The 285836-nt window shown below is 44.3% G+C and overlaps 9 protein-coding genes and 1 pseudogene across 14 annotated transcripts in view; 5 read left to right on the top strand and 5 right to left on the bottom strand.

Moving 5' to 3' along the window:
- Positions 1-55652: 55652 nt before the first annotated feature.
- On the bottom strand, positions 55653-55951 carry LOC113182087 (acylphosphatase-1 pseudogene; annotated as a pseudogene).
- Positions 55952-105886: 49935 nt separating this feature from the next.
- Ppcdc (phosphopantothenoylcysteine decarboxylase) lies at positions 105887-129057 on the bottom strand. 3 transcript variants are annotated; one of them, XM_026387839.2, is made up of 6 exons: positions 128986-129023; positions 124069-124268; positions 112054-112149; positions 111089-111217; positions 106925-107093; positions 105887-106296 (listed from the first exon to the last, which is right to left on the bottom strand). In XM_026387839.2, the coding sequence occupies exons 2-6, from the start codon at positions 124192-124194 to the stop codon at positions 106211-106213; spliced, it is 606 nt and encodes a 201-aa protein (XP_026243624.1). In that variant the 5' UTR covers positions 124195-124268; positions 128986-129023; the 3' UTR covers positions 105887-106210. The 3 variants fall into 3 exon arrangements, with proteins under 3 accessions (XP_026243624.1, XP_026243625.1, XP_026243626.1); XM_026387840.2 differs by lacking the exon at positions 128986-129023 and adding an exon at positions 124993-125086; XM_026387841.2 differs by lacking the exon at positions 124069-124268 and having other exon boundaries at positions 128986-129057.
- A 3263-nt stretch (positions 129058-132320) lies between these two features.
- Positions 132321-201218, bottom strand: Scamp5 (secretory carrier membrane protein 5). Of its 3 annotated transcripts, none has more exons than XM_077799695.1 (7): positions 200991-201218; positions 139287-139341; positions 138388-138516; positions 134652-134808; positions 133520-133621; positions 132962-133079; positions 132321-132711 (listed from the first exon to the last, which is right to left on the bottom strand). In XM_077799695.1, the coding sequence occupies exons 2-7, from the start codon at positions 139291-139293 to the stop codon at positions 132517-132519; spliced, it is 708 nt and encodes a 235-aa protein (XP_077655821.1). In that variant the 5' UTR covers positions 139294-139341; positions 200991-201218; the 3' UTR covers positions 132321-132516. The 3 variants fall into 3 exon arrangements, with proteins under 3 accessions (XP_077655821.1, XP_026243510.1, XP_026243511.1); XM_026387725.2 differs by lacking the exon at positions 200991-201218 and adding an exon at positions 151784-151871; XM_026387726.2 differs by lacking the exon at positions 200991-201218 and adding an exon at positions 151338-151397.
- Positions 182444-183206, top strand: Rpp25 (ribonuclease P/MRP subunit p25). Its single transcript, XM_026387727.2, has one exon. It carries the CDS (start codon positions 182607-182609, stop codon positions 183204-183206), a length of 600 nt encoding a protein of 199 aa, XP_026243512.2. The 5' UTR covers positions 182444-182606.
- Positions 200632-213691, top strand: Cox5a (cytochrome c oxidase subunit 5A). The gene is made up of 5 exons (XM_077799696.1): positions 200632-200837; positions 207541-207657; positions 208728-208849; positions 211209-211332; positions 213528-213691. Exons 1-4 carry the CDS (start codon positions 200735-200737, stop codon positions 211320-211322), a joined length of 456 nt encoding a protein of 151 aa, XP_077655822.1. The 5' UTR covers positions 200632-200734; the 3' UTR covers positions 211323-211332; positions 213528-213691.
- A 9995-nt stretch (positions 213692-223686) lies between these two features.
- Positions 223687-230603, top strand: Fam219b (family with sequence similarity 219 member B). Of its 2 annotated transcripts, none has more exons than XM_026387729.2 (5): positions 223687-224605; positions 224802-224889; positions 225601-225678; positions 226114-226162; positions 228085-230603. In XM_026387729.2, the coding sequence occupies exons 1-5, from the start codon at positions 224392-224394 to the stop codon at positions 228244-228246; spliced, it is 591 nt and encodes a 196-aa protein (XP_026243514.1). In that variant the 5' UTR covers positions 223687-224391; the 3' UTR covers positions 228247-230603. The 2 variants fall into 2 exon arrangements, with proteins under 2 accessions (XP_026243514.1, XP_026243513.1); XM_026387728.2 differs by having other exon boundaries at positions 223688-224605; positions 228082-230603.
- Positions 230604-232606: 2003 nt separating this feature from the next.
- Mpi (mannose phosphate isomerase) lies at positions 232607-241258 on the bottom strand. The gene is made up of 8 exons (XM_026387722.2): positions 241167-241258; positions 240576-240703; positions 238620-238820; positions 237786-237927; positions 236964-237146; positions 235111-235284; positions 233535-233743; positions 232607-233289 (listed from the first exon to the last, which is right to left on the bottom strand). Exons 1-8 carry the CDS (start codon positions 241180-241182, stop codon positions 233071-233073), a joined length of 1272 nt encoding a protein of 423 aa, XP_026243507.1. The 5' UTR covers positions 241183-241258; the 3' UTR covers positions 232607-233070.
- Positions 241259-247851: 6593 nt separating this feature from the next.
- Scamp2 (secretory carrier membrane protein 2) lies at positions 247852-270333 on the top strand. Its single transcript, XM_026387724.2, has 9 exons — positions 247852-248001; positions 259339-259407; positions 259827-259925; positions 261833-261950; positions 262819-262947; positions 263525-263684; positions 264790-264891; positions 268451-268571; positions 268806-270333. Exons 1-9 carry the CDS (start codon positions 247945-247947, stop codon positions 268938-268940), a joined length of 990 nt encoding a protein of 329 aa, XP_026243509.2. The 5' UTR covers positions 247852-247944; the 3' UTR covers positions 268941-270333.
- Positions 270334-271035: 702 nt separating this feature from the next.
- On the top strand, positions 271036-277827 carry Ulk3 (unc-51 like kinase 3). The gene is made up of 16 exons (XM_026387723.2): positions 271036-271237; positions 271854-271994; positions 272075-272195; positions 272743-272847; positions 273571-273714; positions 273930-274012; positions 274460-274615; positions 274796-274901; positions 275124-275164; positions 275403-275505; positions 275643-275707; positions 275793-275871; positions 275942-275982; positions 276356-276403; positions 276540-276606; positions 276717-277827. Exons 1-16 carry the CDS (start codon positions 271136-271138, stop codon positions 276731-276733), a joined length of 1419 nt encoding a protein of 472 aa, XP_026243508.1. The 5' UTR covers positions 271036-271135; the 3' UTR covers positions 276734-277827.
- A 6142-nt stretch (positions 277828-283969) lies between these two features.
- Cplx3 (complexin 3) overlaps positions 283970-285836 on the bottom strand; it is a 3533-nt gene continuing 1666 nt past the window's right edge. The window contains exon 3 of the mRNA XM_026387730.2: positions 283970-284194. Within this exon, the coding sequence (XP_026243515.1) occupies positions 283970-284194 (225 nt within the window). The remainder of the gene's footprint in view (positions 284195-285836) is intronic.

Genomic DNA, 285836 nt, shown 5'->3' with positions numbered 1-285836 from the left:
TGTCATCATGCACAACTCCCACTGGAGTTGGTTGGGGGAGCTGGCTAAGATCCAGGATTGGCCAAGATCCCGCTGATTGACAGGCGGTTCAGTCAGCACCTGATTGGTGGGTCTTTCGTGCTGTGCTTGCAGACTGCTTGGTGCCTTGTTCCTAAGTCACCGCCATCGACCTGACATGATCTAAATGTTGGTGTCCTCCACCATGTGTGGTGGTGCAGGCCTCTAATCCCAGGGACTTGGGAGGCTGGGGCAGGAGGATCACAAGTTCAAGACCAACCTTAGCAAATTAGTGAGGCCATAAGTATAAGGTCCTTGCTTAGCATCTGGACTGCCATCTTATGTGACAGCCACCATTTTAAGGTCCCACCCAAGGGCCTTTCTGAGAAAAGCTCACCACTCCCTCATCCCAACCCAACCCCTAACCACCTGCATTAGGACCTGCCCACCTCTGATTCCTGAACCTGCCCTATTAAAATCCTGGAACCCAAGCCTGTTTTGCCTCTCTCCACTATAGAGAGATGGCCTTTATTTCAGTTCTGACAAATAAACTCTGGTGTGTGTCTCTGCCTGCTTTCTGTCTTTCATTTCTCACTTACCTCTCTTGTTCCTCGCTTTCCCTTCAATAAAGACTTAACAAGACCCTGTCTCAAAATAAAAACATTTAAAAAAAAACACAAAAAACAGAGCTGGGGATGTGGCTCAGTACAAAAAAAAAAAAAAAGTGTCCCCCCTACTATTGCTGAAAGCTAAGTCCTTATCCCCATGCCAATCCAACGGTGACACTTTGAGATAAAAGAAAAAGGTTTATTGCTTTGTTAGCAAGGGAGAGACACAGAGGACTCCTGTCCCAAAGACTGTGATTCTGCCCATAAGCAGGAACAGGGCTCTTTTAAAGAGGTGATTCAAAAGGCCACATTCCCGTGTGCTCTCTGTTGGAGTTGTGATTCACTTGTTAATCAGGGAGACAGTCATTTCTGAGATCTTCTGGTAGCATCCCCAAAGTCTGGATTACTTCCTTCCTGCGATGGGTGTATACTCAGGGACAGATAAATCTGCTTAAAATGGGGAAGAAAGGTAACCCCGTTTCCCCTGAGACTAAGGAGGGGGAGAGATTAGGGAGAAGCAGGGAGAAAGGAAGAGAAAGAAACTGTCCATTTTAAAAATGAATTGCAGTGGCAGAGCAGCAAGGGCTATTTTCAAAGCATGAAGTAAACCACGGCTACCCTGTCAAAATAATCTGTTAAAAACTAACCCCCAGGGGGCCAGGGTTGTGGCTCAGTGGTAGAGCTCTTGCCTAGCATGTGGGAGGCACTGGGTTCACTGGGTTCCCACCACATAAAAAAAACGAATAAAGGCTTTAAAAAAAAAAAAAAAACCAACCCCCAGGTGATGCGAGGTGGGGAGGGGCTTTGGGAGGCCCTTAGGTCACATGGTAGAATCAGTGCCCTTTATAAAAGGGCTTGAAGGAGTTAGTTTGTTCTTTTGCCCTTTAACCCATGTGTGGGTGGAACAACAAGGCACTATCTTGGAAGCAGAAAACAAACATCACCTTAACGGGAATCCCCTGGAGGCTTGATCTTGACTCTCCAGCCCTCAGAATTGTGAGCAATAAATTTCTATTGTTTAGATGGGCTGAGGTGGTGCAGGCCTGTAATCCCCGTGACCTGGGAGGCTGGGACAGGAGGATTGCAAGTTTGAGGCCAGCTTGCTTGGGCGTTTAGCAAGGCTGTCTCAAAGTAAAAATTTTAAATGGCTGAGGTTGTTCAGTGATACAGTGCCCCTGGGTTCAATCCTTGGTACTGAGAAATACATAAACAGATTAATAAATAAAACTTGTCACCCTTAGGCCAGTGCCACATGGCTGAGATGTCAAACCTGAGGTCAAGATCCCTTCCTCTTTTCTCAGGCCTTCTCCATCTCAGTTCACACAAGACACGCTCATAAAAACGATTCAAGGCGGGAAACTGGGGGTGCGAAAAGGAAGGGACATCTTCTGGGGGGAGGGCTTATAACCAAAAGCTTGGTCCTCACCCTCGACGCCGAGACGAAGACGAGGCCTGGAGAAAAAGGAAAAAGAAGGTTCATTGCTTTGTTAGCAAAGGAGTCACAGGGAACTCCTGCCCCAAAGGCTCTGATTCCGCCCATCCACAGAAACAGGGGGCTTTTATAGAGGTGACTCAGACAAAGAAGGGAGATCAGGAAGGAGAAGATGAGGCATGAGAAGTTGAGGGAAAAGAAGGTTGGGGATAAAGAATTTGAAAAAAACGTAGAAGTTTCAAAGCCACAAGGGTTATGTCAGAGCATCAAGTGAGCCCTGTGATAGGCTGAGCTCTCTCATGTGACTGCTCACAGTCACCTTCCCTGGGCTCATGGGGCAGGAGGAAGAGGGAGAAGGAGGCCCAGGAACCGGCTGGGGCTCTGTAAGTGTGATCTGCATCTCATCTGAACAGGCCTCTGCTGCTTCACCCACACCCGGAGCAGAGAGACTTACAGGATTCCAGCACTCAGGCAGGTCCCCTTATGGTCCCCAGACGCCCACCTTGTTCAGCGGCACTAGAACCCCATTCACTGGAACACTCCGGGAATCAGCATCCCTGCCCTTCCTGGGCCTGACTGTGAAGCAGGGTTGGGCAGTAGGGAAGGGAGGGCTCTAGGTTTTGGACACCAAATACTTTACCCCAGCAGCAAGTCTGGGTCCTGAGGAGAGACCCCCCTCAGTCCAGGAGACTCAGGGCTGCTGCAGTCTGCCCCTGGGTAGGGGCTCCCTACCTGGGCACTGTAGACCTGAGTCCTGCCTGCACCCGCCTGCAAAATAAGTCGAGTCAGTGACAGATTGGCATAGAAACAGCTGGAGAGGATGCCTGGAGGAGAGGCCCCATCCCACCAGCCCTCACCTGGGATTGGGGGGAAGAGACACCCTTCCTGGCCATGCTCTCAGTGTTGGCCCTCTTCATCTGAGGCCTTCTAGAAGTTCACCACCTGTGAAGTGTGCTACTCTCTACTTGTACTCCCCTAGTGACAGGGAACTCATTAGCTCCTCCAAGGCCTGATCATTGGCCCTTAGCTCTCAGAGAGGAAGTCCTTCTTGTTGAGCTGGAGCTGAGCTTCCTGGGATACACCCCATTAGCTGGCCCAACCCCAGAAACTGTCAAGGCTACAGGGCTAATGGTGTGACGTCTGCCTCACCAGTTCTGGCTTATGATCAAGTCTCTCCAGCCTCCTTGGCCGTTGCCTCTCAGCTGTTTCCAAAATCTGTTACGTTTATTTTAATCACTTCATATTCTCTGGCAGGCAGTGAGCTCCCCATCACTGCAGGAATGTGAGCCAAGGGTAGAGGCCTGCCATAGGAACTCAGTGTTGGGTGGAGGCTAGCTCTTTCCTGATCCTCCAGTGGGTTCCCCAGGAGGCAGGAGGAGAGATGAAGGAGGCAGGGAGTTGGGGATCACTGCACACTCTGGGTGGTGGGCTCTGAACCATCAGCCAGCCATGTGGTCTTTGTTTTTTTCCTTTCCCAGAGACTTTCTGAAACAATGCCCTGCCTACCAGCTGTCAGGGAGGGGTCTGTCCAGTGGGCCCAGGCCTCCAGACACACAAGGTTGGAATGCAGCAGGCCCAGCCTGGGATGATGGAGGACCCCCAAAGCACACCTTCTAGCTTCCACTTGACACCTCCCTAAACATAGGCCTGCACTTGGTTTACCCTCCAGGTCCCCAACACGTGCCTACAGACCACCCCAACCTACCCCTCCAACTACTGGAAGCAGCCCGAGCAGGGACACGCTCTCCTTCAGCTACCCAAGAAAACCTTTGCAGAGGACCCCAGTGAGCCCCACACGGAAGGAGGGTGGTAGCTCCCTATCCTTCCCTGTCGCCTCCGCATTCATTTAGAATCTAAGCCTAGTCACCTTCAAGACAGTTCCCAGGGCTCTGCCTCTTCCCAGTTGGTTCCTCGGTGCAGTCAATCTACCTTATATAACTGCTTCTCTGTGGCCACCTCCCTATGGGACAGCCCCACACCCTGCATGGACTGCACTGATAGCCACAGTGACCTCGGCCACCCCTCGGTCACATCATAACTCTGTGTGACACCTAGCTGCTTGTTGGAAATCCACCAATTAGCACTCCCCCTGAAAACCTGCTTGGGTAATGCCCTGGACCCCATCAAAGACTGTGGCCCTGTCCTCTTGCGTGCTGCCAGCAGCTCTCAAGCATGATGTGGTCTCTGGACTCTGTTGACCCTTGGGGACACCCCTGTTACTTCACAGACCTGTGAGTATAAAATGCTTTCTTGTGCTGCCTACTGCACCTCCCTGGCCCACAGCCCTGCACCCAGCTCTCCTGCGGTCTGGGCTCTCCTGGAGAATGGCCAAAGGCCGAGGCAGCCACTCTCAAGAGACTCTAAGGCTAAATTAGAAAAACATCACAACAAGGAGGCATCAGGCTCAGGATGGGTTTGAGAGCAGGAAGGACGCCTGAGGAGCCAGGCAGGACAAAACCATCTGCACAGCCAAGACAGGGCAGGTGGAGAGGACCCAGGGCACAGGCTGGGACGACCACAGGAAGAATCCTTACCTACCTTCTCTCCTGTGCTCACAAGAGGTCTTCGAAGCAAGAAGCACTGGCCTCTTTAATGGCTAATTCTATCAGACGGGTGGGATTTGGACCCTGGCTCCCAGCCTGGCATTGCCCAGAGCTGTTCAGATCTCTCTTGAAAGGGTCAGGAAAATAGGGCTCAATGGCACACATCTATAATCCCAGTGACTTGGGAAGCTGAGGCAGGAGGTTCAACATCAGCCTCAGTAACTTAGCCCTCAGCAATTTAGCAAGACCTTAAGTAACTTCGCGAGATTCTGTCTCAAAAAAAAAAAAAGTTTTAGGATGTAATTCAGTGGTCCAGCACCTCTTGGTTCAGTCTCTAGCAATGCCAAAACAAAAAACAAAACAAACAAAAGTCAGGCAGTCTCTACAGGGAAGCAGGGTTAAATTTAGCTCAGGTTTCTGAGTTTCACATCAGCATTTGGTTGCAATCACAGCCTGGGCTGGCCTGCTTGGTTCCTCTTGCCAAGCGAATGCCCCGAGTTCCTGCAACATAGTTTTCAGTTCCTAGGGGTAGTGGTCCCTTTGATCCTCGTATTACTCTCACAGTCCCACCCACTGCAGACCTCACCTCGCCTAGCCTTCCCTCCCAACAGGGCTCAGGGACCAGGGCAGCAGGTGAGGACAGCAGGGACCTGGCTGCCCAGGCTGGCCCAGGGACTCCTGACAGTTTTTAGGGCACTGGGAGGGGGGGGATTGAACCCAGGGTCTCATACATGCTCGGCAAGCACTCTGCCACTCAGCCACATCCTACATCCCCAATCCCCTTTTTATTTTTATTTTGAGACAGGGTTGTGGTCAGCAGCCTAGCCCATGGATTCTGCCTGGATCCTAGCTAGCTGGATTTGGCGGCCCACCTGCATAAGAAATAGAGGAAAGATGAAAAATGAACAGCGAATTCTATGCAGTTTGATCAAACTGGGAAGAAGCAGCTAGAATGCTTCTCTCCAACTGCCCTGCAGAAGCAGTTCTGACTTAACAAGAGCAGGTGACATAAATATGTAGGTTGAGTTAGCCAGACTGGGCCAGGCAGGCCTGAGTGGACAACTTCCACTTCCATTTTCTTTGGTGCCCGTCAGAGTGAGGGGTCGCAGCCTGTCAGCTTCCCTCTCAGCAGGAAGAATGTGTTCCCAGTTGGGGGGGAGGTGGGGAAATCTTCAGTCTGTTTCAGCACGTGGGCGCACACCCAAGCCACTGAGTTCACCTCCTCAATCTTGAGGGAAGGGGGGCTCCCATGTCCTCTGGCTGGCCACCCATTGTTGAATCAGTGTGCAGAATCTGAACACAAGAGGTCAGCTGCTTATTCCTGAAGGAGGAAATTCTGAAATATCTCATCTCTCTGAGGGAAGGACTTTGGTGTCAGTTTGCATGAGAACGTTCTTTCCATAACTTCGTGGCTGTTAATCTTTTTGATGGGGTTTGACAAGTGACTGAGATTTTCACCTCTGAGTCCAAATGATTTCCTCTGAGACTGTTGATTATTTACAAAGTACCCTGGCTTCCACATTACAAGAGCTTATGTCCCTTTCTTTCATCTGAGACATCCCACCTTGGGCGGGATGTGACACATTCTGAGTTAATGTCTGAAGACCCCTTTTAGCCAATCTTAAGGAATGGAAAGTTTAAAAAAAAAAAAAAAAAATATATATATATATATATATATATATATATATATATATATATATATATAAACTTTTGTTTGTTTTAACATGGTGCTGAGGATCAAACCCAGTGCCTCATGAGTGCTAGGCAAGTGGTCTACCACCGAGCTACAATCCCAGCCCCAAGCAACAGAAAGTTTTGTTTTTTTTTTAAAGAGAGAGTGAGAGAGGAGAGAGAGAGAGAGAGAGAGAGAGAGAGAATTTTTAATATTTATTTTTTAGTTCTCGGCGGGCACAACATCTTTGTTGGTATGTGGTGCTGAGGATCGAACCCGGGCCGCACGCATGCCAGGGGAGCACGTTACCCCTTGAGCCACATCCCCAGCCCCAACAGAAAGTTTTTTGAAAGATTAGCTCTTAGTCCAGAAAAATGCAAACTCCTAAGAGCAAAGCTATCCAGGCTATACGATCAATTTGAGCTAACAAACAGAATTTCTTTAGTTCTATCATTTTTACCCAATGAAAAACAACTGTAAAAAGCAATCCTGTCAGATCTGCACTGGGAGGAGCCTGTGAGCTAGAACCCTTATGTAAATTGAGTTAATCACCACGTGGGTAGAAAGAAGCTTTAGAATTTAGACATTTTACAGAACTGTAAAAACTCTGAACACAGCTTATAAGAATTAATATCATTCCAACAATTAAAAAATTAAAAACATATATACATTGAAATATACTTGGTAAACTAAGTCACAACACAATATAAACAGTTCAATTGAGAAAAATGTTATTAAAAAACAATAGCCAGAGTTGGTCGTGGTGATACACACCTGTAATCCCAGGGACTTGGGAGTCTGAGGCAGGTGGATCAAAAGTTGAGGCCAGACTCATCAACTTATAGAGGACGTATGAAACTTAGTGAGACCCTGTCTCTAAATAAATAAATAAATAAATAAAAAGAGCTGGGGATGTAGCTCAATGGTAAAGAGGCTCCAGGTTCAATTCCTGGTACAGAAGGAAGGAAGGAAGGGAAGGAGGGAGGGAGGGAGGGAGGGAAGGAGGAGGGTATGTAGGTTGGTTATTTTAGTTCCAAAAAGAATAAAAAATAGTAAAACCCAAATAACTCTAAATCATAAAAAAAAGTTACTTTACCTTTGCCTCAGAGATAACACAAAATCTAGTTAACATTTTAAGAAGACCATGAAGCACCTTATTGACGTGATATCTAATTTTTGAAAGCACTGCTAGGATTTATGATCAATTAATAACAAGCACAGAAATTCCACAGGTTTAGGTCATTATAAAATGATGTCATTTCAGAAATTAAAAACAGAAGCTATATGTAGGAAATCAGCATTCTAGTAAATCCCCCCCCCAGCCCCCGTGCTGGGGATTGAACTCAGAGACTTGTACTTGTGAGGAAAGCACTCTATCAATTGAGCTATATTCCCGATACCTAGGTAACCAGCATTCTAAATCATCTGTTATTTCCTTTGGCTTATCTCCGGCCTGGAACAAAGAAAGCAAGACTCCCTTGTTAATTTTCAAATATATTGAACAATTAATATATTAGACAAACCATGAATGTCATACATGTTAATAGGTTAGTCAGGCATGAGCAGGTGGGTAGGAGGACAATGAGGGGAAGACATCAGATATTGCATTAAGAAAATCCATGAGTCACCAGCCACACACACCTGTAATTCCAGTGATACAGGAGGCTGAGGCAGGAGGATCAAAAGTTCAAGGCCAGCCTCAGCCTCTTAGCAAGGTCCTAAGCAACTTAGACAACTTGTCTCAAAACAAAACATAAAAAGGACAGGGAAGTCAGGTGTGGTGGTGTATGCCAGTAATTCTAGCGACTTGGGAGGCTGAGGTAGGAGGATAACGAGTTCAAATCCAGCCTTAGCAATTTAGCGAGGCACTGACAACTCAGTGAGACCCTGTCTCTAAGTAAAATATAAAAAGGACTGGGAATGTGGCTCAGTAGTTAAGTACCCCTAGATTCAATCCCTGGTATAAAATAAAACAAAACAAAACAATATATAGATATAAGCATTACACTTTTTAAAGGAAAGCAAAACATTTGTGAGGTGTCAAAAATCAAAGATTTGGGCTGGGGATGTGGCTCAAGCGGTAGCGCGCTCACCTGGCATGCGTGCGGCCTGGGTTCGATCCTCAGCACCACATACCAACAAAGATGTTGTGTCCGCCGAGAACTAAAAAATAAATATTAAAAAAAAAATTCTCTCTCTCTCTCCCCTCTCTCACTCTCTCTTAAAAAAAAAAAATCAAAGATTTTCCTGGGTGCAGTGGTGCATGCTTGTAATCTCAGTGGCTCAAGAGGCTGAGACAGGAGACTGTGAGTTCAAAGCCAGCCTCAGCAACAGTGAGATGCTAAGCAACTCAGTGAGACCTGTCTCTAATAAAATATAAAATAGGGCTGGGAATGAGGTTCAGTGGTCAAGTGCCCCTGAATTCAATCTCCAGTACAAAAAAAAAAAAAAAAAGTCAAAGATTTTTAGCTCTGTATTAAGGTTTCCTCTTAAAAACAAAACAATTTAAAAGCTACATTTTTATAAATCCAAAATGTCTGTCCTACATATTTATTTAATTTATTCAATTTTATATCTATATTTTAGATTATTCATGGAAATCAAACATAGTCAAGATTTTTAAATATTTTTTAGTTGTCAAGCGCTCTACCACTGACTTACGACCACAGCCCCATAGTTAACATTTTAAGTTATTTCTTTGCCAAAAAATTCCTAATGATACAAGCAGATAGACCTAGGTGGTGGGAACATGAGGTTAAGGGGATAATTCTATAGACTGGGCCTACAGTGCTGACCCACCCATATATATATATATATGTATATATATATTTGTAGGTAGACACAATACCTTTACTTTATCTTTGTGGTGCTGAGGTTCAAACCCAGTGCCTCATGTGTGCTAGTCGAGTGCTCTACCACTGAGCCACACCCCAGCACCCCCCATACTATCTTTTAAAAAGTAATTTACTTAAGGCTGCTCTGGCCCTGCCCTGGCTTAGGCCAATAGGATATATTACATTCCTCAGCAAACAACCTGTTATTGCAGGAAAAATGAAGGTCCAAAAACTCCTCCTTGCCAATAAGAACACAAGTTACCCTGAAGGGGGACTTTTGTGACCTTTATGCAGACCAGAGTTTAGGGCTCAGGAAGACAGGATTATTAGAAGCCAAAGCCACCAACCATAAAATCTGTAAGAATAAATTCCAGGGGCTGGGGATGTGGCTCAAGCAGTAGCGCACTCGCCTGACATGTGTGCGGCCCGGTTCGATCCTCAGCACCACATACCAACAAAGATGTTGTGTCCACCAAAAATTAAAAAAAAAAAAAAGAATAAATTCCAATCGGAACCAGTCAGTGTGGGCTGTCCCAGAGTTGCTTTGAATTCTTTTTTTTTGAAAATCACAAATAAAAAGTTTAATTTCAGAAACTGAATCCATCATTTATAAATACACTAAAGCACAATCCACTCGAATTGAGCGCGAGTGAAAGTACAGTATTCAACAGAAGGACAGCTTCCTAGCGGTGCTTTGAATATTTAACATGTCATTCCAATAGTAAAAATCCTTTGGGCTGGGGTTGTGGCTCAGTGGCAGAGCACTTGCCTCACACATGTGAGGCCCTGGGTTTGATCCTCAGCACCACATAAAAATAAGTAAATAAAATAAATGTGTTGTGTCCAACTACAACTAAAAAATAAAATTAAAAAAGAATCCCCCTCCTTGGGGTAAGACCATATACAGTGGGGACTTGAAAGTAGGATGCAATGCTACTGTCAGTCAAAGGTCATGATGTAGGGCTCGGGCTGGGGCTCATTGGTAGAGCGCTCGCCTAGGACGTGCTAGGTTCAATCCTCAGCACCACATAAAAATAAATAAATAAATAAAGGGATATATATAAACATATATATAAAGTCATGATGTAGATCTGGGCTGGACTTTCTGGAAATTTCCCCAGGACCCTCAGTAGAACTGGAGGACAAGAAGGAGGCATAATATCCCTCTCCTCTCTGAGAGGACTTTAAGAGAGTCCTTTCCCCCCTTTTCCTTTCCCTTTTAATGAACTCCTGCCTGCTACTCTGTGGACTTATTTGAAATCTGTCCTGTGGGACTGCAAGGAACCAGTCACGGAGCTCCACGCTTGCTTTGGCTCTGCAGGTCGGTCTTGCTCCATCGTACTAAGAGGTGACTGTACATAGAAAACACCAAATACTATATCTCTAATAGCTACAAACGTCTCAATTGGTTAACAGGCCAGAAAAATGAGTTATTAGTTACTAGATGAGTTATTAGATGCATTCTTATTATGAACAAATTAAATTACTTATTACAAATTTACTAAAGTCATGTGAATTAAAAATCATTTGGTAGCTGGGGCTGTAGCTCAGTGGCAGAGTGCTTGCCTCGCACGTGTGAGGCACTGAGTTCGATTGTCAGCACCACATAAAATATAAAATATAAAAATAAACAAAATAAAGGCATACTTTTCATCTACAACTACAAAAAAAAGTCATTTGGGAGTCGAGCATGGTGATGCCCACTTGTAATATCGTAGTTCAGGAGGCTGAGGCAGGAGGATCTCAAGTTCAAAGCCATTGTCAGCCACTCAGCAAGGCTCTAATAATGGAGCAAGACCCCATCTCAAAATAAAAAATAAAAAGGGCTGGGCATGAGGCTCAGTGGTTAAGCCCCCCTGTGTTCAATCTCTGGGACCAAAAAATTTTTTTAAAGGTATTTGGGGGGGCTGGGGTTGTGGCTCAGCAGTAGAGCGCTCACCTAGCATGTGCGAGGCCCTGGGTTCAATCCTCAGCACCATATAAAAATAAATAAACAAAATAAAGGTATTGTGTACAACTAAAAAATAAATATTTTTTTAAAAAGGTATTTGGGTTAATTTTCTACAAGTCAATATAATACCATGCAAACAAATTACTTAAGCACATAAGCACATAGGAGCATACAAGAAAAATTTAAAACTTAGAAGATTTAACATTTGCTATTTCTAAAAGTCAGACTTTTGACAGGATTTTTAAAAAATTTTGTAGTTGTAGATGGACAGCATTTCTTTTTTTTTTGACATGTCATATTTTATTTTATTTTTTTTATTTATTTTTTTATTATTTTTTTTATTGGTTGTTCACAACATTACAAAGCTCATGACATATCATATTTCATACATTAGATTGAAGTGGGTTATGAACTCCCAATTTTACCCCAAATGCAGATTGCAGAATCACGTCGGTTACACATCCACAATTTTACATAATGCCCAATTAGTGATTGTTGTATTCTGCTACTTTTCCTATCCCCTACTATCCCCCCTCCCCTCCCCTCCCATCTTCTCTCTCTACCCCATCTACTGTAATTCATTTCTCTCCTTGTTAATTTTCCCATTCCCCTCACAACCTCTTATATGTAATATTGTATAGCAATGAGGGTCTCCCTTCATTTCCATGCAATTTCCCTTTTCTCTCCCTTTCCCTCCCATCTCATGTCTCTGTTTAATGTTAATCTTTTCTTCCTGCTCTTCCTCCCTGCTCTGTTCATAGTTGCTCTCATTATATCAAAGAAGACATTTGGTATTTGTTTTTTAGGGATTGACTAGCTTCACTAAGCATAATCTGCTCTAGTGCCATCCATTTCCCTGCAAATTCTATGATTTTGTCATTTTTTATTGCTGCATAGTACTCCATTGTGTATAGATGCCACATTTTTTTTATCCATTCATCTATTGAAGGGCATCTGGGTTGGTTCCACAGTCTAGCTATTGTGAATTGTGCTGCTATGAACATCGATGTGGCAGCATCCCTGTAGCATGCTCTTTTAAGGTCTTCAGGGAATAGTCCGAGAAGGGCAATAGCAGGGTCAAATGGTGGTTCCATTCCCAGCTTTCCCAGGAATCTCCAAACTGCTTTCCAAATTGGCCGCACCAATTTGCAGTCCCACCAGCAATGTACAAGAGTACCCTTTTCTCCACATCCTCGCCAGCACTTGTTGTTGTTTGACTTCATAGTGGCTGCCAATCTTACTGGAGTGAGATGGCATCTTAGGGTGGTTTTGATTTGCATTTCTCTGACTGCTAGAGATGGTGAGCATTTTTTCATGTACTTGTTGATTGATTGTATATCCTCCTCTGAGAAGTGTCTGTTCAGGTCCTTGGCCCATTTGTTGATTGGGTTATTTGCTATCTTATTGTCTAATTTTTTGAGTTCTTTGTATACTCTGGATATTAGGGCTCTATCTGAAGTGTGAGGAGTAAAAATTTGTTCCCATGATGTAGGCTCCCTATTTACCTCTCTTATTGTTTCTCTTGCTGAGAAAAAACTTTTTAGTTTAAGTAAGTCCCATTTGTTGATTCTTGTTATTAACTCTTGTGCTATGGGTGTCCTATTAAGGAATTTGGAGCCCGACCCCACAATATGTAAATCATAGCCAACTTTTTCTTCTATCAGGCAAAGAGTCTCTGATTTGATATCAAGCTCCTTGATCCATTTTGAGTTAACTTTTGTGCATGGCGAGAGAAAGGGATTCAGTTTCATTTTGTTGCATATGGATTTCCAGTTTTCCCAACACCATTTGTTGAAGATGCTATCCTTCCTCCATTGCATGCTTTTAGCCCCTTTATCAAATATAAGATAGTTGTAACTTTGTGGATTAGTCTCTGTGTCCTCTATTCTATACCATTGGTCCACCCGCCTGTTTTGGTACCAGTACCATGCTGTTTTGGTCACTATTGCTCTGTAATATCGTTTGAAATCTGGTATCGCTATACCGCCTGATTCACACTTCCTGCTTAGAATTGCTTTTGCTATTCTGGGTCTTTTATTTTTCCATATGAATTTCATGATTGCTTTATCTATTTCTTCAAGAAATGCCGTTGCGATTTTGATTGGCATTGCATTAAACCTATAGAGAACTTTTGGTAATATCGCCATTTTGATAATGTTAGTTCGGCCTATCCATGAACAGGGTATATTTTTCCATCTTCTAAGGTCTTCTTCTACTTCTCTCTTTAGGGTTCTGTAGTTTTCATTGTATAAATCTTTCACCTCTTTTGTTAGGTTGATTCCCAAGTATTTTATTTTTTTGAGGATATTGTGAATGGAGTGTTTTTCTTCATTTCCGTTTCAGAAGTTTTGTCGCTGATATACAGAAATACCTTTGATTTGTGCGTGTTGATTTTATATCCTGCCACTTTGCTGAATTCATTTATTAGTTCTAGTAGTTTCTTTGTAGATCCTTTTGGGTCTTCTAGGTATAGAATCATGTCATCTGCAAATAGTGATAATTTAAGTTCTTCTTTTCCTATTGTTATGCCTTTAATTTCCTTTGTCTGTCTAATTGCTCTGGCCAGTGTTTCGAGAACTATATTGAATAGAAGTGGTGATAGAGGGCATCCCTGTCTTGTTCCAGATTTTAGAGGGAATGCCTTTAACTTTTGTCCATTCAGAATGATGCTAGCCTGAGGCTTAGCATAGATAGCTTTTACAATGTCAAGGTAAGTTCCTGTTATCCCTAGTTTTTCTAATGTTTTGAACATAAAGGGGTGCTGTACTTTGTCGAATGCTTTCTCTGCATCTATCGAGACTATCATATGGTTCTTATCTTTAAGTCTATTGATGTGGTGAATAATATTTATTGATTTACGTATATTGAACCATCCTTCCATCCCAGGGATGAATCCTACTTGATCATGGTGCACAATTTTTTTGATGTGTTTTTGTATTCGATTTGCCAGAATTTTATTGAGGATTTTTGCATCTAGGTTCATTAGAGATATTGGTCTGTAGTTTTCTTTCTTTGAGGTGTCTTTGTCTGGTTTCGGAATCAGGGTGATGTTGGCCTCATAGAATGAATTTGGAAGAGCTCCCTCTTTTTCTATTTCCTGAAATAACTTGAAAAGTATTGGTATTAATTCTTCTTTAAAGGTTTTGTAAAACTCCGCTGTATACCCATCTGGTCCTGGGCTTTTCTTGGTTGGTAGTCTTTTGATGGCTTCTTCAATTTCATCCATTGATATTGGTCTGTTCAAATTGTGTGTATCCTCCTGACTCAGTCTGGGCAAATCATATGACTTAAGAAATTTATCGATGTCTTCACTATCTTCTATTTTATTGGAATATAGGTTTTCAAAATAATTTCTAATTGTCTTCTGTATTTCTGTAGCATCTGTTGTGATATTGCCTTTTTCATCCCGTATGTTAGTAATTTGAGTTTTCTCTCTTCTTCTCTTCGTTAGCATGGCTAAAGGTCTGTCGATCTTATTTATTTTTTCGAAGAACCAACTTTTAGTTTTGTTAATTTTTTCAATAGTTTCTTTTGTTTCAATTTCATTGATTTCCGCTCTGATTTTAATTATTTCTTGCCTTCTGCTACATTTGCTGTTGTTTTGCTCTTCCTTTTCTAGGGCTTTGAGATGAAGTGTGAGCTCATTTATTTGTTGGTTTTTTCTTTTTTTGAGGAATGACCACCAGGCGATGAATTTTCCTCTTAAAACTGCTTTCATTGTGTCCCATAGATTCCGATATGTTGTGTCTGTATTTTCATTTATCTCTAAGAATTTTTTGATTTCCTCCTTTATGTCTTCTGTAACCCATTGATCATTCAGTAACATATTGTTCATTTTCCATGTGATGCAGGATTTTTCCTTCCTTCTTTTGTCATTGATTTCCAGTTTCATTCCATTATGATCAGATAAAATGCATGGTATTATCTCCACCCCTTTATATTTACTGAGGGTTGCCCTATGGCATAATATATGGTCTATTTTTGAGAAGGATCCATGTGCTGCTGAGAAAAAAGTATATCCATTTGATGATGGTTGATATATTCTATATATGTCAGTTAAGTCTAGGTTATTGATTGTGGTATTGAGTTCTATAGTTTCTTTATTCAACTTTTGTTTGGAGGATCTGTCCAATGGTGAGAGAGGTGTGTTGAAGTCACCCATAATTATTGTGTTTTCGTCTATTTGATTCCTGAACTTGAGGAGAATTTGTTTTATGAATATCGCAGCGCCATTATTTGGTGCATAAATATTGATAATTGTTATGTCTTGTTGGTGAATGGTTCCTTTTAACAGTATATAGTGTCCTTCTTTATCCCTTTTGATTAACTTAGTCTTGAAGTCGATTTTATTCGATATGAGGATGGCCACCCCTGCTTGCTTACGAGGACCGTGTGTGTGGTATACTTTTTCCCATCCTTTCACCTTCAGCCTGTGTATGTCTTTTCCAATCAGATGTGTCTCCTGGAGGCAGCATATTTTTGGATTTGTTTTTTTAATCCATGATACCAGCTTATGTCGCTTTATTGGAGAGTTTAAGCCATTAACATTCAGAGTTACTATTGATATATGGTTTGTACTTCCATCCATGTTTGATTATTTATCCTTTTTTTAAAAAATTTAGTTTGTTTCTCCATGATTATCTTTCCCCTCACCCTCTGTCTTTACCGAGGCACTTCCCTCTGATGGTTTTGGTTATTGTTTTTCATTTCTTCCTCGTGTAGTGTTTTGCTCAAAATGCTTTGCAATGCTGGTTTTCTGGCTGCAAATTCTTTTAACTTTTGTTTATCATGAAAGATTTTTATTTCGTTGTCATACCTGAAGCTTAATTTTGCTGGATACAGAATTCTTGGTTGGCGTCCATTGTCTTTCAGTGTTTGAAATACATTGTTCCATGACCTTCTTGCTTTCAGTGTCTGTGATGAAAAATCTGTTGTTAATCTTATTGGTTTACCCCTGAATGTAATCTGTCTCTTTTCTCTTGTAGCTTTTAATATTTTCTCTTTGTTCTGTATATTGGATATCTTCATAACAATGTGTCTTGGCGTTGGTCTACTGTGATTTTGTGTGCTCGGTGTCCTGAATGCATCTTCAATTTGTATATCTGTTTCCTTTTTTATTTCTGGAAAGTTTTCTGTAATTATTTCATTCAGCAGGTTACTCATTCCCTTGGTTTGAATCTCTGTACCTTCTTCTATCCCGATGACTCGTAAATTTGGTTTTTTTATGTTATCGCATAACTCTTGGATGTTTTTCTAGTGATTTTTTACCAGCCTTTCTGAGTTGGCTAGACTCTTTTCAAGATGATATATTTTGTCTTCAGTATCTGACGTTCTGGCTTCTACTTGCTCCACTCTGTTAGTGATACTCTCAATTGAGTTTTTAATTTGGTTTATCATTTCCTTCATTTCTAGAATTATTGTTTGATTATTTTTTATAATCTCTATCTCCTGATAAAGATGCTTAACTTCTTCTTTTATCTGTTTATGTAACTCATTCTCAATGTGTTCTTTTGCTGCTTGAATTTGCTGTCTCGTATCCTCTTTAAGGTTCCATTCCATCTGTCTAAGGTGTTCCTTGAGTTCTTTATATGAACATTTTTCCGATGACTCTAGGTCCTCCTGAATATTTAGGCTGTCCTGCATTGTTTGTACTCCTTTTCTTCCTTGATTTTTGAAGCTGCTCATGTTACTTCTTGTTCTGTTTGACTGCTGAGTTACTGTTTACTCCTATAAATTTATTTGATGCTGTAGCCGCAGGATTCAATGAAGTTATCTCCTCCGCCACAGTCTGATCAGCATTTCTTTATTGTATTTGCTTTATGTGGTGCTGAGGATTGAACTTAGTGCCTCACAGGTGCTAGGAAATTGCTCTACCACTGAGCTACAGCACCCAGCCATTGACAGGATATTTGAAAGCAGTTTGGTAAGTCTTAAATTTGTATTCCCAAAGTTGAGTCTAGGTAGAAGATTTACATCTTAAAGACTAACGTTAGCGAAACTTAAAGAGCAAATTTCCTCTTCACAGAGAGAAAAATACCTTTGAAAGAGAAAATTAAAAGCCTCCACTAGCCAAAACAAAAATAATTGTTGAGAGCCACAGTTTAGTCGGAATGACGCCTGGCATTTTGCTAGAGGGAATGGTTGAAAGGTGAACCTGCTCCAGGATTAGGGCAGATCCTGCTGGGATTAGGGTGGATCCTGCTGCCTCAGGCACCTGCTACTTTGGAGTTCCCTTGAGTTCTTGTGGGTTCTGAGAGAGTTGGCGTGCAGAGCCCGATGGAGGGAGTGTTTTCCCGGGAAGTCTGTGTAGAGTGCTGGTGAGAGTTCGGAAATAGAGTTGCTGTTTGAACCTACAAGGCTTTGTGGCGGCTCGGATATTTGTGCCTAGCCAGACTGCAGCATTCGGTGGCCCGTACGGGGAACACTTGAAGCTTGGAGGTAAGTGAAATTGCTCACCCCTGAGGAAGAGCGAGAGAATGGGTGACCATTTCAAAAAACAATGTGTTCTTGTTTTGATTTATTTTCTTTTTATCTCAAGTTGCCTGTTCATAGAACTTTCTCAGGCAAACTGGGGAAAATGGTAGGCTCAAAGTTTGAAGTTGTTCGCCCCTGAGGAAGAGAAATTGTTAGAGGAAGGAGGCACCCCAGTAAGACCAAGAACAGTTAGTGCATATGTTGATACAATACAAAAATGTAGCCCATGGCTTTTTAAAGAGGAGTTGTTGAATATATCACAATGGGATGATCATGGTATCCTGTAAAAAGATTTTTCTTCAACAAGAAAGAGATGGCTATTTCTGTTTACTACACTTGTCTAAGATCTTGGTTTTTACAGACATCTGATTAATTTACAAAGCTAAAGTGTTGAAACATCAACCACAAAATATAAAATCAAGTACTCTTTACTTATCAAGTTCCATAAGGTAATATATTTAAACATTATGTGTGTTTTCATAAATTGGTAAATGGAAAAAAAGTTTAATATTGCTTTGTGCCTGTGTCTTTGCTGAAACAAGGTTACTAAGAGTTAAGATTCTATCAGGTGTAATTTATATGGAAAGAGTATAAGAAGTGTCAGTTGAGTTTCAATTATAGTATTATAGTACCAAAAAAACCATGAAATTATTTCATCTTATTAAAGTGGAGTAATTTGTCTAAATTCAGAAATTTTATAAGGGTTGTTTCAGAATGTGAATTTATAAAAAGGGTTAATGGCTAAAAAAGAGATATAAAAAGATTCAAGATGTGGAAATATATTTTAATATAAAAGGTTAAAGGAAAAAGAAATGTTTCTAGATGAGATAATCTTTGTGTGGTAAAGTAAAAAGTTGTAAAATGTCTAAGTAAGTCGCAAAAGGCTTTAAAAGGTTAAAAATTAAAGGTGGTTAAGATGCCTTCATGGCGGAGGAAAGATTGCATCATTCGAAGCCTAGTTAATCTTAAAAGCATTACTTAAAAAAAACCCATGAAAATGGGAAGATAATAGGATAAAAGATATTTGGATAAAGAGGATTAAAAATTTGAAGTGGAAAACTTTAAAGACAGAAGTACAGAAAGGTAAAAAAAAGATAGAGAAGATGTAGGAAGATAAAAAAGATGTAGGAAGACAAGAATTTTAAACCCACAAAATAGGAAGCAAAAAAAAAAAAAAAAAAAAAAAAACCTAGGAGGAAAAAAAGCAACTAAGGGTGAATGTACAAACCTTAGAAGAAAACTAAAAGATAGAAACAAGATAAAAAATGGTTAAAAATGTCAAATAAGGGTATTTCAGATAAAAAATACAAAAAGCTAAGACAACTATTAGATACAGACATTCAAGATAGAAAAAGGTAGAAGAGAGAAGTTTAAAGTCAAATATTGGATAAAATAGAAGAACAAGGAGATTATTAGTAATTTTTTCAAAAAGCCCATCAACTTTAATTTCTGGTGGTACAGAAATTTGAAGTCTCAGATAAGGGTCTTAAAATTTATAGACAAGAGCCAATTTAGAAAATGTTAAACTAGAAGGAAATTGGTTTAAAACCACATCAAAAATTTAAAAGGACTAAAGTGATTCTAAAAACTAAGGCAAAATGCTTTTGGAAGACTTAAATTTAAAAGGATCTTTAAATTTCCAAAGGACACATATAGGATATTTTGGAACATCATCCCTGAAGAAAAATCAGTTCATGTTTTACTTAACAGGAATCCCATACAATCCACAGGGACAAAGCATAGTTGAAAGAGCTCATCAAACTATTAAAACGTACTTATTAAAGCAAAAAGAGGGAATTGGAAAGGGGTATATATCCCCCAAAGATAAACTTAAAATAACCCTTTTCACTCTAAACTTTTAAAATTTGGATTCATCAGGGCTTAGTGCTGTGGAAAGGCACATGTGTCCAAAAAATGTACATAAGCCCTTTGGAAGGATATTCTAACAGGACAATGGAAAGGTCCTGACCCAGTGATTGTCTGGAGTCAGAGGTCTATTTGTGTGTTTCCATAGGGAGAACAGCAGCTGATTTGGATTCCAGAGAGATTAACTAAAGCGATTTCTACAGACCAAAAAGAAGATGATCTGGCTCAAATCCATAACAGCTGATATCCAGAACTCCAGTTTGGCTATCCTTACATCTGCGACAGTGGTTCTCCCACACCTGGAGACTAATGAAACCAGGATGCTTTTTTCAATATCTATTTTATTATTGCCCTTTCCCACATTATGAAGTTCTATTTTGTTTTTTGAGCTCATACAGACGTAGGTTAATGTTTTGCTGATCAGTTCTACTTTTTGACTATGGAGTTTTTAAACATTGCAATGGAGATTTCACCTGTAAAAAGTTACAAGGCCTTTACTATTATGTTATGTGTTGTATGTATTATATTATGTGTGCACACTTGTGTTTTGTGTTGTATGTTTGTATTGCGTATGTCCATATATCATATATGATGAGCGCACATGAAAAAATGGATCCAAATATTTTTTTTATTCACATGATTTAAATGGTTTAATTTTAATTAGGTAAACAGCTGTTGAGGATTGTTTTTAAAGGTGGTTAACAGATCTATTTGTTTACTTTCCCCTTTCCTTTTCATTATATTTAATAATTCTGTTCAGGATAATGTAAATTGCTCAGAAAATTGTTTTCTTAGTGCCTTCTGGAATGTTACATAATTTTTTTAAAGCCATCATTGCCAGAATTCCTATCTTCATCCCAGTGCCAGTGAAGACAAAGATAAAACTAAACTACAGCTTCTTCGATAGCTATCACAGTAAACTGTATAAACTGATGCATCAATGAATAATAAATCAACAAGTGATGCTCAATCAAGAAGTCGATTTACTTTGGGAGGAAATGGACATATTGATGGATTCCTCTGCTTTGAACTGCTTGCAGAACTTGCCTGGACTATGTATCACTTGCATGCATTGTGAACTATCTGTTGGTGCAGCGAATTGTGGTAGTACAATTTTTCCAAAAAGAGCCATCATTTGGCTTGGTGCTGTGGCATTTTGCATCCTCCTCCCCTTCTGCTTATGATGGTCCAAAATTTGGGGGCCAACAGAGATGAGGCAAAGAACCTCAACTTGCCACTGGCACCAAGACCAAATTTGGAGGCCAACAGAGGTGAGGCAAAGAACCTCACACCCCCACACTGGCACCAAGGCCAAATTTGGGGGCCAACAGAGGTGAGGCAAAGAACCTCACCCCCCCACTGGTGCAAAGGCCTATCCACAAGTATGGCTGTATGTTGGACCAGTAGCCAATGACGGGTAAGATCCAATTACAATGGTACCAACCTAAGACAGGAGGCTGACGCCTTGAGGTCAGCTCATCCGATGATGGGTAAGGACCATATGTAGTATTGGACAACCTAAGACAGGCACGGTCCCTAAGCCACATGCTTGTTGTTTAATTAAACAGAAGGGGGGAGATGTTGAGAGCCACAGTTTAGTCGGAATGACACCTGGCATTTTGCTAGAGGGAATGGTTGAAAGGTGACCCTGCTCTGGGATTAGGGCGGATCCTGTGTGTGTGTGGGGGGGGATAGGGCAGCTCTGGGATTAGGGCGGATCCTGCTGCCTTGGGCGCCCACTACTTTGGAGTTCCTGTTGAGTTCTCGTGGGGTTCCGGGAGAATTGGTACTTGGAGCCCGGTGGAGGGAGTGTATTTCCGGGAAGTATGTGTAGAGTGCCGGTGAGAGTTCGGGAATAAAGAGTTGCTGTTTGAACCTACAAGGCTTTGTGGCGGCTGGGTTATTTGTGCCCAGCCAGACTGCGGCAAACAATAATTTAAATGTGCAGAATTTTTTAAAAAGCAGATTCACCAGGAGAAAACTCATGAGCTCAAAATAAAGCAATTTCAGGTAAACTTCATCCCTTTCTTTCTTTCTTTTCTTTCTTTTTTTTTTTTTTTTTTTTTTGCCACTGGGGATTGCTTAGCCACTGAGCTAAATCCCTACCCTTTTTGGTTTTTGAGACAGGGTCTCCCTAAGTTGCTTAGGGCCTCGCTAAGTTGCTGAGGCTGGCCTCAAGCTTGCATTCCTCCTGCCTCAGCCTCCTGCGTCATTGGGATTACAGCCTGCACCACCATACCCAGAAGTACATTTCTTTTGATAGAAACCCATCTGATGACTGAAGCAAGAACTATGCTTTTGAAATCTGTTGCTACAGACATCAGAATTTGCCGATTAAGCCAATTGTCAAGTTAACAAACATATAATTGTACTAAATCAGCTTCTACTTTTGGAAATATAGGCCATGTTGTAATCAAAACTTCTCTCAGGAGCTCTGAGATATAATTAGCACTTTTTACTTTCATAACAAAAGTCTCCCAAACAAATACTCTAGGTCTCTACTCCTCTTAGTACCTATTCCAAACAAATTAGCCCCAGACAACACCAAAGACAAGGCCAAATTTTCCTGTCAACTAGTTTAAGAAGAATTCCAAACTGATTTCAAGGAGACTCCAAATTGGCTATGGCTTTTTACAGTGGCACACACCTGTAATTCCAGCAGCTCAGGAGACTGAGGCAGGAGGATCGAGAGTTCAAAGCCAGCCTTAGCAATTTTATAAGGCCCTGTATCTAAATAAAATAATAAAAAGGGGCTGAAGATGTGGCTCAGTAATTAAGCGCCCAGTTCAATTCCTAGTACAAAAAAAAAAAAAAAAGTGGCAAGCATCTGTTGGGACTATAGTCCCTTCGTGGTCATTATTCTGTTACCAGAAGCCTAACCCAAGGACCCTAACTGGGTCCTGGATGGTTGGATTTGGCCACCGACCTGCATACAAAATAGGCCAAAAGATGGAAAAATAAATAGCAATCTTTATTCAGTTTGATTAAACTGGGGAGAAGCCATCTAGCTGCTTCTGCCCACCAGCCCCCAGAAAAAGGTAGGATTTAGAGACAAAAGCAGGAGATGTACAGATGTAGCTGTAGTTATCTAGCCTGCATTACGTAGGTGTGTGGACAATCTCCTTTGGTGCCTGGAGGGAGAGGGGACGGTCTTTCAGCTTTCTTTTTCAGCAGGAGGAATGTGTTCCCAATTCACAGCAGGGGCCCAAATTCAGTCTGTTTCAGATCTCACTAATTTGCCCAGGCTGGCTGCATACTTGAATCCTCCTGCTCTACTTTCTATTTCAGGGAATATTCAATGAGATTCAGATCTCCCAGGCTGGAATGCTTCAAGCAGTGTCAGGGCTGGGTGTGCTGGTGGGGGTGGGGCAGGCGTGGCAATTTGAGGACGCACTTGCCCTCAGGGCAGTTAGACACCTTGCTTACCTCACCAGAGACCCTCCCAGCCTGACCTCAGGAGAACTGAGGAGCCTAGTTCTCCGGCAAGCATGGAGGGATAGAGTTCCATAGAGTCGGAACTCAGGAGTTCCTGCCTGGCTCCAACAAGGCCAGCAGCCACCAGGCAAAATGCTATGCAAATCAACCTTTGAGCTTTGCATCCGGTTGGGGGTGGAGTGGGGAAGGGAGGCCATGGATGGAGCACCTGAGGCTAGACTTCAGGAAGAGGACGTGGGTGGGTGCTGTACCCACTGCGCAAAGAGAAGCTTGAGGCTCTGATGGGAAGGAAAGATGTGGCGACAGGTATTCAAGGGGAGGGGAGAAGAGGAACGAAGGGACAGTGCCAAGCAGGCAGAGGGTCCAGAATTCTCACAGTATTAGATTTGGAAAACGTCAAACTTCCAACCAGTGTGGCCTGGGAAGAGGGCAACACACTGATAACATTGATCCTTTCCCAATATGCTCTTTCCCAGTTACTAGACAAGCCCTGGGAGGAGATATCCATCAAGCCTAGAATCACAGTCTCTGGGAGGAGGCCAAAGCATTGATCCTTCCCAAGATAAACCCTTTCCTGGATACTTACCGCTGACCCCAGAACCTCCATCTGGCCTAGTAAAAAGAGATCGAAAACTGAGTGCCCAACTGGTATGCTCATTAATCAAATCACCTCTCAGTGTAACCTATATAAGCACAGACTCCCCCTTTAGTTGGTGGCTCATTTTCTGCCACAGTCTTGGCTGGGCACAGAGTCACGAGCCACTCACAGCTTTGTAGATTCAAACAGCAATTCTTTATTCCCGAACTCACGCCGGCCTTCAACAAACACGTTCTAGGGCAATCCCAGTTCTGCCGCACCCAATTCACCTACTCCACGAGGCTTTTTTCCAAATACCTTTTGAATCTCACGGGAACTCAAGCAGCAGGAACGCCCTATTCCCAGCAGCAATAATCTTCAACCTCCAACTTCCCTAAAACCCATATTGTCTTAAACCGGGAACACCTTAAACTTGTCTTAAACCAGGAATGCCCTAAACCCAAGGACCAGGATACTTCCTCGAACCTGCCCACCCTGGTCCTTGAGCAGGGTCACCTTACATGCAATGTCAACAGTGAAATTCCAAGGCAAGTCCATTTAACATGGGGTACACTGGCAAGGAAATTTCGATGCGTCATTCCTACTTGGCAATGGCCCTCAGCAATTTTCCACCAGGAAAGTGGGTCCATCAGAGGCATGAACCCACCACTGAATAAAGGCTCTGCTGGTCCGTGAAGTCTGCACCCGGCTCAGTCCTTTTGTGGGAACATGCAGCAGGCTGATTCTGCCTTTTGTTCCAGCCACTCAAAGTGGTTCATCCTGTCCTCTTTCCAAACCAACCTAAGAAGCAGAAAGACACTCTCTTCTGAAAGGATCTCCCATTTGGGGCTCATTCCATTAAGAGTCATGGCCTGTGGGCCATATTGGGGACTGGATTAGGGGAAACAGAGAGGGAAGAGCCATGTTGTCCTGCCCAACTCTCTGATCCAAGGTGCTGGTGAGTAATGTGGCAAGGATGGGGCAGACACTGACTTTCAAGCCTCTCTTCCAAAAGGAAGTGTCCCTCTGTATCCTGCCCCCAGACACCTCAATACATAGAAAGATGGACCTGGAGAATGAGCCCAGGATCTCCAGAGTTGTTTTCTGGGTGCTCTTAGATGTCCTACTGAAGTGGCACCCCCTTTCTCCACAGAAAAGCCCGTTTCACCATGGCTGATTTTAGGAATGTCAGCAAAAGAGTCTCTGAGAAAGAGTTCAATGTAGATAAACTTCCTATTTTTGTGTTGCCCTGTTTACTTGGCCACTGGCCGAGAAGATACCAGCACTCCAGATGCTGGACACCTCCTCACTAGTTTTTCGCAAACATATTCAGTAGAGTACTTTGTAGAACTGTGCAAACAAGGCCTCTGGCCTTGAGCTGGGCTTCACAGAGATGTCTGCATTTTTAAGATAAGTTACAAATGGGCTCTGTGGTAACAGCTGGCAGGGGGATTAATTGATTACAGCAAAAGCTGTGCCCTCTGAACCTGGCCGCAGCCAAATAAAACTGTTTCCTGCTATCTTCCATGCCTTGCCTCGTTTGTCCCTACAACACTACCTCCACCATCAGACTTTGTCACCCCAATCAGAGGTAATCTCATGGAATGTGTCCCCATCAACCAGACTAAGGCTCAGAGATGGATCTATCCCTCAGTGACCTCTCGTTGCCTTACCTGGGGTCCCTTAGAATACCTTGTGGAAAAATCCCTTCACACCTTCCACCCAGTCCCCTCAGCCACAGCTTCCCTTGGAGTTCTCAGAATACCACAGAAGAAGGGGGACTCAGTGAGGAGCCAGGCGGCCCTGAGAGTGTAACAGTGGTTCACTTTATGCTTTAACTATCTCTTGTTGCTCTAAAACCGACACTATTTTCCCAACCTTCTCCTCCTTGACAGTCTTCTCCCTGATTTTTTTCCTCCCAATCTCTCCTTCCTAATCTCAGGAGATGGGATTTCTGAATCATCTCTTAAAAAAAAAACAAAAAAAACCCCTGCTCCCTTGATGAGAAGAATCACAGACTCTGGGACAGGAGACCTCTGTGTTTCTCTTTTGCTAGCAAAGCAGTAAAACTTTTTTTTTTTTTCTTTTTCTCAAAATCTTGTCTTTGTTATTGCATTGGCATCAGGGACAAGGACGGAGTTTCAGCAACAAAAGATGTCTGGCCGCTGTGGCCGGGTGGGGGTGGGGGTGGTCTAGGGAGCCTGTAGGGTAGGCAAGCATGGCATTCAGCAATTGGCCCGAGTTTCCGAAGTCAGAGTGTTTGCAGATTGGCTGACTTTCAGCCTGGGAGTTTAGGGATTGGCTGACTTTCAGAAGTGGAATCGCTGGAGTAAGACGGTTGCTGATTGGCTGGCTCTCAGAAGCGTGGTCATTGGAATGAAGCCCTGAGTAATGTTGTCAGTGATTGATTGGGCCAGGTTTAAATTTGGTCTGTATGACTGGTTCATGGCTTGGAACTGGTTCCCGAAACAGTCTTTCCCCCTCTTTTTAAAATTTAGAGAATAGAAATATTTTGTTTTCTCCTCCCCCACATACAGTTGACTTCCCTCCTCTTGGACCAGGGAGGAACTAGTCATCTGTACCCAAACTCCAGAATCAGCTCAGGACTGGCCATTCATTCCTTCAACACCTCTTTCTGAGAACAGCACTCTAGAAGGCAGACCAGGGCCCTTCCCTTCAGGTGCTGGACACATTCTCCAGGGGGTAATTGAGCCCAGAGGTGGGCACCCAGAGAGTGTTCTAGAAGTATTTATTGGGGGTGAGGGCTCATTATACTTCCACCTCCTGGTGGCTGTAGGTCTGACTTCCTTATGATGATATGTATCCCTGGTCAGATGGGGTTCAGAGCCTGCTGGATGAGGAAGGAGAGAACTGAGAGGCTTTGGGCCACTCAGTGGTAGAAATTCAGAGAACAGCCTGAAGGACCTGTTGCATACTTGGATCAATCACTAGCCCTGAACAAGCTTCTGGACTTGGGCTGGGGACCCATAGCCAAGAAGGTGGCTGCTATTAAAGATAGCAAAAGAAGGTGCTTCTGTGAAGTCTCTTTCTAGTGCAAAGAGCCAGGTGACATCTTTGACTTATTCTCCCCTGTGTTATTGATGGGCTTTGTTTTATTCCAAAGAGGACTGGAACATGAGCATCATGAAGACTGGAAACTTGCTTGTCGTCTTCACCATCTGTATGGATGGGTGGATGGCTAGTGGATGATGGCTGAATGATGAACTTGGCAGAACTGGTATATATATATATATACATATGCATATACACACACATATAGACAGACAGACATACATATACACACACATACATATACATATAGTTTTAGATGGGCACAATGCCTTTATTTTATTTATTTACATGGTGCGGAGGATCAAACCCAGTGTCTCACACATGCTAGGCAAGTGCTCTTCCACTGAGCCACAACCCCAACCCTCTACCCTTCCTTTGCCGACCCCTCTAGAATCCAGGCTCAGAGTACCCACCCCCACCCCAATACACACATAAAGGTGTGGCCTGAACACAGCTCACCAGCTCCTCACTTCTGGATCCAGAGTGAGCCCCCTGTGATCCACTAGGGTCCAAGTCCTCTTTGATCGTTAGGGCTTCTGAAGTAGTCAGCTTTTACTTCTAGAATATGGAGTATACCTTTGAGAAAAACAAAATATATTAATTTGGGTCATAGGTCAGAAAAACAAATTTATATTTGTCTTTGGCCTGAGTTGGTTTTGGCCTTTGGCCACTAGTCAGGAGAGCAAGAGGGATGGGGAGGGTTGTCTTGGCCCTAAAGCAAGAAAAATGGGTTGAAGCCTAGTCTGGCCAGAACCCTGAAGGGAACTGCACCAGGTCTTCCCCATCTGGACCGTTTATTTCAGGACATATTTAACAAGACCCTGCTTTGTGCTAAGTACAGTATAGGACATAAGTAGACTCTGCCCCAGCCCTGAAGGGACTCAGTGTCTGGTGGAAGACAGATAAGTGAGTAAAGGTACACTCTTTTGTTTTGTTCCTCTTCAGCCCTTTTAATTTTTTTATTTTGAGCGAGGGTGTCACTAAGTTGCTGAGGCTGGCTTTCAACTCACGATCCTTCTGCTTCAGCTTCCCGAGCTGCTGGAATTACAGGCGTGCACCACCACAGCTGGCTGAGATACACAGTTCAGAGTAATCAAGGCTGTTAAGAAAGGGAGTGATCATAGGGGTTCTGTGAGCCCAGGGAAGGTAGCAGACTCAGTTGAGTTTGAGTGTGACATCAGAAACCTGCCATGAGGAAGGACTGACTATGTAATTTTTAAATTTTTATTTTTTGTGGGGGTGGGTACTGGGGATTGAACTCAGGGGCACTCAACCACAGAGCCCCATCCCCAGCCCTATTTTATTTAGAGACAGGGTCTCACTGAGGTGCTTAGCGCCTTGCTTTTGCTGAGGCTGGCTTTGAACTCATGGTCCTCAGCCTCCTGAGCTTCTGGGATTACAGGTGTGCGCCACGGCACCCAGCTAACTGGCTTTGTAATTTGGATGGCCCAGTGCGAAAAGAAAATGCAAGTCTCTTTTGTTCAAATTTCAAGACAGCACTAACGTGTCTTAAACCAAGTTCAGGGTCCTTCTCAAGTGTGGGATTCTATAGGTGCCTGCTCTCATCCCCAGGAAGCCACCCTGTGGGAAGAAGGGAACAGCTGAGCTGAGGAGTGTGTGAGTGTGCCAGGGAAGGTGACAGGGAGCCTGGCGAGCAGACAGCCTGATGTGTGGGACGACCTGGCAGTTCTGTGGACTTCCAGGAGCCCTGTTTCCTCAGCTCTGGGTCTGAATACCTGCACAGGAACAGATAGCCCAGGCAAGGTTTGTGTAAGGGTCCGGCGGAGCGTCGGAGAAAGAGACCACACAAGAGACTGGCTCCATGCAATTGGCAAAAGGGGATTTATTGGGGATCCATTCCAGCGCGCTGGGGCCCTGTGCTCACTCAAGAAGGGAGAGCAGCCCGGAGCCCAGAGCAGAGGTCAAGCCTAGCTTAAGTACACTTTCTGGAGAGGGCGGTGGGCTTTGCATACATCAGAACAAATCATCATGAGGCGCGGGGAAATTGAACAACAACTCTGAGACGTGATTGGCACATTCATTGGTGGGAACAGGTCGGGCGGGGGTGATTGGTCACTCCTAAGCGGGATACACATTCAAACTGATTGGTTCAGGCCCTGTGACAAACTGCACAGGGCCCTAGGCTGAATGGCCAGTAGGGCGTTGTCTTAACTATCTCAGGAATCTGGGTGTAACAGAGGAACTTAATAATACCTAATCTTTTACATTTTAATTCAAGCTTTCCAGCTTAGAAACTTTACCCTTTCAGTTTGTGCAGGTTTGGGGATCCTGTGAGGTTGCCAGCTGTCCCTTCTTGGCAAGATGTTGGGTGGGAGTAGGGGAACATGATCATTTTAATCTGACATGATAACACTCACTGAGAGCTAAAATGTTCTTCCTATTAATGAAATAGTAGAAGTTGCTTTTTGTAACAAAATTGGCAAACAAGTAAACTTATGAAGGCCAAGAAGCCCTGCTGGTTTCCCTAATTTTTTGAAGTATTTATTTATTTATTTTAGTTGTCAATGGACCTTTATTTTTATTTATTGATATGTGGTGCTGAGAATCGAACCTGTGCCTCATACATGCTAGGCAAGCACTCTGCCACTGAGCCACAACCCCAGCCCCGGTTTCCCTAATTTTTTAAAAAAGAATTGACTGCTGTGTGAACTCCCCACATCTAGGATCCAGAGGCCCTTCCTTATGATGATATGTATCCCTGGAAAAGCCACCTGTGACACCCAGCAGCCTTGATGACAGTCAAGGCTGAAGAGAGCCAGGCAAGTTCCAGGAGTTGGGGATGGGTGCTCCCCCAGGCACAGCCCTGTCCTGCCCCAGCTGTGCCTCTACAGAGTAAGACAGGAGCTCCAGCTAAGAGCTGAGAGCTGAGAGCTCTGAGAGGGCAGCTTCAAGCCCAGCACTGAGATAACCGGAGACAGAAACCAGAGGCTCCCTTGATAGCCCTCCAGGCAACCAACACAGAACAAAACAGAGATAAGGAGCACCCACCTCTTCCAAGGCCAAGTGGCTTGAAGAGTCTTCTTGGTGTGGACATTGGGTTTAAAACCTGGGCAGCTGATAGGAGATCCCTTGGCAGGGAGCTGAAAAGATAATGAGCTCCAGGAGGACTCCGAAGGGCTCCTGGCTGAAGGTCAAGCCCAGGCCCTCCAGGCTCAGCTTTTTAGGCTAAAGTGTTACCGTTTTGGTGTTCTTGGGTTTTTTTTTGTACCAGGGATTGAACCCAGGGGGGCTTCACCACTGAGACACATTTCCAGCCCTGTTTTATGTCTTATTTAGAAATAGGGTCTTGCTGAGTTGCTTGGGGCCTCACTAATTTGCTGAGGCTGGCTTTGAAATCATGATCTTTCTGCCCAGCCTCCCGAGCAACAAAAACACCCAAACCATACCACTTTCGCCTGGAGCTCATTATCTTTTCAGCTCCCTGCCAGGGATCTCCCCATCAGCTGCACCACCTTGCCTGGCCTTTTGGTGTTGTTTTTAAACAAAGGTAAGGTGGCTGCTTGCTTTCCCTCTTTCTCTTCCTCCCTCCCTTCCCTTCTCTGTCCTTCCCTTCCTTTCCCTTCCCCTTCTCCTTCCTTCTTCCTTCTTTTCTTTCTGTACCTTGCTTAGCATTTGGACTGCCATCTTAAGGGACAGCCACCATTTTAAGGAAAAAGTTTCGATTTCTCCCCCAAGGGCATTTCTGAGAAAGGCTCACCACTCCCTCATCCCAACCCAACCTCTAACTGTCTGCATTAGGACCCGCCCAGCTCTGATTGCGGAGCCTGCCCCATAAAAGTCCCAGAACCCAAGCCTGCTTTGCCTCTCTCCACTCTAGAGAGATGGCCTTTATTTGTCAGCTCTGACAAATAAACTCTGCTGTGTATCTCTGCCTGGTCTCAGTCTTTCATTTCTCATTTACCTGTCTCTCATTTCTTGCTTTTCCTTCTCTCCCTTCCTTTCTTTCTTGTTTTCCTGAACCCAGGCACTCTACCACTGAGCTACACCCCCAGCCCTTTTACTTATAACTGGCCTCAATCCTGAAATTTTCTTGCTTCAGCCTCCTGAGTCGCTGGAATTACAGGTGTGCGCCACCACATATTTTTGGGGTGGGCACTGGCTGAATCCAGCCAGCTGGGGTCCAGGCGGTTCCCTGGGCTAGGCTGCCAGTAACAGGAGCACCTGGGCGTGGCTTCAGATGCATGCCCTCAGCAACCGACTGACTTCCTGTGAGCCTCAGTGTTCTCATCTGGGCCTTGAAGATGGTGAGCCCAGGGGGGCAGGACTAGGTGAGGATCAAGAGAAGATGGCTATAAAGGGCTCAATCAGTACTGCCCTGAACGGTGGCCCTGCGCTGTAAGAGGGCCTCATTCTGGTCCTCCTCTGCCTGTTCTCTGTCCCACTGGGACAAACAGTGAGGGCTTCTAAGGTTCCTGACTTCACAGTTTGGGGGCAGTTTAACCTGGGTCTCCTGCCTGTCTCCACAGACTCTCCAAGGGACTAGGCCGCCTCTTCTAAACCTCTTCTCTGTGGCCCCTTCTGGGGGAAGAAGCTAGAGGTGGGACAAAGGTCAGATTTGAGCCAGACCAGATGGTCCTACAGGAAGTGGGGAAGGTGCCTTTGGGTCTATTCTCCCCACAGAGAAAAGGGTCAAGGTTCTGGGAGTGGAGGAAACTGAGGGCCTCAATCAGGCTGGTGGACACCCCCACTCTGGGACCTTTGGAAGGAGGAAATCTTCCCAGAGGGGAGGAGAGTTAGCCCTCCAGTCCTTAAAAGGAGAGGACCTGAGACAGCTGTGGCTGGTAGTGAGCCACAGGCTGGGAGGGAGAACTTATCCTGTCCCCAGCCTCAGACCAGAGCCCACCCCCCCAGGGGACTCCAGGGGCCTCTGCAGGGCTAGAGCTGGGTTTCGGTTTCTGCAGGGGAGGGGCTGCAGAGGCACCAACCCAGGAAGGCTAGAGGGAGGACTGGGTGGGGGTATGGAGCAGGAAAAACGTGGGTCAAGGGTGGAGGGCGTGTCTCAGGCACCCTGAGAAGGTCCAGGCTGTGAGAGAGTCCCCTCTGTGGGACGAGTTAGTTATCCAAGGGCGCAGTCTCACCCTGTGTATCCATCTCAGCCCACAGATTGCTTCTGCTCCTACCCTGGCAGCTTTGGGACTGAAAGGGCAAATTTCCTGAGTTGTATAAGCTTTTTTGCAGGCAGTAGGGACTCCGTCTGAGAAAGGCAGGCAGGTGGCTAGGTGAGTGGAAAGGGGCTTACCTTGTTTAGGGTGCTGAATAGTAATGGCCTGTCTAAAATTACCAGATTTAGCAAACAAAAATATGGGACTTTCAATTAAATTTGACTTTCAGCTAAACAATGAATTTTTTTTGTAAATGTAACTATGTCCCATTCCATGAAATATGTGGGTTAAGTTAATACTAAAAAATTGTTGTTCATCTTATAAAAACCATGTGCTAACTACTTGCCCAACTGGAGCTTCTATTTGTTGTTTATCTTTAAATTCAATTTTAACTGAGCTTTTACATTTTGTCAGACATCCCTAGGCTTGTCCCACTATGGTCCCAGTGGACATTCTCAAGTCCATCCCTGAAACAGAGCCAGGATCTTCACAACAGAAAGGAGCCTGTCTAAGGTTACCAGATTTAGCAAACAAAAATATGGGACTTTTAATTAAATTTGCCATTATAGGCCTGACAGGTCTCCCTGATAACAGAGATAAGATCATACTTGAGATTCCATCTTACCAGAGATTGCTGAAATCTTCCTAGGAGAGGATTTCAAGCAAGAGATTTCAAGTATAGCAAGGTTTATTTAAAAAGAAAGAAGGAGGGCTGGGGTTGTGGCTGAGCGCTAGAGCACTTGCCTAGCATGTGCAAGGCCCTGGGTTCAATCCTCAGCACCACATATAAATAGAGGTATTGTGTGCAACTGAAATATAAACAAATATTTTAAAAAAGAGAAAGTGATAAAGAAGATGGCAGTGGAAAGGGGGTAGAGAGGGTGTGAGCACCAAAGGAGTGAACAGGCCCCTCAGAGATGAGGGGGACAACTCACTTCTTTGTGTCTCAGTTTTTACTGCAGTTGGAGGGAAATTGTTATAAGGTCCCACTCAAGTATCACCTCTGGGCTCTGGATGGGCAGACTACATTGCTAAGAACCTAAGGGCAACTCTCAATCATCTTGGCCTGGCTGACAGGTCCTAATTGAATTTATGGTCAGTGGGCTCCTGTCTTAATCATCGTGCTTTCCTAGGTCTGAGATTCTGGTCTGCGTTGTTTGCATAGGGTCTTGTTTTTTAGCGTTTATGCCACTCTGAGCAAATATATCCTGTCCTTTGCTTCTTAACCCCTGAATTTACCCATCTTCCTCCTGTTGTAAGAGGAATAGTTTGTAGGGCTGAGATCAGGCAAGGGTCTGCAACAGCTATCTTGTCTGACCTTGAGGTGCCCCTGAGGTAGGATTGTTGATGAACTGATTTGCACTATGGTAAGTATTTTCTTAAACTCCTGACCCACTGCTTATATCTAACTGCTTCCTAACAGTCTGTCTCCCTAACCCCGCCATTCCCTTTGCACAAAATTCTAGATCTGACACCAGGGATCCTAAGGCAAACTAAGCCCAGGATGCTTGGCCAATTGCTCTGTATCCCTCCCCACTAGCACACACAGCCATCCACTGACAACACTTATCCAGGTGGAGGTGGTCAGGGGAGAGGCTTGTGGGGCTGGGCTTAAAGAATACTTGGGAGGAGACTGGGGTTGTGGCTCAGTGGTAGAGCGCTTGCCTCATACTTGTGAGGCGCTGGGTTCAATCTTCAGCACCACATAAAAATAAATAAAGGTATTGTGTCCATCTACAACTAAAAAATTTAAAAAAAGAATGCTTGGGAGGGGCTCAGGTATAGCTCAGGGCAGAGTGTTTGCCCAGCATGTGCAAGGCCCTGGCTTTGATTCTTTGTAGTGCAAAAAAAAAGAATGCTTGGGAGAAAATGCCCCTCTATTCTGGGAATCCCAAGTAACTTCCTTGCAGGCCTGGTGTTTGAATACAGGGTGGTACAGGTGCAGGGAGGCCAAGGCTGGGTTCTTAGGGCTTTGGATATTAGGCCAAAGTGTTTTTTGTACTTTACACTAAGCAGTGGGGAATTGTAGAAGGGAATTTTTTTCTTTTTCTGGGGGTACCAGGGGTTGAACTAGGGGTGCTTTACCACTGAGCCATCCCCAGCCTTTTTTATGTTTTATTTTGAAACAGGGTCTCAGTAAGTTGCTTAAGGCCTTGCTAAATTGATGAGGCTGGCTTTGGGTTTTTTTTTTTTTTTTTTTTTGTGTGTGTGTGTGTGTGTGTTTATTTGTTTTCTTGGTACCAGGGATTGGACCCAGGGGTGCTTAAACACTGAGCCACATCTCCAGCCCTTTTTAAAAATATTTTATTTAGAGACAGGGTCTTGCTGAGTTGCTTTAGGGCCTAAGTTCTGAGGCTAGCTTTGAACTTGAGTCCTCCTGCCTCAGTCTCTGAGCTGCCAGGATTACAGTCATGTGCCACCATACTGGACTGAGGGGATTCTTTTAAATGGTAAATTTGTTGGTTCAGGTAAACAAGTAAATCAAGAGAGAGGGCAGTGTTCTCTAAGTGGAACCTTGCCGCAGTCTGGCTGGGCACAATTCAGGAGCCACTTGTCAAAAGAAACTAACTTTATTTTTAGAACTACAAACGCCAAGCAAAACAGCTCCTCAGGAAAAAAAAACCCTCAGAGCCCAGCTGCCACCACCGGCTTCCACAAGCCTCTCACCCACCAAACCTCACCACCTCCCACAATCCTCCTGCTCTTGAGGCCGATTGGCTGGGTCGCGTGGGCGGAGCCAAAGAAGTCCCCCAATGAGCAGCTCCGTGGTCTGAAAGGGCAGGGAAACAGCCCAATGAGCAGCTCCGTGGAGGAGCCAATCAGCTAGATGTTGCTGGGGCTGCTGTGAGCCAATCATCAGCTGGCAGTCTGAAGGGCAGGGAAACAGCCCAATGAACATCACTGCAGAGTAGCCAATCAGCTAGATGTTGCTGGGGCCACTGTGAGCCAATCATCAGCCGGCAGCTAGAAGTTTGCTGGCAGCTGGAAGTTTGCTGGGGCCCCTTTGGCTGTGGCTCTCAACATCACCTGAAAGTCCCCAAGATACTTTGAGGAGATCTGCAATGTCAAAACTATTTTCATAGTAATACTGAGACCCTATATGCCCTTCTCACTTGACTGACGGCTCTAAAGCAATAGTGAATGTGTTATCACTTCAGCACAAGTTAAGACCGTAGCACCTGAAGGGGGTCAAAATAAGCCAATCGGCCTGAGGATTATTTCCAGCTGAAGGCAGTGAACCACCAACTGCTACGGGAAGAGTTCTCTGCCCTCTTATATGTCAAAATACCAGGCATAAATTTCCCTCTGTGAAGATGTTTGTCCCTGTACCAGAAAGGGAAAAGCTTCTCCCCACAGGGATGGAGAGCAGGCAGTGAGATGAGTTTGCATAAACAGTCCTTAGTAAAATAGCCCTTATCTTCCATTGGGTCCCCCATAGATGTCCTGGCCACTTCCCACAAATTATCACCCTTGTAGCCCAAACTCTCTTTCCTTTGTCTCAGTGGTATAAGTCCCCAAGTCCAGTCACTTCACAGAGTCTCTGTTCTGTGAATGCCCATGCACATAAATATTAATGAAGCTGTGTTCTCCTGTTAATTAGTCTTTTATTAGTTTTATTTGCAGGTCTTCATTAATGACCCTAAGTGGGTAATGAAAGTCTTTCCTCCCTGACACCAAATTGTATACTAGTAGTCTCTAGTACTTTTCTATTTTTCATTTCCTTTTTTGGGGGGTGGGAGAACCTAGGGGCACTTAACCACTGAGCCACATCCCCAGCCCCCCCCTTTTAAAAATAAACTGACCTTTTTTTAATATTTATTTTTTTAGCTGTAGTTGAACACAATATCTTTATTTTATTTATTTATTTTTATGTGGTGCTGAGGATCGAACCCAGGGCCTCACACATGCTAGGCAAGTGCTCTGCCACTGAGCCACAACTCCAGCACCACCACCCCCAGCCCTTTTTTATATTTTATTTTGAGACAGGGTCTTGCTAAGTTGCTTAGGGCCTCACTAAGTTGCTGAGGCTGGCCTTGAACTTGCAATCATCCTGCTTCAGTCTCCTGAGTTGCTGGAATTCTAGGCATGCTCTGTGCCAAGTACTAGTACTTTTCATTGCCATGTGTTTGCAATTTTTAGAAAAGTGTAGTTTATGAATGACCTTGACAGAGCAGTAAAAAGTATTAATTTTATTAACTCTTAACCTATAAGATGTATACACCTTTGTTATTTTAATATTTTGAGTGACAAAAGGAGAAGTATGCACTTCTGTTTACCAAAGGAGGTTGGTGAGCTCCAGGAAAAGTGCCTCTGTGATTGGCTGAGATGTCACCCGAACTGTCTGCTTTTCTCTTTTCTTTTGGTACCAAATATGGTGCTTTACCACTGAGCTATGTCCCCAGCCCTTTTCATTTTTTTATTTTCAGATGGGGCCTTGTTAAGTTGCTGAAGCTGGCTTTGAACTCACAGTCCTCCTGTATCAGTCTCCTGAGCCACTGGGATTACAGACATGTACCACTACACCCAGTGTATGGCTGCTTTTTTTTTTTTAATATTTTTTAGTTTTAGGTGGACACAATATCTTTATTTTTATTTTTATGTGGTGCTGAGAATCGAACCCAGTGCCTTATGCATGTTAGGCGAGCGCGTTACCACTTGAGCCACATCCCCAGCCCTATGGCTGCTTTTCTGAAGGAACACCATTATCATTTTTATCTGAAAGACTGACAAAATATGGTAATTCAGATAGTTAGCAGATATTTTCTCAACAATGAATGAAGTACGCCTGTCACTCCATGTGAAAGAACAGATAGTACTGGGTGCCGATAACAAAAATCTGAGCTTTCAAGCAAAAGTCAAAACTTTGGAACACTGTATCCATCACTGTGAACTTGACAAGCTTCCCAATACTGAAAGACTTTGTAATTAGTAGTGATATTAACATATGTGATTTTTCAATATTGTATAATGAAATGTGTCAAAATTTGTAAGATTTGCATAACTTAGTCAATCAAAACTTTCCAAATGACAAATGTATGATGTTATAAAATCATGCACACATAAAAGATTCATACAAAGTATAGACAGACAATAGTTTGTGGTTGTTTTGTCTGTCTGTTTTTGTAGTACGGGGAATCAAACCCAGGGCCTCAAACATGCTAGGTAAGCTCTCTACTATTGAAGTACATCTATAGTCCCAAGATGATAGTTATTTTTTTTAAGTATTTTTTAGTTGTAGTTGACACAATATCTTTATTTTATTTATTTTTATGTGGTGCTGAGGATTGAACCCAGGTCCTCGCACATGCTAGGCGAGAGCGCTCACCACTTAGCCACAACCCCATCCCCCCAAGATGATAGGTTTTAATGTCAGATAATATAAATGTCATTGGTTTCCTTTTATTTTAATTTTAGTTTAGTTTTTGCAGTAATGGGGATTGAACTCAGAGGTACTTGACCATTGAGCTCCATCTCCTGCCCTTTTTATGTTTTATTTTGAGACAGGGTTTTGCTGCATTGCCCAGGCTGACCTTGAACTTGGGATCCTTCTGCCTCAGCCTCCCCAGCATGTACATGTGCCAATTATATAAATATAATGTAATCTATTAAACCATTACTCTATTGCTGAACATTTCAGCTTTTTTGATTTCTTTTAACTAATTCAAACAATGATGCAATGGTCATCCTTGGAAAAATTATAAGCAGGTAAGTGATATCTTCATATCTGTTTGTTCAAAAGGTCTCTCTGAACATGTGAACTGCTGCAATCCAAAGAAGATCTGTGGGTTGGATCAATGTCAATTTCCTGCTTGTGGATATTGTACTATTGCAAGATTTTGCCACTAGAGAAAACAAGAGGGAAACCAGGTGAAGGGTACACAGGATCTCTCTATATTCCCCTCCCGCCCTCCCTCCCTCCCTCCGTCCCTTCCTTCCTTCCTTCCCTTTCTTTCATGAAGTACTGCTGATTGAACCCAGGAAATTGAACCCAGGGGCACTCTTCCAATAAACTACATCCCTAGCACCCCCTCACTTTTTTCAATTTTATTTTGAGACAGGGACTTGCTAAGTTTCTGAGGCTAGCCTCAAACTTGTGATCCTCCTGCCTCAGCCTCCCAAGTCACTTTGGTACAGATGTGTACCAAAGTTCCAGGTTTATACTTTCTTTCTTTCTTTTTTTTTTTCCAGTTTGTGTAACTGCAAGTGAATCTATAGTTATTCTAACACAAAAAGCTTAATTAAAAAAACTGACTCCCAGTAAGAAGTTATTATCAAAATAACAAGTGTTGGTGAGGAAGTGGAGAAATTGGACCGTTTCTGCACTGTTGATGAGAATGTAAAATGGTGCAGCCACTATAAGAAACAATGTGGCTGTTCCCCAAAAATTAAATGTAGAGGTGGGCTGGATGGTGCACATCTGTAATCCCAGCCACTTGGGAGGCTGAGGAAGGAGGATCACAAGTTGGAGACCAGCCTCAGCAACTTAGTGACACCCTGTCTCAAGATTAAAAAAATAAAAATGGCTGAGGATATAGGTCAGCGGTATAGTGGCCCTAAGGTCAACCTCCTTCACTGAGGGGAGAAAAACCACTAAATACAGAATAATCATATGATCCAGCAATACCATTTCTGGATACATAATCCAAAAGAACTGAAAGCAAGACTTGAAGAGATATTTGCACACCATGTTCACAGCAGCACTCTTTGTGATGGCCAAGACCAGAAAGTAATGCAGGTGCCCATCAAGGGATAAATGGATAAGTAAATGCAATATACACACACAATAGAATATTGCTCAGCCTTAGAAAGGAAGGAAATTCGGACATATGCACAACATGGACATTTACTAAGTGAAATAAGCCAGTCACAAAGACAAATACAATATATACGTGTGTGTGTGTGCTGTGTGTGTAGACATTAAAATAAAAACGTGTTTTTAGAAAAATGGCTTTAAACAAACAAACAAAAACCCCAAAAGACAAATGTTATGGTTCCATTCATATCTAAAGTAAATTCATGGAAACAGAACATAGAATAGTAGTTGCCAAGGCTGGAGGAAGTGGGAGATGGGGAGTTGTTCAACAGGTATCAAGTTTCACTTATGCAATATGTAAAAGTTCTGTTGCACAATAATGTGAATATACTTGACACTACTGAACTGTATCCTTAGAAATGGTTAATTGGATAAACTTTGGCTGGGGACGTAGCTCAATGTTAGGGCACTCACCTAGTATGCATGAGGACTTGAGTTTAATCCCCAGACCCTCAAAAAAAGTAAAATAAGAAATAAAGGGGCTGGGATTGTGGCTCAGCAGTAGAGCGCTCGCCTACCACCGGTGGGACCCGGGTTCGATCCTCAGCACCACATAAAAATAAAGGCACTGTGTTGTGTCCATCTACACCTAAAAAATAAATATTTTTAAAAAAATAATAAATAAAAAGAAATTTTATGTTGTATATATTAAAACACACATACACATATATGAAACTGGAGGAAAGCTAGCTGAGAGAGAGGGAAGGTCATCATGGTCACAGTGAGATTTGGAGGGAGCAGACCAGAGATAGAGGGGTCCCCTAGCAGGATGCTCCTGTCGTCCTGGCAAAAAATGCTGAGACTCAATCAAGGCAGTGGCATGGGTCTGAAAAGGTTGCGATACAGTTATTGGTTTAAATCTTTGCTCCCCAGCGATTGAATTATCCACCCACTCCCTTCTCAGGGTGGGTGGGCCAAATTTTTCCACCTTTTGACTTTGCACTTAGCCATGTGACTTGTTTGGGCCTGTAGGAAATTCATGAGGTTTTGAAATGTGGTTGATCAGTCAGTCGAGCCCTCACACCCAGCAGCAGCCTGCCAGAGTGAGAACAGGCTGCAGACACTGCTGCCCTTTAGCCTGCGTCAAGGAATGAGACTTCAGGAACAGGCCATATGTCCTGCCCAGAGACAGGGGCATTGGAAAACTTTATTACAGAAAATCTCAGGCATAAACAAAAATGGAGAATAATACAATGAATCCCTGAGTACCTGTGTCTCACATGATCAGCCTTATTTATCTCTGTGTCACCCACTCGTCCCTCAACCCTGGGGTTATTTTGAAGCAAACTCAGGCTTCCTAGGGGTGATGTGCTTCCATGGGGGACGTGTAATTTTTGATCGTGTCTCTTTTTGCGACGTTCGCAGCTATTGCCTAGCTTCAGAAAGGGTTGCAAAATAATATTTAGCTTCCTCTCTCTCTCTCTCTCTCTCTCTCTCTCTCTCTCTCTCTCTCTCTCTCTCTCTCCTTTGGCAGTACTGGGGATTGAACCCAAGGTATTCTGCCACTGAGCAACATTCCCAGCTATATCTTTTGCTAGCCTGCATACTTCTGCAAAGTGAAACTTTTCCTCATAATTAGTTACCCTGATAAAAGAATGAGTACTTAATGCTTTCCCTTACTTACCAGTTGCTTACTCCTGAGATGACAAGTGAGTTATTCCTTTAAATGTATATGAACTAGTGGATTTAAACCTGTTTGATGGGTGTCAATCTATTGCAGTTATTAATTTTGCTAATGCTCAAATAATTCTGCCTTTAGCCGGTGAAACTGTTTCCTGTGTCCTTTGGACACGTCCTCTCAGTGTTTCTTGGCATCCTGTTTCATGGTATAACAGGACATCTAGGACTCATTCACTGTATTTCCTTATCCACATTCTGAAGTCATTTTTGCACCATAAGTGCTTGGTGATTGATGGAAGTTCATCGGTAGTGGAAAAAATGTTGACTTCCCGTTTGAGTCTTGCAGAACCACACAGATCGTGATGTCACTTGCAGATTAGGGGTTTTCAATGGGGCCCAGGTGCCTGGAGAAGATTCTGCCTGGTGTCTCTGCAGCTCCACTTGCCCTTGCCCCCTCGTTCTGTACACCTTTATCAACACATCCTGGGTAAAATGCAGGTCTGTGGGGCCATAAGAGAAGTTCTCTGGCTTCTGAGAGCTTCTGAGGTGGACAGATGAGTTCCTCCTCCTGAAACAATAAGAGCATGGCGGGAAAAAACTTGGAGGGTACCAGGCGAGGGCAGACAATTTTGGCCATTCTACTGGGCTTTGGGGACTTTAGTAGTGCAGCCCCAGCACACAGGAAGGGTAGTCAACATTGCTGCTGGTAGCCATGGGTATCTAAAGACAATGACACTACCAAGGACCCAGCCAACCTCAAGCTTTCGCACAGTTTAAGGCACAAGTTAGCAGAATCACGGAGTCACTTTCCTCCCTCTGTGCCTCTGCATGAGAAAACGCCTGTCTTCTGCAAACATGGATGTGGCCCAGATGAGGAATGTATGTCTTTTATTTATTTATTTACTATTTTTAAATTCTATTATTTATTTATTCTGTTTTTACAGTACTGGGACTCAAACCCAGGACCTCTTGCCTGCTAGGCAAGTGCACTACCACTGAGCTACATCCCTAGTCTATGTGTGTCCTCTTGCTGCAGGCTGCTCAGCCTGTGAATGCAACCCCTAGAGCCCCACATACACACACACTTGGGCACTTGCTCATGGAAAGCACAGTGCATGGGCTCAAATAAATAAGCAAATTTACATATGCAGTGACATACAGCAGACACCTAACCCAGGCACACAGAGCTAACAGAAGAGAAGATTTGGCCCTGCATTGAGCAGAGAAGTCCTGTGTTGAATCTGGGTTCTTTCACCAGGCCACCCGTCTCTGGACCTCAGTTCACTAATTTATTAAACTAGATGTTGGCCTTGACGTTCCTCTGTCTCCAGGATCCTTGCCCATGCTGATAATAGGTGCATATACTCAATCGTCCTGCAAAAGGAGTATGCCAGCTATGCCCTAGTTCCCCCAGAGTCTTGGAGAGACCTCTTCCCAGCCTCCCCATCCCCCACATTTTAACCAAAAAAAGCCCTATATTTTCTGGATGCCCTTAGACTACAACTTGCTTTTTACCTACAGCACTCAAGGCTTGTGGCTCAGTGGTAGAGCACTTGCCTAGCATGTGTGAGGCACTGAGTTCAATTCTCAGTACCACATATAAATGAATAAAATGAAGGTAAATCAACAACTAAAAATATATATTAACTTTTTTTTTTTTTTTTTTTTTTTTTTTAGGGCTAGGGATGTAGCTCAGTTGGAAGAGTGCTTGCCTTGCATGCACAGGCCCTGGGTTCAATACCCAGCACCACCACCACAAAAAAAAAAAAAAAAAAAAATTAAAAAGAGTGAAATGCCCACTGGGTGGCCCCTAGGCTGGGACGTGGGGGCAGATAGCTCTGACTTGGTAACCTGTGACTAGGCCTGGGTTTCTACCCACTTCTACAAAGCACCAGCAGAGACAGTCACCAACTCTGTAAAGATAAAGGAGAAGGGAGGGCTTTTCTGAAGAAAAGCATACTACCCAGTGAAAGTAGGGAAGGTCTGGAATAAATCCTGGCTGAACAATTTACATGCTTTGTGGCCTTGGGCAACCTCCCTAGGGCAAAGTTTCCTCATCTGTAAAGTGGGAACCAGAGTGACTATCCTTTGATGATCCTGAGGACTCACTGAGATCGTGACCATGAAAAATACAGCAGGTGTCTGACACACAGCAGGTGTTCAAAAGCTTGTAGCTGCTGCTGCTGCTGCTATTATGATTAACCGGCCTATATTGCAAAACAGTACACAAACAGTACACAAACGTGAATTCTACAAAAGGGACGTTTGATTTCAATATTCAGGAAAATGTGAAAAATAATTTTTAAATTTTAAAAGTGCATGTGTAAGCATTTTGATAATAATGACCATTTAGGGCTGGGGTTGTGGCTCAGAGGTACAGCGCTTACCTAGCATGAGTGAGGCACTGGGTTTTGATCCTCAGTACCACATAAAAACAAAAATACAGATATTGTGTCTACCTACAACTAAAAAACAAATATTTTTTAAAAAATGACCATTTTTTCCCTGTACCTGGTAATATGCAAATCGTCTGAGTAGAGAAACTACTCCCTAAAATAACAAATAAAACATCAAAACTTGACTGTATTAGTCAGATACAGTAATGGAAACATTACTGTAACAAAACTCCTGAGATAATTAACTTATAAACTTATAATTAACTTATAGCTCAGTGGTAGACAGCTTGCCAAGCATGTGTGAGGCACTGGGTTCAATTCTCAGCACTGCATATAAGTAAATAAAATAAAGCTTAGCTGGGTGCCATGAATCCCAGCAGCTTGGGAGGCTGAGGCAGGATGATTTCAAATTCAAAGCCAGCCTCAGGAACTTAGAGAGGCCCTAAGCAACTCAGTGAGACCCTGTCTCTAAATAAAATATAAAAAAGAGATGGTGACATGGCTCAGTGGTAAGTGCCCCTGGGTTCAATCCTTCGTGAGAGAGAGAGCAGCTTATGATAACTCACAGTTTTGGAGATTTCAGTCTATGGTCAGTTGGGTCTGTGGTTAGGCAGCACATCATGGCAGAGGTGTGTAGTGGAGGAAAACCATTCACCCATGGCTGGGAATGAAGGGTCTGGAGTCCCATTATCTCCTTTGAGGACACATCCTCAAATGACCTAAAGCCTCATACTAGGACATAGCTCTTTAAGTATCTACTGATTCTTAATTGTGCCAAACTGGGAACCAAGCATTTAACATGTGGGCCATTGGGGAACATTCCAGATTCAAACTGTAAGCAAAAATAACCAAAACAGTCTTGGCACCATAATGAAAGATTCATGGATCAGCAATGCTTTTTATTCAGTAGTGGGGTCAGGCATCGGAGGGGCTCACTTTCTGGTAGAAAATGGCCCCTGAGGGCTGAGGGTGTAGCTCAGTGGTAGACAGCTTGCCAAGCGTGTGTGAGGCACTGGGTTCAATTCTCAGCACAGCATATAAGTAAATAAAATAAAGGTCCATTGGCAACTAAAAAAATTAAAAATAAAAAGAAAGAAAGAAAATGGCCCCTGATTACAGGAGAGGTAAGGGTTTATATAAGTTACATTGGGAGGCGACCTAGTCTTTGAAGACTTTAACAGGACTTGGGCAAAAGGTTGCAAACATCTGGAATTTGTTTTTACTAGGCATGGGTTTTTATTAGGCAGTGTTTTTACAAGGCAGTGACGGAGGGTTCAGAGTTCAGGGACCAGTGCTCAAGTGACCTTCAGGGGTCATTGTATTGTCACAGGGACAAGATTGATGTGTAGTTTCACTGTCACTGGGAGAGAATTTACTTGGGAAAGGATCCATCTTCCCAGGGACTGCTATCTTTGGATTGATAGTTATCTCCTTTCCAGGGTTTGTGTTTTGTCATTGAGAAATTATTTATTGGAAGGATCAAAGTTTTGGCTTCTCTCTGCTCCCTCCTTGTGGATCACACACTATCTTTCAGTGTGTGGGAGGGTATGTTATCATTTCCATATCCTTCACAAACTATATAATGTTAAAGCACAGACAAACTGGAGGTTTTGTTGTTACTGTTGTTGTGTATTTTTTTTTAAGTTTGTTTGTTTGTTTGTTTTAAGACAGGGTCTTGTTGCATTGCTAAGGCTGACCTCCTTCCTCAGCCTCCTGAGTAGCTGGGATTATAGGCGTGGCCACCATGCTCAGCCCAACTGGTGCTATATAAGTGAGTCATTCAGAAACCAGAATAACAATAGAGCAGGATCCTTCAGGGTATGCCTATAGGAGAGTCCATGCTCTCCTGAAGGTCTGAGTGATAGATGGTCATGTTGTCAGGGAACTCCTAGGCCCTGTTGTATTTTATATTTTTATTTTTTGGTGAAAGGGAAGACTGGGGGATTGAACCCAGGAGCATTTTACCACTGAGCTATATCCTCAGCTCTTTTCATTTATTATTTTTATTTTTATTTATTTATTGGTACCAGGGACTGAACCCAGGGACACTTTACCACTGAGCCACATCCCAGCCCTTTTTATTTCTTATTTTGAGACAGGGTCTCACTAGGTTGCTTACAGCCTTACAGACCTATCAAAGATCTCCTTGATGAGGCAATCTTGTACTGGTTTTTCTTCATTCTTTGTTTCTTTCTGTCCATTTTTCACTCTTGCTCCTTGAGATCACTGCCGCAGTCTGGCTGGGCACAATTCAGGAGCCACTTGTCAAAAGAAACAAACTTTATTTTTAAAACTACAAACGCCAAACAAAACAGCTCCTCAGGAAAAACCCTCAGAGCCCAACTGCCACCACCGGCTTCCACAAGCCTCTCCCACACACCAACAACCACCTCCCACAATCCTCCTGCTCTTGAGGCCGATTGGCTAGGTCGCGTGGGCGGAGCCAAAGAAGTCCCCCAATGAGCAGTTCCGTAGTCTGAAGGGCAGGGAAACAGCCCAATGAACATGACCGCAGAGGAGCCAATCAGGTAGATGTTGCTGGGGCCACTGTGAGCCAATCATCAGCTGGCAGCTTGAAGGGCAGGGAAACAGCCCAATGAACATCACCGCAGAGGAGCCAATCAGCTAGATGTTGCTGGGGCCACTGTGAGCCAATCATCAGCCGGCAGCTGGAAGTTTGCTGGCAGCTGGAAGTTTGCTGGGGCCCCTTTGGCTGTGGCTCTCAACATCTCCCCCTCTCTGTTTAAACAACAAGCATGTGGCTTAGGGACCGTGCCTGCCTTAGGTTGTCCAATACTACATATGGTCCTTACCCGTCTTCGGATGAGCTGACCTCAGGGCGTCAGCCTCCTGTCTTAGGTTGGTACCATTGTAATTGGATCTTACCCGTCATTGACTACCGGTCCAGTATACAGCCACACCTGTGGAGAGGTACCAGCGGGGGGGTGAGGTTCTTTGCCTCACCTCTGTTGGCCCCCAAATAGCTGAACGATCATTACAAGCAGAAGGGAGGAAGATATACCAAATCAATACTCCAACACTACCACAAGTCGCTGCACCAACAGATAGTTCACAATGCATACAAGTGACAATGCATACAAGTGACACATAGTTTAGGCAAGTTCTGTAAGCGGTTCAGTGATGGCTATTGCAGAAACTGTAGATTAGTTTTATCTTTGTCTTCACCGGCACAGGGATGAAGATAGGAATTCTGGCAATAATGGCTAAAGAAAAAATTATATAACATTCTAGAAGGTACTAAAAGAAAACAATTTTCTTAACAATTCTTCACTGGCACTGGGATGAAGATAGAAATTCTGGCAATAATGGCTAAAGAAAACATTGTGTAACATTCCAGAAGGCACTAAAAGAAAACAATTTTCTTAACAATTTACATTATCTTCACTGGCACTGGGATGAAGATAGGAATTTTGGCAATAATGGTTAATATTAATAATTGTGTAACATTCTAGAAGGCACTAAAAGAAAACAATTTTCTTAACAATTTACATTATCTTCACTGGCACTGGGATGAAGATAGGAATTTTGGCAATAATGGTTAATATTAATAATTGTGTAACATTCTAGAAGGCACTAAAAGAAAACAATTTTCTTAACAATTTACATTATTTTGAAAAGAATTATTAAATATAATGAAAAGAATAGGTGAAAGTAAACAAACAGATCTGTTAACCTTCTTAACAGTTATTTACCCAATTTAAATTAAACCATTTAAATCACGTGAATAAAAAAATATTTTGGATCCATTTTTTTTTTTTATGAGCGCTCAATCATATATGATATATGGACATATGTACATTCAAACATATAACACAAAACACAAGTGTGCACACATAATATAATACATACAACACATAACATAATAGTAAAGGCCTTATAACTTTTTACAGGTGAAATCTCCATTGCAATGTTTAAAAACTCAATAGTCAAAAAAGAAAACAAATAGAACTGATCAGCAAAACATTAACCTAGGTCTGTATGAGCTCAAAAAACAAAATAGAACTTCATGATATGGGAAAGGGCAATAATAAAACAGATATTGAAAAAAGCATCCTGGTTCTGTCGCAGATGTAAGGATAGCCAAATTGGAGTTTTGGATATCAGCTATTATTGATTTGAGCCAAATCATCTTCTTTTTGGTCTGTAGAATTCGCTTTAGTTAATCTCTCTGGAATCCAAATTGGCTGCTGTTCTCCCTGTGGAAACACACAAACAGACCCCCGACTCCAGACAATCACTGGGTCAGGATTTTAGTTAATCTCTCCGGAATCCAAATCGGCTGCTGTTCTTCCTGTGGAAACACACAAACAGACCCCCGACTCCAGACAATTACTGGGTCAGGACCTTTCCATTGTCCTGTTAGAATATCTTTCCAAAGTACCTTGGGCTTATGTACATTTTTTGGACACATATGCCTTTCTGCAGCACTAAGTCCTGATGAATCCAAATTTAAAAAGTTTAGAGTAAAAAGGGTTATTTTAAGTTTATCTTTGGGGAATATATACCCCTTCCCAATTCCGTCTTTTTGCTTTAATAAGTACATTTTAATAGTTTGATGAGCTCTTTCAACTATGCCTTGTCCCTGTGGATTGTATGGGATTCCTGTTATATGAGTAATGCCAAATGATGAACAAAATTGTTTAAAAGAAGTAGACGTATAACCAGGGGCATTATCTGTTTTTAACTGTTTTGGAATGCCCACAGTAGCAAAATTTTGTAAGCAATGAGCTATAACATCTTTAGTTTTTTCTCCAGCATGAAGGGAGCCCATCAAAAATCCAGAAGAAGTATCAACTGTAACATGCAAATATTTTAATTTTCCAAATTCTGGCAAGTGTGTGACGTCCATCTGCCAAATATGGTTAGGTATCAATCCTCTAGGATTGACTCCAAGATTAACTTGTGGTAAAAAGGTAACACAATTTTGACATTGTTTTATTATTTGTCTAGCTTGCTCCTTAGTTATTTTAAAACGCTTTTGTAAAGTATTAGCATTGACATGGAACCTTTTATGAAAATTTATAGCTTCTTCTAGTATAGAGAAAATATGTACGTCATGTGTACTTTTATCTGCTAAATCATTGCCCAAACTAAGGGCTCCAGGCAATCCTGTATGTGCCCTGATATGTCCTATAAAGAATGGATCTTTTCTGTCCCAGATTAAACTTTGTATAGTGGAAAACAAAGAGAAAACAGTAGAAGAAGGCGAAATCCTACCAGCATCTTCAAGGGATACTATAGCATTAACTATATACTGACTATCAGAAAATAAATTAAATACAGAATCTTTAAACATCACAAAAGTTTGTAATACTGCATTAAGCTCTACCTTTTGAGCTGATTGTTTGGGTACTAAAAATGTAAAAGTTCGATCAGGTGTAACTATTGCTGCTGTACCATTATTTGACCCATCAGTGAATATATTTGGAGCATTCATGATAGGTGTTTTTCTTGTCATTTTTGGAAAAATTACAGGATGCAATGACCAAAAAGACAATAAAGGATTAGATGGTAAGTGGTTATCAAATGAAACATTAGATTTGCACATGATTATTGCCCAAGTATTTAACTCATTAGCTAATTCATCAATTTGATTCATAGTATATGGAGTAATAATTTTATTAGGAGAAATTCCAAACACTGCCTTTGCTGTTTTTATTCCTTTGAGTATTAATTGTCCTACAGCCTCAGGATACCTAGTAAGAATAGTGTTAGGAGAATAAGATAAATGTATCCATAATAATGGACCTTCTTGCCAAAATACTCCTGTAGGAATATTTTTTGTTGATAGTACAATAAATAATAAAGGCAAACTTATATCAATTCTATCCAAATGCATATTTTCCATATATGTTTCAATGATTTTTAATGCCTTTCTTGCTTCAGGCGTCAACATTCGGGGTGAATTTGGATCTGATGGACCTTTTAGGATATCAAATAAAGGTCCCAATTCTCCTGTTGGAATACCTAGATAAGGCCTTATCCAATTTATGTCTCCTAATAACTTTTGAAAGTCATTAAGTGATTTGAGTTGATCTACTCGTATTTGAATTTTTGGTGGACGGACCATGGTTGAGGATAATAGAACTCCCAAATAATTAATTGGAAAATTTAATTGTACTTTATCTATTGCTATCTCTAGATTATAATTTTTTAATAAGTTTGTAAGTGTGGCATAACATTCTAGCAATGTGTTTTTAGCTTTGTGTGCTAATAATATGTCATCCATATAGTGAAATATTTGTAGCTCAGGATTTTGATTTCTAAGTGGCTGGATTACTTTGTTAACATAAATTTGACACATAGTTGGGCTGTTAGCCATCCCTTGAGGGAGTACTTTCCATTCATATCTCTGATCAGGACCTTCATGATTTAGTGCAGGGATAGTAAATGCAAAACGTGGACTATCCTCAGGATGAATTGGAATTGAAAAAAAACAATCTTTAATATCTATAACTAAAACATACCAAGTTTTTGGCAAAGCAGACAACTGAGGAATCCCCGATTGAGCAGGTCCCATAATGACCATTTCATTATTAATGGCTCTTAAATCTTGCAATAATCTCCATTTACCAGATTTCTTTTTGATGACAAAAATGGGAGTATTATGGGGAGATACAGAAGGTTGTATATGTCCTTCCACTAATTGTTGTTTGACCAGATCATGGGCTACTTGTATCTTTTCTTTAGTCAAGGGCCACTGAGGAACCCATACTGGTCTTTCTGATTTCCAGGTAATTTTTATTGTCTCAGTGGCCCTTTGTGAAAATCCAACCCATGTCTGTCTGTTCCTTGATTTATTTGTATTGGTGCTGCTATACCTTGTTCTTGTTTTTCTAATCTTTTTCCTTTCCTAAAACCTTGTCTAGCCATAATAGTGGGTGCATTTTGATTGATATTATTTGTTAATGTTAAACCTAATTGATCTAAGACATCTCGTCCCCATAAATTTATAGGAAGATGATCCAATACATATGGCTGTATAGTTCCTTCACATCCTTCAGGATCCTTCCAATCTAATACCATTGCACTTTTATCGGGATTATTCGCCACTCCTAGGCCTCGAAGCGTTTGAGTGGCTTGTTGTAATGGCCAATGTTTTGGCCATTCTTGACGAGAGATAATGCTAAGGTCTGCACCTGTATCCAGTAGCCCATTAAATTCATGTCCTTGAATATTTAGTTTTAGCATGGGGCGAGAATCTAAATTTAAAGAAAGCATAGCCCAATCTACACCTGTGGAGCCTAATCCCTTGGAACCTCTTTCTACAACATGACTGGAAAATTTATCATGTAGGCTTGGTATTATTAGTAATTGTGCTATTCTATCTCCTGGTGAAATTACTGATATACCCTTTGGAGAACTGGCTATAATTTTTATTTCACCTTCATAATCGGGATCAATTACCCCAGGACTTATCAAAAGTCCTTTTAGAGTAGAAGAGCTGCGTCCCAATAATAAGCCTACTGTTCCTTTGGGAAGAGGTCCTTTCACCCCTGTGGGAATGATTTGAACTCCCATCTCTGGAGTTAGTACTGCTCTGGCAGAGGCGCAGATGTCCAACCCTGCGCTCCCTCTGGTTTGTCTGATGAGGGATCTGATGCCCTGGGCACTACCCTGATGGGGTTGCTGGGGTTGCTGGGTTCCTCCAGAGCTCCGTATATTTGTGGTTTGGGGCCCCGGAGCATTGGGGCCCCCTGTCCGTTTTTTGGCAACGGAGCCCGATGCCTTTGTCCACGATATTGTGGATAAAAACCTTGTCCTTGTTCGTTTTTTGATAATGGAGTACCTTCTATGGTGGTTTGAGAACGGCATTCATTAGCCCAATGTCTCCCTCTACGGCATCGTGGGCAAATACCCGGTATTCTATTCCTTTGATACCTAGTATTGTTAAACCCTCCTCCTATGGGGCAATTCCTTTTAAAATGTCCTGCTTGTTGACAATTGTAGCATGTTCTTGGCCCGGCATCTAAAGCCTGTTTTACTGCAGCTGCCACAATTTGCCCTTGTTCATTAATGTCTCTGGCATCTAAAGCCTGTTTTACTGCAGCTGCCACAATTTGCCCTTGTTCATTAATGTCTCTGGCATCTAAAGCCTGTTTTACTGCAGCTGCCACAATTTGCCCTTGTTCATTAATGTCTCTGGCATCTAAAGCCTGTTTTACTGCAGCTGCCATGACTTGCTCTTGTTCATTAATGTCTCTACACAATTTAATATATTTGTTTAAATCTTCCTGTTTCCATGGTCTAATGATATCTCTGCACCAACGATTCGCTTGGTCATAAGCCAGTTGTTTTATTAATGGCATTGCTTGTTCTGTATTCCCAAAAACTCTGGTAGCTGTTTGAATAAGCCTATCTACAAATTCAGCATAAGGTTCATTAGCTCCTTGTATTATCTTAGATAATTGACCTTGTAAACCTCCATGTCCTTGTAAAGTCTTCCATGCCTTAAGTGCATCTACAGCAATTTGTGCGTATACACCAGGATCATATGCAAGTTGTTGCTGCCGATCCTCATAAGGTCCCTTTCCTAACAACATATCTAGATTTCTCTGAGGATAACCAGCTGCTGCATTTCCCATAGCCGTCTCCTTGCAAAATTCCTCATTAGCAACCTTCCATAACAGGTATTGTCCTCCAGTTAGCACAGCTTTACACATATTAGCCCAATCTGCTGGCGTCATGTTTAAGTTGGTAATGGATTCGATCAAGCTTACAGTGAAGGGTGCTTGAGGACCATAGGTTGTTACAGCCTCTTTTAGCTCCTTCACTGTTTTGTAAAATAAACCCTGGTGAATTCGCTGCCCTCCTACCTCAAATACAGGGCATACTTGAGATCCTGTCTCAGGATCCCAACTATCAACTTCGGGGGTTGGGAGCCTCCTAGCATATGGAGGTGGTGCTGTTGGTTGGAGACTTTCACTCTCTAATAGAAAGATGTTATTAACAGTCTCCTGTTGTAACTTTTCCCCTGATGGCTTTTGCTGCTCTAAACTTCCTTCCTCTACCTTTGTCTGAACTGAAGGCTTTGGACTAAGCAAACCAGATACGTTCGCCCACAATGTCAATGTGCCAACTGGCAGAGTCCCTGGGTTGTACTTTTCTATTCTTTTTAAATCTTCACCATGATGGTTCCATTGTGATATATCTAACAACTCCTCCTTAAAAAGCCATGGGCTATATTTTTGTATTGTATCAACGTATGCTCTGACTGCTCTTGATTTTACTGGGATGCCTCCTTCGTCTAACAATTTACTTAACACTCTTTCGGTTTGTTTTTTACTAATTGCTGATCCCGTATTTCTACTATAATACAACCCAGCAAGATAACACCAAAGCAAACCGAGACAGAATCCAATAAAAATGGAACAACAAAATTTCATTATAGCCTTTCTATCCTCCTGACATGTGCATCCGTCCTTTCTCCCTATCTGTTCCTCAGACGTAAATAGTTTTTCCTCAGATGTGAGCGGTTTTTCTTCCGTCTCACTCATCTCCAGGGACTGAAATGTCCATCCTTCCTTTCTCCCTATCTGGTCCTCAAACGCAAATAATTTTTCCTCAAATGTGAGCGGTTTTTCTTCCGTCTCACTCATCTCCAGGGACAGGCAACTTAAAACAAAAATGAAGCAAAACAAAAGAGTAAACTTAGAATGGCTACCCATCCTCTCGCCCTGCCCTCAGGGGCGAGCAGTTTACTTACCCTCAGTCGCTCCCCGTGCGAGCCACCAAATGCCGCAGTCTGGCTGGGCACAATTCAGGAGCCACTTGTCAAAAGAAACAAACTTTATTTTTAAAACTACAAACGCCAAACAAAACAGCTCCTCAGGAAAAACCCTCAGAGCCCAACTGCCACCACCGGCTTCCACAAGCCTCTCCCACACACCAACAACCACCTCCCACAATCCTCCTGCTCTTGAGGCCGATTGGCTAGGTCGCGTGGGCGGAGCCAAAGAAGTCCCCCAATGAGCAGTTCCGTAGTCTGAAGGGCAGGGAAACAGCCCAATGAACATGACCGCAGAGGAGCCAATCAGGTAGATGTTGCTGGGGCCACTGTGAGCCAATCATCAGCTGGCAGCTTGAAGGGCAGGGAAACAGCCCAATGAACATCACCGCAGAGGAGCCAATCAGCTAGATGTTGCTGGGGCCACTGTGAGCCAATCATCAGCCGGCAGCTGGAAGTTTGCTGGCAGCTGGAAGTTTGCTGGGGCCCCTTTGGCTGTGGCTCTCAACAGATCACTTCCCAAATTAATTACATGAAACTTTTGCCTGAGATTTTGCTTTTAGGGGAATGAAAAAAAAAATCAGGAAAGGGGAGAAAAGGCCTCAGATCTGACCCCAGAAAAGAGGTTATCAAAGATATCTCCCCTCTTGCCCCTAGACTCCTGGCAGAGGTAAACAAAAATCCTCTGTGGAAGAATCTATTTTAAACACAGATTCAAATAATTCTCACAAAGAATTACAAGGAATATGAGCTCATAATAAAAGATCAATAAGCTCATGAGGAAATAAACCACAGAGTACATGAATTAGCTGAAACAACGAACGACAAGATAAGACCCGCAAACACCACATAAAATAGAATGATGAGACAGAATAAAAAAGAAAGTATTTTAATATGTTTATAAAGAAGTGAAAGAGGATGCTGAAAATATGAAGACAGAAAAAGAAACTAATAAAATTAGGTAGGCATATTTGAAGATAAACCAGACAAAACTCCTAGAAATGACACTGAAGTCATTAAAATTAAAACCTTCAAAAGAGAAGTCAAAAAACAGAATAGACAAAGTTGAAGAGAGAATAGTAAATTGAAATGTAAAGTTTAAGGAATTACAAGAATTCAGCAAAAAAGATTTTAAAAAAAGATGAACTATGAAAGAGAAGTTAAGAGGCATGGGAAAAAATTCAACATTTATTCATGATAAAACCTCTCAGTAAACTAAGAATTGAATAGAACTTCCTCAGCTCAATGAAAGACAGTTACAAAACAAAACAAACAAAAAAACCCAACAACAACAATCTACATCTATTGCCATATTTCTGGTAAAAGACTGAATGCTTTCACTCACATTCAGGAACAAGCATAGATGTCCACTCTCACCACTCTACTCAGCATTTACTGGAAGTCCTAAACAGTGCCTGAGTCAAGAACAATAAATGAAAGGGCTGACAGAGTGTAAGGGAAGAAACAAGACAGTCTCTGCTCCTCAAAACCTCAAAGGACGAGGCAGGGAACCACCATATGGGCATAGCTATGCCACTGCTTAGTATTGATTCTGAAGAATTAAAGTCATCACACTGATACATGCTACCCATGTTTATAGCAGCACAATTCACAATAGCCAAACTATGGTACCAGCCCAAGTGTCCACCAATGGATAAATGGATAAAGAAGATGTGCTATACATATACAATGGAGTTTAACTCAGTCATGAAGAAAATAAAATTATGTCATTTGTAGGAAAATGGATGGATCTAGAGACTATTATGGTAAGTAAAATAAGCCAATCTCAAAAGGTCAGGAGTTATATGTTTTCTCTCATATGGAAGCTAGACAGGAAAAAGGAAAAGAAGGGTGTGTGTCAGGTGGAGGGGGAAAGGATCTGATGAAAAACAAAGGGAAATGGGTAGAGGAAAGGGACCAGACAGTAAGATGTGGGGAAGGAAGGGGCAAGTGCTGGGGAATGATATTGGCCAAATTATATTGGTATAATATATACACCTACAAACATGAAACAAAAAATCCCATCATTATGTATAACTACAATGCACTATTTTAAAAAAGTGGAAAGAGAAAAAGAAAGGCTATTTCTGCTAGCAGAACATATAATTGTCTACATAGAAAATCACAAAGACTCTAAAAAAAAGCTATCATAATAAATGACCTTAGCAAGGTTACAGGATACAAGGTCAACACAGAAAACAAATCAATTATATTCCTACAGATTAGCAATGAACAACTAAAATGAAAAATTTTAGCTGGGCTTGAAGCTGCATGCCTATAATACCAGCTACTTGGAAGGCTGTGGCAGGAGGATCTCAAGTTTTAGGCCAACCCTGGGCAATTTAGTAAGACCCTGTCTTAAAATTCAAAAATAAAATAAAAAAGGCTGCGGGTGTAGCTCCATGTTAGAGCACTTGCCTAGCATACATGTGGCCCTAGTTTCAATTCCCAGTACAATGAAAAAAATGAAATAAATAAATAAATAAATAAATAAATAAATAAAATGGGGGACTGGGTTTATATAGCTCAGTGGCAGATCACGCCTAGCATGTGTGAGGCCCTGGGTTCAATCCTCAGCACCACATAAAAACAAAGAAATAAAATAAAGGTATTGTGTCCATCTACAATTAAAAACATTTCCTAAAAAATAATAAAGAAGGGGGCTGGGGCTATAGCTCAGTGGCAGAGCACTTGCCTATCATGCATAAGGCACTGGGGTTTGATTCTTAGCACCACATAAAAATGAAAAACAAAGCAAAACAATAAAATAAAATAAAAGCATTCTGTCCATCTATAACTATACTAAAAAAGCCTGATTTAACAAGATAATAATAATAAATAAAATGGAAAATTAAAAATAATACCAATTACAATGACATAAAGAACATGAAATACTTTGTACAAATTTAATAAAACACTTAAGATGGGTATGCTAAAACAACAAAATATTGACTAAAAGATATCTACATAGTATTTGTGGATTGGAAAATTTACTGGAAAATTTGTATTTATTTTATTTATTTATTTTTTTGGTACCATGGATTAAACCCAGGGGTGCCTAAACACGGAACCACATCCCCACATCCCCAGCCCTTTTTATTTATTTTTTTTCTAATGTGTTTTTGTTCGTTAGAATTGTGTAAAGTGGGGCTGGGGAAGTGGCTCAAGTGGTAGCACACTCGCCTGGCATGCGTGTGGCCCGGGTTCGATCCTCAGCACCACATACAAAGATGTTGTGTCCGCTGTGAACTGAAAAATAAATATTAAAAAAAAATTCTCTCTCCCTCTCTCTCTCTCTCTCTCTCCCCCTCTCTCTTTAAAAAAAAAAAAAAAGAATTATGTAAAGTTGTATTATATCACACATGTAACATGCAGTACTAAATATCTGACATAAAAATAACTGATTCTAATATTTAACACAGAATAGTTCTATCTCTATTAATAATAAAACCCAAACTGAGTTTTTCTTGGAAAATTGAAATTCAGGCCATTATTTCACAACTTGGAAATCAGAGTAATCCAACTTCAAGATGACTTTCTCATTGTTGAAATTTGCTCTGTCACTGTATGATGTGGGACTTCCTCTTATCTCAAGCCATCCCTGCATGCATAGACCTTGGAGATGGGACCTTGCAATCATCCTTGCACTGTGCCTGGGTCAGTGTTCTGGACCCAGTCTACCAATCCTAGCTTTGTACCCTCAGCCTGAGTGTACTTGCAGAAAAACACCCCTTACACCTTCCCCAAAATGTCATAATCCATTGATATCAAGGTGTTCCCTTCTGCCATGCTCAAACCTTCTTTATTCCCCCAACAGTGGGCCGAATCATACTGGTGGCCACCAAGCCAACCACCCACAGTCATGAAAATGGCCGCTCCCAGAAATCTTTTTTTTTTTTTTTTGCAGTTGTAGACGGACAGAATGCCTTTATTTTATTTGTTTATTTTTATGTGATGCTGAGGATAATAAATAAAATGGAAAATTAAAAAATAATACCACTTACAATGGCATAAAGAACCCAGCGCCTCACACATGCTAGGCAAGTGCTCTACCACTGAGCCACAGCCCCAGCCCTCCCAGAAGTCTTTATTATGTTTTATTTTGAGACAAGGTCTTACTAAGTTGCTTAAGGCCTTGCTAAATTGCTGAAGCTGGCTTTGAACTCATGATTCTCCTGCCTTAGCCTCCGGAGCCACTGGGATTACCAGTGTGCACCACCACGCCCAGCCAGGAAAATCTGTGTTCTTAAATGGCCATTTCTCCCCAACTTGATTAATAGATTTAATGCAACCCCAATGAAAACCTTAGCAGGATTTTTCATACCGATCAATACAGCTGATTCCAAAATATTTTAGAAAACAAAATATCCAAAATAACTTTTGAAAAAAAAAAAAGTTGGAAGACTCATACTACTTGATTTCTACTCTTACAACAGAGACATGATATTTAAGACAGTATAGTGTTAACAAAATATAGACACATAAATCAATGGAACAGAATTGAAAGTCCAGAATCAGAATCACACATATATCAATCATATAAATAGATTTTTTAATATTTATTTTTATTTGTAGTTGGACTCAATAGCTTTATTTATTTATTTATTTTTATGTGGTGCTAAGGATCGAACCCAGGGCCTCACACGTGCTAGGTGAGCGCTCTACCACTGAGCCACAACCCCAGCCCCCATAAATTGATTTTTGACAAAGATGCTAAGTTAATTCAATGGAGCTGTTACTGCTGTTGACCGGTGATGAGTCCTTGCTTCCCCAATGTTGAAGAATAACACCAAAGAAGCACGCCGAGGCAAGGTCAGAGTAGAAATTAGAAGTTTATTAAAGGACAGCAGAAAAGACTTCTCCTGGAGGAAGAAGGGGACCCAAGAGGTGAAATCCGTGGAAGTGCGGTTGTCTCCCCTTTTATAGTTCTTTCAGTGATGGAATGTAGGTGGGAAGGCCCAAGGGGTGGGACACAGGTGGGCCAAAGAAGTAGTCTGAGCAGGAAGGACTTCATTAACACTTCTTTGGGTTGGGCTATCTTCAAATCTGCTGGGGGCTGTTCAGTCTTTGAGGTGGACTTTTCCAGGACTTCATTAACATTCCATGAGTTGTCCTGCGTTTCCCAGCATCATTCTCAGCATGGCCTCCATTTTAGATTTCACTCGGTATTAGACCTGATTTACCTAACTACACTGACTACCTAACTTTAAATCTGGCTTCATTCCCCCCTCTAATTTGGGAACTCCTTACTGCTGTAAGGAAGGGGGGCGAAGAAGATCCTTTTGGCTTCTTCAGGCTGAAAAGGGACTGTGTGGGGCAAGCAGTTTGGAGTCCCCCTTTAAAAATCAGGTCTATCGAGTGGTCCATGATAGAAGTCCGATTGAGAAGTAATAGACTGGAAGGCCATTTGAGTGATGGGTGGTCTATAAGAGAAACAAGAATTCATCAGTACTGGAACCATATTGATGCAGCAATAAATGCCATAGCACAGGAATATGCCAATGAGTATGATGGCAAAGACAAAGACTAACAATGTTTTCCACCAGGAAGTACCAAGAACCAGAAGCTGATATTGATTCCATGACAAAGTTGCTGAGGACATGGCTTCTATCTGAGCATGTAAATCTTTAAGGATATTTGTCACATTGCCAGAAATATCAGGGATGTAAACACAACATTTAACTTTTAGGGTTACAGTTGTCCTTCCCTTAAGATATAGTTTAATAATTTAATATCATCTGATCTTGCAAAATCCTTTTACTAGTATGACCTCTGTGTCTAATAGAGAAATCTTTAATTCTGTTACTTAGGGCTGGATAACCATACTAGCAAACATTAAGCCTACCTGTGTTGGTTAGAAATAAAGGCCTTAAGCTAAAAACTACTCTGGCAGTTCCTTTTGATAGTTATCAGGGGATGTGGCTCAGTGGGTAGGTGCCTCTGGGTTCAATCACCTGTTTAAAAAAAAAGTTAAAGTTAAAAGTTTTGCTCTTCAAAATACACTATTAAGTTATTAGTTAGATGAAAAGGCAAGCCATGACTGGGCGAAAATATGGGCAATATAAATATCTAATAAAGGACTAGTATCTCAATACATAAAGAATTCTCAAAAGTTGTAAAAAAGAAAAAAAGCATAGTTGTAGGCCAGGGACTTGCAGCAGTGACAGTAGAGATGGCATGAAGAGGTTGTCAAATATTCCCTCCCCCCACACAAAAAAAGTATAACACTGGACAAACTTTTCAAAAACGACTATAGTAAAAAAAAAAAAAAAAAAAAAAAAAAAAAAAAAAAAAAAAAAAAACGACTATAGTTAATTTGTATACTTTTATGGTGTCTCAGCATCCATTTTGGATATAAGTTGGACTTTCTCATACAGAAGCAGAGCTTGGTCACTTTGACACCATTTCCTGTTTTTTGTTTTTTTTTTGCCTTTGCCCAGGTCTTTGGTGTGGCCCATTCTGTTATTTACCTTATTCAGCTGTTTGTGGTGACCACCTCCCCATGGGACAGGCAAATAGAGCCCACTTGACTCTCTGATGCCCCGCATTGCCTCAGTCTGGCTGGGCACAAAATAACCCAGCCACCACAAAGCCTTGTAGATTCAAACAACAACTCTTTATTCCCGAACTCTCACCGACACTCTACACACACTACCTGGGAAAGATACATTCCCTCCACCGGGCTCTGCGGGCTCTGCATACCAATACTCCGAGGAACCCCGTGAGAACTCAAAGGGAACTCCAAAGAGCGGGCACCTAAGGCAGCAGGATACGCCCTAATCCTGGAGCCGCCCTATTCCCAGCAGGATCCACCCTAAACCTGGAGCCACCCTAATCCCTGAGCAGGGTCACCTTTCAACCCCAAAATGCCATGCGTCATTCCTACTTGGCTATGGCTCTTAGCACTGCATGATCTGCTAAGATATGATATGGTAATGTCTGTCACAGTGTAATTCCGCAGATCTTGAGCCTATTTGCTCTGTGCTCTAAACCCACCAACTGGAACATCCTGTGGGAAACCTGCACGAGTAATGCCCTGGTCGCCAGTAAGGCACTGGTCCACAGGCCTAGCCCACCACACACACGCTGCTGGTTGAGCAACCTGCTGTCTTCAGACTTTCTATTGGTTCTCATGGACACACCTTTTCTCTCTGTCAGTAACAAAATGCTTCTGTTATTTCCTGTGTCTTTTCTTGTGCCAACTCCTTTGTATCTCACCTGGCCAGCACCCCTGAACCAACTCTCCCAGTGAGGGCTCTCCTGGAAAGTGGTTATCTTGACTTTTGGCCACTTGAGACACCTCAAGATTCTGCCCATCCATAGGAACAGGAGGCTTTTCTAGAGGTAATTCAGAGAAAGTGAGATTAGGGAGAAAGGATCAGGAAGGAGAAGATCAGGGAAAAGAAGATCATGGAGGAAAAGTTTAGGAAAAAGAATATCAGAGGACAGAATTTTAGGGAAAAGATCAGGGATAAGAAGTTTAGGGAAGGGCTGGGGATGTGGCTCAAGCGGTAGCGCGCTCGCCTGGCATGTGTTCGGCCCGGGTTTGATCCTCAGCACCACATACAAACAAAGATCTTGTGTCTGCCAAAAACTAAAAAATAAATATTAAAAAAAAATTTTAAAAAGATAATGGTATCAATTTAAAAAAAAAGAAGTTTAGGGAAAAGAAGATTGGTAAAAAGAAAAAAAAACATGTAAGTTTCAAAGCCACAAGGGATATAGTCAAAGCATCAAGTGAACCCCTATTACAAGATATCAAAAATAGTGGAATTTTGCAGGCTTATCTTGTCTTGTCCCCATTGTCTCCCAGCTTGGTCACTGATAATGACCAAGAGAGAGGCTCAATGTGAAAACCAGAAGTGAATTCATGAAAGAAGATATACCTGAACTGAGGTAGAAGCTGAAAACTTAAGCCAGCAGCAGCACCAGCAGAAGTAGAAAACAAGCCAACATGGTGGCACGTGTTTGTAATCCCAGCAACTCAGGAGGCAGAGGCAGGAGAATCATAAGTTTGAGGCCAGCTTGGATGACTTAGTGAGACCCCATCTCAATATTTTTAGAAGGGTTGGGTATGTACTTCAGTGGTAGAGTAGTTACATAGTATACACAAGCCCCTCGGTTCAATCCCCAAAACTGGGGTGAAAAAAGTTAGAAACTAATGGGAGCTGGGCATGGTGGCAGGCACCTGTAATCCCAGTGGTTTAGGAGACTGAAGCAGGAGGATCACAAGTTCAAGACTAGCCTCAGCAGCTTAGTGATGCCCTAAGCAACTTAGACTGTGTCTCAAAATAAAAACGTAAAAAGGACTGGGGATGTGGCTCAGTGGTTGAAGCGTGGTTGGGGCAAAGGGCAGACCAGAAAGTCCCTGGGAACAGCCTGGAAATGGGAGGCATAGAAGGACTAAAGGAGCCCTCTGTACGGGATTTGCTGGCTGGGAAACTACACAAGTGCAAAGGAGCACAGGAGCCTTTGGAATGTGACAGCCAAGGGAGCCTTGAACATTGGATGAACTTTGTGCAAACCCACACCTCACACAGAGATCAACTGGCAGAGAGTGGACAGCTTATAAGCAAATGCCTGTAAGTATTTAGAACACTGTTCCCAAATCATTGACTGAATACAGAGCTATGCCAACTCAGGGCAATCTCCAGGAAGCTAGGATAAAAATGTAAATAAAAGGTCAGGGAGGAGGCTCCGTGGCAGTAGAGCTGCTGGTCTGGCATATACAAGGCCCTGTGTTTTTTTCCAGCATCATGCATGCGCTCACACATGAAGAAAACAGAAAAAATATATATAGAGAAAGAAAAAAAAGGGCTGGGGATGTGGCTCAAGCGGTAGCGCGCTCGCCTGGCATGCGTGCGGCCCGGGTTCGATCCTCAGCACCACATACCAACAAAGATGTTGTGTCCGCCGAGAACTAAAAAATAAATATTAAAAATTCTCTCTCTCTCTCTCTCTCTCTCTCTCTCTCTCTCTCTCTCTCTCTCTCTTAAAAAAAAAAAAAAGAAGAAGAAGAAGAAACTAATTAAAGATACCAGTGGAAGTATGTCACAGAGGAGACAGGATCTGAAGTTTAAGTCCATGTCAATTACAAAAAAAAAAAAAAAAAAAACCAATAAAAATAAAATCATAATTTAAATTTCTATTGTCATATCCACAGCATAGTCCAGTTGTGCCAGAGCTGTGGGGTAGGTGGGAGAAGCCAAAGAAAGTTCCCAGAGTCAGCACGTGAGACGTATGATTTATTGGAGAAAACCTGCAAGACATCAGTGGCTGCTCCAAAAAGAGCTCGGTGGCGACAGGCTAGACAGGTAGCACCCCGTCGTGGAGCTTCACCAAGCAGTGCCTCCTTTCCCTCACTCAGGGTGTTCTGTCCCATGCAGCCAGCTGAATGAGTGACAGCATCCTTCCCACAGTGCCCTCAGTTGCACACCAGTTGCCACAGAGAGAGGAGTTTTGTATGTTAGGCTGCAAAAGCAGTGACACCATCAGCATTAGCTTGCTTACTCTGTGAATAAGGCCAGCATCCCAAGGAGCTGGTGTACACGGAGGGAGTAGCTGTCTACAGATAACATCAACTCGCCCTAGTTCCTGGTAGGCATAAGAGAAAGCCAGTGTCCTTCAAGATAATAGGTGTCTGGACATTCTGGCCCAGGCTCCATCTCACTATTTCCTTAACTTGGCTAGGTTTTTGGGACACAAAGGTGGCAATCAGGGACATGTGTTTTACTGTCCCCTTTTTCTTTAAGGATGATACACTATAAAATATGATCAATAAAAATTATAAGGTAAGAAAAGAAGCATGGAAATGAGAACCACACTGAGGAAAATAGAAATCGTTAAGAACTGATTGGTGCAAATGTCAGATTTAGCACCAATTTAGCACCAAGCTAAAGCTCCTACTATATATATATATTTTTTTAAAAACTAAAGGAAAATATGATGACAACAATTCAACAGTGACTCTCAATACAGAAATTGAAACTTAAAAATGAAATGTTGATTTTATAGTTTAATAGGATAAAAACTGAAAAATTGATTGTTATAAAGACTAAACTACAGATTTCAGATAGCAGAAAAAAATGATGAATTTGAAAATAAGAGCCAGGTGCAGTGGTTCACACCCATAATCCCAGGGATTTGGGAGACTGAGGCAGGAGGACGGAAAGTTCCAGGCCAATCTTGGCAATTTAGCAAAACTCTGTCTCAAAATAAAAACTAAATAAAAAGGGCTGGGGATGTGGCTCAGGGGTAGTGTCCCTGGTTTCCATCCACAGTATCACAAAAAAAAAAAAAAAAAAAGAAAAAGAAAAGAAATAAAGGAAAAAAAAAGAAAAGAAAATAGGTCAATAGAAATGATGTAATCTTGGGGGGTAGGCATGAGGGAGGCCATAAGGAAGAAAAATGAACAAAGTTTCAGAGATTCTGTGGGACTACATCCAACATGTGAACACACATGTAGTGGAACTCTCAGGAGAGGAGTTAAAGAAAGGTCAGAAAAAAATGTTTGAAGAAATAATGGCTGAAAACTGCCAAATCCATGCAATATCAATCTACAGGTCCAAGAAGCTCAACAAGCCCCAAGTAGGACAAAGCCAGAGGTCCTTACCAAGATACATCATATCAAACTGCTGAAGCTGGAAATAGTGATCACTAGAAGAGAAAAATAACTCCTGTGTATAAAGAAGAAAACAACACAAATAACAGCCGACCTCCTGAAAATGGCGGAGCTCAGAGGCAACAAGAGGACAGGGTGTGTGAGGCCACTACCCCAACCACTAATTCCATACCAGCAAAAGTATTCTTCAAAAATGAGGTAAAACCAAAGACTTTTTTAGATTAAAAACAAATTCAAAAACCCTCAGAGAATTCACTGTCTGCAGTTCACCCTATTAGAAATAATATTAAAAGTTCCTCATGCTGAAAGGAAATAACTCAAATCCCCAGAAAGAAATGAGCAAGGCAGGCATGGTAGTACATGCCTACAATCTCAGGGGCTCAGGAGGCTGAGGCAAGAGATCGAAAGTTGGAGGCCAGCCTCAGCAATTTAGCAAGATCCTGTCTCAAAATAAATCTTTTTTTTTTTTTTTTAAAAAAGAACATTCAATTCAATAATACTAGATTATACATTATTTTCAAGCCAAAATGGGATATTCTCTAGGACAACAGAAATACTAAACCATTAACCAAGACTACATAAATTTAAAGAGTGAAAACATTCAGAGTATGTTCCCTCCACACAACTGAATTAAATTAGAAAAAAATTAAACCAGGCACTTCTGAATAACCCATAGGTGAAAAAGTTAAAATGATGGAAATTAAAGGACAAGAGGAAATCTGAGGGGGAAAAGAAGCTGAAAAAAGAAAGGAAAGGTGGTCATAGCATAGCAATTGGCTAGCTGTGGACACTATTATGATTAAAGAAGAAACAGAAAATGTGGAGATACGATGCTGATGCCAGGGCAGGAGACAGGGTGTAACTGAACTTTGCCCATCACCATAGGAAGGTCAAGAGAGGCGTAATAGCAATGACTGCTTTATGCAGAAGGTAAAAACCAGAAGAAAAAATAAAGGATGTTGAAGCAGTTGCTTTTGGGAGAGCAGGTTGGAGGGAGAGAGGAAGAGTGCTATTTTTGCTATAATCCATATGCACACAGACTCTGTAAGTGATTTGCCTGCATTACTTTGGTAAATAAAAATTAAAGACAGATGAGGAGAAACCATGACAACTCTAGGGTTCTTCCTTTTCAGATTTTTCCATCTGATGAAGCAATTCCCCTTTAAGAATTCAGCAAATAGCCCTGTGCAGTGGCTCATGCCTGTAATCCCAGTGACTAGGGAGGGTGAGGCAGGAGGATTGCAAGTTCAAAGCCAGCCTCAGCAACTTAGTGAGGCCCTAAGAAACTCAGTGAAATCCTGTCTCTAAATAAAATATAAAAAAGGGCTGGGGATGTGGCTCAGTGGTTAAGGGCCCCTACCTTCAATCACTGGTACCAAAAGCAAACAAACAAACAAACAACAAAAACCCAAAAAATTCAGCAAATAACCCTGTCCACTTCTTCAGGCATCACCTGAAATGCAGTCTCACCCTCATAGGTGGCCCTGGGTGATGGTATTGATAAGGGTTCTTATGAAGGTCAAAGAGAAGGTGCTTTGTGAAATATGAAGTTATATGATTGTCATCAGGCAGGACATGAGTAAATATTCCCATTTTATACACAAGAAAAGAGAGACCCCCCCCCCTTCCACCCAAAAGGGAGAACCCTCCAAAATCACATAAGTAGTTAGTGGCACAGTTGGATTTCTGATTCTCTGTCCTCAGCTATCCTCAGACCCAGGGACTTCTTAGCTCTCATGCTTCCCTATCTCTCTTTATCCCCTCCCCTCCCCACCATGATGCTACCCAAGCATTGGCTTTCAATCCCATCTGGAGGGTGAGCTTAATTGAGTGACAGACTGAACCCTGATCCTTATTCTAGATGAGGTGCTAAACTTGGTTGTAGACTGAGCCCCACTCCCTTGCCACCAACTCCCTTAATAATATATAAACTTGAACACAGGTTGGACTGGCCCAGAGGATGTGGATGACTGGGTGCTGTCCCTCCCCAGTGCTGCATAAATTCTGTCTCTGGGGGCAGAATTGGCATGACTGTGGCCTGGCTAAATTCTCTGACAGTTTCCCTCCATCCTCTACCAGACTCAAAGCTACAACCTGTGCTCAGTCTGTCTGACTCCCATTGCCTGTCTTGGTGCCAGTGGGGGTTTTTGCAGTAATGGGCACTTTGTGCAGATTGTCTGCGATGAGTCACTCTTGCTCAGAATGCAGCAGTCTGCATGGCTGGCACTTGTCCTGGCTTCTCTACCGCAAGTGAGAAGCTCCTCCAATCCAAACTTGTAGGCACAGCCTTGAACTGGCTGCTCCCTGCACTGGACCCTTCCTTCCTGCCCCTGGCCAGGCCAGGCTTTCTCCAACGTGATTTCCAAGTCCTGCCAGATGTTGACTTGTTGCAGCCGCTGCCTGGCTCAGTGAGTAGCACCTGCTCCAGGCAGGCCTCCCCAGACAGGTGGGAATCAAGGCCCACTTCTCACCTCTCATCAGCCCAGGAGAGGTGGCAGGTCAGGAGGATAATGGAGGGTGCTGGGGCTGGGTGACCTGCAGGGGAGAAGACAAGGGTGAAGAGTAGAGACAAGCAGAGGATCATGGCATTTCTTTATTGCTAAGCCATCAAATGTCAGGGCAGGCAGGAAGCTGAAAGATGAGCCCGAGCCCTCCCCCTAGCTGGACAGATGGAGAACTGAGGCCCTGGCAGAGGAACTTTCCTAAGACCCCATGGTAAGTTCCCACGGTGATCTCTCCATGTGTGGATGTCTGGTGCTCAAAAACAACTTTGGACAAAGGGAGCATGCCCCATGGGTCCAAGTTCCAGAGGAGGAGCCTGGGAAGGCCCAGGGACACACAGAAATGGGGTTCCAGGGAAGAAGATCTCTCTAATTATCAAGTATCCAACCAGGGACCTCTTGGAGGGGCATAGGGTGATGAGTTCCTCATCACCAGAGGCATAGCGAGCACAATCCAGAACCTAGTATAGAGCTGCTGCCTGGTCAGCCCCACGGTGGTAGAGATTGGTGGCTGTCTTAGAAATGTTTCCATTTGTGGGTTTGGAACCCAGATGTGTCCCTCACAATCTTGGGGTTCCTTACTTAGCCTAAGCATCTGCTCTCCCTTCAGAGCTCTCCAGATCCAGAGCAACTCTCTTGGGCAACCCCAGGGCTGCAACTGCTCTGGATGGCACTTGGTCACTCAGAATGCAGATGGCGTCTAGACGCACAGTCAGGGTATGTATTTAGAGAAAAAACTGGGGAGGGCGCAGTCTCGTGGGGGCTTATAGGAGCCATCTGGGTATGAGAGCTTCATGGCAGACAAGGGGAGAGCCTGCTCCTCCTCTAACCAAGGATGATGGGCTATAGCATTCAGATGGAAACAGGCACATGGGCTCTTGCCTTGGTGCTGATCCCCAGTCCTGAATGCTGTGGCCCATGCACCCAATGAGACAAGAAAACTGCTTCTTGGACCTCTGGGGGCTGTGTCACCAGTCTTCTCCACTGTGGTTGTTTCTGTGCCTCTCTGCTATGACAGTGTTTTGGAAGCCGAGAGTTGCAGGGCGGGTTCTCTGGGAAGAGGACTCTGGCTTGGAGGTAGCATGCAGGATGGTTATGGAGGGAACTGTGGTGTCACAGCCTGGAGAAGGGAAGAGGCAGAACTGAGCAGAGGGAGAAGCTGAGCTGCGGTGCAGGCTCAGCCCAGCCTTGCTTGCCTCATGGGAGCTCTGAAGCAGGAATAGCCTGTCTCAACCCTGCGTGGGGCTAAAATAGCCGGGCCTTTTTTTTTTTTTCAATATTTATTTTTTAGTTTTAGGTGGACACAATATCTTTATTTTTTTTTTTAAAGAGAGAGTGAGAGAGGGGAGAGAGAGAGAGAGAATTTTTAATATTTATTTTTTAGTTCTCGGTGGACACATCTTTGTTGGTATGTGGTGCTGAGGATCGAACCCGGGCCGCACGCATGCCAGGCGAGCGCGCTACCGCTTGAGCCACATCCCCAGCCCACTTTATTTTGTTTTTTATGTGGTGCTAAGAATCGAACCCAGTGCCTCACGCATGCTAGGCGAGCATGCTACCACTTGAGCCACATCCCCAGCCCCTAGCCGGGCCTTTATATCCCACCTGGATTAGGCCTAGGATATAGGCCATCCAGGGAAGGGCGGGAGCTCTGGTAAGGAGCAGGGGCAATCCCTGGAGGTAATCCCTGCAGCAGAGACAATACTGGAGGGTGGCTCTCCCACAGGTAGAACAATGAGTCCTTCCCTGAGGAACACCTGGACATTGTGTCTCTGTGTCCACCATCCTGGGTTTCAAAGAGCTTTGAGGAATGCTTGTGAATGAATGAATGAATGACTCTGAAAGTAGCCCCTAAAACATGTTGGCCTCACTCTCCCCATCAATGAAATGGGAATATCTTCCACCCTCATGCTGGGAAGGCTGAGCTCATAAACACCAGGGTGCCGTGGCATATGCTTGTAATCTAGCAATTGGTAAGGCTGAAGCAAGAAGATTGCAAGTTTGAGGCTAGTCTGGCTAACATAATGAAACCATGTCTCAAAACAAAACAAAAAGGACTGGGGACAGTGCTAAGTGGTAGAGCACCACTGGGGTAAATCCTCAGTACCAGAAAACAAAAAAAACAAAACTTCACCAAGCCCATGGATGTATGAAAACCCCCCTGTTCTCTTTTAATTGATGCCCAGAGTTGGGGTGAGGACAACCCCAACTGAAGGGTGGGGTGGGGTTAGAGGGTAGGTGAGTGCACTTGGCAGTTTGTGGTTGCCGTTTCAGGGGAAGCGCAGCTGCCTCTTGCTCAGGGCAGTCAGTGAGGCCCAAGGGAGGGGAGGTTGGCATGCAGGGCAGGCTATGGGCTCTGAGTCACCACCCGGAGGAAAACCACAACTTCAGGAGCCCAAGGCCCAAAGAAAGGTGACAGGTGAGCTGAGCCAAGAGCAAGCACTGAGGAGGGGAGTGGGGGTTTGGACTCCTCCTCAGCTAAGGTCCAGCCCAGGGTCCTACCCTGTAGGGGCAGCACCTACTATACGCCACAGGAAAAGCTGACTCAGTGCAACAGGACAGAGCAAGAGCTAGATGACCTTAGGCAAAGACCGTCCCTGTCTGCTCCCCCACCATTCCCTGTAGAAAAAAATGGGGATAATTATTATTTATTTCTTTATCCTTCTTGCTTCTCTCTCTCTTTCATTCCTGCCCCCGCACTGTGCTGGGGATATAATCCAGGGCCTCTTGATTGAAGGCAAGTTCTCAACCACAGAGCTACATCCCCAGCCCTTTTTTCCTTTTTTATTTTGAAACAGGGTCTCACTAAGTTGCTAAAGCTGGCCTCAAAGGCGATCCTCCTGCCTCAGGCTCCCAGGTCACTGGGATTATGGGTGGGCGCACCATGCCTGGCCAAGAGTAATTCTTGAGTTTGATAAAATTCACCTATGATATCATCATCTGAAGACTCACAGTGTGTGATGTTGCTCATCTGATAATTTTACCATCATCATGACGGTCTAGAGTCTGCTGTTACACTGCATCTGTCTCCTGATGCCCCCAACTGTGAAATGTCTCCCTCTGTCAGTCTTCTTCTCTTTCATCTGTAGGAAAATGAAAAATTTTCAATCCTCAGCTGTATACAATGAGAGTTTAAAACAAAACAGAACAAACAAAGAAAATGCCTTTAGACTTCTTTTACACCTTCCTCAAAGATGGTCTAATGCTTTGGACAAAGCAATAAGAAAACTGAAGGAGCGTAGAGCAGTGAAGACTCATGTCACTGTGGAGTCGTCCTTCTGGGAGGTTCCAAAATTCTCCTGTTTTCTTACTTGTTTAGTTTTTTTTTTTTTTTTTTTTTTTTTTAAGAGAGAGTGAGAGAGGAGAGAGAGAGAGAGAGAGAGAGAGAGAGAGAGAGAGAGAGAGAATTTTTAATAATTATTTTTTAGTTCTTGGCGGACACAACACCTTTGTTGGTATGTGGTGCTGAGGATCGAACCCAGGTCGCACGAATGCCAGGCGAGCGCGCTACCGCTTGAGCCACCTCCCCAGCCCACTTGTTTAGTTTTTTAATGAAACTCCACTCGAATGACAAATGGCACCCCAAAAGATGTAAATAAACAGAAGAGAGAACAGTATCAGGGTCCTGCTGCTCCTTGGTGGACATGGACCCTTGTCCTCTCATGGACCCTGTCCTCCTCCCCGTGTCTCCCTCACAGTCTTTCTGGTTGCAAGACCCAGGTTGAAAGAGTATGTCTTTTTCCCAATTCCCTTTTCCCAGTCACCTACTGAGCCCCACCCTCCCCGGGGTCCCTGAGGCTTGGCACTTCATACGCCTGCTGCTGCCCAGTCAGGCTGCTCTCCTTGTTGTAGGCCAGAGGCTTTCTGGCTGCCCACCATGCCCTTGTGGAATCATCCAAGGCAATGTCAGTGGCAGGCCCTGTGCTGCTGGGCATCAGCAGCCCCTCAGGGCTCTTGCCCATGTGGGTTTATCAGCAACTCACAATAGCCTTGCAGGTATTTGAGGAAGGACTTGCTTGGGGTTGCCTAGCAGATCATCAACAAAACTGGGACCATAACCAGGCCTGAAGCTGCCTGTTATAACCTCTCCCTCTCATGTCTAGGCCTACGGCAGCCCATGCCTTTCAAGAATGAAGAAACACAAGAAGTTCCATCTCAGAGGCAGCTTCTGGGGAGTGGTATATCCAGGGGGTCTTCTTTCAGAAGGAACTGGCATGGTGCTTGTTCATAGGAGGTAGGAGAGCCAGTTTAGATTGCCTAAGTACTCATCCTGCCTATACAGTTTATTACTGTGTGGTGCTCAAAAGGTCGACTAATCTCTCTGTATCTTGATTTCTTTAGTTGTTGAGGTGATGGGCAGTTGAGTCGAGTCTTTTCTTTTTTTTTGGTACTAGGGATTGAATTCAGGGGCACTCAACCACTGAGCCACATCCCCAGCCCTATTTTGTATTTTATTTAGAGACAAGGTCTCACTGAGTTGCTTAGTGCCTTACTTTTTGCTGAGCCAGTTTTAAACTTGAGATCCTCCTATCTCAGCCTCCCGAACCGCTGGGATTACAGGTATGCGCCACCGTGCCTGGCAAGTTGAGTCTTTTTGACTCCCACCGAAGTACTAACCAGACCTGACCCTGTTCAGCTTCCAAGATCAGATAAGATTGGAAACTTTCAGGGTGGTATGGCTGTAGACAAGTTGAGTCTTTGGGGATAGTTGGCTCCCACAGGTTCCTGGGATCTGGGAGATTATAGTTAGTAAGGGAGACAAAAGTGGGATCTGTACCTTGACCAGGCAGGACCCTGGGGCTGGAGGGTGCTACTGGGTGTAGGGCATCATGGAGTGGGCACACAGGGCCTGGTAGGTGGTCCTAGGGCTGGCGTTTCCTGAGTTCCCTCGTGGTCTGTTCCCTTCTCTCACCACCACCCTTGTCCAGCTTTTTTCTTCTTCAAATTTCTGCAAACTCATTGTTTCCATTTCCTCAGCTTTTAGCTCCCTGGGCATGACCTCAGAGTCCAGACATCTCATGGCCTCCCTGATACACACCCTTTTGACTTGGCCTCAACCTCTTGAATCCCTAAGGGAGGAACTTGATTCCAGCCATGATGGAGTCATTGATTTTAGATTTACCCTTCCATGGTGAGCAACTAAGTGTGCAAAATAAATAGAGCAACCATTTGTAGGCATTGGACGGCAGCCAATGCAGCACCATGACCCTTGAGAGGAGCACACATGAGGTGAGCCCACGTTTAACTAGTGCTCTCCCCCAGGCCAGATTCTAAGCAGAGGTACAGGGATGTAGATAAGCCGGAAGTGACAGTCTCACTGGCTAAAATAATAGGTATCTGCAATTGGTTTGGAGAGCAGGATTCAAAAATCCGTGTGAAGTTTCCACTTGCTTCCTTGGCTGACTCCTAACCATACATGTTCAGAGTGAGACTTTGAAAGATCCTGCGGAGAATGACCATGGAGAAGCTGGGAGCTGGGCACAGACTTGGGAGAGTGCTAGGGGGACATGGAGTTCAGCCCCAGGAAAAGAGAAGAGGTCTTTATGGGGACCTCAGGGCTTCAGTTAGGGTTCAAAGAAGGCAGCACCCTCAGAGTGCAGGTGGCCTCCTTGTGCAGGTTCTGCGTCCCCAAATTCAACCACAAACTGAATCACAAATGCAGTTAAGTCTCTGATGGTTGCATCTGTAATAAACATGTGCTGATTTATTTTCCCTCATCGTTATTCTCTAAACAATACAATATAATAACTATTTGCATGGCATTTATATCTATAAGCAATATAGAGATGATTTAAAGTACCATGGAGGATGTGTGCAGGTTAGATGTAAATACTGCACCATCTTACACAAGGGATTTGACCATCCATGAAATTTGGTATCTGAGGAGTCCTGGAATCAATCCTTCAGGGATACCAGAGTAAAGCCTCTCCCCTAGGAGAAAAGGCAAAGGGAAAATGACCCACCCCAGTGAAGCCTAAAATCAAGTATTCACAGATGAAGGGGACCCACTGGCAATTTAAATGCCTACTAGAACAAAACCTAGCACTCTTTACAGGATGATAATACAATTCAGAGATTCTAAAATGCAGCTACAATCAAGGATATATAGAATCACTAGATATGGCAGAGTGCGGTGTGCATATGCCTGTAATCCCAGATACTTGGAAGGCTGAGGCAGGAGAATCACAAGCTCAAGGCCAGCCTTGGCAATTTAGGGAGACCCTGTCTCAAAATATAAACATAAAAAGGGCTAGGGATGTAGTTCATAGGTAGAGCATCCTGGGTTCAATTCCCAGTACCCAGGAGAAAGAGAGATTCAGAAAGAAGAAACAATACAATCCATGTGGCTGACTATAGCCACATGAAGAAGGCAGAAGCCAGAAGACAATGAAATAATTCTTTAAAGTGCTAAATAAAAAAAAGAAAAATCTTACCAATTTACATTTATATCTTTATAACAGCAAAAAATCTTTCAAAAATGAAGGTAAGATAAACATATTTTCAGACAGACAAAAACTAAGAATTTGATTTGTTTACTAGTACACATCTGCACTTCAAGAAATACTTAGGGAATTCTTCAGGTGAAGGAAAATGGTCCCTGATGGAACTGCAGGCAGAATGAAGGGTGTTGCAAAATGTAAAAATGTATCTAATTATGGGCTGGGGATGTGGCTCAAGCTGTAGCTCGCTGGCCTGGCATGCATGCGGCCCAGGTTCAATCCTCAGCACCACATACAAACAAACATGTTGTGTCTGCCGAGAACTAAAAAAATAAATAAATATTAAAATTCTCTCTCTCTCTCTCTCTCTCTCTCTCTCTCTCTTTATTCAAAAAATAAATAAATAAAGATATTATGAAAAGATTAAAAATATTTTCAGGAGAAGTACTTCAAAAATTTTAAAAAATGTATCTAATTATGAATTTCAAATATTTTAAACAACAACAAAAGTACTGGATGTGGTATTTTTATAATCCCAGTGATTTAGGAAGCTGAGGCTGGAGGATCACAAGCTCAAGTCCAGTCAAAATAAAACAAAAAAGCCATGATCATGGTTATAGCACTTTCCTCTAACATGCTAATGGTAGCACAAAATGAAATAATGTTTTAAAAATATACTTGGTTGAGCTGGGTGTGGTGGCATACACCTGTAATCATAGGGAGGCTTGAGGCAGGAGGATCCCAAGTTCAAGGTCAGCTTCAACAATTTAGCAAGGCTCTAAGCAACTTAGTGAGACTCTGTCTCAAAATAAAAAATAAAAAGGCTGGGGATGTAGCTCAGTGGTTAAGTGCCCTTGGGTTCAATCCCTGATGTGTGTTAGTCTGTGTGTGTGTGTGAGTGTGTGTGTGTGTGTGTGTGTGTATACCCTTGACTAATCCAAAGGAAGGTGTAAAAGGAGGAATAAGGGAATAAAAAAGATAAACAGAAAACAAAGAGCAAATAAACCCAACTATATCAGTAATTGCAATTAATGTACATACCATAAATACACCAATTAAAACACAAATATCATCAGACAAGTTATAAAACAAATCAAACCCTGCTGTGTCCCAAGGCATAATTTAAATGGGATATAAAGAGGTGAAGGCAAAAGGCTAGAAAGCAATATATCATGTAAACTCTTATCTAAAGAAAACTGATAAGGACACATTAAAATTAGAAATACAGATCTGAAGACAAGAAGTAGAGGAGGAGAGGAAAAGGGAAAATACTGGGAAACAATATTGACCAAATTATATATATTGTAATATTGTATGCATTCCCACTATTATGTATAATGCACCAATAAAAACATGGAAAATGGAGACAATTTAAATGATTAATTAATTTAAAATTTTTTAATACTTATTTTTTAGTTTTAGGTGGACACAATATCTTTATTTTATTTTTATGTGATGCTGACGATGGATCCCAATGCCTCATGCATGCTAGGCAAGAGTTCTACCACTAAGTCACAACCTCATCCCTAATTTAAAGTCTTTAAAAAAAAAAAAAGACAAGAAGCATTATGAGCTGGGTGCAGTGGTGCATGCCTGTTGTAATCCCAGCGGCTGGGAGGCTGAGGCAGAAGGATCACAAGTTCAAAGCCAGGCTCAGCAACTCAGCAAGACCCTGTCTCAAAATAAAACATTAAAAAGGGCTGAGGATGTGGCCCATGGGCAATCCCTGGTACCAGAAAAAAAAGTAAAACAACAACAAAAAAAAAAAAAAAAAGAGGAGGAGGAGCAGGAGACGGAGGAGGAGAAAAAAAAAAGCTTTAAAGACAAAAGTGGAATATTTTATAATAAATTCCAAAGGCACCATCTATTTGGGCCAGCGTCCATAGCCAGACCACATTACAGGCCACTACCACTTGTGGTATTGCCCTTTCCCATCCCTGGACATGCTGGGGCTCCCTTTCAGCATCCAGGAAGGAAAAAGTATGGGGCTCCTGCCATCCTGATCACTTTCTCTGCTTTGCTCCTGCCCTCCCAGGGTTTTGGTGTCTGAAAGGGAATGCAAGCGTGCCTGACCATGCTCCCACATCCTACTCAGGCTCTCAGCAGTGGGGATGAAGCTTGAATCTGAGGTCGTAAATATTCTGAGTTTGCCTGTGAGCTACAGGCCACTCGGGATTCCCAGCCCAGGTTTGCAGCCCTGCAATAGGAGTTGACAATCCCTCCTAGGAAATCCCATCTTATAGGCCTTGCCACCATTCCATAGTGACCACGTGGGCTTCTGAGTCCCTATAGGGGATAGGTAGGTGTTTGTCACCCATTGTTGGACAGGCTGTGTAGGGTGGGGCCTACAGCTCCCTGAGAAGGTCACAATTCATGAGTTATAAACCTCAATACATCATGACTCGACTTCTATGCCACAGAGAAAGTGGTGGCATAGGGTAGGCCCCACTTTCTGTGACCAGGGTTCTGGCCCCTGCCTCAGTTGCTAGCTCTGATGTTTTCCTCCTTCTCCAGAGGCCATTTCATCCCTCCAGCTCCAACAGCTCCTGTCTCACTCTTGATATCCCTTACTCTAACAGAAGGCAAGACACCATATGGTTTGACAGGCCTCAGCCATCACTCTTACCTGACTGTTAGTCCAGAGCCCTGCTCACCTGGGTGAATCCTGACAGTTTGGATATAGCTACCAGTTGTATTCATGTTGACCATAGGTTTTCCCAAAGGACATTACCTTCCTGTCTGAGTCCTATGTTCTCTGCCAGATTGTACCAGCTGTGGCTGGTGCCTGGCATGTGATGATTACAATAAATGGTCATTGGTTTCAACCTCATCCAGAAGGCTAGATATTGAGTTGAAGAGATTGGGCTCTGCAGACAGGCCTGGGCCCCAAAACCATCACTGCCACATACTACTTCCTGATTCTGAGAAAGTGAATTAACTTCTTTGGACCCGAACTTCTTCATCTGAAAAATGGGTTAATATCTACCCCTTAAGAGTAGAACAGGAGTAAATAAGATGATAAATGGAAGTGCTTAGCACAAGGCCCAACACAAAAATAATGCTTAATACTATACATGGTGGCTATTGTGGGAGACCATCCTTACATGTGACTGAGTCACACTCCATGGCTGGGTGCTGAGGCGCTCAGTCGCAGAAATGTGGCAGAGCTTTCCCCACCCTTTTTGGGTCCGAGGGTCAGTGTCTTCTGCATGGGTGTGTCTTGCTACAGCCCCATGGGTGAAGCTACACTCACCAGTTCCTTTGTAATATAACCCCTTGCCCTGTTTAGGATAGAATCTTCCATGGAAGTGCCTTGTGTGTGTCCCCTTCTCTTACTGTGCCCTTGGGTGTGGCCTACCCAGGTGTCAGTCAACCTGCTGACAGTGGACATCATGAAGATAGACTCAGCCCCCTGAAACCTGACCCCTTGACTCATTTAAATAACTTCTCCTCAATAAAATGGGTCTCAATCTCCCGTGCTCTCTCTCTCTTTCTGCGGACCCTTAAGGTCAGAGGAGCCATCACAGCGATCCCAAACAAAAAGGTATTTGTGTCTCTTGTGTGGTTATTTCCTGCAGCCCAGTTAGCCCAGTTTAACTGGAGTGACCCCTGAGCCTTTTAGTCAGTCGCAAGATCAGAAACCTGGCAGGCTATTTTTTTTTTTTTGTTGTTGTTTGTTTGTTTGTTTTGTGGCCCTGGGATTGAACCCAGGGTTGTTCAACCACTTAGCTACACGCCTAGCCCTTTATAAATTTTATTTTGAGACAGAGTCTTGCATAAGTTGCCCAGGCTTGTTGGGGGTCGCAATCAAGTCAAGAGGGCGCCTGGCAGTTTGCCAGGAGGAGTGGTTTGTGAGGCAACGCCACAGAACCATTAAGATGGTGAGGATTCCTTATTGGTTGATTGCTGTATCTGGATGATGCTAATTGAGTCAAGCTGTGTGTAATCAGTTCTGTATATACGCCACTGTTGTTCCGTAATAAAGCAGTGCCCACTTCAACTTTTAAGTTGCTTGTCACCTCCCGGTTATTTTGCCCAGCTGGACTTCGGCACAGGCTGACCTTGAATTTGTGAATCTTCTGTTTCAGCCTCCCCAGTAACTTGGATTGCAGGTGTGTGCCACCACACCCAGTTATCTATTTGTTATTTGAGGAACTCAACTACTTTATTAATATTCTAAGTTCTATTTTGTTGAGTTTTCTATTTAATACTGTAATATGTCAAATATAGAAGAGTATCTCTTGTACATATAGTTTAAATAATAAGAATAAAACTAACACTTGCATACCTATCACTCAAGAAAAAAATAAACATTCTCTGAAGCCTCGGGCATCTCCTCCCAAATCATCCTCTCTCTCCACAGAAGAAGCATTCTGAATAGCATGGTGTACATGGGAATCTAGCAGAGAGCAGCAAGGAGACCTTGCTCCCCTCCCAGCCAGTGGAGGGCTTTTGGAAGCCTCAAGGCCATCCCCTCCCCGCAGAGATCAGTGCTTCTAAGGGTCTGTATGCCTAGATGTAGCTCAGTGGTAGAGAGCTTGCCTAGTATGCATGAGGTCCTGTGTCCAATCCAAAGGAAGGAGATAAGAAAGAAAGTGTCAACGGATGCAGTACCATTGAGTGGGGTACTGAATGTAATGAAGTGACCCCTTCCCCTTCTCACTCACAGTAATGAAGTGACCCCTTCGCCTTCTGCTGGAGCAGTGTCAGAGGGAGCCAGCTAAGAGAGAAGGTTAAATCAGATCCAGAATCTCCACACATGTAATTCCAGCTATTCAGGAGGCTGTTGTTTGAGGCCAGCCTCAGCAATTTAGTGAGACCTTGTCTCAAAATGAAAAAAAAAAGAAAGAATTTTTTTTTTTAAAGAGAGAGACAGAGAGAGAGAGAGACAGAATTTTAATATTTATTTTTTAGTTTTTGGCGGACACAACATCTTTTTTTGTATGTGGTGCTGAGGGTTGAACCCAGGCCACACGCATGCGCGCTACCACTTGAGCCACATCCCTAGCCCCTCAAAATGAAAAATTTTTTAAAGGGCTGGGGATTTGGTTCAGTGGTAGAGTGCCCCTGGATTTGATCCCAAGTACTGAGAAAAAGAACAGGAAAAAAAAAGTGACAAGACCATCTGAAATGGGATATATTGTAGTGGCCATCTTTGGAAAACATAATCAGCTGCATCCATGTTGATGCATGGAACTGTGGTTGTTTATTTTTTAAATGTTTTTATAGTAAATGAACACAATACCTTTATTTTACTTTTTTGTAGTTCTGAGGATCAAATTCAGTGCCTCACACATGCTAGGCAAGCGTTCTACCAACTGAGCCATAACCCCAGACCTGGAGTTGTGGTTTTCTATTTCACTACAGAATAGTATTCTACTGTATGACTGAATAACAATTCATTACTCTATTTTAATGGACATTTAGCTGTTTTCTTTCTTTCTTTCTTTTTTTTTTTTTTTTTGCTATTATAAATGTCTCTGTGTATATTCTGACCATGTTTCCAGGAGTAGAATTATTGGTCACAGGGCATAAGAACAAAATAATGCAAAAGTCTTCTCTAAAGTGTAGTTTACTAACTTCTAGTCCTAATGCCGATTAGTAGTAACATTTCACTAACATGTTGTCTCCTAATTTTTTCCAAGCTAGTAGATATGAAATGGCAACTTGTGGTTTTATTTGTCTTTCTCTTTTTATTAATGATGTTGGGTATATTTTCATATATTTAACAGGTCATTTGTGTTTTCTCCTGTAAAATGCCTGTTCCTATTTTTTTTTAAATATTTTTTCTTTCTCCTCTTCCCTATACTTCCCCCACCAGTACTAGGGGTTGAACCCAGGCCCTTGCACATGTTAGACAAGCATTCTGTTACTGAGCTACACCTCCAGCCCTTTTTTATTTTTATTTATTAAATTTTATTTATTTATTTATTTATTTATTTATTTATTTTTGGTACCAAGAATTGAACCCAGGGGCGCTTAACCACTGAGTCACATCCCCAGCCTTTTTTATGTTTTATTTTGAGACAGGGTCTCACTGAGTTGCTTAGGACCACACTAAATTGCTGAGGATGGTTTTGAACTTGCAATCCTCATGCCTCAGCCTCTTGAGTCACTGTGATTATAGACATGCACCAACAGTGCCTGGCTGAAAGTCTTGAACAACTTTTATTAAATTAATTCACATGAATCATACCTTTATTTTTTGTTGCTGTCATAAATTTTAAATTGCATTTTCTGACTTCATGATGTTTATAAAGTCATTAGATGTTTATTTATTGGATATTAAATTTCTATCTCTCAATTTTGCTAAGTACACAAATACTGAGTGTGTTACAGTAAATTTTATCATTTGTGCACACCATGTTATTGACACTCAGCTCAAGATATAGACCATTTCCATCATATCAGGAAGTTCTCTTCTACCTTTACCCACTCAATTTTCTCAACCCAGAGCTAACCATGATTCTAACTTTTGTAACTATCTACTAGTTTTACCTGTTCTTGAACTTCATAAAAATGATATACAGTATGAACTCTACATCCAGCTTCTTTCACTCAACATTAACAAGTTTGTGACTCATTGACATTATTTATGCATCTGTAGCAGTTTGTTCTTGTCACTTGCTAAGTAGTATACCATTATATGAATATAACATTTTCTGCTTATTCTCCTAATGATAGACATTTTGATTGTCATTTTTGGCCATTATGAATAGATTTTCTATGGTCATTCTTTTTTTTTCCTTGTGGTCCTGAAGATGAATATTCTGAGAACCTACACCTTCATTGCCCTTGGATACATACCTAGGAACAAAATTGCTAAGTGATAAGGCGGCAGATGTATGTTTAACTTCATGCTCAGATGCTAAACAGGTCTCTAGGGTTGTGCAATCTTACATGCACATCAGCAGTGTATGAGAGTTCAGTTGCTCCACAGCCTTGCCAAGAAGTGCTATAGTTGTTCATTCTCTTCATATTAGTCATTCTGGTAGGTGTGTAGTGGTATCTATTTGTGGCTTTTATTTGCATTTTCCTGATGACTTAGGATGCTGAGTATTTTTAAATTAGCCATTTAAATTCTTTTGTAAAGCCCTGTTCAAGACATTTGCCTCCCCCACCATGCCCCACTACTGGTACTTAACCACTGAGCCGAATACCCAGCCCTTTTTATCTTTTATTTTTATTTATTTATTTGGTACCAGATATTGAACTCAGGGGTGCTTAACCACTGAGTCACATCCTCAGCTTCTTTTTTGTATTTTTTTCTTTTTAAAATATTTTTTTAGTTGTAGATAAACACAATACCTTTATTTATTTGTATGTGGTGCTGAGGATTGAACCCAGTGCCTCACACATGCAAGGCATGCTCTCTACCACTGAGCCACAACCCCAGTCCCTTTTTTGTATTTTCTATTTAGAGACAGAGTCTCATTAAATAGCTTAGGTCCTCACTAAATTGCTCAGGCTGGCCTTGAACTTTGATCCTTTTGCCTCAGCCTCCCAAGTCACTGGGATTACAGGTATGGGCTACCATGCCTGACAAAACTTTTGCCTGTTTTTTTAAAAATCAAGTTATTGTGGGGGCAGAATGGTGCTCACCTGTAATCCAAGTCACTCAGAGGCTGTGATAAGAATATCACAAATTCCAGATCAGGCTGGGAAATGTAGTGAGACCCCTGTCCCTAAATAAAAAATAAATTGCTGGGGATGCCGCTCAGTGGTAGAGCACCTCTGGGGTCAATTTCCAGTACCACAAAAATAATTAATTTACAAAATCAAGTTGTTGGTCTCATTATTAATTTGTAGGTATTCTTAATATATTCTTTTTTTTTTTTGTCAAATGTATGTTTTGCACGTGTTTTCTCCCATTCTGGGGCTTGTTTCATCAGTTTTTTAATGATATCTTTTAGTGAGTAGTTTTAAATTTTGTCAAGGTCTTCTACCTTATGTCTTGTACCTTTTGTGTCTGACTTTAGAAATCTATCGCCTGAGAGTTTGAAGGAATTATCCTTCCTTCTTGCTTTCCTTCCTTCCTTTCTATAATTGGGGATTGAACCCAGGGCCTTGCACATACTAGGCAAGGGCTCTACCACTAAGCTATATCTCTAGCCCTATCCTATGTTTTTCTAGGCTTTTAATAGTTGAATAATTTTTCTATGATTCATTGAAAAAGGATTTAACAACATGGTAGTCTATTAAGTCCCACAGCAAGAAGTGGGAGTGCACCCCAGAGTTGGCTAATCCAGAGGCTCAGGAGCAGTTTCAAGGACTCAAGCTCTTTCAGTCTTGAATCTCTGCTTTGCTTAGTGGCTTGATCTGTTCCCACAGGACCCTGCTTATTGAATCTGTACCATTGCCATAGTTGTAGTCTTCATATTATGGAAGGAAAAAAAAAGAAAGATCATGATGAAAGCAACATTGAAAGCTTATCAAAGAGGACTTTCGGGAAGGAGGACTTTCACATGCTTCAAGTTGCTGCCTGAAAAGTGAAATTTAGTCACTTTCACCTAATGACTGTAGGAATCTGGAATTATCAGATAATTACATTGATCCAGAGATTCAAGATGTATATCAAGAGCATATCAGGCTCTTGTTTTATGGACACTTCTATTCTGTTTTCATACTCTTTTTTTTTTTCTTTTTTTCTGATACTGGGATTGAGCCCAGGGAATCACACAAGCTAAGCAAGCTCTATACCACTGAGCTACATACCCAGCCCTTTTAATTTATTATCATCATCATCCTGGGGATTGAACTCAGGGAAACTCAACCACTGAGCCACATCCCCACCCCTATTTTGTATTTTATGTAGAGACAGGGTCTTACTGCATTGTTTAGCACCTCGCTTTTGCTGAGGCTGGCTTTGAACTCGATCCTCCTGCCTCAGTCTTCTGAGTCGCTGGGATTACAGGCGTGCATCACCGGGCCCGGCTAGCCCTTTTAATTTAATTTTATTTACAGGGTCTTGCTAAGTTGCCAGACTGGACTTGTACTTACAGTCCTTCTGCCTCAGCCTCCCAGTTGCTAGGACCACAGGTGTGTACCACCATGCCCAGTTGACACTCTTTACCTTCCACCAGGCATACAGTCTTTCTCATGGGTCCCCTGTTCTTTCTCATCCCCAACAGAAGTTTCCCACAAAGAATTTTAACTGCTTTGCAATAAATCAGCACTGTTTGCTCAGGAGTTTCTGTTGTCCCTGCTTCTTTAGAACACTGATTTAGAGCTACCTGAATTGGTGTTTCCTGAATAAAATTCCTATGACCCACAAATATAGTTATCTTACTTTCATAGTTTCTGAGTTTGAATTAATCAACACTACCTGGAAACAACAATGTCCAGAATGAGAGGAAAGAAGCCTAGACTTTAAATCAGTCCTTCCTTCCTTCCTGTACTGGATATTGAATACAGGAGTGTTTTACCACAGCGCTACATCCCAATCCCCACTCTCCTTTTTCTTTTTTAGTACCAAGGATTGAACCCAGGGGTGCTCAACCACTGAGTGACATCCCCATCCCTTTTTCTTTTTTATTTCGAGACAGGGTTTTGATAAGTTGCTGAGGTTCTGTTTAGTTGCTGAGGCTAGCTTTGAACTTGAAATCTTCCTGCCTCAGCCTCTGAAGTCACTGGGATTATAGGGGTCCACCATCACACCTGTCCCATCCACTCTTTGAGAAAGGGTCTAAATGTCCCAGGCTGACCTCAAACTTGTGATCTTCCTGCCTCATCCTCCCTAGTAGCTAGGATGAAAGGCATGCACCACTATGCTCAGCTTCTTTGAATCTCTCTCTTTATTTTTTTTAAGAATGAGAGAGAGAGAGAAAGAGGGAGAAAATCTTTTTTTTTTTTTTTTATAGATGGACACAACATAATGCCTTTATTTTTATGTGGTGCTGAGAATCGAACCCGGGTCCCGCCCATGCTAGGTGAGCGCTCTATCGCTGAGCCACAATTCCAGCCCAGAATCTCTTTTTTTGTTTTGTTCTTATACCAGGGATTGAAGCCAGTGGTGCTTTACCATGGAGATTTTTATTTTTTATTTTTTAAATTTTAAGACAGGGTCTCACTAAGTTGGTTAGGGTCTCACTAAATTGTTGAGCCTAACCTTGAACTTGCAATCCTCCTGCCTCAGCCTCCTGAGTCACTGGGATTATAGGCATGCACCACCAGGCCCAGCCCTTGAATCTCTTTTAAAGAACAAGGAAACTTTCCCTAAAAGGCTGTGAAATGTCTTGAATGTTTGTGTCACTTCCAAATTCATGATGGAACTGAATTCCCAGTGCAACAGTATTAAAAGGTGGGGCCTGTACCAGTGACTAGGCTTAAAGGATGGTATTAGTGCTTTACAAAATGACTACAGGGAACTAGCTAAGCCTTTTTTGCCTTTCTGTGTCTTCCACCCGGAGGGAACACAAGTTCTTCCCCTCTGTGAGACGCAGTAATAAGGTGTCACCTTGGAAGTATGGACTAAGTCCTCGCTAGACACCAAAGCTGTTAGCATCTTGATTTTGGATTGCCCTGCCTCTGTAATTGTAAGCAATAAATATATGCTTTTTATAAATTATCCAGTCTAGGGTATTTTGTTATAGCACAGGAAAGGACTAGACAACCCCTCTCCTCACCCTTTTCTCAAATTTCATTGGCTCACATGCCAACACTTAAACCAGACTCTGACAAGGTTAGCCTAGGCCAGCCAGGCGCAGGGGTACACACCTATAATCCCAGTGACTCCAGAGACTGGGGTAGGAGGATTGCAAATTGAAGGTTAACCTCAGCAATTTAGCAAGTCCCTGTCACAAAATTAAAAATAAAAAGGGTTAGGGATGGGGCTCAGTGGTTAAGCACCCCTGAGTTCAATTCCCAGTACCACAAAAAGCTAAACCTAGACCCGTCAGGACTTACTCTTTGAGCCATATAGGATGGAGTGCCTTTCCTGAGAGGAGGACAAACACATGAGGGCTCTACCAGTGAGGAAGAAGAAAGAAGAGTGTGGACAGGAACTGATCCAGGCAGCTGACAGTGACTGCCAGGGCACCGGAGTGTTTAAAATGGCCAACCATCCAGAGGGGGGAGCAGTATAGTAAGTGGCAGTATGATGTCACCGGGCTCCAAGTGTCTTCAAGTAACTCTAATAAGGCACCAGGGAATAGGCTAAGGCTCAATGCTGGCTGCTCCAGCAACATTCAGAGTCAAATTGGTAGAAAAAGAGGTTGGTTTATTTTGTTTTGTTGGAGTTTTTTTTTTTTTGTTTTCATTTTTGGTGCAGGGAATGAACCCAGGAATACTTAACCACTGAGCCACATCCTCAGCTCTTTTTATTTTCTATTTTGATACAGAGTCTTGCTAAACTGTTCAGGGCCTCACTAAATTGCTGAGGCTGGCTTTGAACTCACAACCCTCCTGCCTCAGCTTCCTGAGCCATTGGGATTACAGCTAAAACCAACTTTCTTGAGGAAAGATGGAAGAAATTTACTGCTTCACAATTTCCATTTTAAAAATCTCTGAAGGCAAGCCAGACTTTTAAAGAGGAAGCATTTATGGGACTAGGGATGTGGCTCAAGCAGTAGCGCGCTGGCCTGGCATACGCGGGGCACTGGGTTCAGTCTCTCTCTCTCTCTCTCTCTCTCTCTCTCTCTCTCTCTCTCTCTCTCTCTCTCTCTCTTAAAAAAAAAAAAAAAAGAGGAAGCATTTGCTGAGTGTGGTGGTGAATGCCTGTAATCCCAGCTACTCAGGAGGCTGAGGCAGGAGGATTGATAGTTCAAAGCTAGCCACAGCCTCCCAGATCACAATTCAAAACAAGCATCAACAAATTTAGCAAGACCTTGTCTCAAACTAAAAATTTAAAAGAGCAGGGGCAGGTGCTCTGGGGTTGTGACTCGGTAGTTGAGTACCCCTGGATTCAATCCCCTGTACAAAAAATAAAGAAATAAAGAGGAAGCAAGGAGAGGTAGCCCATGAGACAAAAGGCAAGACATGTGCATGAATTGATTAGCCTGGGCTACACAGGTCTGAGGAGGGGCATCTCTGCTCAGCTTCCTTGGCGCTGTGAGAGTGGGGGGATTGCAGCATGAAGAAGCTGCTCTTAGATTCACATGGGGGCTCCCAAATTCAGTCTGTCTCACAAGGACATTTTCAGGGAAGGCAGAAAAATTGAGTTTTTGTTTTTGTTAGACCACGACGCATTTTCTCATCTCCAAGAAGACAGGGTTGGACAAGTTGGAGACCTGCAGGCTAGAGCAGGGTCACCTTTGGCTGGCTATGATGTGGGAAGTTAGCTCACTTTGGAGCCCCCTGAATCCTTCCTCAATTTTTAAAAAATAAATAAGATCATTTTTGTTACAGTCTCACAATCAGAAAAATTAAAAATAAGTTTTTCTGCCAGGCGCAGTAGCGCATGCCTGCAATCCCAGCAGCTCGGGAGGCTGAGGCAGGAGGAATGAGAGTTCAAAGCCAGCCCCAGCAATTTAATGAGGTCCTAATAACTCAGTGAGACCCTGTCTATAAAGGGTCTGATGATGTGGCTCAGTGGTTGAGTGCACCTGAGTTCAATCCCCAGTACCAAAAAAATAGCTCTACTAAGAGCTGGGGATGTGACTTAGTGGTAGAACATTTGCCTGGCATATGCAGAGACTTGGGTTTGATCCCCAGCACTGCAAAAAATAAAAAGGTAGCATTACAGAAGTATAATTAATACACAATAAGTTGAACATATTTAAAATATACAGTTGATAAATTTCTGCATATGCATACCAATAATCACAATGAAGATGATGATTATATTCATCACCACTGAACTGTCCTTGTGCTTCTTTGTTCATTTATAGATTATTTCCTCAATCTGTTCCCAAGCAAACACTGTTCTACTTTCTACCACCACATTTTCCAGAATTTTATATAAATGGAATCATAGTATATGGTATTCTTGTCTGCTAATTTTTTAAATTAGCATAGTTTTTTTCCAGTACTGGGGATTGAACCCAGGGATGCTTTAGCATCAAATTACATCCCCTTTTTTAACATTAAATTTAATTTAAAATTTTTTATTTGTTCTAATTAGTTTACATTCCCTTTTCATTTTTATTTTGAGATGGGTTTTTGCCAAATTGCCCAGGTTAGCTTCAAATTTATGATTCTCCTGCTTCAGCCTCCTGAGTTATAATCCCTCCTGGGATTACAGGTGTGCACCACCACATGCAGCCATAAATGTTTCAAAAGTCATTCATTCTGAGATTCATCCATATTTGCATAGCACTCTAGTGATACACACTATTCACAATAATTCATTCCTTTTTATTGGTGAGTAATATCCCTTTGCATGGATATACCACAATTTTTAAAAAAATTTTTTTCTAGTTGTAGATGGACAGGATGCCTTTATTTTATTTGTCTATTTTTATGTGGTGCTGAGGATCAAATCCCGTGCCTCACCCATGCTAGGCAAGCGCTATACCACTGAGCCACAGTCCCGGCACCACAATATTTTTATTTATTGACTTATTGATGGACATTTGGATTTTTTCTAGTTTGGGGCCATTAAAAATAAAGCTGCTATAAAAATTGGTATATAAGTCTTTGTATGGACATATATTTTAATTTCCCTTAGTAAAATATGTAGGAGTTGAATGTCTGGGTCATATGAAAGATGTACACTTAACTATTAGAAATAAACAAATTGTAGGGTGTGGTGTCCTATGCCTATACGCCCACCTACTTGGGAAGCTGAGCAGACAGATTAAAAATTCAAGGCCAGCCTAGGCAATTCAACAAGAATCTGTCTCAAAATAAAATAAAAAGGTCTAGGCCAGGTGTGGTGGTGCATGACTGATATCCCAGCCACTCAGGAGGCTGAGGCAAGAGGATCTTGAGTTCAAAGCCAGCCTCAGCAAAATCAAAGCACTAAGCAACTCAATGAGACCCTGTCTCTAAATGAAATATAAAATAGGGCTGCGGATGTGGCTCAGTGGAGTGCTCCTGAGTTCAATCCCCAGTACCAAATAAATAAATAAAAAGGCCTGGGATGTGGTTCAGTGGTCGAGTGCTCACCTAGAGCATGCACAAGGCCCTGGGTTCAATCCCCAGTACCAAAACCAAAACAAAGCAAAACATACTGTAATGTGATAGAACCAAAACAGCATGGTAGCATGGTACTGGCAAAAAAAAAAAACAAAAAAAAAAAAACAGACACATAGACCAGTGGAACAGAATGGAAAACCCAGAAACAAACCCACATATTTACAGTCAATTGATTTTCAAAAAGGTAGTAAGTATAGACACTGCAGAAAAAAAAAAGCCTTTTCAATAAATTGTGCTGAGGCAATGGAATATTACTCAGCATTAAAAGCATTAAAATCATGGCATTTGCAGGTAAATGGATGGAGTTGAAGAATATAATGCTAAGTGAAGTTAGCCAATCCCCCAAAACCAAATGCCAAATGTTTTCTCTGATATAAGGATGCTGATTCATAATAGGAATGGGGGTGTGAAGCGTTTGAGAAATCACAAACTTTAGATAGGGCAAAGGGGAGGGAGGGGAAAGGAGGGGGCATGGGAGTAGGAAAGATGTTGGAATGAGAATGACACCATTACCCTAAGTACATGTATGAAAAAATGAATGGTGTGATTCTACTTTGTGTACAACCAAAGATATGAAAATTTATGCTATATTTGTGTAATATGAATTGAATTGTATTCTGTTGTCATATATATTTAGAATTTTAAAAATTAATTCTGTTGTCATATATATTTGGAATAAAAACATAATTAATTAATTAAATGGTGCTGAGGAGGCTGGGTATTCATATGCAGAAGAAATAATTCAGATCCCTCTCATCATATTAAAAAATCAACTCAAGACTTAAATGTTAGGAGTTGGGGTTGTGGCTCAGTGGTAGAGCACTTGCCTGGCATGTGTGAGGCACTCTTCAGCACCACATAAAAATAAATAAATAAATAAAGGTATTGTGTCCATCTACAACAACAACAACAACAAAAATATTTAAATGTCAGACCTAAAATTTTGAAACTATTAGAAGAAAATACAGGAGAAATGCTTCAGGACAATGGTCTGGGCAAACATTTTCAAGATATAATCCCAAAGCACAAGCAATAAATGCAAAATTTGATAAATGGAATTATTACAAACTAAAAAGCTATGTATAGCAAAGGAAATATTCAACAGAATGAAGAGACAGCCTACAGAATGGGAGAAAATATTTGCAAACTATTCATCTGACAAGGGATTAATTTCCAGAATATAGGGAATTCAAACAACTTGACAGCAAAAAAAATCATCAATCTAGTTTAAAAATAGGTGAATGACCTGAGTAGACATTTCTCAAAAGAGAATATACAAATGGCCAACAAGTATATGAAGAAATGCTCAATATTACTAATCACCAGGGAAATGCAAATAAAAACCACAGTGAGAGCTGGGGATGTGGCTCTGTGGTAGAGTGCTTGCCTAGCATGTGTGAAGCCCTGGGTTCAATCCCTAGCACCTTAAAAACAAAACAGAAAACCCACAATGAGATACCATCTCACCCCAGTTAGAATGACTATTATAAAAAAAAGAAAAAATAAATAAATGAAAAGACACAGTGCACACACACCTCTAATTGCAGCTACTTGGGAGGCTGAGGCAGGAGGATAACAAGTTCTAGGCCATCCTGCCAATTTAGCGAGATCCTATCTCAAAATAAAATATAAAATAGTCTAGGGATGGGGCTGCGATTGTGGCTCAGTATTAGAACTCTTGTTTAGCACGTGTGAGGCACTAGGTTCGATCCTCAGCACCACATAAAAATGAATAAATAATATAAAGGTATTCTGTCCATCTACAACTAAAAAAAATTGAAAAATTGTTAAGTCTAGAGATGTAGTTGAGTGGAGGAGCACCCCTGGGTTCAATCCACCAACTGTTGAGGGGGAAAATACACACACACACATACACACATACATATACATACTTACATACATACATACATACATATGCAGATGTTGAAGATTTGGAGAAAGAGAAACCATTACACACTGCTGTTGGCAATTTAAATTAGTAAAGCCATTATTGAAAACAGTATGGAGGTTCCTCAAAAAACTAGAAAATAGGTCTAGGCTTGGTGGTACATGCCTGTAATCCCAGCAGCTCAGGAAACTGAGGCAGGAAGATCATGAGTTCAAAGCCAGTCTCAGCAACTTAGTGAGGACCTAAACAACTCAGTGAGACCGTATATCAAAATAAACAATAAAAAGGGATGGGGATGTGGCTCAGTGGTTAAGCACCCCTAGGTTTAATCCCTAATGCTGAAAAAAACCAACCCTAGAATTAGAACAACTATATGATCCAGCTATCCCTCTAGTGGGTATATATCCAAAGGAAATAAAATCAGAATGTCAAAGCATTATTCACAATAGCCAAGAAATGAAATCAACCTAAGTGTTCACTCACAGATGAATGGATAAAGCCAATGTGGTATACATACTCAATGAAATGTTATTCAACCACAAAAAATAGCATTCTGCCAGGCACTTTGGCACACTCCTGAAATCCCAACATACTTAGGACACTGAGGCAGGAGCATCACAAGTTTGAGGCCAGCCTCTGCAACTTAGAAAGACCCTGTCTCAAAATAAAAAATAAAAAAGACTGGGGTGTGACTAATTTAAACAAATAAATTAATTTTAAAAAAGGACTGGGGGTATAGGTCAGTGGTAAGGTACCCCTGGTTCAATCCCTAGTTAAAAAGAGGACTTTCTTCTGCTTTCTCTTTACTGGATCTTCCATTAAGCTGTCTCTGTTGGTATCACACCCACCTGCCAGCCCACAGTAATTGCTGACTGATTGCTCGAAAGTTTTCAACAACGACCTGATGCATAAATTTCTCTACAATTCAAATAAAACTCAAGCCCCTTTGCAAGAATAGTCTCTGATGCTAGTCTCAAGTCTGTTCTGACCCCCAAAGGGCTATTCTTGTTCTCTTTCCTTGGTTCTTTCTGGTAAACTCCTGGAAGGTCTAAGGCTCAGCTCAGCCTGTGGCACTCCTCCAGGTTTCAGCCTTCTCTTAATTGCTTATCAATATCTCCATTGTTTTCAAAACCACCTGAATTTCCCCACAATTTTTTTAAACAGAGTTCACTTGGGGTGCTTCAGAGCCTTCCTTCCTCCCTTCCTCCCTTCCTCCCTTCCTCCCTTCCTTCCTTCCTTCCTCCCTTCCTCCCTTCCTCCCTTCCTCCCTTCCTTCCTTCCTTCCTTCCTTCCTTCCTTCCTTCCTTCCTTCCTTTCTTCCTTCCTTCCTTCCTTCCTCCTTCATTTATATCGGAGTTTGAACTCAGGGGCACTCGACCACTGAGCCTCATCCCCAGCCCTATTTTGTATTTTAGAGACAGGTCTCTCTGAGTTGCTTAGCAACTCACTATTGCTGAAGTTGGCTTTGAAAATTCACAATCCTCCTGCCTCAGTCTCCTGAGCCACTAGGATTACAGGTGCATGCCACCGTGCCTAGTTCTGTTCTTTTTTTTTTTTTTAATATAATTTATATGAGCAATGCTGGGGATCAAATCCAGGACCTCACATATGCTAGACAAGCACTCTACCACTGAGCTACATCCTCAGCCCCAGAATTCTGTTCTTATGGTCTTCTTCTCTTGATAAAAACTTCTGTCCTGGCATACACCTGTAATCCCAGGGGTTTGGGAGGCTGAAGCAGGAAAAGTGTGAGTTCAAAGCCAGTCTCAGCAACTTAGAAAGCTTAAAGTAACTCAGCGAGACCCTGTCTCTAAAAGGGCTGGGGCTATGGCTCGGGAGTTAAGCACCCCTGGGTTCAAACCTCAGTACAAAAAAAAAAAAAAAAAAAACCCTCTGTCCCACTGTTTAGAAGCTGAGGCAATTAACAGTGATAAGGTAAACTCTCCCTTTTTCTTTTCTTTTTTTTTTTTTTTTCTGTACCAGGGGTTGAACCCAGGGGCACTGAACCACTGAGCTACATCTCTGGTCCTTTTTATTTGTTGGTTTGGTTTGGTTTGTTGAGACAGAGTGTGGCTAAATTGCTTAGGGAGCTGGGAGGTGGAGAAAACCCATTGTGCCTGCCTGGAGTGTTCCCTCACCAGGCAGCTTTTTTCTTAAAGAGCTGTAAGAGGAAAGGGAGGAAGCAGGTCACAGCTCAAATATCATGGCCTCTCACTATCAAGATTTAAAGAAACATTGTTCTGCAATAATATGCCATATGCTTGTAGCACAAACTCTGGAGAGTTTAACTGGTTATTTTTTAATTAATTTTCTTCAGTTGTGCCTGGGTCACAGGGGAGAGGGTCTGTTCATACCTAGTGTTCTGAGATTTCACAAGGATAAACCCTCAGGAGGGGTCCTGCTCTTTGGTATTCACTCATTGTGCTAGGCACTCAGTGGCTATATATATAGTTGTTAATAGACCTTTTTATTTATTTATATTCGATGCTGAGAATTGAACCCAGTGTCTCACACATTCCAGGCAATGGTGCTACCACTGAGCCCCTCAGTGGCCTCTTATTTACTTTTGTCTTTTCTAAATATGCTTATTGTATTCTTACAATGACTCTTTCCCACTGTTATCTTGATCCTCTCAGAAATTGAATAAATCAGATGGTGAATACAGTTTAGCCTAATTTTCTTTTTTTTAATCTAAAAAAAATTTTATAGCTGTAGGTGAACACAGTACCTTTATTTTATTTGTTTATATGTGGTGCTGAAGAGCCAAACAAACTAAACAAATAGGGCCTCACACATGCTAGGTGAGCGCTCTACCACTAAGCCACAACCCCAGCCCTAGTCTGATTTTCTTATCTCCTTTGTCCTATTATTCATCTCTGTGTCATTCTGTTTAACTTTTTTTTTTTTTTTTTGGTACTGGGGATTGAACCCAGGGGTGCTTTATCACTGGGCTACAGCTACATCCCTGGTCCTTTTAATTTTTTTTTTTAATTTTGAGATATGGTCTCACTAAGTTGCTTAATGACCTCTCTAAATTGCCAAGGCCATTCTTGAACTTGCAATCCTCCTGTCTCAGCCTCCTGAGTCACTGGGATTACAGGTGAGCACCAACGTGCCTGGCTCTATCTTCTTGCTTTTCAATTCTGACTGAGTGACTCCCTGAGCATCAATTTCTCCAAAAAATTAAGTTAATAATACATCCTTCCAAATCACACAATCACAAATGATTGTCCCAGAATAGGCACTCAGGAAAAACACTAACATTGCAACCTTCTCCTTTCAGAACTAATCTAAGTTACTTCAGTGACTCTCTAATAGGGAATTAGAGGCTTCCTTTGCTTAGAAGCATTGACTCTTCACTTGGGCCTACAGATTCCCAATCTGTAACTAAAAGCAGGATAAAAGCTTGGCGTCTCTGCCTTCATTTTGTATCCTTAAACTTTGGATAAGATTCCTGCTCAGCTCTGCATATAGGCATGTTAGTCATTTAAGGAATGTTCATCTTGAGCTGGTAATCCTCCCCCTTCAAGACTGAAGACACCAAGATAAGAGTAACTAAGGTATTATCAAGATTTACAGGGACAGTCAACTGTCAGTTTTTATAGCATCCTGTCTCAGACCCCTGGAGCAGGGCCTAGAACAAGTCACTACCCTATACCTTCCAGGAATAGCAGAGCCTTTCGGGCAGATCACCCCATGATGAGACTGTCCCCTAAGCAGGAGCAATTACCTCATGGGAACCAAACTGCCCCCTTTGAGGATCACAGGTCTGATAGATAAAACATCCCAAGAGGTAAATGGAGATTATCCCCTCAAGTGATGATAAGGACTTCTTCAGGGTCACCTTACAGAACCAGAACTAAGATAATGATCAGCCAGACCACAGTTTGACCAAGACCGCTTAATTATGTGCACCTCTCACCCCTGACCCAGTCCTTCCTCTATTTAAACCTACAGCTCCAGTCAGACTGGGAGATAGGGCTGAGATACTTGATCTCACATCCTTTCAATAAGGTTATATGCTATATATTTTTGTTGTTGCATTATTAGGGATTGAACCCAGGGCCTTGTACTTGATAGGCAAGCATTCTACCACTGAGACACATCCCCAGCCCTTTTTATTTTTTACTTTGAGACAAGTTCTCACTAAGTTGATGGGGGTCTCACTAAATTGTTGAGGCTGGCCTCAGATTTGTGATTCTCCTGCCTCAGCCTCCCAGGCCACCGAATCTGTAGGTGTGCACCACACCCAGCCCAAAACTCATTTTGAGGTTTCATTCCTCAGGGCAGCAGTGTTGGGAGGTTGAGCTTAGTAGGAGATATCCCAATCATAGAGATAGAGCCCTCACAAATGGATTAACACTGTCCATGGAGGTGAATTCTTGTTCTTGTGGGACTGGATTAGTTACTACAAGACTGGGTTATTAAAAAGAAAAGTCGCCCATCGTGTCTCACCTCTTGCACACCCACTTGTTCTACCTTTCCACCATGTGTGGAGTGACAAAAGGCCCTCACTAGAAACCAAGCAGATGCAGCCAACTGATCTTGAATGTCCGGCCTCCAGATTCTGAGCTAAATAAAACTTTTTTCTTTTCTTTCTTTTTATTTTTTTAAGCTTGTAAGTCTTCTTTATTTTTTGTTTTTATTTTATCTAAGTACATAAGTTTTAGAAATTGACTGCTTATAAATTAAATATGATCCAACAGGCACATGTTCCCTAATGTCCTGGAAACATGGCAGTTGTATTCTATTTAATAGTGTTTTGTTTTTGCTTTTTTATATATGTGTGTGTGTGTGTGTGTGTGTGTGTGTGTGTGTGTGTCCCTTTTTTATATTTTATTTTGAGACAGAATATTGCTAGGTTGCTTAGAGCCTCACTAAATTGCTGAGGCTGGCTTTGAACTGGCGATCCTCCTGCCTCAGTCTCTTGAGTCTCTGGGATTACAGGCAGGTGCCACGGGTCTGGCTCCCAAGCAAGGAATTCTGCTGTGGACACCAGCTAGGAGTCCTCTAATTCCATTCAATAGTGGAATTGTCTTCCTGGATATAGTGTTGGAACCCCCACTTTTCTGTTGTTGTTCAGGGATCCCCCACTTCTGATGCCAGTGGTAAACTCTGGTTTTTTGCCTGTGCTTCTGACCTACCAGCTGTAAATTGGGCTATAGCAGCTCACAGAACTCAGTGAAACACATTTACCAGTTAATTATTGATAAAAGTAAATAAATAAATAAGATTACAGGAGGCCTTTGCTTTGAATGAGCCTTTTGTACTGGGGTCCAATATACCAGACAAAAAATCAAAATGTAGTCATTTCTGCTGAAGTTTCATGTCTCCAAAGCAAAACGAAACTAAACCACTTATCTGACTTTTCAAGAAAACAGGAGAGAGAGAGAGAGAGCTGCCAAAGCTCAAACCAGCCCATTTCAATTGGTATAATAAAGTTCCCTCTGCCTTAATCTTTATGCAAAATGTAACCTGATGTTAACCAGTTATTTTTCTATTGTTCTGTCTCCCTCTCGATGCCTACAATTGAAAGCATTTTGAAATGACCAATCTGCTCTTTGTTGTTTCTACTTTCTTTCCTTAGCCCTGTTCTGTCTATAAATCTAACCTCTTCTGTTCAGTCCATCAGAATGCACATTCTACTTTATGGAATAACATGCCACCTACTTTTAGAATCAAAACTAAAGCCAAGTGAGATCTTTAAGCTAATTATTGTAATTTTGTTCTTTGACATTATAAAGGATGTTTTAAAGACATGAAGGAATACCCAAATGAAGACATATGCTGGCAGAGATGCTGAGTTCCCACCCTGTGGAGCTGGGGTGAGCTACTCTCCCTATACGTGGATGTGATCTTGTTCACTAGTTCACTTCCCTGGAAGCCCCTGAACTCAGTCTTTTTTTTTTTTTTTTTTTTAATTTATTTTTTTTTTAAAGAGAGAATGAGAGAGGGGAGAGAGAGAGAGAGAGAATTTTTAATATTTATTTTCTAGTTCTCGGCGGACACAACATCTTCGTTGGTATGTGGTGCTGAGGATCGAACCTGGGCCACACGCATGCCAGACGGGCGCGCTACCGCCTGAGCCACATCCCCAGCCTGAACTCAGTCTTTTGGGGTTTTACAGAGACTTCCTTGTGTAGGCATGATTGATTAAGTTTCTGGTGATCGACCTCTGCTCCTCTGCCCTCTCCCGAGGTAGGAATGGCGCTGTGAGTTCCCACTCCTGAGCACAAGGTGGTTCCCCTCAACAAGCCCCCATCCAGAGATAAGAAACCTAGGGACTTTCCAAAAATCAAGTAAGGTCAGTGGCAGTTATAAATAATGACTGTCTTTCCTTTTTGTCATTCTAGGGCCCTTCTGGAGCTGCTTCAGAAACCAAGGACAAAAGACCAAATAATTTAAGGACAGCTATTCTTATTGCACTATTCACTTAGGAAATTATAAGCATTATAGGAGCTGTGAAACAGGAAAGCCAAACTATGTACAGTGGCTGGACACTTTGGCGCACACCTGAATCCCAATGGCTTGGGAGGATGAGCCAGGAGAATAGCAAGTTCAAAGCCAGCCTCAGCAATTTAACAAGGTCCTCAGCAACTCAGTGAGACTCTGTCTCAAAATAAAATACAAAAAAGGGCTGGAGATGTGGCTTGGTGGTTCAGCTCCCTTGGGTTCAATCCCCGGTACCAAAAAAACAAAACAAAAAACACTTAAATATGTACAGTGTATCATAACATTCATATGCCCTGGGAAATGACCTCCAAGGGTGGCAGCAGAGCCCTTGGGCCTGAGACCATTGCAATCCCCATATTTAGTTTCCCCCTAAGCCATCTGAGCAGAAAAACAGCTCCTTTGTGTGTTCCTGGCTCTGTGTTTGGCCACAGATATGGTGGAAGGGAGGGAGCACATAATAGATGCTCAGCCCCTGTTGAGGATGACCAGGCCACCCTTAAGCTGAAGGGGGCCCTCTCCACATCCTTGGCCCTCCAAAGTCTGCTCAAATAGCCCCAGAGCAGGCCCATGCTGTCGGTGCTACTTGCCATGTGACAGAAGTTGGGGTTCCCAGGGCTTTTATAGGAGAAAGAAGGGATACAATGCACAATGGGCAGGAAATCCACATGTTGGGTGGGGTCTTCCTCTCTATAGTTTGCTCTCCTCTGGGCCTGAATTTCCTCTTCTTCCTTTATAGAACTTCTAAATGGAACTGGACCTCCGGGGGCCATCGGCATTTTCTTTTCAGACAGGACATGTTGCTTTTTGTAAGCCAACTCATATGAAAGAAAGGGGAAAGGCTGGGGAGGTAGTTCCAGAGGTAAAGCGCTTGCCTAGTATGCAGGTATCAAGCCCCAGTTCCACCCTCAGCACTGGGGCTGTGGGGGAGGAATTAGGAATAAGAGGAGAAAGCCATTAAAGACAGCTCCAGATGATGCTGCTCAGAATGCTAGGACATTTTCCTCCCTATGGGATTAAACTTTGCCTTCAGGACATTCCTCAGGGATCTAGGATACAAGTCCTGTCTCCCGGCTTTGTTCTTCCTTGTTCATTCAATCCAGTTTTTGTACACCTTCAGCATACTGGGCTCTTCTGCCTATGCTGGGTCCCCAAAGAATTCCAAACCTTCAGATGCAGTTTGAAGCAGGAGAAGCAATCACCTCCTTTGACCTGCCGGCTATGCTACTATTGATGCACCCTAAGCTATTAGGGAAGGTACGTGCATGGTGTGGTTGTCATTGAGGTTGTCAGAAGAGAGATACTGTCATTTCATAGGCACTTGCCTTGGTTTCTCAGGGTCAGTCCTTGCCCCACTGGACCTTTGCGCACCTTACTACCCTCACCCACTGCACTCAGCCACACTCGCAGCCCTTCTCTGGGCTCCCCCACCTCCACCTGCCAGCCCTCTCCTCCTTCCCTTTGCACAAGCTTTAGCATCACCTGAAATGCTCTGGTTCACCTTGTGGTTACTCCTCTTCTGCTCACTTCCTCCAGGAAGTCTTCCCTCAGGCCCATGATCCCCTGACTAAATCGAGCTCTGGGTTACCCTCTCACATACCCTGGCCTCTTCTTCAAGGGCACTTTATCAGAGTGTCTACAATTCCTTATACTTAGGTGACTGTCTGATGAAGATCCTTCTCTCCCACTTGACGGTTGGCCCATGAGGGTAGGGAGCACGTGGGGTTCTGCTCCTCACTGTATCCTCAGCTCAAAGCACGCCTGGGACACTTTACTGTTACTGCTAAAGGTGGATTGAAGCCAGGGATGGTGGCACATTCCTGTAATCCAGCAACTCAGGAAGCTGAGGCAGGAGGCTCACAAATTTGAGACCCATCTCAACAGCTTAGTGAGACTCTTTCTCAAAATAAAAAATAAATAAATAAATAAAAAGGCTGGGGAGGTATTCAGTGGTACAGCACCACTGCGTTCAACCCCCAGTGCTGCCTAAATAAATAAATAAATAAAGTCTTTCCATGGGCATGGCTTCCCCAGGACTGTCCCCATTGATCCTATTGACCTATGTGTTTGTTGCCCCTTTTTGCTCTCAGAAGCAAATAAAACCATTTGGACCACAAAATACATGGTCAACCTATCTGTACCTCTATTCCGTCTCACAGGGCCCAGCCCCTGTGGGCAGCACTGCCCCCACTTTTTGTACCAGGGGTTGAACCCAGGGGTGCTTAATCACTGAGCCACATCCCCAGCCCCTTTATTATTTTTGGAGACAGGGTCTTGCTGAATTGCTTAGGACTTCAGTAAGTTTCTGAGGTTGGCTTTCAACTCACAATCCTCCTGCCTCAGCCTCCCAAGCTGCTGAGATTATAGGTGTGCGCCGCCGCCGAACACTGCCCATTCCTACAGTCCCCTGAGGGGCCATCCCAGGTTAGAATTTGCATACCCCTTTCCCTGACCTCAGATCCTTACTTTTGAAAATGGGGATGATAAAGCCTATTTTGAAAGATGGTTAAGAGCTTAAATGAGATTAGGTCTGCAAAACACGGTAGCTGGCACAGGCCGGGCGCTAGACAAAGATGAGTTCCCTTCTGTAGCCTTCTCTCCCTTGTCTCCAGTCTCCATCTTGTCAATTTCCCTCAAGTGTGGTGTGTTGAAGCTCAATTTTTCCCCTACTAAAAGAGTAATTTTCACAAATTCTGGATGATAAATGCACTTCTGAGCCAGGACTTGGTCATGATCTCTTGAAAGAGCAAGAAATGATCTTGACCCTCATCTCTAATCTCTCCTGCAGGCCATGAGGTGTGCCCCAGCTTCTCTTTCTCATACACCCGTGTGTTTCTGCCCAGGCTAGTTGCTTCCACGTCTGTTCTTATGGCTGGAAACACTTTAGCCCTCACCTGTTTTGCCTACACTGATGGAAGCTACCTTTGAACTCTCCCCTTCCTTTCCGGGAATCTGGAGGCCCAAAAGGGAGTCTTCAAGGCCTCCAATCCCCAGGGACTTGCTATCTGGGCTTGCAGACAAAGGGTCACCATAATCTCTCTAGATAAAGCCCATTACAGGAGGAGGTGACATGCTCCCAGATCACACCTGCATCAACTTCATGTCTTCCAAAGGCGCTGAAGCTCAGATCTCCCATCTGCCTCTTGCCCTCACATCCACCTACTCCCCACATTCCTTTGCAATGAGACAACTTGCAGTTCCTCTAGCCTGAACCTCCCCATTGCCTTGCCCCAGGTAGTACCAAACCTAGCTTGAATATTGTAGATGTTTTGGTTCCACCAGGAAGCTCTCAGTGTAAACAACCTGTCAGTCATTGGGATCTGACTTCAGGGCTCTTTGTTCAGAGGCACTTGCGTGACACTTAGGATTTATATGCTGCCCTAGAAACCACAAAAATATGTACAAAGGGAACTTTGGAAGGAAAGGTAATAGAGCAGCTATTAAATTGGGACTGAAAAAAAAAACAGGTACATGGTGGTGCCGCAGTCCGGCTGCAGCAAAATAACCGGGGGTGGGGGTGGGTGTTACGAGCAACTTGTGTAGATTGATACAGCAGGAGTGGGAGCCGTTTATTGTAGGACAGGAGGGGTATATATACATTACACATAGCTTATCTTAATTAACATAAACTAGATACAGCAGTCAACCAATAAGGAATCTCCACACTTAATGGCTCGCTGGTGTTACTTCACAAACCACTCCCTCTGGCAGAATGCCAGGCGCCATCTTGACTTGTTTACAGACCCTAACATGGTGGTGGTATGTAGCTCCAGCTGATCCCAGGGAGGTAAGTGCTAATGAGGATAAGAGTCTCTCCCAACAGCCTGTTTGGAGGCAGCTGTAAGGCAGAAAGAGAGCACCCTAGCACCAGGCTCTGACTGTGTGATCCTCCATTTCCCAACTATAAAAGAGTTATATGTTGTCAACTCCATCATGAAGCTGGTATATGAGGAGGGTAAAATGCCATCAGAGAAACCTTTAGCAATACTGAGAACATACAATGCATACACGCACTACCCAAATACAACTGGGGCTCCATGTAGCTCAGTTCTTTACAGTCCCATCAGGGAAGCTCACACTGGCAGTGGAATTCAAGAGGAGCCCAGTCTTTACTTGGGTTTCCTGAAGAACAAAAGTGAGTCTGCAGTAGGACTGAAGAAATAAATAGAAGGGAAACTAATAGGGAATGGAAAAGAAACTAACTTTAAATCTAAGAAGTTCCATGAACACCCTCACTTTTACTCCTTGTTTTTCTCCAATTCTGAATTCTTAAAAGGCCCATGGATTGTAGAATATTGAGTCCAACTAACTAATGGCTACACACATTGCTAGTTCACATCACATATTTCCTTTTTCTTTCTCTTTCATTTATATTTTGGAGAGAGAGAGAGAGAGAGAGAGAGAGAGAGCAATAGATATTGAGTGAAAGAAAAGGAGGGAGGGAAGGAAAATGGGGATGGAGAAAGAAGAGAGGAGAGAACAGAAAGGGGCACAATGTTTTGTTTTGTTTTGTTTTCCTCTCTCTTTTTTGATACCAGGGATTGAACCCAGGGGCACTTTACCACTAAGCCACATCCCCAGCCCTTTTTATTTTTAATTTTGCGACAGGGTCTCACTTAAGTTGCTTAGAGCCTCACTAAGTTGCTGAGGGTGGCCTTGAACTTGCGATCTTCCTGCTTCAGTCTTTCACATCCTCAGATTCTTTTCTGAGATGTATTTTAAGAACCTGTAAGAGCCGAGTTCAAATCCCTTTCTCTCTTCTAGGGGATCTCCTACTCCAATCTAGTGGCAATTTCAACTCAGAATCCTCAGCAATACCCAGGCCATTCATAAAGCCAACTCCAAACTCTACCTCAACCCCTGGCCAACTGGTATGGCTCTGGGGCCACCCACTGTACTCAGGGTCCCATCCAGCTCTTACTTAAAGTTAATCAAGTCTCTTTGCTCCTTGCTTTAACTTTTCTCCCCTTTATCCATTACCAGAATTTGGAACAAGGAGCTTGGGACCAACCCAAACAGTAAGACTCTTATCTCCTTTCTTCCCATCTTCTTGTTTCCATATTCTGACCTTTTTCCTAACTTTACTCTACAAAATACCCAGGGGCCATGAGGACTGACTGAACAACCCTGTGGAGTCAGGATCACAGGTGGGGTATTCAGTGGGTGGCACTGGGAACTGCTAACAAATCTTGTATGACATGCACACAATTGTCAAGAAGTTCCACCAAGCCCAGGGCAGTGTGTCTTCACCCTTCATACCTCTTTAACTATGATGGTCCTCTAGTAAGACCCAGCTTGAATTCTGCTCTCTCCAGGAGGCCCACCCTGGCTGCTTCTGGATTCTGAAGTATAGCACACAACCTCACTTTTGATTTTTTCATCACTTGGCCATTTTAATTATTATATAGCCTTGAGTCATCTTCCCATAAAATGATAAGTTTAAGGTCAGGATCTCAAAGCCTTATTAGGAGCACACAGGGAACTCAAAAGTCCTCCTGCTGTATTATTCACGACAAGAAAAACAGACCCCTTTCTACTCCAAAGACCTTGATGGAAAATCTGGAGCTGCCCCACCAAGTCTTCAAGTCCCCCCACCCATTTTCATTACTCTCTGCTGTTTTTTTATTGTTGTTTTTTAAACTGGGGTTTGAACCCAGGGATACTCTCCCACTCTGCTACTTCCCAAACTCCCCCTCCTCTGCTCTTTTCTTTTTTTAGACAGGTTTTCCTTAGGCTGGTCTGGAACTTTCAGTCCTCCTGCTTCAGCCCATCACAGGCATAGGCCACTGTGCCCAGCAAGAACCCTTTTTTAAATGAATGTATTTATCAATTTTATGGTTGATTATATATTCATCTGGCTTAAGACTTAAAAATGAAACCTGGACTGGGGTTGTAGCTCAGTGGTAGAGTGCTGGCTTAGCATGTGTGATGTACTGGGTTCTATTCTCAGCACTGCATAAAAATAAAATAAAGGTACACTGACAACTAAAAAAATATTTTTAAAAAGATGGAATCTGCTTCCCACCACTGTTCTTCCACCATCCAGTTCTCCTGCCAAGGAACAAACAGTAGACTGGACTTGTTTCTCATTTTTCAATGGCTATTTGCTGCATATAAAAACCAATAGGATTGCCCCCCTCCCCCACCATTTTTTATACACAAGCAGCATGCAGTACCCATTGTTCTGCACCTTTCCTTTTCTGTTTAACAATATACTTGGAAGTCTCAAATCAGCACATCAAGAGCCTCTTCAATACTTTCTTTTGTAGCTGTGTGGTGTTCCAGAGAATGAATGAACTCTAATCTGTTTTAATTAGCGAGGGTGTTTCCAGTCTTTTAAAAGTACCAGAAACAATGCTGCAATAAATAGCCTATTCAGAAATAATATCATATATATGACTACATCTGTGGGATAAATCCCAGTAGTGAAATTACTGGATCAAAGGGTAAGGTGCATATGTAATTTTGATACATACTTGTAGATTGTTCTTTAAGAAAAATTGAAGAGGTTGCTTCAACCTACATTGCTACCAGAAATGTATGAGGGTGTTCATTCCTTACATCTGATAGGTAAAAACTTTCATTTCAGTGTGATTTGATTTGTCCTACGCTCCTTGTGAATGTGGTTGAGTAGTTTTTTTTGTTTGTTTGTTTGTTTGTTTTTAAGGTATTTGTTGGTTGGTTGTTTTTAATGTGAACTCTTTATCCTCAGCTTACTTTTCTTTTGTGATCTTGGTATTTTTCTAATCAATGTATTGGAGTGATTTTGCTTTGTTAATCATTTTTGTAATACTGAGGATTTAACCCAGTGGTACTCTACCATCTAAGCTACATTCCCAGCCCTCTTTTATTTGTGTTTTGAGACAAGTTCTCCCTAAGTTTCCCACGCTAAACTTAAACCGAAGACTCTCCTTCCAAGCCTCTCCTTCCAAGTAGTGGAGTTCTTTTAAGTATTAGGGGAATTAGCCCTTTGTTATTAGAGTTACAGATAACTTTCCCAGTTGTTGGTCATTTGATTATTGCTCTATGCAAATGTTCAGGTTTTTGTTTTGGTTTGAGACAGTTCTCAGTAAGTTGCTAAGCCTGACCTCAAACTCACAATCCTTCTGCCTCAGCCTCTTGAGTAGCTGAGTGCATTTGAATATATTTGCCCAGTTGTATATATTTCTGTAGTGAATTTTATCAGTCTTTGCTTTTATGGCTCTGAGGCTGCTTGGAAAGCAGCAGGATGTGCCTCCCCCTCAACACACACACACCTTTTCTTGTCAATACAATAAGCTTGGAATGACTTGCTGAGTTCTTCAAGGAACAAGACAACTGCTGCTCTCCAAGAGAGAACCAATTTTAGGGTTCAAAAGCTACACTAACAATTACAATTCTGTTATAATAAATATCAAAGGCACAAGAAGAACCTGGTCAAGGATCACCTAACCTGAGTTGGCCAGTGAAGGCGTCCAAAGGTGGCAGGCACCCAGGTTCCTCTAGAGGCACATGTAGGAGTCAGCCAGGTGAGGAATGTCTTTCCAATAAAAGCAGCAGCACGTTCAAAGGCAAGAGGAAAGAATCAACATGGCCTGTTCAAGGTTGTCCAGTGTGACAAGAGGACAGGGAACCCTGGAGTGTTGGCATGTGGTCAGGGGTGGGGCTAGAAGGGTAGGTAGGGGCCAGATCATGGAAAGCCAGGTATATTTTGCCAAGAGTCAGGCCTTAACTGGAGGCAGCAGGGAAGTAGCTGTGGGACCTGACCAGCATGTTGAAAAAACTCTAGACACAGCCTGTGTGGAGACTGGCTCTGGCCTGCAGCAACCACAACAGCCTTGAAAGGATCCAGGCTGCCAAACAGGAGTACAAACTTCAGACCCAAATGTTTTATTCTGTCAAACTTCCAGAATTCCAGAAAAATCATCAGGGAAGTTAGCATCTTTTCCAGGAACATTTCTACTCAAGATGATAACTCTGAGTGTGGATCCTTAGAGGGAAAACTGGGATTGTCACTCACTTCAGCACCCTTCTAGCAGATGGGGCCAGGTCAATGTATTGCCCTCTCAGCTGCAGTCTGTTAAAGGAAACAACTGGGCTCTTCAGTCCCAGCCCATGGCCACTAACCTAGACCTCCATTTAAAAGGGCAGTCAGACTGTGCAGTAGCACATGCCTGTAATCACAGCAACTCAGGAGGCTGAGAGCAAGAGGATCACAAGTTCCAGACCAGTTTTGGCAACTCAGAGACGCTATCTCAAAATAAAATCAAAAGGATTGGGGTGTGGCTCAGTGGTACAATACTCACCAGTACAGATCCTTGCATATGATAAGCACTGAGAAAATGGCAGCAGTTTATAAACCCCATTTATAGTGGGGTTGCTGAGGGGGAGGAAAGGTAACATGGACATGACAAGGGAAGTTAAAACAATATAAATGAAACTTTGGGACTGTCTCTGGATTCCAATTAACCAGGTTCTCACCATGCCCCGACTCTCCAACTACCCACCTTTTTTTCCACCTCCCTCCTTTTTTTAAAAAATATTTTTTACTTGTAGTTGGACACAATATCTTTATTTTGCTTATTTTTATGTGGTGCTGAGGATCGAACCCAGGGCCTTACATGTGCTAGGTAAGCGCTCTACCGCTGAGCCACAATCCCAGCCCTCCAACCCCTTTTATAAAAATGCTTTTTAGTTGTAGATGGACACAATACCTTTATTTTATTTATTTTTCTGTGGTGCTGAGAATTGAACTCAGTGCCTCACGTGTGCTAGGCAAGCACACTACCACTGAGCCACAATACATCTTCAACCCTTTTATGAGAAAGGGCCACACTAAGTTGCCTTAAATTTGCAATCCTTCTGCCTCAAGATGCTAGCATTACAGGTGTATAGTACTGAATCCAGTTTATAGGCTTTTGTTTTGTTTTGGTGGTGGTACTTGGGAACTGAACCCAGGGCCCCACACATGATAGGCAAGTGCACCATTACTGAGCTACATCCATAGCCTATGACCTATAAGGGTTTTTTGGTTTTGTTTTTGGTACTAGGGATTAAACCCAGGGGAGCTTTACCACTGAACTACATCCACAGTTCTTTTTTGAGATGTGGTCTCACTGAGTTGCTGAGGCTAGCCTTGAACTTTCAATCCTCTTGGCCTCCCAAGTCACTATGATTACAGGCATGTGCCACTCTGCCTGGGAATAAGTTAATTGGCTTTTTTGTTTTGTTACCAGAGACTGAACACCGGGGTGCTTAACTACTGAGCCACATTCCTAGATTCTTTTTTTTTTTTTTTTTTTTTTTAGGGTCTTGTTAAGCTACTGAGCTTGGCTTTGAATGTGCCATCCTCCTGCCTCAACATCCTGAGCCTCTGCATGCCTGGCCCTTTGTTTTTTGACACAGAGTCTCATTAAATTACTTAGGCCCTTGCTAAGCTGCTGAGGCTATCTTTGAACTTTAAATCCTTCCTCAGCCTCGCAAGCCACCACTTGGTGATAGGTTGGTTCTTGATGCTACCATTTCAGTTGGGTTTTTTTTTGTGCCCTAGGGTAATTGTATCCCAAAGGGTCACTTGATTAATTCAACTGCAGTGAGAAAAAGACCCTTGGAGACTGCTGGAGGCCTTGGTTCCTCAAAGCATCCATGCCTACAGTACTCTCAGAATATGCATGATGTGCTTCCTACCCCTGAACTGGAAGCCAGGAGAGCAAGGAGCTAGCCCCTACCTCAGTTACAAATAGGCAGTCAAGCCCTCACCACTGTAGCCACACTAAAGAGCCCCTAATCAATAGCAGGGCCGCAGGGGGTTTTTAGGTCAGAGTACAGGGTCTCTTTGGAGACTAGTCTGCATTGGTAGACACCCAGGCCCCTGTTGCAGGTGCAACCAAGAGGAAAGGATGAGGACAACCGAGAAACCAGGAAATAAGCAAGGGACCTAGGACTCAATGCAGTTTCCAACCCTGCTGACTACTTGCCCGTCATTTGCCTAAGGAGTCATGTCACCTTCGGATCTGGGATTTAATTTTTCCAAAAATGAGATGGACTATTTCAGTAAATGTTAGGAAAGCTCTTGGCATATATACATGTCTAGCTTTAACTTCCATTTTCTTGACAGTTACTGCATTCCAGACCCCATTTACCCACAGTTTTGGCTTTTCATGGTCTCAGTTACCTGTGGTCAATCCCAGTCTGAAAATATTAAGTGAAAAGTCACGCTGCCTGTTCTTTGTTAGTATAAATTTGTCAGTACACGCTATCTTGGTTTCAGATTATTGTTTTATCACCATGCTTGTGTTCAAGTAACCCAAATCACAGAATGGTGATGCTAGCAACTCAGATATACCAATGAGAAGCTGTTAGGTGCTTCTTTTACGTGAAGAAGTGAAAGTTCTTGACTTCATAAGGAAAGAAAAAAGAAATTGAATGCTGACGTTGCTAAGAAAGAGTATCCACATTCACACAACATTTATTACAGCATATTTTAATTATTTTAATTTATTATTAGCTATTGTTGTTAATCTCTTACAGTGCCTAATTTCCAAGTTAAGCTTTGTCATAGGTATGTTATGTGTGGGGAAATGCATAGTATTAATAGGGTTCAGTACTATATGTGGTTTCAGGCATCTACTGGGAGTCTTGGAATGTGTCTCCAGAGGATAAAGGGGACACCTGTATTTTGCACACATCATCTCACTTAATCTCAACAGTTTCACAAGGGAAGGATGATAATACAGATGCAGAAAGTGAGGATCAGAAAGGTAAAGTCCCAAGCCAAGGTCTACCAGTGATAAGTGGCAGAGCTGAGATTTGAATAGGGTCTGTCTGGCTTCAGGGCTTTTTGTCCGTATGTACTCATATTATGTGGGGACAGGAGAGTGCTAGTCAGTCATCACCCTACGTTTTCCCTGGCCTGATCCATCAATGCTTTCAAATCTCTGAGACCATAGATGGGTTGTAAAGAAAGGACAGAATCTCCTAAAAGATCACATTTTTTTTTTAATTTCCCAGAATCCCCAAATTCATAGCATGGTCTGTGGAAAATCTGAGAGTCCTGCCACCTCACAAATTTCCTGACTGTGTGACACTTGGGCACCTCATCAGAAAATGGAAGCTCCTGAGGCCTGGCCAGGGGCCTGCCATGCCAGGGCCCTGCAGCTAGTGTTTCAAAAAGCAATTCCTGGGCAAGAGAAAAAATAGAAGTCCCCCAGACACTTAGTCCTCCCAGGTGTTCAGGGACATATAGCAGTTTTCTCTCCTAGCTTGTTGTACCCCTCCCAGGAAGAGATGGGGAGGGGTTATAGAAAGCAGGTACCCCCTGGTTGAAAGAAGTTGCACCTTCGGTCCTGTTTAACCTGGAGCAAGTCAGAGGCCTCTTGAGCAAATGCAAGAATCTTCACTGTGGGGAGCCACTCTGAATGACCCACCTTCCAGTCCTGAAGCAAGAGGCTCTAATTAATCACTACATTTTGTAGTGACTTGGGCGTTGTCCCAGCCCAAGAAGTAGGTGTGTCTTCAGATGTAGGTGTCAACCCTGAGGTTGAGTTACACTCATCTGTTGCTTGTAATCCTGCCCTTTCTGGCCTTTTTTGGATAGAACTTTCTAAAGAACAAGAGTCTCCCCAATAAAAGCCCACTTCTGAACATGCTCCCACTCAAGCACGCACACACTTTCTCTTTCTCTCTCTCTCACCAGCCTCTCTCGCCTGACTTTCTCTTGCTTTCCCTTTTGGGGAGCCTGAGACAGAGAGAGCGGAGCCATCTGGAAGCTTGTTTAAAGGTAAAGTGTGTCTGTGTTTTATTTGGTGTCCCTGGAAAATCATACGAGCGACCTTAAGTTCAGCTGTCCACGCAGGTTGGGGGCAGCACTTCACCATATATTTTTTAAAATTTGTATTAGTTATTGATGGACTTTCATTTATTTGTTTGTTTTTATATGGTGCTGAGAATTAAACCCAGCGCTTGCAAGGTAAGCGCTCTGTCACTGACCCACAGCCCCAGCCACATCTTCACCATATTTTGATGATGCACTTCTTCACCATCTTGGCTTGAAAACACACTGAGTGCAGAGGTACACCCATAACAGAAATCAGTTCAACTCTGCTGGACGCCACTGTGCTGGGAGAGGACTTCTTTCACTTTATCCACAATGGTCTCCACCTCAGCCATAGCGCCCAGACCTGGGAGCAAAGTTCTGTGCTGTAATCAAGGGAGGGCTGGACAGCTAACAATGCTTGCAGCCCCCTGCCCAAAGTTCCCCATCACATCCCATCCAGAGACGAAGGCCTAAAAAGGCCAGGCCCATCATTGCACCAACAAGACCCATCAAACCCCTCCTAAGACACCCCAGAATAGTCCCCAGGAATCATTCCACTAGTCATCCTTGACAGTGTGTATGCTAAATTCCAGCGACTCTAACAAGCACTTTTACTTATTTTTGTAGTACTAAAGATTGAACTCGGGAGTGCTCTACCACTGAGCTACATCCCCAGCCTATTTTTATTTTGAGACAGAGTCTTGCTAAGTTGCTGAGGCTGACCTCAAACTCGAGATCCTCTTGTCTCAGTCTCCCAAGTCCCTGGGATCATAGGCATGCACCACCAAGCCCGGCCTCTACTAAGCATTTGATATATGTTATGTTATTTTATCCTAACAACTCTGAGAAGCAAGAATTAGGATTCTCATTTTCCAGGCAAAAGAATTGAGCTTGGAGAATAGTTCTACCCGAGGTCACTACAGGCCAGAATATGACCCCCAAAGCTGAGCCCCTTCCACAGTCATGGGTTGTAAGCCTGATAAGATACCTACCTTGATCTCCACACACCAGCTTCTTGTCCACACAGGGGATCTCCACATAGCCAAAGGCCTTGAGTTGGTCCACCTGCTGTGCAGTAAGGGGGTGTTCCCACATGACGGTATTCATGGCAGGACAGAAGAGCAGGGGTTTGCTGCGGTCCCAGGCCCGGATGACACACGTCTGTGAAGAAGGGGGAGGTCCTGCTCCTCTGCCTACCACCCCTTCCTAGCCCTCCTAAACCATCCCCACTGTCCTCCAGGCTACAGTCAGCAGCCCAGTTGGAGGCTCAGGATGACTGGGTGCCACCTGTCTCATGTCCCTGGGGTTAGGGGACTCCTCAAACCTCACCATCTTTCCTCAAGCTCTGGCACAGGCACTACACACAGCAAGTCCTCAACCAATGCCTTCAATGGCTCAGCCACCTCCAGCAGACCTCCCTCCTATGTGTAGTCTCCCCGCATCTAAGCCTGACCCTTCTCCACACTGGCTTGTGCCTCTTAGGTAGAAGCAAACCTGGGGAGCAAGAGGCAGGTGTCACAGTTCACCAGAAAGTTAGGGACCAGACTGCTCATAGGGAGACCTACCTAGCACCAACTCTACTTCTGAGCCAATTAAACCATGGCAATGAAAACATCCAACACATGACAAATACCTTCTCTCATACTTTATTTCAGGAACCCTCATTGTGACCCTAGGAGAAAAGCCCTGCCCGTTTCACAGATGGGCAAGCCATAGTTCCCTGCAGGGTGAACTGCTGCCCAAAGTCACACCTGGACAAACACAGCCTGTGTAACCTTTCACTGCACTGGGCAACCTTACTGTCTCCTGAAGCCAGGCCATCCCACTGAGGTACAGACCAGAGTAGCTGCGGAAGGGCCTAACAGCTCTGAGTCCTTAATGCCATAGGCTTTGAGTTCTGAGGTTGCATAAATCAAGTGTGTGTGTGTGTGTGTGTGTGTGTGTGTGTGTGTGTGTGTGTATAAAAACTACTTGTGAGAACCTGGACAAACTGTTTAATGCCAGGGCCTCAGTTTCTTCTGCAAAAGGGTCCCCTTACTGGGTGGCTGTGAAGACTGAGGGTGTGAATGCTTTCAAAATTCTTAGCATAGGGAATGGTACCAAGAACAGGCTTTCAGGGCGGTGGTTCCTGTTATTACTACAGGACAGGCTTATTAGGTTGGGGGCTGCCTCAGGGGGAAATAAGTTTCCCTGTGCTCTGACAACACCAGGCACCTCCTCTTGGCCAGGAGCTCCTTGGGGAGACAGTGGCTGGAACACTCCTCCCCAGAAATGGAATCCATCTGGGAAAAGAAGAGGATGTGCAGAGAACAATGCTATGCACAGGCCAGGCTAGAGCCTGATCCCTTGGTGCCCCTGCCCTCTCCCAGGACAGCAAAGAGCCTCAGGATTTGTCTGCTTGCGTCATCCCAGACACTAGCATTCGTTTCCCATCAAGTCCTCTCAATGTGCAACGAGGTTATGAGTGGACAGTTTCAGTCACACTTCCTCTTGGCCCCATGCCACCTGATACTTCTGCAGAAGTCCTGAGCATACCTAGAAGAGCCCCTTGTGTGTGTGTGGTATGGAGACGGGGGCTGGGCTAGGATTTCTAAGCCATCATCAAAGGAAAGCACACCAACCCACATACCAAGGATGCTGACAGTTCAATTTTTATAACATTTGATATTCTTTGAAACATTTGCGCCTTCAAGTGAATTCCTTTGAGGCAAATAGCCAGACTTGGGAACATATTCTACTGCCAATTCTGGAGGAGAGAACCCCCAAAATTTCAGGGAGTGGCAATGGCCTTGAAGAAAAAAAAAAGGCATAGAGCTTTCAGGAGACAGAACTCTTAGAGTGGTCAGCCGAGACTGAACTCTGAGGTGGATGTGCTACAGCACATCAGACGCCCCTGACCAGACAGTGGGAATCTGAGAGTTTGGTGGGATGGTACAGACCACCCCACTCTGAGCTGCTTCAAGAAAAGCAACAGGGGGCTGGGGATGTGGCTCAAGCGGTAGCGCGCTCGCCTGGCATGCGTGCGGCCCGGGTTCAATCCTCAGCACCACATACAAACAAAGATGTTGTGTCTGCCAAAAAAAAAACTAAAAAATAAATATTAAAAAAAAAAAAAAAAGAAAAGCAACAGGGTATTTCTTTTGTTTTAGTGCCTGCTGGCCAGGTTCCAACACTATTGGGCATTCTTTCTATCTTTCTTATTTTAGTTGTGGATGGACACAATATCTTTGTTTATTTTTATGTGGTGCTGAGGATCAAACCCAGTGCCTCACACGAGTGAAGCAGGCATCCTACCACTGAGCTACAGCTCCAGTCCCTTTTTTTTTCCCTTTGTACCAGGAATTAAACCCAGGGGTGCTTAATCACTGAGCCACATCCCCAGCCCTTTTTGAGATAAGGTCTTGCTAAGTTGCTTAGGGCCTCACTAAATTGCTGAGGCTGGCTTTGATCCTCCTGACTCAGCCTCCTGAGTTGCTGGGATTACAGGCCTGCGTCACTGCACCCACTCCTACTGGGCAATCTTGATAATGCTGCTCTCAGATCTCCTTCTTTGCACTTGCTCAGGGCCACACCATCCAGGAGTGTTCTGCTCAACCTGTGCTCTTGGTCAAGAGATGCTTAAGTCACTAGTAGATTCCCCAGGAAGGCTTCAAGAGCCCCCTGACAGTCGGCATAGTGCGGCTCACTGACAGGCTCACTAATTATCTCTTATCTGATCCCCACAAAACCCTAATCCAGCTTTAGTATTCACCTTTTTCACCATGGTAAACTAAAAAACTCCCAGCTGTTGACATATGGAAAATTACTTCTGACCACATACATACAGTCTTTTATTGAATGCCTACCACATTCTCAGTAAAGCAAGGCAGTGACTCTGCTATCAAAGGACTAACTGGGGTCTGGTGTGGTAGTGCATGACCTTAATCCCAGCTACTTAAAGAGGCTGAGGCAGGAGGATCTCAAGCTCAAGGCCAGCTTGGGCAGTTCAGTGAGACTCTGTTTCAAAATAAAAATCAATTAAAAATAAAGGGTTAGGGACATAGCACAGTGGTAGAGTACCCCTGAATTCAATTTCCAGTACTGAATTTTTAAAAAATGGACTGACTAATGGTCACTTAAGACCATCATCACCCATCAGTCACTATACACGTGACTATGATAAAAAACCCTCTTCTGCCAGGGCCTATAATAATTCCAATGACACAGAATCTGAGTCAGGAGAATCAAAAGTTCGGAGCCAGCCTCAAGAATTCAGTGAGATTCTTAGTAACTTAGAGACACTGCCTCAAAATTAAAAAAAAAAAAAAAAAAAAAAGACAGAGGTTGTATATCAGTGGTAAAATGTTCCGAGGTTCAATCCCCAGTACAAAAACAAAAAACTACTCTTCTTCCATAATGAAAGCCCTCTGTGTCCTTAGCACAGTCCCTAGGACATGGGAGGTGAAAGCTTAATATATGGGGGAAAGGTAATAAGAAAGAGAGAGGAAGTAGAAAAATCACACCCAAATAGTTCCAGGATGATCATATAATCAAATCAGGAGACCAGCAGATCCTCTTTAAGAGTGACAGCTCCCTGGCTGTCACAGAGGCCTAAGCCAATTCCTACTTTTGTATATCTGAACCTCTCCTCCACCGTTCATAGGCAATTATCTCTTGTTCTGACTTTTTCTTCTTTTCTCTGTAAACTTTCTCTAATACACAGGAAAACTGAGTCTTAGCCTTGGGGCTAAAGAGCTACAAGAGATATGTTTCTATTGGAGATCTATGAGGAAGTAAGCACCCTTATCAGATTGCCCACATGTCCATATATCCAGATCCTGGTGAGGCAGTGCTGAAGGGGGAGGGAATGGACAGCAGAAGGCAGCTATGATGGAAGACAGAGAAAGCATGGGGCCAAGGCTAGGCATCTGACTGAGCACTGGGAGGTAGGCAAGAGGTGGACACACCCAGAGAGCATCAGCAAGTCCAATGGATCTGCAGGCCCAGGTCTGCTGCCCACTTGCTGGAGACTAAGGGGAAAGGGGCAGTGGAGCCAGGGGCACCACATTCTTCCTGAGCAAACCTGGGTCCCAAAGTAATAGGTCTTCTTGTACAAGGAAGTCTGCAGCTCAGAAAAGTGGGAGAGGGAGGGATGAGGATGCCAGGGAGTCACTCACAAGCAAATTGTCACAGATGCCACTGGCCACCTTCCCCAGGGTGTTGGCATCGAGAGGAGCCACTAGCATCAGGTCAGCCCACCTCCGCAGGTCAATGTGGAGAACTGGGTCAGAGCGGTGCTTCCACATCTGGCAGAGGGAGGAAACAGTGTCACTCTCTATGTGATAGGGGGAGGGGACCAAAGCAATCCAGGTACAAACCAGGAACCCAGGGAAACCACCCGACCTCCCTGTTCAAGTCCACCACAGTTCCCTCTCACAGCTCGGCTGGCAAGCACTGGCCAAGCAGCCAGCAGCCTGACAGAATCCAGGCCTGAGGAAACAAACGCCCCTTGTCTCTCTCAGCTATTCCCTTTATGGTTTGGTTTTCAACAGAACTGACATCTGGCAGGGAACTCCTGGCCTGTCTGCTTGAGGCGGATGCTTGGATTGTCCAAGCCAGTGGAAGGGCTCTGGGGCGATGAGAAATGGAGGGGGCGGGGTTGGGAGAAGAAGCCAGCCAAAAATGTTCAAGATTGAGAATGTTTAAAAATGCCTGGCAGGGCATCCCTGTGAGGCCCACCCTCCGCGTCTGGTGGGTCAGCTAGTGCCCGCCCCTCCACAGGAGGGCAGAGGCAGAGCCTGGAGGCCATGGGAAGTGAGGCGCTTTCCACAGCCCTGACGCCAGGAGCCACGTGGACAAGGGTGGTGGGAACAGAGCTCCTCTGTGGTTTCATCAGCCCAGATAAGTACAAGGACACTCAACCTCAGGCACTGGGCCAAAGCTGAGCTCTGCCTGGGAAGGGAGGGACTGTGGGCCTCCCGCAGGCCAGAAGCTAGACAGATGTTTTCCTCTTCGCCTTTGCCCAGATGGCCCTGACCGCTGACTTCAGCCCAGCCTGTCTGCTCTGGCCGCCAGGACCATAGGCTAAGGGAGGACAGTTCTGTCCTGTTGGTAGAAATGTCTTGTTGGGCCCAGCACTAACCTCCCATTCATCAGAGTCACTGTAGAGGGTGACAGGAATATCCTGGGGGTTGTAGAAATGTTTGGCTCTTTCAGTTGTGACCACTGTGACTTCCAGCTGTCACCAAGAAAAAGCAGAGGAAAGGAGAGAAAAGGAGGGAGAAACTGTTACTGGAGCTACAGACTTGGAGGCCACACACGGGCCAGGCAGGCAGACGTTTTCCTCACAGCCTGGCTTTAGAGAGGACTTCCCCAGAGCAGTGAGCCCCATGTTTGTACAGCTACTTCCGCTGTCACCCAAAGGTCAGGCCTGGCCAGGTGCAGCTGTTTCACTTCCCCATCTGAGGGGCCACTGAGGACTGAGTCACAAACTATCCAGTGCATATAAAGCGGCAACTCTTGCCACTTAGGCAGAGTGAGGCCAGGGACTGAGGCAGGGAACCCAAGGCAACTAGTGAGGCCACTGAAAGCAGGTGGGGCGCCCGAAACAGCTCACCAGCTCTGTGCCACATGGCAGTCCTGCCCTCTGCAGGCCAAGGCACAAGATCTGGGACTGGCAAGCTAAGTCTGCATCCACACACCAGTGAGAGCAGTTTCTTCTCTATTTCTAGGAACAGGACTCGTGGGCTCAGGCTGCAGTCAGGCTCCCGGAAAGCCAACCCTGTGTGCCCAACACTCATAGGGGAGAATGAGTTTCCCTTTACCTGACCCATTTACAAATCACTAATACAAACAAGGAAGGTGTTTAACCTGCTCAAAAGAACAAATGGCTGAGAGAAAAAGCACACATAGTGTGAAAGGCTCTAGATGGGCTGGCCATCATTTGTAAAAGAAGATGTCAGACTAACTAGTTGGCAAAATAACAAAGGGGACCAGAGGAGTGGCTGGAGGGGAAGGGTGTGGGAAACCACACTTTTGGGGGAAACCACTAAGTTAGGAGAGGACACTGAGCCCAGAGGGAAAAGAACCAAAGGTGACATGGACAGAATCAATGACTAACCACGGCAATGGGCAAGGGCAACAATATCTGGAGCAGAGCCAGCTTGCAGACACTCTGTGTGTCCTGCATAGGTTATAAACATTTGTGAGCTAATATGGAGATTGGAAGATTTCACACAAGAAATTCAATTTCCTGACTTCTCGTGCAAAAGCAAAAACTCTGGTGCTGTTGGATCCACATTCCTACTTGATAAGGACTTGGTGGCATTGGTCAGGGTGCTCCTTTGGAATGGGGCATGTCTGAAAGGAAAGTGAGGAATCAGGAGTCGGGTGAGCGAGAAATGAAAGACAGAGACCAGGCCGAGATACACACAAGAGTTTATTTATCAGAGCTGACAAATAAAGGCCATCTCTCAATAGACAGAGAGAGGCAAAACAGGATTGGGGTTCAGGACTTTTACGGGGCCAGGTGGGTCCTAATGCAGCGGTTAAGGGTGGGGTTGGTATGAGGGAGTGGTGAGCCTTTCTCAGACAGGCCCTTGAGCAGGAAAGCAAAATTTTTCTTAAAATGGTGGCTGTCACTTAAGATGGCCATCTAGATGCTAAGCAAGGACCTTACAATGCCCATGCCAATTCAGCCTAGTCACTACTCCTCCTACTGTCCCCCTGAGGCCCACTTTCCTGTTGTTTTCTGTCTTTAGTACAGGGAGTGGGGGTAGCCATAGTCTACACAGCACCTGAGAGCAAAGCTGGGACCAGGGGCAGATATGTCACAGAGAAGAACTAAGGAATAATTGAAGGTCTGGGGCTCCTGGCTCTACTGACCTGTCCATTGCCTGACCACTTCCTCTAAGAATCTACCATCCCCAGGACTTGCTCCAAACCTCAGGGACTTTTTAGAGGTCCTTTAAAACAAACTGCCAGAATACTGGAGGCTCCTCTAAGATAGCCCTCAACAAACCTTGCCCAGTTCTGAGCAAAATGCCAAGTAAGCAGGGTTGCCTTGTCTCTCCATAGAATCCAGGCCTAGAGAAGCTACTGCACTTGCACAGGCAGAAAGAGCAGAGGGAGAGGGGACCATGCTGAGGATCTTGACTTCTTCATGGGGAAATGTGAGACATAAAAAGTTAACATAACCATGATTAACATAACCATGATTTTGGTTAACATAACCATAACAATGTAAAACTCTCAAACCAGGAGAAGAAAATTCAATTTACACAAAAAAGGAGAAGCAGCAGCAGACAGAAAGTAGAAAGCATTAAGTAAGATGGCAGAAGTAACAGGGTGCAATGGTGCATGCCTATAATCCTAATAACACAGGAGGTCAAGGCAGGAGCATCACAAGTTCAAGGCCAGCCTCAGCAATTTAGGAAGACCCTGTCTCAAAATAAAAAATTTTTAAAAGGCTAGGGATGTGGCTCAGTGGGATGTGGAGCTCCCTGGGTTTAATCCTCAGTACTGGAGAGAGAGAGAGAGAGAGAGAGAGAGAGAGAGAGAGAGAGAGAGAGAGAGAGAGAGAGAGAGAGAGATGGCAAAAGTAGTAGTGTAATAGGAATTAGCGTAAATATATAATGAGTTGCATTCCTGATCAAAATTCAAATGCTCATCTTGAATGTTTTTTAATTCATCAATAGGTTGTCTAAAAAGACACATTTCAAACCAAAGATAAATAAAAGTTAAACAGAAGAATAAACTTCCAGTTAAAACTCCCAAGAACAAAAAGGAGAAAAAAATGACAGCCACTAGGACACGTCAATACATTTAAGACAAAAGTGGAAAGAAGTATTAGAGATGAAATGAGATCGGATGAGATGAGATTTAAAAACCAAATTCCGAGAACCTATAAGGCAGCTAAGAAAAAAGCCCATTAGAGACAAGGAGCCCAAGGAAATCTCAGGAATTGGAGGTGCTGAGTACCTGGGAAGGTGGGAGGGACAGACAGCTGAATGTAGATGGACTGCACCATCTGCCAAAGGACAGTGAAGCCCCCCAGCACCATCCCAAACTGCCAACATATCACCCTTCTCCATCCCAAGTGTTGTCAGATTTGGAACACTTGGCAGACAGACGTCAAAGGAGAAATTCTGCAACAGAAGTATCTACAGGCTCCCAGAGAATTTTACTATATCCTAAGAATGCTGGGTCTACCAGGCAGGAGACTGGTGAGGTCTTTTCTGGAAAACCTTATGTTCCCAGGATCACTTGGGTTTTCCCAAACCTCAAAAGGAAGATGAAATGAAATGGGACACAAGGGATTCCTCCCGTCCCCCACCGATGTCACACCACTGGCCTCAAGCTCCAGACACTGTTCCATTATTCTTTTCCCCAATATTGATATGTAGAGTCATTTTGTTCTTCCTAAATTTCCCCATAAACTTCAGCTCACTCTGGGGGCCTCTGTTCTGTGCTTTAACTTCATCTTTGGTCACGTGTCCTTTCTTTTTTTTTATTTTTACTGGTTGTTGATGGACCTTTATTCATTTATTTGTGGAGCTGAGAATCGAACCTAGTGCCTCACACATGCTAGGCAAGCGCTCTACCACTGAGCCACAACCCCAGCCGCAGCGTGTCTTCCTTTCTATTTAACTGCTTTCCATCTCCTTCAGTAGGGGGCTTCCCAGGCAGCTGCTCACACACTGCCTCCTCTTTCTCATGGGAATGGCTGTCTTTCATGTCTGAGAGCTTCCCAACCATCCTGAACTATTGGCTACTTAAGAATGTCCCAAGCCACATATGATGGCAAACCCCCATAATCCCAGTGACTTGGGAGGCTAAGGCAGGAAGATCACAATTAGTAACTCACTGAGCCCGTGTCTCAAAATAAAAATAAAAATAAAAATGGCCAGGATGTAGCTCAGTGATAAAGCACCCCAGTTTCAACCCCCAATACCAAGAAAGAAAGAGAACATCCCTGGTTCATCTTCTCTACTCTGAATTTTGGAAAGTTGCTTATTGAGGATCTAGTGCCCTCATTCTCCCCAGTTCCCAAACATCCTGCCAACTCTCAAAGGGTCTATACCTTAATGCTAGTCTTCAGAAATATTCCCAATTGGCATTCCCTTTGTTCAAGGGCTCCCTCCTGCCTCTACCTTTCTTTCCTCTACTCAAGGTCTCAGAGCCTTCATATTGCACCCCCCACCCAGGGTCTGTGAGGCCTCCCACCCTGGGCAATAGTCCTACTTGATTCCTGCTAAGCTAAGCACTTCAGTTGACCTCAGCCTCTCAGCCTGTGTATCCTCCCACGCTTCACAGTCACATTGTGAGGAAGCCTCCTAGGTCAGTGTCTTCACCTGAAGGGTACTGTGAAGAACATGTGATGGGCAGGTCCTCCCCCAAGCCCCTCTCTGGCCCCCAGTGCTGTTGGGCAGGCCCAGGCTCGTTTTTTCTGGTTTTATAGGGATACCAACTTGATCTGAGTCACCAGCCCTGCAGGCTTTGTTCTTTCATCTTCATTCACTCAGCCAAAAGGTCCTGGGAGCCAAGGGCTGGGTGTGGGTCTGTATACATTTTTTTTTAAAGCATGTGGTATTACCTTCTAAGTTACTAAATAATTAAGACTATTCACTCATTCACCCTGACCTTTTCCCAGCAAATGCCCAGGAGCCCTGCCTGGTAGGTCACAAACACCTCAAGGCCAGGTACTCTCTTAGGCTTTCTCTTACACCCTCACGGGACCACATCCCTAGCCCTTTTTATTTTTTTTTTCTTTAGTTGTAGATGGACACAATACCTTTATTTAATTTATTTATTCTGTGGTACTGAGCATTGAACCCAGTGCCTCACACATGCTAGGCAAGTGCTCTGCCACTGAGCTACAATGTCAGCCACCCCCCAACCAGTCCTTTTTTATATTTTATTTAGAGACAGGATCATGCTAAGTTGCTTAGGGCCTCACTAAATTGCCAAGGCTGGCTTTGAACTTGTAATCCTCCTGCCTCAGCCTCCCGAGCCACTGGGATTACAGGGGTGCACCTCCACACCTGGCACAGTCTGCATTTTGTCTAGCATTTATAGAGATTCTTTCCTGAAACCAGTTGAAAGTCTGATTTGTTTTTCCCTCCTAAAGAGACATCAAGAATCCCAATCTAGTCAGGTGCAGTGGCACACACCTGTAATCCCAGCAGTTCGAAGCAGGAGGATTACAAGTTCAGAGCCAGCCTCAGCAACGGCGAGGTACTAAGTAACTCAGTGAGACTGTCTCTAATAAAATATAAAATAGGGCTACGGATGTGGGTCAGTGGTTGAGTATCCTGAGTTCATCCCAGGTATACCACCCCCGCAAAAAAAAAGAGAGAATCCCAATCAGAAGTTTGGAGTTCCTAAATTGGAGTATGGAGTTCCTACAGAGGCAGGGAAGGGAAATAGAAACAGAATTTGGGGGTGACACTTCAACTTCTACTTTAAGGACCCTAGTCTGGCCCAGGTAGTTTCTTGGGCAGATTATCAAAAGAAACTGTGCAGAAAGTACTCTGCAGCAAAACGATGAGACAAAACTCATGGCCCGAGTTCCCACTTCCATCCTTGTCTTCCACCCACTACAATCACTAGGCAGCAGCACCACCACCTCTTGGTTTGACAACCAAAAAGTGTCTCTGGACATTCTCCATTGTCCTGTGAGATGCAAAACTGCCTCGGTGGAAAACCACTACTCTACAGCACTATCCAACAGAACTCTCTGCAGTGACAGAAATGGTCCTGTCTGAGCTGTCTAGCATAATAGCCACCAGTCACACGTGGCCATTGAGCATTTGAGGGTGGCTGATGTGACCAAAGAACTGAATTTCTGGTTTTATTTAATTTTAATTACCTTAAAGTTGAATGGGTTAGCAGCTATCATATTGGTTGGCGCAATTCTGGTATATGCAAACAAAGTAGAAAAGCCCCAGCTGGAACCTATAGCTGAGTGACCGCAGAAGAGCTGAAGTTTATAGTGGAGAATATGATGATGGCTCCACAGGAAAGCAAAGAAGATTCTAAGAGGTTCTATCAGTCAGGGACTCAAACTGTGACAAGGCAAGGCACAGGGCATTGGTAGCTCAGGTCTCCGGGCTGGCATGTACAGCAGTACTGACATGTACTGACATTGGGCCCATCAGTATTGACAGTGACATGCTCCTGATCTGTGCCCAGGACCTAGTGGGGCATGGTGGTGGCACACCTATTATCCCAGCTTCTCTGAAGGCTGAGGCAGGAGGATATGCTCAAGGTTAACCTAGGCAGCTTAGCAAGACCTCTTCTCAAATTAAAATAAAAAGGGCTGGGGGTGTAGCTCAATGGTAGAGCCCTTGCCTAGCATGCATGAGGCCCTGAGTTCCATCCCCGGTACTGAAAGAAAAAAAAAAAAGATACCGCTGACTCTAACCTGAGCCATGGAGGTGTCAGGTATACTTGAAGTAAAAGGACTCTTGGTACCCAGTGCAGTCAGCACATGGGACAGGAGTTGTGGAGGTGGCTTCATTAACAAATGCATAAGTATCTCGATGTCTCATAATGATGCCTCAACTCAGCAAACATCTACTATACACCATGGGGCCAGAGCTGGCAAGACAGGAGCTGTGCCCTCAGTCAGGGCTCAGTCTAATTCAGAGGTGGGGCACATAGAACCCTGACTCCTAACTATAAAGCAGGACAGACCTAGGCAAAAGTCCATAATTCCTAGGGGTTCTCAACCTGGCAGTTTTGGTAGGTTTAAGCAACGAATGTCCAGGTTCCAAGTCTGACCTCAGATTTACTTGCTGACAGAAGTCAGGACACGTGGCTTCAAGCCCAGTTTTGCCAACTTACTTGCTGAAAGATCTCAGGCGAGTGAGTCTCTTCCTCTCTGACCACATGGTTTCTATGGGTTGATCCAGCACACTGGGAAACCTGGGTCCTTTTGTAATCCCTCGTCTTTCTCCACTTTTCACACATGTGAGTTTCTGCCTGCAGAAAACAGGCATTCTCTCACCTGCTTCCTGGGGGAGTTGGTATTCTAGTCATATCAGCACCTCATGCTGTGCCATTCCCTAACTCAAGAAAATTCCCAAGAACAAAACCAAAAAGGCAGGCCATAGAGGCTCTCCATGGGGATATTGTTCTAGGGCATCATGGAAGGACACTGGGGTGCAGGACCCTCTGTCTGAAGCCCAGGGCTGGCTGCCTCTGAGCTCACTCCCTACAGGTTCGGGGGAGAGGTCTGCAGGGCAGGGAGAAAGGGACCATTGAAGCCAACAGAGGCACAAATACAGGCCTCAGAGTTTCCACAGCAAGCTACAGAGTAGGCAGGTGGCCTCTTCCTGGAAAGAAAGGAAAACCTCAAACCAGGCCTGGCTTCCCCTGCTCTCCTTCCTCAGTGACCACTTTAAAAAAAAAAAAGCAAAAAGTTACAGTGAATGTTCCATAATCCCCGACCAAAAGTCCACTGACATAAAAAAAAGAAAACAAATACATAAGTTAGGAAATGAAAATTGAAAAAATGATGCAAAATGAAAAATAAGTCTATTTCTGGAAGGGAAACAACCTCCAGAGGAAAAAACCACAGGCAAAAACTCACATGTGTGAACACACAAGAGGAACCACACTATGCTCCAGAGGTCAGCAAACTTTCTATAAAGGGCCAGATAATGTTTTGGGCTTTGTCCCATTTACTCAACTTTGGAGGAGCGCAAGTACAGCCATGGGCAATACGTAAGTGAAAGGGTGTGGCTGTGTGCCAATGAAACATTATGGACTCTAAAAGGTGAATTCCTTGCTTTTTCTTTTTGGTACTAGAGATTGAATCCAGAGGCGTTTTACCACTGAGCTATATCCTCAGTCCTTTTTATGTATTTATTTTGAGACAGGGTCTCACTAAGTTAGCCAAGGTTGGCCTTGAATTTGCAATCCTCCTGCCCTGGCCTCCCACACACATGTGATTACAGGAGTATGCCACCACACCCAGCTCATTTAAAAAAATATATATATTTTTAGCTGTAGATGGACACAATGCCTTAATTTTATTTATTTATTTTTATGTGGTGCTAAGGATCAAATCCAGTGCCTCACACATACTAGGCAAGTGCTCTACCTCTGAGCTACTGCCTCAACCCCCAGCTCATTTTTTTTTTAACTTCTTTTAACCACTTAAGAATGTAGAAATTGGGGTTGATGATGTAGCTCAGTGGCAGAATGCTTGCCTCACATACACAAGACCCTGGGTTTGATCCCCAACACTACAAAAAAAAAAAAAAAAAAACTGAAAATAATTCTTAGGCACAAGTTGTACAAAAAGAGGCAATCTGGCCTGTAGGTGAAGTGTGCCATCTCCTATTCTCTGCTTATTTCACTTCTATCCCAAGAATAGTCCCACGTCAGTATGAGAGGTACATCTCATTTTTCTGTACTGCTGCAAACTAACTCATTGAGAGGCTATGCCATAAGTGCACCATAGCTTGCTTTTATTTTTTTCTTTTTTCTTAGTTCTGGGGATTAAACTCAGGGGCACTCTACCACTGAGCTATATCCTCAGTCCTTTTTATTTTAACACAGAGTCTTGCTAAATAGCCGAGGCTGGCCTCAAACTTGCAATCCTTCTGCCTCATTATGCAGAGTCTCTGGGATCACAGGCACACACTGTCTTGCTCAGCTATACCACAGCTTTCTATAGTTCAACATTTTGTTTTGAAATGATATACAATGCTATAATGAACATTCTTGTACATATGGTCAACTTTTATAAATATACTCTAGTTTAAAGAGCTAAGAACACTTAAAATTTCTATGTTGCCAAATGTTCTTCCAGAAAAGCAGAATTTATTTTGTACTGCATATGAGCCAGACGCTCTTTCCTTCATCCTTGGCAATCCTAGATGTCCTGATGGACATTCTAGAAACTTATCCTTCTCTAAAGACCCATGTACTTCCTTAGTGGAAAGTTTCTCACATTTAGAATCCTCTTCTACCTCTCAGCCATTAATACCTGCCCTGAGAAGCTACTTTGGTGTCTGTCTTCTTCTAAGTTTGAAGGGTGCAAGCCAGGCTGCCAGCCAAAGGGCAGAGAGTGATTTGAACTAACAGCCCAGATGTAACTGCTGCCCAATTACATGATGATTAAAAAATGCAAACCCCCTGGAGCTCCTGGACTCCAACCTCAGGCTACCTATAGGTCCTAGTCCCTTTTGCCTTCACATCTAGAATCTTCTAGTATCCACCTGACAGAAGCTCTGGAGATGGACATCTGAGTACCTATCTCCCCTTAACTGCATGGATAAAAGAAAATTTAAGCCAAAAAGAACTGACTTTCCCAGAGTTCCAGCATCAGATATCCTCTCTGCTCAGCTGCTTCTCTTAACATAGGGTTGTCCCCTACCAGTTCCCCCCTCCCACATATAGGCTTGAGGACTTTAGGGTATCTTCTCTCCCTGGCTGCTGGTATGAGATTATGACTAAATCCACCCCTTGCCATAGGCCACCACAGACTCCCTGATCTGGCTCTGGGGTGGCAGCACAATGACCTTTAGATCAGTGGCTCTCCAGGACACCTGCACATACTGATGGATCAGATGTAGTTATGAGCCAGGTCTGCAGAATTGCCCAGCTCCCAGCAGCCTACAGCCCAGCTGTTCAATGGCTAGTCAATCCTGGTGTCCTGAAGGGAGCTCAGTAAAGCCTTGTGCACATGAACTCACAATTCAGCAGGCAAAGAGTTGAAAGTGCCCCAAGGGACAAAGACTGCTGGGGGGCAGGGCAGAAGAGAGAAATGGGGAGCTCAGGACCACTAGGAAGGGTGGTAGTGTCTAACATCTGGGGCCAACTCTAGGTAAACCTGGGATGTCTCACAGGAACATAATTAGCAAAGCTAGGCATGGTGAGCTGTTTACCTGAAGAGGGATGAGGACCCTCACTTTGTCAGGGAAACTGTGGTTCCATGGCTTTTCCCATATGGCTTTCTCACAAACCCCAATACCTCACACTATGCTGCTGGCCCAAGGACAGCACATGGGGGAAAGTGGGGGTGGTGGACAGGAAACACACACACTGTTAAGTGCTTCTGCATGCCAAGCTCTGTGCCTAGTTGCTTGCACAAGATGACAAACTGTCATCTCTGTCATCTGTGTCCCCAGCCAAAACCTCATGGTGCCTGACAAGCACGTAGGGGATGAGTAGCAATAATTATCCCTATTTTAAAATGAGAAGGGCAGGTTCCAAAGTAAAGAGGCTTCCCTCCCAGCTCAGTGCCCTCTGGCTGCCTCAATCCAGTTTCAACCCCAGCCAGAGAGGGAGGGCCAAGTCCTGTTCCAGCCATGGCCTGTCCTCCCAGGAGGCCCAAGCTAAAATGCCTGGGGTAGGCTGGACAGCTTCCCTGCTCCAGGCAACCCTTTCCTCAAACCCCCCATAAATGCTGGCTGCGTGGGATGGGAGGAAGTGGCGGGGTTGCCATTTCCCCTAGCTCTGAGGCTGCCCATCTGTTTCCTGGGATAGGACTCCCTGCCCCCATCCACCCTGTCCCGGAAACTCACTTGCTTTGGGTCTATGAGAAAAGGAACTACATGGCTCCCTCCTTTCCCAGGGGGTGGAGACAGAGGCTCTAGCTGCTGCAACCCCTTCCAGGTCTCCCACCCTCAAGGCTCTAGGTGTCTACTTCCTACCAATGATTCTGGGCACACAAGAGGGTAGCCAGTCCCTGACAGCACTGCCCCCAAACCACAGCACCCAGTTCTCAAAGCAGCCATGAGTTTCTCCTCCCTCCCTCCTCTGGTCTAGCTGGCAGTTTCACTGCTTATCCCAGCCTGGAAGGTGGGATGAGGGGGTGACTTTCTGGGTAGAAGTTTGTGGAACATTAAAAAAAAAAAAAAGTGAAAACAAGCTTTCCCAGACCCCACGGCTGTCCTCACAGTCATCTCTGGGTGAGCACCGCCCCCTGCTGGACATGTCAGATATAGCTGCCTGGGCCACCCTACATTAGGGACTAAGCAGATAAACAAGGAAAAGGCACAGCCTGGGTCTCATCAGTGACATAACAATGCTCCCAAAACTATGGCAGATAACATGAGCAATGTCCAAAGTAACCTGTAGTTCCACATCAAATCAAACCACAGGGCTGTGGGGTTGTCGTCTATTGGATTTCACATTGTTTAAGGCTTTGAACTTTTGTCCAAAATATGAAACTGACCAAAATTGAGGTGGCCTAGCCAAGAACGGGGGCTACAGTTTCCAACCTCAAAACAACGTGGTGGTTCCTTGGGCATCTGCAAACACCTGAGGCAGCAAAGTTTGAAACAAGAGCTGTGGGCAATGAGGAGCCTTTGAGATTTCAGTGCATTTGACAGGACAACCATGGTGTCTAACAAAAGAATAGAACCCCGGTGCTCAGAACCAAGTGAAAATGGGGCAGAGGAGCCCAAGGCACAAGTGGGGGCCGAGAACCTGCTGTATTTACTCAGCCAGCCTCCTTCCCACAGGATCTCATGGGCTCTCAGGGTCAGTGTATAGGAACTCAAACCCCCATCCACAGCATCCTTTCCCCATCTCCCTTCATATCCTGTCCACACTATCTAATCTAATCTAGCTCCTGCTTACACGGCCCACACACCAACACACCCAGAAGAGCTCCACAAATACCACGATTAAGAAAAAGAAAATCCTGCCAGGCATGGTGGCACATCCTTACAATCCCAGGGAAGCAGGAAGATCACAAGTTCAAGGCCAGTCTCAGCAATTTAGCAAGGCCTTCAGAAATTTAGTGGGACCCTATTCCAAAATAAATAAATAAATAAATAGATAGGTAGGTAGGACTGGGGAGGGGGTTGGGGCTGTAGCTCAGTGGCAAAGCGCTTGCCTAGCATGCGTGAGGCACTGGGTTTGATTCTCAGCACCACATAAAAATAAACAAATAAAATAAAGGCATTCTGTCCATCTACAACTACAAAAACAAAAATTAAAAAAAAAAAAAAAGGACTGCAGACATAGCTTAGTGGTAAAGCACCCTGAGTTCAATTCCCAGTACAAGAAAATCCCACACACTGAAGAGAAATAGGCTGGTATCATTATACAATAGTTACTATCATTACATGATAGTATAGTAATGATGACTGTCTAATGTTAGAGGCCACTACACTTGTCTAAAGAGGATACTCACCCCAGGAATGTCCAAAAGCTTTGACACCAGAAAAGGCAACTTCAGAGCAGCAACACTTCCGGTGACACCCACAAGAACATGGAATTTTCTCTCCACCAAGGATGCAGCACCTGGACATGATTCCATGTGGGGTCTAATGGCTTAAAATTCTGGGAGCCTGCAAAGCCTGGACTTCATAAAGCTCTGTCAGGTCTTAGCATCTAGAGCAGAACAAATGATACCCTTTCACTCACACATTCAACCAAAAGGTATACAGAGAATATCATGTTAGACCCTACACCAGATGCCAGCGAGCCTCAGAGGATCAACAGTCCCAGCTTCTGTTAACACAATGTGATTAGAAAAGTCAGACCCCCCTCCCCACACAGGCCTGTTACAATGTAATGTGGCAAATGCTATGAAGAAGGGTCATTCCAGGTATGGTGACTGTCTCATTGAAAAGACATTCAGGTTGAATCCTGAAGGAGGAACATTTTTTTCCAGAAACAGGAGGAAATGACTTCAAAAGATGGAAAATCTTATAAAGGTGAAAAGACCTGAAAGGAAGTGGTAAGTTGGGAGAATAGAAAGTAGCTCAGTAGTGAGGTTGAAGCATGATGTAGGTATTAGGATAAGGCTGCAAAATCAGGTTGAGGTCAGAATGTCAAGGGCAGTGAGACTCTGGAGTTTTTATTTGAGAAAGATGGTGCTGGTACTGGTGCTGCCAAGAGTGTAGAGGAGGCTGGGGGTGAAAAGATGGAGAGTGAAAGGAACTACTGCAGCAGACCAGGCTGACTGGTCCAAGGGAGTAGTAGTAAGAGATGGAGTCCAAAGATGCTTGTGAGGCAGAACCCTAGGCAACCGGGGGACTGGGTACTCCCAGGAGTTGAGAGATTTTGGCCTTTATGGCTCTGACTCTGTAGATCAGCCTGAGCACCAACCTACCAAGGAGAAGCAGATGTACGCCACGCCATGGGACCAGCTAGCTGATTTCCTCCTTTGACTCTCAGATGTTGCTAGAAGTAAGTGCTCCTGGGCAGGCGAGGGAGGTATCAGGTTTGGGGCATTGACCCTGGATCCTCCTTTCTTGGCCTCCTAAATAGCTGGGATTAAAAGGGTGGGCTATCACACACAGCTGAGTGTTCATAAGAGAGCTGAGGGACATACCAAAACCTATATTCTGGCAAGCTGGGCCAGCAAACCACACTCCATCAGCAACAATCACTGAGGACTGAGTTCAACTCTGGGCAAAGGACCTCTAGAAAATACAGCTGCTACCATCAGGGAATCTATAAGTAAGGTTAAGACAGGGACCACACCCAGAATTACTTGAAACAGGTCCTTCTCTACCATGTACCTTTTTGGTCATCACTGACTCAATATGTATAAGTTTTTTGCCTCTACCTCCAACAGCAAGTTCCCTGCAGTGTGATCATGTTTAACCATCCAGTGTTTTAGTCAGCTTTTTTCATTGCTGTGACCAAAAGACTTGACAAGAACAACTTTAGAGGAGGAAAAGTTTATTTGGGGCTCATGGTTTCAGAGATCTCAGTTCACAGATGGACAAATCCAATCCTCAGGGCCTGAGGGGAGACAGAATATCATGGTGCAAATGTGTGGTGGAGGAAAGCAGCTTGGAACAGGGCACCAGGAAGCATGAAGAGCTCCCCTCACCACAGACAAGGGCACGCCCCCATAGACCTAGTTTCTCCAGCCATGCCCTACCTGCCTACAGTTACCACCCAGTTAATCCCTATCAGAGGATTAATGAACTTATTAGGTCAAGGCTCCCATAACCTGATTTCACCTCTAAGCTTTCTCACATTGTCTCACACATGAATTTTGGGGGGATACTTCATATCTAAACCATAACACCCAGTCACTAGCCTACTACCAGGCAGTCCTGAATGTCTGCTGAATGATTGATAAATTGCATGCTGGGGCTGGAGAAGTAGCACACTGGCAGATCACTTGCCTAGCATGCTGGGAATGCTGGGTTCAATTCCCAGTATAATGGGGAGGAGCCTGTACCCTCTAGACACTGTGGCCTGTGAATCAGAAGCCCTGGATCCTGCTCATAGTTATACTTCTGACTTGATATGCAACCTAAGTCTCCTTCATGTGCCAAATGCAGTTAGGATGGGTTTCTCTCTCAAGTTTCCTCCAGTAGAAGCTGAGTCAATACATAAAAGACAGTGGTAAGGGCTCTTTGTACAAGGGAGGTCTTAAGAAGATGCTCAAAAAGGGCAGAATCAGCAGCATGAGGGAAACCCAACTGACCCAGAGGAAGAACTGGTGAACAGCTGTGTTTCTACTGGCTACCTTCATGGCTCCATGGGGTCCTCTCTGCCCAATATTTGCCTTTAACTCTTAGTATATATCCATGTGAGCAGATGATTTTTGGCTCCAGTATCCCACTTCTACATGGAAGGGTCTCCAAGGATTCAGACCCTTCTCAGTAGGGGTTAAGCATAGGCTGGTTTCCTAGAGCAAGACCCCCCAGGGTTCCATTTGCCAGCAATTTCAATTTCTGTTTCAGGCCTAGCCAGGGTCATGCTGGCTCAGAGTTGAAGAATTGAGTTCATCTGGGAACTAAAAAGCCCTATTAGCAACTAGCAAGGTCCACAGGGTCTCTAAGCCAGTTTCTTGTCAGAGTACATTGGTGGGTAACAGAAGCACATTCTTGGTTCTTTGGGGAAACCTACCTGCCAGATCTCAAACCCCCACCCTGTTCCACCCTAGCCTATCCTATTAGGACAGGGAGATTCCTGCAAAACCAGAAGTTCAATTACATCTCTGCAGCCCCTGAACCTCCTCTATAAACAAACTGAAAAATTCCTACGAAACAGGCTACAGTAAGCAATCAATTGAAGATGGGCACAGTGGCACATATCTATAAACCCAGTAACTCAGGAGGCTGAGACAGAAGGATCACAGTTTCAGACCAGCTTCAGCAACTTAGTGAGGCCCTGTCTCAAAATAAAAAATATATATATATAAAATAAAAAAAGGGGCTGGGGATATAGCTCAATGGTAAAGTGCCCCTGGGTAACAATCCTCAGTATGGGGCAGGGGCCAGTTGGCAAACAGGTGGGTTATAGTGCTAAAGGCCATGATTACTGGGCCTCAAGGTCCCAGGGCACCAGCCATAGAGGTAACCCACATCCAGAAAAATGGGAGCTTCTATTCCTCCTATCCCCCACCTGCCCCACTTTCTTTTTTTGGCTCTGGGGATTAAAGCTAGGGATGTTTTTACTGCTGAGCTACATCCCTAGCCCTTTTAAAAAATCTGAGACAGGGTCTTGCTAATTGCTAAATTGAGGCTGGTCTCAAACCTGCAATCCTCCAGCCACAGCCTCCTGAGTTGTTGGGATTACAGGTATGCACCACTGTACCTGGCTTTTCTCTTTTAGATAGATTATCAGAAAGAGCAAGGAGCCTCAGCATGCAATGGCTAAGTCTTCCTCTCTGAGCAGTTTAAATAAAGGGCAAAATGGAAAGATTTCAGGGATATTTGCCAGTAACAACATGGTCAAGAGTAGAACCAGAATAGAACTAGGGCTAAAAAAGGAAGCAAGGTAAGCAAGACCAGACAGGGTATAAGCTGAGCCCAATTCAGGAAAGATGAGGGACTGGAACCTAAGACAAAACAGGCCCAAAGGAAGATGGATAAGCAGGGCTCCTGAAAGGGCTGGGGATGCAGCTCAGTATAAAGACATGTGTAAAGCCCTAAGTTCTTTCTTGGCATATTAAAAACAAAAACCCGAATCCTTTAGCCTGCCATCAAAGCCCCTCACTATTGACCTAGGCTGACCTTCTACCAATCAATACACTCTATCATCTACCCCAGCAACAACAAATAACTTGTAGCTTCTCAAAGTGTCACTCTGCACCAAAACCCAAAGAAAAATTAAAACTCTTCTCTAAGCCTAGGTAAGACAAGGAACTCTGCTGGAAACACTCAAAGCCTTGGTATTTCTAATAGAGTACTTTTCTCTCAAAAGAGAGATAGGCATGCTTGACTCTGCTGATCCTGAAATTTCCTGTGGGCACCTGTCCAGGAAGCCACATGTTGTAGAGAGAGATCCCACACACACTCCAGCTATTAGATTGTAGTGACTGACTATTGCTACCTCCAAGCCGCCAAGGCAGATGTAGAAAAGCCCTGCTCCAGGACACCCACCATTGGCCTAACTTGGGAAGCTCTCCTCTTATTGTCTAACAGTTTCCAAATATTTCAAAGGACAGCAGGCAGTTCTCTTCTGACAAAATTCGCCCTCGCTCAATTTTACATGCTATTCAGCATTTTCAGGAGGTTCCTACAGATAAATCCAACACTCTAGAGCTTTCATTTTTCAATTTCACTACCTTTTAAAATACTGTCCGACTGGGCGCGGTGGTGCCTGTAATCCCAGTGATGCTCCTAACAGAAGCTCGAAAGTTCGAGGCCCCTCTCAGCAATTTAGTTCTGTCAAAGCGCTTCTAGATTCAATCCCAAATACCAATTTTTTTTTTTTTTTTTTTTTTTAGTTAATTAAAATACGGTTTGCCCTTTGGAAAGCCCTTGCTCCTTTCTTAAAGCAGACTCATACGGCTTTTGTTTTTTTAAAGGTGAGAGTTAAATGTGAGAAATTATAAAGCCTCCTTCTACTGAATTAAACAGCGCAGAACAAAAAAATCTCAAGAGTAACGCAAGTCAAAATGAGCGGACACACATGTGGATATATATCCCCCACTCTAGGTTCAGGGGTCCCTATTGCTTCTGCGGGCCCCCAAGAGTACCGGTAGGTGAGGTCTCACAGGCTGTACGGGCTGTCTATACGTCCACACGCGGAAATATCCCCCCACCGCTCCACCCCGACGTACACACAGCGGCAAGCAGTTTCTCCCGCCTCCCCATGAAGCACGCCAAGACCCAGCTTCCCAGCCCCTGCTCACCCGCGCCAGACACCGGGCGCATCTCGTAGGCAGTCACCAAATACCGCGATATCTTGGCTGCCCTTCCCACAGATCCTGAACGGTACGCAGCCTCACGAGCGCACAGAGATTGCGCAACCTTCTGGGAGTTGTAGTCTACGCTAAAAATTGTAGTCCACTCCTCTGCCTTCTGGGAGTTGTAGTCCACTGAGGGAATAGGACACTCACAGACTCCAAGCTCTTCACTTCTGGAGCTGAGGACTTGCCTAATTGTAGGACTTCCTCACCTTTATCCTACACTCACACACACAATTCAGAACTTAGGCACTTAATATTGAATAGTACCATACCCCTACTGTTTAAGGTGCACAGAATACAGAGATGAATAAGATGTGGCTCTGCTCTTGAGACAAACAGGAACACAATTACAGGATAAGTTTCTCCATGAGGAAACTGAGGGACCTAAGCAACATTCCAGGTAGGAAAGCCCTCTCTACCAAGGAGTCAGTCACTTGAGATGAATCTGGAAGGATGACCAGGATAGATGACCAGAAAGGCATTCCAAGAGGAGGGCAAAGGGAAAACAGCAGGAGAAAGCATGTTGGATGCATTTCCCTACCTTATTCATTTTCCTGCATTCAGGACCTTTGTGTTTATTGAGGCTGCTCAACCAGATACAGGTATCCCAAGGTGACAGCTGAGGGACCACCATGCTCTACTCTTTCCCTTGTCCACAGTGAACCATGTGGACCAAACCACCCCTCACCCACTGATCCATCCTATTTCTACTTCCTTCTCAGGAATTCACAGCTTTCTCCTCCTAACAAGCAGAAGGCCTATGTGGCAACTTCAAGACCTACTCAAAGCTGCCTCAGAGGAAGAACCACACGAAAGTGCATGGCTTGGGCTGGGAATATAGCTCATTTGGTAGAGTGCTTGCCTCACATGTACAAAACCCTGGGTTCAATCTCCAGCACAAAAAAAAAAAAAAAAAAAAAACATGCTCCGCTTTTGGTGCTAAGGAATAACTCCACAGATCACCCAACTCACCCATCTCACCTTCACACCTCTGCCCTATGGCCCAAGGTAAGGCTCCATGTAGGCCAACATGAAGACACATGACACAATAGACAGGGTCAAATGTTCCCCTTTATTTTTATTCACTCAGTTACCACAGATAGACACATTGGCTCAGGCAGATCAACTGCCAGCTAGGGAATGGTTTATGCCTCCCAGAAACAAGGAGGGGCAGTGGGCACCAGGAAAATGCAAAAACAGATCACTGGCTGGCCACAGACCTGAGGATCCCCATAACTGGGCCCTCCTTGACCCACCTCCAAGCCAGACCATCCAGCAGAGAGGGTTCTGTGTCCAACCCCCACTTCTCATCCTGGTTCCCTCCACAGGAAAGTGCATAGTTGCCTAGAAATACAGCCTCCCAGAGACTGAATAAGCTGGGCCAGACGTAGGTAATAGGGTTTCCAAGGACAATGCCAGGCACAGCCATACAGGTCTGAGCCAGTTCAGAGGAAAGGCAGGTAGGACAGGAAATTGATTGAAGGTGGCATCCAACAGGCCATGGATGCCAGGCTAGCAACTGGACCACAGTCTTCCTGGAACTACCAGAGGGTTAAGGGAAAGGGAATCAGAGGACTGGGATCAAGGGGAAGGAAGGGTCTCTTCAGATACCAGGGGCTGTGACAACTGCTCTCCGGAAGGAAAATGATAAGAGAACCAATTATATTTTGTGATCCAAGCCTAAGGGACCATTAGAAAAGAACTTTATGAAGTAGTGGTAGGTCAATGCTCAGAGTGGCCTGCAAAGTGAGGTGTTGAGTTTCAAGGAGGAGCCAGCCTAGAGTGGTCAAGTGGGGTCTGGTTTTCCAATTCATCTAGCCCAGGTGGGCTTCCACTGGAAGAAGAGAGGGTAGGAAATAGGGAGCTGCTCCTTGGGTGAGAACCCAATTCCATCCAGGTCTCATACAGAGTTGAGGCCTCTGCCAGCAATGTTCATCACTGCTTCAAACAAAACAGCCCCTGTTTGGGCCTCTTAGAAGGGGAAAGGTGTTAACAGGGTGAAGAATTGCCAAGAACCAAGTCCTTTAGACAGAAGGAAGGAAGTTATCTTGATTTGGATGTGGGGTGGGGGATACCTAAACCAAAAACTAAAGCCAAAGCATCTCTTCTTCCCTCCCTGACTAACCAGAAATACCATTTAGGTTCATTGTGCTTACAACAAGGATTGGACCTGTGCACTTTTCCCTGGGCCCCAAGTTCAAGTGCCCAGCACTTTTCTGTGGCCAAGAGCAAGTGAGACTACGAGTGGCATGCTCTTCTCTCATTGGATACTGTCTGCCTTCTTCTGATCTCTCTTACAGTTCTGGCCCTCCGAGCCCTGTACTTCCTGCCAGACCCAAACAGAACAGCTATTGCTCCAAGGAATCCAGTGGAATCCTATGGTTACTCAGAGATACCTAGAAGCTCTAGTGGAATGAGAATAGCCAGACCTCCTCAGGGACCAATAATTATTTACATGTCTTCTGCTCCAGCACAACTGGAGATGACAAATGCCCACAGAACCCAACTCCTCAGGGAAGGCAGTAAGGCCAGGGTAGAAGAGTCAAGCCCAAGGATTTGAGGGTTGAGGAGGAAGCAGAAGGAAATAGACAGATGGACTCAGAGGCAAGGAGACCAATCCTGTATTTCCATCCCCTGGAATTCAGGTCCCCAGGTGGGCTTTGAATCTCCAGCTGCATACCCCTTCAACATCAGGGCTGAGGCTCAGCTCCCCTCTCAGCTTACTTGAACTGGAAATCACATCAGATTTGGGAATGTGGGCTTAGTCTTAGAAGCAGATATAACTGGGACACAGCCTTGGCGAAGACAGAAAAGCCATACAGGAAAGAGAAAGAGACCCTGGATGATGGAAGTGAGCACTGGGAATCTGATGGCAGGGAGGAGACAAGGAGAGGAGAATATTGAGGGAGGAGATCAGATGGATTACAAGAAGCAAGGGAAGCACCCCTGCTTGTCCCCACCTTCCCACCTACCACCATAAATGCTAAATACTGTTGCTTCCCAATAGGGACAAAAGTGGAAAGTTTCAGCTCATAACCCTGCAGAGGGCGCCAGGCTCCCTGCTTTGCCTCCCCCTGCCCCATAAGGAGTCCCTGGGTCAGGGTCAGAGGGGGCAGCCTGGTGAGGGTGGGGGGGCTGGTTTAGTTCTAAACATACAGCTAGCACCACAACAAGAGACCTTCACTGCAACTATTTCACAAGGGGACATAGACACAGCTACCACTGCACGGGACAGCTCCACGTGCAACCCACAGCTCTTAAAGATCTAAGAGCAGGAACCAAAAAGTGGGGGCAGGGAATAGACATATACATATATATATATATATATATATATATAACTCTGATTCTTTGTACAAAGTTCGGGAGGAGGAGAAAAGGGAAGGGGAAACCCTGCTTGGTTACCACAACAGATGCTGTAGCTTGAGCCCCCTGTCCCACTGGCCCCCAGCCCTGCCTCCTGTAGACTTGGCTGGCTCACATCTCATTGGAGTATGTATAGTTAGGGGTGGCGGAATACTGAGTCTGCGGCTGATTCATGGCACCCTGGGCTGCCCCCATGGCTGCATTCTGGGCTGCCTGCTGCACATGTGGGTTCTTCCATGCCCCTGTGGTCCATTCCTCCTGAGCTTTGCTGAAACTTCCCCCACTTCCCCGATAGAATTTATGAACCTGTAGAAGAAGGATAAGGAAGAGTTAATCCAAAGAGGCAGCCTATCCAGGAAACAGATGGGATCCACATGTAAAAACCAGTCCTCCCTCCTGGCCCATGCACTGTGCACCAGTAGGAAAGTCTAGCAGGTAATTCCAGAGTGAGTTAACTTGGAAAACCTCTGGCTCCTCTTGTAATTTGGAGAAAGGATTGTTTCAGATCATAGTCCCTTCCCAAACCCACCCTCTCACCTTTGAGATGGCCACATACCATGCTGAGGGCGATGAAGGAAAAGACAGCCACAACTGTGAACATGATGGTGGGAATGAGCATCACCACTGCTGAGCCAATGTTTGTCCCGAAGTAGGAGATGGTGGCGATCCAGCCACTGTAAGAAAAGGCCAGCTGTGGGGCAATGCAGGCAGAAGGAGGCATACCCAGATACATCCCACTGGGGCAGGGAGCCAATTCCATTGCCACAGGGAGGAACCACATCATTGGATGCAGAAGGATTATCTTACTGATACCCAAGGGCCTGTATCAGTGGCTCAGGAAGACCCCTTCCTTAGGGATCAGATGCAAGGCTTCCTTCCCTAAGGTTTTCCCACAATGCTGGACACTTCCCAGCTACCCAGAAACCACTGCCCAATTCTCCTTCCCTTAATTCACTGGTGGTGGCTACTACACTGTCCTGAATCCTTTCACTCTTCCATTAACTAGTCACCCACAGTGTTCTCACAGTCTAGGCAGTTTAGCACACAGAGGTAAGCAAAGGAAACACCCAAGGTGTCATTCCTACCAGCCCCAAGCCAGTCCCCTGCCTCTTACCAGACGCCCCAGCCTGGGATGCCCACAGCCTGGATGATGCTGATGACCAGTTGGGCCGTGAAGGTGAAGAAGAATGCCATGAAGCTGAAAGAGCTGTCGGTCCTGCATCAGAGAAGATGGCCTAAGCAAACAGCCAGGGTTTCCCTGCCTTCAAGGACCCCAAGACTTTTTAAGTTGAAGTGAATGCATAATGGAGGCCTTAATCTGGCCTTAATTGAGAGACCAGAATGGGATACCCTTTATCCATAAATCTTTGAATGTTTCCATGGGTTTGACCTGTGTATGCAACATTTACACAGGGAGGGGATCTCCTCATAAATAGACCAACCACTGGCACATGGAAGGATGGCCCCATTGGCATAGAATTAGATGGCTTCATTGGGGCAGAAGCAAGCAGCCCCACTCTCAAGGGTAGCCACATTGGCACTAAAACATACTGGTACATGGATGGATGGTCCCATAGGCCCAGAGTCAGAAAATTCCACTGGCACTGAATGGATACCTTATTGGTACGAAGACAACTAGCTGGCACATAGACAGATGGACTAATAATTGACAAAAAAAAAAAAAAAATTAAGGTCCCATTAGGATAGTCTACTGACATCAAGACAAACAGCCTTGTTGGTATGTTCCATTGGCACAAAGGTTGAAATCCTATTTGGCACTAAATGGGCACTCACAGGATCAAGACAGTCAATGCCACTGACACATGGATAAGTGCTCCCTTTGGTACAGAGTCAGATGACTTCATTTGCACATGAATAGTACCAATGGTTGATAGATAGCTGTTTCCACTGGCACATTGTTAAATGGTCTTCTTATCACCAATCAAGGATGGGCAGCTCCACCAAGAAAGGTGATGGGAGAAGATAGAAATTAGATCTGGTCTCTGTGTCCTCCACTCCCAAAGACAGAGTGGAAGGGAAAGAATTAACAGGAAGGTTCTCCCAGCCATCTCACCCCAGCCTGGAGCTTCCAGGAAGCTCTAGCCCCACAACAATCTGAGGCAATGGTGAACAAGGGAAAGTGATATTGGGGGAGGTAGGGTGATGGCAGAGAGAGAAGATGTAGAAAAGAAAAAAAGGGAGTGGACAAATAGGGCTAGGAGCTAGGGTCAGTGCCAACCACTTACTTGAAGGCCTTGTAAATGGGCCGAAACCAGCAGACGTAGGAGCAGGGTGTGAAGAGGATGAGCCAGAGAAAGGCGAGGCCAAAGTTGGTGGCTCCCCCGCCTCCGATCAGCCACGCAAGACAGCCCACCAGGTTCACGGCCAGTGTGATGCTGTTCACTGCAGACCCAGGAGCACATGCACACACAGAGACAGACACCAACATGCACACGTGCATCCAAGACCATTCAGAGATACGTGAGCACCCAAACATGGATAACACATACCCAGAACTCAACACAGACCCATAAACACATGCCAGTAGCACAAACAGAGAGATGTAGACACACACGGATATACACATACAAAAACAAACCACATTTATAGATTCACACCCACACAGAAGACCCACAACCCATATCAATGAATACATACACACAGACACACAAGACACACAAACATATACAGAGGAGTACAGACTATAAGAAAAAAGTTGGAAGCTTTGACCAAACCCCTCCCCATACCCACTTCTGGGAATCTGAGAAATCCAGAGAACAAAGAGTCTCCAGAACAGGAACCCAGAGTTTCTGCCCATCAAGCCCCTTTTAAGGGCCCCCAAGCCTCAGGGTGGTAGAAATGTTCTTGTAAGAAAGGTCTTTGGACTAGGGATATAGCTCAGTGGTAGAGCATGTGCCTAAAATGTACCAGGCCCTACATATGAATCCCAGCACCACAAAACAGAAAGGCTTCAGTCCCTGATCCTCCCAGACCTGCAGCAGTCACTAAGCCCAAGGCATCTTATACCTTCACTTGCAAGGTAGGGGCATGAAAAAGCAAAAGCAAAAGGCTTTGTGGAAACATCTCTCCAAGTCACTGTGACATCTCCCCTGCACTTAAATGGGATATGCAGTGATATCGGGATCTCAGTCTTTAATCAATTTCATAGACAGCTATCAAGCTTCCTCCTTCAAGAAGCCTTCCTTACTTATCTCTCACCCCTCTGGCCTCCTGCAGACCTAAGATGCTCTCATAGTTCCCCAAATACAAACCATCAGTCAGACTAGACGCTCCCCAAGATAGATCCAGGCTTTCCCTCCTCTGTCTCCACTTCATCTAGCTGAGCCTAGGAATCACAGTATTATAGGGTCACAGCCAACAGGTGCCTCAAAGACTCCTTACTTAAAAAAAAAAAAAAATCAATGCTGGTACTCTCACACACCTCGGTTTTCTGACATCAGGGTGCTCCCTTCCTGGAACACTGAACTGAATCTACAAGATCTACTGAATAGACAAAGCAAGGGCCGCTCAATCTTGGCCTCAAACAGCCAAGCATCTGTGGTTCTGAATAGAATCCTTCCACATCTCAGGCTTATATATATTTCCTCAGGACCCAAGCATCTAGCAGGCACCTAATAAGGACTTAAGGAGATATTTATAGCCCTTAAATCCAGCTTCTGGATGAGATCTCCCCAGGAGTGGAGTTCCAGGAAGCCAGGGTCACACAGTGCTTCCCAAATCTGATCTGGCCTGACAACTCTGTCACTTGTATGCAGGTATGACCATCTCAGAGCCCCTCATAACAAGTATGGACACTTTTTCCAATGTATTCCAGCTGTCCTACTACCATCCTTGTTCATGCTACACAATTTCCTGGAGCCTTAATATTCTTACTGATTTTATTTGCTTTTTACATAGAAAAGGTACTAACCAGGCTGGAGCTGGGGCTCAGTGGTAAAGCATTTGCCTAGCATGTGTGAGGCACTAGGTTTGATACTCAGCATCACATAAATAAATAAAATAAAGGTATTGTGTCCATCTACAACTAAACAATATATATAAAAAAAAAAGACAGTAACCATTTATCATATTGGTTGACATCTCTCTTTCCAATCATACCCCTCTCTAGCTTATTTGCTCTAGTGCTCTGCTACAATTATTCTACTCCCTCTTTGGAATGGACATCCTTTCTCTACCCATGAGTTTTACTATCTTCACTCCTCTCTTCATCCAGCATAAAGTTCATAATTCATTACACTCCCCTGCCCTGTCTTCTGGTCACACTCACTCTGGATGACTATTTGCACCTAAGCTGAAAGTCCCTGGTGGGTGTGTGTGTGTTGGGGGCAGGGTGCCACAGAAAAGCCTAGCAGGACTAAAATTCATAGCAGGTAACCTCAAATGGACCTTTTACATGATCCAGAAATCTTAGGGGCCAGGTTTCTTTAGCAGGTATCCTGACCCTCTGCCACAAACTTGCTCTCATTCTGGACTCATCTATCCGAAAGTTCCCGCCCCCGTGCCTACATCATTTCTGATGGAAAAGAATGGAAGCCAAGAGAGGTAACTCCTCATTTTTTTCTTAACATCTACAGATCTACCCACAGCTGCCCCATCCCTTCCTTCTCTCATGTTACAGGGAGGGAACTCCTTTGAGCAGATCCCTTCTCTACCCAAAGGACAAGCCGGGCCTTGAAACTTGGCTTATCGCCTAACCATCTATTCTTCGTTTTCTTTTTAATTTTTTTGTTTGTTTATTTGTTTTTTTAATGAGTTCTCACTAAGTTGCTCAGGCTGATCTTGAACTTGCAGGCTCAAACAATCCTTCCTGAGTAGATGAGACAATAGGTATGCACCCAACTCTGACCCTTTACGCTTTCTACCATCCCATGAAGGCTCTGCTGTAAAGCCAGCATTCTTACCCACCTTCTTGGCAAAATCAATCATCTACCTATTTGTGCAGGCCTGATTCAAGGGAAAGTCAAATATGACAGATCACAACTGTGGTGTCTGGGGCTCCCTGAGGATGGTACCTTGCACAGGACCAGCAGCCTGCCCTCTCCTCATGTGCCAAAGCAGTGCCTTCAAACCAACCTGGGCACAGCCAAGTCCCATTCCCCTTTGATGACACCTTTCTCTTCAACTTGCCACAGATCATCAGAAGTGGGGGACTTTAGACTCTCAGCCTCAAAACCTTGCAACATTAGAACTCTATACTCGGGCTGGGGATGTGGCTCAAGCGGTAGCGCGCTCGCCTGGCATGCGTGCGGCCCGGGTTCGATCCTCAGCACCACATACAAACAAAGATGTTGTGTTCCCCGTAACTGAAAAATAAATGTTAAAAAAAATTCTCTCTCTCTCTCTCTCTCTCTCTCTAAAAAAAAAAAAAAAAAAAGAACTCTATACTCCTAGAAATATAAACCACACAGCTACATGGAACCATAGCAATTACTAAACCAATTCTCTTTCTACAAATGGGGAATCTGCTGCTTGGGAAGTGAAGCCATAAAACAAACTGGATCCATGTCTCCCAACTCACAGTTGAATGCTTTTCTCTTTGAGCAATCTCCTTGAGAAAGCAAGAAAAATGAGGCTTTGAGGGAAGAATTCTCTTCCAAATCCAGAATCCTCAGGTTACCAGAGTTCCCTGTAAAGCTACTCAAGTGGAAAGGGGAAGGGAAGCAAAACAAGAGGAATTAGACTGAAAAAAAGAGAACTCTAACCCAAGGCTCTATAAATGAAAGATGGGGAAGGGAAGGAAGGAAAGAAAGGCCTCAGTGGAGGAAACTGAGGTCCAGCTCAGGAATTAGTCTATGAAAGGAGACTGCTGGAAGCCAGGGGAAAGACTTCCTGGTCTACTCAGAGGCCACACATGGGACTGAAGGACAGCCAGGCCTGTGGGCTCCCTACCCCAATGCCCAGCCCCCCCAGTTTTCCTTCCTCCCCACCCACCCTAGCCCACTCCATCCCCACAGTACTCACACATCCAGAGGTAATAGAGGCGCTTAGTCATGCTGAGATGCTGGGGAGGGATGTCTGCCTCGAAGTCTTGGTAGAAACATGGCTTCAGTGGGATGAACTTGGGCAATGGTGGGAAGTTGTTCACTTTTTCTGTGGGTGAGGCACACCATATGGCATAATGTTTCCCTTCCCTACAGTCCAATATGCCACTCCCCTCCCTGGCCAAGTTACCTGCTCAGCCCCCGGGGCCACTGGCTGCTTTGCTAATCCCACCCAGGTATCCCTACTTCCCAGGTCTGCCAAGATGATCCCAATGTAACCAAAGGTCCTGAAATGATGTCCCTCAGAAGAATAAAAAATAAAGACTATTCACTGGGTGAGACACACTTCTCAGTGGGAAGCCAGTTCCAAGCAGAGGAAACAGGATAGGTGAGAGTGAAGAGATGTGAGTCCCAGCCTCCACCCCAACACTCATTCATTTAAATCACTGCCCCTCTCCAGAATCCAGTTTGTCCAGTGGTGTTACATAGTCCCTAAAGTTTCCTCCAGCTGGCACTCTGTACCTTGGAGCCTTCAAAAATCTGACACTCAGAAACCAGAAAGAAGAGGTCTCAGAGTATTAGAAAAGAACAGTGACAGAGGGGAAGGGGGCTGGGCCAGCCAGGCTGCTAATCAGTCAATGGGTCAGCTAGACAGGGAAATTAAGATGCTCAATCCCCAGGATCAGAGAGATCTGACAGAGGACTAGACAGCTGACTAGCCCTCAGATAGGTTCTCAGATAGGCTTTAGTGGGGAGAGTAAGAAACACCTGGGACAAGAAGACAGAAAGAGCCTGACCTCCAAAGACTAGAGGAAATAACGTGACAAGGAATATCTTTTGTTCACTCAATCTACCCACCCAGCCCATCCCTCTACTTACCTGCCATGTTGGTACCAGTTGGCCCAGAGGCCTGCCCACAACTCTTTGTCCTGAACTGAAAGGAAAAAGCCAGAAAAGGGTGAGATTCCGGGACCCACCCAACCTAGTACCTTTCTAAGCCCCAGCTGGGCTGCAGTCTCCTAGAGACGGACCTGGCTCATTCCCACAGTGGAAAAAACCCAGTGGAGTCAGCTCCCCACTTCACAGAGCCACCATTCACCAGCCACATCCTTCCAGCTACTCCTACCCTTTGCCTCAAGGTACAAAGTTTCTCTTGATTCCTTTCATGGAGGGGACCTCATGCAAGGAAAGCCAAGTGACAGTGAAGACTCAAGGGACCAAAGACCTCAGAAAGAGGAAACTGTTCCTTGATCCTAAACACAGGCTGAGATGTCCTCCCTCCTCCCTGTAGCCTTCAGTCATTTGTTCACTTATTGATACTTAGCTGCCAGGCACCAAGCAGAGTGTGAGCAGAACAGATGTGGTCCCTGCCCTCCACATGAAATAGTCAATAACCCTGCCACTAATTATGCAGGGAAGAAGGGCTGCTCTGAAAACATCATAGCATCTATCAAGGTGATCTAACCTGATCTTGAGAATCAGGGAAATAAAATATAAGCAGTAATCAAACACCTGGAGAATGAAGAGGAGTTACCCAGAGCATGGCAGTCTTTGAGGTAGGCAGAGGGGAAGAATCCCACAGACACTCATGTGTGAAGGAGCTTCATATTTGTAAGGGAATGAAAGTTGCTGTGGTCAAAGCAAAGAGTAAAAATGTGGTGGGAGCAGCAGATGAGGCTGGAGGCAAGTGTGAAGGGATTTTAAGGCGCCTGGGGAAGTAGGAGAACAGTGTGAGAAGAGGACTGGGGTCCAGGGCAGACAAGAAAACTGAATTATGGACATACGTGGTTTGCAGCATTGGGAGACACCCAGCAGGGCTTCTTGCTGACATGTGGTTGGGACTTGAGCAGAAGCCTGGCTAGGATACACATTAAGTAATCATTGTTGAGTTAAGGCCAAGGAAGCTAGTGAGCCCTAGATAACTGCTGGAATAGTAACTTTGGTGGACACATCTGTAACGAAAAGCAGAAATGTTACAAGTCCTAAGGCAATGTAACATGTCTATGTTTGGCCGAGATTTATCTAAAGTTTTAAAACTAGCAAATCTAATCTATGATGTTAGAAATGAAGGCAGTATTATCATTGAGAAGCAGTGACAGGGTGCAAGCATCTGAGCTGCCTAAAATGGTTGTGCCTGACCCACATGCTAGATACAGAGGTGTAGATCTTGGGAAAATTCACTAAGCATGCAGTTACAATTTGTATACTTTCCTGTGTTATATACATAGGTCAAGCATTCCTGATCGAAAATGCTTGTCACCTGAAGTGTTTGATTCCAGTTTTTCACATTTTATCACATTTTTTAGTTTTTCTGTTGAGCATCTCGAACCTAAAAATTAAAAATGCTCCAAAATCTGAAACTTTCAGAGCATGATTGGATTTCTAAGGATTTTGTATTTTTGTATTGGAAATGTTCAATCTGTACTTCAATTTAAAAAATTTGCATTCCAGTCAAAATCCTCTGAACTTAATCTAGGCAATTAAAATTTTCTGTGGCCCCTTTATGGTACTGAATCAAATACAGAGACAAAAATCCAACAACATCTGGGGCTGGGGTTGTGGCTCAGCAGTAGAGCGATCACCTCGCATGTACGAGGCTCTGGGTTCAATTCTCAGCACCACATAAAAATAAAGGTATTGTGTCCAACTACAACTAAAAAAAGAAATATTTAAAAAAAAATCCAGCAATATCTACCACAAAAAGAAACAAGGCACAAGGCCAGGGTTGTGGCTCAGTGGTAGAGTACTTGCCTAGCATGCATGAGACACTGGGTTCAATCCCCAGCACCACATAAAAAAATAAATTAATAATAATAATAAAATAAAGGTATTGTGTCCATCTACAACCATACACACATACACACACACTCACACACACACACATATATACACAAGGCATGATAGAGATGTGCATGAAGTGATACCCATCCACAGTTGCATAATTGTAACATGTAACATGTAAATTAAGAACTGGAAACAAGCTATCTGACTATCAATAAAGGGTTTATGAAATAAATGGTACTGTCATACAATGGACAGTTCCACAGCTATTTCTAAAAATGCTCTACAACTGTTACTCCCCTCCCCTCCTCAATACTGGGGATTGAACCTGGGGCATTATCCCTTTTTATATTTTATTTTGAGACAGGGTCTCCCTAAATTGCCCAGATTGGCCTCAAACTTGCAATCCCTGCCTCAGCCTCCAGAGTAATTCAGATTATAGGCATGCACCACCATAACCTGGCCTGTTTAAAAAGAAAATGTTAAGAACTTCCAGGTTTAAGGATGAAAAAATCTCCACAATCACCAGTAGATCAAAAACAGCAAGATATAGAACAGTTAATATAATATGTTACCTTTGTTTTAAGAAGAAAAACATAAGGAAAAAAAAATAAAGGGAGAGAACAAAAATATTTTTCCTCTTGACCCCCAAATCTTATTTATCCACAAATAAGAAACAACAAATACACTATTCAACAGTGACAGTATTTGTAATAGCAAATTGTTGAAAGCAACCTAAATGATGACTATTACATTGATATAAAAAAGAATGAAGAGGGCTGGGGATGTGGCTCAAGCCATAGTGTGCTTGCCTGGCATGCGTGCGGCCCAGGTTCGATCCTCAGCACCACATACAAACAAAGATGTTGTGTCTGCCGAAAACTAAAAATTCTCTCTCTCTCTCTCTCTCTCTCTCACACACACACACACACACACACACATACACACACTCACTCTCTCTTTAAAAAAAAAGAAGAATGAAGATAAGTTCTATGAATTACTAAGGAAAGATTTCCAGGATATATTAAATTTTTTAAAAAGCAAACTACAGCCAGGTGTGGAGTTGCACACCTGTAATTCCAGCAGCTTGGGAGGCTGAGGCAAGAGGATCACAAGTTCAAAGCCAGCCTCAGCAACTTAGCAAGGCCCTAAGCAACTTAGTGAGACCTTGTCTCTAATAAAAAAAATAAAAAGGGCTGGGGATGTGGCTCAGTGGTTAGGTGCCCCTGGGTTCAATTCCTGGCACAAAAAAAAAAAAAAAAAGCAAAGTACAAAAAAGTATAAATAGAATGCTACTCCTTATGTGCAAAAGAAGGGGAAGTAAGAACATGCACATGAATTTGCTTAGTTTGGGGAAAAAATACAGGAAGAACAAACCAGAAAGTAATGAAATAGTCACTTACACGATGGAAGGGCTAGGACCTTGAGAGAGACTTTTTTTTGTTTGTTTGTTTGTTTTTTTAATGGTACTACTGGTACTAGAGATTGAACCCAGGGTCTCACACTTGTTTGGCAAGTGCTCTATCACTGAGCTAACAACCCCAGCTCCTAGAGAGACTTCTTTGGGTAAAGTTTTTTATATACTTTTGTATATACAAAGACTTGCATATTCAAAAACAAGCCAGAAAGAAAAGCAAACTCTAAAACTGAAACAAACATAAACAAATGAAGCTATGTGTATATTAAATTGGTAACATTCATAGAAAAAGTAATTTGCCTAGTATCTTTGGATCATAGTACTCTGTGTTCTCTTAAAAAGATATACCTCAAGGACAAAATAACTGGAAAGAAATCTTGAATTTTAGCAGAGCATGGTGGTGCATGTCTATAATCCCTTTTTGGGAGGCTGAAGCAGAAAGATCACAAGTTCAAGGCTGGCCTTAGCAATATAGCAAGACCCTGTCTCAAAATAAAAAATGAAAAGGTCTGGAGATATAGCTCAGTGGCATGTGCCCCTGGATTCAATTCCCAGTACCTCAGAAAAAAAAGAAAGAGGAAAAAGAAATCTTGAATTTTAGCAGGCTTACTGTTACTGTTGATCCTGTTGTGATTTTGAAGCTTTGTCACATGCACTCTAACACAGAGACAATAAGTTAAGGTGTTGATGGAGGGAACACAGGTTCTTCCTGTTAGAGTATGAAAGAGCTCTGTAGTAGCTGGATTTTAACTCAACATTTAAAAAATATGTATGGCTGGCCCCAAACTAGGACAGGAAATGTCCTACAAGGTTAGAATGGAACACACTGTGGTACCAAAAATAATAAGAAAACACTCAACAACTAAAGAGGCATGTCAAAGGGACACAGGAACCACCCTGAAGGGGCTATGATCTACCAAATTTGGGACTATTAGAATATCAAAAAAATAAAATGAGCTAGAAGCTGTGGCACATGCCTATATTCTCAGCAATTATGCTGAGAATATTTTGGAGGCTAAGGCAAGAGGATCACAAGTTCCAGGCCAGCCTGAAAATTTAGGAAGATTCTCTCAAAAAAATAAGAAAATGAAGCTGGTGTGGTGGTACACGCCTATAATCCCAGTGGCTCGGGAGGTTGAGACAGGAGGATCGTAAGTTCAAAGACAGCCTCAGCAAAAAAGTGAGGTGCTAAACAACTCAGTGAGACCCTATCTCCAAATAAAATACAAAAAATAGGACCAGGGATGTCACTCAGTGGTCGAGTGCCCCTAAGCTCAATCCCAAGTACCCCTATCCGCTCCCCCCTAAAAAGAGAGAGAGATGGAATAAGTAAGAAGCAAAAGGTTGGGCTGGGGATGTGGCTCAAGCGGTAGCGCGCTCGTCTGGCGTGCGTGCGGCCAGGGTTCGATCCTCAGCACCACATATAAACAAAGATGTTGTGTCCACCAATAAAATAAAAAATAAATAAATAAATATTTTTTAAAAAAAGGAGCAAAAGGTCTTTGCAGAACACAGCCATAAATGAGGCTGAGAATGAGAAAAATCTCCCAGTTTCACAATCATTAATGCAATAGCTAATTCAGGCAAACAACATCAGTAGCCTCTAAAACCACTAGTTGAAAGACAGTTGAAGAGGAGAGTCATGAGGTCTTAGAGGAATGATTAGCCCTAACATGACTTAATAATTACATAAGTGCTACCATCTAGATATGAGTTGTCCCCCAAAAGCTCCTGTGTTAATGCAGAAATGTTCAGAGGTGAAATGACTGGTCTGTGGGAGCTGTAACCTAATCAGTCCACCCTAGTTTGAATGAACTAGATGGTAACTGTAAATAGGTGGGGCATAGCTGGAGAAGGTGGGTCACTGGGAGAGATTCATCTAGAAGGTTTCATCTTCCCTACTGGCCCTTCCCCTTCCTCTCTGCTTCCAGGACACCATGAATAGAGCACCTTTTCTCCACCATGATAATCTACCTCACCTTGGGCCGAGAGCAATGGACTCAATCTACCACGTACTAAACCTCTGAAATGTGAGCCAAAATAAACTTTTCCCCCTCTAAGTTGTTCTGTGTGTATGTGGTGCTGGGGATTGAAACCAGGGCCTTGTGCATGCAAGGCAAACACTCTACCAACTGAACTATATCCCCAGCTCTCTAAGTTGTTCTAATTGGGTATTTCGGTCACATCAACAAAAAGCTGACTGACTCAAAAGGAGAAAAGTCATTTTTACCCTGAAGGAAAGTTCACAGATGCCACCATAACCAAGTATAAATTTTACCAATAATGTCAATGACAATGCTGGGCACGGTGGCTCATGCCTGTAATCCCAGCGGCTTGGGAGGCTGAGACAGGAGGATCATGAGTTCAAAGCTAGCCTCAGCAATGGCAAAGCACTAAGCAACTCAGTGAGACCTTGTCTCTAAATAAAATACAAAATAGGGCTGGAGATGTGGTTCAGTGCCCCTGAATTCAATCTCTGGTACCAAAAAGAAAAAAAAAAAAAGTGTCAGTGACAACAAAGTGACATTATTGCCTCCCAGTGTTATCCATGGAGAAGGGCATGTAATATTCCTGCCACAAAATGCTTGATCTGACACCAACCATGAGAAATAATCACACACATCCAAGTTGCGAAGCAGTCTAAAAACTGATCTACACTATTTAAAAATGCCAACATCCTAAAAGACAATAAAAAAAGAAAAAGATGAGTGATTTCTCTAAACTATAGGAGAATAAAGGCAAATAACTACAAAAAGCAAAGTGTATATGGGACCTGGGTTTGTGGCTCAGTGGTAAGGCACTTGCCTAGCATGTGTAAGGCAGTGGGTTCTATTCTCAGCACCACATATAAATAAATGAACAAAATAAAGACCCATCAATGTCTAAAAAAAATACTTAAAAAAAAAAAAAAGCAATGTGTAAACCTTGATTGGGTTGTGCTTCAAGGGGGAGACCTTTAACAAACATCACTGGGATAATGGAAGAAACACAAATATGGACTCTAAACTAGATAATATTATTCTATTGACATTACATTTCTTGGGTGTGATGGTATTAAGGTTATATTAAAAATGTTGTTAGAATGTTCTTAGAAAATATGTAATGCTGGGATTGTGGCTCAGTGGCAGAGCACTTGCCTCACACGTATGAAGCACTGGGTTCGATCCTCAGCACCACATTTTAAAAAATAAATAAATAAAATAAAGGTTCTACAAAAACAAAAGATATTTTGTCCATCTACAACTTTTAAAATATGTTTTAAAACTACGTACTCTAGTATTTAGAGTTACAGTGTTATCATATCTGAAAATTGTTTTAAACAGTACAGGAAAAAAAATGATGAATGGCTAGATATTGACAGAATCAAAGCAAAGGTAGCAAACACAATTGGTGAATCTGGGTGAAGGTACATGGATACCCCTTATTCCTTTGACTTCACACAGTTCGTTTGTTTTGCAGTACTGGAATTAAACCCAGGAGTGCTTTACCACTGAGCTACATCCTCTGCTCTTTTACTTTTCATTTTGAGACAGGGGCTTGCTAAATTGCCCAGGCTGGCCTGAACTTGCCATCTTCAGCCTCTAAGTTGCTGGGATTACAATCAAGCAACACCTACCTGGCTTGGATGCTGGATTTTAAAAATCACAGGTTATTAAAGAATATTTTTGGGACACCTAGAGAAGTTTGAACATACACTCATTTCTTGGTAAATACTACAGTTCAATGCAAAACTTCTTGGGTATTGTGGTTATGTAGCAAAATGTCTTTGTTCTTAGGAGATAATGAAGTATTTAGAACTGTGTGGTCCACAACTTACTTTCAAATAGTTCTACAAAAACAAAAATTCATATGTACATATAAAGTTGTTGCCAAATGTTAACAACTGATGAATCTAGGTGAAGGGTATACTGAAGCTCACTGCACTAGTATTTAAACTTTTCTGTAGCTTTGACATTTTTCTAATAAGAATTGGCCAGGGAAAGAGGGTCAGGAAAGCAGGCGGGAATGCCAGAAGAGCAATGGCATAGCACATTCAAGGAACAGAAGAAGGCAGAATTGTTGTTAGAATGTTCTTAGAAAATATGTAATGCTGGGATTGTGGCTCAGTGGCAGAGTGCTTGCCAATAAAGCTTGAAGTGGAGGGAGGGATGGAAAGGGAATACAGGGTTAAAAAGTGAATTGGCGGGCTGGGGATATGGCTCAAGCGGTAGCGTGCTCGCCTGGCATGCGTGCGGCCCGGGTTCGATCCTCAGCACCACATACCAACAAAGATGTTATGTCTGCCGAGAACTAAAAAATAATAAAAATATTAAAAAAAAAAAAAAAGTGAATTGGCCAGGCCATGAGCAGGTTTTGCATTTACCCTAAGAGGCTGGGAGCCACTGAAGGATTCTCTTCTTAAAAAACAAACAAAAAAAAAAAAAAAAATCATACATATATATGTAAAAAACACAATTACATATATGGCCTCAAAGTGGGTTTTTGTTTGTTTCATTGTGATACTGGAGATCGAACCCATTGCCTCACACATGCTAAGCAAATGTTTTATCACGGAGCTCTAATTCCTTCAACCCTGGTTGTTTTTTGTTGTTGTTATTATTGTGTTTCTTTTTTTCTTTTTTTGGAATTAAACTCAAGGGCACTCAACCACTGAGCCATATCCCCAGCCCTATTTTGTATTTTATTTAGAGACAGGGTCTCACTGAGTTGCTTAGAGCCTCACCATTGCTGAGGCTGGCTCTGAATTGGCAATCCTCCTGCCTCGGCCTCCCAAAACACTGGGATTACAGATGTGCCCACCACACCCAGCTTGTTTTTCATTTTTTATATATATAAGCATACATGACAGAAATGAGATTATTCTACATATGTTCTTTTACTGCCTGTTATTTTCCATTCAATTATAGCCTATGGAAATTTTTCATGTCAATGAATACAGATCTGTGAGGCTGGGGTTGTGGCTCAGCAGTAGAGTACTTGCCTAGCACATGCGAGGTGCTAGGTTCGATACTCAGCACCACATTAATTAATTAATTAATTAAAGGTATTTAAGAATTTTTTTTAATTTTTTAAAAATGAATACAGATCTCTCTCAATCTTTGTGACTGGTCAACTGGGTCAACAATGTCCATGGCCATAGAGCAGTCACAGGCTGATTTGGTAATTAGAAGGTCATAGAAGGGAAGTAGTGGGGTAGAAGTCAGACAGCCAAGAAATTAGGAATCTATGAAGGAAAAAAAGAAGGAACAAATCTAGTAGACTAACCTTTCAAAAGCTTGGCTGACTTTTTTTTCTGTTTGTGTTTGTTTTGTTCTTCAGAGGTACTGGGAATTGAACCCCAGGGCACTTTACCACTGAGCTACATCCCCAGCCCTTCCTTATTATGAGACAGGGTCTCACTAAGTTACCCAGTCCAACCTTGAACTCGAAATCTTCCTGCCTCAGCCTCCCTAGTTACTGGAATTATAGTGTGCACCACTTTACCTGGTTTGGCTGAAATTTAAAAAAATATATATATCAGTGACAGCACTAAAAGACAAGACACCAAAAGATTAATAGTAGTTGTCCCTTAATAATGAGATGTTATTTAAAAAATGAGATGTTATTTTCTTTTTTCCTAAATATTCTACAATGGTCATATATCCCTTTTGTGGCAGCAGCTGAACACAGGGTTGGAAAGGTCTTCTCCAGGACAGGACAGGAGATGAGCATATCTATAAGCAGGGAAGCAGGTACTGAAGAAAACACTGTAGAGGCTAAGATACCATAGAGAGGAGAAAAAAGTGATGGGCAGTGATATCTTGGGAGACATGCAGGGTCAACATTCATTGCACCACGTGGAGGCATTGGATAGGACTCTTCTACTGGGATTCAAGAAAAGTGAGGAAACATAGGTGGTGGTTCTACCTCCCCCACACACCCAGACCATCCTCTATATGAGTAAAGGGCTTTGGGAGAGTAGTCCAGCTACTGGACTGGAGAGAAAATGGAACACATGGAGAAAAGTTTCCACAGGTGATAGAGGGAAAACTGAGCCTCAAGACCCTGCTAGAAGCAGAACCAGACTGCCCTGGTCTGTGATGGTCTCCAGAATCATTCTACATTCTCAGTATAGAATCCAGAATTAGGAGTCTAGTTCTGAGATGGGGCACACAGGCAAAGTGGCAAAGTAGCTGAGAACATGAAGTCCTGGAGGGATGCCAAGGGTGTTCTCATGACAGAGAAAATGGAGGTATCAGAGAACTGGAGGTTTTCTTGAGGTCACCAAGTCAGTAAACAGATGTAAACTGTGGTAGAAAAGGAGTTTAAGATTGCAGAGGTGGCCAAAGGCCAATGATGCCCAGACTCATGTGTGGCTTGTAGAAAGGGTGGCTAAAGGAGGTATTCCTGCCTCCTCTGAGAGATTGAATTGGATGAAGAGTAGGAGACTGTGGTATAGCACTAAAATTCTCCAGGAAAACAAAAAGAAACAGAGGGAAGGAAAATATTAACTAGAGTTGAGGAGCCTCAAAGGAAGCTGCTTCCCTAACCCTGGTTCCAACGTGGACCCAGGCTGTCTTTCAGAAGTGAGTTCAGTTACAGAAATCAGGGCAGCAACAGATACAGAGAAGTCAGCTATTCAGTGCTGCAAAGTATGTGTGATTCAGAACAGAAGCCAGAGCCTAAGAAAAAGCTGCCTGGTTTGTATACAAAGGTTGGAACAGAGAGAATTTAAGATTTCAGAGGACAGTAGGAGACTGGAGTTACAAAAATGGAAGACTATAAGATTCTTTACCTTTATGTCAGGTCTAGCCTTTCACTTGGGGAGGGATATAACAAGGAGGTAAGAGGAATCTCTGGCTTTTACACTTAAAGTTCATAGAACTGCAATTAGGAGAAGCAAAATTGTGTTCCTCAGTTAAAGGATCTCAGCTTGGTGCAGTAGCACACACCTATATATAATACCAGTTTAGTTTAGGCTTAGGCTTCCAGTTTACCAGCATGAACTTCTTATTCCTGGCACAGATATGGTTATTTTCTCTTTCCTCAGATCCTATCTGTTGAGATGGAAGTTTACCCCTCCTGCTCTACTTCTGGTCTCTATCATATTACCAGTCCCCTCTCTATTCCTGATATCCCAGAACTATGAATCATCCTCAGAAAACAGCACTTTCCTGGCCATGTTATCACTGTCCCACTGATGATTCTTCATTAGCCTTCTACAGATCCTGTGTCTGGCACTCAAGGCATTTTGCCAATCAGATGCCACCCTGTGCTTCTCTACCAAAGGCTGACCTGCTTCCTACACAACCAGCTTCATGCAAATCATGTCTAGCCACTAGTCTGTTTCCAGTGCCCCTAAACCAGTAGCCCTCTCACCTCCTCTAAGTATTACCATCTTCTCACATCCCACCTCTTCTGGGAAGCTTTTCCAGACATCCCTGCTCTGCAACCCACTGCAAAAATTTTGTGCTCAGTCAAACACTAAGTGGTTACTCATTCTCATCCAATCTCTTCCTCAATCCCTCACAGATAGAATTTCTAAGAAGGACCTGCACAGAGCACAGTCAATTCATATTTAGTTCTTGCCTAAGACTTGGACATCTTCCCAAAAGGTGGGATGGGAAAACTGATGCTCTCCCCCAAACAGGCTAGGGCCACAACTTCTGTCAGCCCTTTGTATCACACTTTCCCCAGGAAACCTTCAGACTCCAGGCTGGCAGCAGGACAGGAAATGCAGCCTGCAGAGGGTGGGGGGCCAGACAGGAAGAAGGAAGAGGAGGAAGAACTGGGAGGCTGCTCTAAACTAGAACAAAGTGCTTCCTCAAGGGAGCATGATACTTAGTCCTATTATTTCAAAAAGGTAGGGGCAGATAGATGTCCAGAGAGGGAAGAAATCAACTTGTTCAGCCATGGCCAACCAGGGAAAGAAATAGCCAAAGGGCCCAAGGCCCCTATACAGAGCTCCCCTCCCAGAACCCCACTAACTCATTCCTGAGTTTTACTAAACCTAAGACCCTCTTTCTGTGACCTATTCAGCGGAGATGGTCCTCTCTCAGCAGTGGAGACTTTGCCCTCAGGCTCATCAATCTCACAGGGAACCTAAACTAGCAACCCTGTGTGTAACCCCAAACAAAAGCTCTCTGCCAATCATGTACCTACTGGAATCATCTCCCTCTTTCAGTCCTGACCTATGGAAGCAGAATGAGTTGAGCACAGGTTGCAAAATTCTCCAGACTTCCTCACCCCATGGGCTGTCACATGGCTGGGATAATGGATAGGGAGGAGGGCCAGACTTCACTCCCACCTCTATGCTTTGCCCATACCATCTCCCCTAGGATGCTCTCTCCGTTTAAATCTCACCTCCTCCAGAAAGTCTCCTATTCACTGGCTCTTGCCTCCCTCCCCACCCCCCTCTCCCTGTGTCCATGGGAAAGTCTGCCAGGCCCTCCTTGATCTCCCCATGAGAAACCCGGGACATAACCCATTTAAATCTGTGATGGCCAATTTTCAGACTCAACCTCTAGAATTTGGTTCCCACCATCCCAAATCAGTAGCTCCACACCTCTCCTCCTTCCTCATATCAACTCCTGCCAGCATTGGAAAGAGCTACCTCCATGGCCCCAACTCATTACCCAAATCTATTGTGGAGTCCAGGCCCGAGCCAATGCTCCCATCCCCCTCCTCGCAACCCTAAGGTAGCTCACACTCGCTGTTCAAAGGTCGACAAGGGTGGATACTACTTAGATCACCTGCAGGTGCCTGTTGTGACGAAGGGCTCAAGGAAGGCCACAGGCACCAGCTTCTAGTCGCCCCAATCCCCAGCTGCATGCGCCATCCCCAGGAGGAGGAGGCCGGTTTCCAGGGAACGCCAGGTGGGGTTGAGGGGGATGGAGGGCCCAAGGCTCAGGCTCCAGAATCCAAGGGTCTGACGTCACCCAAATCTCTGGTTCCCTCTGCGGGAACAGAAGATGGGGCTGGTAGGAGCTGGAGGAGCCTGGGGTCGCCCAAAGCACTCTTCCCTAGCTCCAAACAGAAAGGTCACCTCGACTTTCCACCTCTGCAGAAGCTCGGCCTGCCCCCCCGTATCCAAAGGTGAGGTGTAGGGGGTATAAAGCTGGAGTCGGTGACCCTCCTTCCATTCGGCTCCCAGTTTCCCCACAAAGCCCTCCTCCCAGCCTTCAGGCCCAGAACTCACCCGCTGCAGCCGCTCAGCTGCAAAAAGGCCGCTGCGCTAAGCTGCGAAGCACCCGAGGGATGCGGCGCGGAGCCGGCCGCGAGCGGCGCGGAGGCTGGGGGCGGGAGCGCGCGCGCGCGCGCCAGGGGCTAGTTCCTCGCGCGTCCGCACAGACAGCCTGCTGCAGCCGCTCTCGCGAGACTTCCAATCCACACTTAAGGCTTCTCCTGCGCTCGCGAGAAGGAAGGCGCGGTCACCTCCGCACCTTCCAAGAGCTGTCCGAGGTGCTAGTTCCCGGGCCCTGGCAGGGTCAGGTGGTCTGCAGGCACCTAAGGGACAAGAGCAAGGCGAGTACGCGCAAGAAAACGACCTTGAGATGGGAGCCTGGCATCAGCAGCCAGTGCCTCAGCTTTCAAATCTGTAAACTGGGAAGAATAACCTCCCATGCTGATCCCAAAGGCCTCGAAGACATGCCAGGAAGGAGGATTAAGAAAAAAAACTTTGAGAACAAGAGAGTATGGTGACTAATGAAGTTCCTCAGAGCCAAAGGCTCAGAGTGACATAAGAGACAGAGATGAGACATAGATATGGATATATGGACCACGGAAAGACAGATGAGAGACAAGCCATGAATATAGAAAAAGAAACATAGGGAGACAAGACATGAGAGAAAAGAGACATGAAAAAATAAGACAGGAGGTATGATGAAATGAGAAAGAAATCAGAAATAGAAACAGATAACCTACACAAAGGAATAGGAAAAAAGGGAGAGGCTTAGAAAAAGAAACAGAAGCCTGACATGGTAGCACAGACCTGTAATCCCAGGGACTTGGGAGACTGACGCAGGAGGACTGCAAATTCAAGGCCAGCCTCTGCAATTTAGCAAGACTCCATCTCAAAAATATAAAAGAGAATCACTGGGCTCAGTTGGGCAAGCCTGTAATCCCAGCAGCTCAGGAGGCTGAGGCAGGTGAGGGCTAGGTGAGGAGGATGGTGAGTTCAAAGCCAGCTTCAGCAACTTTTCAAAGCCCTGAGCAACTCAGCGAGACCCTGTCTCTAAATAATATATAAAAAGGACTAGGGATGAGGCTCAGTGGTTAAGTGCCCTGGGGTTCACTCCCTAGTACCTAAATAAATAAACAGGGCTATGGGTGTAGCTCTGTGCTAAAGCACACCTGGGTTAAGTCCCCAGTGGCCAGGTGGAGGGGCACACAGAAATATGCAGAAATGAACACCGAAAGAGAATAGAGACCAGGATAAATGCTTTAAAATTCTAAATTTGGAGAGTTGAGAGAGTGCACTTGGCGAAATGGGGCTGGGAATGGAAGACAGGCTTTTATTGTGAGTGATGTTTACATAGTAAATCTACTGTGGGATCTCCACAGCCAGGGCCATTCTCTGTCCTGCCAGCCAATTGCTCTCCCCCACACAGTACCCGCCACCTCCCACCCCTCACCCACACCATCCTGGGCCTGGAAGGGGGCTTTAGTGGGTGGGAGACACTGCAGGGATTCTTTGCCCAGAATAAGAGTCCATTGTCTGGCTCCAGCCTGCCAGGAATGGGGCCTCACTCCCACAGCTGGGATGACAAGGAGAGGGAGTGAAGAAAGGCAGCCAAGAACTAGTGCCAGAGAGGGAAGAAGGGAGGGAGGTTCAGGGATGGGAGGGGCTAAACAGGAAGCAATATCCACCACTAGTCCAACCATAAAGGAAGAGTTCAGGTTTATAAGCAGGACAACTGAGTACTCTGTTGGTCCTGTCCCTGGGGGCACCCACATACATGGTCACTGCCCTTTATCCCTGAAATAATGCAATTTGGGGATGATTTACAGAGCTGTGGGAAGGAGCCAATGAGATGACAAATGGGAACCTGCAGAGATGATAACACATGGCTCCTACAGGAAAGATATGGGGAGTCCATCTGGGCCTCAAGAAAGATATAAAGATTTACCCGGCCTTCATGAGAAGGCTTTGAGGTCCATATTCCACTCCAGAATCCACATGGAATTATAAGAGATAACTGATGGCTAATGTGGATCCTATAGGGAAAATGTTGAAGTTTTCATCTGATGACCACATACAGCTTTTCACAACTGGAAGAATTGGAAGGGCTCCTATTTGGCCATAAAACTAACAATGATGAGATAGGAAGAATAGCCAGGTCTGAAGTCAGAAGCATGTCTTTGTCCCAGGGGATTGTACCCTCTATATTTATGTTAACGGAAGGGAACAATGCTGTTAGTAGTGACAGTTATTTAAACAAGCTTTTATTCAACAGGCATTTGCTGAACATCTACTATGAGAAGCAGTACAGTGCAGTGGTTATGAACATGGGGCAAGAAGGCAGACTGCCTGCAGCATAAATTAGAGCCAGGTGCTCATTCTCACTGAACCTTAGCTTTCCACATATGAAAAATAAGGAGCCCTTTTTGTCTTTAGGATTCCTATGAGAAGAAAATGAATAAAGGCACTAGATGTGTGTAACACATGGAATGGTGCCTGGGACATAATAGATGTTTAATGGATGCCAGGCACTGGATACATGTCGTTCTCATGGTAGAAGACAGGAGTGAGAGAGCCTGAACTCAAATTGGCTCAGATATAGAGACTATCACATCTGTTAGTCAAAGCATGTCAAAAGATTAAAGTCCAAATTAAGCCAGGCATAGTGATACATGCTTATAGTTCCAGCTACTCAGGGAGCTGAAGGAGAAGAATTACAAGTTCAAGTCCTGCCTTGGCAATTTAGCAAAACCCTGTCTCAAAGTAAAATGGTAGAGCATGTGCCTACCATGTGCAAGACCCTCTGTTCAATCTCCAGTTCCACCAAAAATAGAAGAAAAAAAAAAAAAAGGTTAAGTCTAAGATTAGCGCTTGGAGACAGGGAGAAAAGTTCCCCTCCTCCTGCCATGGGTTGTCAAGGAAAGTCATAATACAAATGGTGGCAATGTTTAATCCCATTGCAAGGAGGGGCAAGTAACTGAGAAAAATAATCAATCATCCACAGTAGTAATTCTAGCCTATTCGTCTTTTCCTGCCCAACTATGGCTAAATGAGGCATGTCCATCCAAGGGTTTCTGGGAGAAGATTAGCTTTTACTGAACCTTTGCTACGTTGGAGTGAGAAGTTTAACCTCATGACTTTTGTATGAAGTAACTGCTATTATCTCCATTTGTAGATGAGACAAGTGATCAGATAGGTACAATGATCTTTCCAGGGAAATAAAGTGGATGTATCTATTATTTTTTGGTACTGAAAATTGAACCACTACTACTACCACTAAACTACATTCCCAGCCCTTTTGATTTTGAGATAGTGTCTCACTAAATTGCTGAGGCTGGCTTTGAACTTCTGACGCTCCTGTCTCAGCCTCACAAGTCACCTGGGATTAAAGGAAAATGCCACCACACCCACCTGGCAAAAATCCACTTTAAAATGGGCAAATAATCTGAATAGAAATGTCTCCCAAAAAATATACAAATGGTGAAGAAGCACATGAATACACAATTAGTCGTCAGGGAAATGCAAAACAAAGCCACAATGAGATTCAACTTCACATTCACTAGAGTGACTATAATCAAAAAGACAGATAACTACTGGTGAGGAAATGGAGCAATCAGAATTCATACACTGCTGGTGGGAATGTAAAATGGTGCAGCCACTTTGGAAAACAGTTTGGCAGTTCCTCAGCTTTTTTTTTTTTTTTCCCTCTTCCCTGTACTGAACCCAGGGACACTCTGCCACTGAGCTACACTCCCAGCCATTTTATTTTTATTATTTATTTATTTTGTACTGGAGATTGAACCCAGGGACACTTAGCCACTGAGCCACATCCCTAGCCCTTTTTATTTTTCATTTTGAGACAGGGTATCACTAGGTTGCTTACAACCTCAAAAAATTGCTGAGGCTGGCTTCAACCCTGCGATCCTCCTGCCTCAGCCTCCTGAGCCACTGGGCCTTTTAAGTATTTTATTTAAAGACAGGGTCTCGCTGAGTTGATTAGCACCTTGCTAAGTTGCTGAGGCTGGCTTTGAACTCCTAATCTTCCTGCCTCAGCCTCCCAGACTGCTGGGATCACAGGCATGCACCACCATGCCTCACTTTGTTTTTATTTTGAAACAGGATCTCACTAAATTTCCCAGGCTGTCCTTGAACTTGCAATTCTTAGCCTCAGCATCCCAAGTTGCTGGGATTATAGGCATACATCTCTGTGGCCCACCCCAAATTGTATTGAGATTGAATGTATAGTATGTATGCACTATATGTATATATGTATATTCTGTATGCTGTGCTGGGGATTAAACCCAGGGCCTGGTGCATGCTAAGCACATGCTTTACCACTGTTAAACTCCTGGCTCTCTCAATAATGTAAACATAAGTTACTTTTTTTAATGTTTAGTTTTTAGTTAGTTGGTTGGACAACACAACACCTTTATTTTCTTTATTTTTATGTGGTGCTGAGGATCGAACCTGGGGCCTTGCATGTGCTAGGCGAGTGCTCTACCGTTGAGCCACCACCCCAGCCCCGTAAGTTACCATTTAACCCAGCAATTCTGCTATAGATATACTCAAGAGAAATGAAAACATAGTCATAAAAATACCAATAATATTTATTGCAACTTTATTAATATTTTTTTTCTAGTTCAGGGATCAAACTTAGGCTTCCTACCTGTCAGGCTAGTGCTTTACCACTGAGCTACAGCCCTGGCATGCAACCTTACAAATAGTAGCTGAAAACTGGAAAAGATGATCAATAAGAGAATGAATTTGTAAATTTTCATATATTCATACAATGGAATATGACTCAAAAGTTAAAACAACTGATATATACAACAACATGGATGAATTACAAAAACATGTTGAGCAAAATAAGCCAGACCAAAAATAAATAAATAAAGCTGAAGCTGTGATACATATTTGTCATCCTAGCTACTCAGGAAGCTGAGGCAGAAGGATTGTTTGAGCCCAGGAGTTCCAGGACAGTCTGAGCAACATAGCAACACCCCGTCTCAAAACAACAACAACAAAAAATTACTGTTTTACACCTCTTATATGAAGTTTGGGAACAGGAAATCTAATATGATAGAAGTTAGAATAGTAGTTGCTCTTTGGGAAGGGAGATAGATTGACTGGAAAGGTACAGAAAAAAAATTCTGGGGTCATACAAATATTCTAGATCTTGTTGTAGGTGGTAGTTACAAGGTATATAAAAACTATCAAAGCTCATAAAACTAAAAACTTAAGATATGTGCATTTTATTGTATGTAAATTATAACTCAATAAAGTTCTGTTATCATAAAAGGAGGTGAAGTGCTCTCTGGAGCAGCTCCAGTCTAGAGAACAAGTACCATTCCCACCTTCTTTATCTTGCCATCCATGGGCGGCTCCTATTTCTTTTTTACTAGCAGTGCCTCCAGCGGACCACTTGGGGGCACCCATGTCTGAAGTGTCCAACAATTGCAGCGCTGATTCTCCACCAGCTGGGCTGCTCTGCCTAGCTAGAAGTACTGGGTGCAGGACAGCCCTGTGGTCTACTTAAAACCCGGCTTCATCACATTTCTTGCTGTCTAGCCAGCAGCTGCGAACATGGAATCCAGAACATTGCCTACTGCTCACTCGTTCACTTAGAACAGGAATCATACAGCCAGTAGTACCCATTCAAACCTACTCCCACAAACTGCAGAGAAAGAAAAATGTCCCCCACAAGTCCCAACCTGGACCTGGGCCTGGGCCTGGCCCTAGTGAGCACTAACCTTGAGCATCAGCCAAGCCCTGGATGCCAAATTCACAGGACACTGTTCCAGTTTTCACTTGCCTGACTGCTTGGTTGCATTGAAAAGCCAGTCTTTTTTTTTTTTTTTTTAACTCAGGGGCACTCAACCACAGACCCACATCCTCAGCCCTATTTTGTATTTTACTTAGAGACAGGATCTCACTGAATTGCTTAGGGCCTCCCTTTTGTGTGCCACTACACCCAGCTCTAAGATTGGCTTTTCAATCGTATGCAGTGGTGCATGTCTGTAATCCCAGTGGCTCCAGAATCTGAGTCAGGGGGATTGTGAGTCCAAAGCCAGCCTCAGCCAAAAGCGAGGCCATAAGCAACTCAGCAAGACCCTGTCTCTAAATAAAATACAAAATAGGGCTGGGGAAGTGGGTCCATGGTTAAACAGCCCTGGGTTCAATTCCCAGTACCAAAAAAAAAAAAAAAAAAAAAAGAGCTAATCTTGCTTTTGCCTCCACTGTGTCCCTCCTTCTTATCCTGACACCTTCTGCCCTTGCAACCTTGCCATCTCCACCCTGCCAAATCTGCAGCTACCTCTGAGGTGCCAAAGCTCTGTCTCTAGTCTGAATTCTCTCCCGTACTCCAGCCCTATCCCAACCTGGAACCCAGGTGTTTTCCCTATATCCATACCTCTTCTGTGATCCTGCCTTCAAAAAATGGCCCTGTCACCTAGCATAGTGGCAGACACCTGTAATACCAAATACTCGGAGGCTGAGGAAGGAGGACACAATTTAGGGAGACCCTGCCTCAAAATAAAATAAAAAGGACTGGGGGCTGGAGATGTGGCTCAGCGGTAGCGCGCTCGCCTGGCATGCATGCGGCCCAGGTTCGATCCTCAGCACCACATACCAACAAAGATGTTGTGTCCGCCGAGAACTAAAAAATAAATATTAAAAAAAAATTCTCTCTCTCTCTCTCTCTCTCTCTCTCTCTCCTCTCTCACTCTCTCTTTAAAAAAATAAAAATAAAAAATAAAAAGGACTGGGGATGTAGCTCAGTGGTAGAGTACTTGCCTAGCATGCACAAAGGCACTGGGTTCCATCCTCCGTACCCAGGGGTAGGGGCGGGTATTATCTATCATTGATAATAAGACATTTACATCATGTACCTCCTGATGTACACTTACTTCTATGATATCCTTGCCAGAAATTGCAAAAGTGGAATCTAATCATGATTTTAAAAAATCGGACAAGCCCCAATTGAGGGACATTATACAAAATAGCTGACAAGTACTCTTCAAAAAGACTATCTCAACCCTCAACTACCCAAACCAGATTCTGAGAAGTAAAGACCTGTCAATTCTGTTCCCCATATCTTTGGAATCAATCCTTATTCCCCAGTGACTAGGAGGGCTGAGGCAGAAAGATTGCAAGTCCAAGGCCAGCCACAGCAATATTATAAGACCCTGTCTCAAAATAAAATAAATAAATAAATAAAAAGAGTTGAGGATGTGGCTCAGTGGCAAAATGCTCCTGGGTTCAATCCCCAGTACAAAAAATAAATAAATAAATAAATAAAAATCCTTCTCTTTACATTCCCATATTAATTAACAGAATGGATCATTCTCACCTTTTTTTAGTGCAAAGCTCTTCTCAAAGGTCTTTCCCCACCTGACACTCATCCAACCTGTTCTCCAAGCAGCCACAGAGACCCTAAACATGTCACCCCTCACCCTATTTAGGGCCATCCTGAGACTCCTCACTGCTCATGCAGATATACACACTCTCCTTGATCTGGCTGTTGGCCTTCCTGATCACTTCTTCAGCCTGGTCCTGGCCACTTCTCCAGCCTCACCTTTTGTATACATTGCCCCCGACTCAGGCACTATAGAATTCACATCCTTGCTTTCACCCATACCAAGAACAACCTCTGTTCCCCTCACTTGACTCCCAACCCCATCCCCTGCCCAGAAATTCTTAATTTTCTTAGGAGTAGGGTCCAGAAGACCCTCTCAGGTAGAGGCTGCACTCTCTCTACTACCCTGGTACCATGAGGTCAAGAGGAACTTTCCATGGCCACCACCCTCAGGCATACCATGTCCTGTGTTTCTTGATTTCCCACTCTCTGTCACTCATTGTTTCTGAAGACAGTTTTTCCCTGGATGACTGATTCCTACTTGTCCTGTGAGGGTCCACAGATGCCTCACTTCTGGATTCCTCCCTGGCCTACCTGGAGGCCTCTGCTCTATCTCAGCTCCTTCCCTCCCTGCCACCCAGTGCTGAGTTGTTACTTAGGACTCCCCACAAGACTGAGTTCAAGGGCAGGAAGGAGAGCTCACACTGGTATCATTCACCATCATACCAATGCCAATCTCAGACAAAGGAGATTGTAACAGAATGGTGTGTTGACAAATATTTATTTAACAACCAGTTCTTCAAGAAAAAATGTATATTGTATCATTAATATATGTGTGCATGTTTATTATAAATTTTGTGAAATAGCCAGGCTCAATGGCACATGCCTATAATTTCAGCAACTCAGGAAGCTGAGGCAGAAGGATGACGAGTTCAAGGCCAGCTTGGGCAACTTAGGGAGACCCTAAGCAACTTAGTGAGACCATGTCTCAAAATACAAAATAAAAAGGGCTGGGGATTTACTAACTACAGTGATGAGCACCCCTGAATTCCATTCCCTGTACCAAAAAATAAAAATAAATTCTGCTGATGTAAAGGATTTTAAACACACAATTTACACATAATGCATATTCATCTTTATTGTAAATTCCACATAGTCAATTGATTCTCACAGAATGCTTTCATTATTTTTTGCTGAATTCTTTGATCCATAGCCAACTTACATTTGCATGTGATGAGTTCACAAAACAATAAATCAAGCTTGTAATTTGTAGTTTCTGCTAATTTCCCAAGTAGAAATACTTCCCTTATAAAGCTAGATGCATTTGTATGTGTCTGTAATCCCAGCTTCTCAGCAGGTTGAGACAGAAATATTATGAATTTGAGCCAGTTTAGACAATTTATCAAGGTCCCCATCTTTTCTCTTTTCTTTTTTACCAGGGGTTGAACCCAGGGGCACTCAACCACTGAACCACACCCCCAGCCCTTTTTTTTTTTTTTTTTGCTTTTTATTTAGAGATAGGGTCTCATTGAGTTGCTTAGGGCCTTGCTAAATTGCTGAGGCTGTCTTTAAACTTGTGATCCTTCTGCCTCAGTCTCCCGAGATGCTGGGATTACAGATGTCAAAGACCTCATCCGAAAGAGAGTGGGCAGGAGGAAGGAAGAAACTTCCACCATATCTGATTTTAGCTAACAGCATGATGTCACTGAATGCAGAGTTTGGCAGAGATGTGCTATACATCATTGTATAGTATCTCCCCATCCAGATGCAAGAAATATGAATAACTTCAAGAGCATGAATAATGGTAAAATGTAGGGCTGGGAGCAGAGCTCAGTTGTTGAGTGTTTGCCTAGAGTGTGTAAAGCCCTGGGTTCAATCTCCAGTACAATATACACAGAGAAAAGAATTAAAATGAGGAAAGTTATTAGAAAGTGATAAGTTTTCAATATCCCTTTGTTTTCATAGACTTTGAATATTTGTTTTAATATAGTTTGTTTAATTGTAAGTTGATATAATTAAATTTTTAATAATAGCTATGTTGAATAATCAGCTCATAAAACTGAACATTTAACAATTGATTCCCAAGAGCCAGCATTTGCTACCGTCAGCAAACCAAGCTTTGGCCCCTGGCCCAAAGTTTGCTCTCCAGAGCAAGTCTCGCTGCCCATCTAAGAGATAGATTCTGAGTTCTCTGGATAACCCAACCTTGGGTGTATGATTCCACTTCAACTCCAATAGACCTTTGTCTCTCCATCAGCCATCATCTGCTTCCCTGGTCTCATCGTAGGTCTTGTCATTTCCAGATACTGTTTCACCCCAGAATTACATCTTCCACCCTTATTCTGAACTACAGCCTCCTTCTTCTTCCAGTCCTCTCAATATCTCCAAGTATGGCAGTCGACCTTGAAGAACATTTCCTGAGCCCTTGCTTGTCCTTGTTTATCAGCCTCCTCCTCCTGATCCTTGGAAAAAACTGCTATATCAACACTTCAGCTTTTCACCTTGGATGTATAGTAGTAACTTCACAATAAAGCAATTTATATTTACTTTATAATTTCAGTAGAATCCTTCTTATCTGATGAAGTTGAGACAAGAAGTTGGTCAATTAAACAAAAATGTAAGTATAAGAATTGGTGGTCAAGGGGGGGAAAAAAAAAAGAATCCGTGGCTGGGTACAGTAGCACATTCCTGTAATCTCAGCGGCTCAGGAGGTTGAGACAGGAGGATCTCAAATTCAAAGCCAGCCTCAGCAATAACAAGGCACTAAGCAACTCAGTGAGACCCTGACTCTAAATAAAATACAAAATAAGGCTGGGGATGTGGCTCAATGGTTGAGTGCCCCTGAGTTCAATCCCTGGTACTCTCCCCAAATAAAGAATCAGTGAACTATGGCTCATGCCCATAATCCCAGGGACTCAGGAGGCTTTAGCAGTAGGATCGAAAAATGGAGGCCAGCCTTTAAAACCTAGAAAGAACCTGTCTCAAAAAATAAAATAAAAAAATAAAAAAGGGGCTAGGGATGTATCTCAGTGGTAAAGCACCTCTGGGTTCAATCCCCAATACTACAGGGGGAAAAAGACATTTAAAATTTATATGTATTTTTTAAAAACATTTATTGTTTAGTTTTAGGTGGACACAATATGTTTATTTTATTTTTATGTGGTGCTGAGGATCAAACCTAGTGCCTCATTCATGCTAGAAGATCATTCTACCACTGAGCCACAACCCCAGTCCTAAGTTATATGTATTTTAAAGTTGATTTGTTAGTTAGAAAAGTAACAACTACGTTCCTGTTGTTGTTTTCTGGTATTGTTATACTGCTGCGTACTTCTGTAGAGCTCAAAATATTTTTTAAAAATATGTATTTGGGTGGGCATGTAATCCCATCCACTCAGGAGGCTGAAACAGAAGTATACCAAGTTTAAGGCTGGCCTCAGCAACTTAGTGAGATCTTGTCTCAAAGTAAAAAATAAAAAGGATTTTGTTTGTAGCTCAGTGGTGCAGTAGTAAAGCATCTGTAAATTTAATCCCCAGTACAAAAATGTGTGTGTGTGTGTGTGTGTGTGTGTGTGTGTGTGTTTGGGTTGGGGAAATATCTAGTGGTAGAGCTCTGTCCTGGACTTGGTCCCCAGCACCAAAATATAAAATAAAACAAAAATAAGGATTACCTGTATTTATACAATGTTTCAAAACTTAAACTATGCCCCGCAGTCTGGCTGGGCACAAAATCACGAGCCACCACACACCTTGTAGATTCAAACAGCAACTCTTTATTCTCGAACTCTCACCGGCACTCTACACACAGGTTCTGGGGAAATCCACGTTCTTGGCAAAATCCACACTCTCCACCAGGCTCTGAATCCCAAATACTCTCTGAATCCCACGAGAACTCAATGGGAACTCAAGGCGCCTGAGGCAGCAGGATATGCCCTATTCCCAGCAGGGTACACCTTAAACCTGGAACCGCCCTAAACCCAAGGAGCAGGATACTCCCTAAAACCCGATCCACCCTAAACCCGGATCCTCCCTGGTCCTTGAGCAAGGTCACCTTACTCAAGCATATATGCAATGTCACTGCAAATGACCTGGGTCCAAAGGCAAGCCCATTTCCACAATGGAGAGTCCTTCCTCTAAGCAACATGGGGTAGGCTGACAAGAAAATTTCGATGCGTCATTCCTACTTGGCAATGGCTCTCAGCAAAAATATATAAATGTGTACTATTTGCTATTTTTTTTTTAAGACAGGGTCTCACTATGATACCCAGGCTGGACTTGAACTCTTGGGCCCAAATGATCCTCCTACCTCAGTCTCCCAAGTAAATAGGATAACAGGTGCATGCCATAGCACTCAGGCATGCATTGACATTCTGTTGTAATACCAAGGATTTTTCTTTGAATATGGGTCCGTTGATTGGAGTTCCATATTTCTTTTCTTGTATAAGAAGACCTATAATTACTAGGTGCAGTGGCACACACCTGTAATCCCAGCAGCTCGGGAGGCTGAGACAGGAGGATTGCAAATTCAAGGCCAGTCTCAGCAACTTAGTGAGTCCCTAAGCAATTTAGCAAGACCCTGTCTCAAAATAAAAGATAAAAAAGGCTGAGGATGTAGCTCAATGATAAAGCATGCCTGGATTTAATCCTCAGTACTACACAGGAAGACTTAAAAAAAATTGCTTAGACTTCTATGCTCCATAAAGTGGATAACATCTTTGAGACACTTGCAAAGTAATCTGAGAGCAGACTTTGGGTTTCTAAAGGGTTTTCCCAATCCTTTACATCTCCCCAGGCCAAACTCAACAACTTCTTTTTTCATTTAGTTTTATTTTTCATGTGGTAAAAAAAAATAACAAAATTTACCATCTTAAAACCATTTCTAAGTGCACAGTTCAGTATTAACGTATATTCACATTGTTGTACAGAACTTTTTCATTCTGCAAAGCTGAAACTCTGGGGACTGGGGATTTGGCTCTGTAATAAAGCACTTGCCTAGCATGCATAAGGCCCTGGATTTGATCCCAAGCCCTGCAAAACAAACAAAACAAACAAAAGCCCCTGAAACTCTGTACCAATTAACAACTTCCACTTCTCCCCCAGACACTAGTGACCACCATTGTACTTTCTGTGTCTGTGAATTTGACTCTTTTAGGTACCTTATATAAGAAGAATCAATATTTGTCTTTTTGTGAACCAGTGGTTATTGTTTATTTGTTTGTTTTTGTTTTCAGGGTTTTTTTTTTTTTTTTTTGTAGATGGACACAATATCTTTATTTATTTTTTTTTTTATGTGGTGCTGGGGATCGAACCCAGGATCTCACGCATGCAGGCATGTGCTCTACCACTCAGCTACAGCCCCAGCCCTTCGGGGTTTTTTTGATTGTTTGTTTGTTTGTTTTTTTAGTAACTATCTTTCTCAGAATTTTCTAAAGCAGTCAACTTAGTTGTCACAGAAAAAATCCAATCTCCTTTTGCAGTCATTCCTGTGGTTTAGTTATGGCTTAATTACATTATATAATTATAATTATGAGTAAAACAAGCCAGCCAGTGGCACATGTTTGCAATTCAGGCTTCCCAGGAGGCTGAGGATCACAAGTTCAAGGCTGGTCTCGGCAACTAAGTGAGACCCTATCTCAAAATAAAAACAAAAAGGGCTGGGGATGTAGCTAGGTGATAGAGTGCTCCTGGGTTCAATCCCTAGTACCACAAAAGAAAAATAAACACAAACACACACACACAAATAAGTGAAACAGATTTGGGAAGGTGTTAGTTGGGTCCTCAGAGATGGAATCTCCAAATGGGAATAAATATGCAAGATATTTATTAGGGAACCATCTCTTAGAAGAAATAGGAAGTTGCTGGGAAAGATATTAGAGATCAATATAGATCTGACATCACCTGAAGGAGGGAGAAAAGGAAGGGAGCTGTATAGGAGCATCTTAGAAAGCAGTGCAGTTCTAAGGAAAGTTCAGCAAGGCCATTAGGGTATCCTCTAGCCACTGTCAGACATTTTCCATCTATCTCCCACTCTGCCTTAGTACTCCAATGGCACTCCATCATTAGTGGGAACAGTCCATGGGAAATGTGGCCTTAGCACAAATGCAGTGATGGATTTTAGAATCAGCCTTGGTTAATTACACTCCCTGCAGTCAGATTTGAGAAGCCATTTTCATGGTTACCACTGGCAGCAAGGACAGCTGATTGTTAGTGTATCAAGAATAGATTTAGCTTGGTTACATAGAGTAGAAAATGCAAATAATAATGGTTTGAACAATATGGGTCTTTTTTTCCTCACATAATATGAAATCTAGGAAAAAGTGAGTTGGCTCAGTGACTTTATCCTGCAAGGCAGAGGTCTCTGCAATTCTCTTGATCTTTCACTTGGCATTTTGAGATGATGTCTCCACTTCAGACTTCATAGTTGCTTTGTGGGCAGCTGGAAAAAGGAAGGGCATAGGGGAATAGGTGTGCAGGCTAAGTCTACACCCCACTTAATCAGCTTTCCAGCTCTACACAGAAATTTCCATTTATCTCTCATCAGCCTGAACTGTCATCAATTTGGGGGAAAAAAAAAAGCTGGAAAATGCCTTTTAACTGAGTGGATTGCCTCTGCCAATAAAATCAGGATAGTATTAGTAAGAAAGAAAGGAAGAATGGATCCTGAGGAGGGTACCAGCAATATCTGCCACACCTGGTGAGCACAAACACACTAGAGAGTGGCCTGCTGCCAAATGAGCATATTGGAGGTGCCTTGGGCTTCCTTTTGTGTGTGGTCTGCAGGAGCAATGGGGACTTGAATTCACTGAATGATGCAGTGTGTAGTGAAGATCTCAAATAACAGGAACTGGGTTATTTTCATTCCATTAGGTAGAATATCAGCTCCACTGAGCAGGAATTGTTTTTGCATTTGTGGCCATATCCCCAGCACCTACAACAGAATCTGTCCCAAAATAGATACTCAATAAATATTTTGAATAAATAATAATGATAGCATTGCGCTCTTCTCTGTGTATAACAATTGGGATAATTCCTCCCCAGTATTACACATTCCATTCACTCACAGCAAGTAACCTCATGAAAACAATTTGCTCACTCTGACTCAAGACCCATCAATCCCAGTTCTGGTCATTACCTGGGCTCCTCTGGACTCTTCCTCGGTATGTGGCTACTCAGAAGATGTGACTGCCAGGCCCTTTGACAGTTTTTAACTGGTTTATCCATCAGTCTCTTGTGAACTGGTTTGCTATAATTCAGTACCCCTTTAATGCATTAGGAATTTTGTGACCATTCATTATCTCATTTTCTTTTTTTTTTTTTTCTTAGTTTTCGGCAGACACAACATCTTTATTTGTATGTGGTGCTGAGGATCCAACCCAGGCCGAACACATGCCAGGCGAGCGCGCTACCTCTTGAGCCACATCCCCAGCCCCTCATTATCTCATTTTCTAAATATACTATATTCCCTGGTAGATTTTCAGTTTTGGACCCTGAAGCTAATTTACAAGTTCTTCACTTTCAATATTAAGGATCTGATGCTAAATTCTTTTTAAAAAATGTTTTTAGTTTTAGCGGACACAATATCTTTATTTATTTATTTTATCTATTTATATGTGGTGCTAAGAACTGAACCCAGTGCCTCACACATGCTAGGCAAATGCTCTACCACTAAACCACAACCCCAGACCAAATTGCTAGATTATTGTTTTTCTTTTTGTTTTTGTTGTGGGTGGGGGAATGGTACCAGGGATTGAACTCAGAGGCACTAGATCACTTAGCCACATCCCGGGACCTATTTTGTATGTTATTTAGAGATAGGGTCTCATTGAGTTGCTCAGCATCTTGCTTTTTGCTGAAGCTGGCTTTGAACACATGATCCTCCTGTCTCAGCCTCCCAAGCCGCTGGGATTACAGACTTGCACCACAGCACTGCGCCCAAGTTGCTATATTATTTTGCTGTTTTATGCAACTTACTATGAAAACACTGAGTCAGGAATGATTGCACATACTACCTGTAATCCGAGCGACTCTGGAGGCTGAGGAAGGAGGATCACGAGTTCAAAGCCAGCCTCAGCAGTTTAGTGAGACCTTAAGTAATTTAGCGAGACTCCAAATAAAATATAAAAAGGGATGGGGATGTTACTCATTGGTTAAGTACCCTGGGTTCAATCCCTGGTTTCCTTCCCCCACCCCACCCCTCAAAAAACATTGTTATACATATTCCTCCAAATAAATTAATTCTTTTTTTAGGTACCTGGGATTGAATCCAGGGTTGCTTAACCAATGAGCCACATCCCTGCCCTTTTATTTATTTATTTTTAATTTTGACACAAGTTCTTGCAAAATTGCTTAGGGCCTCGCTAAATTGCTGAGGCTGGCTTTGAACTTTTTTTTTTTTTTGAGAGAGAGAGAGAGGGAATTTTTTAAATTTATTTTTTTTTTTACTTTTCGGCGGACAAAATCTTCGTTTGTATGTGGTGCTGAGGATCGAACCCGGGCCGCACGCATGCCAGATGTTACCGCTTGAGCCACATCCCCAGCCCCTGGCTTTGAACTTTCAATCCTTCTGCTTCAGCCTCCTGAGCTGCTGGGATTACAGCCATACCCAGCAATTAAATCTTTTTAGACCAATTAAAACAATAAAAAGAAGCCAGGAGTACTGGTACACATCAGTAATCCCAGCAACTCAGAGGCTGAGGCAGGAGTATCACAAGTTTAAAACCAGCCTGGAACCACTATTTGACCCAGCTATCCCACTCCTGGGTCTATACCCAAAGAACTTAAATACAGCATACCACAGGGACACAGCCACATCAATGTTTATAGCAGCACAATTCACAATAGCTAAGCTGTGAAACCTTCAGTAGATGAATGGATAAAGAAAATGTGGTATATATACACAATGGAATATTACTCAGCAATAAAAGAGAATAAAATCATGGCATTTGCAAGTGAATGGAGGGAGTTGGAGAATATAATGCTAAGTGAAAAACCAAATGGGGAATGTTTTCTCTAATATAAGGAGGTGATTCATAGTGGTGTTGTGAGGGGGACCATGGGAGGATTAGAGAAACTCTAGATAGGACAAAGAGGTGGGAAGGGAAGGGAAGGGGTATGGGGGTAACAAAGATGGTGGAATGAGATGGATACCATTACCCTAAGTACATGTACGAAGACATGAATGGTGTGAATATACTTTATGTACAACCAGAGGTATGAAAAATTGTGCTCTATATTTGTAATAAGAATTGTGATGCATTCTGCTGTCATATATGACAAATTAGAATATAAAAAATTTAAAAACCAGCCTCAGAAACTTAGCAAGATCCTGTCTCCAAATAAAAAATAAAAAGGGCTGGGGATATAGCTCAGGGGTAAAGCACCCTGGGTTCAATCCCCAGTACTAAAAAAACAAAAAAAGTCAATGACAACCCCTAGAACAGTTTTGGTCATCCCTGAACTCAGAGTTTGTTGCATGGGCCTTGTACCTCCATGGCTACATGGGACACAATATTGCTAAACTCCTTTGTACATGTTAACTCTTCCCTGGGTCCAGGCTCCTCAGCCCCCTCCCAACCCTTGTCTCTCTAGAATGGCTGATGATCAGCTCCAAAAAGTAGCATTGGAGAAAAATTTGCTCTCTTTACTTCCTACCCTCAAAATCATTTTGGTCTCAAAATCACTTTACATTCTTTTTTTCTTTTCTTTTCTTTTTTTTCTTGTTTAGTACCAGGTGAAAGGAAAGTGACCACAACACTGAGAGCGACCAAGAGATCTTTATTGCAGCAGTGCAAAAGAGGAGAAAAACAGAGAGAGAGAGAGAGAGAGAGAGAGAGAGAGAGAGAAAGAGAAGAAAGAGAGAGCAAGGGAGAGTGAAAGCAAGAGAGGGAGGCAGGGCTGGGGATGTGGCTCAAGCGGTAGTGCACTCGCCTGGCATGCGTGCGGCCCAGGTTCGATCCTCAGCACCACATAGCCAAAATCTAATAGGGTCTCTGGGTCTGCAAGCTGCCTTGTTGGCTTACAATGATCAGATCACCCAGTAGTTGCTAAGGGTGTCATCTTCTGCCTTCAGGCAGATGGGGCAGGGGCTAGATGTGGGTTTCTATGGCACCAGACAGGTGGGGGCTGAGTGTTCAGCCTTGATGCAAACAGGTGATAAAGAACCAGACAGTGGGGGGTTTTTGAGTGCATGGGTTATCCTGCAGCTAACTTTTGTTCAGCCTGCCCTGCAGACAACTTAGTTCAGCCTGTGCTGCACCTAACACCAGGGATTGAACCCAGGGGTGCTTAACTACCAAGCCACATCCCTAGCCCTTTTTTTTGCATTCTATTTATAGACAGGGTCTTTGAGTTGCTTAGGGCCTTGCTAAATTGCTGAGGCTGGGTTTGAACATGCAATCCTCCTGCCTCAGCGTCCTGAGTCACTGGGATTACTCACTTTGCAGTCTTAAAAATTAATGATAAGTCCACAAAACTTTTCAAATATTTGTTATATCAACCCATATTTTCTCTATTATAAATGAAAACAAAATTTTTTAAACTATGTATTCATTGATTTAAAATAACAACACATGTTAACTTTAAATTTTAAAATAGTTTACATTTTCTGGGCAAGGCAAGGTGGCACACACTTATAGTGGTACCTCCCAGCTACTTGGGAGGCTGAGACAGGAGGATTGCAAGATTCTTTTGTACCAGGAATTAAACCCAGAGTGCTTAACAACTGAGACACATCCCCATCTTTTTTTTTTTTTTAAGAGAGAGAGATAAATTTTAATATTTATTTTTCGACGGACACAACATCTTTGTTTGTATGTGGTGCTGAGGATCGAACCCCGGGCTGCTCGCTTACCAGGTGAGCGCGCTACCGCTTGAGCCACATCCCCAGCCCCCCATCTCTTTTTTATATTTGATTTAGAGACAGGGTCTCACTGAGTTGCTTAGGGCTTCTCTAAATTGCTAAGGCTGGCTTTGAACTCATGATCCTCTTACCTCAGCCTCCTGAGCCACTGGGATTACAAGTTGTGCCATTGTGCCTGGCTGAGGATTACAAATTTGAGGCTAGGGGTTGTGGTTGTGGCTCAGTAGTAGAGCACTTGCCTTGCATGTGTGAGTCACTGGGTTCAAGTCTCAGCACTGCATATAAATAAATGAATAAAATAAAGGTTCAGGGACTGGGGATGTAGCTCAGTTGGTAGAGTGCTTACCTCTCATGCACAGGCCCTGGGTTCAATTCCTGGCACCAAATAAATAAATAAACAAATAAAATAAAGGTCCATCAACAACTAAAAAAAAAAATTAAAAATAAAAATAAAAAAAAAAAGAAGAAGGGGCTGGGGTTGTGGCAGGGCTGGGGTTGTGGCTCAGTGGTAGAACGCTCACCTACCATGCGTGAGGCACTGGGTTTGATCCTCAGCACCACATAAAAATAAAATAAAGATCTTGTATCCACCTATAAATAAAAAATAAATATTAAAAAAAGAAGAAGAAAAATCTTTTAAAAAGTTTTGAGGACAGCCTCAGCAATGTAGTGGGACCCCATCTTAAAATAAAAAACTAAAATGGGCTGGGGATGTGGCTCAGTGGTTAAGCACCCCTGAGGTCAATTCCTGGTACCAATCAATCAATCAATAAATAACTGACAAATAAAAATAAAAAATAAAAAGGGCTGGGGAACCAGGCATTTGATAGATAGATTCCCAGGTAGCTGAGAAAGGAGGAATCCAATTTCAAGGCCAGCCTTAGCAACTTAACAAGGCCCTAAGCAACTTAGTGAGACCCTGTCTCAAAATTTTAAAAATAAGTTTAAAGGGGCTGGGGATGTGGCTCAAGCGGTAGCGCGCTCGCCTGGCATGCGTGCGGCCCGGGTTCGATCCTCAGCACCACATACCAACAAAGATGTTGTGTCCGCCGAATACTAAAAAATAAATATTAAAAAAAAAAATAAGTTTAAAAAGGCTAGAGATAAAGCATCCTTGGGTTCAAGCCCCATTATCAAAAAAAAAAAAAAAAAGAATTAGGGGTTGGGGATATAGCTCAAATGCTATATAGTATGTGCAAAACCCTGAGTTCAGTCCCATGAACTGCAAAAGATAAATAAATAAATAAATAAATAAATAAATAAATAAATAAATAAATAAATAAATAAAAATAAAGACAGACTTAGTTGATATGGTAGATTGTCTACAGAGACAGCTGCTGGTAATTCCTCTCATTCTGGTACATGTACCTCAGGCCTTCCACCAAGAGATGGAGTTCATTTCCCTGTACCTTGAATCTGTGCATCTTTGCCCAAAAGAATGCAGAGGAAGTGAAAATATGTGACTTCTAGGTCTAGGTCTTATGAGGAACTGCAGCCTTTTGGGATCAAGCCACTCAAGAAAGAAGTTTGGGCTAAAGACCATACAGAAAGAGGCTGAGCTAGCACCCCAGGCAATCCAGGCTGAGGCCCCAGCCCTAAATGCAGGACGGAAGCCACCTTGAATGCTCCAGTCCCAGGCAAGCCCCCAGGTGAATGAAGCCAACACTTGGTGGAGCAGAATTGCAGCAAATCACAATCATTAGAATTAATAAATCATTGGTATTTTTCCTTTTCCTTTTTTTTTCTTTTGGTGCTCAGAATTGAACCCAAGGCCTCTTGTATGCTAAGTACATGCTCCACCACTGAGCAACACCTCAGCGCAATCATTGTTATTTTTAGCCGCTAAATGTTATTTATTATTTTTCAATATTGGGGATCAAACTCAGGGGCACTCTACCACTGAGCTACATCTCTAATTCTTTATTTTTTTATTTTGAGGCAGGGTCTCATGAATGCCGGGTTTCTGTTCTCACAACTAAAAAGTTCAGAGGTTACTCCAGGTAAACTGGGCTAATTGGGCTGCGCAAAATAACCACACAAGAGACACCTTTTTCTTTGGGGTCGCTGTGTCGGCTCCTCTGACCTTAAGGGTCCGCCAGAAGAGAGGAGAGAGCGAGAGCCCACGCTGACCCCTTTTATTGAGGAGAAGCTATTCAAATGAGGCAAGGGGTCAGGTTTCAGGGGGCTGAGTCTATCTTCATGATGTCCACTGTCAGCAGGTTGACTGACACCTGGGTAGGCCACACCCAAGGGCACAGTAAGAGAAGGGGACACACACAAGGCACTTCCATGGAAGATTCTATCCTAAACAGGGCAAGGGGTTATATTACAAAGGAACAGGTGAGCGTAGCTTCACGAGTGGGGCTGTAGCAAGACACACCCATGCATGAGACACAGATCCTCGAACCCAAGAAGGATGGAGAAATCTCTACTACATTTCTGTGACTGAGCGCCTCAGCACCCAGCCGGGGAGTGTGACTCAAGTCACATGCAAGGTTGGTCTCCCACACATGAAGTTGACAAGCCTGGCCTTAAACTTTGATCCTTGTGCCTCTGCCTCCTCAGTCTCTGGGATTATAGGCATGTGCTTCTGACCCTGTTAGTTTCAGGTTTTTGAATGTAAGCCGTTTCCTTTATCTATTATTGGGTAACACAACACTTTAAAATTTAGTGGTTAAACTGGGCACAGTGATGCAATCCTATAATCCTAGGCTCAGGAAGCTAAGATAAGAGAATTGCAAGTTGAAAGCCAGCCTGGACAATTTAACAAGAGCCTGTCTTGAATATTAAAATAAAGCCAGACACAGGGGTGCATGACAGGAGGGGCACAAGTTTAAGGCCAGCCTCAGCAATTTAGGGAGGCCCTAAGCAATTTCACAAGACCTTGTCTCAAAATAAAAAAATAAAAAGGACTTGGGCTTTGGTGCAATAGTTAAGCACCCCTGGGTTCAATCCCAAGTCCTGAAAACAAAACAAGACAAACTAAAAACTTCAAACTATCACATAAAAATATCACATGGATTTTGGGGGGCTGGGATTGTGGCTTACAGTGGTAGAGCACTTGCCTAGCAAGTGTGAGGCAATGGGTTTGATCCCCAGCACCACATAAAAACAAACAAATAAAGATATTGTGTCCATCTACAACTAAAAAAATTTAAAAAAAAAAAAACATTAATTTTTTAGCTCCTTTTTTGAAAACACTGGAACTGTGTAGCTCACCTGCACTTTAGAGCAGAATGTGAAAGGCCCACAACCCTACTGTGAAAATTTATGGATATAATGGGACAACTGCTTTATAGGAAGAAGTTCTGACCTCTCCCATGATTTCACCCTAGGGTAGAAATGATGGGAGCTGGTGACATTCAATCACAATTCTAGGACTGGGAATGTAGCTAAGGGTAAAACACTTGCCTGGCCTGTGCGAGGCCCCAAGTTTGATCCCCAACATATAAGAAAGAGAGAGAAAGAGAAAGAAAGGAAGGAAGAAAAGAAAGATAGATTTTTTAAAACTCTGCTGCAGTTTGTTTATTGGACGGTCATTAATCAATATGTATGCATACTTTTTGGACACAGAGAGAATGTTCTCTTGGAAATTTTCCAAACAAAATATGTTCTTTTCCCTTGTTGAAATACATAAAATATATCTTCAGCAAGAGTAAGTGCAGTGTGCCTTGTGATTTACTTCAGAACAATAGTCAGAAGGCACATTTGATTAATTTCATCTTTCCTTCAAGAGAAGGGAAGACCTGGTAGTGACAGGGCCCCTCATGGTCATAAAGGTAATTTGACCACCTGGGCATGGTGGCACATGCCTGTAATCTCAGCAACTCAGGAGTCTGGGGCAGGATGATTGCAAATTCCAGGCCAGTCTGGAAAACTTAGGGAGAACCTATCTCAAAATTAAAAAGAGCTCAGTGATAAAATGCCCCTGGGCTTCAATCCCCAGTAATACGCGCACGCACGCGCGCACACACACACACACACACACACAGACATACACAAACACACAAAGGTAATTTGATGCAGTATCTCCCTGAACTGGGAGGAACCCCTATTTATCCATCTTTACTTGGGGGCTTTGCTCTGGGACAGCAGACTGGGAAACAAGGGTGTCCAGGGTGGTTTCTGAAAAGAGGTAGGGCAGGGGCAACTGCCAAGGAAGAGAGCAGACCCAGGAAAGAAGGAAATACTACTTCCTGGCTTCCTCAGCACTCACTCCAGACCCTAGTGGTCTCTTTAACTACAGAATTACATTGTTTACCATGAGCCTGATTCCACAGGATATGAAGGCAGAGAGCTCTGCATGTGTAATACTCAGAAAAGCTGAGACAGCCACTCCCTATTGAAATGAAGCAGAAAATGCTCAATCACATGCAATCAAAATAAAACCACTGGGCCTGCATTCCTGCCTGTCAACAAAAAACAGCTGGGGCCCAACAGCTCTGACCGCCTGATGGAGGCTGACATCCTGCTCTGCCGCCCCCTTTTTACCCTACCCTCCAGTTTGCCTGCAAGCTTTACTGCTCAATAGCTGAGCCTGTGGGCCAGAGACCTAGCCTCTCTCTGAAAAGTGGGAATGACCATGCCATGGAGGTGCTGGGAGGATAACCTGAGAGATTTCTAAGAGGGAAGTACTGTTAATGTCATTTCCATTTTACCAGGGAGGAAACAGACACTGAGAAGTTCCACAGCTTGACCAAAGACAAAGCTAGCAAGGGGTAGAGCTGGGATTCACATCCCAGCAGCTGGATACCAGAGTCCATAATCTTAACAACCCCATTAGTTGTTTCTATGGCCCCAATGGCCAAGCATTTTCTAAGTTATTAAAAATAAAACAAAACAAAAACTCTCAAGTCTCAGCTACTCAGGATCACTTGAGCTCAGGTGTTCAAGTCCAGCCTGGGCAGCATAGCAAAACTCTGTCTAAAAAAACAAATAAACGAAACACCCGCCAAAAAACCTACAACACTTGGTAAACCTATGAAGGGCAGTTATGATACAATTCTGGGAAAGAAGATCCAAACCAAGCACCCAAGCTCTGCCCCAAGTCAGAGTTGGAGGAGACAGAGCAGCCCTGGTATTCCCACCACAGGCCAGCACAGAGCAGAACTCAATCCTGGAGTTCTAGGACCCTCTTTACAGAGAGCTGGGGAGGCCTTGATGATAGCTGATGGCCTTCTTCCTGATTCCCCTTCCTCCTGCAGGTGGTCTATTGTAGGACTAAGGACAAACTCTGGAGCCAGACTGGATCTGGCTCTAGCTGGATTAAGAAGTAAGTAGCTGCACCCTCATAGTGCGTATTGCATTAAATGAGTTGGTACATGTAAAATGCTTAGTATAGTATCTGGCACATAGTAAATGCTTTTTTTTTCTTTCTCCAAGGTACTGAAAATTGAATCCAGTAGCACCCTACCACTGAGCTATATCTCCAATCCTTTTTCATTTTTAATTTTTTCACTATTAGGTTGGCTAACCTGCAACTCCCTAATTATAGGTGTGCACAACCATGTTTCACTTGTGAATGCTAAATAAATGTCATGTAGAATTGGCTACCTATTCCCTCACTTTATAAGGTTTGTATTTTCCTCTTACTCCAAGGTCCTCAAATATCCTGACTCTTCTGTTTTAATCAATTCTCGCCTTGGAGTTGGAAAGGGCAAAGCTGATCCAACAGCTGGAAGCAGTAACCAGGAAGTTCAGGAGTCAGAAAAGGCTCCTGGAAAGTCTTTTGGTGATGGGAGTTCCCTAGAGCCCTTATGTGGTCAGGAGAGTGACTTTTTACTGCATTTGTATCTGGAGTCTAGAAGAAGGATGGGGGAACTAGTGGTAGTACCCAATTCTTGGGGAGATGGAGGAGGAGGTCCAATAGCTGCTTTTGCCTCCTCTTCCCCTTTTCACAGACCCCTCTCCTTGTTTGTTTTAGGCCCCATATATCCTCTTCCTCCTCTGCCTCCCAGGACTTAGGCTACTTGGCCTGTGATTTAGGAAAGTAACTGAATTCATGCAAAATTAATGGCTCTTGTTCCCAAGTGGCACCCTTCACTAGGTCTACAATGCATTACCCCCCCTTCCCCATCTTTGAGTCCAGGGGTAGTATGGGAGGAGGAGCTGCCTAAAGGTGCAAGGCCTGGCTGGTAGTAGCATTCCTAAGTCCTGTCCTGGCTGGCCCAAGGGGAAAAGCAATAAAAGCATTCTCACTAGAGGTAAGACATGATGAGCAATAAAGGAGCTGAGACTGGGGACTCGAATTAGAGCACCAGCCCAGGGCCTGAGACAGTCTGAAATAAGAGATTCCTGGTTCGCACTTTCCCCAACTCCTAGGCCACACTGGCCTCCAGGCATCATTGTCTAGCACTGTTAAATTTACAAAGAGCTCTGATACCTAAAACCCCACTCAACTCCACAGGAGAACCTTGTAAAATGGCCACTCCTTTTTTTTTTTTTTTTTTTTTTGTACCAGGGGCCTTCTAAAATAATAGAATAATTGAACCCAGGGGCTTTATTTACTGAACCACATCCCCAGCCCTTTTTTATATTTTATTTACAGACAGGATCTCCCTGAGTTGCTTAGGGCCTTGCTAAATTGCTAAAGCTAGCTTTGAACTTGTGATCCTCCGCCCCAGCCTCCTGAGCCATTGGGATTACAGACATGTGTCAAGCTGGCCACTGCTCTTATGACCACAGAAACAATCTCAGACACTCATGCATTAATTTAACAAGCATTTACTTTTCTTTCTTCTTCTTCTTTTTTTGGGGGGTGGGGTGGGGGTGGGGGGGTATGTGGTGCTGGGGATTGAACATGGGACCTTGCCATATACACTTAACAAACAATTATTAGGTGCTTACTGTGTGCCAGGAAGTAAATTCAGCTCTTCTAATTCAAGGCAGTGCTCTTTCCACATATTTGCTTCCATGTTAATTCCTGCTGGAATTCTTTTCCTCCTAAACTTGCTTCCCCAACACTCCCTTTTTGTTATGGTTTTGATATATCCGCAGATACTTTGATACCCCTCCTTTCAAGAAATGGAAGCTAATTCCCCTCCCCTTGAATTTGGGCTGGGCTCCCTTCTAAAATAATAGAATAAAGTGGAAGTAAGGTGGAAATGACTGTGTGCAGCTTCAGAGGAGGCCACAAGAGGTACTGCAGCTGCCTGATTGCTCCCACGTTCTCTCATCTCTTGCTCTGGAGGAAGCCAGCTGTTGTCACAAGCAGACCAGTGGAGGAACTGGGGGCCTCTGACCTACAGACAGGTGAGAAGCTTGGAAGTGGATCCTCCAGCCCAGTCAACAAATTGATTGCAGTTTTATGAGAGAACCTGAGCTAGGTCCACCACTTTAAGCTGCTCTTAGATTTCTGACCCTCAGAAATTGTGTGAAATAGAAAATGTTGCCAGGTGTAGTGACACACACCTGTAATCCTAGCAACTCAGGAGACCGAGGCAGGAGAATTGCAAGTTCAAAGCCAGCCTCAGCAATTTAGCAAATCCCTAACAACTTAGTGGGCTCAGTGATAAAGCACCCTTGGGTTCAGTCCCCAGTACCCCCCCCAAAAAAAAATGTTGGTGGGACTGGCTGTAGTTCATTTGTAGAGCACTTGCTAAGCATGCATGATCTCTAACAGCACCACAACCAAAAAAAAAAAAAAAAAAGAAAAAAAAAAAGAAAAAGAAAGAAAAAGAAAAGATTATGGTTTTAAGCCACTAACTTTCGTGAGTTGTGGAGAAATTTTTTATGCAGTAATAGACAACCAGTACATTGTGGTTATCTCTCCCAAGTCAAAGTCAACTCATACCTTTAGTGGGCAGCTCAAATAATTTAAAAATTTCTTTTTTGACATGATGGATATGCTAACTACCCTGATTTGATCATTACACAATGTATACATGTATCAAAATATCACATTATACTCCATAAATTTGTACAATTACATCTCAAAAATAAAACCAAAATGAATGTCCTTTTTCTTGTACCAGGGATTGAACCCAGAAGCTCTTAACCAATGAGCCACATCACTAGCCCTTTCTATTTTGATTTTGAGACAGGGTCTCCCTAAATTGCTTAGGGCCTCCCTAAATTGCTGAGGCTGGCTTTTTAATTTTTTTTTAATTTTAATATTTATTTATTTTTTATTCTCGGCAGACACAACATCTTTGTTTGTATGTGGTGCTGAGGACCGGGTTGTTTGTATGTGGTGCTGAGGATCAAACCCGGGCCGCTCGCATGCCAGACGAGCGTGCTACCACTTGAGCCACATCCCCAACCCAGCTGAGGCTGGCTTTGAACTTGTGATCCTCCTGCCTCAGCCTCCTGAGCTGCTGGGATTGAAGCCATTGCAACTGGCTTCTTTTTCTCTTATATTCAGCTAACGCAGTAAAATGAGCCAGAGTTTCTGGGTTCAGATATTTGTGGTTGCAGCTTTCTAGATGTGACATTTTGGGCAAGTTATTTAATCTCTCTGGACTTCTGTTTCCATCTTTCTCAAGCAATGATGAGTCCCTTCTTAATAGAATGTGTGAAGATTAAATAGAATGTGTGAGAGTATCTGGCTCAATTCTGGGTGTTTGGCGGGTGCCTAATAAATTTGTGTTCCCTTTGGCTCCTTAACTTCCAGGCTCCCAAGCTCCTGGCCCAGTGAGGCTGGGACCAGCACTGGGGCAAGAGCTCCTCCCTCTTCCTGCCAGAACACAGAGAAACTCCTTTCAGTCCCGGAGTGAGAAATTTGGCCAGGGTAGGTGGGGTGTGCTGCTGGGAAGGGCCTTTGCAGAGCAGGGACTGGTGGTGCCCCATTTTGCGCCTCACCCCTTCTGAAATGAAAAAGACTCTCATTTGCTACTCACCAGTCCCGAACGTGTTAGGGAAACTGCTATTTCCAAGGTTTTTCCCATTTCCTTTCCTTTTCACCAGCTAAAATAATAACAGCCAAATTTCCTGAGAACTTAGCCTCAGAGGTTTTAAGACGGTTATGGGTGTCACAAAGCTCTACAAGGCCGTTTACTATAGTTAGCCCCATTTTACGGATAACAAAGCAAGGCTTAAGTAAATCGTCCTAGGTCACACAGGCAGAAAGAAGCTAATGAAGTTGAGGCTTCAGGGTCATAGCTCATTTATACAGACGGTTCTGAGAATTTGCACAGTACTTAATTTTGTATTCATATCCAGTAGTCCTTTCTTTAAGAGGGCAACAAAAACCGAATGTGGCTGTAGAGGTCAACGATATCAGTGTGCTTATTTCTCGCGGGTATTTAACAAATACATTTACATATATAAATACACATAGACGGAAACAAGCTTTTTATGATATTAGTTCGAATCCTACTGTGTGTTTGGCGGGCACTCTTAATCAAGACCCTGACTGTCGTCCCGCGTTTCTAACCATTGCGTGATGCGCAGCATCAAGTTTATTTTATCCAACTTCCCTGAGTTGAACCCTCTCCCCTCGCCCTCTGGTGTCTGCCCTCTTCCCGTGGGTTCCTACCGGGTCCCCGCGTTTTCTCTCTTTGCCTGGCTCCCCATCCCGGTTTCCGCTCTCAGCCCTTCCTGGGGATTCTCACGGCTTCTCCTCCCGTTCCTTCCTGTCTCCCACGTTTCTCCCCTCTCCCTGACACCTCCGCTTCTTCACCGCCCAACCGATTTGCTGGGCTCACTGCACCCTTCTCCGCCTCCGCTCGCTCCTAGCCTGCACTTCACCCGAACTCGCAGTCCCGATTCTTTCCATCCCCCGCGCCGCCACCCCTCTGCGGCTGGGATTGAGCGCACAGCCGGCGGGCTACGACGCGCGCTGACAATGTAATGAATGGCTTCAGCTGTAATTAGCGACCCCGCGGCTAATCACGATGTACATTTACATTTTAAGTGCTGCAGAGGGAGCAGGAGGAAAAGGAGGGGCCGATGGGAGGGGATGAGAGCCTTTTTGGCATTCTCCCTCCACCGATTAAGGCGTGAAGTGGTGGAGTCTTCCACAGCAGATGGCAGTGGTTCAGAGTGGGGGCGGCATCGTCCTTGCGTATTAGCTTGAGTGGACGCACTGCCGCCCCACCTTCATCCTACCCAAACTGCAGCTCCTAAAAGGGCCCTTCTTCCAAATTACAGACCCTTGCCTACATCGCTTCCAAATGACCAGTAGTCCAGACTTGTATACTCCCAGGGTCTGGGAGCTCGCTTTATCCACAGCCAGCCGGTTCCAAAGTAGCTTCCAGTCTCCTCCCCACCCTCACCCCCAGTACTGGGGATTGAACAGGGACGATTTACCACTGAGCTACAATCCCCGTTCTTTTTAATTTTGAAACCGGGTTTCGCTAAATTGCTTAGGGCCTTGTTAGTGAGACTGGCCTTGAATTTGCAATCCTCCTGACTCAGCCTCCCAAATCGCTGTGATTACAGGCATTCGCCACCACGCCAGGCTGTAGCTTCTAATCTTTCCGAGACATTTTCTCAGGCCTCTCCGAAACTGCCATCCATTTAATTCTCATTACCGACCCCGCCTTACAGAGCCTGAGGTTCCTTGCGTCCAGAACACCGTACACAGTCTTTGTGTCTTCTGAGGTTGCTCCGCTCCCTATCGCTGTTCCTCTTGAGCCCGGGAGCTGGGAGGAGGCCCGTGTCCAGGTGCAGAGTATACTCAGAGGCTCCTAGTCCCAACCTACGAGCAGGAGATCGTCGAGGGGTTCAGCCATTCATACTTTGGGGAGCAAAGGTGCTGCAGACACCCACAAAGGGGGTGACTAAAGGATAAACCCCGAGTTTTGAACAGCAGGGGCCAAGAACTGTAACAACGCCAAATGGAGAATAGCCACGAGAGAGGCTGAGAAAGTAGAGTGCTCGCCTAGCAAGCATGTGTTCCTGAGTTCCGAAAAGCGGCAGGAAGGCGCCACGCAGCCCCATCCCTACACCGAAGCCCAGCAATCCCAAGCACCTTTACTCCCCTACCATTTTTGAGGGCACAAGCCTGCCTCAATCCTCGGTGCTCCTCCTCGCTGCGCTTCCTCAGTCACAGTACACAGACCAAATCTGCCCGGCTGTTCGGTGTGTGAACAGTGTGGAGGATGAAGGGAAATGTCCTAGGGCAGTTTTAGAGAAAGTCGGGCTCCTTCTCAGATTCTCTCAGTTTCCATGATGCAAGCTTGTAATTCCAGCATCCCCAGAGGCTGAAGCGGGAGGATCACAAATTAGATGTCAGCCTCGGCAAATCAGTGAGACCCTGTCTAAAATTTAAAAGGGGCTGGAGGGCTTGGGGATATAGCTCACTGGTAGTGTGCCTACCTTGCATGCATGAGGCACTGGCTTTGATCCCCAGTATCGCAAAATAAAATTAAAAAGGGGCTGGGGCTGTAGCTCAGTGGTAGGGCACCCCTGATTCAATACTCAGTACAAAACAAACAAAAACCCCTCTCTCTCTCCCATGAGTCCATCAGTCCCAGGTTCCTGTCCATGCAGGAGACCCTGAGCCTCTCCTTTGGTCCTGTGGAGTTTCCAAAGAGGGCATCCAGTAGTTTCATATACCCCAAAGCTTCAACTCCACACCTTTCTCCCAATCTCTCTCAAAATTTGCCTTCACTTCAGTATCCTTTTGAAAATAGATTCCACTGGTTCTCTAGGGGCCAAGGCTGACTGACAACGAATTGCATCTCGGAGAAAGGAAGGTGGGGGATTCGTGTTGGCAGGGAGCAATAGCTGGCTTACGCTAAAGCATACTTCCCTAATAGACTTTCAAGGATGGTAGGGGGAGCTTAACGCCTCTTGGAGGGTCTCCTCGTTCTTTTCTCCATCCACTTTAGGGAACTGTCGGGGCCAGGACATCACCATCCCCGGCGCCTGAGTGGTGTATGTTGGGAGGAGGCTGGTATCTTCTAGTTCGGGTCAGGAGTGGTGAGGCTAAAATCTCGGTCTCTGGCCGCTAGCGGAGGACCGCGCAGCGACACAGTCATCAGAGGGGAGGCGCGGAGTGGAGCCGCAGTCAGCGCCTCCCGCACTCTGCTGACCGTGCACCCGCTGTCCTTGAGGCGAGAATACTAGGGGGCGGAAGGGAGGGGACTCTCTCCTGAGAATTGGAGGAGCAAGGCCCCAGCAGGCCGCTTGCAAATCTCTCCCTAGGAGGGGACTAGGGGAGCCTTCAATTGGAACTGGGAAGGGCTTAGAGACCTGGCTTGAAAAGGCGTTTGCATCGCAAGCATAGCTTTTATTTAGGTTGCCCCTTTATGAGGGTCGGTTCGGGGAGGACTGATGGTGACTGTAGGGGAACTTCGCCTTCCAAGGCACCCTCTGATGCTAAAGCGCCCCTCTGTGAGCGCGGCCGCGGTGTCCTAGAAGCAGAGCACGAAGACTTATTCTCTGAAAGGTTGGTGAGGCTGAAACTGGGCCCAGCAGAGGAGAGTGGGGGCGGGGCCTTGAGGAGGGGGCGGGACCTCCCAGGCGGGGCCTCGGCTAAAGGCGCGGAGCGCAGGGCTGAGAGCGCCGAGTAGAGCAGCGCCGGCTGAGAGAAGTGGGAAGTAAGGGTCGCGCGGTCCCAGCCATCCCGCTAGCGTCCGCGCTGTTCCGGCACCCTTACCCCTGCCGGCCCTCGCGACCCACGACCATGCAGCCTCGGGGTTGAGGCGGTCCGATGGCAAAGCTGGCGGTCCTGGCGACGACAGTGCATGGAGAACTTCCGTAAGGTGCGCTCAGAAGAGGCGCCGGCGGGGGGTGGGACCGAGGAGGGTGGCCCGGGTTCAGGCCCGTTTGCCGATCTGGCACCCGGCGCTGTGCACATGCGGGTCAAGGAGGGCAGCAAGATCCGCAACCTGATGGCCTTCGCCACCGCCAGCATGGCGCAGCCAGCCACGCGCGCCATCGTCTTCAGCGGCTGCGGCCGGGCCACCACCAAGACCGTCACGTGCGCCGAGATCCTCAAGCGCCGCCTGGCGGGCTTGCACCAGATCACGCGGCTGCGCTACCGGAGCGTGCGCGAGGTGTGGCAGAGCCTCCCGCCTGGGCCCAAGCCGGGTCAGACCCCTGGCGAGCCCGCTGCCAGTCTCAGTGTACTTAAGAATGTGCCCAGCCTCGCCATCCTACTCTCCAAGGACGCACTGGATCCGCGGCAACTCGGCTACCAGCCCCCGAGCCCCCATCCTGGTCCTTCGTCTCCACCAACAGCTCCAACGTCCAAGAGGAGCCTAGGGGAGTCCACAGCTGAAGAAGGTAACGCGAAGCGGTCGCAGCTTGAGCCAGGGGCTGCGGACGAGAACAGAACTGCCTGAGAACTTTGTACTCGGGGCCATTCAGACCGACTGGATCTTACCCCAAGCACCTACCTGTACCTTCAAACGCACCCCTCCTAGCTTGTCATACTTGGGTCCTCAGGAGGCCACAGCCTGAGCACAGCTCCTCAGAATAGCAGCATGGACCCAAGGCGACGAGAGGGGACCCAAGAGTGGCAGGAGAGGGTCTCCATGAGCCCCGGGAAGCTTCATGAAATGGTTGCTTTGCCGCTTGTGTTACCTAAAGATGTAGAACTCCACCATCACCTTTTCTCGGCCATACTGGGGTCTTCTATAGGGAGGGAATGGTGGGCAGTGGGACTCAAGTCTTGTTTGGGACTCACAGGGATTAAAGGTGCCCAGCATTCATGAAGGGAGCCGAACTCTGGCAGCTGAAAAGAGGTCTTGAAATCACCTCCACCGTTGACAGAGGAGATCAGGACTGAGAAACTGATTGCTTGAGGGTAGAATAGTCTGAGATGTGGGGGCCCAATTCTGCCCCCTGCCCTGGAACAGGTTCCATTTTAGTTTTTCTTCCTTCCTCTTTTAATATCCTCCTTCCCCCTGCTGACCCAGCGGGAGACACCCACGACAGAACTTTCCGTGATTTCTCCCCTGAGCCCCACAGCTGAGGTCGCTTCCAATAAAACAAACACAAAAATGGCTCTGTTCCTGGTTTTTTCCTAATCACCTGTCTATGCAACAGCAGCTCTGGCCTGCACCCCTTGTGTCTCAGCTTTAGCCTTTGGAGTTCTGGGCTGCCCTCCTCCAGCCTTAGCCTTGGAGTCTTCAGGGTCAAGTGCAGAGATTGGACAGCTTCAAATGGTACAAAAGGCATACTGCCCAGTGTCTGGCTTCTCTATCCCCTGCCCTCACTGGCTGGGTATGAACTTATGGGCTTTTGATGGAAAGGGGGGCCAGTATCCCCCTTTATCTCCCCATAAAGGGAAAGGGAGCAGCACATTGCTTTTCTGGGAGAGGAAGGAAGGAAAGCACGGATGAGCTCTCTTAGGGGTCACTGCCAAGGATGGCAGACTTCTGCCGAGGTCCCCCAAACTGCGACCTCCTTTCAATAGACAGCCTTACCCAGAAGGCTGGCACAAAGCCCTCATCCCTGTGGGTAGAATCTCCCCTTCACTGCCCTCTCTGCAAAAGGACAGCACACCCTTGGGAGAGGGGGAGGAGAGAGACTGAGCACAAATCTACTGCTGGAAATTACTATTCAGCAGAGAAGCTGGGACTTGGGCTGTGAATCACTGCAGGCTTCCTGATAAGCTGCTGCCTCCAGCCCTGCACAGCTGTCTGTTGAAAGATAACGGCCTTGGATCCTCTGCCCAAACCCAAGTCAGCTGGGGGGAGGGTGTGCTGGAAGAGCTCCAATGGTTGCCAGGGCTGGGAGGGAGGAAGGCTATAGCTCCAGGATCTAAGAAGCAGACCCCACCCTGTGCAACTCTGCAGCACCCCTGGAAAAGAAGAGATGGGGAAGAATGTATTTATAAATCATTTTACTAGCAGAACCCTGAAATAAATCCTGCTGGTGAAAAGAGGTAGATTTATGCAGTTAGAGGAGGGCCTCTTCAGGAAGCACTCCCTCATATTTCCCCTTGGGTTTTGGATAAGTAAATTTAAGCCCTGTCATCCACACTGTCAATTATTGACCTCTTTGATATTCTAGTTTTGTTTGTGGTGCTGGGGATTGAACTCATTGCCTGTAGCATTCTAGGTGAGCACTCTACCACTGAGGTACACCCGTAGCCCTGATTTCCCATTCTTGAGTCCCTGGGGAGGGCCAAGCGTTTGTGTGTGTTTGACTCTCAGAGGTGGCTCAAAAAAGCATAAAAAGAATGTAAACTAGGGCTGGGGATGTGGCTCAAGCGGTAGCGCGCTCGCCTGGCATGCGTGCGACCGGGGTTCGATCCTCAGCACCACATACCAACAAAGATGTTGTGTCTGCCGAGAACTAAAAAAAATATTAAAAATTCTCTCTCTCTCTCTCTCTCCTCTCTCACTCTCTCTTTAAAAAAAAAAAAAAAAAAACAATGAGCTGGGGTTGTGGCTCAATGGGAGGGCACTTGTCTACCATGTGTGAGGCACTGGGTTCAATCCTCAACACCACATAAAAATAAACAAAATAAAGGTATTTAAAAAAAAAAAAAAAAAAGAATGTAAACTATTCTGACAACTAAGGTACCTTGCCCTGGGCTTCTGCTGGGTTTCAACATCTAAAATAAACTTGGATGAGCCCTGCATGCTAGAAGCTTAATGGAAGTTGGTTGGATTTCTGGAAGAAAGCCAATTGACCAGGACCACCAGTGGTCTGGGGTACTGACTGCCTGGTTACCAGGACTCTATAAGTGGAGTCTGCTAGTCTTCTCAGGGAGGCAAGGCTGTAGAGGCTTCCTCTTGTGATGGACCAGGTAAGTCCCCTTCCGGTCTAGAAACATCCTGGGAAGTAGGGAAGAGCTTCAAAGCATTAACCTGTCCCCATGCCAGAAAAAAGTCATGAACTGCCTTCTTTATGCCCCTACTCTAGTAATTTTGATTTCCAGCCTTTCCCAGGGTGTGCTGACTCACCAATGGACCTACACCTGTGAGCACCCCATCTCTGTATTACTAACGCTCTGACCCTGCTGCCCCAGAAGCAGGCTCCAAAGATTGACATGTCCCTGTTCAGCCATCCCCAGGCTGAGGCAGAAACCTAAGAAGTCCTAGAACACAGGGAGGGGGTGGCTAGGGGAGCACCTCAGAGACAGTGCCACTTCAGAAGTGACTAGAGGCAGAATGAGAGAAGTAGGAAGCCCCCCTTCCACCCCATCCACCTTCTTTCTTTTGAATTGGGGATTGAATCTGTGGGCACTTTACTACTAAGCTATAGCCCCAGCGCTTTTTACATTTTTTATTTTGAGACAGGATCTCCCTAAGTTGCTGAGGCTGTCCTCAAATTTACCATCCTCCTCTCTCAGACTCACAAAGTGGCTGGGATTATAGGCGAGACCCCATCTTTCTGATGGTGGCCTCTATCCAGGAGTGTCCTGATCCCAACGTGGTGCTTGCCTCCAAGCTGTCTTCTTACACTTCCAGTCTAGGATGGCAGTGAAATCTTACACCCAAGGGCTGGGGTTGTGGCTCAGCAGTAGAGTGCTCACCTGGCACGTGCGAGACCCTGGGCTCGATCCTCAGCAGAAAATAAATAAGTTAAATAAAGATATTTTGTGTCCAACTACAACTAAAAAATAAATATTAAAAAAAAGAAAGAAATCTTACACCCAGAAAACTGTTAGGTCACAAAAACTGTTAGGTCATTTGGGAACATAAGAATATATAATGCATGATCCCAGGGTGGTAGCACACACCTGTCATCCCAACTACTGGGGAGGCAGAGGAGAGAGAGTTGCAAGTTTGAGGCCAATCTGGGTAAAGCAAGATCCTGTCTCAAAAATGTAAAAAATAAAAAGGGGTAGGGGATGTAGCTCAATGGTAGAGTGCCCCTGGATTTAATCCCCAGTACCACAAAGGAAAAAAAAAAGAATATATAATGCATGGTCAGAGAGGTTGTGGATTACCAGCTGGGCCTTCATCCATTCAACAAGCTCTCATTGTTGTGCCAGGTCCCAGTCTAGGCACATAGTGGGGCTCAGGGATAGAATCAGAATAATCATTGTTTTTACCTCACAGAGGTCCCAGTGTAGTGAAAAGTAAATTATGGGGGCGCTGGGATTTTGGCTCAGTGGTAGAGCGCTTGCCTAGCACGCACAGGGCCCTGGGTTTGATTCTCAGTACCACATAAAAATGAGTGGAATAAAGATATTGTGTCCAAAAAAAAGATTAATATTAAAAAATTATGGGTACATTGTGATGATAGAAAGGGGGGAAACTCTGAGAATGGGCACTTAATTTGCCCAGAGGTACTGATAGAGCTGTTTCTTCCAAGATCAGAAGGAGTTAGTCAGCTGGACATAACTGGACAGGGAATTCCAAGCAGAGCAAAAAGAGGTGATGCTGCCTATGGTACTGGGGCCACCACAGGTGTCTGAAGGATAGAGTAAATACAACAGGGGCAAATGGGACTGGAGTACCAGCTGGGAGCCAGGTCACAGGGAAGTGAGGGACCCAGAGGAAGCCAGTGAATGCCCCAGGTCCTTCCTGATCTAATTGGTGTTTGAGTTCCTCTGGTACCTGTGAAGGTGGGAGATGGATTGGAAGGGGCAACTGGAACTGAAGACTACAGGAAGGTTAAGAGCTGAGACAGGGGTGATGGGAATGGAGATGGGGCTGCTTTGAGAGCTACCCGGTCTAGGCAGGATTTCCCTGCCATTATAGCCAAGAAAGGGGAAGGTTTCTCCTTGAGCATTAGGCCTACATTGGCCAGGACTTGGTCTGCCTCTCTGGCATCCCAGGGGACATTCTAGATAAGGACCAAATAATAAAGAAGGTTTTTGCAAGGGGAGGGGAGGCTCCACAGCATCAACTTGGTACAACTTTAGGAGCTATTGTCCATTATCTGCCATGAATCTGCCAGGGTATATTCATTACTCAATTGGAGGAAGACCTGGGCCAAACACACTCACCCACTAACCCTTCCCTTCATCTCCTATCCCCATTAGTTGAGTAGTTCTTGTCATTGCTGTGACCACTACTGACACCCTAATTCCCTTTATGTCATTGAGATGTTGGAACAACTCCAGGTGTCCAAGAAAGAAGTAACAGAAGAAAGAGGGGGCTGAGGGCTGGGGCTGGGGCTGGGGCTGTAGTTCATCGACACAGCACTTGTCTAGCATGCGTGAGGCGCTAGGTTCAATCCTTGGCACCACATAAAAATAAATAAAGGCATTCTGACAACCTACAACTACAAAAAAAAAAAAAAGAAAGAAAGAAAGAAAGAAAAGATAGGGTGGGGAGAGAAGAAAGACAAGGAGTAGGAGAGCAGAAGGAGAAAAAGGAAGGAAATAAAATTCTGCCATGGATTGGGTGTGGTAGTGCATACCTGTAATCCCAGCGATTCAGGAGGCCAATAAAGGAGGATTATAATTGAGACCAGCCTCAGCATTTAGCAAGGCCCACAGCAATTTAGTGATACTCTGTCTCAAAATTAAAATATAAAAAAGGATTAGCGTAGGACCCCAGTGGTGCATGCATCCCTATAATCCCAGCAGCTCAGGAGGCTGAAGCAGGAGAATTACAAATTCAAAGCCATCCTCAGCAAAAGCGAGGCACTAAGCAACTCAGTAAGACCCTGTCTCTAAATAAAATACAAAGTAGGGCTGGGATATAGCTCAGTGGTCAAATGCCCCTAAGTTCAATCCCCAGACCCAAGTACCCACTCCCCACCAAAAAAAAAAAAAAAGACTAGGGACATAGCTTGGTGGTAAAAGCATCCCTGGGTTCTATCCCCAGTACAAAATAACGTACTGTGGTGGGGACAGTGGCCAAGGCTGTCCCTGACCCACCATAGCTTCCTTATCCCATCTGGGCTTTTGGGTCCCCCTGCTAGTGTTGTTTCTGATACTTCCTTACAGGTATTGTAAGTTGAATTGTATCCCTTCAAAAGACACTTTGAAGTCCTAACCCTTGGTACCTGTAAATATAATCTTATTTGGAAATAAGTCTTTGCAGAGTAAGATGTAAATTAAGGGCTGGGTATATAGCTCAGTGGTAGAGCCAGGTATAAAGCCCTGGGTTTGATTTCTAAGCATTGCAAAAAAGAAAAATGTAAATTATGAAATTAAGATGAGGTCATACTGAAGTGGGGTTAGCTCTTAATTAAATGTGGGGTCCTTATAAGACAAAAAGAGATGCAGAGACATACACAGAGGGGAAAATGCTATGTAAAGATGGAGGCAGAAAGCCAGCATGGGGGCATGTGACTGTAGTCCCAGCACTTGGGAGGCTGAGACAGAAGGGTCACTTGAATCCAAGAATTTGATACCAGCCTGGGCAACATATAAAAACCCATTTTTTTGGGGGGGGAATGGGGGCAAAAATTGGAATTACATATCCACAAGCCAAGGAATTCTAAGGATTGCCAGCAATGAACAGAAGCTAAAAGGCATGATTCTTCCCTAGAAACTTCAGAGAGCAAACCCTGATTTCAGACTTCTAGTCTTGAGAATGGTGAGAGAATGATTTTTTTCTCTCTCTGACTTTTAAGTCACTCATCTCTGGTACTAAGAGTATGACAGTCCTAGGACACTAATAGATTAGATATTCTCACTGCCTTCAGTGGAAATAAGGAAGAAAAATGGGGCAGTTGTCAAGGTGCCTATATCAGATTTCCAGCCCTTCATTGAGATGGGAGTTTACCCTCTGCTATATATTTGTGCTTGCAAATCTGGTGTTGTCTTGAAAGATTATAGGTGTTGGAGGAAGTCAGCCTGTGATTTGGGGCAAGTTACTTCTCTGAGCCTCAAGTTTCTTATTTGCACAATAAACTTGATTGCTTTGGGGGATACAGAGATAACAACTCTAGGCCCTTAACCTTGGCTTAATGTAAAAATCACATAGGACACTTATTAAAAACACAAATCACCTGACTTGAACTCCAAACCAATAGAATCAGAATCTTTCAGGAAGAGAACTGGGAGTGTAGCCCAGTGGTAAAGAGTTTGCGTAGTATGTGTGATGTCCCGTGTGAGAGGATGGGGTTCCATCTCCATATTTATAGGATCCTCAGTAAATTTTGATAGTTAATCTAGGTTGTTTATTCTGTTTATTTCATTTATAGTGCTAAGAGAGATGCAGAATTAAATCCCCTTTCCTACTGTTCACATTTAGCCATGATTTTTGCCCCATGTTGTGGATGGAACCCAGGGTCTCACACATGCTAGGCAAGGGCTCTATTATTGAACATTACTACCAGCTCCCAGCCTTGATGTGAAACTCTTCTGGAATCTGTTGGAGAGCTGCTGCAAGCTGCCCCCTAGAGGCTAGAGTGGGAAAGACAGGTTTTGAGTTCCAAACTGGAGAGAGAGGGAAACCTTTCAGTAGAGGCTAAAGAACTCCAAGCAGGAAGCTACTGTACTCTGGGCCCTGTTTCTGACAGTGGGGCCCAGCTCAAACAGCACTATAAAGTCCTAGACTGTGGAAAAATTGGAACCTTCATACTAGTGCAGCTGCTTTGGAAAACGGTTTGTTGGTTCCTCAGAAAGTTAGACACAGAGTTACTGTATGACTCATGTGACACTCCTAAATATGTACCCCCAAAAACTGAAAATATACCCACATTAAAAAGTGTACATGAATGTTCACAGAGGCCTCCTTCATAATACCCCCAAAATGGAAACAACCTAAATGTCCCTCAGCTGATTAAGAGATAAAATATGGTATATTGGTACAATGGAGTATAATTCTGCCACAGGAAAGGAGTACAACTTAATTTTATGTCATAGGATGAACTGTGTCCTTTCAAAATTCAGGTGTTGAAGTCTTAATTTCAGAATGTGACTGCATTGAGGGATAAGAATTTAAAGAGGTATTTAAGGTGAAGTGAGGTCACATGGGTAGGCTCTGATCTGACATGACTGGTATCATTATCAGAAGAGAGCACTGGCCACAGACATGTATGCACAGAGAGTAAAGACTCCGTGGAGTTGGGACAGATGACCCTTAACAAACCAAGGAGAGGCCTCAGAAATAATCCTGCCAATACCTCAGAAATAATCCTGCCAATACCTTGATCTTGGATTTCTAGTTTATAGAACTTCAAGATAAGCCCTATTGTCTAAGACAGTCTGTGGTAATTTGTTAGGGCAGCCCTAATAAATTAACAACATGGAAAAAAACCTTGAAGAAATGCTAAGCAAAAGAAGAGAGGAGAGAGAGAGAGAGAGAGAGAGAGAGAAAGAGAGAATGAACACATTGTATGATTCCCATTATGTGGAATGGCCAAAGAAAGCAAATCCATAGAAACAGAAAAGAGATTAGAGGTTGCTTAGGATGGGGAAAGACTGCTATTGAATTGCTACTCTTTTCTGGTGATGAAAATGTTCTGAAATTAGTGGTGAAGGTTGCACAAATTCTATACTTTAAAGAGCAATTTTATGGAGTATGAGTTATATCTCAAAAATAATTTAATGATGTTCTGAGTTAATTTAGGAAATTTCATAGTAAATATAAGTCACAAATTAGGAAAAAGTATCATTAGAGCCCTCTTCCTCCATTGGGTGGTGGCCACATGGGATCACCTTTGAAGGCTCCTCCTTTCTGTCACTTCTTTTCCCTGATACCCAGGTGATCCATGTGGCGTTTGTCCACCCACCTCCAAGCCTGCTATAGTTTGAATGTTTGTCCCCTCCAAAACTCATGTTGCCATTTAATTGCCTTTGTGATAGTACTGAGTGCGAATGAGACTTTTTTTTTTTTTTGGGGGGGCAGTATTAAGGATTGAACCTAGGGGTCCTTAAACACTGAGCCATATCCGCAGTCCTTTTTAAATTTTTTAATTTTGAGACAGGGATCTCACTAAGTTGCTTAGGACCTGCCTAAGCTGCTGTGTCCAGCTATGAACTTGCAATCCTCCTGCCTCAGCCTCCAGAGCCACTGGAATTAACAGGTGTGCACCACCACACTCAGGCCCTTTTTTCCATTTTTTAAATTTTGAGACAGGGTCTTGCTAAATTTTTTAGTGCCTCACTAAGTTGTTGAGGCTGGCCTCGAACTTGATATCCTCTTGCCTCAGCTTCCCAAGTTGCTACGATTAGAGGCATATACTACTGTGCCCAGTGAGAGTGGGAAATTTAACATGTACATACGTCACAAAAGATCCATCTTCAGAATGGACAAATGCTGTTATCTCTGGGGTAGATTGGTCCTCTCTTGTTCTCTCTCACATTTTCTTTACCCCTGTCCCATGTGATGCCTTCTACCATGTTATGACATTAAATTTCTTAGGGCCTCAATGAGTTGCTGAGACTGGCCTCGGGATCCCCTTGTCTTGGCCTCCCACTGGAGTTTCAGGTGTGTGGCACCACACCCAGCTAAATTTCAATTTTTTTTATTTAAGAATTTAACCTTCATTTTTTTATTGATTTGTTTTTTATCTGGTGCTGAAGTATCTCACCTGTGCTAGTCAAGCACTCTACTACAGAGCTACAACCCCAACCCTAAATTTCAATTCTTTTTTTGTGTGTGTGGTGCTGGGGATTGAACCCAAGGCCTTGTGCATGAGAGGCAAGCACTCTACCAACTGAGCTATATCCCCAGCCCCTTAAATTTCAATTTTTTATAATCACCCAGCATATTAGCTTTGTGTTACTGTAATGAACTACTTGAGATAATTGACTTAATAAGGGAAAAGGTTTATTTTGGCTCAGTTTTTATAGGTTTTTGGCTCTGTTGTTTTGACAATTCTTGACCCTGCTCTTTAGCCCTGTTGCTTTGGTAGGAACACTATAGAACTGCCTGTTCACCTCATGGCAGCCAGAAAATAAAAAGAGAAAGAGGAAAGGGTAGAGCTCCCAAATCCCCTTCAAAGGCATGCCCCAAAGGCCTAAATTTCTTTTACTACCTTCCATAGTGCTATACAGGCTGTGGACCATGCCTTTAACACATGGGACTTTGGGGGACATTCTAGGTCCAAACTATAAAACTCAGTCTCAGATATTCTGCTATGCTCTAGGAGGCACAAAACAGACTAAGACATGCCCCATCTCACAACCTATCATGCCCTGACAAGACTACTCATGGCCTGAGGACATAGCTCAGTGATACAGCACTTTCCTAGCATGTGTGAGGTCCTGTGTTCAGTCTCCAGCATCTCTCTCTCTCTCTCTCTCTCTCTCTCTCTCTCACACACACACACACACACACACAAACACACACACATAAAAAGACTATTTGCTACAACAGGAAAATGCTTTTTCTAGAGAATAATGCTTCCCATTTATTGAGCCCTTACTGACAGCATCCAGGACATAGAGTTTTATGTGCATTTTCTCAGGTAACTGTCCCCAAAACCTATTAACCTATTGGGTAGGTTCCATTATTATTACCATTTTATAGATGAGGAAGCTGGTTCAGGGAATTGCAGTAACTTGCCCAAGGGCATGTGCAAAGCTGTAATTCCCACAACAGTAAAAATGTCATTCACTTATTTGGCAGTTGCTTTCTCTTGTTTATCTGCATTTTCAAATGTCTTTTAATAACATCCCCATCACTGGAGATGCTCCAGTTGGAGCCAGAGGAAATGGACCTAATGTAGAATCCATCAGACTAACAGCCATAGAGCCACTTCCAGTCTTGAAATAGCAAATTTTCTTCCCTTTCGCCCTGCTCCAGTGCTGGGGATCAAACCCATGACCTCACACATGCTAGGCAAACACCATACAACTGAACTATACCATCAACCCAGGATTCGTTTTGTGTGGTGTGTATGTTTGGTACTGAATTCAGGGGTACGCTAATACTGAACTACACAGTTTTTTTTTTTTTTTTTTCTATTTTGAGACAGGGTCTCTCTTAAGTTCCCTAGGTTGGCCTTGAACTTGCAATGCTCCTGCCTAAGCCTTCTGAGTCTCTGGGGTTACAGGTGTGCAACACTGCCCAGCCTGGATTTCTTTCTTTCTTTCTTTCTTTCTTTCTTTCTTTCTTTTTTTTTTTTTAAACATTTTTACCTTAGTTCTCGGCAGACACAACATCTTTATTGGTATATGGTGCTGAGGATCGAACCCGGGCCGCACGCATGCCAGGCGAGCGCGCTACCGCTGAGCCACATCCCCAGCGCCTTTCTTTCTTTCTTTCTTTCTTTCTTTCTTTCTTTCTTTCTTTCTTTCTTTCTTTCTTTCTTTCTTTCTCTCTCTCTCTCTCTCTCTCTCTCTCTCTCTCTCTGTTCCTCTCTCTCTCTTCCTCTCCTTCCTTCATTTCTTTCTTTTAACCATCTCATGCTTAATTTCCATCATGGAGGATTAGAGCTTTTCTTGCATATTAGCTTTGGATGAAATTTACATGGGGGAACCGTGTCAATCCTCACAAACTCTACAATAATTTCACCCTTCCCTTCTGCACATATAGGAAGTATTGCCTCATCACAACTCTTCAAGGATGAAGGCTTTGGGCTACAGCCAAAAGATGATGTCTTTATCCACTGCTGATGGTGACATTCCTGAGGTATCCAAAGTCCAGCTGTAGCTCAGTGGTAGAGTTCTATCCCCAGCACTACAACAAACAAACATATGCATATATAAACAAAAAGTCCAGCTCTTGCTTCTCCACAGGGACAGCAAAGAATTTTCAGAGCAAGGATGGTAGGAAGAGAGAAGAGACCCTGATATCCTTGGCTGAGAATTGAGATGTCTGATATGAGCTCATTTGGAAAGGAGTTTCCACTAGAAGTAGTGGGATCTGAGGACCAAATTGGGAACAAATAGGGGCGTTCTACCTTGGTGATATGGCAGGCTGAATCCAAAAATGGCACCTGAGATTCATGCTTCTTAATGTACCTGCCCTCATATAATTCCCTCCTCTTTAGTAAGGGGGAGGGAATCTGTGAATTTGATATTATTCCCAATATTAGGCTACTAATCAAATTACTTTGAGTTAATGTGATATGATGTGTATTTTTTTTGGTCCATATTTCCTGGCTTATAATACACATAGTTATAACTCCCTTATTATTTCCCAAGTGACTGGAACAACAAGTATATCTCTTCTCAAAGTGTTTGTCCTTGTATTCTAAAGCAGCTTTAAAACAGTTTCAGAGCCGGGCATGGTAGCACATTGCAGGGTTTCTGTTTTTGCAACTAAAAGGCTCAGGGTTTACTCCAGTTGAACTGGGTTGACTGGGCTGCGCAAAATAACCACACAAGAGACACAAATACCTTTTTCTTTGGGGTCGCTATGACAGCTCCTCTGACCTTAAGGGTCCACAGGAAGAGAGAGAGCAAGAGCACACGCTGACCTCTTTTATTCAGAAGCTATTCAAATGAGGCAAGGGGTCAGGTTTCAAGGGGCTGAGTCTATCTTCATGATGTCCACTGTCAGCAGGTTGACTGACACCTGGGTAGGCCACACCCAGAGACACAGAAGCAGGCACATGCAAGGCCTTACGCAACTTAAGGAGAACCTGTCTCAAAATAAAAAATCAAAAGAGCTGTGGACATAGCTCAGTGCTTAAGTGCCCCTGGGTTCAATCCTTTGTACCACAAAAGAAAAAGAAAGACAGAAAGAAAAAAGAAAAATTAAAAAATAGCTTTAGAAAGATAAAAACAGGGCTGGGGATGTGGCTCAGGCGGTAGCGCGCTCGTCTAGCATGCGTGCGGCCCGGGTTCGATCCTCAGCACCACATACCAACAAAGATGTTGTGTCCGCCGAGAACTAAAAAATAAATATTAAAAAAATTCTCTCTCTCTCTCTCTCTCTCTCTCCTCTCTCACTCTCTCTTTAAAAAAAAAAAAAAAGAAAGATAAAAACAGTCTTTTGTAATAATATTGGGCACAGAAGTAGGCCTCACAAAGCAACATCCCTCTCTCTGACTTTCTCTTGATCTTTCACCTGCTCCTTTTTTTCTCCTGAGCAGGCCATATAAACTAGAATTTCTCCTCTCTAGGTAGGTCAGAGAAACTAAAAATATACTCTCATCTTCCTCCACCTTCTCTTATAGTTGGCCATAGAGAAAATTTCTGACTCACCTTGTCTGACAGTAGACTATAAGACTCCCATTTCATATGGCATTTGCCAGTAAATGGATGGAACTGGAGACTATCATGTTAAGTGAAATAAGCCAGTCCCAAAAAACCAAAGTCCATAAGCACTGGCTTATTTCATTTAACATGATAGTCTCCACAACTAATCGACAACAAGAAAGGGTCGGAAGGGGAAGAATAAAAGTTCACTGGATTAGACAAAAAGGAATGAAGGGAAGGGAAGAGGGTTGGAATGGGAAAGACAGTAGAATGAATTGAACATAACTTCCTATTTCGTATATGAATACATGACCAGCATAACTCCATATCATGTACAACCAATTAAGATCCCAATTAGGATAAGTTATATTTCTGTATATATGATATGTCAAAATACACTCTACTGTCATGTATATCTAAAAAGAACAAACAAACAAAAAAGACCCCCATTTCAGAGGGGTCCTGCCCCAAACTCAGGAGTAAGGAATGTTGCAGAGAGGGCCATGAAGAATCTGAAGAGACGGGCCTTGCTGGCTTTCCCCATTCAGTCTGTTAGTATTAGATCATACCCTGTTTCTGCAATCACATTTCTATATGGTTGTCCATGCTTCAATCATGCTTATTTAATAAACTCTCCATGAAATCCCAAAAGGACAGGGCAGAAAGCTTCTCAATAACTCAACAGATGGAAGTTTAAAGGAAGGTGAGCAAGAACTATAGTGTTATCCTTGAGTTTTGTAAACCATTTCCGTGAATTAATCAAACCCAAGGAACGGGTTGTGGAGACCTTAAATGGAAGTTAGTCAATCAGAAATTCTAGAGGCTTGGACTTGAGACTTGTGTTTGAAGTGGTGGGAGCCAGCTCCTACTTGTGGGACTTGATACTATCTCCAAATAAACAGTGTCAGAACTGAATTGAATTAGAGAAAGTGAATTTGTTTTTCAGAGTTAATTGTTAAGGTTACCCTGGACTGGGCATTGTGGCACACAACTATAATCCCAGTGACTTGGGAGGCTGAGGCAGGAGTATCCCAAATTTGAGGCCAGCCTTGGCAATTTAGTAAGACCTTGTCTCAAAAGAAAAAAAAAAAATGTGTGTGTGGGGTGCTGGGGTTATGGATCAGTGGTAGTGCAGTCGTCTGGCATATATGAGGCACTGGGTTCGATCCTCAGCACCACATAAAGACAAATAAATGAAAAAATAAAGGTATTGGGGCTGGGATTGTGGCTCAGCGGTAGCGCGCTCCCCTAGCACGCGCAGGACCCAGGTTCAATCCTCAGCACCACATAAAAATAAAGGCATTGTGTTGTGTCTATCTAGACCTAAAAAATAAAAAAAAAATTTTTTTTTTAAAAATATTTTTTTAAAGACAGAGTGAGAGAGAGAGAATGAATTTTAATATTTATTTTTTAGTTATTGGTGGACACAACATCTTTGTATGTGGTGCTGAGGATCGAACCCGGGCCGCATGCATGCCAGGCGAGAGTGCTACCGCTTGAGCCACATCCCCAGCCAAAAAAAAAAAAAAAAAATCTTAAAATAAATAAATAAAGGTATTGTGTCCATCTACAATTTAAAAAAATATTTTTTTAAAAAAGGACTGGGAGGGCTGGGGAAATAGCTCAGTGGTAAAGTGCCTGCCTAGCACGCATGAGGTCCTGAGTTCAGTCCCCATCACCACATAAAAAATAAACAACAACAATATAAAATGATATTTAAATAAATAAATAAATAAATAAAAAAGGACTGGGGATGTAGCTGAGAGGTAGAATGCTCCTGGGTTTGATCCCTAGTACTGCAAATAAATAATTAAAAATAAGCAAATTTTTAAAAATTAAAATGTAAGATGGGCTGGGGGGTCAGCAAAATCTACGTTCAGCTAAGGTTGAGAAAGAAAACAATTTCTGAAGGCAGAAAGTGGGCTTAAATCTAAACCCCACTTATTCATGGGCTGTGTGATTCTTGGGCAAGTGAAAATAGGGATAAATTTTTATCTCCCAAGGTTGTAATGCACAGACAGAATGAATAATAAATTATTAGTGGTAAAAAAAAAGGTAGAATGAGATGGACATCATTACACTAAGTACATGTATTAAGACACAAATGGGGGCTGGGGATGTGGCTCAAGCGGTAGCGCGCTCGCCTGGCATGCGTGCGGCCCAGGTTCGATCCTCAGCACCACATACCAACAAAGATGTTGTGTCTGCCGAGAACTAAAAAATAAATATTAAAAAAATTCTCTCTCCTCTCTCACTCTCTCTCTAAAAAAAAAAAAAAAAAAAAAAAAAGACACAAATGGTGTGAATATACTTTCTATACAACCAGAGATATGAAAAATTGTCTCTATAGGTGTAATATGAATTGTAATGCATTCTGCTGTCATCTATAACAAGTTAGAATAAAAAATTTTAAAAAATTTTTTATTCTAATTTGTCACATGCAGAGGCACTTCACAGTCATATTTTTTTGTTTGTTTGTTTTGTTTTTGAGATAGGGTTCTCCCTATACTGCCCAGGCTGGCCTTGAATTCCTGGGCTCAATCAATCTTCCCACCTCATCCTCCCAAGTAACTGGGATTTATAAGTGTGGGACACCACTGCACCAGATCATAATTATATTAAAAAAACAAAACACTTCGGTAGCTGATCTAAATAGCTATAAGCAAAATTGAGAGACTCTAAAACCAGGGAAACCAGTTGGAACTTGGTTACTATATACCTTAATGCTTTCTTACTTTTGAGACCTAACTTCATCCTGAGCTTCCTCCAGCTTTCGGAGATTTGGTGAACATTAATTGAACCGAAAAGAAGTCAAAGCTTCCCAGAATTCCTTTGGTTCTACCACTGAGCTACATCTCCAGCCCTTTTTATTTTGAGACAGTGTCTAAGTTGCCCAGGCTGGCCTCAAATCTAATGATCCTCCTCTGAGTAGCTGGGATTCAGGCCTGCATCATCATGCCTGGCTGCAAATGCTTTTAAAATCCTTTTCTCAATAGGTTCATACCCCTCTAAAGCCACTACTAGTTACAGGGGAAAAAAAAGGACAGATTGTGAGGGCCTGGAGTGAGGAAGAGGGACCTGAATGCTAGCTTTTCTTTCTTCAGTGGGCTCAAAATAGAAAATGAGGAAATGCTTAAGATAAAAGAGACTCTCTCCTTAACTCTGAGTGCTCTAGATGATTCAGGCAGCTCTTTGGTCTGGAAGGAAGAAGTTAAAGGAAAGGGAACATCATTATTTGAAAAACTTTCTAATAAGACATATTGTGCTGCCACTGTGGCTATAAGGACTACCGCCTTCAGAAGTTGGCTTGTGCAAATGTGGCTGCCCTGCCAAGTGCAAAAGAAAGTACAACTAGAGTGCCAAGATTAAAAGACAAAATACCACTAGGATGGGTCAAATAAGGCACCTAAAAATTATATACTGCAGATTCAGGTATGGAGTCCATGAAGAAACAACTCCAAAACCCAAGAGGGCAGCATCCAAATCACTTTGAGAGTTTAAATGATTAGCCACCCAATAAATGTTCTGTTTTAAAAAAGAAAAAAGTAAAAGAGAGAGAAATTAAGTGAATATGACTGGATGGATATTCAGATCTAGAAAAAGTGTCTCCACTGCCCAGGGACTTAGGATGTATCTATTGAAGGCAAATTGGATGCAAGAGCTCTAGAATTTGGTCAGCCCCTTCCAGAGGGGGGTGTTTGGCCATAACATCCAGATGAGGGCTGGGGTTGTAGCTTAGTGCTTGCCTAGTACGGGTGAAGCCCAGGGTTTGATGCTCAGCACCACATAAAATAAAGGTTAAATTCTTTAAAAAAAAAATCCAGATGATTCTTCAGAACTATGAAGAGCCTTGGCAGCCAGCTAGCAACTTTAATTTCTGAGTCTTGTTTATCTGTGAAATGAAATATTTGGACATACCCTACCCTCCACCACAAAGTACTAGATCGAACCCAAGGACTTGAGCAGACGTATGCTAAACAGACTCAATTAATGCTTGCTGATTTATGATATAAGAATAGTTATTAGTAAGGTCCCGTACAGTTGGGCGCGGTGGTTCATGCCCATAAAACCAGCTACTCAGAAGGTTAGAGGCCTCCTTAACTTTATAAGACCCTGTTTCAAAATGGAAAACAAACAAACAACAACAACAACAACAACAAAAAAGAAAAAACAGTAAAAAGGGCGGAGGATGTAGTTCAGTGATACAATGTCCCTGGGTTCAATTCCCAGTAGCCGCTCCCTCACACAAAAGTAAGGTTCCTTACAGGTAAGCAGTTTCTTCTCATTCATCTCTTATTTTAATCTCAAGGGGTACTACTCATGGAGAAAGCAAAAGTTATTTTATTATTATTATTTTATTAGGTACTGGGAATTAAATCCACAGGCGCTTTACCACTAAACCATATCCCCAGCCCTCTTTATATATATATTTTCAGATGGGATCTCTCTCGCTAAATTGCTTAGGGCCTCATTAAATTGCTGAAGCTGGCTTTGAACTTCCCATCCTCCTGCCTCCGCAATCGGCTATTTTTATTATAATTTGTCGTTGTTTTTGCTCATTCCTCGTTTGAGGTGATTAGAGTCTCCTCCTAAGGACGACTTGAATCCCTTACACTGCCTATTGCTTGCTCCTCGTCTGTTTTCCGTTATCATTTCACCACCACCTTCCAAATCACCAGACTAAGAATGAGCCAGTGCGCGGCGCCGACAATATTTGTCCTCAGCGAGCCGCCGTACCCCACCAGTAGCTGCGTCTGTTCCACTCCCTGAGGCGCGAGCGTCGCAGGGGGCGGAACTGCGCGCTCCGCCCACCGTGCGTCGGTGCGTGAGTCCGGCCCCCGCGATCTCTCGAGCGGCCCGCGAGCTCACACCCGGCTTTTCTCCAGCCTCACTCCGCGCGCAGCCGTCGCCGTCATGCTGGCCGCTGCTTTCCGCCGCTGTGCCGTGGCAGCAGCAGCCGCCAGAACCGGCCCCCGAGGTCTCCTGCACCCTGCCTCGGCTCCCAGTCCCGCCGCCGGTAAGGCCCGCTCCTGTCACTGGCCTCGCCCGCGTGTCCTTGCGGTGACCTGGGCCCCCGCCACCACTTGAGGGCAGGCTCTCCCGGCGGCCTAGCCTCTGCCCTGCGGACTGGCGGGCGAGCCCTATGACCGCAAACCGCTCTTGGTTCTACCTTGAGTTATGGTGGACTTGAGGGTGAGCTCCTGGGGCCTGCCTCAGCGCAACTTCCTGGCGCCGGCACCGTGATGGGTCAGGTGTGGACCTGCTGGGGGCGTCCTGCAGGGGCGCAGCATTCCACTTCACTACCCGGGCGGTGACTGTGTCCCGACGCCGACCCCGCGGCCACCTGACCGGGAGTGGCCGTTGCCGGCCTGCAGCGCCTTGACGAAGGTGACATTGAACCTCTGGGCGCGCCACTAGGGCAGGGGTCGGGGTGCGCCGGCGGCCCCCAGCGTCTCTGTATAGTTTTTTCCTTAATCAGGCGGTTCACTGCTGGTGTTTTGTGTGTCACCTTCACAGCGCACACAGTCATGTTTAGGTACTGTTGAGCCACGTTCTAATTCCTTCACATTTAAAATAGCTCCTTGTGTGTGACTGTAGTCTGAAAGATAGCCTGAGGAACTGATACGTGTTACAAATATATATATACATATATATATACATACATATATATATATACACATATATATATACACACACACACACATTACTGTTTCGAGAATTGAGTAACACAGACCCAGGAGTACTGAGTTTTGCAAACATGGGAACGCTTTGTAGCCTTTTATCCCCCTTTCCGTTTAGAAGTCTGGTTGTTGGAGCATAAAATGTACTGTTAATTCTTGTCTCTTATTTTTCCTTCCCCTTATGTGTGTTATGGAAGGTTTTGTGTCTTTTTTTTTTTTTCTTCCCCTACTTGGGATTGAACCCAAGGGCACTCTACCACTGAGCTACTTTCTGTTTTTGATTTTGAGATAGGGTCTCGCTAAATTGCTGAGATTGACCTCGAATTTGGCGATCCTCCTGCTTCAGCCCTAGCGTCACTGGAATTACATGCAGGCACGTGCTGCTGTGCCTCCCTCAGCACTATACATTTTTTTAAAAACATGTTGTTGTTTTTTTTTAATCTTTATTCCCTAGGTGTAGATGGACACAATGCCTTTATTTTTATTTTATTTTTTTTTTAAAGAGAGAGTGAGAGAAGAGAGAGAGAGAGAGAGAATTCTTTCAATATTTATTTTTTTTTAGTTCTCGGCGGACACAACATCTTTGTTGGTATGTGGTGCTGAGGATCGAACCCGGGCCGCACGCATGCCAGGCGAGCGCGCTACCGCTGAGCCACATCTCCAGCCCCAATGCCTTTATTTTTATGTGGTGCTGAGGATCGAACTCCGGTCGCACCCGCACTAGGTGAGCGCTCTACTGCTGAGCCACAATCCCAGCCCCAGCACTATACTTTTAATTATAGTAACTACACTTGAATCTTGGCTCCTGGTGGTAGTATATGCTATATTATGAAATTTGTGCCCTATGCATGCATATTTAAACATAAAAACTTTGAAATTCAAAATTAAAAACGTTTTCTTGGTAACTTAAGATACTTTAACTAGACACTTCAGAATCTAAAGAATATTTTTGGTTTCATTCAGTTTAGACTTTTTTTTGTAAAGTTTCATAGAATGATAAGGCTTCACTTAAGAGACCATGGAGGGCTGGGGCTGTAGCTCAGTGGCAGGGAACTTGCCTGGCATGTGTGTGGCACTGTTCAATCCTTAGCATCTGGTAAAAATAAATAAAGGCATTCTGTTTATCTGAGTACAAAATTTTTTTAAAAAGAGATACCACGGGGATAATCACATACAAAAGAGGAAACTGAGACCTACCTCTGGAAACTGACTCCTTCAGGAGTGGGGGAAATATTTTGTTTCTTAGCCATAATTGTTAGGTTTGACCCATGGTGATGTTTCATGTTTTTTTTTTTCCTTATTTAATTGTTAAAGTAGCTAATATTATTTTAATTTTTTTTTCATGTAAATAACGCTGCAGGAGGTTTCTTTTGACCTCTTCAAAAAAATTTCTTGAAACAAATAAGTTTCTACTTTTTCTTTGGGAAATGGCACAGGTTTTTGGCAAACTGTAGCCTAAGGAGATTTCTTCTTTGTGGTTTGTCTCTCAGATATTCTGTTCACCCTCCTGAGTACAATGAATTCCTAAACCAAGGGCTTTATTTTAGGTGTTTGTCCCATATACCTAAATATTAGCCACAAGGAGGCAGTATCAGTACAAGTGGTGTCAGCTACTTTTTATCTGTGACCTTGGACATGTTCATTAACTTTAAGCCTCAGTTGCTTCCTTTCTAAAATCAGGATAATTTTTGGTATTTAAATGAGATTTAACTCATTTAAATAACTTGTCACCTTAAATAACTTGTCACCTTGCCTGACACAAATATTTAATACAGTCATGCCTTGTTTAAGGATGAAATAAGGTCTGAAATGCCTCAGCCTAAGGCAATTTTGTGAGACTATCATAGAGCATACTTATACAAACCTAGATAGTATGGCCTACTACACACCTAGATTATATGTATGGTGTAGTCCATTTTGAAGCTTAAAGTCATTCACTGAAACATTGCTATGCAGTGCATGAATTGTAGCTTTATAATAGTGAATTTTATTTTTGCATATAGTAGGTTGAAATTTGTTATCAGTATGAAACTGTAGAGGTCTTACTTAAGTGAAAGTCAAAAAGAAGTAGGTTTCTTTTGTATTTATTTTTTATTTTATTAAAATATTTGTTGATTGATCTTTATTTATGTATTTTATTTATATGTTGTGCTGAGACTCGAACCCAGTGCCTCAATGCATGCCAGACAAGTGCGCTACCACTGAGCCATAACCCCAGCCCTTATATATTTTTTAGAAGTAAGTTTTTTAATTGAGGCTATCCAAGGTCAAATGAGTATGTTTGAAAGAGAAATTTTGAGGGGTTGGCCTGAGAAGCCTTAGGTAACAGCTTAAATCTGGTCCATGAAGAAGATTCCAATTTGAAACCTAATTGTTTCCCAATAACTGCAAAATTAGGTGATTTAATGTTTTAAATAATGGTTAAATTCTGTAGTCAACTCTTAAAATCCTGACTCCTGTATCCTTTTCCTGAGAGCTGCAGAAGGCTCAGAAGGGTTAGAATTGGGCTGAATTTAAACAACACTTTCCAACTGCTTTTTTGTACCACTCCCACATTTCCAGGTTCCCAACTTGAGGCTCTCAAGATCCATGCCTGGTCTTCAACCTTGCTTTGTCAACATCATCAAAACTTGCTGTTGGGCTGGGAATGTAGCTCAGTGGAAAAGCGCTTGCTGGGTTCCTTAGTACCCCATAAAAAATAAATAAAATAAAGGCATTCTGTCTGTCCATGTCAGCTCCCTCCCCCCAAAAAAACTTGCTCTTGAACTTGTTATTGTTGCCTCCACATTATGTTTTGCCATCCTTAATTCCTAGAATTACTACCACCAAAATGACCATTCCTTCAGCTTTGTCTGAGCCTGATTAGTTATTAAACAGAAAGCCAACTGTGTGGTGAGGGTGGTGGTTTTTTAAATAGAGCAAATAACTGAAGCAATGTTCCTAGAAATTTTTTTTCTTTTCTTTGTTTTTAATATTTTTAAAAATTGTATACAGACACAATAACTTTATTTTATTATTTATTTTTATGTGGTACTAAGGATTGAACCCAGTGCCTCTCGTATGCTAGGCAAATACTCTACCAGCTGAGCTACAACCCCAGCCCTCATAAAAGCTTTTTTAAAATGTTCCCATTTTTGGTCAGGCATAGTGGCCTGATCACACCTGTAATCCCAGCTACTTAGGATACTGAAGCAGAAGAGTGGCAAGTTCAAGTTCAACCTCACCAGTTTAGTGAGACCCTGTCTCAAAATGGAAAATAAAAAAGGCTGATGGTATAGCTCAGTGGTAGAGTGCCCCTGGTTTCAATTCCCAGTGGTGGTGGGGTGACAGTGTTCCCATTTTTCATAGCTGCTTCCCCGTTTCAGGTTATATCAAAGAATTGAATAGTTGTTTTCTAATATTTTGCCTTTCAAGCCTCAAAACTAGGTGGAAATGTTGTGCTTAAGTATTGTTGTGGTGGGATGCCTATATAATTTCCCTAAAAAAATGTTACATATGTAGGGGACATGTCTATAGCTAACAAAATAGATCTGTTCTACTGGAGTTAGAAACATAATTTTATTGTGGAGCAGAACTGTTACCATGCATGGGCAAGAGTGTGGACTCCATTGCTCATTGTACTCCACTATGAACCCACTCTCCCCCTGCGGTAATAGTTCCCCCACCCCAAGTAACAGTTTAAACCATGTGGGAGAAGTCAGTTTTTGCCTTCCTGGAAGAGATGTATCGTCGCAGTACATGCTTGTATTATTCCAAACAAATGTTTTATGAAAGTTTTTTTTTCTTTTTGCATATAACTAGTTTGTAATTTGACTACCTGAAGAGAGGTGATTGAATCATTCAGGGTCATGCTTTCCTTTACTTGAATTTGTGGTTTTGCTGCTCATCTATTTCAGAGTTAGAAAAACAAAGCTAGGACTCATCTAGTCAAATTCATGCCTAGCAATAAAGGAAAGGAATTGGTTATTATGAAACATTTTATTTTTCTGGGTAAAAGGAAAGTTAAGTTTAATACTTAACTCTGGGAAGGAAGTCCATATACTTTCATTTTTCGTGAATAAATACTTAAGAGTGGTTTACTGTGTTATATGGTAGCTGTGTGTTTAATTTGATAAGAAATTGCCTAGTCTTCCATGGCAGTTGTATCTTTTTTTTTGTATCATTCTTTATATTTGCACTTTTAAGCATTCAAGGATAACTTTAGGTTTTATTGTTTTAACTTTAGTTTTCAAAAAAATGTAGCATGTAAATTCTTTTTCTTTTTAATTTAATTTTTTTGCAGTGCTGAGAATTGAACCCAGGGAGACTCTACCACTGAGTTACGTCCCAACCCTTTTAATTTTTATATTTATTTATTTATTTTTTAGCTGTACACCGTACCTTTATTTTGTTTGTTTATTTTTATGAGGTGCTGCTGATCAAATCCAGGGCCTCACACGTGCTAGGCAAGCGCTCTACCACTGAGCCACAACCCCAACCCCATTATTTTTTATTTGAGACCAGTTTTGTTGAGTTGGCCAAGCTTACCTCAAATTTGATCATTTTTCCAAATAGCTGAGTACAGGTGTGTGCCATTGTACCTGGCATATAGATTTTTTAAAAAAGATAAACCAATGTAAGTATACATTGTAGATTTACTTCAGAACTAGTGTGGACTTTCTCTTTTTTATTTATTTATTTGGTGCTTGGGATTGAACTCAGGCATGCTTTACCAATAAGCTATGTTCCCAACCCTTTAAATTTTTAATTTTGAGACAGAATCTCCCTAAGTTGCTGAGGCTGGCCTTGAACTTGTGATCCTCCTGCCTTCTGAGTTGGTGGGATCACAAATGTGCACCACTGTGCCTTGTTTACTTTTTTATTTTTTTGAGACAGAGTTTTAACCTGTTTCCCAGGTTGGACATTCTCAGTCCTTTTTATTTTATTTTGAGACAGAATCTTGCTTTGTTGCCTGGGCTAGTCTTGAAGTTTTAATCCTTTTGGCTCAGCCTCTTCCATAGCTGGAAGTATAATTGTGAGCCACTGGTATCCTGACCCAAAATTCTTTTTCATTAGAAATTAATACCGTTTATGGTAAAAATTCAAACAGTAGGGAAGTATATATAGAAAGTTTTGCCCAGTGCTGTGACACACTCCTATAATCCCAGTTACTTGGGAGACACTGAAGAAAGTTTTCCTCTCCCAACCATCGTTAACGATTTCTTTCTTGGTACCTGGGATTGAACTCAGGGGTGCTTAATCACTATATCCCCAGCACTTTTTATACTTTATTAAGGCTAAGTTGCTTAGGGCCTTGCTAAATTGCTGAGGTTGGCTTTGAACTTGTAGTCCTCCTGCCTCAGTTTGTACAGCTGCTGATATTATAGGCATTCGCCACCACACCCAGGTAACAATTTCAAGCTACCATTACACATTAGAGGCAGGAAGCATACATGTACCCATAAAATACTTTTTGTTCTACTTGTTTTTCTTTGCTTAATTTATTTTATTTTATTTTTTTAGATATAGATGGATGCAGTACCTTTATTTTATTTGTTTATTTTTATGTGGTGCTGAAGTTTGAACCCAGTGCCTCAAATGTGCCAAGCAAGCACTCTATCATTGAGCTACAACCCAGCCCTCTCTTTGCTTAATTTTTAAGATACCTTTTTATATCAATACACAAGATTTATTTCATTTGACCTGTTGGATTTTTTTTTTTTTTTTAACCACAATATATAGTTAATTCAAAACTCAATGCATTAGCCAGGCATGGAGGTGCACTCCTGTAATCCCAGAGGCTTTGGAGGCTGAGGCAAGAGGATCCCAGGTTCAAAGCCAGCCTAGGCAACAGAGCCCAGGATCTAAGCACCTTAGTGAGACCCTATCTCTAAATAAAAAAATAAAAAAGGGCTGGAGATGTGGCTCAGTGGTTAAGCACCCTTGAATTCAATCCCCGTACCAAATAAATAAATAAATAAATAAACCCTCAAGGCATTAGACAAAATATGTCAAATACTGTTTTTGTACATTGAACTCATTGCTCTTTCTCCATTGTAGCAATCCCGTCAGTTCGCTGCTATTCCCATGGGTCCCATGAGACAGACGAGGAGTTTGATGCTCGCTGGGTGACATACTTCAATAAACCAGATATAGATGCCTGGGAATTGCGTAAAGGTAATTGGAACATAGACATATTTGTCTATTTTGGTATGCAGATACGGACTTTTTCCACTACTTTGTTGAAAGTAGCTATTTTTGAAAACATGCAACATATAAACTGGTTACAGTCATGCAGTTTGCAGTTAGGAAAGTTTATAGCTTCTGTAGTGTTTCGTGTAAAGTAGAGTTTAAAAGCAGGCACTATGGACATTTTGAGTTAGATAATTCTTTATTGTAGGGGGCTATCCTTTGTACTACAGGGTGTTTTAGGACCATCCTTGACCTACCCATTATTTACATATACACCTGCAGTTGTGAAAATCAGAAATATCTCCAGATACTGCCTAATGTCTCCTGAGTGATAAAATCACCCCTAATCGAAAGCCACTGCTATAAAGATAGCACTAGCTGAGTGTACTTAACAATTTTGTACTTTTTAGATAATTTACTTAAGCAGTTATTGGTTCTCTTGCCCTTTGGGGTAATAGTTTGAGTTTTTTGTAATTCTTTGTCATGAATGGTTTTGCCCTGAATAAGAATCTAGTCTGCATAGACTTAAAACTTTTTTTTTTAAGCTGCAGTTTTAATGATAAATAAGTAGCATTAATGATAACTAGTCACTAATTGTAAGTATACTATAATTTTAACTCAGTCCAGATTGTTTTTCCAATAGAATCTGTTTCAAAGCATCAAAAATAATCTATATTGTTAAAGATCTGAGTTGAAAATAACCCTCTTGTTTTAAGAGAAAATGATAATTACAATGAAAACAGTGTTTACATGTAAGAAAACTCAGGTTTTAGCCAGGTGCAGTGGCTCATGCCTTTAATCCCAGCTACTTAGAAGGCAAAGGCAGGAAGACAACAAATTTAAGTCCAGTTTGGTCTACTCAGTGAGATCCTGTCCCAGAAATGGGTGGGTGGTAGTGGGGAATGGCAGAAGATGTGGCTTTTGGTAAGGCCTCAAGTTCAATTCCTGGTACCAAAAATAATCATGTGTCATGATTCAACAAGGATATAGATACTAAATATTAGTCTAAGTGAGGGTATTCCGGTTTGACATGGCCCCTCTTTTTAATTTGACAGGAATGAACACTCTTGTTGGCTATGATCTGGTTCCAGAACCCAAAATCATTGATGCTGCTTTGCGAGCATGCAGGCGGTTAAATGATTTTGCTAGTGCTGTTCGTATCCTAGAGGTTGTTAAGGTCAGTGAAATAGCATTGTTAATATTGTTCTAGAAGTGGGTGAGCTGTTGATCAGGTATTAATATTATGTTTTCTAATTTGTTGAACTATCCAAAACAGTGGGAATGTATTTTGTAGTTAAAATTTATCCAAGGAGTTGGGGAAATAGCTCAGTTGGTAGAGTGTTTGCCTTGCATGCAGAAGGCCCTGGGTTCTAATCCCCAGCATCATTTAAAAAAAAAAAATTACCCAAGGCTTTAAAAACTGCTTGATAGTGGGCTGGGGTTGTTGCTCAGTAGTAGAACGCTCGCCTAGCATGCATGAAGCACTGGGTTCGATCCTCAGCACCACATAAAAACAAAATAATGTCTGCCTAAAAAACTAAAGATATATAAATAAATAAATCTTTTTGCTACTTGTAGTATGAAAATAAACGTTGTTAATGGTTTCTTGAGGTGAGATTGCCAGAATAGGTTATTACTACTATTAATATTTTAGAAATGTGTTTGACATGAAACACATTCATGGTATTAACTGGAGAAAGTTATGAAACAGTGTTTGTGGTTTGATTTCATTTTAATTTTTTTAAAAAAAGAGAACTCATATATGAAAATGTAGCAGCATATATGCTAATCCCCCCTTCCCATTGGTTATAGTTTCTGGGGTTTTTTTTTGGAAAAGAACAAATATTTATTTATTTTAAAAACTTATTTTTTACTTGTAGTTGGACACAATACCTTTATTTTATTCATTTATTGTTATATGGTGCTGAGGATTGAGCTTAGGGCCTCGTACATGCTAGGCGAGTGCTCTACCATTGAGCCACAACCCCAGCTCCAAATACTGTGTTTTAAATCAGAATTTTAAAAAAATTTTTTTGTAGTTGTAGATGGACAGAGTGCCTTTTATTTATTTATTTTTATGTGGTGCTGAGGATCAAACTTGGTGCCTCACATGTGCTAAACAAATGCTCTACCACTGAACTATACAACCCCAGCCCACAAACCAGAATTTTAATTAAAAAATATATATATACAATTAAGGAGACTTAGAATTTGCCAAAGGCAGTTTGGCATTTTCTTATTTCATTTGACTCTTTAATATTTGCTCCTGAGAAACTTTGTGGCAATATAGGCATAATTATATATTTGTCAAAATTCTCTGGCCCTGGACATATATATTCTTTGTGTACAGCTGTCCATGAAAAGATATTATGGCCTGTAAGAAAGAAATTCAAAGTCTGTAAGGGGAAAAGTGACATACTTTATCTATAATGGGTAAGATAATTAAGGGTTCTGTAGGCTATCAGTCCATTTAGCACTGGTAGTTAATTCAGTTAGGGTCTCAAATTGGATGCAAATTAAAAAACTTTTTTCCTGTGTTAACTTAATTTTTCCTGTTGCCTGCTGGGCATGTTTAATTATCTTACAAAAATTGTCATCACCATTTTTTTAAAAGAATCCAGGGGCCCTTAACCACTGAATCACATTCCTTTTTATTTTTTATTTTAAGACAGGGTCTTGCTAAGTTGCTTAGGGCCTGACTAAGTTGCTGAGACTGGCCTCACCACATTCTTTCCCAGTAATTCCAGGCTTTAAAATGTTTGAGTTTTTTTTGTTGTTGTTGTTGTTTGTTTGTTTGTTTTCTGGATTTAGTCTTATTATCTTTGTTATTCTCAAAATATCTTTAAAACCTATCTCAAGCCAGATGCAGTGGCACATACCTCTAATTCCAGCTACTCAGGAGGCTGAGGCAGGAGGATTGCAAGTTCAAAACCAGTCTCATCAACTTAGGCCCTAAGCAACTTAGCAAGATCCCTTCTCAAAATAAAGAATAAAAAGAATTAGGAGGCCGGGGTTGTGGCTTAGTGGTACAGCGCTTGCCTAGCATGCGTGAGGCACTGGGTTCGATCCCTGGAACCATGTAAAAATAAAAAATAAAAAATATGCCCATCTACAACTAAAACAAAACAAAACAACAACAACAACAACAACAACAAAAAAAAAAACAACCAAGGATTAGGGCTGTGGCTCAGTGGTAAAGTGCCTCTGGCTTGAATCCCTGGTACCAAAACAAAACAACCCCAGAAAAACTACCTCAAGGTGTAGGGGTTGTAGCTCAGGAGTAGAGTGCTTGCTTCAAATGTGTGAGTCCTTGGGTTTCATCTCCAGTGCTAGGAAAAAATTAATAAATAAAAGCTACCTCGAACAGTACTTGTGTAAGTTGTCCTCTTCATTGACAAATGTGTTGCTGTAAAAGTTGATGATCTGTGTTTAACTATGCCACTAGACTGCATATATTATAAAAGCTTTTCAACTTAATTTTGTTAATAAAGACAGCTTTTTTCAGACAGTTAAATGTCAATATTCTCTACCAACAGGACAAAGCAGGACCTCATAAGGAAATCTACCCCTATGTCATCCAGGAACTTAGACCAACTTTAAATGAACTGGGAATCTCCACTCCAGAGGAACTGGGCCTTGACAAAGTGTAAATCCCTATGGGTAAGCGGCACACCAGTGACCAAGGCAGGAGAAGAAACCAGGGAGGGGCAAGTGAATGTCATTCAGGGCTCTCAAAGCACTTATTCTTGCTTCAGGTAGTATCCACTAATATATAGATTTAGAGAGTATCACAATGATGATAAATTTAAGGAACTGAAATTATTTTTTATAGTTATTATTCTCTAAGTGATGTAAAGTCAAGCAAAAGCCTCCTTCACTAAGTGTCTATGTAAACAAAGAATAACAGATAGCTAGGCACGGTGGGCATGCCTGTAATCCCAGCAGTAATCCTGATCACAAGTTCAAAGCCAGCCTCAGCAAAAAAGTGGAGTGCTAAGCAACTCAGTAAGACCCTGTCTCTACATAAAATACAAAGTAGGGCTGGGGATGTGGCTCAATGGTTTGAGTGACCCTGAGTTCAATCCCCAGTATACCCCATCCCCCGCCACAAAAAAAAAAAAAAGAATAACATCATAACAGCAAGTCCATGTGCCACACCTAAATTTTCAGATATTATTTTGCCCTGTTTCCTTTGTTTTTAGTTTTTCCTCTAAAAAATGACCAGTTTCACAAAGAGTTAGAGCCCTTTGTGTGCCCTTAATTTTTCAGTAGCAGACTTAATGACACTTTCGTTTTTGTGGGCCCCATAGATTTAATAATTAAATAAATACCTACTATTTAGTAATAAAACTTATTTGATAACCTCATTCTCTGGAAAGACAGAGCAAATCAAAACAGTCACAAGATTGTCTAAGCAGTGAACAGGGTACAGAAAATCCTTTGTTAAAACAGAAAATTTATAGGCAGTAACTTGTTTAATTTTTTAAATTTGGGGGGTACTGGGGATTTATCCCAGGGGTAATTTACCACTGAGTTATATCATCTACCCTTTTTATTTATTTTGAGACCAGGTATCACTGAGTTGCTGAGGTTAGCCTTGGACCTGTGATCCTCCTGCCTCAGCCTCCCTAGCTGCTGGTATTACAGGCATGTCACTGCATCTGGCTTTGTTTTTATTTTATTTTATTTAACAAACACATATGGTGTAAATAGCTTTTACTGTTCCAGACAGTGTGCTGTACATTCTCTCTCTTTAAATCCATTTAATTCCTGTAATAATCTGTGAGGTAGTTACTATTGGTATAATTATTCCCATTTTACTGAAGAGGAAACTGAGGCACCTTGGCCATGGTCATACAGTTAGTGGTGTGAACCTAGGCAGTCTGGCCTAGAGGCCATTGCTCTTACTCACTAAGCCATGCATGTTGTGCAGATACTTTGGTACTAGGCATTTACCAAGGCCAGACTCCTGTTTCTCAAATGTAAATAATGAGGCTCAAATACAGGATTTTTTTCCCCTAAAAGTAAGAAGACATTTATTTTTAAAAAGTGGCACTAAAATGTGTCATTAAAATTTCAAAATGAATGGATCCAAAGTTATCTAAAGAGCTTATGTTGGCTGGGCATGGTTATCACCTGTAATACCAGTGCCTTGGAAGGCCGAGGCAAGAGGATTGCAACTTCAGAACCAGCTTAGTGGTTAGGTGCTTCTGGGTTAAATCCATAATACAAAAAAAAATTTTTAAAGGCTGGGAGTGTAGCTATGCCTGTGATCCTCCTAGTTTGGGAGGCTAAAGCAGGAGTATCACAAATTTGAGGCCAACCTCAGCAATTTAGTGACACCCTGTCTCAAAATGAAAAAGGGCTGGAGATATAGCTGTGTGATAACAAACTCCTAGGTTCAATTCCTAGTACTGCAAAAAAAAAAAAAAAAGTTTGGTTTATTTATTTTTTTAAGTGCAACTGTCATATCCTTTTCTAACTGGAAAAAAAGAAGACAATTCAGTTTACATATGATATAAATTATGAAAATGCCATAAAGCAAACTCTTGTGACTTGACTGGGGCAAGATTAAGAGCGAGCAGAAAAGTCTACAGAAAGCCAGGTGCAGTGACACACGCCTGTAATCCCAGTGTCTCGGGAGGCTGAGACAGGAGGATCAAGAGTTCAGAGCCATCCTCAGCAATAGTGAGGTGAGGTTGAGTGCCCCTGAGTTCAATTCCTGGTACCAAAAAAAAAAAAAAAAGGCTACAGAGAGTAGTTTGCCAGGCTATAGTTCTAAAGGTTATTTTAAATAAGATTTCTATCTTTTCTTAATTTTTTCCATTGCTAATTCTTTGTGTTTTCTCTTACAGATGTCTTCCCAAGGATTTATTCATATTGCTACTTGATTGTAAACAGTTACCTGGAAATGCTGATGATAACATATTACCTTATTTGAACAAGTTTTCCTTTATTGAGTACCAAACCATGTGATGGTAACTTGGACTAATAAAAGGGAAATGAGTTTGAACTGAAATTAGGTATTATTCCATTGTTTGCATTGAGAAACAACATGAAATGCTATGGGGCCTACATGAGGGAATAGGTGACTTCTGAGGAAATGACTTTTTTTCTTTTTACTGGGGATGTGGCTTAGTGGTTGAGAACTCAGGGGCACTCGACCACTGAGCCACATCAGCAGCCTTATTTTGTATTTTACTTAGAGACAGGGTCTCATTGAGTTGCTTAGGGCCTTGCTTTTCCTGCAGCTGGCTTTGAACTCAGGATCCTCCTGTCTTAGCCTCCCAAGCTGCTGGGATTCCATGTGTGCACCATCGAGCCCCACAGGAGATGACTTTAAAGTTGAAGCCTAGAAGATTGGGGAGAGAGTGGTGTTTGTTTGTTTGTTTATTAGTTGTCAATAGACCTTTGTTTTGTTTATATATGGTGCTGAGAATTGAGCCCAGTGCCTCACACATTCTAGGTGTTCTTCCTCTGAGCTGCAAACCCAGCCCTAGAGTGTTAATTCTTTTTTTTTATGTTTATTTTTTAGTTATAGGTGGACACATATCTTTATTTTATATTTATGTGGTGCTGAGTATTGAATTTAGTGCCTCACGCATGCTAGGCAAGTGCTCTACCTCTGAGCCACAACCCCAGCCCTAGAGTATTAATTCTTGATCCAAAAAAAATAATTTTAATTATTGTGTGATGTTTGTTTGGCCTTTGTACCATTGGAGTGGGTTTTTGTTTGTTTGTTATTTTTTAATAGTTTCTATATGTGTATAAGTAATCACATTTAAATCTGCTTTAGTAACCAAAATATAAAGGATTTACCATAACTAGCTAAGAGGGACCTTGTCAGTCTTCTGGGCTCTTAATAGGTGACAGGAGGAATGCAAAATCAATTAAGTGGTCTGTTCTCATGGTCATGGGAGGGAACATAGGTTCACAAGTACTTACAAAGGTGAAATAAGTGTTTTTGTTTTTTTTTTCATTTATTTATTTATTTATTTTAAAAGAAAGAGTGAGAGAGAGAATTTTTTTAATATTTATTTTCCAGTATTTGGCGGACACAACATCTTTGTATGTGGTGCTGAGGATCGAACCCGGGCTGCACGCATGCCAGGCGAGAGCGCTACTGCCTGAGCCACATCCCCAGCCCGAAATAAGTGTTATGATGGTCTTCATGCTGTAAATGTTTGTTGAATGCCTTCCACATACCAAACATGCCAGACACTGAATGCAGAGCAATGAATAGGAAAGTCAGAACTATGGGGCTGGGGATGTGGCTCAAGCGGTAGCGCGCTCGCCTGGCATGCGTGCGGCCCGGGTTCGATCCTCAGCACCACATACCAACAAAGATGTTGTGTCTGCCGAGAACTAAAAAAAAAAAATAAATATAAAATAAAATAAAAAAAAAAAGGAAAGTCAGAACTAAAAGTGGGAAAAACTGGATAGGGAAGAAAGTTAGTTGTATAGCCCCTTAATGAGGATTTTGAATTAGGGTGGTAGCAGTAGAAATGAAAAGGTTTGAATTTCAAGAATCACATAATGAGGTATAGTTGATCACTAATTCAGTAAGGGGAAACGGGAACTTTGAAAAGGATTTTTTTACATGTTTGAGTGAAGATGCCATTATAGGAAGAGTCAATAAAAAGAGGATCTTGGTTCAGGGTGGAGAAGTTGCTATATTTTATTCTGGACCTATTAAATTTCAGGCATCACTGGGCAGGAAAGCCTCAGGTTCTGAAAAGAGTAGTGAGAAAAATTTAAAGTTTGAAACAAAAAAGGGTAATATTTCCAATGAAAACCATTTGTAGGCAGGTATGAAATAAATTAGGTATGAAATAAATAAAGGCTGACATGTAGAAAGAAGAGAATAACTTTTTTTTTAAGTTTATGGACACAGCACCTTTATTTATTTATTTTTATGTGGTGCTGAGGATTGAACCCAATGCCTCACACATGCTAGGCAAGCACTCTGCCACTGAGCTACAACCCCAGCCCAACTTTTTTTTTTTTTTAATATTTATTTTTTTTTGTTTGTTTTAGGTGGACACAATATCTTTTATTTATTTTTATGTGGTGCTGAGGATCAAACCCAGTGCCTCGAGCATGCCAGGCCAGCGCACTACCACTTGAGCCACATCCCCAGCCCCACCAACTTTTTTTATTATAGAAAATTTCAAACATTGAGGGCTGGGGTTGTGGCTCAGGTAGAGGGCTCGCCTACCATGTGTGAGGCACTGGGTTCGATCCTCAGCACCACATAAAAATAAAATATTGTAAAAGAAAATTTCAAACATTGATATTGATATAGTAGTAAAAATCCCCATGGACTCTTACTGTACTTCAGCAGACAACAGTCCTAGCCATTCTTTTTTTCACCTATAGCCTTCACCCTCACCCAGCTCCAAATACTTAAAATTGAATCTCACATGTCCTTTGATCTGTCAGCACATATTTTAGAATATCTCAAATGTATGTGGTTTTTTTTTTTTTTAATAGTATAACTATAATAAAGAAGCACTGTTAACTTTTTTTTTTTTTCTCAGAGTACTGGGGATTAAATCCAGGGGCACTCTATCACTGAGCTACGTCGACAACCCTTTGTATTTTGAGAATCTCATTAAGTTCTCAGGCTGGCCTTGATCTTAGGATCCTCATGCCTTAGCCTCCCAAGTTACTGAGATTACACATGTGTGTTACCATGCCTGGCATAGATAGATAGATAGATAGATAGATAGATAGACAGACAGATAGATACACAAACACACACACATAAAGATATCTATTACTATACAAAGATATCTATAGTAATCTTGAGACACAAACACACATACACACCAGGGATTGAACCCAGGGGTACTTAACCATTGAGCCACATCCCCAGCCCGCTGCCTTTTTGTTTAATTTTTTTGTAATTATAGATGGACAGAATGCCTTTTTTTGATTATTTTTATGTGGTGCTAAGGATCGAACCCAGTGCCTCACACATCCTAGGCAAGCACTTTACCACTGAGCTACAGCACCAGCCCTTCTTATATTTTATTTACAGACAGGTTCTCACTAAGTTGCTTAGGGCCTTGTTAAGTTGCTGAGGTTGGCTTTGAACTTGTAATCCTCCTGACTCACACTCTCAAGCCACTAGGATTACAAGTGTGCACCACTGCTCCTGGCACTTATGTGTTTTTGCAGGCTGTTTCACAACTCTGTTCTTTTCCTCTTTGCTAGGTCAAGATTAAATAGATAGCTTTCTATATTGGTAAGTGTGTGTCTTATACTTTTTAATGGGCATAATATGCCATGGTAGAGGGGATTTTCTTTGTGAAAGGGTCTCACTATGTTGCTCAGAATGGTCTCAAACGGTCTTCTCGTCTCAGCTTCTAGAGGTGCTGGGACTATACAGGCATTCCCTACTGTACCCAGCTTTTCTGAATAGAGGATTTTTTTTTTTTCCTTTTGCTACAAGGGATTGAACTTGGGCGTTTTACTGCCAAGCCACATTCCCAGCCATTTTTATTTTTTTTTAATTTTGAGACAGGATCTCACTAAGTTGCTTAGGGTCTGGCTAAATTGCTGAGACTGACTTTGAACTTGTGATCTTCCTGCCTCAATCTCCCAAGTCACTTGGATTACAGGTGTGTATCACCACACCTGGCTTGAATGGAGGAATTTTTTTTTTTTTAGTATTTTTAGTTATAGATGTAAATTATTTATTTATTTTCATATGGTGCCAAGGATCAAACCCAGTGTCTCACATGTGTTAGGCAAGTGCTCTACCACAGCCTGAATGGAGGATTTTTTTAAAAAAATATTTATTCACAATACCTTTATTTCACTCATTTATTTTTTACGTGGTGCTGAGGATCGAATCCAGGGCCCTGCGTGTGAGATGAGCGCTCTACTGCTGAGCCACAACCCCAGCCCCAAATGGAGGATTTTTTTTTTTTTAATATTTGTTGATTAACCTTTATTTATTTATTTTATTTACATGTGGTGCTGAGACTCGAACCCAGTGCTGCACACATGCCAGGCAAGCATGCTGAGCCATAACCCCAGCCCCCAAATGGAGGATTTTTAAAAGTAATTTTTGTTAGAATTTCATGACATTAGTTTCCAGGTGCATGCCTATAATCCCAGCAATTCAGCAGGCTTGGGCAGGAGGATCAACAAGTTTGAGGCTAGCCTGGGCAATTAAGTGAGATCTTGTCTCTATGTATAATTTTAAAAATAGGGCTGGAGATCTAGAGTAGCATGTATGAGGGTTAATCTCCACCATCACAAAACAAATGAAAAACCAACTGAAGTTAAAGAGCATATGATGGTCAACAAATGATTGTTTTTTTTCACTTAAATTGGGGGAGGTTGAAGCCAAGTTATAGGAGGTGAAGGAGTGAGCTTAGGTAATAAAAATGGTTTGAAAGATGGTAAAGGTTGAAGAAAGCATTGATGTTTCTTTTACCAGCTGAAGATTTAGTGTATAGCTGTCCAAATAAACATTTTTGGCCAAATATGCTACGTAGATTATGTGAAATTCTGGTTATATCCTCAGCAGAGTCGTGATACCAGTTTTTTCTATCTCCCATTTATAACATTTGCCTACCAAATGATGGAAGGCAGCATAATAAAGCAGTAAGGTAACAAAGGGAGTTTGGATTGAGTTTGTTCAAGTCTCAACCTACTATATAGCAGCATCAAAGTGAATAAAATTTTAGTCTGATTTATATTTGTATTTGTGTGTACATGTGTGTGTTAACTTACTGGGCACTGAACTCAAGGCCTCATATTTGCCTAGCTACATTCCCAGCCTTTTTTTATCTTTAAACAAGTTCTCACTGAATTGCCTGAGCTGGCTTCAAACTTAATCCTTGCCAGGTTCAGTGTTGTATGCGTGTAATCCCATTATTCAGGAGGCTGAGGCAAGAGGATCTCAACTTCAAGGCCAGCTTCGGTAACTTCGTGAGATGGCTATCTCAAAAAATCAAAAGGGCTTGTGATATAGCTCAGTGGTAAAATGCCCTTGGGTTCAATCCCCAGTACCAAGGGAAATTAAAAAACCAAAAAACCTTTCACTCCCTCTGCTTCAGCCTCCCAAGTAGCTGGGATTACAGCCTGCATCATTGTGCCACTATGTACTGTGTATATCTTATCTGAAAATGGAAACTACCCTGCAGCATTACAATGAGAACGAAAGATTAGTGACATTATATTTGTTACAGTTTTGGGATATGCTTGGGAAAATGGCTTAAGCCTAGCTATTCTCATCTCAACATCACTAATTGTCACTGCAGTTCTTCCTGTCTAGCTGTTCACCAGGGAGCTCGTCCCTCCTTAATAACAGAAGAAGTCATGTTTTGCAGAAACATTATTTGGTCTGTCATTTTCCTACATAGAGGAAATGTAGTTGAAAAAATGAGATGATTCTGTGCTGGGCTCAGCTGTCCACAGTTGTGGACACGTAACTAGCTTTTTTCCTAGTATATTAATTCTGAAAATATCCTGGAAGTAGATTCTGCACATTTCTTTATGAAAACATGGAAAATACCATTAAAGACACTTGACCTTTAATCCCATCTACTTGGGAGGCTGAGACAGGAGGATTACAAATTTGAGGCCAGCCTTGGAAATTTAGTGAGACCGTGTCTCAAAGTAAATAATGAAAAAGAGGCTAGAGATGTAGTTCAGTGGTAAAGTGACACTGGGTTAAATCCTTAGTACCAAGGGGAGATTGACTGGTGACAAGGATTCAACTCTAAACTTAGTAGAGTATCATATACCTATAAACCTAGCTACATGGGAGGTTGAGGTAGGAGGATTGCTTGAATACAGGAGTTTGAGATCATTCTGGGCAACATAACAAGACTCTCTCTTAAAAAACAAAAGAATCAACTCTTCACCTGTAAAATTTTGTGGCCTTAGACAAGTCAGTTAACCTCTGTGACCTCAGTTTCCTCATCTGAAATGGATATACCAGTGTCATATGAGGCTGTTGTGAAGACTGGGAAATAATCTTTTTACTGGGAGTGAGGTAATCTGAGTTAATTTGGGGGAGAAGTAGGGCACGGCCCTGGGACCCTAGAAAGACTCCTATATTTACATACTCCATTTGTTAGTTATCTGTACCACCAGTGCTGGGAGAAGTTGAAATTTCCCTGAACTAGATAGTCACACCTGGTGAGAAGTTTCTGAGACTGGAAGAGCACCTCCTCAGCAAAATAATGGGATTAAAAAAAAAAAAGAAATCACTGTCTGACTGGGGATGTAGCTTAATGGTAGAAGACTTGAATTCCATCCCCAGCACCAAAAAAAAAAAAAAAAAAAAAAAAAGCTAGACATGGTGGTACATAACCTATAATCCCAGTGATTCCAGAGACTGGCAGGAGAATCACAAGTTTGAAGCCAGCACCAGCAACTTAGTGAGGCCCAAAGCAATTTAGTGAGACTCTGTCTCAAAAAATGAAAATAAAGGGGCTAGGGATGTGACTCAGTTGTTGAGTGCCCTTGGTTCAATTCTTGGTACCAAAAAACAACAACAAAACAATATAGTTAATGTCCTGGTAGCCCTCATGTGTGGGTCCAGTTATTCTTAAAGTCTTCCTGTATGTTGTGAACAACCAATTAAAAAAAAAAAAAAAGTCTTCCTGTATCCCTGATCTTCATAGCATTGGGCATTCAGCCATTCCTTGAATTCCATGTGTCAAGAAAATCACTGTCTACCATCCTCTTTTGATATCTAGCCCCATATAACATGCCTATATGAAGGAATTCAGCTACAGTGAAGAGCAGAAACAGTTAAGCTGATGGTGGAGATTCATCTGTTTCAAGACCAAGAAAGGTTAGGTAATAGGTAGGATTCTCATGATTTAGAGCTGAGGATAAAGGATATGACCACCCAAAGGAGAAAGAGGGCCCTAAAACTAGGATGTCTTTGCTCCTAACATCCAAGAATATCTCCACAAGGAACTTCCCCCAATTCCCAATAACAAAGAAATGAGACTGGGAACTGGAGATGGGATAGTATGTTATCTGTCATCATTAAGTCTGCCACAGAATCAGAGGTGAATAAAACTTTGCTGAATATAAGAGTAGAGGATTCCCAGGTGCAGCACAGTCACTATGGGTTAGGGTTTATAGTAGCAAGGTAAGAAAGGGCTTTATGCCTTGTATGTTCTGGCAGTTCTTACCCTAGGGCCTCATCCTCTTATAAACTAGTTTTTTTGTTTTGCGGTACTGAGGATTGAACTCAAGGGACTTATACCACTGAGCTACATTATCAGCCATTTTTATTTTTTTATTTTGAGAAGTTCTCACTAAGTTGCTTAGGGCCTCACCAAGTTGCTGAGGCTGGCCTCACACTTGGGATCCTGCCTCAGCCTCCCAAGCCACTGGAATTATAGGCATGCACCCCTATGTCCAGGTCAGCCAAAAAAAAAATTTTTTTGGGGGGGGGGACGAGGCTAATTTATTTTTCTTAAGTTCCTAGTGATTTTTTTTTTCTTTTGGACATTCTTAAGTGGAAAGGAAATTGCGCATATCCAAATCAGAATAATTGGTCACAACTATCACAAGATAACAGTTTCTTCATTAATTAGTTTAGAATGTATGAGATATTGTTATTTTGTGTTGCTGGGGATTGAACCCACAGCCTTGTGCATGTGAGGCAAGCATTCTACCAACTGAGCTATATCCTCAGCCCCCATATATATTTATAGACATATTTAAGATCCTTTCCAACCCCCAAAGTTCTTTTTGCAGTACTGGGAATTAAATTCAGGGGTGCTCTACTACTGAACGACGTTCCCAGTGTATTTTGTTTTTTGGTACTGGATATTGAATCCAGCCAGGGCTTAACCACTGAACCACATCCCTAGTGCCCCCCTCCCCCTTTTTTTCTTCTGTTTTGTTTTGTTTTGTTGAGACAGGATCTTGCTAGGTTGCTGAGGCTAGCTTTGAACTTGTGATCCTTCTGCCTCACCCTCCCAAGTCACTGGGATTTTTACATGTGTATACCGTGTCCCCAGTTCCAAAATTCTATGATTTCTAAGTTAACTAAAAGTTAGAGGGGAAATAGGACATTCACTCAACATATTTATTGCAATGACCTTGTGCTAAAAACAAAGGATACAAAATGAAGGCAAATGAGACTAAATTAAAACACTGTAAAATAATAATAGCACACATTCCTTTTTTTGTGTATATGTGCTAATGGTCCTCTCACGTTAGGCAAGTGCTCTACCACTGAGCTAGCTATACCCTCAGCCCCATTTTTTAAAAAAGGCTTTATTGTATTTACTTCTTCTCCAAGTTCTTCCTTTCTTTTTTAAAAATATTTTTTAGTTGTCAATAGATCCTTATTTATATACAGTGCTGAGAATTGAACCCAGTGCCTCACACATGCTAGGCAAGTGCTTTTCCACTGAGCCACAACCCCAGCCCCTCAGCCCCATTTTTTTTCTTTATTTTCCTTTGTGATGTTGGGTACTGGTTTTTGATGATTTTTGCTTTGTTTTTTGAGTACTGGAAATTGAACCCAGAAGTGCTTTACCACAGAGCTACATCCCCAGCCCTTTTCATTTTTTGAGACAGGGCCTCACTAAGTTGCTGAGGCTAGCTTGTTTTATTCTTTTTTAAAATATTTTTTAGTTGTAGATGGACATAATACCTTTATTTATCTTTATGTGGTGCTGAGGATCAAACCCAGGTCCTCACACATGCTAGGTGAGTGCTCTACCACTGAACGACAATCCCAGCCCCTTTTTTTTGTTCTTGACTTGGTGTCTTGCTATGTTGCCTAGGCTGGGTTGAACTCCTGGCCTCAAGTGAGCCCCCACCTTAGCCTCAAAAGTATCTGGAATCGTTCCTGGTGGTGCATATCTGTAATCCCACCTTCTTGGGAGACTGAGGCAGGATAGCAAATTTGAGGACAGCCTTGGCAATTTAGTGAGAACTGTTTCAAAATAAAAAATAAGTGCTGGGGGGGCTGGGGTTGTGGCTCAGTGGTAAAGTGCTTGCTAGCATGTGTGAGGCACTAAATTCAATCCTCCGCACCACATAAAAATAAAGGTATCCACCTACAAGTGTGTGTGTATACACATACACATACATTCACACACACGTATACATACACATACATTTATTTACTTATTTTTTTTAAAGAGAGAGTGAGAGAGGAGAGAGAGAGAGAGAATTTTTAATATTTATTTTTTTTTAGTTCTTGGCGGACACAACATCTTTGTTGGTATGTGGTGCTGAGGCTCGAACCCGGGCCGCACGCATGCCAGGTGAGCGGGCTACCGCTTGAGCCACATCCCCAGCCCTATTTACTTATTTAAAAAAGAAGTGCTGGGAATGTAGCTTAGTGGTAGAGCACTCTAGGTTTCAATCCCTATCCTCCCTTCCCCACGCACACAGTAAAAGAGTAGCTGGCACAGGCAGCAAAGCCGTAAGAAAAATATTTTTGCAGGGGATTAACAGGGACCTGGGTTCAAATTATCACCAAGTACTGAGTTTTACCAAATTTAAGCCTTATTTGTATAATAGTAACTGCAGGCTTCATTAGGAGTTAATGTGGATTAAACATTAAATTGAGCCATATGAAATTGATGTTTCTGGACATGAAAAATTATCCAACAGATTATGCAGGAGATAGGATACACCAAAATATGATTCATTTGTTTGATTTTTCAAAAACTCCAGCCCGAAATTCTTTCTTCTTATCCTACTGAAGATAGTTCTTGGGACTCAGAGTCTGCATACCATGAACTACCCTGTGGAGGCCAATATATTAGCCATGGAACAGTCTCATGAGATTTGGCAGTTCTATAAGGATCTGGAATTTACTTCCAGCCAGCCTGGAGCACATCCCTTGGGGGTTGGAGAAGTCAAGAGCCTTGACACTGCTCTCTATCCTGCCACACAGAGACTCAAAGAGTACACTTTCACTCTCCTTTCTTGTGCCTATTTTGTTTTTGTCACTGTAGAACAGATAGTGACATGGTTCGACTTTGTATTTTTTGGTGCTGGGAATCAAATCTAGGGCCTTGCCCATATAAGGTAAGCACTCTACCATTGAACGACCCCTTCAACTCCAAAGTTTCATTGTAAAACGCGGAAACTGAGGCCTAGAAAGGGTCAGTCAGTCCAAGGTGTCAGGCACCACGTGGCGTGGCATAAGAAGGTGGGGTTGGCCTCTGATTAAGCAACCCGGGCATTGCAGCCAGTTTGTGCCACCTCTGAGGCCTATTCTCTTTTCTGCGATTACCTCCCTACTGTCTATGGATCTTTTCTCTCCAGCCCAAGCTCTCCCCAGTCCGTCCTCAGGGAGCTCGGGTTGTGGCGAGAAGACCGCAAAGAAGATGCTGCTAGAGCTTAGAGAGTGGGTCGGTGGAAGTTCATAAACCCTTAACGCCCAGCCGGTGCACACCCCAAGGCTCTGGGCAAATGTCAAGTGTTCGATTTCGACTAGAAACAACTGACAGCCTCGACCTCGCCAGGCCCAGAAGGACTTAAGTTCTGTAGCTGTGTACCAGAAGAGCAAGACCGAAACTGCCCATCTCCGGGCAGAGCAGGACATTGTGCCAACCCCCAGCAACTAGGCCGGAAAGTTCGGGGGGAGCGGCTCGCGCCTGCGCGCCGCCATCTTGCTAAAGAAGCGCCCGCCGGGGCCTACGGACTGCTCGGTAGCGGTGGGGCGGGGCGGGGCTGCGACACCCAGCTGGGCGGAGCCAGGCCATGGCGACCGCAGAGCCCGGCGGGCCGGCGATGAGGGCTGCCACCCCCGGAGCCCGGCCTGGCGGGGCCTCAGGGCACGCGGCAGGAGCTGTGGGACCGCCCTCCGGGAGGAGCGCCAGCGGAGCCCTCCGGCTGGGGGAGCGAACCCCTGCTACAGTGGAGAAGCGTGGACCGTACATGGTGACGCGCGCGCCGTCCATTCAGGCCAAGCTGCGTAAGTGTGGTCCGAGGTTTTATGCTGCCGTGTAACTGGGGCGGGTCCTGGGGCCCAGTGGTCTCGCACCCAGTGAAGGGTTCGATGCACTCCGCTTCCGTCCCCAAAAATCCGTTCGGAGAGCGGTCTCCAAGCGTTCAGGGGACAAGGGGCAGACTGGGGGAAACTCGGCTGACTAGGGCCCTTTGACTTCCAGAGAAGCACCGGGACCTGGCCAAGGCTGTTCTGCGGAGAAAAGGCATGCTGGGTTCCTTGCCGAACCGCCCCGACTCTTCAGGGAAAAGGTCTCAGCGGGCTCCACCTCCTCTCCGCCGACAATTTCCAAAGTCGTTATTCCTCAGCCTGGGAGACGGGGTGCTCACGTTTAGGGCTGACCCAGTGATTCCCTGACGGCAGCCTGTCAGGTTCACTATACCTAGGGGTACTTTTTCCTTGAGCCACATACCCAGCCTTTTTTTTTTTTTTTTTGGTACCAGGGATTGAACTCAGGGACACTCAACCACTGAGCCACTCCCAAGCCCTATTTTGTATTTTATTTAGAGACAGGGTCTCCCTGAGTTGCTTAGGGTCTCACTTTTCACTGAGGCTGGCCTTGAACTTGCGATGCTCCTGCCTCAGCAGGAGTGGGCTGGTATTACAGGCATGATCCACTGCTACCCATTTCAGTGCCTTTTAGTGCTGTGAGCTGAAACTTGCAGAAGTGAAGGAATTTGCCCAAGAACTTCTGGTTAAATAAGGTAGCTAGGGGGATGCTTTTGCTGGTTCATAAAAGGCAAGGTATACTTTCCCCAGGAACATGGGTTGGGGAGTGGAATGGGGCAGTACATTTTCTGAGGAGCTATAAGCCAAATAGCTTGGAGCTATAGGCAGTGGTGACCATGTGACCAGTTAGAAAGCAGTCTGGAGTAGTGCAGTCAGTTTTTTCGTAATCAAGCCTTTCCCTATGAAATGCCTATTTTCATCTATGCTTGATTTCTCCTCCCCACTTCCCTTAGGTCAGTGAAGTTTAACAAGGGCTATACTGCTCTTAGCCAGAGTCCAGATGAAAACCTGGTGTCCCTTGATTCTGACAGGTGAGTGTTATCCCTTGGGGAATGACCTGGATAGCACTGCAGATAGCTTGGTGCCTTTGCTTGTTTCCTGTCTCCTCTGAGGCCCTCCATGCACATTCCATGCTCTTTTCTGAGTGCTATCCTTTCCCAGGATGGCTTGGTTAGAAGATTCACAGGTAATCATCCTGCTCTAGGTTTGGAACTCCAGTGTTTCCAGGGAATCATCCTGACCTAATGTATTATATCTGCACTGTTAGTGAGATTGACCTTATTCCTGCTGGAGCCAATTGAGGAAGCCATTTGCACTCACTGCAAATTCTGGGCTTGAGTTCTATGGTGTGGTCTTTGCTTCACAAATCCCTCAGACCCGCCCCTCCCTTTGCATGTTCTCCACCTCGCCATGTGCAGCTGTGCTCCACAGCCTCTCCTGAACTGACTGTCTCCCTCTTCTCCTAGTGATGGGGAGCTGGAATCCAGATACTCTTCCGGGTATTCCTCTGCAGAGGCAAGTCCAGAGCGCCTTTCTGTGCAGGGCCAGGCTACAGGCAGCATCACCACCACTACCAAATGCTTGTTTGGTGCCTGCTGTGTGCACAGCACTGTACCAGACTTCCGGTCTGTTCTCCGATCTTCCACTCTGCCCTCTTCCCCCAGCAGAGGTATAGGCGTCTTAGGAGATCTGTTGAAAATCCAGGAGACGGTATATCCTCAGGGTTGGAAATTACCTCAAAAATTTTCTAGTCTAGACCACAACTTAAAGGAATCCTTTTGATAGATCCTATTTAAGAGTTTACTAGCCTCTGATTGCTTGTATGCTTCTTGTAATTGCGTACTTAGTACCTTCAAGAAGCATTGCTTCCTACCCACCCCCAACACATACATAACCCCTTCTTCAGTAATATTTAGTGACGTCTCCCTGCACTACCCCCACCACCAGTACTGGGGTTTAAACCCAGGGGTGCTCTACTACTGAGCTATATCCCCAATCCATTTTACTTTTTTGAGACGGTCTCACTAAGTTGCTAAAGTTGGCCTTGAACTGAGCCTCCTGAGTAACTGATCATAGGCATGCACCATTGTGCCTGACAAGAAGTCTTCTTTCTTAATCTGAAATATTTCATGTAACCTGGACCCATTTATTGGTCCAATACCTGCCTTCCAGCAGCAACTCTAATCTCCCTTTTGGCTGTCCTATCTGAGGTCAGCCTTCAACATTCCCCTGCTCATCTTCCACCAGTTTTTTTTCTTCCAGGCCAAAAAAACTTCAGTTCCTTCAGTTGTTCCAGACTGAGATACTCCTGGCTGGCTTTGTGGACATATTTCTGTCCTAGATAGAAATCCAAGAACATAAAATTCTTGGCTGGGTGCAGTGTCATGCACCTATAGTTGCAGCTACTCAGGAAGCAGAGGCAGGATTGCTTGAGGGCAGGAGTCCAAGGTTAACCTGGGGAACACAGACCTTTTTTTTTTTCTTTGCAGTACTTGAGATTGAACCCAGGGATGCTTTACCACTGAGCTACATCCCCAGTTCTTTTTATTTTTTGAGACAGGGTTTCAATAAGTTGCTCAGACTGACCTTGAACTTACAATTTTCTGCTTCAGCCACCTGAGTTACTGGTATTAAAAGTTTATGCCACCTTGCCCAGCTAAGACCCTGCAAGAAAGAAAGAAAAAGGTCCAACATGTAGCTAACTCCCTTTAAAGGAAGTAAAATTCTGGGTCTATAACTGCAGACCACCAATATTTCTTCCTTATTTTCCTGGAATCTTTGGTTAACCTTTTATGTTTCTGGGAAAGAGAAAAGCAGTTTGCATGTTGTATCCTCCTTGAGTATCTTAAGAGTGTTAAAACTAAGAAAATAGCCAAGAACTAGAGGAAATCTTATACTTTTTCCAGCCTTATTTATTTCCTGTCTGCTCAGTGGAACTTGTGAAACCAGGCTGGCTGGTTCTACTTTGCAGCGACCCAGCTTGGCTGGCAGGGAAGGATAACAGGTCTAATAGGCAGTACAAACAAAGCCGCTCCCTGCCTGCTTCCACAGTAACCCAGGACTCTAAGCCTGTTGTTCTGTTATCATTGTCCTATATTCTTTAGCCTTGACAGGGACATCTGGGTTTTCAGTGGGAAAGATAAGAACAATGACTTCAAACATAATCTAGAATTTAGTGTTAGTACCAGGTGCCTAAGGATTCTTTAGTAAGAGCAGCTCCTGAGGGTCAATGAAGACTGGACATTACTAGCTAAGGCTCCTAGGTGCCCCTCATTGCTGAGAAGGCACAACAAGAAAAGGTGATACTTCCTCCTAAGTCAGGAGGGCTGTGTGGGGTTGGCCTGGGGGTGGAGCATGGACAGGAAGCACTGATATGGGTATGTGAGGCTGCCTTTTGGGCAGCTGGCTTATAATCCCCTCCTCTCTTCTCTTAGCAGGTAAACCAGGATGTGAGCCGGCAGCTGCTACAGGATGGGTATCACCTGGATGAGATTCCAGATGATGAGGACTTGGACCTCATTCCCCCTAAGCCTATGGCCTCCTCCACATGCTCTTGCTGCTGGTGCTGTCTTGGGGATTCTTCCTGTACCCTCCAGTAGCCATAATTCTCCAAGGTGGACCCTGCTCACCACGAGGCCTACAGAACCCTGTTGGCCCTTCATAGCTCAGAGTGCGGTGAGAACTGCTGTCAGTTCACAATCAGTGGAGGCACTGACTCTCTGGGAAGGTCCATAACCTGCAGGAGAGCCCTCACCTGGTGCTTCTCAGGCCAGAGCCCCACCTCCCATATGGGTGATGAGGGGATGGATAGAATTCTGCAGTTTTCCTCTGTTGTTGGAGCAGTTTAGAGAAACTACTTTTAATAAGGGCAGAAACAGGATTTTTGACTAACAGGTGGCTAAGAAAACCAATTGCAGAGATCTTTATTGGTATTTGTCATGGTGCTGTATGGAAGAGGAAAAGAGCTTTTGAGTTCAGGCTGTGCTGTAGATGTGTGGAGGCAGGAGACACCACTTTACAGCCTGTAGCCAGGAATTTCAAATTTTTAACCAGTACAAAGAATTCCGTGAGACCAGTACAAAGAATTCCGTGTTTTCCTCCTCTTCCCAACTCTAAGATGGATTAAGGAAGCACTGATATGGGAATGTGAGGCTGCCTTTTGGGCAGCAGTTATTTCTGTTCCATATCCTGGCTTATAATCCTCTCCTCTATTCTCTTGTCTTACCAAGACAGCAAAGTAAATCCCTTTTGTCCTCTTCATCTGTCCGGCTGTGGCAGTAAATATAACAGGTTGCTTAATGACACATCAGGATCATGGCTTTCAGAATTCCTGAACCTGGGGGACACTGTACCAGTTCAGTGTCTGTGTAAGTTTAGTAACTCATTCAGCCCTTCCCTAGAGAAAAACTGGTCCATCATGTACATATTCATTCATTTATATTTCCTTGGTCTGAGCTAGCTTCTCCACCCAGTCTTTGAGCTGGAAGATTGGCTTGGAAGTACTGGCACTGGCTCTAGAAGCCTGAAGTTTTCATGATTACCAGCAGAGGGAGCTGCAAAGGCAGAGTGCCTTCCTATTTGTTGCTTTTTAAAGTTGTGGGAAGTGGTAGAGTGAGTGTTCTGCTGGTGCTGTTTTGTGGTCTTTGGCCTAGACTGCAGCTCTCAGAATTGGGAGGAGAGACCAAAGCTAGAAACCAGGTCTCTGCCTGAAATCAGCCCACCATTACACAGAGCCTCCCCTGTAGTACAGTCCACTGTGGAGCCAGATTCCTCTGCCCCAGCCTCACAGTGGATGCTCAGGATTCGACTTTATGGACTGGGGGTGTAGGAGCATTTACATAGCATGTGTGAATCCCTGGATTCAACCCCAAGCTTTGCCAAAAATAAAGGATTGGGCTTTAAGGCAAACCACAGTGTGAACCTAGCCTCTCTTGGCCCCGGCCTGAACATAGCAGAAACAGGCAAAATTCCCCGTTGCCCCCACTGGATAATTTCTTGTTATACCTAGCCTCTTATTGGAATTTAGTTTTTCACTGCTCCTCATCCATTTTTTTTTTTTCCACCTCACCCAGGACCATGGTGAGGTGGGAGTGGACAGGGTTCTCAGCTCAAGGGGCATAGGATTAGGATATGGGTCCCATGCAAAAGTATCCAAGTTCTTGCTTTACATAATGTCCTGTGATCACTACAGGACATGGTATGGTATCCCTACCACAAGAGGTGACTGGGAGACTGAGAAGTTAGATATAAAATATACCTTAAGTATCATTTGTTGGACAACTATCCTCAAGGTCATCCTAATAGAGCTTGATTGTTTTTCTCAAACTGGAAGGTTGACAGGAGCTTACAGTATTCAGAGGCTGTGATTAATTTACTCTGCTAACTAGCAGCATTCTAGAAGGGAGATAGATCGGAGACCAGAGGTGTATCACCTTGGGGTCTGGGGACAGAGGAGGCAGATGGTTTTTCTGTTCTGGAATGAGACTCTGCAACTTTACCAAGGCGCCCAACATTCAGAGCAAGGAACATTAGCTTCTCCATTCTGAACCTCTTACCCCACCAGTTAGTTTCTAGGCCTTCAGGTGTCTATGGAGGGGAAGAGCAGATGTGGACGGTATAGAGAAAGACTTTGTGATAGTGGTGGGGACTTAGTGAGGGCAGAAGGTAGCTGTGGAAGCCAGGTATGGATCCATATTTCTGTGGGAGGCTTGGTTAGGACAGATTTACCTGGGCATTTGGCAGCTGCTGGGAGGTGGCAGCACCCCCAAATCACACCCTCTGGGTAAATTGTTGCTGTAATCAACACTGGGGCACTTGGCTACAATTCTCCCTGGAAGGGATGTTCCGCAGCTGGACAACTCTGTGTAGGAATTACGTGTGGAGAAAGCTGCAGGAATATGGAGCAGGAGACAACTTGTAGTAAGGTGGGACAGAAATGGTGAGTTTGGGGTCAAGGGCCACAGACCAAAATACCACCAGTAAAGGCTCCAAGTTGCTCAGAGCCAAATAGCCTTAATTCAGAGTGCTGGATGTTATTATGCAGGTGACAGTCCCCTATGGAGAGGGGTGCATCTAGGCTTCCCTCACAGACAGGAATGGTTCCATCTGGTATTTACACAGTGCTCTACAGACCTCTTGGCTTGTACTTATACACCCTTGTATGTTTAATAAGAATAAATGCAGTCATGCTAGTTGAGATGTGTCTGTTGTGGCAACAGGATTTTAAAGAAAGGCCTGGAATGCTAAAAGGAAGAAATAGCTAATAGCCCAGGAAGCACCCTCCCCCTTTTCTGCTGTTCCCCATGGGCATCATTTTCAGGCCTGTTTCACTGGAGATCATGAGTGGAATGGGCCCTTGCAGGTCACTATTTAGAATGGGTTCCCTTTAGCAGGCCCTTTCTTTCCTGCTTATCTTTAATTATCAGCTGAAGAAACTTTAGAGGAAAAAAAATTTTTTTTTTGTGGTACTATGGACTGAACCCAGGGCTACTCTGCCATTGACCTAATCTTCAACCCTTTTTTTCTTTTAAGACAAGATCTCACTAAGTTGCCCAGACTGGCCTCAAACTTTTTTTTAGTTGTAGTTGGACACAATACCTTTATTTATTTATTTTTATGTGGTGCTGAGTATCGAACTCAGGGCCTTACATGCGCTAGTAAGTGCTCTACTGCTGAGTCATAACCCCAGTCCCTGGGCTCAAAGTTTTGATCTTCCAATCTTCCTCCTGCCTCAGCTTCATAAGCTACTGGGATCACAGGCAGATACCACCATATCCTGTCCCAAAATATTTTTGAAGGTAGTTTTCTGAAATGCCATTTTAATAGGGGGTGTAGTATAGAAGCCCAGAAACTTTCTTCTCTATGAGTCTAAGCCTTTGTCCCACAGGAAGGAGCAGCAGTGGCATGAGTCTTTGCATAGTCTGGAGCAAAAGGATTTAAGGCTACAGGTTAGAAACCTCAGCAGCAATACCAACAGGCAAGCAGCCTCTTGCAGAGGTGTGTTTCACCCCTGGAGATGAGCACAAGGAGAGAAGATGCCCTCCTTAGTACTTCCTGCCAGCTTAAGAGAGGTAGCTGAGTTCCTCACAATGGAAACTGGATCATTCTGTCACTGAATCCCTGTAATCTATAATGACAATATGTTTAGATAATAAGTTGACAATTTTTTCTCATAGTTTCAGCTTGGGTTAGTGGTATGGTATAGCTCCATGGTAGAACATACAGAAGGTCCTGGGTTTGCTCCTTAGCACCACCAGTTAAAAAAAAAAAAATGGTGGTTGGGGATGTAGCTCTGTGGTAGAATGCTTGCCTAGCCTGCATGAAGTCCTGGGTTCAATCCTCAGTGACAGAGCCAGTGCTGCAAAAAAATGAATAAATTCAGCTTTGCAGACCACATAGTCTGGTGCAACTACATGACTTCATCATTGCAGCCTGAAAACAGCTAAAATGTATGTAAATTAGTAGGTATAACCAGAACTGGTCTACCAGCCCTAGTTTGCAGACTCTTAAGGTAAATTGAAAAATAGGAGTGTTGCACTGGTTGAGGTGGCACAAATCTGTAATCCCAGTGGCTTGGGAGGCTGAGGCAGGAGGACTGCCCATTCAAAGCCAACTTCAGCAACTTAGTGAGACTCCTTCTCTAAATAAAATACTTAACAAAGGACTGGAGATGTGACTCAGTGGTTAAATGTTCCTGGGTTCAATCATTGGTACTAAAAAAAGGGAGTGTTGCACTAGTATATTCTTATACTCATCTTCTCTTTCTGGAGAGCTCAAAGAATGCCTGCAAACTGTGCATCCAAGGCTGAAAGTGGCTTCTTCTCTCCCACTACTTGCTATAAAAAGATTCTGGGATCCAGCCTGCCCACTTTATAAGTAGGAATAAAGCAAAAATTGGACAACATTCAGGGAGGGCTGTTTCAGCCAACTTCAGGGACAGAAATGCCAAAGGTGGAAATGTTCTTTACAGGGTCAAAACAAGTGATCTTTAATTGCTTTGACAGAGCAAGAGAGCCTACCCTTTCCCAATCCTCTACAGCTGAAGAAATAAGTAGGTAGCCCCAAGGCAAGAACCTTGTTCTTAAAATATACCTTACCAATTGCTCTGATGGATGCTGAGGTAATGATAGGTCACAGATTTCACTAGACGGCCTCATACCGTGGGCTGGAGTACAGCTGTTGCCTCCCGAACTGGCAAGAGCCTGGCTCAGGTGTGGTGAGGAGTGGTAACAGAATACAAGAGAAGGATCAGGCCTTAGCCCTCCAATGGGCCTCTCATCCCAAGAGAAGATGGTTTGGCCTGGGGCATGCTCGGAAGTCACAACCCACAGGTTTATTTCCCCAGCTCTTCTAGGGTGCACACAGAGTGGAAAACAAGGAAAGGACTTGGAGTGGCCTGGAGCTAGAGTGGCTGGCAGTTGTCTCTACAGCAGACAGCAGGCCCGAAACATAAGCAAGTCCTTAGGCACAGTAAGCTTCAGTGAGACACTCTCATTGGCCCCAATGAAGAGCACCCCACCCCGCTGCAGGGAGATTGCAGCCTGTGCTGTGGGAGTGCTGGCTGTCACCGTTCCTTCCACCATCAGGAGGATGCTGGCAGAGTCCAGTGCCAAGACCTTGTATTCAGTGACAGAGCCAGGGACCTGGGCAAGAAGAAGCAGGATAATATAGCTTAGACTGCACCAATCAGGTCCCAGACTCAGGACAACTTCAAGGGCAGTGAGGAACAGCCCTGCTGCCACCTCCCCTAATATTCAAGCTCTTTATCAGCATGGAGGATGGGCCCTGTAACTGTCACTAGTAGGTGTGCTTGACAGAAGGGAAACCCAGCCCCAGGTATACTCCATATTGTAGTCCTTGCCAGTTCACCATCCCCTCTCCCACTTACCTCCATTTTCATAATGGTGAAGTCTGGCACAGGGGGGTCATAGATGAAGAGGTATGGGTCTTCCTGACTCTGTGTTGGGAGGAAGAGCCTGTCCTTGCTGGGGGTAGGGGTATAGCTGAGCATCTCACATAGAGTTGGCACATCGATGAACTTGGGTGTCAAGCCAGCACGCACTGTGTTGTCCGAACATGCCATACACTCCACGCAGTCTGGGGGCAGACAATTGTCATGTGCTAAGCTGATGAATTATGCCTTGGAGAAGGCTCTCTAGGCTGGGCCTCCTAACCTGAAGTCTGTGAACCCCTTGTAGAGTTAGGTAAAAATGTGTAAATACAATACTGTTTTCTGGGAGAATGGAGTTAAGATACCAGACTCCAAAAATAGGTGACAGGTCAGGAGGAGTCATATTAACCCCTAGGGGAGCCCCAAACTCCTGACTAGTCGTACTTCTGTGACAGACTCCTAGGCAGGAGTGGATGCTGCCAACAGTCAAAAATCACCTGTGAGGGGCTGTAGCTATACCTCAGTGTTAGAGTGCTTGCCTCGCATGTGTGAGGCACTGGGTTCCATCCTCAGCACCACATAAAAGTAAATAAATACATTGTGTCCATCTACAACTAAAAATATATATTAAAAACCAAAATCACCTTCTGAGGGGATGCATATCTTTTTTCTTGGGGGCAGGGGGAGGGTGGGGGTAACCAGGGATTGAACTCAGGGGCACTTAACCACTGAGCCACATCCCCCACCCGTTTTTGTATTTTATTTAGAGACGGTCTCACTTAGGGCTTCGCTAAGTTGCTGAGGCTGGCTTTGAACTTCCTCCTGCCTTAGCCTCCTGAGCTGCTGGGATTACAGGCATACACCACTGCACCCAGCCCTGATACATATATATTTTTTTAAATATTTTTTTAGGTGTAGATGGACACAACACAATGCCTTTATTTTTATGTGGTATTGAGGATTGAACCCAGGTCCTGCCTGTGCTAGGCGCGCGCTCTACCGCTGAGCCACAATCCCAGCCCCCCTGATGCATATATTAATGTAAAAAAAAAAATCCAGGTGGCTAGGTGCAGTGGCGCATGCCTATAATCCCAGTAACTTGGGAGGCTCAGGCAGGAAAACTGCAGGTTCAAGGACAGCATGAGCCATTTAAGAAAACCCTGTCTCAAACAACAAAAAGGGCTGGGAATGTAGCTCAGTGGTAAAGCACTGAGATCAATCCCCAGTACAGTAAAAAATGGTAGACAGAATAGGCATGTAAAAGCTGGATGATGTGAGGGAGAGAAGAGCAGCCTTGTCCAATATAGCCTGGGTTCCAACTTCAGTTCCCACACTCACTCACAGGACTTAACATCAGTCTTATTACCTTCCAGGTTGGCAGAAGATCATAAACAGTGTCTACTGCTAAGCTGACATTCACCATACCTTACTGGCATTTTCCCTTTCTGCCCAGGAGCTCTCAGAAATTAGAGCTGGATGGACCTTAGAGAAAGTATCCATATTCATCCTCTTTTTGTCCAGATGGGAAAACAAGGTCTACCAGGGATGGCAATTCTGCTGAAAAGGGGCTCACCTCCCTTCACGTAGGCATGAGGCACATTGGCCTCCAGAAACATGGCCTCTCCAGGCTTCAGGGTAAGCAGGTTCAGGAAGTAGATGGCAAAACAGCCAATGTCACCTGGATACTGCTGGTGCAGCTGTAGCAGGAGGTCTCCACAGATGTCCTCCATGTTGTTTCCAGCAGACACTGAGGGTCACAGAGTAGACCAATGCTTCAGTCCCACTTAGTATATTCTAGCCTTACTCAGGGCAAGGAGTCTTGGGGAAGAGTTCTTGCCCCATGAATGCAGAAGCTGTGCTTGGGCCTGTCCTAGTCATCTCCTGTTCTTTGGGGTCCAGCCTTCCTGATACTCCTGCCCACACAGATGCTCTCTCTCACACTTCAACTGTCTGCCTGGCTTACATTGACCTCTAAAAGGGCTAAAGTGTGTTCCATTCAGGATAAGATCTCTCAGTCTCGACACTACTGGCATTTTGGATCCCTTGTTAAATATAGGGCTGTCCTGCTCATTGCTGGATGCATCCTTAGCCTCTACCTACAAGACACCACCATCACCCCCAATCCAGGTTCTAACAACCAGAAAAGTTTCCACACAATTGCCAAAGTTCCCCTGGTTGAGAACAGTGATCTTGGAGCTCATAATCTCGATTGGGAGATGGCTCAAAAGGGTTCCATGAAGGAGAACAAACTCTTAGGCTAGGACATTCTCTTTTTTAGTACTGAAAGCCCCATGTCTCAGAAAATCTCAGTCCCAGACAAACTGGGATGGTTGTCTACCCAAGAGAACACAAGGTAAAATGTGCCACGGGCCAAAATGTGTCCTGGAGACTGACCAGGGAAAATGAGCTCAGTCTGGCTACAGCAGTGAGAGCAGGATTCTTGGAAGGGGCAGGCAAAGAAGTGAGGAGGGTATTTATAAATAAAGACAAAGTGTGTAAAGTGCCACAGTGAAGAAATCAGCTTGTCTGGGTTGGAGGCAGTTCAGTCTTCATAGCCTGTTGAAGTTCAGAAACAGGTCACTGGTCTGGAGAGAGCCCAGTTTTAAAGTATGCATGTGATGCATAGACTCACAGGTGCTAAGGCTATACCCAGATGTATGAACAGGGAGCTTTGAGAGTTTAAGAGCAGGAGTAGTCTGTTGAGCTGTGAGAACAAGCAGAGAAAAAAACCAAAACCACGCCCCACAAAAAGAAAAACAAAAACTGTATGCTTCGGTGAAACAAACAATGTGTGGTTCAAAGGAAGCACAGCAGGGGAAATGTGCAGAAACAGAGCCAGAAGAGAGCTCTGGGGCCACTAGAGATGGGATGGGGGCTACCACATCAGCTTATAGCTGAGAGGTTGTCTGCTTTATATTTCTCGCTGCTTATATTGACTCTTCAGCCCAAAAGGTGATGACCATACCCATCAGCCATTTCCTGAACTCTCCTTAGCACAAAACAGGCATATAGGAGGTAGTTAAGAAAAAGCTAATGATTGCAAGCGCTAAACATCAGTCCTTTAGAGAAAGAGATGATCCTCTTGTCCCCTTCCTGCTTTCTAGCTCCAAACACAAGTCTATCCATGGGAAGCAGTTGCAGGATTGGGGAGAATCTGAATGCCTGGGTAGAAGGCATCAGAAAAGTTTTCAAGTCTGCCTACAATTATCTAAAGAAAACAACCAGTCAGAAAGCAGCACTCCACCTATGGCCTTGTTCCACAAAGACTGGGAAAGAAATGGTAGTGGCCAACAGGTCTTCTAAGTTGAGTTCTTCAGTATTCCTCTTGGGCAAAGGGGTTGAGAACCCTGCCCCCACAGCCTTGTGTCTATGTCAAGGAGCCCAGGCAAGGGCATTGCACCCATCCAGGTCTATAACTATGCCCACCTTGCTGGGAGACCCGCTTCACCAACAGGTTGAGCTGCTCTACCACCACCTTCTTCTCACTCTTCATCAGCTGAGAGAAGCAGTTCCGCAAAGCAGAGGCCACAGCCTGGGCGTCGCTGCTCGTGCTCTGCCTCAGCTGTGTTGATGCAGCATCCCCAATCAGGAACTGGAACTCGGGCACCTCTGAAGGAATGCCAGGACCAAGACCCGTGTCAGGATGGTAAGATGGAACCTACAGGGCTGAGGCTGTGACTTAGTGGTAGAGCACTTCCCTAGCATGTGTGAAGCATTGGGTTCCATTCTCAGCACCACATATAAATAAATGAATAAAATAAAGGTTCATCAACATCTTAAAAAATATATTTTTAAATTTATTTTTTAGTTGCAGATAGACATAATATCTTGATTTATTTTTATGTGGTGCTGAGGATTGAACCCAGTGCATCACGCGTGCGAGGCAAGCGCTCTACCACTGAGCTATAGCCCCAGCCCCCTAAAACCATATTAAAAAAAAAAAAAAAAGATGGAACACACAGAAGGACTAATAGGAGGCCTCCCTGTCCCATCCCTAACTAAGGAGCCAGGCACTAAGCAAAACCTGAAGTGCAAACCAATTACTTACCAACAGCCTTCTGCAACTACACTTGGGCCTGGTCTTATTAGTCTGACCCACTGGTTCCAAAAAGTGCTGCATGAGGCCAAGCAGCCCTTTAGTTCCTATGACATTGAGCCTCTGTTCTCTGTCACTGTTCCCCCTCTGGTCTGGGTTTCCCACACATCCCAGGCCCAATACTCAGGCCCTCAGCATTCTGTCCAACTTACTCTTCAGAAAGGTTAGAATCTCCTCAACTGGCCGGAAGCCACACAAGCCCTGGAAGGAAGTAAGAGCAATGGCCATCTCTGGCTTGTGGTTGGCATCAGGGTAGTGCTGTGGAGCCTGGAGGTGCAGCTTCTCTGCCAGTTCCTGGGGGTGGCCAGGGGAGGAGAATGGTCAGGGAGCAGCCATCACCTAGCAGGAACATTAGTCCCACCAGCCCCTGCTCTCTACCCTTCCCAGTTGCCAGATGGCAGTGGCTTCTTACCTCTGGCAATGAACCTGGTCAAGGCATGATGCAGAAACTTGGGGTTCAGCCAATCCAAGGCAGGGCGACAGACTAAATCTGGGGGAGAGCTGGGGCAGACTTTAAGAGCCCTCACCAGTGAATTAGGAAACCCAAACAAGCTCTGACCCTAATAGGCTGTGATTTGGGGTAAATCCCTCCCTTCTCTGGGTCTTACTTTGCCTATCTAAAACTGACAAATTTGGAGACAATTGCTTAGGCTGGGACTCAGAAGTTTGTACAGAAAACTCCATGATGGGGAAATGAGGCGACAGCTATGGTGTGTGCCCTACCCTGGAAGTTGAACTCTCCAGAAAGCCAGTTGGGAAGATGATGATAAGACCTGGGCATGAGCTTAGAGAAACTCCTCTGGCACAGGCTGGTCAGCTATCCACTTAAGATTTAGCTACTGGGTGTAGCATCAGCATCTGGCCTCGGAGAGCTAATCTGGGAGTGGACACACTGGATTTAGCTCTGGGCTGAAGCCTGGTGTGGGTGAGGTAACAGTAGCAGAAAAAGCCCTTCCCTACCCTGCTACACCTACTCTGTCTGGTACCTTGTTAGGGTGTGCTTGGATAGAGAGGGCTGTTTCCACAGAAAGCACTTTGAAGAGGAAGGGCAGCTTGCCATCAAAAGTCTCCTTGACCTTTGAGCCTAGGCAGTCCTGGTTCTCAGCAATCCACTGGCCCAAGGTCTTTTGCGAGATGTGATTGTCAAGGATCTTGGCATCCCCCCGGGGGTGTGTTCCCATCCACAGCTGAAAAGATAGGAAACTTGAAAGAAGAGGAAGCAGAACCTTGCACCACCCGCTGGCCTGCCACAAGTTATGCTGTGCTCCCCAAAGAGTGGCTTCCTTCTGGGACAGGTTCCAAGGTCAGGTACAAATGCTCATACCATCACAGTCACAAAGGGAGAGAGCAGACCCCAGAACAACCAGGAATCAGGAGACTCGGGCCTTAGTCTAGTCTGTCTCTAACCATCTATGTGGCCTTCTGCTATAAATTTCTATTTCCTTCCTCTAGTGTCAGTGTTCTTATCTGTCCAGAGGAGAATGACAACTGCACTGTCAAGGACACTGAAAAACCATGATTCTCAAATGGCTCTGTGAGGGGTTAATATTCATTTATTCCAGTCTCACTCAGAAGCAGGGACTAAAGCCTTCCTTGGTTTTGTCTTTTTCTCTATTAAATAGGCAGAGAATAACAGATTAATAAAAATGCAAAAAAAAAAGGCCAAAGTAAAAAAATATATATATTAGCCAGCCATGGTGGTATACAATCATAATCCCAGCAACTTGGGAGGCTGAGGCAGGAGCATCACAAGTTTGAGGCCAGCCTCAGCAACTGAGTGAGACCCTGTCTCAAAACAATAAAAGGGCTGGGGGTGTAGCTCAGTGGTAAAGTTTTGGTACTTGGCTTCAATCCCCAATACCAGAAAATAAATAAATAACTTGTTGTTTATGAGGGCTAAATAAAAATTCAGCAAGCGCTGCTAATTGTGGTGGTGCAAACCCATAGTAATCTTTGTGACTCCAGAGCTGAGGCAGGAGGATCACAAGTTCAAGACCAGCCTAGGCAACTTAGTGAGACCCTGTCTCAAAATAAAAATAAAAAAGGCTGAGGTTGGGGCTGGGGTTGTGGCTCAGTAGTTAAAGTACTTGCCTAGCAAGTGTGAGGCACTGGGTTCAATCCTCAGCCCCACATAAAAATAAATAAATAAAATAAAGATATTGTGTCCATCTACAACTAAAAAAAATATTTTAAAAGGGGGGGTGCTGAGGATATAGCTCCACGGTAAAGCACCCCTGGATTCAATTCCCAGTACCAAAAGAAAAAAAGTTTTCAGTAAGTACTAAATTGTTGGAGAAAGGAACGTACAAGAATTCCTAGACTTTTTGTTATGGTTGGATGTGAGGTGTCACCTGAAAGCTCACGGTATGAGACAATGCAAGAAGGTTCAGAGGAGAAGTAATTAGGTTTTAAGAGTTTTAACCCAATCAGTGAAATAATCCTGATAGGGATTAACAGAGTGGTAATTGCAGGGGTAGGGTGTGGCTAGAGGAGGTGGGAATTGGGACAAGGCTTTGGGGTATATATTTGTATCTGGCAAGGAGATATGGACCCCCCTCTCTCTCTGTTGTCTGATCACCAATGTGAGCTGCTTCCTTCCACCATATTCTTCTGCCATGAAGTCCTGCCTCATCTTGAGCCCCAAGGAATTGAGTCTGCTGTCTATGGATTGAAACCTCTGAAACTGTGAATCCCCAAATAAACCTTTCCTCCTCTGCAGTTGTTCTGGTTGGGTCAGTTAGTCACAGCAGCGAAAAAGCTGACTAAAACAATTTTATAATAACATTTCTTTTGGTGCCAACATCTGGTCCACTGACCTACACTGATCTGAAGAACCAAGAGGGCCTCCTCATTCTTGCTACCTCACTCCTCCTGGCAGATCCACATGACTTGCTTCAGGCCCTTTAGTGTCACTTGAGGGTAAGGTACAGCCTGTGTCTCACCTCTGCATATGGTTTGTCTTCTGTGATTTGGGCCAGTGGGTCACTGCTGGCCAGCAGTCGTGCCACTTCACTGCTGGAGCCCATCTTCCCCCAGGCATAATGCTGCACCACACAGGAAAGTGGGAACACTGGAGGCACAGACAAGAGGGTCAGTGTCCACTCCACTCCTCAGACCTGGCTGTACTGTCCCGGAAACCAGGCATGAGCCGGGAGACTATAACAAAGGATGGAGTCAAACAAGGGCCTTCTGGTTGTTGGGACAGACTACACTCTTCTGCAAGCCTCGATGTTCCCTTCTGTAAGATGGATATTGCTGCTGTGGGACTGAGACGTACGTCCAGGTGACCTTAAGGGAGCAGGAAGTACCTAGCTCACAGCATATGGTCTCAAGTGCCCCAAGCTCCGCTGGAGAGTGGGAGGGCCTCCTCTCCTGAGGATTGCAAACCCCACCCAGATGCTACCTCCCCTGCCTAGCGCCCACCCATCTTTTCCCGGAGCCCGAGAGGTGGGTTCGACCTGGCGGGTCATGCAGGGATAAGTCCCCAAGGCGCCACTAACACCACGGTCATTGACACCAAGCCTAACGCTCACCTCGCTGACCTGCCATCTCCGCCGTCCGGGACCGGTTCTCCAGCACGTTAGCCCTTCCCGGCAGCCCTCACGGCCGGCACGCAGAGTTCCATGGGAAGTGTAGTTCCCGGCACTGCTCCTGGCACCGTCGGCGCAGAGGCCCTTTACCACCTCAGGGCTTCAGGAGCTCGCTAGTCCCCAGGCTTCCGCGGGCAGTCTAGGGTCTCGGCATTCTTTCCTTGGCCCGCCAGCATTTATTGAGAATTTGCTAAAAATACCACAGAATGTTTTGAGGACTGTCAGAGTACTAGACGACACTACTCTTTGTCGAGCTTCCATTCTGAGAAGGGAGGACCCACAAGCGAGTATAATACGGAAATCATATAGTAGGTTGAGAGACTGTCCAGGTCACAGAAAGAGAGCGGATGGGAGCAGAAAGTACTGTGGAATTTAGAAGTCCGGGTGCGGTGGGGCACGCCTGTAATCCCAGCAGCTTGGGAGGCTGAGGCAGGAGGATTGCAACTTCAAAACCAGCCTTAGCAACTTAGTGAGGCCTTGAGACCCTGTCTCAAAATAAAAAATAAGCTGGACTGGAGATGTTGCTCAGTGGTAAAGCACTTCTGGGTTCACTCCCTGAGAATCCAAATAAATTAAGAAATAGGCCAGTAAGCCTCATCGGGAAGGTGACATTTGAGCTCAGACTTGAAGGTGAGAAGACAAAAGGGTTGGAGGCAGAGAAAACGCTAGAACAAAAGCACCTAGAGTGGGAACCTGGGAATGTGCCTGTCCTGATCAGGAGTAAAGAGCAAAGGGGTGCAGAGTGAGCTGAACGGGGGAAGTGAGGAGGTTGGGAAGGCCATGGGCAGAGCTTCACAGGCTGTGGTGAGGACTTCAGGTTTTACACAGTTTCTCAGGGATGAGAGGGTAATTGCTGTGATATAAGTAGGGACTAACTAATAATGGTGAAGGCAAATGCTACATGCACACCCTTAACCTCTCTGAGCTTTGGATAAATCACACTGGTGTGTTGGAAGGTCTGATGAGGTGATGTAGTCAGGGCTTTGTGCTTCCCTGGCCTTTTCTGTTCTCAGTGCCCCTTTTCCAGGCTGCTACTCACGAGCTGCTCACACAGAAGTCGGGAGTCACCAAGAGATCTGTATGGGGGAGGTTGGGGCTGAGCCTTGGTTGAAGTATGATTTTGCTATATCCTGTGGAGAAAGACTCTGCCATCCTAACCTCCTTAGTCAGCAGCCTAGAAGGAGGACAGTCAGGCGCACAGCAGTCAAAGCTCTAGGAAACCAGAGGGAGAGGTTAGAGTCCTGACTCTACCCACCTCCTCCAAAATCACTGATTCCTACTGTGTCCAAGAGAAAGAGGGAATGCAATTTTCTCTGATGTTCAACTCATGAGTGGACATCACCCTCCCCTGGAGGCCTCTGGCTCAAATAATACAGTCTGCATTTCAAAGAAACTCTTTCTCATATGCTAAGGAATAACACCATGGAAAGCATAAGAATCATGGTTTTGTTTTTGTTTTGTGGTCCTGGATATCAAACACACAGTAGGTAAGCATTTACCACTAAGCTACATCCCCAGCCCAAGCACAAGAATCATGGAAATATGGGGGCTGGGGATGTGGCTCAAGCGGTAGCGCGCTTGCCTGGCATGCGTGCGACCCGGGTTCAATCCTCAGCACCACATACAAACAAAGATGTTGTGTCCGCCGAGAACTAAAAAATAAATATTAAAAATTCTCTCTCTCTCTCTCTCTCTCTCTCTCTCTCTCTCTCTCTCTCTCCTCTCTTACTCTCTCTTTAAAAAAAAATAAAGTTAAAAAAAAAAAAAAGAATCATGGAAATAGCTCACACAGCGCAATACCTCCTACTTTGGAATACTCCTCCTTCACTTTATCTCCATCCTCTCAGCAATACCAACTTTCTGGGATAAGAGTGAGGGATTTGTTTAAGCAGAGGGATTTTTTGTTTGTTGGTTGGTTTTGTCTTGCTACCCACGCTTTTTTAAAAAGAGTTCTTTTAATATAGAAACAATATCTTTATTTATTTACTTATTTTTGTGGTGCTAAGGATAGAACCTCACATGTGCAAGGCAAGCACTCTGCCACTGAGCTATAACCCCAGCCCTTTTTAAATATTTTTTAAATTTAGAGACAGGGTCTGACTAAGTTGCTTAGGGCCTTGCTAAATTGATGAGGCTGGTTTTGAATTCATGATCCACCTTCCTGAGCCTTCTGAGCTGCTGGGATACAGGCATACGCCCCCATGCCTGGCAGCACAGAGATTCTCGAAACATTCCCATTACCACCACAGAAGAAACCAGTTAAGAGCTGAGCTGGGCAGATGCCATGTACCTATAATCTAGTGACTTGGGAGGAGGCAGGAGTTTCAGGGCAGCCTGGAAAATTTAGCAAGACCCTGTCTCAAAATAAAAAGGGCTGGGTTGTGGCTCAGTGATAGAATTGCCCTGGGTCCAATCCCCAGTACCACCAATAAAGAAAAAGAAAAAGAAAGAAAGAAACCAGAGGAGCCCTTTTCAGAAATGCAAAACCTCTTGGGGCCAGGGTTGTGGCTCAGTAGTAGAGTGCTTAGTCAGCATGTGTGAAACACTGGGTTTGATTCTCAGCATCACCTAAAAAATAAATAAATAAAGGCATTATGTCTGTCTATGATTAAAAACATTTTTTAAAAAGAAAAAACCAGAGTTTTGCACAGGAAAGGAAGAACTTAGATTATTGGTCAGACAAAACCTCTACCTTATATCCTTCAACAAACATGGAAAGATTTGTCTGTAAGGGAAACTAGGGTGTCTCTAGAACTTAATACCTTCCACTCTTTCCTCTTGCAGGTCTAGCTCTTCTAGAACTGACCACATTCCATTATCTAGGGATGATCTGCTTTCCTCTTTGCTCCTGAATAAGCCTCTGATAGGGACTGGTTGACAGGGGAACCAACCAAGTGATTAGATGATTAGAAATTTCATCCCTAATCTCACAGCCTCCAGGGAGCTAATATGGGCTGAAGAGTGAGTTGATCACCAATGGTCAATGATGTAATAATCAATAATGCCTGGTAATGAAGCCGGCATAAAAACAAAAACAAAAACCACAAACAAACAAAAACACCCTGCCAGATTTGGGGAGCTTCCAGATAGCTTGAACACATATAGGTTCCTAGAGGAAGGCGCTCTGCAGAGGGCATAAAAGCTCAGTGGACCTTCCCATATGTCATGCATTATTCATATCTTCCATCTAGCTGTTAGTCTGTTTCTTTTGTAATATTCTTTTTTTAATATTTATTTTTTAAAAAATATTTATTTCTTTTAGTTGTACACAATGCCTTTATTTTTATTTATTTATTTTTATGTGGTGCTCAGAATCAAACCCAGGGCCTTGCACGCACCAGGCGAGAGCTCTACCACTGAGCCACAACACCAGCCCCCCAAAAAATATTTATTTCTTTTTTTAGTTGTAGGTGGACACAACACCTTTATTTTATTTTTAAAATAAAGGTGCTGAAGATTGAACCCAGTGCCTTACACATGCTAGGAGAGCACTCTACCTCTGAGCCATAACCCCAGCCCTCTTTTGTAATATTCTTTATAATAAACTGATAAAGTGCTGGGTAGTGGTACCCACCTGTACTGCCAGCAGCTTGGGAGGCTGAGGCAGGAGGATTATGAGTTCAAAGCCAGCCTCAGCAACTTAGCAAGCCCTAAGCAACTCAGCAAGACTGTGTCTCTAAATAAAACAATAAAAAGGGCTGGGGATGTGGTTCAGTGGTTAAACATCCCTGGGTTTAATCCGTGATATCAAAAAACAACACAAAGAACTGATAAATGTTTCATTGAGTTCTGGGAACCACTCTAGCAAATCTGTTGAACTTAAGGAGGAGGTCATGGGAACCCTGATTTATAGCCAGACAGAAGCACAGGTAAAACAACCTGGGATATGTGAAGTGTGAGGAGCAGTTTTGTAAACTCACCTGTGGGACTGACTTGGGAACTATCTATCTCCAGGAGGATAGTGTTGGAATTGAGTTGAATTATAGAACACTCAGTTGGTGTCCACTGGAGAAGTGCTTCGTGTTTAGAGAAACAACTGCTGCATCTGATGTCAGAAGTGCTGTGTTGAATGCTGGGACATAGCTCAGTGGGGATATAGCTCAGTGGTGGAGCACCTAGCATGCACAAGGCCCTGGATTAAAAAAAAAAAGTATTGAGTGACTCCAAGAGTAGAGGGAGGAAAAAAAAAGAGTTTTCCCATCAATTCTCAAGACAATCCTAAGAGATACACACTGTCCCTAGCACCAATTTAATGGTTTGTGTGTGGGTGGTGCTGGGGACCTAATCAAGGCTCAGGGCCCTGTGCATGCTAGGCAAGCTCTCTACCATTGAGTTATATTCCCAGCCCACCAGTCCCATTTTAGAGCTGAGAAAAATTGGTCTCAATAAGGTGAAGTAACTCTTCCAAGGCACAGAGTTCCATGTTGCTATCTCCTTCCTTACTGAATAAATGAGACATGGTGCATGTCTGTAATCCAGCTACCTGGGAGGCTGAGGCAGGAGCATCACAAGTTTGAGGCCAACCTAGGCAACTGAGCAAGATCCCATCTCAAAAATAAAAGGGGGCAGGGCTGGGGTTGTGGCTCAGTGATAAAGCGCTTGCCTCTCACAGTTGAGGCACTGGGTTCCATCCTCAGCACCACATAAAAATCAATAAAATAAAGGTATGTGTCCATCTACAACTAAAAAAAATTAAAAAGTAAAAAATAAAAGGGGCAGATGGTGTAGCTCAATGATAGAGTACTTGCCCAGCGTGTGCAAACTCCTAGGCACAATCCCCAGTACAAAAAAAAAAAAAAAAAAAAGTGAAAAAATGAATAGTCTCTGGTTTCTCACAGGAAAGTGGACAGAGCCTAGGACAGATGGGTGGGAAGCCTCCACATTGGTTATAATCAATTTCATTCCTTCCTTACCAGCTCAGCACTGTACTAGGTTGCAGCAGTCCAGGAGGAGGTTAGGAAAGCCTTAGGCTATATAGATTGTTCTTGTCTCAGGCCACAGATAGCAAATTTCTCTGCCTTTGGAGGGGTGCCATAGAGACTGAAAGGTAGGCACTTTCAAAGGGGACACACATCCCATCCTCCCACTTGAGGATATTTCCCAGAGAAAAGTTCAATTGAACCTTTACAGATAGTTGGGGCTTAAAGGAGAGGAAGTTGGTGAAAGAAAAATTAAATATTCACCAAATGCCTATCATGTGTTTGATACTATATTAGTGCCAAAAATACAACAGTTAGCAAAAGAGACTTCACCTCTGCCCCTGTGGAGGTTATGTCTAATGAAGGAGACATACATAAACAAATATGCATTATACACATGTGTAATTACAATCTGCAACCAGCATTATAAAGGAAAAGTACAGAGAAATATGATAGCTTATAATGCATGATGGGTTGATCTAATCAAGAGAAGAAAGAGCCTGAGGCTTAGATTTGAAGAAAAATTTGAGTACCATTTCTTTTTTTGCTCTATGGAACTAGGAGTTGAACCCAGGCCTCATGCATGCTAAGCAAGCATTCTATGGTTGAGCTACATCTCCAGCCCTTAAAAGATTAATTAGAGAATAATTGTGAGGTAGGAGGTAAAGGCATACCAGTCAGTGCAAAGGCCCCGACAGACACAAGTCGGAGGAACTGAAAAGCTACTAGAAAGGATGGAATGCAGGAGGCTGGGCAGGAGAAAAGGTTGGGAAGGAGGATAGGTGGGAGCAGATCCTGCCATACCTTGAGGCCAAATTGAGAACTTAATCTGTATAAAAATTAAACAACAGGTTTTATGATTTTATTTCCTTTAAATAGATCTATGGAGCTGGGCATGGTGGTGCACACTTTAGTCCTAGCTAAGTAAGGAGGCCGAGATGGGAGTTACCACTTGAACCCAGGAGTTAGAGATCAGTCTAATTAACATAGGGAGACCCCATTTCAAAAAAAAAAAAAAAAAAAAAACAAAAAAAGATCTCTGGTTACAACATGAATAACCATAGACCAATTAGCAGCTTTGTTCTAGTCCAGGTTAAGAAATTATAGTAATTGGATTACACAGCAGAAATGAACAAAGCCAGAAAGACGGGAATAAAAAAGTTGAACTTGTGGGGAGTGAATTAGCCATCTCCTCTATGACTGAAAATCCATTACTGAACTCCCTCGTTCACTTAATAAATGCCTGATGACCAGGTTCAAATTCCCACCGTGTGGGTCAAGAAATCCTTATCCCTAAAAGGAGCTGCACAGTCCTCGTCTTTCTCTTTCTTGGAGGATTGTTCTTCAAAGGAGAACCCTTCTGCTTGACTTCTTACTCTTGTCCCCTGCCCTTGAAACTATGTAGAATTTCCAAATTTGCACTCTAGGGAAAGTCCTGTCTCACTTTTGAGAGTTTACTTTGGAAACTCAAAGTTGGAAGGTATCAGACTGAGACAGTTGGGAATGACTCGGATCCGGCCCCTGGGTCCTACTTCTTCTGTGCTACCCCAACCCTGGAAGCATCTACACAGCGAAGACGTGGATGGAAACAGAAAGCCCACCCATAGTTCTCAAGTGGGCTGGGCAGGAGGCGGAGTGGGCCTCTGTGACGTTGCAGGGACACGCCCCCTGGGCGGGCGCTGCGCCTGCGCTAGAACGGTTGTCTCACTCCCGGAAGTGGAGGATCTAGACAGAGCGCCGCTGGGTCTGGGTTCCCGGAGGCAGCAGCGCTCGCGGAGCTTGCCCGCTGGCCCCCGACCGCCATGTCGGCCTTCGACACCAACCCATTTGCGGACCCAGTGGACGTAAACCCCTTCCAGGTAGGACCCCCAACTTACAGATCTATTTAGAACCAAGGGCCGCCGCCCGGGCCTTTTTCGCCAGAGCCGAGAGACGTGGCGTAGGAGGGACGGGCTATTTGTCCAATGGGAGAGCGAGCTCTGAGGGAAGACCTATCATAGCGTCTGGGGGCGGGACTAGCAGCAGGTGGAACTGCGAAGGGGGCGGGGCGCTGCAGCTTTGGTAGAGGTGGGATCTTCAAGCACCTGGGGACGTAGTCCTTCTGATTTGGCCCTTCACTGTGGAGAAGGGTACTGGAGCAGGCAGTCGGACCCTTGGGGAGATCCCTTAGTGTCAGGGAGGGTAGCATAATATGATTATTACATTTCTGCAGTCTTGAAAAGACACCTGTCTTGAGTCACCTCAGGAGGTGACAGCAACATGATGAGGAACTTAGAAGCCTATGGTGATGGAGAAATGTGAGAAAACCAAAGCACGCTCCACCCCCACCACCAGCAGCTAAACTAGCATGTAAAGTATAGGAGACTCCCTGATGTTTATTAGGAAAAAAAATAATAGGAGAGGGTAGGTAGATATAGCTCGAGTTTTGTGACATTTGAAGCCATTTCCAATGCCTCTCAATTTTAAAATAGCCTTAATAATTTCCACACCTTGGCTGTGGGTCTAGTTTGGGGTGGGTTTTAGAGGATAGGAGAGCCCAGGAAGAGTCTTGAAGCAAAAGAATGTTGTTCTGATGGACCTAAGTGTAGGACAGGGTAATTGAGACTGTCCTATGAACTGGGCCTGACCTTTGGAACAAACACTCAAGAAAGAAACAGTCTTCCTATCTAAAGCTGAAACCTTCCTGCTTTTGAGCAAAGCACAAGGATGTTCTTTTGCCAGTGAAACGCCTGAACTCCTATTAGCTGCATGGCACCTGTGCCTCTTTTGTGTCTGAACAGTTTTAAAGAAGCCAACTTGTGCTGACTAGTGATTTATGAGCACAGATGTTTCTGCTCTGTCAGGTTGCCACTTTATTTTAGTTTGTACTTTATTTTGGTCATTGGCAGCTTCAAAGTTTCCTGCAGTTATCAGGGAAATCCTTGGAGGGGTCCTTCCTGTGACTCACAGCATGAGCTTTCCCACCTTGAATCTCTTCAAAGGTCAGAGCAAAAGAGACTTGAACTAAATGATTATATATTATCAGGAAAGTGAAAATTTTATGATTCTTTCATGGTTTCAAGGTGACTTTTAGCCGATGGAAACCCTCAAGGCATATTTTGGTAGCTCGTTCCTTATAACATTGGAGAATTCTGAACATTCCTCGTAGCTTAATGCTTCTTGACAGAGCTCTTGCAGAGACCGTGTCTCTTATATAAGTCATCGTTATTAGTTGGGTAAGGAAAGAACATTTGCATTTTTTCCTGTCAATGCCAATTGTAACAGTTTTGCTTTAATTATAAAACTTCTGCATAATACTAGGAAGGCTCCAGTAGCTTTTTAAAATGGGTGGTTTTGTTTGGTTTTGTTTTTTATTGGGGTGGGGGTTGTCCTGTCAGGATCACAGTTTCTGCTGACATCAGAAGCAGTTGGCCATCCAAAGAAGCAGAGAGCTTTTCTTCACTGTTAGCAGTAGCAGGATTATTTTGACCTTTATTAATAGCTCCTTGAAAGTCTTAAACCACATCTCTGGTCCCAGAAATGATTGTGCAAACTGAGAGAGAAATAACTTCTGCATTCAAGCAAGATAGTCTGCCCATCAGACAGCCCCCGGATATAGCAGGACAGGAAGCAGCTGTTAGCATATAAACCAGCAACATCTGGTAGGGAACCTTGTATGAGAAGAAGAAAACTGGCTGGCTGTAGTACTGCTCCCCCTCATCCTGTGCTGATTTTAGTTTTTAGCATTGGGAATTGAACCCAGGGGCCTTTTACCACTGAGCTACATCCCCATCATTTTGTGTTTGTTTTGTTTCTGAAACAGGATCTTCTGGGTGGATGGGATTATAGGTGTGTGCCTAATTCGTGGCTTGCAGTTGTGTAGAGAGAAAGTGCTTTGGAGCTGGGTATGATGGTGAATGCCTGTAATCCCAGGGGCTGGGAGGCTGAGGCAGGAAGATTGCAAGTTCAGAACCAGCCTCAGCAACTTAGTAAGACTCTGTCTAAAAATAAAAAGAGCTGGGGATGTAGCTCAGTGGGTAAGCACCCCTGGGTTCAATCCCTGGTATCAAAAATAAATAAATAACCAGCTTTGGATATGTGGCCCCCAGTGTCCTCCTTGTGGTCACAGCTTCCCTCTCTTTCCTTAAGATGAAATTGCTTCCCTGACTGTCAAGGCTGGGACATTGGAAGGGTGCAGCCCTTGGGAGACTGGGTGTGAACCCAGCTTCATTTACTTAAGGTGTTGGCACAGAGCTCAGGAAAGAGCAGGTGGATAGGCGATAGACTCAGAAACTGTCACACCTAGTCGGCCTCCAGAACAGTTTTTTTTTTTTTTCCCTGTCTTGTCATATAATGGAGGATTGCAAAAATATACTTAGTGTTCAGAGTCCATGGTTAACTGCTAGAAATGGGAACAAGGTTAGAAATTTGTTTTAACCTTTTCAGTTTCATGATATGGAAACTAAAACATGCCAGAGTCACCAGTAAAGTAGTGATGGGAAGAGGCTTAGACCTGGGCTTCATTCTGAGGACAGTACTATTTTAAAAGTTTTTTGTTTTCTTTGTACCAGGGATTGATCCCAAGGGCGTTTACCCACTTATCCCCAGCCACAGCCATTTTTATTTTTTATTTTGAAATAGGGTCTTTCTAGGTTGCTTACAACCTTGCTGAGTTGCTGAGGCTGGCTTCGAACCTGCAATCCTCTTGCCTCAGTCCTTGGGATTACAGGTGTGAACCATACACCTGGTTGTTTTAAAGGTTTTTGAATCTTAGACATTAAACTGTTTTGAGGTTATTTTAGGCTAGCTAAGGAAAGAGTGTAACATCATTACTATTATCACCATTCTAGAAATTGGAGTACTGGTAGTGGTGAAAATAGCCAATTATTATTAGCTATGCTCTCCCCAACCCTTAGGGTGAAAGGGATGAAATAATACAGATTTATTATGTGGGTTTTATGTGCTAGGGCACGCATGCGCGCACAACACACACACACACACACGGAATTGAATCCAGAATTGTCAAGTTTGTTAAGCGTATACTCTGCTGCTGAGCTCAACCCTTAGTGTGTCCTTTTTTTAAAAAAAAAAAAGATGTAGTTTTTAGTTGTTGATGGACCTTTATTTTATTCATTTATTTATATGTGGTGCTGAGAATCAAACCCAGTGCCTCTCACATGCCAGGCAAATGTTCCACCATTGAGCCACAACCCCAGCCCCCTTATTGTGCTTTTTTAAGGTAGTAGTTTAAACCAGTATATGTTTTGTGTAATGGTAGTTTTGAAAGGTGGTCAGATAGGTTTGGGAATCCCTATGTATTCCTTTTTTTTTTTTTCCTGGTACTGGAGATTTAACCCAGGACACTTAATCACTGAGCCACATCCCCAAAGACCTTTTTATTTTTATTTTTTATTTGAGACAGGGTTTCACTAAGCTATTTAGGGCTTTGCTAAGTTGCTGAAGCTGGCCTTGAACTTGTGTTCCTCCTGCCTCAGCCTCCCAAGTTACTGGGATTACAGGCATGTGCCATCGCACCCAGCCTATTCCATCTTTCTTGAAGGTAACAAGTCTTATTAGTTTGTTGAGAAATCATAAAATAAAGAAATCTGCTCAACTTTATTTGACCCAGCATTTCTCAAGTTATTCAACTGGAACCTCGTTTCTTACTCTTGTGAAAGCCAGTGAAACTCCCAGTGCATTATTGACTCCCTCATCCAAGTTTTTTATCAAGCCCCTATTCACACCCCATGGGCTTTTATGGACCCCTTCCTTAAGTGTGGTTATAGTTGGGATTATTAGAAAACTTCCTGCAAAGTAAAAACTATGTGTGGAAAGTCACAAGAGTGCAGCAGAGGCTTACCAAACTCCTAGGAGGAAGCAGAAAACTGCAAGCCAAGTGTTGACCATTTCACAACCTCCACTGGCACACCCCTAATGCCTCTGTTAATTATGGCTTGTCTGCTTGGTACTTCTGGGTATTTGGGTTCCTGCTGTGGAAAGATTCTAGGGTGTCTGCCCCCAAAGTAAAGTTTCTCACTAAGTCTTGTCAGGTATTGAAGAAGTGGAAAGCTAAAGGGAGGCACTGTACTGTACATTTTATTTTTCGTAGTTGGTAAAAGTCAGACCACCCAGGCAAATGCCAGAGCTGCTTTCTTAGTTGGTCCTTTTGCCAGATTTTCCCAGACAGAGAACAGTGATCTCAAGAGGGGGAGTAGAAGAGGTGGTGATGCTGAACAGAGGAAGCCTTTCAGTGTTCAGAGTTGCCAAATCACAATCTCACTTTCACACATTGCCTCCTTGCAGTTAAAAGATAATCTCAGTGCTGTGATTGCTTCTCAAGGATTTGAAACATTTTTCTCCTGTGGGAGGAGAAGGTGGTGGCAGAAAAGTGATTTGGGTGTGAAGAAAGTTACATGAAGTTCTCTGCATAGACATGAGGACTTTGCCACTTCCCAGAGAGGGTTGGCTCCAGTTTTAACTGTTACTTTGGGAATTCTTAGAATCATGAGTGGACCTGGTACAACTGTCCTATGGAACAGGAGCATTGTCTTAAGAAATTTGAGAGTGTCAAGGTTTTTATATCTTAGGGCTAACTCCAGAAAGCTGCCCAGATGGGAATATTCTTGCCTTTATGGTTTGCACCTGGAGCCAGACTTGTTAGAATTTGGCTGGAGATTCAGGTGAATTTAGACTCTACTTCTGTTAATTTTTCTCTGGAGCCACTATGTGTAGGATAATCCTATGTTCAGAGAATGGTAATATTTAACCAGGACAAACGAAGGGTACTTGCCATTCATTCAGAGAATAGGGCTGTGCACATTTGCAAGGTGTGACTCAGCCAGTAAGTGCCCCTTTGAGACGCTGACACATTTGTGCAGGTCATTGAGGCCCTGCTGCTATGCAGACCAGTGCAGGAGAGCAAGGTAAATGGGCACTTGGTCATTGGTCAGATACAGCTTCTAATCCCAGCAGAACTAAGAATACTCACTGATAGGACAGCACAGCATGAGTAGGATGATGTCAGTGTGCAAGAGGAACTGTGAGGAATCTTGGGAGGAAGGACAAAGCCATACAGGAATACCCTGGTATTCTGTCTTTGACCCTGTTCTCTCTACCTTCACTTACCATGACCTTAGAATAGCATTCACACACCAGTAATCCTAGATCCTGATCTCAAACTCTCTATCTTGAACTTCTAACTAGTATTTTACAGCTCCCAATTGGACCTTTCCCGCTATTTCAACCAGATATAATCCATAGGTGTCTCTAACCCGATTTAGAATCTTCTTAGATCCCCTCCCTACCTACCACACCCAGCCTGAAAAACCTGTTTTTCCTTTCCTGTCATCATTATCTTAGTTAATGGTGGCAGTGTTCACTAGTCACCCAAGCTAGCAACCCCCAGCTCCCAACTCCTTCCTTTCCCTTCCCTTCTTGCCCTGCAGTCCTTCCATTTCCCCACCAACCTAGAGTTGCCAAACTGTGGCATCAACCTGAGAAGGTCTCTGGAGTTCTTCCTTCTTTCTCCATCCCCAGCTGCCACTTCTTAGTTCAGTCCTCAGTGTCTCCCATGTTGATTGTCTTGTTCCAGCCAGAGCTCCAGCCATCATCCTTCCGGCATATTCACGTTCCTCACTGCTGCCAGATCATAGCATACCCTGCTCACACATCTCTGGTTGTTACCTATTGCCTATAAGGTCAAGTCCAAACTCTTTCACCCTGGCCTTGCCCTTGTGAGTCTGGTTTCCTGATACTCCTGGCTTCTCTCCACATACCCCACTCCACAGCCTCCATAACCACCTCCTATTTCCTGAACACTTGCAAGCTCTTTTTTTTTTTTTTTTTTTTTTTTTTTGGTGGTGCTGGGTATTGAACTCAGGAGCACTCTACCTCTGAGATACTTCCCCAGCCCTTCTTAAATTATGAGATAAGGTCTTTCTAATTTGCTGAGGCTTGAACTTGGGGATCTTCCTGCCTCAGCCTCTGGAGTCTCTGAGCCAGCGTCAGCCCAGTGTGTGTGATGGGGTGGGATTGAACCCAGGGGTACTCTTATCAACACTAAGCTACATTCCAGCAACCACCCTCCTTTTTTTTTTTTTTTTTTTGGTACTGGAGATTGAACTCAGGGGCACTTGACCCCTGAGCCATATCCCCAGCCCTTTTTAAAATGTATTTTATGTTGAGAAAGGGTCTCACTGAGTTGCTAAGCACCTCGCTTTTGCTGAAGCTGGTTTTGAACTCTTGATCCTCCTGTCTCAGCTTCCCAAGCCATTGGGATTACAGGTGTGTGCCACCACACCTGGCCCAGCCCTTTTTTATTTTGAGACAGAGTCTCACTAAGTTGCTTAGGACCTTGCTAAGTACTGAGGCTGGCCTTGAACTTGCTATCCTCCTGCCTCAGCCTCCTGAATCACTGGAATTATTGGCATGCACCCCCCACCACCACCATTGTGTTTGTGTTTTTAAGGTAAAAATAACATGATCACATTATAGAAAATTTAGAAAACTGAAATGAAGGCATCCATATTTCTACCAGTCTTTTGCAGCCATTGTTATTTTGATGTGTATTCCTGCCAATCTTTTTCATATGATTATTTTGAAAAAACTGTATTTTAGCATTTATATAACAGAGCCTTTTCTGTATTGTTATGCTGTCTGTATAGCTGTGATTTTTTCTGGCTGTTCAGGCCTTGGAGGGGATGTGCACCAAAACACACTTGTGCTTTGTGTCATTAGATATTTGTCTTGCTTTTTTTTCCTCCTTTTGTGAATCCGGGTGCAATGAACATTTCCGTAAGTACAAGGTTTTTTTTTTTTTTTTTTTTGTTTACATGTTTTTGTCATATTTCCTTAGATAGATTCTCAGGTTCCTGGTGAGAGAGCTTGAAAGAGTACTTTGGCTCTTTGTGCCCAGGACCCAGCCAACTCCACTGGGGACAATTTTTATCATTCTGTGACACTTTCTTATTCTGTGACACTAAGCCTCATCTCAAGCAAGTAGGACTTCACCAAGGTTGGTGACTCTGCCTCCTAGAAGGAAAGACTGAGTTTTTAAATTTGTGAGATATTTCTTAATTAATTATTTATTTTTTAAAATATTTTATTTACATTTTAGTTTTCGGCAGAGACAACATCTTTGTTTGTATGTGGTGCTGAGGATCCAACCCGGGCTGCGCCCATGCCAGGGGAACGTGCTACCGCTTGAGCCACATCCCAGCCCCAAATTGTGTTTATTTGAAATCAGCCTCATACTGGGCGCTTGGGGAGAGTGTAACATGGGAAAACGGGGAAAAGTAAGTGGGCTCAGGCCCACATAGAACCTGTGAAATGAATGGAAGGAGATTTGCAAACCAAGGAAAACAAGTGTTTCATGACCGTCAGGAGCAGAGCCCCTCCTTCCCTCTTCTTCTAGTGTCCTCCATCTCAACTGTGTGGAAATGCTCCTCAGCCCAGGTGGAGGCCTGCCTTCCCAGGCCTTTGCTTGCCTTTTCTCCTTCTTCTGGGAATCCCACCTTTCTCAGCCCTCTGGGGTGTCTATCCTCCCTCCTGACTCTGCATCTCACTTTGGTCCCTAGCACATTCATGAGGTGTGTCCACTTGTTTCATCTATCAGACTGTGGACTCTAGAAGGGTAGGTGTTGTGTCTTGATTGTCCTGGTGTGTTTCTTACACTGTCACTCTTTGCTGAGTAAAAAGAACTGAGGGTAGGAGTTTTTCCTTGTTATAAGTTCAGTAAAGGGCATTAGCCAGTCTGACTGGCTGAGGGGGTTTTAGATTGCTTCTCTCTCTCTCTTTTTTTAATATTTATTTTTTTAGTTGTAATTAGATACAATATCTTTAATTAATTAATTTATTTTTATGTGGTGCTGAGGATTGAGCCCAGGGCCTTGCCCATGGTAGGTGAGTGCTCTACTGCTGAGCCACAACCCCAGTCCCAGGTTGCTTCTCTTTTATAGGTGAAACTTAGTCCTCACCATCCTTTTAAATTACCACTTGACCCACTTAAGAACTAGTTGGTACTCCGTGAGCAGGAAAGAAAGTTGATGCTGTTGGCTTCCTATGTATAACTCAGGGTGAAAGCTAATTGGGCTGGTCAAGTGTGACCCTTCCTTGAAAGACTCTCTGCGTGTGTCTTACCAAGTATGTTTCCCAAGAATCAGCTCTTTGAAGTCCAGTAAGGAAACGAAGCAGAAGCCCTTGTCCATGTTCTTCTGGAGTGGGGTTCATTCATTCAGCCACACAGTGATAAAGCACCTTCCATTTGCCAAATGCTGTATCAGGCCTGAGGAACCCTTGCTCTCTTCAGAAGTATTGTCTCATGTCCCTAGAAACAGATAGACTTGGGTTCAGAATCTGGTGCAGCTGCCCCTGAGATCTTAAATGAACTGCTTCCCATCTCTGGGCTTGAGCTTTTCCAGCTGCAAAATAGGAATACTCCTCCCTCATAGAGTTGTCATGAGGAGTTAAATGAGGAGATATATGGCAGACTTTCTTAGCGAGAGTCCCTCAGCTGAGCCATAGAACACAGAAGCTGACTTGAGTGACTTTTCTCATTTCTTTCCAGAATGGATATAACATGTGCATTCTAGATGCACAGGAGAGAAATCAAGTCACTATAGATAGAGGATTCCTTATGGGGCATAAGTCTCTCAAAGAACCAGGTTGAAAGAGGCTGGCAGAACCTTCTTTTCTGATGGCTTGACACAGTGGCCAGTTCTGAAGTGACTAGAATTTCACAGTAACATGGTTATATCGTGAACCTGGCACATAATAGACACAGTAAATGTCAGCTTCCTCTCACAATTCCTCCACTTCCCTCCCTTTCTCACCAGACCTCAGATTCTCTTGAAGCTACCCACAGCTCTCAGGGGGAGCCCAGGTCTCCTCAGATGGAAAGTACCCATGTGTCTTACAGAGTGTTTTAGGCTTCTCTTCCCAGGCAAGTTGCCTCTGACCTTTGGGGCCTCTGATATCTACTAGATCTGCCTCCTGGAAAAAGTGGAGGCATTTTTTTCCTCAAATCTTTACTGAGTTGCTGTTCTGCCTTGGCTCCTTCACCAGGCCCCAGGGAGCAAAAAGGATAAACTAGTCCTAGATGCACTTGGCTGCACAGCATTACCAGCCTGTTAGTGGAGACAAAATCTGTTTATGGTGAGCCTGGTGAGGACCTAAGGGCCAAGCCTTTAAGATTTTAGAAAAAGGAAGGGGGATCCATATGGATAGGTAGTCACTCCCTTCATCTTTATCCTGTCCCAACATCCCCTACTGGACTGCCATTGGCATCTCAACATGGGTCTGGAGGTTGTCTATTAAACATGTACACCTTGGCCAGATATATATGTGCCAGCACCTGAAACCACTACCAGGGCTGCCCCTCTGTTCCTCTGTCCTATGGTGATTCAGACTCAATTAACCAGTTCCTTGGTGGGTCTGATTTCAGTGACTTCAGCTCACTCAGTCCACTCTGGGTTGAGTCTGAAAGGGAAACAGATACTGAACCCCACATCTTCCTTGCAAGAAGTCTGTTAATCCTGAGAGAAAATTGCTACTAGTTGTTCAGCTAAAAAATAACCTCAGAACCAATTCCTCCAGCTCCATGTGGCCTCCTAAACCTCATCTTGTCACTTTATTCAAGTCACAGGAGCCACTAGATAAGAGGTTGTATCCAGCAGAAGGGTCATGGTCACAGTGTCTATTTCAGAGGAGGTTGGAGGGCAGTGGGACTGCCTGGGATGAGGCCTGTCCAGGGACTAAAGCTCTAGGCTGGGCCCTGGGGGTGGTCACACAGTCTCAACTTCTAGTTGCTGGCAGCATGGGTGGGAAGATAAGAATTAGTTAACAAAACAAACAAACAAACAAAACCAGGGAACATGTTCAGACTGACCCTCATCTTCATCTCTGTAAATGTTCAGAATAGGGAATTAGCTCCTGCTTTGAATCCTAGGACAAGTTACTTCATCATGTGAGTGTCGCCTTTTCCATACCTATAAACAACTCCTATAAATGGAAGGAGTTGTTTTCTGAGGGTCTGAGTTTGAAAGGAGAACAAATACTGAGCCCCAACCCTTTAACATTATGTTGAAGAGTTGGGTCTATGGAAGTTTCCAGTAGTGCTTTTCTGGTGGAGGCAAGACTGAGCCTGAAAGACAGGAGCCTGTGGTTGTGTAGCAAGGGGCTGGGAGTGGGATGCAGAGATTCAGGGCTGATGATAGCCTTGCACCCCTTATGGCTAATTTTCCCAGAGCCTCTGCATGGCTGTGGAATAGGACCTGAACCCTGCACCTGTGACCAGGAAGTGGGGAAGATGTAGGGTCAGGGTGAAAACAGACTGTTTCATGCCACCAGGGGTGTTGCTAGGGTGAAGAGAAGGACAGGAATCTTGAGCCAGGGGCCAGACAGGAAAGAGAGGATTAGAAACGTGGGACAAGGTTGTATTCTGAGGACATTGCACTTTTTGAAAAGAATCCTCCCAAAAAACAGAACAAAAGGTTTTCTTGGCTTTTCATCTGAATGAGCCCTTCATATCTCTACTCCTAGCAAGTATGCCTGATTTAATAAAATCAGCACTGGCAGCCTGCAGCTTTGTTTTTGTTCTAAGACCTTAAACTGTCCTTTAAAAAATAAGAGGAGCTGGGCATGGTGGTGCATGCTGTAATCATAACGACTTGAGAAATTGAGGGAGGAGGATTGCAAGTTCAAGGCTAGCCTTAGCAACTTACTGAAGCCCTGCTTCAAAATTAAAAACAAAAAATTAAAGAGGAATACATACTTCCTATAGAATAATAGATAAAATAGCACAGAAGGGGGCTAAATGACAGGTAAGCCTCCACCTTCACCACCCCATCCATCTCATCTACTCCCCCCACCAAAAAAAAAAAAAAAAAAAAAAAGCCCACCCCTGGGAGGCAATTTTCTATGAACCATCCTGTATCTGTAAGGCACTGATGAGCACCTGTGTGGTGCTGCTTCTAGGCCTCAGGCTGGGTCTGGATCTTTTCTGAGATGTCATTTGAGTTGAACTATTTATAGAAAGGGCTAGGGGATACAGCTACAGTGTGGCAGGGTGGCCCAGAAGCCTGCAGGAGAGGTTTTTCGGGGCACTAGGCAGGGATCATCATCCTCACTACAGCCAGGTGTCATGGAGTTGCCTGCTCTGGCCTTTCGCCAGAGCACTCTCATCTCCTCCTGTATCTAATGCCTCTTTTTCACCTTCACAGGATCCCTCTGTGACACAGCTGACCAGTGCCTCACAGAGTGGCCTCGCTGAGTTCAACCCCTTCTCAGAGGTTGGTGAGCGTGCGTGTTCTCTTGAGTCCTGGGATCCTTTGGTGGTGCCAAGATCTCTGGGGCAAGGAACTATGGCAGAGAAAGAAGCAGTTCTGAAAATCTGTATTCCTCAAGGGTACAATCCTAATATGAACTCAGGGTGGGAGTAAGGAGACATCATCAAAGGTTCTCTGCAATTCTCCTGTTGGGATATATGAACTGGGCCCCTCCCTGAGGAGGGCAGAGCACTAGTGAAGGTTCCTGGGTCCAGCAAGGCTGGAGTTACTGGGTTAGGGATCATATTGCCCTGAACTTGAGGCTTGTTGGCCAAGAGTCTGCAGAGGAAGGCCAAAAGCAAGCCCAGAAGGAGTTCCCCTCACCCTGTGGGCTTTCCACTAGTAGAACTTACCTATTTCCCCCTTTGATCTGTCCCACACAGACAAATGCAGCCACAACGGTTCCTGTCACACAACTCCCTGGGCCCTCACAGCCAGCAGTTCTCCAGCCCTCAGTGGAACCAGCACAGCCAAGCCCCCAGGTACTGTTGACATAGAATCCATTGGCTTCTCCTGCAGTGAGGGCAGACCCATGACTCAGCCCTGATGCTGAGGGGGAACAGAGGACCTTAATCACTGGCTTCCCTTCAAGGGTCTTCTTGCAAAATTCTTTGGAACTGGTCACTTACAAGTGTAGGGGCTAATTGCCAACTGAAGTACTCACCAGGCTGTGGTCCTTGGTGTATTCAGAGAAAGAATTTGTTCCATTTTACCATTCCTGGTCCTCTTGAAGCCTTTGCCCTATTCTTTATTACTTGGGGCCCAGAATATCTTTATCTATCTTTCTATGGCCCTATTTCTATATCTGTCTCTCTCCCTCTCTCCAACTGGGCTGAGGATAAAACCCAGGGCCTTGTGCATGCTAGGCAAACACTACTACCAAACTACACTCTTGGCCCTACACCCCCAGCCCATCTCTATTGATTTTAACCTAATTTATTCCTGCTTTTCTTCATATTTTCCCTTGTCCTTCACCAGATATGGTGAATTTTGTCTGCTTTATGCACAACACTCCACTCTGTCAACTTCCATTCCTATCCCCAGGCTCCTGCCTGAGGCTCCTTGCTGCCCCATGAGTGTGGCCCACAGTGGAATTGTATGTTACAACTTCTGCCTAGGCAGATTGGCAAGTTCCTGCCTGCCCGATTCCTGGCAGTGGGTGAGCTCTCAGAGAGGCAGGTGCTACTAGGAGGAGATAGTATTCTCAGAGACAGCTACACGTGAAAGCTTCCAAAGGTAGGCCCAGTGTAGATGTCAAGAGGGAGGCTGGGCATCTACCCTGCTCACGCTGGCCCTAGAACCCTGTGGAGGTGAGGCAAGCCTTACATGCAGGGATGACTTTATTTCAGCAGTGTGGTGGGCTGCAGGGATCCAGGCCCTGCTCAGATGAAGGCAGGAAAGGGGAAAGGAGACTAAGACCATCAATGTGGTACTGAGGTCTGTTCTCCTGCTTCTGCCTCCAGTGCTTGAAGTTCACCTCCCAAAGGCAATCTTAGCTCTTTGGGGAACTCCTTTTGGTAAAAGGTGTGTTGTGAATGTATGCTAATGTATGTCATTCTCTGAGATGACCTGCTCCCTAAAAAAGACTGTAGAAGGAACCTGGCCAAACAGTGACAGGAGCCTGCAGGAGCAGGGCTCTAGGCCCCATTCTGCTCAGTCTCACCAGAGCGTCACTGAGCTCCCTCACTCAGATGCTCAGCTCAGCCTGCAGAGGAGATAAAGCATGGACTCTGTACACTGTGAAAGCCAGGCAGGGTTGTGCCTCAGGGCTTGTCTGGGGAGTGTCCAGTCACAGTTCAGGTGATCAGCTCTATTGAGATGGGCTTCTGGAGGCAGCTCCTGCGGGTGGGCAGGGATGGTAGAGAGTTTAAATACAGATCCCTGGGGCTCTATCCCTGACGTCAAGTGACTCCTCTCTGTACTCACTGCTGAAAGCTTTGCACTATTCTCTCTTCACATGCCCACTCCAGGCTTTTCACGTAAGGCATGAGTCTCTGGGTTTCTGGCTTCATTTAGTCTCTTGTGAGGTTTTCTTCCCTCTGCTATAACCCCAAAGATCATTAACTGAACTCAACGCAGACTCCAGTTTGGGGAATAAGGAGGGTGTCATGGGGGATTCTTTTCTTAGCTCAAGATTAGGGATAAGGGGAAAGGAGAACCCTAGTAATAGCTTAGTGGCCAGAGGGTGGCGTAGGGGCAATGGGGGATAGATCCCCTTGGCCTCTCTATGGCAGTCCTCAGTTTTCCAAGACACTGTGGGGCTGGTACCTCCTCTGGTACTCCCTACTTGATATTCTTACTTGGTACAAGGTGCCTTTGCCTGCCTTACCCAAGCTGACACTATTCCTCTGTCTCTAATGTCTGGCTGCCCTCCACCCCATTCTCTCAGGCTGTGGCAGCTGCAGCCCAGGCAGGCCTGCTCCGGCAGCAGGAGGAACTGGACAGGAAAGCTGCTGAGCTGGAACGCAAGGAGCGGGAGCTACAGAACACTGTGGCCAGCTTGCATGGTAAGGGAGGCTACTGGAGCCTCAGCCCACCCTGCCTGGTACAGGAATGTCCTCAACCCTGTACAGATTGCCCTCCCAGCACTCATCCTGAGCCACCTTCTTCCTGGGGTAGCTACAGAACTTCAAGGAATTCTTGGTCTTCTCAGAAGGGCACCAGTCCTAGGGGAGAGCAATAAGTTGGAAGTCTAGAGACCTACAGTGTAGACTTGATGAAGATTATTTTTGCACTCCTTTCCAGCTCTGAAATTCTTTTTCTTTTTTCCAGTAGTTGGAATTGAACTCAGGGTCTTATGCATTCTAGGAAGACATTCTACTATAGCTACCACCCTACCCCTTTTTAAAAATTTTGATTTAGTTTTTCTGTTACTGGGGATTGAACCCAGAGGCACTTCAACACTGAGCCACATCCCTAGCCCTTTTTAAAAATTTTTATCTTGAGACAGGGTCTCATTAAGTTGCTTAGGGCTTCACTAAGTTGCTGAGGCTGGCCTCAAACTTGTGATCCTCCTATCTCAGCCCCTCAAGTAGCTAGGATTAGAAGTGTGTGCCACTGTGCACCCAGCCTGAAATTCTGATTCTTTGATAGCATGGGGCAGGCAGTGGTCCCACAATTTCTTACTCATGACGATGACCCTAGTTATCTTGCTTGTGGGCTTGTTATTAATAAAAATAATTACTTAGACCATTTAGCTCTCTACTTCCCAGTGCATTTGGGCTTCATTATCTTTGAGTGAGCTTATTTAAAGGTGTCTCTTTGGGAACATTTACAATCTTCCATCCCACTCATGCTCCTGCTTGTGGTAGGTCCTCTGCAAACTCTGGTTTGCCTATAAACTGGGTCAGCATGTGCATTTCTCTTTCCACACAGTGAGAGAGAACAACTGGCCAGCTCTGCCCTCATGGTGCCCTGTCAAGCCCTGCTTCTATCAGGATTTCTCTGCTGAGATCCCTGCTGACTACCAGCGGATATGCAAGATGCTGTACTATCTCTGGATGTGTGAGTCCAACTCCTGCCCTCAGAATTTAGGGGTGCAGTGGGTCTCTTTTTGGTTAGCTTATTCTTCTCTGATGTTGAGACTTTCTTCAGACTTCAGCTTTCCTGATACCTAGCTGTGTAGGGACCTCCCTACACAGGGTGCTTTCTTCTTGAGAGGGTCAGTCGAGACCACTTAGCACATAGAGACTTCCAAGTCCCTGTAAAGCTCACTGCTCTAAAAAGCCCATTTAGGTGAAAGCCTCTCTCTCAGGCTCCTAGGTTCCTGTGGGTGAGAAAAGAGATTCTGTAGCTCTTTTGTGGGCCACTAGGGCCAGGGAAAAAGTTACTTCCCAAAGATCAGCCCTGGAACTTCACTTCCCCATGACTACTTCCCAGAGACCTGGGCTGTCCTGTTACCTCTCAGGAACTTTAATTTTGAGGTTCCTGAAAACCAGGGTTTGGGAACTGAGATTCTTTACTATTTTTGTAGCTGTCATACAGCATGGACCTCACTTCCTCTCCTAGGGAATGGCTTGCCCTGTCGGGGAGCCTTCAGCTGCCTTGGCTTAGTTTGTTTCTCTCCTCTCCCCTTGCCCAGTGCATTCAGTGACTCTGTTTCTGAACCTGCTTGCCTGCCTAGCCTGGTTCACAGGCAACAGCGCCAAGGGAGTGGACTTCGGCCTCTCGATCCTGTGGTTTGTGATCTTCACCCCCTGTGCCTTCCTTTGTTGGTACCGACCCATCTATAAGGCCTTTAGGTGAGTGGGACTGTGGCAAAGAGTGAGGGTTAGGTTGGCATCCCAGTAGTAGGTGACAGACCCTAGGCCTGGGGTCCCATTCCCCCTAGTGTATAATAGAGTGGTATGGAAATTTGGTTTCCTAGTGCCACCCAGAGCCAGAGCAGACAAAAACAGGAGCCATTTTCTTCAGTTGGACCTGAACTCTGCTCTAGGCCCTGTCCACAGATGAGGCAAGGAGATCTAGAGAAGGGATATGAAGCCTCATCTGCCATCCCACTGCACCTAGTCTTGCTGGCAGGGAGGTATTTCAGTTGCTAGGAAGAAGAGTCCTCAGAGAACTCCCCTTGGAGTCTCTAAGGGTGCTTAAGAGTGTTAAACGGATGTTCTTGGTGGCCTCTCTCTTATGTTCACTGGTATACCCCGTTGACTCTTGGGTATCTGATGAGTGCCAGTGCCTAGGTTAGATACTGTGAACATGAATGGGTACATCTCATAGACCCCTAAGGGTTTTGGAATTGTACCTCCGGGTTGATGTTTTCAGAACTGAAATGGGTCAGGGCCCAACTGCATGATCCCATGCATCTTCAGGCAGGACCTGAATACTGCAGGGTACAGAGGTGGAGATGCTCAACCCATAAAGAGCCTTATCTGATATTCCTACTCTCCATTCCCCAGGTCTTTTGTCCATTTTGTCCACCCAGGTCTTTCCGGGTTTTGTGGTGTGGTGGTAGTCATGTTGAACTCAAGGCCTCTATCACTAAGCTGTGTCCCAACCCCAGGCTTACAGTTTTACTATTAGAGATTTATGCCTTTTGCTTAGATTTTTATTGCCTGCTATGAAATGCAGGTACTGCAGGAGATGGAGTGTTAGGCTCTTTATATTATCCTTTGGGCGAATAATTTTATCAGGGAGGCAGTAAAAGCCAACCCTTCTTGATTTTTTTTGGTAGATATCCATGTGCTTATGTCCTTATGGATAGTGGGACTGGTTCCCTGGGGCCCTGGCTACTTGTCCATCCTGCTTCCTGGCCCCTAGTTAAAATAGATGTCATACAAAGTAAGGAAAGGCTCAGGAAATGGCCCAAGCCCTCTCTTGACTTCTTATTTCCCTGTCTCTCCACAGGTCCGACAACTCTTTCAGCTTCTTCGTGTTCTTCTTTGTATTTTTTTGTCAAATAGGGATCTACTTTATCCAGTTGATTGGCATGCCTAACCTGGGGACCAGGTAAGACCTGAGGCATCACAGTGGGAAGTAGGCTTTGAATGTAGGGCTCAGCCTCTCGCCCTGTTTACTAGCTCCCAGAGAACTCCATGGATGACCCCAATTCTACCACAGTGGGAGGGGGTGGATGGGCCTGCCTCTGGATCTGCCTTGAGTAAGTTTCCTGCTACTTACTCACCATTCTTAAGGTGGTGAGTATAGGTGAACTTGGCTTGAATCCTTAGGGCTGTATGCTGCGCTGGATTATAGCCTCTTCCTCCCAGAGGCTGAGGGATGACCTGGACTTTATAGACACTGAGCTGCAATGTCCAGAGACATTGTAACTGCAGGAGACAGGGCCCAGCTTCCCCTGTGTAGGCTTCTTCCTGCTGTCCTCCCTGAGCACCTGGCTGACTTGAGTTTTCTGGCTACCTTGGTCCTCAACTCAAAATTAGTCTCTAGAGGAAAAGCTAGGACTGATAATTTGCCTCTCTGTCCCAGTGCACAGAGGCAGTACAGAAAGGTCAGACAGGCACTTGGCTGAGAGCCCAAGCCTGGAAGAGTGGCACTATTTTGGTCCCCTCCCTCCAGCACAGCTGGCAAATCCAGAGCATGAGGAGAAGGCTGGCTTCCCTGGCACTCAGAGCCAGTGCCCACTGTCCTCCCACCAGCGTGCTTCCTTCTCACCCAGCTCTTTCTAATCTGCTCTCTTTTCGTGAACTAATTCAATTACTCTTTACCCTAAGCAAGATCCTGATAGAAAGGCTGTCATGGGGGGCTGGGGATATAGCTCAGTTGGTAGAGTGCTTGCCTTGTATGTACAAGGCCCTGGGTTCAATCCCCAGCACCACAAAAAAAAAAAAAAAAAAAAAAAAAAAAGAAAGAAAGAAAAAAAAGAAAGGATAACTGCTGTTTGCCAAGCATGGTGGCATAAACCTATAATCCCAGATACTCCGAGGCTGAGGCAGGGGGATTGCAAGTTTGAAGCCAGCCTGGATAACTTCAGCAACTTAATGAAACCTTATCTCAAAAAATAAAAAGGACTGAGGATGTGGCCCAGTGGTAAAGTGCCCCTGGTTCAATCCCCAGAACCAAAATAATAATGATGATAATGACAATAACAACTGTTATTCACACTCTGGCCCTGGCCTTGCCCCTCACTGCTCTGCATGGTTCCAACTAGATGTGCTCTGAAGCCTCCAATTGCCTTTCTACAGCCCTTCTGTGACCATTTTCTAATTGTGTTTCACCACATCTTGTTATTTGTTGTAAAACACTTTAACAGAATTTGCCATTGTATTTACCACCTTAACCACTGAGGAATGTACAGTTTGTGGCATTTAGTTTAATTTTTTTTTTTATTTCACTCATTTATTTTTTACGTGGTGCTGAGGATCGAACCCAGGGTCCTGCATGTGCGAGACGAGTGCTCTACCGCTGAGCCACAACCCCAGCCCCTAGTTGAAATATTTTATCAGCCCAGAAGAAAATGCCATTTCACATGGGAAGTCATTCCTCATTCTCTGCTTCCATGAACCCCTGGCAACCATTAAACTTTTTGTGTGGCTCCCTTCATGTAGCATAATGTTTCCAAGATTCAGTCATGCTTTAGTATGTATTAGTACTCTGTTCCTTTGTATGACTGAATATTATTCCATTGCATGGATATACTATATTTATTCATCAGTTGATGATCATTTGCATTCATTTCAAAATTCTTTTAGCTTTGTGAATAGTGCTAAGAATGTTTTCTGGGGGGTTTACCAGGGATTGAACTCAGGGTCACTCAACAACCACTGAGCCACATTCCCCAGCCCTATTTTGTATTTTATTTAGAGACAAGGTCTCACTGAGTTGCTTAGCACCTCACTTTTGCTGAGGCTGACTTTGAACTTGTGATCCTCCTGAGCCACCAGGATTTTAGGTATGTGCCACCACTCCCAGCTTGATGTGAACATTTTTATACAGAATTTAATTTGAAGATCATCTTTTGTGCATGTCTGGGTATGTGTGGTGCTGGGGATTGAACCTAGGACCTCATGCATGCTAAGCCAGCCATCTACCATTGAGCTATACCCCTAGCCTCAAGTTTTTGTTTATCTTCCCTTTGTATATCTTTCTAGGAGTAGAATTGGTGAGTTATATAGTAATTGTACTTTCTTTTGTTGTGTGGTACTAGAGCTTGAACCTAGGGGCACTTTACCACTGAGCTACATCCCCAGCCCTTTTAATTTCTTATTTTGAGACAAGGACTTGCCAAATTGCTGAGGCTGGCCTCAAACTTGCTATCCTCCTGCCTCAGTGTCTCAAGTCACTGGTATTACAGGCATGTGCCACCACACCCATCTAAGTCTACCTTTAACTTATTTGAGGAGCCTCTAAAGTGTTTCACACAGTACTTGAACTACTGAGCAGTGCATGAGGGTTCCACTTTCTTCATGTTCTCACCAATACTTGTTTTCTTTTTAATTTAAATTATTATACCACCCTAAAGATATATTTCACAGTTGTTTTGATTTGCGTTTCCTGAATGCCTAATGATATTGAGTACACTTTATGCTTCTTGGCCATTTGTGTATCTTCTTTGGAGAAATATCTGTTCTATTCTTTTGCTAACTGGGCTTTTTGTTATTGAGTTGTAAGGGTTCTTTACATATTCTGAATACTAGACTTTTACTAGATAATGTTTTCATAAATTTTATTTTCTATTCTCTACATTAATTTCTCAATGTCCTTTTTGCTGGGTATGTTGGCACATTCTTGTAGTCCCAACTTGGGAGGCTGAGACAGAAAGATCACAAGTTTGAAGTCAGCCTCAGCAGTTTAGTGAGACCTTATCTCAAAAAATAAAAAGGGCTGGGGGTGTGGCTCAGTGGTAAAGTGCCCCTGGGTTCAATCCCTTGTACTGGAAAAAAAAATCCTTTCATGCACAAAAGTTATTTATTAATGCTGGGAACTGAACCCAGAGCCACATACAAGCTAATAAGCATGTATTCAACCATTGAGCTATAGCTCTACTCTAAAATTTTTGAATTTTGATCAAGTCCAACTTATCTTTTTCTTTTGGTGTCATATCTAAGAAACTATTGCCAAACTTATAATCATGAAGAGTTGTAGTGAGTTTTCAAATCAGGGATTATGAAGATAATCCCTTTTACAGATGAGGATACTGGAACTCAGGGATGTTACAAGGCTGACTAAAGACAGAAGGGGCTATTCCTGAGCTAGTATGAGAAACTTGGTGCCAGGATAAATGCAGTAGGCATTCCATGCACCCCACCCCCAAGGAAAAGGGGGCAGCTGCTACATCATCTTTCTGGACCTCACATGGCTAGAAGATTCCCCATGTGAATCCATTTCTGAGGCCCCAGAGGAGGCCAACCTGGAGTGGCATGGGCTGGTCAGCCCTCAAAGAGGCCTGGCCTCTCTCAGACTAAGGGCTCTGGCCCATAGCGTTCACTGTATTGCAGAGAGATGTCCAGGTGGTAGTTGGGACACAGTAGCCAGTTGGAAAAAAAACCCTTATGGAACTTCTGGGACCCACTCCCACTTTGCCCCCTTTGCCCCCCTCTTCCTTTTGTAGTGGTTGGATTGCAGCCCTGTCTACACTGCAGCAAGAGTCCTTGGCCGTGTCCATCATCATGATGGTGGTGGCTGGCTTCTTTACACTATGTGCTGGGCTCTCGCTCTTCCTCCTACAGCGGGTAAGTGAGGGCCAGGCCTCAACAAGCTCAAAGAAGTAAGTGCTCTCTCTGGTCTTTGCCATGAGGGGTGTTCCTCACCTCTGTAGTTGGGCCTTCTAGGACATGGATGTGTACAGCACATGCCTCCAAGACTCTTGAGTGGGAAGTTAGGCAGAGTTGGGTGCCTGGGGGTAAGTCCCTGTGGGAGTATAGCTAGAATTCTGGTTGGCCCATCACTCCACCCTCTTTCCCCAGGTGCACTCCTTCTACCGCCGGACAGGAGCTAGCTTCCAGCAGGCCCAGGAGGAGTTTTCCCAGGGCATCTTCAGCAACAGAACCTTCCGCAATGCGGCCTCATCTGCTGCCCGAGGAACCTTCCAGGGAAATTAGTCCTCCTGATTCTCCTCCCTCTGCCTCAGCCTCTTCTCTCTCCTGCCTTCTAAGCTGCACTTTCCGTGGGTGCCTTATGCAGTGGTTGTGCCCAGCACTGACCCGGCGGGGGCCTTGTCATGACTCTTCCTCCTTCCTCAGCAACTAGCTCTCCCTTCCCCCTGAGGGATGGGGAGGGAGGGACAGGAACTTTTTTTTACACAAGAGAAAAAAAATAACAAAGATCTTTCCTTCTCTGGTGGTGGTTTGGTAGGATTCTTTTGTCTCACTGGAAGCAGTGGGACTGAAGCTGTCTTCCTCCTGTATGCACGCACACACGTGTGCGTGCACACACACACACACAGGATCATTAGCTGGCCTGGACCTACCCTAGCTGGAATTTTCTGTTGGCATCCTGGAACTCATGTCCTGGGACCACAGTCCTTCCCCAGAAGGCCTGGCCCAAATTGGGCTCTACATAGCGAGCATGGGACCCCCACTGTCCTGCCCTGCCTGACCTGGTTGGGATAAACCTCCCAAGGGTTCCACTTTAGGTGAGCTGCAGTCTAGGTATATGGACAGGTCTATTCCCCAGATCATTCTGGCATGGTCTCTGGGTTTCCAGAGCCTCTGGCTGGTTGCCCCAGGCCCTTCCCTGCCTCATGTTATTCACAAATATATTCATAACCTTCCTGGTGTGTGTAGCACCTTGTCCCCTCTGGCTCTGAGTCCTTTTCAGACTATGAATGTGCAATGGAGTTGGTTGGGATTGAGATAAGGAGGGATAGGACATTGGTCCCAAGTTGTCCCACTCAGCCTTTGGCAGTCTGCTAGGAGAGTGGGTCTTGAATGTTCTGGTGGTTTGTATGTCCCTGTTTGTTCTGACTTCTCTTGTCTCCTAAAGGACAGGTATTTGCCTTAGCCTTAATCCTGTCACCACCAGTAGCCATTTCCATCTTGTGAAACTCTTGAGGGAGGGGGAATCGTTCTAGAACTGTGTCCTTCAGGAAGGACAGATGAGCCATTTTTCTGAGGGTTCCAAACTAATCCTTCAGGGTTCCTTCCACACCCAGAGTAGAATCTAGGTCATCTTCCATCACTTGGGATTCTTAGGAGGTGTGTTACTGTGATGCATCTCTGGGAGTTCACTACCTGTACCTTGTCCTGCAGAGGTTGCAGGATCTGGTGTGTGGGCTGTGGGAACTTAGCAAGCTGGCCAGTCTGCAGACTCTGGGTCCTGGAGCCCACCTGAGGCAGCCCCCCAGACTGTCAGCCCACTTAGGCCTAGAGCCACTCAGTGATAATGACAGTGACCAGGGTTTTGTAAACTCCTTTCTGGTGTTTTTCTCCTCCGTGTACAAATGTAAATGTTTTGTCTAAATTTTTGTGCTTAAATAAAAATAAGACATTTTCAGACAGCACTGGTCCTGATGTCTGGGGAATGTGGGAGTATGGTGTGGTCCACATGGAGGCTGAAGGCTTTGGCTGGTCTTTGACAGGTGGATGAGCCCCTTCCTCCAAAGACAAAGGTAGACGGTAGGCCGGGGAAAGGAAACTTGGCCTTTTCCAAAGGCACTGGCTGGTCCCAAGTACTTCTACTTTCAGAACTACCATTCGATTTTGTACTGGGGATTGAACCCAGGGGTTTACCACTGAGCGACATTCTTATCCCCACCCCCACCCCCCCTTTTTTTTTGAGACAGTCTTGCTAAATTGCAGAGGCTGACCCCGAACTTGAAATCCGCCTGCTTCGACCTCCAGAGTGGCTGGGATTACAGCTACCACCCCCAGGGAAGGCTGCTAGTCTTGTCTTCCAAGGAGCCATTCTGGGTCCCTCTTGGAATCTCCCCTCCCCCTCACGGTCCTGTTCACCGGGCTCCTCCTCTCCCGCCCCCTCACGTGGATTATCTCTGGACGCTGTCTCTGGGTGGAATTCCCTGGGTCACTGTATCCGCGGTACTCGGCTCGCTTTCGTGCCCCTCGCGGAAACTTCATTGATCCCAAAAAGGCCTTGAGGGTCCTGGCTGAGGACGTCCAGGGGCCGCTGCGAGAGCGGGAGGAGGGCGAACCTCGGAGCGGGGCGGGGTCGAAGTGCACTTCCGGAGGGCGGCGCTAGGGCCGCGTGGACCCCAGCTAAGCCGCCGTGCGCTACGCGGGCTCGGCTGCCGGCCCGAACCGGCGCCGGGAACCAGGAAGCGCCTGCGGGCGGGCGCGGGATGGCTGGGCCCGGCTGGGGTCCCCCGCGGCTGGACGGCTTCATCCTCACCGAGCGCCTGGGCAGTGGCACCTACGCCACCGTGTACAAGGCCTACGCCAAGGTGAGTGTGGGAGGGGCTACAGCGCCGGGCGCTCGGCTCCTGTGCCGCCGACGCAGGAGACGTGGGGGGTCAGAGACCTCGTAAGATCAGTGGGGCCCGCCGTCTGCCCAGCCCCAGGCTGACCCTGGTGCAGGAGGGTGGAGCTCACTGCCGCTCCTGGGTCTTAAAAACAAACACAAGTATACGCCCACTGTTTGCTATGGAGGGGCGGGTGGGACCTTGGTGGGACCCCAGTGTCAGAGGCTGAAGAACTGGCTCAAAACGGAAGTTGCCCGTGGACTGGGAGGAGTCTAGGACAGGACTCTAGAAGGCAAGACCAGTAAGGGGCGGAGTGGCAGTTCTAGAATACTGAGTGACGTGCCTTTACGTGCGCACCTAGAATGCGGTGCAGTGAGGGTTGGGTTGCAGAAGGTTGGAGAACAACCAAGCTGGATTGGGAAGCCAGGATTCCAGAATCCAACTGCCTCATGAACCTGAGAAGGGGAAGCTGGGATTTCCGCCCGGAGGCTTGTGTGGGTGGGCAGGTCCAGGGATTGAAAAGGAGCAAAGGTGCCTCTTCCAGCGAGGCATGATCCTGGCCCTCTCAAGGCAGAGCCCCCAATCTCCTTTCCAACAGAAGGACACTCGAGAGGTGGTAGCTATAAAGTGTGTGGCAAAGAAAAGTCTGAACAAGGCGTCGGTGGAAAACCTCCTGACTGAGATTGAGATCCTCAAGGGCATTCGGCACCCCCATATCGTGCAGCTGAAAGACTTCCAGGTGTGAACCTGGGATGGGGCTCCCCCAAGGGGACTGGAGAAGGGACACACTCTAGGCTGCTTCTCTACTTCTAATCACAGTGGGACAGTGACAATATCTACCTCATCATGGAGTTCTGTGCGGGAGGTGACTTGTCTCGATTCATTCATACCCGAAGGATTCTTCCTGAGAAGGTGGCTCGAGTCTTCATGCAGCAATTGGGTAAAAGCCTCAGATCCCAGCCTCACAGCCCTTCCCATGTTTTCTGTACCTCCTGCATACTACCCCTATCCCCAGGCTTAGAGACCTGGCATTGCTTTGCAGCTGCTGCTGCTTAAGAATTTTTAGGGCCCTGTCTTTCCCATGTTCCAACCCTAACTTCAGGGTGCTGTGAGAGAGAGGAGCCTCCATTTGCCGGGAGTTCAGGCTTCCACATGTGGAACATAATATGAGAATTTTATTTAACATTCCAAGGCCCAGTAGGTGGAACCCAAGTACATTAGCAAGGAAAAGGAAAAGATCCTAAAGGGCCAGGGCATCCCAGGAGACTTGTGAGAAGTCTAGAGGGGAGAAAGGTGGGCACTGGAGGAAAGTGAACTTTTGCAAGTGGCAGGAGCCTGGTGCTTATCTGTGAAGCATTTGTGAGACTAGTAAGGCTAGAACTGGGGCTGTGTAAGCTTGAAAAGGCAGATGAAATCCTAGGGAGGGGAGACATAAGCAGGAGAGGGGCTATTCTGACCTGTCTCTCTGCACATGTCCTGCTCCCCAGCTAGTGCCCTGCAGTTCCTGCATGAACGAAACATCTCTCACCTGGATCTGAAGCCACAGAACATTCTGCTGAGTTCTTTGGAGAAGCCCCACCTTAAACTGGCAGGTCTGAATCTGGAACAGCAGGGGTGATGTTTTTGGGTGGGTGAGCAGAGGCTCCCTCTGCCTGGCAGGCCCCTGTTGAGACATCAAACAGGGACAAACTTGTAGATCCAGGGCTGGGTCACATCATTGGCAGGTAGGAGCTTTCTTAGACTGCCTACACTTAACTCCAGCAGTGTAATGGGCAGAGTTAGGGTAAGATTGTGGTCAGAGTTGGGGCTTACTGTATGTCAGGTTTGGGTTTCAGTCTGGAAACAGTCTCATTGTGTGACCAGCATCAGGGATCAGTCTGTGATCAGGGAACAGACTGGATTGGTTCTCAAACTGTGACTCAATCTGGGGCGGTCTTGGGGGGCGTGTTGTGGGAGAAGAATGGTTGTGGCCCCTGATACAATTTGGACAAGAATGGACTTTAGGCTAGAGGTCAAAGAATATGGTGTAGCCTAAGATGGTGAACAGTGAGGGTGAGGCCCTTATCCATGTAGCTGGTATGATCAGGTAGCTTCCTAGGAAGCAGATGCCTAGAGAGAGTGTGCAGGGTGGTTGGGATTTGCACACCCAGAGGAAGAAATAGGAGGATGTTGCAGAGGCTGGGAAGTGGGATTGATCCTGGTGGTGAGTCTGGAAGGTGGGGAAGAGCCCTGCCATGAGCTGGGGGTGAGGCTTTACAGGCTACAAGTACAAGCAGCTGGAATTTGAGCCCTGCTGCCTTGCCTTTTGCCTATAGACTTTGGCTTCGCACAGCACATGTCCCCATGGGATGAGAAGCATGTACTCCGCGGTTCTCCCCTCTATATGGCCCCTGAGATGGTGTGTCAGCGACAGTATGATGCCCGTGTGGACCTTTGGTCCGTAGGGGTCATCCTGTATGGTGAGACCTCTGTCCCCCTCTCCCACCCTAACCCAAGGGCTGTACTGTGTGTCCTCTGATAAGACTTCTCTGGACCTCTGGGGTGTAAATGAGAACTACAGTTCTATTGATCTGTGGCCCTGTTCTAAGGAGCATCAGATCCCTCTCCCCAGGAGTGTGCCAGGCCATGCTTGGCCTCCTCCCTTCCCAACCTCTCCTCTGCCTCCATTCCACAGAAGCCCTCTTTGGGCAGCCCCCTTTTGCCTCCAGGTCATTCTTGGAACTGGAAGAGAAGATCCGAAGCAATCGGGTTATTGAGGTGGGTCTGCCAGGGTCTTAGCAACCATGTGGGGGTGGAAGGAGTCAGGGCCTTGCACAAATTGCAGTGTGGGCCCCAGGCTGTCTCCATGGTCATGGGGCAGGCTCTAGCAGGGAAGGTGGGGCTTGGATGCATTGCAGGGATCCGGGACAGTCCACAGCAAACAGGGGCAGGCCACAACAGAGCCAGACCCAAACTTCCCAGGAACATAGTGCAGGGATGGAGGGAGGGATCCACAGATAGGGCTCTACTCCCCTGTGGGCAAGAGCCTGGGAAATGAGGCCTGGCTCTCCACAGGCTCTGTCACCTTGACCCATCTTGTTCCTTTTGGGTCTCAGATTCTCCACATGTCAAACATGTGTCTCTGAGGTTCCTAATAGGGCCCTGGGCTCGGGGCTGAGGTGCTGGAGCCCAGGGCCATTTGTCCCTGCCCTCCTTTTCCCATAGCTCCCCTTGAGGCCCCCGCTCTCCCGAGACTGCCGTGACCTACTACAGCGGCTCCTGGAGCGGGACCCAAGCCGTCGGATCTCCTTCCAGGACTTCTTTGCCCACCCCTGGGTAGACCTGGAGCACATGCCTAGTGGGGAGAGCTTGGCACGAGCAGTAAGCAGACCAACAGGGATGTGGCAGGATAAGGGCATGTGGCGGGGGTCCCATCTGCCCCCCCTTGGTGGTGAAAAGGTGGCTCACCCACAGAGGCAAGAGGATGGGCTCAGGGTTTTATCTCAGCCCTGTGCTGGGGAGTGTGGGGGTGGGCCTGACTCCTGATCTGCCCATTCCCAGAGTGCCCTGGTGGTGGAGGCTGTGAAGAAGGACCAGGAAGGGGACGCTGCGGCTGCCTTATCTCTCTACTGCAAAGCTCTGGACTTCTTTGTGCCTGCCCTGCACTGTGAGTGCCAAACTAAGCTCTGTAGTCCCCCGAGTACAGCAGGAGTGGGGGTCAGCTATATCTGCAGTGATGGATTCCAGAGGAAGTTTCCCATCCAGGATCTTACGGGAGATAAGGCAGAGGATAAACCTGGAACGTGGTGTTTTAGGGATTCTTGGGCTTGGAGTGGCATAGACATCCCTCCCCCCCAAGACTCCTCATGTGAATCTCCACCTTCTGCAGATGAAGTGGATGCCCAGCGGAAGGAAGCAATTAAGGCAAAGGTGGGTGAGATCCTAGGAGGAAAAGGGTGGTGTGAGTGGAGAGGCCCCAAAGATCCCAGGGCCTCTGGGGAATAGCTGTCTTAGAATTGGGCTGGGGAGGGGTCAGGCCAGCTTCATTTGACACCTGATGTAGTTACAGCTTCAGAGAGTTATTGAGGACCCACAGGGAGAGCAGGAGGTGGGTGCTACAGGGAGGCAGGTGTGGGACAACTCTCCTCAGCCCTTGGCCCTTCTACAGGTAGGGCAGTACGTGTCCCGGGCTGAGGAGCTCAAGGCCATTGTCTCCTCCTCCAACAAGGCCCTGCTGAGACAGGGAACATCAGCCAGAGACCTGCTGAGAGGTAGGCTTAAGTTCCTGGCTTATCTACCAGGCCCCTTGCAGGCCTCCCTCCAGCCTGAGGGGTGGCAGGTTGAGGTAGGCCCCCTTGTGTTGAAAAAACCCATCTCCTCACCCTGAGCCTCTGTCTCCTCATCCCAGAGATGGCCCGGGACAAGCCACGCCTCCTAGCTGCCCTGGAAGTGGCTTCGGCTGCCATGGCCAAGGTTTGTATCTGGTGGAGAGTTCTCTATAGGGTAGGGAGGAATTCGAAGCATGATCCTAAATGACCTAGTGTCCTCGTGTCTGCAGGAAGAAGAAGCCAATGGGGAGCAGGATGCCTTGGACCTGTACCAACACAGCCTGGGGGAGCTACTGCTGCTGCTGGCAGGTGAGGTGCCAGCACCACCCACACCAGACCCCTGGCAGCTTTGCCCTCACCACCTGCCCTCTCTTTACAGCGGAGCCCCCAGGCCGGAGGCGGGAATTGCTTCACACTGAGGTGCCTACTAGGATTGGGAGGCTGGTCGGGGCTTTCTCTTCCCCTTTTATTCTGCTCTTGACTGTGGAAACTCCTTGGATTCCCTGTGGAGTTCCCTTCCCTTGGGGTTTTCCAAGTTTCCTTCCCTTGGCGCATTCCAAGTCTGAGAGTCAAACATCATGGACTTGTAGTCAGTGGGCCAGGGATGGGATGCTCAGATTTGCAGGAAGTGCTAGGCTCTTGTAGCCAGGAAGCCTTCCTGGAGGAGGCAGCAAATAAGGGGTTAGCGAGGAGACTGTTCTAATGGGGCAGAGGGTTCTGGAAAGCATTAGGAGTGAGGAAGAGCTCAAATTTAGGCCCTGCTCCCATCTATGGGCACGTCTTCCCTCTGCAGGTTCAGAACCTCATGGCTCGGGCTGAATACCTGAAGGAGCAGGTCAAGGTGGGCCATCTTGGGGTGAGGGTTTGTGGGTTCTCCATGCTTGTGGCTGCCTGTCCCCTGCCCCCTTTGCATATTTTGTGGCCCTCTTCTCTGTCTCTGGCTGCCTCATTCTTTGTGCTGCATTTATGTCTCGCAGATGAGGGAATCTCGCTGGGAAAGAGAGACCCTGGACAAGGAGGGGCTGTCGGAGTCAGTTCGTAGCTGTGAGTCCTGCCTCAGAGGACAGTCCACAAAAGGAGGGATGAGGGTGGCCCAGATTTCTGCTCTCTTTCCAGAGACCTCAGCCTGACCCTTTCCCTTCCCTCCTCCTTAGCTTGCACCTTGCAGTGACCTCAGAAGGATGACTGGACAGCACGAGACACCTGGAGTAAAGGGGCACGCGAATCCAGGCTGACGCCCAAAATTAAATGGCCCTTTGCAGGTCTGGGGAACTTCCTGGATGGACACTTCTGAGACCTCCATATTCCAGACAATTCCTGGCAGTACTGCCCAGCCTGCGGAGGGCCTGGTGGCCCATGTCATGTGCTGGGAGCACTGGAAGCAGGATTCTGAGATGAGAGTTTCTCTCATGAGACCTTTGTTATTTGGGGACTGCTGGGTCCTGAGCCTGTCAATTTGGGAGCACCAAGCCATTTATGGGTTTTGCTCTGAGAAGAGGGCAGGGGCCCTCTGCAGGATACTTTTGCTCTTGCACTGTCCCTGCCAGCAGACAGCTACACCCTGGACCCACCCTTCTGGGGAGCAGGTATTCCAGCTCATCTTCCTCCTCCACTGGAATAGGCACTCCAGGACCCTCAGGGACCACCCACCCGACAGTGCACTCAGTCCCATGGAACTCCACAGTGTTATTACATTCCTGCCCACCATCTCTGTACTTTAAGATAATCCTTCAAGCATGAGAGTAATGTTCTTGGTAGGGGTGGTACAAATTTGAGAATCCCATGTCTTGTTTCTGCCTTGGCACAGCGGGGACTCAATCCTCATGCCTCTCAGTTCAGTCCTATTTGGAAAACACATATTAGCTGCAGAGTAGGCCCTGTACTGGAATTTGAGCCAAGGATTGGGGGAGTGGTTGGGGACTGCTGACCCTAAGAGGCTGCAGGCACACCCAGCACTGTCCAGGATATGTAGTCCTAGGCCTGACACTGCCACTACCCCAGTGTGTGACCCTGGTCAAGCCCCTTTCCTTTTCTGAGCCTCTCATCTCTTCAGGGGTGTAACTGATACCTCCACAGCCCACAGCATGGGCTCTCATGAGGGCAGAGTGAATGTAACGTGGAGAAGAATGTACACACCAGAGAGGGTTTCTAACACTTCTGCCCTTAAATGCCTGGAAGTCTAAATTCCTAAAACTAAACACACACAAAAAAGCCTTCTTAAGTGTTGGCTGACTTCTCTGCAGGAGACTGGGTGTAAAGACTGCAATTGTTTCTCTATTAAATTATTTTGGGTACTTGTGCATCTCTTCTTGCCCTAGGGAAAATAGGGAGAGGTAACCCTGCTCACAGCCGAGGTTAGAGGAGGCCAGGAAATTTGGGGAGCCTTGAGAATAGGGCTAGGGGGATCACTGCAGGGAGTGGTAAGCACATCTGCTTCCTGCCCGCAGCCCCCTGGGAATCCAGAAGGGCTGACTGCTGCCATTCCTGCCAGTGGGAAGCTCGGGCCTGGGAGCCTGGCAAGGTCCTTTTCCCCTTTGCTCGGAGCTCTGTTTTGGGGCTGGTGACAGTCCTCAGATGCTCTCTCCTTTATACCACACGCTTTCCCCCAGCCAGGGTGGGTGTCCTACAGCCCCTTATGCATGGCCTGTGAGTAAGCATTGACTGGATTGAACAAAAGGACATTCTTAGATGTCTTGATCTCATGTCTAGCTCCCAGAACCTCAAGCAGGAGTTGTTTCCAGCAGATTCTGTACTCTTTTTTTTTTTTTTTTTTTAGAGAGAGAGAGAATTTTAATATTTATTTTTTAGTTATCGGTGGACACAACATCTTTGTTGGTATGTGGTGCTGAGGATCGAACCCAGGCCGCACGCATGTCAGGCAAGCACGCTACCACTTGAGCCACATCCCCAGCCCTGATTCTGTACTCTTGATCTGACCAGCCGTTGTTAGGAGTGTCAGAGTATGGTAGAGCACTTCAGAGCAGCCACCCAGAAGCTGTTCCTCAGACTTCCTGATACCAAGCTGCTGTCTGAACAGTTCAATGGCTTCTGATACAGGGAATGGAGCAGGGAACTAATTCCCCTGAAGCCTTTGACCTGGCCATTGGAGGGCACTGTAGAGCAGTACCACAGGGCAGAAGGAGCAGGCTAAAATCTTGGCTCTGCCACTTGGCTGGGAAGCTTGGGACCCATCAATTAGCCTGTTTATTCTCCATAAAATGAGGATGAAGAAATGTGCCCCATGGGAGTATGTAATGAGGTGTAGTGTACATCAGCCTGGCATACGGTAAATTCAGTAAAATGTTATTTTCAGATCTAGGGAGAGAAACATTTCAGATTATCTCTGAAAATGGACCAGACAAAAAGACTGCAATAGGTGGGAGGAGGGGAATGAATGGACATTTTAGGTGGATAAATGGGGAAGGTGGGCTGGGAGGGAGAGGTTTGGCTCACTGATCCCACCCAATTTGTTATTTCTGATATCTATATCAAGTGATGGAGAACAGGAACCTCAAATTCTTAGACAATGTGGGTATGGAGAGGAGTGGGCCCATATGAAGAATTAGGTAAAGGAAATGCCTGGAAGTTTCAGACCCTGAGAAGGTGCTCTCCCTGGGCAAACCATTAGGTGGATGGGTCCAGGCTGGTCCTGTGTGCCAGCCACCTACAATGGAGGCAGTCCTGTCGGAAGGCTAGAGGCAAGGGAGGAGGTAGGCTCTCTGTAGGGCCTTTCTTCTAATGGAAGACACGTGAGAAACCTACAAATTGGCTTTTCGAATACTTTTGCTCTTTGGAGCAGGTTGTTTCCACCTCTCATTTCCAACACAGTGCAAATGCCCCTCAGCAGTGTCCAGGTCTCACCGTGCCTTATCTTCCCACTTTCACAGTCACCCATGGTCAAAGCCAGCACCAGGCCAATTTGGGACCTTTCTGTTCCCAAGGGCCACTTCTAGAGCAGATTGAGGGTGCCAGGTGTCCTTGTACCCAGTTTGCCTATTATTTGGCTTCCGGGGATACAAAAGGATATAGAATCTTGGTCCCTACAGGAAGTTATCTAGAAAAACTCTTGTCCACAGAGGCCAGGATGCTGTTCCAGCATCCAAGCCCTTCCTGAGAGAGATGGCCTCATGAGGCTGAGAAATGAGGCATGGAGAGCATCAAGGAATACTCCCCCAGAGTAACTCACACCCACACCTACACACTTGAAATCCCATGGACAAAACCGGAAAGCCATGTCCAAGCTCACAGATGCCTGAAGATCCCCACACAGACTTCCACTCATGGTCACACACGGGAATGGCTCTTGCTGGATGAGACTGAGGCAGCCTTAACATTGCTGCTCCTCTGGACGCAGGCCACCCAGACTCCTCACGCCTCATACAGACTCAGGATGGTGATGCCTGATGGGTACTGGGTTTGAGGCAGAGCAGTGAGTTTTGTGGCTCCCCACTCCCACTGCAGCCTCAGGTCTGTGGGATGGGGGACAGAAGCTCCCACCCCAGGCCTGAGCATCAGCTGGGTCAATAGGCATTGTCAGCAGCTTGGCTTAGCAAGTGAGCATGCCCCAGATGTCCCCAGTGCCTGCCTATGGCCTCCAGTGTCTGAGGAGGACCATCTGGATGTTGGGGAAAGGGAGATCCTACGCGCTCCAAACGCCAGCCACCCTCCCCAACTTCTCTCTGGGGACCATCTGGCCTCCGGAAAGTCACTTGTTTTTCTGCACCCCTCCTCCCACTGGGTCTGGGCTGACTGGTTGAATGGTCAAGGCAGAAGGGGACTGGAATTTCCTTAGGTAGGGTCCAGGGGCGCCATCAATCTTCCCAAAATCCTTTGGATGGTGGAGTCAGAGCCCTTGAATGGTGGGAGGGGAGGCCATCCATCTTGACCTCCCCTTTCTCCTTGAAAAAGCATGTGGTAGGAGGTGAGGACAGAAGGGCTTTCTTACCACCTGCCTGCAAGGGGAAGAAGGAAAAAGGGGGAAAGAACAGGAGGGTAGGTGGAAAGGAGAAGGCACAGAGCATCAGGCTCCAAACTATGATGCTATAGTAGTAGGGTTTGGGGCACTGTGGAAGGGAAGTTTTGGTGGCAGGTAGCTTTCTTTGTGGCCTTTACATCACACCAGGTGGGAGCATGTGATTGTCCACAGTAAGAAAGTATAGAAATGGGATAGGAAGAGAATGAAGTGGATGCATTGAGGGCCTGGAAGGAGAGGCCCCAGCTTGACCCGTAAGCCCCGTGGAAGGCAGGGGTACAGGACAGGCACTGAGCCGGGAATGAGACAGAGGGTAGGAGGACACAGGGGAGAGCAACACAGACTGAGAGAGAAACCCAGAGCGTGGAGCTGACAGGCAAACAGGGCAAGGCCAGCAGAAGCAGAGAGCCCTCAGCCTGCCCTTTCACAGAACTGGACCCTTCTGCCTGGTAGCCTCCTCTACTCCATTCCAGGGACAGTGCAGACAGGTCAGGGCTTCTTGGGATTCCCAAGACGTGAAGGGAGAGCCAGTGTGGAGGGTCAGTCCCCTCCCACTTTCTGACTCCAGGCACCAAACAGCCCTGCTTTGACAGGGTTCATCGAGTGTCCCCCAATCACCCCCCGACACACACACTGCCTGCCACCCCAGGCTGGCTCTTGGCCCTGCAAAGCACTGAGGGGGAAGGGGGCTGTCTGATCTCATTAGGCAGAAGGCCCCTGGAGCGCGGAGTGCTGACGTGGGTCCTGCTGCTGACGCTACTGAGGCAGCCCATGCGCCCCCCACACCTGACTTGGGGCTCCTCCAGCTCAGGGAAAGTCAGAAGGGGTTTGTGTGCAGTAGCTGCGGGGGCCCTTCCCCAGGGTTTCCTGGGAGCTGCTCAGGAGGGCGAGGCCCATGTGATAGCCTAAGCAGCTCTGCCTCCACTCCAGGCCTGGGTCCCTTCTACTTCCCACTCCCAGCTCTTCACCTTCTTTCTCCCCTCTCCTACCCCCACATTACCTACTGCCCGTGTTTTGTGTTCCTTGTTCTTATTTTACAAAGGGAGCCTAATGGGAACTTTGCCCTTGACAACCATCCCTCAGGAGGCTTTCCCAGAGGCGGACCTGAGCTTCAGGGTGGAGGGCACCGTGGGTTGCCTGCAGTGTTTCCTTCCTTCATTGCAGGTGGCCCAGGGTGACCCATTTGCTCAGGCAGCTTCCAGGAGTCACCAGGACCCTCTGCTCCACCTATCCCTGGCACCAAAGGTGAGCAGGATGACATTTGGGCTCTTCATTTTTTTGTTGTTTTAAAAAATTCAAAAGCATTCTTCACTGCCTAAGCATAAACTCCTGAATACACTGAGCTTGGGAACAGGACCAGCTTTCTGCCTCGCCTCAGGCCACCTCAGGAGCCTGAGGGTGCCAGGGGAGCCTTCCCACTGACTTTGCCTGCCCAACTAGGAAGTGTCACATGACCTCAGGACCCACCCCTCTCCTGTTTTTAAATAATGAGTTACCATCTATTTATTTATTTATTTATTTTTAGTTATACATGGGCACAATATCTTTTTATTTTGTTTATTTATTCTTAGGTGGTTCTGAGCATCAAACCCAGGGTCTCACACTTGCGAGGCCAGCGTTCTACCACTGAGCCACAACCCCAGCTCCCCATTTATTGATATGGCCTATCATGTGTCAAGGGCTTTACAAATGGTCATCCTTTGGGGCTGGAGTTGTAGCTCAATGGTAGGGCATTTTTTTTTTTTAAGAGAGAGAGAGGAGAGACAGAGAGAGAGAGAGAGAGAGAGAGAGAGAACTTTTAATATTTATTTTTTAGTTCTTGGCAGACACAACATCTTTGTTGGTATGTGGTGCTGAGGATCGAACCCGGGCCGCACGCATGCCAGGCGAGCGCGCCACCGCTGAGCCACATCTCCAGCCCAATGGTAGGGCATTTATCTAGTATGCCTGAGCTCTGGCGCTTGATCCCCAGGACCCCTGAGAGAGAAAAAAGTCACCGTTTGAAACTTGTGCTATTGTTATTTTAGGGTGGTGGGACTCTTCTTTTTACAGGGGCAAATAGGCTTAGAGAGGAAGGGAGCCTGCTCAAAGCCACATGATAGTCAGGCTGGAGCACAGGTTCCCTGCTTCTTTCTGTTACATCCTCCATCTCTTAAGTGAGGAAAGGGTAGTAGGCATAGGTGCCAGAGAAAGCTGTGGTTGAGTTGTGGCAGTTCCTGTGGACCCAGGTAATTCCCTGAAGGCCCCCACCTTCCCACATATATCTCCAGAAGGCCATCACATCCCCCTCAAAGCCCAGAGCCCAGTCCTACTTCATCTTGCCCCAGGCTACTGGGTCAGTACAGCCCCCCACTCTCACCCATGGCCCTGGGAGGGTAGAACTAGAACATCTTATAGGGGCTGGCAGTGGAGCAGTTCCCTTCCATTCACAAGACCCTTCCACTCCTGGCACTGAGTGTGTCCTCCCCACTGTGCCACTCAGGTCGGCAGTAGAGGATGCCCCTCCAGGGCGGGCTTGGGGCTATGAGCTCCAGGACTCAAGATCAGTAAAAAGTGAAAAGAGAACCATGACATTTGAAATTTTTATTTTTCACTGAGCTAGGAGAGGAGATTCCAGCTATAGAATCCAGACAGAGAGTTCTACAGGAACAGGACAGAAATTGGCTGGGCCCTGGGCCCAGAGAAGGCCTGGAGCTGCTTGGGCTACTGTTTGATGCCAGCTCCATCCTTGGCACTTCGCCCCTTACCCAGCATTGCTCAGCTCCCAGAGCCCACAGTGGCAGCTGCTTGAGGCTGTGACTGCAGCTGCGGCCCTGCCCAAGGAGGAGTGTGGGCTCGGCTGGAGTGGCCAGGGATGCAAAGCCAAAAAGAATCTTAGGAATCATCCAGTCTGTTCCCATTTTCCAGATGATGAAATAGGCCCTGAAAGCAGTGGCCTTCAAGGACAATACAGATGGAGATTGGAATGCAGGCCTCCTGTCTGCTAGGGTATCTCCTATAGCCCTCCTCTGAGAGCATCTGAGGGGTGGTGGCTGATGGGGCTAGGAACCCAGGGGTTGTGTGTCTTTGTGTGCCAGGGTTATCTGTGGCCAACATGGCAGGGTCATTGTGTCCCTTTGTGAATGCTCCTGTGTGCAGGAACTTGGGGGCCAGAGAGGGATGGACATATTTCTATAATATTGGGTGGCCTCCCCAGGCTCAGAAGGGGGATGGGTCCTAAAGGATAGAAAAAGGAATGGAAACTTTGCTCCTAGTGGGAAGGGAGGCACTAGAAGTCAGGTTTGGGGCAAGGATGAGAAGGGTTCTGAGGCTAGGTTAGGGCAAGGGAAATAAAGCCCAAAATGGGGTATAGATCCCTGGAAACTGAGACACACTCTTAGCCCTTATGTGGACCAGCCCTCTGGCCATCCCAATGGGCAACCTCAGGGGAAGTGATCACATGATGTAGCACTTCTCAGCTGATTGCTTGAGGTCCCCCAGTGTGGTCTGGGCCTTGTCCTTAAGTGAGCCGAGGTCCAAGCCTGGGAGGCTGCTCAGCTGCCCGAGGACTGAGGCCTTCTCCTCCTCCTCCTCTGTGTCCTCCTCAATCATCTTGGCCAGCTCCCGAGGTAGCTCCACATCTCCACCTGCCATCTGGATCTGGCTCTCATCTGTCTCGTTCTGAAGGGAAAAGGGGGCGGGGTGGAGGTGCAGGTCTGTGAGGACTCAGAGTTGAAGTGTCAGGAAAGAAACCTGGACTGGGTTCCAGTCCCTGAGCCATAGCCTCAGCCGTCCCCCAACCTTTTTTTTTTTTTTTTTGAGACAGGTTCTCATTAAATTGCTTAGGGCCTCACTAAGTTGCAGAGGTTGATTTTGAACTTGCAACTCTCCTTCCCCAGCCTCCCAAACCACTGGGATTATAGGTGTGCACCATCGCCCCCAGCTCAGGTCCCTAGATTCTTGAGCCCCATGTTCTAGTGAGCTCTTCCCCTACCCATAACATCCCAGGGTCAAGCATTTGATGCATTGACCTGGAGGCCTTGCACTTTTGTACTGCCTTACTTCACTCTGAGACACTGAAGGACTTAGCATACTGAGTTAAGAGAAAATGAAAATGCCTAGGAGTCACACTGTTGAAATCAACTGTCATGTACTGACTATTGTTAACACCACCAAAGGACATAACCAATAATAGCGATGGGTACCATTTATCAACTCCTGTTTTATGGCTAATGTTGAGCTGGGGTGCTTTTAATTCTCACAATAAAAAAGTATCTAGGAGGTAGTTCCTCTTGTCTCCACTTTACAAATAGGAAATAGAGGTTCAGATAATTTAAGTAAGTAACTTGCCCAAGGCCACACAGCTAGGAAACAGGGGAGCTAGACTCAAATCTATGTCACTGATTCCAACATCTATGCTGTCTTTTCACAGCACCTGCCCATGGCTAGTGCACTTCTTTGTCCCTGTGGGAGGCATTGGGACCATGTGTCCTACTCAGTCACATCCAAGTCTTGCCTCTTCTTGTAGACTCAGAGTTCCCTAATGGCAGGAGTTGTGTCCCTTAGATACTCAGTGCAAGCATTTGAGTAATGACTCCATTCCTAGCTGGGTTTGCAGCCTGGCAGGCTTTTTGGATTGGTTTTCCCTTTGAGAGACTTCCAAAAGACTGGTGCTCTGTGGGAAGTCAGAGGCAGCCAGGGGCTCAGTAAACATTTGTTGAATGAGTGAAGGTAATGTTCACTGATCTTTCAATTCAAGTGGAAGATCAAGGTCAGAAGTGTTATAGCACTTTACCTCTATTTCCCCTTCAGTCTAGCTCTATTTCAGGCACTCTAGGGTGATATCCTGGAAGTGGCTTATGCCTGGGTTGCTTTCTTAGGTTACAGAAGTAACATACTTGCATGCTTATGGTGCTGAGTGCTTACAGGAGCACAGGGGACCTCCTGATAAATACACCTTGGCTGCTTGGAGGTACTTTGCTCTCTACAGGCAGACCCCATGCCAGGAAAACAGCCTTAGGGCCTGAATTGAGCACAGGCTCAGTATTCACAGGCATGAGCTCCATCTCTCACTGGCTATATGACCTTAGCCAAGTCCTTTAATCTCTCTGAGACTTAGTTTCCTTATTTGTAGATGTGATAGCTACTTGGCAGCATTATTAAGGTTATTAGGTGAGAACATGGCCAAGTACCTCTTACATCAGTCACTGGCCTTCTCTTCTTCAGCATGCCCTCCATGCATGCTCAGAAGGCCTGAGAATACTCATTCCTGAGGTAAAATCTACTTTCTGTCTCCTTTGTTCCTTCTGAGGCCAGGCCTGAT

Source organism: Urocitellus parryii, chromosome 6 (assembly GCF_045843805.1).
Source record: "Urocitellus parryii isolate mUroPar1 chromosome 6, mUroPar1.hap1, whole genome shotgun sequence".
NCBI lineage: Eukaryota > Metazoa > Chordata > Mammalia > Rodentia > Sciuridae > Urocitellus > Urocitellus parryii.
Note: the sequence above shows the minus strand (reverse complement) of the source record. Positions and strands in the feature narration are given on the sequence as shown.

Bases quoted from the DNA above. Each gene is read 5' to 3' on its own strand.
- Rpp25 (XM_026387727.2), top strand. From the start codon at position 182,607: ATGGAGAACTTCCGTAAGGTGCGCTCAGAAGAGGCGCCGGCGGGGGGT.
- Ppcdc (XM_026387839.2), bottom strand. From the start codon at position 124,194: ATGGAATCATGTCCAGGTGCTGCATCCTTGGTGGAGAGAAAATTCCAT. The intron at 107,094-111,088 runs GTGAGTGACTCC...CCTTCTTCACAG, and splicing joins GCATCTGTGACAATTTGCTT to ACGTGTGTCATCCGGGCCTG. The intron at 106,297-106,924 runs GTAGGTATCTTA...CTTTGCTCCCAG, and splicing joins GCTGGTGTGTGGAGATCAAG to GTCTGGGCGCTATGGCTGAG.
- Mpi (XM_026387722.2), bottom strand. The intron at 238,821-240,575 runs GTGAGACACAGG...CTATCTTTTCAG, and splicing joins AAGACAAACCATATGCAGAG to CTGTGGATGGGAACACACCC. The intron at 235,285-236,963 runs GTGGGCATAGTT...TGTGACCCTCAG, and splicing joins GAAGCGGGTCTCCCAGCAAG to TGTCTGCTGGAAACAACATG.
- Scamp2 (XM_026387724.2), top strand. From the start codon at position 247,945: ATGTCGGCCTTCGACACCAACCCATTTGCGGACCCAGTGGACGTAAAC. The intron at 259,926-261,832 runs GTACTGTTGACA...CCATTCTCTCAG, and splicing joins CAGCACAGCCAAGCCCCCAG to GCTGTGGCAGCTGCAGCCCA. The intron at 268,572-268,805 runs GTAAGTGAGGGC...CTCTTTCCCCAG, and splicing joins CGCTCTTCCTCCTACAGCGG to GTGCACTCCTTCTACCGCCG.
- Scamp5 (XM_077799695.1), bottom strand. The intron at 134,809-138,387 runs GTGAGTACTGTG...CTGGGTCTGCAG, and splicing joins CCTCTATTACCTCTGGATGT to TGAACAGCATCACACTGGCC. The intron at 132,712-132,961 runs GTATGTGGCCAT...CTTCTTCTACAG, and splicing joins CCTTCATCGCCCTCAGCATG to GTTCATAAATTCTATCGGGG.
- Cox5a (XM_077799696.1), top strand. From the start codon at position 200,735: ATGCTGGCCGCTGCTTTCCGCCGCTGTGCCGTGGCAGCAGCAGCCGCC. The intron at 200,838-207,540 runs GTAAGGCCCGCT...TCTCCATTGTAG, and splicing joins GGCTCCCAGTCCCGCCGCCG to CAATCCCGTCAGTTCGCTGC. The intron at 207,658-208,727 runs GTAATTGGAACA...TTAATTTGACAG, and splicing joins TGCCTGGGAATTGCGTAAAG to GAATGAACACTCTTGTTGGC.
- Ulk3 (XM_026387723.2), top strand. From the start codon at position 271,136: ATGGCTGGGCCCGGCTGGGGTCCCCCGCGGCTGGACGGCTTCATCCTC. The intron at 272,196-272,742 runs GTAAAAGCCTCA...CCTGCTCCCCAG, and splicing joins AGTCTTCATGCAGCAATTGG to CTAGTGCCCTGCAGTTCCTG. The intron at 275,872-275,941 runs GTGAGGTGCCAG...CTCTCTTTACAG, and splicing joins GCTACTGCTGCTGCTGGCAG to CGGAGCCCCCAGGCCGGAGG.
- Fam219b (XM_026387728.2), top strand. From the start codon at position 224,392: ATGGCGACCGCAGAGCCCGGCGGGCCGGCGATGAGGGCTGCCACCCCC. The intron at 224,890-225,600 runs GTCTCAGCGGGC...CACTTCCCTTAG, and splicing joins CCCGACTCTTCAGGGAAAAG to GTCAGTGAAGTTTAACAAGG. The intron at 226,163-228,081 runs GCAAGTCCAGAG...CTCTTCTCTTAG, and splicing joins CCGGGTATTCCTCTGCAGAG to CAGGTAAACCAGGATGTGAG.